The sequence below is a fragment of the Triplophysa rosa genome, linkage group LG2, assembly GCF_024868665.1.
Source record: "Triplophysa rosa linkage group LG2, Trosa_1v2, whole genome shotgun sequence".
In the NCBI taxonomy this organism is placed as follows: Eukaryota; Metazoa; Chordata; class Actinopteri; order Cypriniformes; family Nemacheilidae; genus Triplophysa; species Triplophysa rosa.
Window position 1 is genome coordinate 31935541 of NC_079891.1, and position 228675 is coordinate 32164215.

A 228675-nucleotide genomic window follows, 5' to 3' on the forward strand; every position below is an offset into this window, starting at 1 on the left:
TGTCATGTCATGAATATGAAGGAGATTTTATGCATGTTTATGACAACTGTCATTAAGTGTCATTCGCTCATTTATGTATTTTTTAATGCAAAGATGACATTGTTTGAGATGTCTTTGTTATGACAACTTGACATAAAGCAATACATCATAATCTGTCAGTGTCTTTGTCAGGACAACTTGACATTACCAAGACAACATAACCTGTCATAAACATGACATAGCAGAATAATATCCCAGGGATTGCACGTACTCTGATACAAATGTATAGTATAATGTAAAGCACTCGCTTTGGATAAAAGCGTCTGCCAAATGCATAAATGTAAATGTGAATGTAATGGCCTCATGACAGCCAATGTCAAAACCAACCACATGACAGTGTTATGTAATGTTAATCCATAAAGCTACGCAGTTTCTTAAATTTGATTATTATTCTGCTATGTCATGTTTATGACAGGTTATGTTGTCTTGGTAATATCAAGTTGTCCTGACAAAGACACTGACAGATTATGATGTATTGCTTTATGTCAAGTTGTCATAACAAAGACATCTCAAACAATGTCATCTTTGCATTAAAAAATACATAAATGAGCGAATGACACTTAATGACAGTTGTCATAAACATGCATAAAATCTCCTTCATATTCATGACATTTGTCATGTCATGATTATGAAGGTGTCTTGTCAGTCTTATGAACACCCCGATAAAATAAAGTGTTACCCAAATGTGTAGTTGACAAATAAACTGTAAATGTGTCCTATAGTGTAACAGCAAAAATTTTGAAAAAATACTAACAATGAAGATAAATCTCTAATGCTATTTTATATTATAAATATTAATAATATAAAATAATGTCACGGTTCTAGGGTAAGGTGAGACAAGGAGAGAGGACCCAGACGCAGACAGCGGGTAAGGGGTTAAACAGGGCTTTTTAATAAATAATAAAACACACAAAACAAAAACCCACGAGGGGAAAACAAGGGTATAATAAGAACAAAGGCGAACTACACTAAACAAGACTAAAACTAACATTAACAACATATTACACAGGACTACGCTACACTTAACAGGACAAGAACTCACCCACACGAAACACTACAGAGTACAATGATCCGACACAAGACAGCGAACACAGGGGCATTAAATAAGGGGACTAATCAAAGGGGAACAGGTGTGGGGCATGAACTAATAAACAACCAATAACGAGAGATACAAAAGGGCGGGAACACAGACAAGGACCGGAGAGAGTATCGAAGGCCGAAAGGGTCAAAATGACTCTCTCCACACATAACAAGGGATCCTGCTGTGATTCTGCCACAAGATCAAGAAAGACATGACAAGATGAGGCAGAATCACGACAAAATAATATATTATTAACTGTTTGTTTGCTACATTTTTGATATGTCACACTATAGGACACATGTACGGTAGCCTATATATGTCAACTACGCCAACGCCAAATGTTTCAAAATACAGGCTGCTATTGCTTTGGCCTCACTGAAATTTAGTGTTTTAGTAATGCGTGTTCTAAAGGGTTAAAGCAGAAGAGGAGCCTATTATTTATTTATCTCCCAAACATCAATATCGGTAGCACAATATTCCTCTTGGCTACACGATTTCAAAATAAAGCTATCACCACTTTGGAAATCAATCACATCGACTTCCCTAAATCCGTAACGGTGATGTTCATCTCCAACAAAACAATTTTCAAATTTGTCTTAAATAATTGCTTTTCTTGAATATATGCATATTTTGCAAACTTGCAGATGTAGTTACTGACTCAGCATATCCTTAGCCTGAAATATTTACCATAGCAGTGACATGCCTCTGATCTTAGTAACATGAACAGTCAATATTATTTTGTTATTAAAAAAAAGATTTTGAGCTAAAGTAATCATAACATATAAGCTCTAAATACAGCTTTCTTGTAGTACATGATTAGAAACTGACTCTCATCCCAGCTTTAAGTCTTGACTATGAGTCTTATTAAACTTTTATATAATGATTTATTCATAATAAGGTTTAATGTGCGGCTTGTTTATTTTGGGAAGGCAGTTTGGTTCTGGTCTCTCTCTCTCTCTCTGCTATAAATAGGCTTCTGCATTGCAGATGTCCCATTACCCAAAGCCTGTAGAGATGTAATAATTCCCAGCTAGGAGCTCTGTGATCTTTCACACTCTCCTGTACACAGATACAAACATGAATTGACTGCTTAACCACAATGACACAGCAGAACAGTGAATTATAACACACAAACATGCTGCATGGCCAGAACAAACCGACAAATAACAATGAGGGCCATGTGCATCCTTAACACAGTTCTCTATGGGCTCTTGAAACAAATACATGTCCAGTGACTATTAACAGATCTCATGTATTAAATATATTTTGGGGTTTATGACAGTACAAGAGCTTACGTCAGTAAAAAGATTAAAACGGACAAAATCAAATTAGGACTAAATGAGAGCTTGGGTTTCCACTAGTTCTACATTACAATAGCTACATCCTGAATAAATGAACAATCGATGTTATGTGCCTAGTTGCCAAATAAACCGTAAATGTGTCCCATGCAGGTGTCACAGCAAAGATTAAAAAAAAATCTCTTATGCAATTTTATGTTATAAATATTAATATTAATCATATAAAATGGTATATTCAACAGTCAGTCTGTTTTCTCTGTACACACATACTGTATGTCGTGTATGTACGTGATTAAACAAATGGGAACAAATAGTGCACTTTATGACAAACTACTACTAACCAATTTAACTCATACAAGTGCATATCCTAATAGGCTACGTTATTATTCATAACATAAAACAACACAAAAACCTCTAAAATCAGAGGGAAACGAGACAAAATTTGATTGGTTGGTGGACTCATAAGTGTCCTATTTTGTGAAAGGGGGCCCTAGTATTACTCCTCAAAAGTAGCCTACAATGCACTCTTGTACATACTTCAACATCTGTCAAAAATATAAGAAACGATAATTTTATACTGTTAGAATATGTGGCGTTAGGGTGGTCTGTTCTGACACCTAGTGTACACTGTTTGAAATCACCTATGCGGTATTTTCCCACTTTTTATTCACGAAAGATGAAGTGCGTTTTGCTACGGTACCAAATCCGCAGTGAATGTCTACTCACATTTCAGCTATCAACTCTTACCTTACCTTAAACTTGTGAATAGATGTCACTTTTCTTACCACACCATAAGCTGTTCTGGTTTTCCATAAAATACTATAATTAAACTTGATAATTTACAGTTTATTCTGACTAGATGAACACAGTTTAAAACCGTGCGCGCACCTGTGACCGCAAATCAATGCGCTAAGCCGCTACGTTGCTCGGCCTGCCCTTCAGTTAAAGTGGGACTATATTACTCTGCGGAAGAAACGTTTAAGTATATTAAAATGTATTATTTATAAATATTGATGCGTGTGACCACAACACTAGCTGCTGCCTAACAATCTTATATATGATGGTAACATCATGTTTTACAGCATGGTTGGAAATTATCACAACTTAAATCTTGACAGAAAATATTAAGTGGTGCAAATAATATTTAGCTGCCTAAAATTAGATCCACATTTACATAAACCTAAATGGGGAAACACCATACACAATTTATTTCAGAAGTCAGAAATGTAGCACACCTACATTTGAAGACATGCTTTTTAGTTGCAGAAGGAATACGTAAACAACAGAAACAAACCAATTTTTGTTTTGTATAAAATGTTTTATTACCATTTCAGTATAAAACAGATCCATAACTCTGGCCAATTTAACAAACAATTCCACAGTCACAGCAGGAAATATCAGACACTTCCTGTTTGTCTCTCTCTAAAATACCTGACATTTGGGATGGGGAGGATTTAGTTGCCAATTTAGTTTTGGCGATATAACATTAACACAAAACTAACAAATCACTTGTGGTTAGCTAGGATAACATTAATATTAACTTAAAAAAAGAATGGATAAATGGATGAACACAAGCCGATCTGGTCACACATTCCAAATTCAAGTCCTTGAGTCCATGTCACCATATCAACTCCAATGGGAACTACACAGTCTTCTGCTGGCCCTTTTTACCGATCAGAGACTTGTGGATATGAGGAATCACACCTGCAAGAAGACAACAAACTTATGCTTAGCACCTTTAACCATCCACATATTCAAGTACACAGGCAAAAGCGACAAAAAAAAACCCTCCAACATACCACCACCAGCAATGGTTGCCTTGATGAGAGAGTCCAACTCCTCGTCTCCACGAATGGCCAGCTGTAAATGGCGCGGAGTGATACGCTTCACCTTCAGATCTTTTGAGGCATTTCCTGCCAACTCCAAAACCTAAAAAAAAAAACAATAAAATGAGAATAACTTTAAAGCTTCTGACCAATCAACACTAACTTGTTCACATTAAATTCACAACAAATGCCACAGGTGAGCAGAACGTAAAAGCATACTTCAGCTGTGAGATATTCAAGGATGGCTGCGCTGTACACGGCTGCCGTCGCACCCACACGACCATGACTTGTAGTGCGGGTCTTCAAGTGCCTGTGGATACGGCCCACTGGGAACTAAAAGACAAAATGAGATATTTTTGACATTACGTATTATGTATGCATTAGACCCACGTCAAACAGAGTTAGACAAAGTTTTTACTACATCTACAATTCAGAAGACGCTCAAGAAAATGATCAGAAGCAAATGCAGAAAACCAGTTGTATGAGTCTGATGCCAAAACACAGACTGTAATAAATGTGACCCAACAAACTATTTTCAACCCATGTAGTATATTTAACAAACGCACATTTGAACATGGGTCATTTCAAAACAAGCACCTGCAGAAGAATGACATAAAACATAAAAAAGCATACCTGAAGTCCAGCCCTTTGGGAGCGAGACACAGCTTTTGCCTTGGCCTTGCCACTGTCCTTACCTGCCTTACCTCCTGCCTGTAAAAGAATCCACACAGATTTAGGATTATACACATGTAACCACCAGACACCATTACAGTGCGTTTCTTTAAAGAAAGAGTTAACTATTTGGCACAATAAATAGCAGCAAAAATTTACAGTATTAAAACATTTTAAACCCACCAGAATAATGTGATACAAAAATGGGTTGAAAAATAAATATTAAAAACTATGAATTATAATATTAACTTATTGTTAGCAAAAATGTACTTGTCAATTTCCAGCAACAGCACATCAATGCATTATTCATATGCAACCTAACTAAGTTACTACCAGTATAACGTTACGTAAGCTCTATAACAGTAACACAAAAAAGGTAAATGGGGTTAAAACCCCACTTTGTGTGTAACTTACATCGTTTCCCGCCGAGGGGGCATGATGGGAACACTATTTAGGAATTGGGTCTAGCCCTGCCTTTTCATGAATTAACTTTTTACTACTAATTTGAAGCAAAGCCACCTGACGTAAAATAAATGCAAATGGTCTGGAAGTAGATCCCTCCAAAAAAAAAACCGATCACATGATCACTGGCTCAATATTGAGAGCAATATCTCAACATTCTTGTTTCAATAAATGCATTTGCACATAGTCAACAGTGGAACATAAAAATCGCAACAGTTGGAAGCAGTGCGAACAATTAGAAAATGAATGAAGTTTATCTAAACTGGTCGGCGTGAGCTCTACACTGCCGCTGATAGGTAACGTTACGGTTTGACTAGCTTAGCTAACCTGCTCACGAATATTTTTCAAACATTGGTAGCGAAAATCAACGAAAGTGTTTGGACATATGGGGTAGTCAGATCAACATCCCATATTATCGACTAAAAGAAAACCTCGTGCACCGCGACTCGTTAAATAGCAACTAAATAAACACGCGCGATTTAACGGCGCTAAATCCAGCCAACGTTAGCAGCGAGCTACCAATGAAATAAAAGACTGAAAATAAGCCACGAACCAAATGGAGCGGAACGTTGACTTACAGAATAATGTTAAACAGAACATTTTAAGAAACTAACTTACCATTTTAGCAACTTGTTGTATTTGAATAAGATTTGGGGAGGTCCGGCTAAAATCTATTTCGCCTCTTGAGTCGGAGGAACAATAAACCCCCTCTAGCAGAGAACGATGGAGGCATACAGAGCGACGGCATTAACCAATCAGAATGGCCGTTATTGGTTCGAAATTTACACTGGCCAATAATATATACGTTTGTAGTTTCTTCTACCATCCCCCATCGATGAATGATGTTTGTACGTATAACACGTAGGCGGGACTTTACGTTTTCAGAAATGTAAATAACTTACTTTACTTTGTAACTGGAAAGACATTAAAAAATAATTATAATAATAAAACATTTTAATGCAAATGGTAAGGTTTGGGTTTGGTTTTTACTGATAAATGAAAGATAAAGCCAAAATGATATAATTATTCATATAGAATTTTAGAAAGATTATGTTTAATGTTCATGTGTCTAATGTATAAGAAAAGAATAGTTCACAATAATTATTGTGTCACATAATGCAAAAGCATGCAAAAGCACAGAAACAGAATAGAGACAGAGACAGAAATGCATGCAAACAGAATCATAGCCTGGAAAATAAATAAAGAAGATACAATTAAACAGTGCACACTAAACCTGTTTTACCTGTTTAAAAAGAGTTAGTATTTTAATATCGTAAAGAACATAACGTAGTGAAACACCACAGTGACTGACGTATGATTCTGTATGTATGTACTGAACGTAAGTGTCAAGTATCCGCAATACAGTACACCAATCGCCAGGCCCAATGATGGTACTGTCAAAACAGAAAGGCGGGGCTTATTTTTGACAGACAGTACAAGTGAGCCAACGAGAATAGGGATTCTGTGTTTACTGGCGCAACAGACAACTGGTGGTCCAATTGGAGAACGCGACAGTGTAACGACTTCGCGAGCGACTAATCACAAAACGTCGCCAAGGCCATGACGTCAACACAACATTGGCCAATCACAGTGTAAAAACCCGTTTGCGATTAGGACGGGGGCGGGACCTGCCGAAACACGGGTGGGAAAAAATAACGCAGCTCTGGGTGATGGTGAAGATGGCGGATGGGGATAGTGGGAGTGAGCGCGGTGGAAGCAGCGGTGGTGGTGGTGGTGGAGGAGGGGTTGGAGGTAGCGGTTTTCAGCCTTTCCAGAGGGATCAGGAAACCCAGGAGCTGGCGTCCAAGCGGCTGGACATCCAAAATAAACGCTTCTACTTGGACGTGAAGCAAAACTCGAAGGGCAGGTTCATCAAGATCGCCGAGGTTGGCGCTGGGGGCTCCAAAAGTCGCTTGACACTTTCCATGTCAGTGGCGGCGGAGTTTCGGGACTACCTGGGGGATTTCATTGAGCACTACGCCCAGCTTGGACCCAGCACCCCGGAGCAGATCGCGCAGTCCTCGAGCGGAGAGGACGGCGGGCCTAGACGGGCCCTGAAGAGCGAGTTCTTAGTGCGCGAAAACCGCAAATACTACCTCGATCTGAAGGAAAACCAGCGGGGGAGGTTCCTTAGGATCCGCCAGACCGTCAACCGCGGGCCCGGTGGGTTTGGCGCCGCGGGAGGCGTGCCCGGGGGGGGCATGCAATCCGGGCAAACCATTGCCCTTCCTGCTCAGGGTCTCATCGAGTTCCGCGACGCCTTGGCCAAGCTGATCGATGACTACGGCGGAGATGACGAGGAGCTGGTCGGGGGCGGCTTCGCCGGGGGTTACGGTGAGCTTCCCGAGGGCACGTCGATCACGGTGGACTCCAAGCGGTTCTTCTTCGACGTCGGTTCTAACAAGTACGGGGTGTTTCTGCGGGTGAGCGAGGTGAAGCCCAGTTACAGAAACTCTATCACGATTCCCTTCAAAGCGTGGAGCAAGTTCGGGGGAGCTTTCTGCCGCTACGCCGAGGAGATGAAGGAGATCCAGGATCGTCACAGAGATAAAGTGTACGAGAGGAGAGGGGAAGAGGAATCGGAGGGGGACGACATCGACGACGACTGACCCGGACGGGTGTTCCTTTGCCCGGGTGACCCCGCAGAACGAGAGAGAGAGGAAAGAATTTACATGCATGAAACGAAACTTTAATGCTCAAACTAAGGCGAATAAAGATGTTTGACTGAGAAACACTGTCATGTATATGTAAGAGAATATCCCGTTTAAAGCAGTATAGATGATGTTTGGTTAGATACATGGATATTGGATGCTAGATGCTCTTGTCATTTTTAAAGTTCCCCTCTTGCAAAAAAGAAACCCCTTCTTACCCATTTAACTCAGAGGCTGTTCACAAATAAGTCAACATTGAGGACATTTAGTGTTAGTGTATCACAATATGATGATCTAGATGTTTTGGTGTTTATGATGGAGAGCCTACCAGCATCATCTGAATGATGTAGTGAATCTCATAGTTAGTTCATTCAGGAAGTGTTCTCTGAAAATATGTATGTGTGTATGTATATAAATATATAACTCGGTTAAAAATGCGTAGAATTTGGAGGATTTAGGAGTTAAACTTGTGGACACAGAATACAGTTCAAACAACAATGTAAACACATTCAAAATGGTGCAATAATACAGTGCTCCACCACCTAAGTATTGAGGTTCATGTGGGGTGTAAATTAATTTTCCTCCTGTTTTTTGTCAGGATAGAGCAAGTCAAATCTCTGATCGGACATAGGGTGAATGTATGTCATAAGTTGCGGAATGTGCACATCGAAATTGACATGTAGATGGGTCAAGCACAAATGAAGCCGAAGCCACTTATACGCTCATATATTGGTAAATTTATTATTAATACTGGGTTCAATTTAAAGGGAATGATGCGTCCACATTCGACTGGTAGCTTTATATCAGTGCATCTGGTAAATTGAGCATGTGGAGTGCTTTGACGGCTTAACTGGAAAGAAAATAAAATGTAGAACAACACCCAGCTGGGTTTAAATAGATTTATTTTTAAAAACAATAAACAGAATATATATATATATATATATATATATATATATACAGAAATATATTTATATAGATATAGAGTCAATTATAAATGCTTCCTGAACAGGCTATTTAAACAAATAAAACTCGGATGCAATTATATAGGGGAATATTTCTTACTGATTTTCCATTCATTTCCTATAGTCCTGTGCTTAGAAGAGAATAGGAAAATGACAAAATAACGAAGTATATCAAATGAGCTTGACAATGACAACAGTTTTTGTACCTTTTTTCAACAGCCCAAATGACACGATAAGACGTTTTTATTAACAGTCTATTCCTCCTTATGTTGTTAAATTATTTTTTGGGTTTGACATTTCTGACCTATAAGAATCTTGCTACAATCTGCCTATACACTCCTAGATTTCTCAATATGTGTGTGCCTGTTTGCAACTCCCTATGTTTGGTTCTTATTGCTGTGATAGGGTATTATTAATGTTTTGACAAAGATTGATATCAGTTTCCTGATGTTTATTTTCATTTATTCTTTGATCCTAAAGAATTAGCCATACACACCACCTGGGAGCCATAGTGACTTTTTACTAATTTTAATATCCATATGAGTTTCGACCTCATTCTTGTCTGTACTGTGTTATGTGAATAAGGCAGCTGTTCAGTCAAGTGTGTTCTGCTGTAATTCGCCACAAACTTCCTTTGAACAATAAATAGAATTTCTTTGCTGAGAATATAAAGCTCTTTGTCCTGATTTAAGAAATATGTTTCACAAGCGATGCAAACTGTGTCTGCTAAAATGATTACATTTATTCTTTACCTTTACAAAATGTCAATCTTTCACAAGATTTCATAATCCTCAACTTATAGCATCTTTGCACTACATTATAGAGGCTACTACAGTTCTTGTTCTGCCTTACTTTTGCATCACGATTTCCAGTGACGAATTCATTGATGAGAATGTGCCCTAGATAGCCAGAATGAGATGACTGATGACTGGGTTTAAAATTGCAGCTACAACACCAAACCTTCCAGCTGTGCGCACCAGAACCTTGCAAACTCGGGTTGTTCCACTTCACATACTCCGTGTGGCCTCGAGGCCATTGCAAACAATTTCTTTAGTGATTTTCGCTGAGGATGGTTCAGTTCAAGCAAACACTAAAATTGCCTCTTATTAGAGGTGCTTGCTGTAGGGCAGACATTACTGCTACTATTGCTCCCGGATTTCAACAAAAGTAACCCACACCGCTTGGATGCTACAGACCTCAAATTGTATAGCTTGTTTAAGAAATTCACTTTTCTAACCAATTTAAGAAAAAAGATAACATAAATTTAGGGATTAGATGTTAACCCTCAGAACACCTTAGCAACCCCATTATGCCCTGGCAACGACCCACATGAGGTTTTGCATGGGCAAGCAGTAGTAGAATACATTTCAACATCACAATAATAAGGACATACTTGTATCATGCAAGCTAGCAAAATGAGAATACACAAAGAATAGAGATGCCAAGAAGAAAAGAAGAAGGCTGAATAAAGAAACACTGTGTTCACCAAACTGTCGAAAAGTTAGGGCAGGTGGATTTTGGTGCCCTTGGGACCAAAAAGGTTGTGCAAAAGAACCTTTACTTACTTTGGAAATCACGCAGTGTGTTTTAATAGTGGTTTGCAATTTCTTGGATTAAAAAATAAATTCAAACCTTTTGCACGACTTAACGGCAAGTGGAGATATTTAACAAACATGCACACAAATCATGCACAATATGGGGAATATAATGTGTAAAAATGCATATAATGCCGCACAATGACATACATAAGAATGTTATCAAATGCTGCACATGGTCAGTCATCTATAATGATTGATTGATGAATATATATTGGAAATATTGCAGCCCTGGGCTGGGTTTCCCAAAACCTTCGCATCACTTCGTTCTTAAGAATATATCGCTACCACTCTTAGGGGTGGTTTCCCGGACAGGGCTTAAGCCTAGTCCCAGACTAATTTAAATATTAGAGGTGTATTAATCAAAAACAACTTCCACTGACATATCTTAAAATATATCCGTTTGACTGTTTTGTCTCAAGATGAACACTGTAATGTTTTTTTGTAAAGTATGTAAAAAAATGTCTTAAATATCCTAATTTAACCAAGGCCTAGTCCTGTATTTAAGATAATCCATGTCTGGGAAATCGGCCCTTAAGGTATAATTTAAGAATGACGTAGCGTTAAGAAGGTTTCGGGAAACCCAAAATGTTTTTTTTATGTGTAAATTGTTTATATTTCATTTCCTGAGAAACATATATGTATTTTATAGCTTCTGAAAGACATAGCTAAATTAAAAAATAAATATATAAACAAAACAATAACAATTTATACAAAAAAAACATTTTGAGAGGTTTAGACCCACCTGACTTTAAATGAACCGTGTTGCCTCAGGAGCATCACTGAATGTTTCTATCAATTGTAATATTTGTGTATGAGTCTCTTGATTGTCTTCAATGTAAACAGATGAATCTTAACATCATCACTGCTGGACATGAGTCAAATATACAGAAATCTTGAAAAGGCAAAGATTCTGGAGGACCTGGATAATATTTCTGGAGATCAGTGGACAGTTAACTGAAACCCTTAAACAACAAGGACGAAACATAAAAACTGTCATTGACTGTTCAGGTAACATCATGCAGTATTAATAATCAAGGGGATGTGAACTTTTGACCTGGGCTATTCTGTTATGATACTTGGTGTGAACTTTATGTTAACATTTCTTTCGTAAAATAAGTTGTTCAGGGCAGGATCATACAAATAAACCTTCATTTTCAAAATTCCTCTTATTTTTCCCAAATTCTGCAAGGGGGATGTAACCTTTTGACTTCAACTGTAGTTTTTGGCCAACAAATGAATAACTCCTTAATCCTATTTCCCATAATACCCTAATCAGTGACCAGTCTGACATGATTTCACATTCGGTCCATGTATGACAGTCCACACACGACCTCATATGTGGGAAGCCTCACCCATTCACTTACTGTAAGAGAAAAGGCAGTTCAAGGTTACATTATACTAGACGCCTACCAAAGCTTCTCTTAGGGATTATTTCACATTCTCTGACATCCTGCTGAGATCAAATACAAGCAGCTGCCAGCTAGATTGTCATTCATTCAAAAACTCAAGTTCACGCTGAACATTCGCTCAAGACCTCACGCTCTCTCTCAAAGAATTGTCTGACAGATCAGATACTGAAATTTGTATTAACTTTTTAAAACTTTTTAAAACTTTAGTTTAACAAAATACAACACTGGAGGGCATCAGAGGGCTGTGACTCATAAACGGATTTGTTCTTACTGCAGGGTTTCCGGTGCTATATTTAGATTTTGTGTTGCCATGTATGTTCTGCTATACAGAATGAAATTAAAAATGCACCTCCGAAGATGTTATGCCACAGTGACAGCTAATAAATTTGCACTAACTTGGATATACAAACAAAATAAATAAAAATAATTTAGTCAGAGATAAATGTTTATTTGGACCTTTTTAGTAAGGTGCAGTCTTTAACAGAAATATTCATTTTTCAATATCTGTAAAACAATTTTTCTATATCAGCCTGAACAATTAAAAGCTCTTACTACACACTGTCCATCACATTGCAGACTTGTACATTGAACATAGCATCTGGAAACTGTACATTGTAAGAAACAATACGATAAACCTGTAAATAACACATCTGCACATTCATTTAAACAATTATATGTCGTTTTTGTCTATATTTTTTCACTTTTTGTATATAGTGCATTATTGTTATTATTGAATTCTCATTTTTTCTATCTTAATGTATATTTCATCTCTTTCATCTTTGTTTGCACCATGTGTACACTTTTTCAGCACTAAGCTCCTGTCGCCAAGTCAAATTCCTTGTGTATGTAAACCTACTTGGTAGGGACGCACCGATACCAGTATCAGTATCGGGCCCGATACTAAGCTCATGTACTCGTACTCGTAAAAAGACCGATACCTCATGTGACATAACTGACAGACATTTTGTTGTGAAATTTGCTTTGAAAGTTTGTGAAAAGCACATGAAATTGTTTATTTTTCATAATGTGTTTAAGGTGGAGTTGTTTGTAATTAAGTTATTCTATTTTATTGGTCTCACTGTGTTGTGAAAAGGTACAGGCATCGGTATCGGCGGGTAGAAAAACATATCGGTACTCGTACTCCGTCTTTAAAAAAATAGTATTGGGATTCTGATTCTGATTTAACCTGACAAATGAATTCAACCAAAAACAACTGACCTGACGGTAGTGGGAAAATCATATGGGCAATTCCAGCGTTATGGATGTGACATAAAAATGCTCAGAGAATGCATTTGTTACCAATATACTTAACCATTTGTTTATATTTTATTAAACCCTTGTTGTTTACGGGGAAAATATCAGTCTATGCACAAGTTTTCTATTTTAAAAAGGGAAATAAAAACGCGTTATGGAGACGACAAACTTTGTAGGATTTCTGTGAATTAAAATGCACAAACCTAAAGCAATTAAACCCAACAAATGGAGAAGGGATGCCTCTTCATAGAACAACAAACATGCAAATTATAAACTTTCGTGACGATACAGCACTGGCCCGATCTGGTAAGTGACAGTTCTATCTACTGCCCCGACAGTCTCTCACGCTGGCCCCGTGCGAATTCATCAGTTGTCCTCAATGGGTATAGATGAAGCTCAAATAGTGAGACACGCGAGGCCATCGTGTTTGAAGAGCTTTTGTTAGACGTGATGCAGGGCAGACATTTTGTTAGACGTGATGCAGGGCAGACATTTTGCTGAAGCCAGATTGTGCCCATGTCTTTAAATGTGAGATTGATGAAACGTGTATTGACCGATTTTCAGGATGGTCAGACCACCTTGTCTCTCTTTCTGTCTCTCTCTGTCCGTGTGTCAGGAGGATGGGTCAGTGGGCTTCTACTGTGGCACGGTTCCTCGTTCACTGATGAGAATCATGATGGCTTGGACTGAAGCTGATGATTCAGATGGGCCTCAAATCGTGAGACGGACAACAGCACGACACAACATAAATACGTCCTTTCTCTGGGGCTGTCCTATGGCGTCGATTTGATCTCACGTGAGCTTCAGGAACTCTTCAACAGAAATGCAGACACTACAGATCCATGGGCATTAGAACATCTGGGCATTAGAACATCTGGGCATTAGAACATCTGGGCATCACAGGCCATCTCCATCACAGCCAGCACATCACAGGCTTGTCTGTGTAAAAACAGGATAGAGGAGACCTGACACCACTGGACCACAGTAAGAACTGAAACAACCTGCCAACAAAGAGTAGAAAACTGAGAGCTTAAATAGTCGTGCTGATGAGTCACAGCTGACTCCGGTTGAGCAATCAGCACGAGAAGACAGCTGTTAAGCATGGAGGTATTTGTCAGTTTAAAATGTTGAGATGCAAATTCTCCACTAGTAATGTTAAGCATTTTATTCCAATGTTAATTTGTGTACAGTTTTGATGTTGAACATTGCCATTAGATTTAAGTATGCACACACAAAAATAAATTTTACAAACTTATGTTTGCCTGTATTTACAGTATGCCCGGTGTGTTGTCATGGAGGCTCCTTTTGATTTCACAATTGTAAGTATAAATTCAATGCTCATAGATATGGTTAAAATATGTGCAGTTCGGTTTTTGATTTGGTTCAGGAAGGGGCCTCCTTTGTGGTCCTTCCTGAGATTTCTTCCCTTTTTACCTTTAGTTTTGGGGGAGATTTATTTTCTTTTTTACTTTCTTGCTATGAGGTTTGAAGTTGGGATGTCATCCTGTTTTGCTTGATATAAATTTGTGGGCCTGTTAAAGTAATAGTTCACCCAAAAATGAAAATTCTGTCATTATTTACTCACCCTTTTGTCATTTTAAACCTGTGTGACTTTCTTTCACAGAACACAAAAGAAGATATTTTGAAGAATGTTGGTTACTGGCACGCATTCTTTTGCATTGGTTTTGTGTCCTTACAATAGAAGTGAATGGGTGCCAGCGCTGCTTGGTTACTAACTTTTTTCAAAATATCTTCTTTAGTGTTCTGCGGAAGGAAGTCATACAGGTTTGAAATGACAAGAGGGTGAGTAAGTGATGACAGAATTTTTGTTTTTGGTTGAACTATCCCTTGAAGCCTTTTCAGAGTCAGAATTAAGAAGAGGAAATATGAGGTCACCACGATAAGAATTATGGCTAAAGTTAGGACCAAAATTTGGTCTAAAAAGTAAGTGTCATTTTTGTGCTTTACATGCACTTAGCTGTTATGTAAAATGGATCTTACTCCCTTGATGTAAAGGAACGTGTCCTCTCAAACCCACTCGATGTGAAGCCATGTGGAGACAAGTCTTCTTCAGAGGGACTTGGCATTTTGCAGGCATGTATCTACATTTAATTATGCACCTCTATGAGCTGTAGGTTAAACTCACTCACAGGTTCACAGTTAGTTATATGTGCACTTCGTGAACACATGCCAGCTTGTCACTTCTTACATACTGTATCTTAATCCAAGAAACAATAACAACTGCATATGTGCTATTTGCAGGACACAAATGTAAAGGCTACTAAACATGCAAATGAAGAGTTCACCTCTGACACAGTTTGCTGGTCCAAGATGATGATGATGATTGAGACCTGATATTGAGCTTACTGATTTTGTAGTGACTTGTGTATTATGTTCACAGCTGCCTGAGGAAAATTTTGCAGAAATGTTTGGTTTTTTATTCCGATGCCAAATTACAGTTATTTGCTTGCGGTCATTAATAGGAAAATAACTTTAAATGGTTGAAAGTTATACAACATCTTGGAGAAGCTGATTGTGCTGGATCAAGTTTGCATTTGTTATTTGGTAATTAAAGAAAAAAATATTTTAAAATTTAGCTTGCATGCATGTATAAACTTGGATCTTTACTTAATCAGGTGCAGCAGCCAACCCTCGTAAAAGACCTACACACAGCATGGGACTGGGTGCAGAGTCACAGAGACCTGTTTCGTGGTGAGGTGACAAAGCCTGCCTTTTTTGGCATGAAGAGTGATGACCAACAAAATGCATGCAGGAAGGTCCTCGGAGGTCAATTCTCAGCAGAGAAGGATGACTTTGTTTATGTTTCACTTTCAAAAAGACATGGAAACACTTTTGTCTTACTGTGTTGATGAACATGGCCATGTTCAACAATTAATAATTTCACACTACAAATTAAGTAGTATATGACTGAGGTAGTGAATGAGCGAAGCAGTAGATGACTGAGGTAGTGAACGAGTGGAAAAATGGAAGTATAATAAATAAACTGAATTTCTTAAGTTTTTCTCGCATATGTAGAACTATTAAATAGAACATATCTAATAATAAATTAGACACACATATCTGTATTTCTCAAATGGTATATAAAAAAATATTCAGTTCAATTTCATTTTTTCAAAAAAATTAGGGACATGAATTTAATAAGCTTAATTTGTGCAACATACTAACATTGGCATGTTTTACAAAACATATATCGAGAATTGCTATTTAAAAACTACTTCCGGTAAAGATCAAGTAGTGACATTGCGAGAGAGGGTTGTTTAGTTGCGCTACACAGAATTAATCGATCAAATGATGCCTCACCAAATCGATACGTTAAACTATACTGTACATAATGCATTCAAGCTTTTTCAGTATTTATCATATAAGGAGTTGTTTGTTAAGGATGTCTCACTTCCGTTTCGCGTCAGTGTGTCCAGTGTCTGCATACTCTTTTGCTCTGCAATCAAAAATACTAAACTATTAGGGCATAGAATAAGTAGGCGAATTGGGATGCAGCAAATGTGTTTCGCAACTCTGTTGAAACGTTGTCATGACACATTCTGTTCCCGTGTGAATTTATTGTGTCGGCTGAGGTTCCAATTTAGTAGGTAGTTGTAATGCCTGATCACAAAGTTGTTATCTTGATATCTCGAGCTAAATACGCTGGGTAAAATAATAGCATTAAAATGACATGTTAAAATTTAAGTTTACGAAAAACATATGAGCATATAAGCTTGATGCAACATGCATGCTAGTATTTCTGGGTCAACATCTGCTTAACAAACAAAAAACATCACTTTTGATATTTTTAAATTACCATGGTTTTATTATAGTAAATAACTAAAACAGTAAAAACGAGATTTGTTTGATTTCACTACCCATAGCTTCATTTATGTACTTTTATATGTACTTTTATATGTCCGCAAGCGGCCATCTTGTCGATAACGTCTCGCGTTGTTCCGTGTGATTTGGACAATTACAAGTTACGCCCCCTTCCAAGTTACGCCCCTACCCAGTTACGCCCCTCTCTTGCAATCCGCAGACAGACACTATTGTCTTTAAGAGCCTTTATAAGCACAAGCCTAGAAGAAGTAATAAATTACTTTCACTTGTCCGTGACTGTACATACAATCCTATCGTAATTTCAGATCATGCCGTAGTAACAGTGGATCTTTCACCTTTGGGCTGATCTTTACATTAAAGATACATTTGCCTCATTTGATCAGCTAAATGTTTTGTATAATATTCCGGGGAACCACTTTTTTAGGTACTTACAAATACGTGACTTTGTCCGTAAAATTTTTGCCAACATCCTCAATGTTCCATCGCCTTCTGTAATTGATACAATCCTAGGCCTTGATGTCTGTGCTAAAGGCTTAATTTCTAAGCTAATCAGTATTTTTGCCAATTTACAAACCTTTCCTGTTGACACCTTGCGCATCAGTTGGTCTTCAGACTCCACACTAAACACGTGGGTCTGTCATGATCCTGCCACAAGACTAAGAAAAACTTGACCAAAAGAGGCAGAATCATGACACACTGATCCAGAATGCAACAGGTGTCATTTGGTCCTGGCTATACTAACTCATTTAATTACTTTAAAAATAGTAATTTGACCCGTGCTTTATTTTTGAAAACAGCTAGTAAATTAGATTACTAATTTTTTAATTACTAAAAACTTATTTTTATTTTATTTTATTGTACAATGGATAGCCTCTATATCACGTTGATAAATCTGTTATTGTTTTCTTGTTTTTAATCATTTTCTACACATATCAAACCTTATATAATGGTTATAACGGTAACTGATCAGTGATGGCAAGTCCTTGTTGACAAATTGATGTCAAAAGAATAAACTGCAGTTAAGTGTGTTTATACTGTTGGAGATACTGGAATGAGAATGTAATTGTGATTATTATGTCATTTTAATGCAACTGAAAACTATTAAATGTTAATGTCATTTTAAGTTGGGCTTAAATTTATTGATTTAACAAATATAATTTTTTTGACATTACTAATCTTTTAATTTTCCTAATTTAATGGAAATATGTTGTTATGCTGGGGAAATAAAATGGGATGGGGTGTGAGCGCGGGGGTTGGGGTCCATGAGGATGGTTTGAGATATGATGGGGTCGAGTACTCAAAAAAGGTTGAGAACCACTTTGCTAAATGACTAAATGTAAATGTACTTTATTTTAATTTTCATGCGCCCATGAGGAATATGTACCATTATGGATGTGACACTTCTGAAAATGCCACTTACCTGACTATGAAAAATGATGAACTAAAAATAAAACGAATGCTTTGAAAATGTGAAGAGAGACCTCACATGGGTATTTGTTTGAACCATCACATGTGCTGTTAGTAACGTTAAAACTTTGGTAAAAAATATATTTTTTTATTGTAGCTTGACATTTTCACGGAATTGCCCATGTTGTAAAAGTCTATAAGACTAAAGACTGTATAGTTATGTATTGACTAAACCCGTTTTGCAGTGAGGCAAAATTGTGTAAAGTGCTAAAAAAAGAATTGAATATATACAGTACACACTTTGGTAGTTTTTTATATAGCTTTATAAGTAGCCTATGTTAAAATACATGAATATGCACCAATTTTTTCTAAAAGAACAATCAGATAGGCTATATACATTATATATGTGCAAACATTATTGACATGATCTACCGACTATTTTTTACACCTAAAACATTTCCAAACCAAGAAAAATTGGTAAAAACATCATGCAACATAAATTCTCTCCCTCTCCTCAGCAGCAGAGATGACATCCAAGTTCAGACATGCTCCTCTTATAAATACATTCATTGACACAGATGTCAAGAGACTTTCTCATCCAACAATTGAGAAACATTCACATTACTGTACCTGCACATAATGTCATATTGTAGTTTGATAAAGTGTAGTGTGTACTAATCATAGTTTTTGTGAAGTAATAAATCAAGCAACACCCTGATCAAACAATCTGTGGGCAGCTCCATAAAAAGTGAATCAAAGCACTGCAGCAAACTCATACCGGTGTTACGTCCCGTGAATATTTTGATTATATGACAATAATAAGTAAACCCTTGAAACCCTTGAAGTTAATCTTTTGTTAATATACTGATGTTTGTTCAGGGCATGTACACTTTCTTTTGAGGGCGGTTAAATAGTTACTTTTACTGCATACAGTAGGTAGATATGGGTAATGTATTTTGTAATTCACTTGAATAAGAAAACCTCAAACTGAAATTGTGTTTAGATTTTTATAAAACCCAGGTAGCTCCAAAAATGATGGCCTTTTGTTGTACCGTTCAAGCTGTGAATGTCCTTCTGTTGTCTCTTTACTGCAATATACCTGTCGAATCCTCTTGTTCCCCCTGAAATATAGATAGATTCCTATTAGTGCAGTCTTTGCATTTGTTTATTGTAATTTCTGCACAATTTTTAGCACAGCAGATGACATGTAGTAAATTGTTATATCAAATAAATTAATTATTTATATTATAAAATTATTATGAGATCATCATATTTTCATTAGATTATCATTACGATATTTTAATTATTATAAGTCATTATTAGATGTATTAAACTATATTATAAAATTATATGGTTAGATTATATACAGTATATATAATCATTTATATTTGTGGTAGATTTTACATAAACAGCACAGATTTATACCTTCTGGGGTTTCTGTCGTCGCTGATCTTAATGTTCTCCACAACCATCTGACTAGTTGACCCGTCTTTGCTTCCGACCCACATGTACTGTCTGTGTCTGGTTTTCAGATACATTGGTCTGCTGTCCTGAATCATTTCTGGGCGGCTTTCTTCTAGATAGAAAATCCGAAAGGTAAACATTCAGATTCAAAGAAATCAGTCCAAAAAGACTGATTCATCAAACTTAGTGAATTGCCAAGACAGACTTTTTTCATTTGTTTTTAAGTGTTCATTGTAGATTGCATCTATCAAATTATCTTAAATCCTCAAATGATGTGAACTGTAATGGCAACTTTTTGTTGTTAGCCATGTAAAAAATGTAATTTAAAGAACTGATACTAAAGTGTTTCAATGTTGCAGCTGAACAAGAGACTACCATGAATTATTAGATTATCTATATTTATAGTATGTATTGAATATCAGCATCTATAAAATGATTATAATCATCTGGGTGGGGGCATACAATCATATGAAGCATTTCGCAAACAGCACAGAATTGTACCTTCGCTGGGGTTTCCATTGTGGCTGATCTTAAAATTCTGCACAACCATCTGGCAAATTGACTCGTCATTGCTTTGAATGGACATGTACTTTCTGTATCTGGTATTCCGATAAACTGGTATCTCGTCCTGTATCATTTTTATGTCATTTTTCTCTACACACAAAATACATAAATTTTGTAAAATTATATGAAGTGCCAAGACAGACTGTATTATTTTCGTTTGTTTTTACATGTTCATTGTAGATGAGGTGTTGATTTATTACATCTATCAAATCAATGAGTACATTACAGTGCCAACATCTGTATGTTGTTAGGAATACAAAACGATTGCAGTTAAACAAGAGAGACATCATTTATAGATTATCTATATTTATAGTGAATATCTGTATCTATAATGATTAGGATAATCTGGGTGAGCATAGAATCATATGAAGCGTTTGGTAAGCGGTACAGATTTATACCTTCACTGAGGTTTCCATTGTGGGTGATGTTCAAATTCTCCACAACCATCCGTTGAGTTGAGTCATCATTGTATCTGGTACTCTGATACATTGGTATGTTGTTCAGTCTCGTTATGGGACTTCTAGCCATGTCTTTTAGATAAAAAATCCAAAAAGAAAGATTTAAACAGATCGGTCTTAAACTGCTAACAGACTGTTTTGTTTTTGTTTTTACGTGTTCATCTATACTTTTTGTTGTTAAACATGTCCAATAATGTGACTTAAAGACATCTCATGTATTTATAGTATATGCCTATTGGTTTAATATTCTATTTGCAAACCACACTGTAAAATTACCTTTGAAGGAAATTCTAAAATGTGACCGCGGCTGTGAACAGATGATTACTTTGCCTTTATTGCATTCACACAGGGACATGTCGGATTTAGCTGCTGATTGCAAAGTCCTCCATTGTCCTGTTTTCTCACCCCATCGAAACCAAAACTTCATGTCAGATGTTAACGTTTCCTAAAAAAACATGTAAACATGACAGATCAAATCGATTGCACACGGTAAAAAAACAGTTGAATCAAAGCAGACTATAAGATGATTTTTTTGGACCAACTACATCAGCTTGGCCAGCAAACTTTACATATTAGGACCATGTGCTTAGTTTTAGCAAGATTAACAGATATTAAAAAGCATACCGAACTTTTACAGCAATTCAAATCTCAATATTTATAGTCCATTCAGATATTATTGTTGTATAATTTGAAAGCCATGACACAATTTGCCCCAAATACACATTTTAATGATACATGAACATATTACCTCAAATCCAATCTTATCGCCAGTAACAACAGGGAAATATTTCTTATTGTTCAGCTCAAAGCAGAAAGCCATGCATTTGACTTTATCGACGTCCATATTCTCAATCACAGTTACAGTGACTAAAAGGAAAATAATTGGTGTTATTGTTGATAATAAGCATTTCATTGGGAAACACTAATAACGTTCAATAATAACATTACACACACTCTAGAAAGTGTATTATTTATATATTTTTTTCAGAAGAATGAGTACTCAAAGAGCTGAAATAGTTTTTTTGTGTTGAGGTTTTTACTATAGTAAAATGTAGTATTCTATTGTTTATCATAGTAATTACTACACATTGTTAATGTAGGCTATAATTTTACTGTTAATAGTATTCTGCAGTATAAACTATAACAATTTGATAAATGCTGCAGTACATTTACTATGTTAAAGTTTCAGACACTATAGTATCTAGGAATTAACCTACATTGTACTATAGTTAATACCAAAGTTCACTAGGCTACAGTAATTTTTTATCATGTGGGTGGAAAATGAAATTATTTAAATTGCAACGGCTAAAAATATATTTAAATGACATAAAACGTATATAGGCCTAGACGTTCTTGTTTTCTACAAATCTGGATGCACATATAAAGCATGAAAAGTGTTGGTCTATACCTTTACGGGAGTTTGTACTGTGGTTGACCTGAACGCTCCTCGCGACCATCTGAGGAGTCGACCCTGACCCTCTGCTCTCAACGAACACGTACTTTTCATTCTTGGTCATCAGATACGCGGGTTTCATTTCTAGAGGTCTTCCTTCTAGATACAACATCCAAGATAACGGACAAGATAGATTCAGAGATGTCGGTCCTTGAACTCCGTGAAGTTCAGGCACAGTACTATTGCCGAGTCAGGTCAGCAAAACCAAACGCACACGTACACGCAAACGCAACAGACTGTAGCGTAAGGCAACACTGCATGCACCGACCGGAAAGTTTGAGTGTTATTAACAAAAACGTTTTAACACGGCCTCAGTTCCGCAATGCACTGTAAGAAAGAAATCGAATTGTTATTGCAAAGAGTCATAAGCATGCACGTATCTCAGCTGGGTTTCAGTGCGTCTTCTGCACGCTGTTTGAAGGTCCAGTGCTGCAGCACTGCTTTTAAAATCCAGCATACGACACATGACGCTCCTTACTGGAATCAGAGCCTACCTCTTTCCCGGGAAAAAAAAAAAAAGAGGAACACTATCACATTGCGTCAGGTTGAGCAATAAACGCAACCTCGTACGATAGTGACCTGTATTCATTTGTAGCATAGCAAAGCAACTAATTCACTATAGTATGTCATGATTCTGCCTCTTTTGGTCCTGTTTTTCGTCGTCTTGTGGCAGGATCATGATAGACCCACGTGTTTAGTGTGAGAGAGACATGGCATTGTTTGTTTTGGCATGCGCCCTCTCGTTTCCTCATTATTGATTGCTAATGATTTCATTCCCCTCACCTGTTCCCCTCTTGATCTGGTTCCCTATTTTATGTCCTTGTGTTTTCTGTCCTGTGCCAGTTCGTTGTGCTTTATGCCATTGTTAAAGACATCGCGTCTATTTTGTACTCTGTGGAGTTTCAAGGTCAAGTGTTGTTATAGTCTAGTCTAGTCAGTGTTCCGTCAGATCTGTGTATTTGTATCCTCTGTTATCATTGTTTTACCCCCTCGTGGGTTTTTGCTTTGTGTTTATTTATTAAAGTCATTGTTTTCCACCACCTCAGTCTGCGCCTGGGTTCTCCGTCCATTATCATGACATAGTAATTATATCAGTGCTCAAGGTCATATAGTTACCAAAACTAAAACTATTAAACATTTTTGTTATTTGAAATAAAAATATTGGCCTAAATGTTATTTGAAGAAGTTTATTGTAAGTTAGCAATACACTGAAATACCTCCTGAAGCTCCATAGTTAGATTATGACGCTAGCAACGTCAAGGTCATGTGTTCGATCCCAGGGATTTTTGTTTTGTTTTATTTATATAGCGCTTTTCACAGTGTTTCATTGTTTCAAAGCAGCTTTACAGGCAGAAAGACAAAAATAAACAAAAGTTAGTATTAGTATTAAAATAACAAGGATCCATCTTTTGCACGTACTCAAATACAAATTAAATTGAATTATACTATACATATGTCGCTTTGGATAAAAGCATCTGCCAAATGCATAAAGGTATACGTTAAAGCTGAGGCACAAAAATTAACAACTTAAAAGAAATAAAAACTCTTATAAAAACTTAAATAGCAGTAGAAAAAATAAAAACTTATAAAAGCACATAACAAAAAAGTCAGCTGAAAATATAAAACATAAAAGCTAATTAAAAATGCATAATATAAAATTGTAATATTACATTTATAATTTATTAACAGTAGTAAATACTGTAGCATTGATATGTATTGTTCAACATAGCAGAGGGAGACTTGGTTTGGCATCAACCACACCTAGGGCTGGGCGATCTTCCCAAAAAAGCATATGACGATCATCTCGATCCACGATCTGAATTGAAAACAGGGCTGTACATTAACTTTTTTGCACAAAGCACTGGTGCTACAGAGGTTTAAAGTTTTGTAGCACAGGCCAAACAGTTGTACAGGTAGCACAAGTACAAAACGTCTGTTATCATCTTTAAAAAACACAAATGCAGATCATCACATAAATAGACTGGTTAACAACAAAGGACATTGATGTTATATACAACTGGATCCATTAGGGCCATATCATTTTTAGTTTACCCATTTTTTTATTGTTCTGTGTTGTCCATTTTCTACTATACTATAGTAATATATTTGTCCACATAAAAACACCGTAGTATACTATAGTATTGACTAGGCCTACAGTAAACTGCAGTAAAATTCCTAGATAATATAGTGTTTTTGAACCTTACTATAGTTAATATTAAAGTTTACTACTGTTTACCAATTTACAACAAGGATACCATAATTTGCTTTATAAAACGGTCAGTTCTGGTCCTTGATTCTGATTGGTTGAGCAGAGTTCTAAGCCGTTATAAAATATACGACCTATACAACCTGATGGAACCCAGTCGACCTCTTCATGCAGGTCGGAGATATTTGTCACATATTTGTCAACTACTCACTTTTTTATGGTGAAAACATGCGAGGGACCCGCGGTGTATGCAGATAGAAATAGCTCATTCTAAGGTAAGAAAATCATAACGCTTCATTATGCAAGGTCTTTATATACCTCTCAATACACAGTTATTGCATTTCTCTCCATAGACCCTCCATAAAAATGACACACTGGCCCTTTAAATGACTGAAATGTGCATATTACAGACATGTTCTGAAGTGGTGAAATCGATTATCTTGACAAGCTCTGACATCTCACCACAATAACTTTGCTTTCAAAATATTTGACATCTGAGAACCGGAATGCTGTAAGTAGGTAAGTATGTATTGACTCACCTATTATCACGTATGGAACTGGTTCAGACAAGATTTACACTCTTGATCTGATCATGAATCAATTTACCCAGTAAATTGTTTCGTGATAGTTGGTATGCTGGCCATTATCCTTTCAAAAATGTAAAAAGGTTGAGACATGAGTTATTTATTTAAACCTTATCAAAACTTTTGACATCTCTGCTGATTGCTTTTGCAAACTTTGTAGGAAGATGTCAGATTCCTAAAGCAAACGCTCTGATCTTTCTGATAAATTGTTTGGTTTGGTTCACAAAACAGGACTGAATATTTAGCCCATTTTGTTTTCTTGCGTGTTCTGTAAAATAAATATAACTACTTTGATTATATGAGCAGTACTGACTTTAACTTTCTTTTTGCTGCTTAAATTAAAACTTTGGCAGTATGATACTTTAATAAGTGATTTTTTTTATATATACAGCAATATAAAACCAACACACAAAATACAGAATTAAAATCATTTCTGTTTTATCCAGCTGTCGATCATATCAATGAAGATGAGCCAGATAAAGAGCATCTTCTAAATAGTAAACAGAGAAACGTGAACAGCCAAAGCTAAAGCTCTGGGTAAAATTTACTAAGAGATACTTACTGTAAAGGGTTCACCCAAAACTGAAAATTCTGTCATCATTTACTTATCCTCAGATTATTCCAAACCTGCATAAATGTCTTTGTTCTGCTAAACACAAAGGACGATATTTGAAAAGATGTCAGTAACCAAACAGATCACGCCCCCCATTGACTCCCATAGTATTTTTTCCACTACTATGGCAGTCAATGGGGGGTGAGATCTGTTTGGTTACTGAAATTCTTCCCACTATCTTTCTCTTTGTTCATCAGAGCAAATTAATTTATACAGGTTTGGAATAATCTGATGGCGAGTTAACGATGACAGAATTTTCATTTTTGGGATAACTGTCCCTTTAAATATAGCTATAAACTTAGCTAACAGGCATGTCACACACACACAACCAAGCACAGACACCGGAAATATTTTACAACAAACAGTAAAAGCTCATTTAGAGAGAAAATGAATTGACTCCAATAAAATAATAAACATTATTATGTTTCAATCTCTGGATAAATGAGTTGAACTTCCACCTGGTTTCTCAATGCCTCATTCTCTCGGTACACATACACGGGGGAGTACTGAGGTTGTGAGTCACCTTTGACCTCTCCCTTGCTCTCACTCGCAAGGTCAGAGAGAGAGGTCACACAAGGGTCATGTTCCAGCAGGGCTGTGGGGTAGCGCGGAGCGGTCTTCTCAATTCGCACGGAACGGCGCACGGGGGTAAAGAAACGAATTTCGTGACCGTCTACTTGTCCCGGTTCAGCCACTTGTCCACTCCTCTTGCCCCTTAACAAATGCAGAAATAAAACAAAACAAGACAGATATGATTATATCTGGGCTGACCACACACAAAGCATTCTTTTTTGGAAATAAATCAAGCAACTCGTGTTATCCCATGTTGTCTGCATAAGAATTCCTTTTTTTCTGTTGCCGATGCTGTAATGTCATTCCAAGTCTCTCTAAAAACTCTTTATCAGACTTGCAAACTTGGAAACGATTCGAAAGCAAACTCCTCCGTATGATTTTCGAATCACTTTTGCGGTACTTTGATGGCATCCACCTGTCGGTTCTTGCTCTGTCCCATGAATGCAGATGGTTTTCGAGAACTAATTGAAACTGTCAAAATATTTCAATGATTTTTTTATCTGGGCCAGCAATTTACTGGCCTTGCAAATTTAAATTTACAAATTTACTGGCCTTGTTTTTTACATTTAACAAATAAGGATATGATACAATAAAACTATTAGCTGAACTCACAGAAATTTCAAATATTGTCCAAGACAACTAATCGGTAAGTATTAAAATAAAAACATCATAATATACATGTATATCAATAATACAATTGGGCTCAAAATTATTTAACCCCTAGGTAAATATGATCAAGGAAGGCTGTGAAAATAAAACTGCATCGCTAATTCTTTGGGCCTTATCTAGAAAAATGTTAAAATCTAACCTTTCATTGGAGTATAAGAATTTTAAATGGGGGGGATGTCATTATGAATTAAACGTTTTTTTCTCTAACACATTGCTAATAGTTAGCGATTTAATTTCACAGCCTTCCTTGATCATACGTACCTAGGGGGTTGATTGTATGTAATATATATAAATATTTGCCATCATGAATCATTGAAAGTGTCAATACCCAAAATCAATTCAAAAGAGCAACAAGGTGCATGCGATCGAGATTACAAAAGTCAAGTTTTTGTTTGTGTTGTGTGCGAGTGCTGTACCCTGGGGTGGCAGTAATTTTATATTTGACAACAGATGAGTCTCCCCTCATTCCGCATATAAGGGCACCAACAGGTTTTGGGGTGCACAAGACGTCACCGGGGACTTCATGTTCATCATCCGTCTCGACCTCTACTGCTTCAGACCGTTTTGGAATAGGAGACGAACCTAAATAAAGAAAAATACATTTTGTTTTTTTAAATGATTTTAATTTCTTGCTTTTAACAAATCCAGAATTAATCTTACATCTATTGTAAAATGGCTTAACAGATCATTTAATTATAGCCAAAAATGACTGTTTACTCCATAACAGTATGAAAAACAATAGAAATACACTGAAGCCACCAACTAAAACTAAAACTGAGCCTTGAGTTTATTTAGAAAACAGTAACATAATTGCTGGTATATAACATCACCTTTGACCTTGTGACAACACTGTAATGATGCTTTAACAATGAACGTACATGTTTATAACAGAAATGAAGACTTCACCTTGAGCTTGGTTCCTTTTAAGAATCTCAAACACCACAGACCGCAGCTCATCCACTGGCTGTTGAGAGAAACTGAACATTCAAACATCGGCTTTGACGTATGCATCAGCCTGTGCAATCTCCGGTTACAGTAAATGTTTGGAAGTTACCTGGAATAAATATTAGATAATGCCTAATGACCGTCCAATGATCTCTAAAACAAGAAATATCAAAAACGCTTCGGGAAAGCGATGACGGCTCGGTCATTTAACTCCTTAATTGTCCGTGTTACAGTGTTCTTAAACCAAAAATCACCTTTGGAATTGAGGGAATTGGTAACCCTTTACAACAAAGTGAATAGAGATATATATAAATACAGGTTGATGTTTCTTGATTTTGTTAATAAAACAAATCACAGTCAAAAATGCATGTGAGCGACTGACCTCTCTCACTACACGAACAGCCTCCTGAAACATGGGCAGGACCTCCAGGTTTCCTTCTCTTTCCAAGAGTTTGGCCTGGCAGATCCAGAATTTAGCAAACTTGTGGGCCATCGGCACCCGTGACAGCACATCTCTGACCTGCTCCGCTGGGAAACCCTGTGCCACATACAAACGGCATATCTGTAATTCCAAAAATGCTTCTGAGGACCCAAAATGTCAATAACCTAAAGCAGTGTTTCTCAACCGGGGGTACGCAGACCCCTAGAACCCTTAAAAATGTTTGGAGTTATTATCTTGCATTCAGGGTTTGAAATTAACACCCACCAGAAGCAGATAAAAATCTACCGAGTCGGTTATATCAGTCAAAATAATTGCCAAATTGACTGGTTACTTGTGTTCATAAATTATGTTCACTCACTTTGCAGGGAAGGTTCATGTAAAGCAAATCATATTGAACTAGATGAGGTAAAAGTTTGTGAACAAACTTTATGTTGGCTTGAGAAAGACAGGGTTTATTAAGTTTCTTATTAGAACTTATTAGGTTTTGGATAGATGATGGATAGATGGATGGATGGATAAATAGGTGGGTGGATGGATGGATAATGGATGGTGAAAGTGACCTATTAGTCAGATATGGTGACCCATACCCGAAATGTGACATTTGTGCATTTAGTGCAGTAGTGAACACACGCGCAGCAAGTGGTGAACACAGGTACACCCGGAGCAGTGGGCAGCTATCACTACAGCGCCCGGGGAGCAAGGAGGGGTAAGGTGCCTTTGCTCAAGGGCACCTCAGTCGTTACCCGCCGGCCCTGGGAATCGAACCGGCAACCTTCTGGTCACGAGTCCGACTCTCTAACCATTAGACCACAACTGCGCTTGATTAGCGCGATGTGTTATTATTGTTATTATTATTATAGCATTGTTGCCTTTTGCAAATGACAAAGACGTCAATTTTAAAACAAACTTTTTTATTTATATTTTTTATTGGTAAATGCAGGACAACAGAGAGGAATGAGGCACAAGATCGCAAGGTAGGCTATAGCCCAACGCTAAATATAAGATAAATATAAAATGTCATATGAAAACAAATAAAAGCAAATTGTTCAGGATTGTTCGGTGCAAATTTACAGCGCCTAAATTAAAAATATAATGGAATGCTGCTAAGTAAAAATTTGCAAGTATTTTTGCAAAATAGCCTAACTGCAATACAAAAGGCACGGTATAATACTTTTTCAGTAATATGATGTCCAAAAATGTGAGTTTAAAAATACATTTATCTTTTTTAAAAACAAAGTTTGAGAAAAGTTTTTTAGCATTTAGATTTTGTAACCATTTCAGAATAAGCTCACGCAGATCGAGGGAAAAGCTCTTTAATAGGGCCTAAAGCATATTGCACACAATGCTTTACCATTAATAAACACTTAGGTCGGTATATGATCATCGTGTTTATATTGTTTACAATGTTTTTGTTGAGAAAAACAAGCATATAAATGTTCGGGTGAAAGTTTGGAGTTAGTCTGTAAACAGTGTCTGCACAGAAACACATGGCTTCTCCGCAGTGTAGCACGAGCACAGCAGGTGCACACAGCCGTGTAAGTCCTTGTTGACAAATTGATGTCAAAAGAATAAACTGCAGTTAAGTGTGTTTATACTGTAATGAGAATGTTTTGGCGCCATATTGTGATTATTGTGTAATTTTAATGCAACTGAAAACCATTAAAGGGTCATGTGTTTGGTCGATAAGTTGGGCTTACATTTATTTACTTAACAAATACAAATTTTTTGACTTCACTAATCTTTTAATTTTCCTAATTTAATGACAATATGTTGTTGTGGAAAGAAAATGGGATGGGGTGTGAGTTGGGGGTCCATGAGGATGGTTTGAGATATGATGGGTCCAGTGCTCAAAAAAGGTTGAGAACCACTGACCTAAAGCAATACCGCAAGGAGTGGACCAAAAATCCTCCACAGTGGTGTAACTTAAGTAAGTGTTTAGCATCTTGTAGGCAGGGCCGGATTATCCAATGGGCATTATGGGCATTATAGAAGCGCATAGCGACAAATCTAGCAACTTCTTGGATAGACCTTACAGTATCTCACAGAAGTCAAATCTCAAATTTGAGTAAATATTTTATTATCTTTTCATGTGACAACACTGAAGAAATGACACTTTGCTACAGTGTAAAGTGGTGAGTGTACAGATTGTATAACAGTGTACATGTGCTGTCCCCTCAAAATAACTCAACAGCCATTAATGTCTAAACAGCTGGCAACAAAAGTGAGTACACCCCTAAGTGAAAATGTCCAAATTGGGCCCAAATGATCAGGTCTGCCTTACTTTACCAATAATTAGCCTTCATTATTAGATAATCCACAGTGCTTTTATATACATTGCAAAATGTATACATACACACAAATATTATGATGCTGTAATACAGGTATATAGGCTAAAGAAGTATAGGCTACTTATAATACTTGTTAATGGCATTTAACACATTACTCGCGAGTTGCTTGTTACACAAATAAAGTTTAACAAACTGACAAATTACTCTTATAGTATAATCATTCACAAAGACTGCCCGTTTATTCTTAGAAAAAAATGAAGATGTTAATAAGAAAATATCTGAGAATTGCACTTAAGAATATTCTTAAGAACTTCCTATAATTTATCTTTAAAAAGTTCTTATAATTTCTCTTGAGAACAGTTTTGTGAATCCGACGTGTTTGTGTGAATTATGGAAGAATCTGATAGAACTGAATTGGTAGAGGTGCGGTAGTGTGTGCTGCTTGCATATGCCAGTCAGTTACAGTATGCAGGGAAATTTCTTAATATTGTTGCGCAGGAAAGCATTGTTGCAATCATGTGGTGTAAATCCTGTATGATGGAGGATGTGTACAGGTGTTGATATTGTCCTTCAGGTTGTGATCATAGTTTGTAACTTGTCAATGTAATTAGGGTAAATAGGGTATTTCCTACACAGTACCCTATAATTCAAAGCTTTATTGTGCGCATGATGTGTGTGTATGGGGGGTCCACAAGACACTTGTGCCCAGGGGCCTCTGAATTCTTAATCCGGGCCTGTTTGTAGGTAAAAATGAGGGTATTACCACTTACTGATTCCGATGGGACAATCACTGTATCATACGGCACAAGGTGCAACAGAACATAAAAAGATCAATCTCATGAAGTCATGAATCACATTGTGCTTTTGTTCATGTAGGGTCACTTTTGTGCATTCATAATAATACAGGAAATCAGACGAGAAGATTATCACACCACTACAGCTCAACTGAAGCACTATGTAAACAGAAACAGGAAATTATAGATCATTTGGAATGAACATGGTTTTGAGACAGTTGGCTCTGGGCGTGCAGTAATTTGTATCAATAATGGCTGTTACTCAGATCAAATACAGATGAGCAATACTGAATAATACAGCTTGACGCCCTCATCATAAAGGTAAATCTGATGTGAAGACATTTGGAATTAATCTGGTGATCTAGTGTGTTACGTGATCTTTAATACACCTAATTAAAAGTATGTACAGTATTCAATGTCAACACATAAAGCCTTAAATTTATTAAGAACAGCTCATGTTATTTTATTTAAAGATTGTTTGGTAACACTTTATTTTACGGTGCCCTTGTTACACGTTACATGTATTTACTATAAATTATGCATAATTACATGTAACTAACCCTGAACCAAACTCTAACCAACCCTATAGTAAGTACATGTAGTTAATTTTTATTACTCAGTACTTAAATGTATAATTACACTGTAACACGGGCACTGTAAAATAAAGTGTAACCGATTATTTTATTTAAATGGTAACAAATCATAAAATTAACATAAAATCAGTTGTGAATGCTCAACCCCAATGGGTGTGGCTGGAAATGTTATCATCGTAATACTGTAAAATTATAATATATTATACGTAATCTGTGCTTCCACGCCCACTTGACGCTCATCAAAAGCACACAGATGCGCAGACAACCTCTGAAGCTTAGTATCGTTTCCTTAAAATGAACTAAGTTGAGGTTATCAGCTAACCTACCCTTAAACTTACCCAGGTATGTCACATAGCCAGCTTTCTGGAATACCCCCAGGACTAAATGAATTTTTTTCTCTTTTGGTCCGGAACAAAAGAACCAAAAGAACCGAACTACAAATATGAAGAACCTAAGAGAAAACTCTCAAACATAAAATTTACAAAAATGTATATGGCATCGAACCAATGGATGAACCTTTTATGGTCTTGCGCCTTTTACATAAATATGTTATTATATGTTGTTGAATTAAGATACATTCAACAAGCATAAAAATGTTTCTGGAAAGAAATCACCTACCCTGCCTTTAACACCGTGACTTCATTTTTTGACTAAATCAGTTCCATTTAACAGATTATACTTTGTAAATCATTTTGAGGTATCAGTGACAACGTTTATAAATCACACGGAAATTTCACTTTATATCAGGAATGCATGTCGACCCACGTAGCTGTCGCCTTTGCCTTACCTCCACGCAAAGCGCTCCAAAACAAACATGAGCTAAGAAACTAACCCTGTCTGAAACCACCATTTTATTTCCCGGTGTGCTGCAAACAAAGAAAATGAAATATTACCTGCTGTAATAATTGAATACAGTCATCCAGCGATCGGTCCACAGCAAAGACAATATCATGGGCCTCGTCTTCCTGCTCTATAGCAGTCCAGTAGGGCTGAGGCAGAGCAGAGAAGGTCTTCCTCCTCACCAGACGGACAGGCATCGGGGGGCGTTTGTATGTAATGCCTCTTGACTCCCGCCACTCCTGCAGTTTACGCCTGTAACAAACATCAATGTCAGTTTGTGGCAAAAATGCATTTCATGATTAATGAAGAAAAGGACATGTTAGGTCTGGAAACAGACCAATTTTGTCCTTCATAAAAATGCTATCAAAACAACACGAAACACATTCACGCTCTCAACTCACAGTCTCTCCTCCTGAGCTGTGGTCATCATCTTCCTTCCTTCTAGCGGGGCGGTTCGAAGACCTTGAGTACTGGGACAGAAACTGGCTTTGGGAGTCTGCAACTGCATCGCGGGCTTCGTTTGGCTGGATTTCTTGATGGACAGCTGAGACTCGGTGGACGTGGTAGTTTGGGGCAGAACTGAACTCTTGGTGGTTCGACCAAACAGTTGTTTAGACGCAGTGACGTTACCCAGTTTAACAGCGCTATGTGTTTTATTTTTAATGACAGTAGGAGCATCACTATTTGTAGGCTTAGATACAGTTGAAGAAACTCTTGTTGTTTTATTAAGAAAAGCGTTCTGTGATTTCCTTGTTGTGGGATCTACTTTCGTGGTAACAGATGAAAGATCCTTTTTTTGATTTTTGTTTGGATTTGACTGTGATGTCCTGCTTATCACATTGCTGTTGTGCGTCCCAAGCTTTGGTCCAACACTCAGAGCTCTGGATTGTTGTGTTGAGTTTGTCAGCCCTGTGTGAGCTTTATAAACTTTGCTGGTTTGAACTTTTATCCTGTCTGAAGTGTTGTTGGCTAGTCTTCGACTCTTCAGCTGTTTCTCGGCAACTGAGGTTGTTTTGCTGGGAACAGAAACTGTGTTGACTGAAGGTATTTTTTTATCCAAAGGTCTCTTTGAAAGAAGCTCTTTCTTGGGCTGTGATGGGCCAAGACTTGATTTTGTAGACTTTTGAGTGTTGTTTGCAGCATGGGAAAATGGTTGCCGTACTTTGCTTTGAACATTTTGAAGGTTTTGTTGATGCTGTGACAATGCAGTTTTCTCAGTCTTGTATGGTCCCCTTGGATTTTGAGTAGAAGCCGGTCGATTGCTGTGTCCCTTCACAACCTGAAGACTTGCTTGGTAAACTGTGGATTTAAGTGAAGTATTACGGGAAATAGTGGAACAATGTTGTTTTTCTCTGGCTGGTGAATCAGTGCCAGGTTTTGTTTTTGAGGAGGGATTGGCAGCCTTGTTGCGTATTTCTGCCAAAGATTTAACTCTCTTAACTTCTTTTACATTTGTGCCATTAATGTCACAATTCTCTTTATCATCTCCTGCCTGAAAAACAAACAGTCATTAATACAATAGTTAGCTTCCATCTCAAGAAAGTGGTGCAAAACCTTGCCAAACAAACTTACCGTTTTAGCTTTTGGATAAGTCTCTGTATTTTTCTTGGCCACAGGTTTGTCCTTGAGATAAGGTCTGTGTGGGAAAAACGAATTAAGATGATTCAGAACATAAACACAAAATAATGAGAGACTCAACACAATACAGAGGTTACAAATGCTGAGGAGGCATTACTTTTTTTTTTTTAAATAGCAAAGTATTTTATATACAAACATATCAAAGTATTTCAAGCTATACGAACACAAGTAATGTTTAAGGACACTAACTTTGTATTAGGAGCTTTCAGTCGTCCTTTGGCTGCCAGGTATTCTGCCAATTTGAGTTTACGTTGCTCTGTAAATAGAAGAGAAAATTAATTCAATACAATGGCATTCTGCACTCAATTATTTATTATATCAACTGCAAAACAGAATAATTGACCGTTTTTCTGGCCTACAGTTGTTTGTCTGCACTACATACTGTCACTTAAAGGTGCCATGAATTAAAACCACAATTTTAACCCGAGATTTTGTTGTATAAGAGAGAACATCCTGTAAGTGTCAGAACTGAAACGCCCTTGTTACTGAAATTGCAACTGTTATTGACACCAGGCCCAGCGAACGCCAGGTGCTGGAATGCACCTATGATAGATAGGTTGAACACCGCCTCCACATAAAAATATCAATGACTACTTCTCTAGCCCCGCCCACTGGTTCGCGAATGACTTTAGCCACACATAGTACACACTCCCGCATTTGTGATAATCGACAAACTGGTAACCATAGCGACATATTTTTCGCCTAAAGATTAGTTTTGTCCATCAGTTTAAACTAAACTGCTGTGTTGTGTTTATGCTCGGAAGGCTCCATCACACAGCGCTCTTTTGCTGTTATTGCTATTAATAAACGCTTTTATGCTTGTCGTTTGGTCTTAGATCCAAAAGCCTCGGCACTTAGGTCTTAATAAATGGTCTGTTGCAGATTTTAAGAATTTTTGGTCTTATAAAATATATAAACAATTTGCATTTTAAGGTTTGTTTTTGTCTTGTCTTTATTTGCTTATTTTTTTCTGTGAAGATCTGGCAACACTGTCACTTTAGCGAAGGGCTCTTGAGTCACTATTGCGTTGTTAGAGATCGCTTGATATGTCCTGATAATGTGATAATGCTGATAAATAAGTGAGAGCTTACTGAAATGGTGAACTGCTATTTTACTTGGTTTTAGTCTATTTTGCGAGTGAAACTTGTTTTCCGGCTGCATTGAGTCCATAAAACTAGATTCGGACTAGTGGATGCCGAATCATGTTATTTACACATGCCATCTGTCTGTTCTGCGTGTCTGAGTGAATGAACTGCACAGTTTAACGTGCTACACGCGTGATGCTCATACATTTGTCTGCACTTTATGAGGACATGAACACATGAACTTCATCTCCAGAGTTGTTCTGAGAGTTTATTTCAGAACATTTTACTGAGTGAAGCTAACGCACTAAAAAATAAGCGTCTTCCAACGACCTGCCAAAATAACTAACTCGGTAACTCTGTATTTTTATGTGGACAAATATATTACTATTTAATATTAAAAAAAGAAATTAAAACTAATTTAGATAAACTAAATGCATCATGCATAAGCTTTAGTTAGTTGTTTACCTTTGAAATTATTCTTTCTATTTTTATTAATGTTTCATATTTATACATTTGTATTAGGCCTATATTGCATTTTGAATGTAATATGGCAATGGAATGTAGCTACTAAAAGGGTTTAGTTTTCACAGATATGAATGTATGCAATTTCAGCAATAAATATGTTAATTTTTCGAAAAAGGAAACAAATTAGTTGTTCATTTTAAGAGACCTGTCTTATTTTCTCTTGTATATTTATTGCTCTTTAATAAAGAAAACGTACTATCCGAATATCCGATTAATCGATGGAAAATCAGTAGAATACTCGATTACTAAAATAATCGATATCTGCAGCCCTAATTTGAATTCTCAATATAACTGTTCCGGATTGTCTGTTGTCATCATTAAAAAAAAAAATATGCAAGTGCAGTTCATCATGAATAGACAGGTAACTGACAAAATACATTAATGTTAAATACAGATTAATAAATTAGGGCCATATCATTTTTAGATTACCTAAATTTGTTTGAATATTTCTCAGTTGTGTATTTTTCCTTTTTAACTATACAATAGTGGTATGTTTGTCCACATAAATTACATAAATTAGTAAACTGCAGTAAAATTCTTAGATACTATAGTGTTTTTGAACTTTACTATAGTATACAGTGTTTATCAATTCACTACAAGGGCACTACAATTTTCAAAAGCAAATACTATAGTACACCACAGTATTTTTTGCCCGAGTGTTCAATTTAACGGGACTTTTATTTTGACGGGTCTTCAGGAAGACGCTTGAGTTTGTGTGTTTGCCGATAGCTTCACTCAAACAGTAAAAGGCTCCTAAAATAAACTCTCAGAGCAACTCTGACTGGAGATGATGTTCATTTGTTCATATCCTCATACAGAGCAGACGCAGATAATTCCTCGACCATCACTCGTGTTGTATGTTAAACTGTGCACATAATTCACTCAGACACGCAGAACAGCCAAATGACATTTAAATAACAGGATTAGTGTGTCCGCATGTAGTTACATGGACGCCATTGATTATTGTCACACAACAAGCACCACCACGACAAACGCACTACACACGAACACGCAGCTCTGTCTAATGCACATATTCTTATTATTCTACATATATGTCGCACTGTTGTTGTTGTTTTTTTTCAAGTTACTTGTCCAGTCGGGCAAGTAAAATTATCTCTCACTTGCCCATACAAAACATTCACTTGTCCCGGACAAGCGTTAATGTCGAGCCCTGCATCCCGTTGTAAAATACAGTATAATGTGACAGATAAGAGAGTAGAAGAAGAACAGATAAGTGCTAACACTAACACGACTTGATGACGTCACAAATATGCTAATTAGTTTGTTACGTCACCAGTGCCACAAGTCTTGTCAAAATCCTATGGGAAACACTGGTCTTTATGCACTTGAATTTTAAGTGTTTTCAATGTAATTTTCAATTCATGGTTCCAAAATATACACAAAGACTTGTGAGGAATCCATAATTATCCTGATTTCTAATGGATTTTTTTTGTAATTTGGCAGGTGGACAAAAATGCAGCAGCAACAGAGAGGAGCGGCCCCTCACTGTTGTATGAGTCTGCAGCTCCGATTAACCAACATCAAATGCTTGAAAATGTTTGTAATCTTATGTTTTTTGTTTCTAATATGTACTAAATATATTAAATGATGATTATACTGTAAAAGAAATCTGCAGGAAATTACCCGTACCTTTTAAAGTATAATGTTACAACAATGTTACCACTAAATGGGTTTAGAATGTTTTCTTCAGAATGCTTTCCCATCATTCAAGAGAACGTTCTGGGAACTAAAATAAAAGTACCCGCTGAAAACAGGGGCCGGTTGCATACAACGGTTCTAAACTAGTCTTACAAGTTAGTCGTCTAAATTCTTCTGTTAAGACTAGTGTTTACTTTCTAAGTCAGTCGCATAAAATCTTAGATGGGTCTAATTTAAGACAAAAAAATTAAGACTTATGGCCCCCTGGCTAACTTTTCGTTATGATCTATGTTGTCCTGGAAACCAATAAAGTGTCAACTGCTCTAGATTAAAAAATGGCCTGACTTTGTATTGTGCTATACAGAAGCAAATATTTTAATAAATGGATCATAAGAAGAGGAAGAGCTTTCAAAGACCAATAAAATATGAAGGTGGCGCACGCGCACCTAACTTGTATACAATGCAGTCGTCGTGACAGCAGTTCGTTGGCGTCTAAATATTTAACGTTTCATTATTTCCTGATAAAAGTTAATCAAACACCACTTTGTTTGCTTCACGCATGTTTTATCAGCAATGCAATTAAATAAATACCACAATAAGAGTAAATATTTATAACAGTGTATACCATAGATATGCAAATTATTATCTGGAGTCCACAACATGACATGACTAGCTTGCTGTATAATGCTAAGAGTGTTTTACCTGTTTTGGATAGTTTCAATAAGCGTTCATCCGTCACGGTTTCCATCGCGTAACATTCACGTAACAAAGTTTGTTTTTATATCCGAACATATATATATATATATATTTGAAAACAATACACGCAAGCCTATTACAAACGCTTGCTAAGGCGTCTCTCACAACTGTCTCTTGAATTTTGTGGGGACACGCCCCTGTGGGTGCTCGTTGGTTTGTTCAAAATTTAGGCAGCACCGATTGGCCCGTCAGTTCATGCTGCACTGCGCACACAGGTCGGGGTATGACATCAAACTACCGCGAGAACGTCCCGGAAGCCGTGCTCTCGCGATACCAACCTGTTTCATACCGACTGCCGGTTTGAGTTTTGTTTTGGTAATAACAGAAGAATCAATTTAGTGTTTTGGCAATTTAGAGACGTTTTGTCAATATCTGCTAGTGTAAGCTGATGTATCAACAAACCTTTCAAAGTTATACTAAAAATGAGACACAGCAAACTGGGTCAACAAAACCTAGAACGTTAGCTTTACACCATACAAAGCTGTAACATCATTTACAATGGAAACATATGCATTTAATGGCACTTATAATTATAGCACAAATCAATAACCCTTTTCACAGAATAAACTGAGTGTGTCTTTCATGTTTACACCACTTCAGCATTTCCACCTTATTAAAATTACACACTCATCTAGGGTTAACCTTATTCTAATCAAATACTCAGGCGTGGCAGTTTCATGTTTACAGTCAGTTAAAATGATCTGATTATTAATTCCCTTTAGTTCTTTTGCACACCCACAAGCTTTAAGCGGTATTGTAATACGCCAGGGCACTGATGATAAACACAAGAATTTATACATATTACACTGATTTAATAAATAATTTAATAGCCAAACTCAGATACTCTAAAAGAAGACCTCTCCCAAACCACAAAATAACTTGGGAAAATACAGTATATAAAAAGAATCAAGAGGTTGTCACACATACAAATTGCTTCAGTTTCCATAAAAAAGTAAATTCACAATGTTATGACTAATTAAATGACAGAAACCGATTCAAGCTTGACAGAACAGGGAGTGTCTTCATAAATACCTCACACAGTGCAGTTCTTCTGCCTCTTTATATCATATTCAAGAGATGCTACAGATTAAGAGGCTTTTTAGGTATTCATTTGGCTAGTCATGTGTCATCATCTCAGACACTTTACACTTTGATTGTTCTTTTAAAACATATTTGGTTTTAAAGCAAATGATGAACAGTGAAAAAAAGGCAAAGAAACCAAACAATTATGATGCCTGATGTCCTGAAACGGCCATTCCCCTCTCAGTTAGGTCTAAATGAGTCCATGGCCCAAAAAATAACCATCCAACTAGCCTGCTTACAAAACACAGACATTTTAACAATTCACAAAACAAAGAAAAAAAACATTTATAAAATAAAAGAGTGAAATTTGATGCTAAATAAATACAGCAAAAGTTATATTCTTTTGGTTGGTTCACCTCTGGTCCATCGGGAGAAACAGTTTACGAGCTCTATCACGCAAAAAAAATGACAAAGAAACAAATTTGCACTACAACAGCTAATGCTCGTTTTCTTTGGAGTTAAAAATGCATTAATTTTAAAAGGACTTGACGTAATTCTACACATACACTGACACCGAATCACATGACCTGTCTCCTCAGACAACCTGAAGTTTCTGACATTAAAAGTACATGTGGATGTCATTTGTTCCTGTATGCGGTTTATGTATAGTTTACCACTTAAACAACAGCATGCTTCACTTTTTGATCACTTGAACACGAAATCATATCATATAACGAACAGGAAATCATCGCACATGCAGTTTGTATGTGAAGTTCAGCGTCACTATATCCCTGAGTTAATGCTTGCTTGAGCGCCGACGGCCCAAATCTTATATAGGCTACAAACACACACTCGCTCTCTAAATCTCATTCTCATCCTCTCTTTCACTCAAACACACATACACTCGCGCACAAATGACACCAAGATAATTTGGTACGAAGATGAGTGACTATGAACTAACACGAAATAAAAAAGGCATCTGCAGTTTCCCTCTTTTACGATGACCTTCCGCAAATCTCTGTGAGCAATCTCGATAGAAAAATGACAAAATAAACATTTCTGTATATATATAAATGTCTCTATTTGGACAGTCTATAAAATGCCCGAGTCAGTCTGTTGAAAACACGGCTCTTTCTCTCTCTCTCCGGTCAGATACACTTTGGCTTTCATCCTGCGTAGTTTATATCACGTTACGCCTTCCTGGTTCGAATGCTTTTCATAGACATACTGCGTCGTCAAGTTACTGGCATCTGCTATGGCTAACGCTAAAACGGTTATGGTTATTCTAAACGTACTTGAATCACTGTCCAGGAAAAAGTGCTTAATGTCCTGTTGTTGGTAATCTCCGTATGTCCAAAGTTGTGGATGGTGCATGCCAGTGAGAAGCGATGATCATACGTGTGTCAGATGGTGCTGTCGTTAAGCGTGTTGTGGTTGGCCTGACGGGCGGGCAGACTGTTCTGCTCGTTGAGGAGCGATGTCGTCTCATCGGGGGTGTCTGTAAGCGTGACCATGTTTTCTAAAGAGCGATTGGGGACGGAAGATGTGCTGTTATTTGCACGCGTGTGTCCACTGTCTGGAGATTGCGGCGAGCTGTCCAGTCGCGACGCCACCAGGCCGTTCTGATACTGAGAACGTGTGATCTGAGAAAACAGACCAGTGAGATATTTTGGTCAATAATTCAAAGGACAAAATTCAAGTAGCTTGAATATCAAAGATTATGTCATGGTAACACTCATATGAGAAGCTGCAAGTAACGCTAAGGCTAACTAAAATTTATTTTGAACGCACCATGAAAGTGTTTTTACTTTTCATGAAAAGTAAAGCTTTAAGTAACTTTTGCATTTCTTTCCAACTTTTCAGCTGACTGAGACGGTCTTTTAGAGTGGGATTGCTATGCTTGGCATTTCATTAAAAGTGACGTTTACTGCTGTGGGCGAATAGTCCTGACACGGTTTGCATGCAATTAATGACGAACGATGTGTGTTGTAAGAAAAAGCCCTGAAGCTCATTCCAGCCATACCTTTACAAATTGTAGGTCTGTGAGAGCTCGAACGTTGAAGTCTGGTGTGTACTGCGGCAAGGCGGCGCTGCTGAGCTGCGTGTTGCTGCCGCTTACGGAGTGAGTTTCAGGCCGGTCCGTGTAGCTCAGCGACGCAGAGCGATTCAGACCGCTGATATGAGAGGGCGAGCGAAACTCTGAAATACACAAACACACAGAGTGTTGAAAAGTACATCACACAAACAACGTTTTAGAGGGAACAAATGGAACACAATATATGACTGTATTCAGTATGTATATAGTGGCATTTCAGGGGGTTAAAAATGAGCATTTATTGAGCAAGGACATAAATACACAGTGTTTAAAACTGCCTTACCTGGCAACAAACTTACCTGAATTCGCAAAAGTAAGCTTATAATAATGCTTTATAACTTGAGCTGTCAGGTACGATTTCACTAGAAATGTCATTTGATATGGAAAGATAAGTAGGCTAGCTATGCAAGGTAACCTGCACTTCTCAAGTTTATTTTTGTTGACTAAAATTGAAACTATGAAAATATTTCTGTTTATTGAAATCAAAACAATTGGCCAAATTTTTTTTGGAAAAACTTCAACTAAACGAAAAAATGGAAAAGTTGCCTCAGAAATTATAATAAAAATAATATCAAATTATAAAATAATAATAATACTATTATATAAAAATAATATAAATATCTAATATTATATTAATAAACTAAAACTAAAATAAAAATAAATTGATCTGAAAATATATGAAAATATAATACAATGACAAAAGCATATAACAAAATTGCCAATTTTTTTTACACAAAAAAATAAAAGCTAATTTTAAATATGAATAAAACTTCAATAAAACTAAAAACAAAACTATAACTCTGGCAATTCTGTTTCAAACTGAGATGGTGTTGGGGAAGCATTACAGATTTTAAGTTAAATTATTTTTAAGTCATGAACCAAACCAAGCAGCTCGAAACATAACACGATTCAACGAAAAATGATTCTTTCTCTTAATCTCCTTTGGTCCTTTTAATGCACTTCTCAGAAAGCACTGCTTTTATAGTTTCACAATAACATCCCATATTAACCAGTAGTAGCTAACCTGTAGAATTTGTTCATTGTTGTCCTTTCCTGTTTTTCTTTTCATTTATAATTCTAAATCTAACAAACTGACATACTAATAATGTCATGAACCATTTTTGGCTGAATGGTTCAACCATCCGAAAAACCTTTCTGCTTTACGAAACTTTCTTTATAGTGTAAAATGTTACAAAAAGGAAAGAATTTGTTCTTATAAGAACCTTTGATAAGTCTTGTAATTCTTTGGGGACCCAAAAATGGCTGTTCTATATGGCATCCCTTTGAATAACCTTTTGTAGCATCTTTGTGTATATTCTATATTTGCAAAGACATTCAATCTTCAAAATAACAAATAGAATCCTGCAGTTTGTCCCTCATAAAGTGACATCCTCTCTTCCCTCCAACTTTGCATCTCTAGATGCTGACCCTGCCACCGACACCTTATGCTCAACACTAGCATCCTGTCTAGATAACCTTTGACCTCTGTCCTCCAGACCAGCTCGCGCCGCTCCCTCCTGCCCTTGGCTATCTGTCTCACCATCCAACTTGGCAATACCACAATCACTCCTTCCGAAACAGCCAGGAACCCGGAGTCATATTTGATGACCAGCTGTCCTTCAATGATCACATTGCAAAGACAACGCGGTCATGCCTTATTCTACATTAGAAAGGTCAGACCCTATCTCACTGAGCATGCGGCACAACTCCTTGTCCAGGCCCTTGTAATCTCAAGGTTGGACTACTGCGATGCTTTCCTTGCTGGTCTTTCTGCAAAGGCTATTAAACCACTCCAGCTGGTTCAGAACGCAGCAGCACGCCTCGTCTTCCAACAGCCCAAAAGGGCTCATATGTCACCCCTTTTCATCTCTCTCCACTGGCTACCGGATGAAGCCCGTTTCAGATTCAAGTCACTAATGATTGCCTACAGGACTATCGCTGGATCTGCACCGGCATACTTTCACACCCTCCTACACCCCATTAAGAACCCTGCGTTCAGCAAACAAGCTGCGTCTTGTATTTCCTTCTCATAAGGGCAGTAAATCCCTTTCCCACTCATTCTCCTTCACAACTCCTTCCTGGTGGAACATTCTTCCTAACTCAGTCCGGTCAACCACATCTCTCACAACATTCAAAAAACTACTTAAAACCCATCTCTTCTGTGAATACTTGACAGGCAAAAAACCCTAGCCCTCTCTCTTTCTCTCAACAGGTATTGTTCTGGCTTTTGTGGCTGTAAGTCGCTTTGGATAAAAGCATCTGCTAAATGACTAAATGTAAATGTCATAAATTCTAGAATGCAGTTTTGTATAGGGCCAGAAAAAAACGTAACGCATATGATGCCTCCCACAGTCTTATAAATGGAAATCTGTTGAAACTCTATATGGATGCAGTAGTAATAAGAATCATACACTTTTTGCCATGTTTGTGCCAACATTCATCCTGAGAGAGAAGAGAAGGTCATCAGTTTGGGGTTTCACAAAAGGCATTCAAAGGAATCAAGGGCTACGCTTCCATTCCGACACGACAACACAAATTCTAAATCATTATTTTAAGCTGAGCGTTGTGAATTGGGGTCTGGAGACAGTTATGACTGTTCAAGTACTTATTCAATGATGGTTTTTGTTTTATTTCTCACCAAACAAAATGTAGCTTTTAACTATGCAAATGCATCTTGCGGGTCCCTGATTGTTTGTGATATCTCAAGTTCTTATTCTTCAAAAGTTATGCCAGTTCACACAACACAGATGTGAAAGTGCTTGCCTCATTAGTTGTTCACATTCCAAACTGATTTCCCGTCTACATACACCGTTGTGTTTTTCAAACAAACCTAAACAAGCTGATATCATCCGCCATCGAATCAGCGACCATCTCATGCACATACACACATCATCACATTTATTCATTCGTCACACATCACAAAATTCATATCCGAGTACAACAATTCAAAGAGAAATATTGACGGGATAGTTCACCCGAAATAAAAATTCTGTCATAATTTATGCACACTCTTGTCATTTTATATGTAAGACTTTCTTCTGCAAAACACAAAAGAAGATATTTTGATGAATGTGGTTACCCAAAAACTGTTGGTCCCCATTGACTTCTATTGTATGGACACAAAACCAATGCAAGTCAATGGGGACCAATGGTTTTCTGTAACAAACATTCTTCAAAATACCTTCTTTTGCGTTCCTTCAGAAGAAAGAAACCCATACATGTTTGATATTACACGAGGGTGAGTAAATTTTCATTTCGGGGTGAACTATCCCTTTAAAGTTATTCGAAAAGCAATCTAGACATATAATGATTTATGTGATTTATTTTTGTATACTTGCTATGTAAACAACACTATGCACTTGTTGCACTTGTGTATCTGGTGGAAGGACGATAAAGTTGATTTTACATTTAAGAACTACGTGAAGGTTAGTAGTGAAGATGTATTGCAATGTCTTACTGGTTAGGGGTGTATATACCAGTAAGCATGGTACATTACAGGAGGTGTATTTCTAAAATGGTGATAGTAAAAATAAGATGAAGGTAGAACGCTCATGTAAACACTTATATCGCCCCCTACTGGTACAATCTTTGTACAGCGACCTAAAATTGCTTTCAAGGAATATCTAAACTACACAAAGCTATGTTTTGCAGGAATAGTTTTGAGGCGAGTTTTTCCTCATTTCTTTATTTTGGAACTGACCAAAAAGTTTGGCCAACATAATTCGAAAAAAATCTTCTGCGTTACCTGTTCCTTTAAAATGCACAGGTATGAAGTGTTTAGAGAAAAATCCCATTTGTTAGAAATGCCCAACCTCTGAGTTAGATATCATGTTAGAAAAGGGTTACTTCACAATAAACGAGAATTATTTCATCATTTATTCACCCTCATGTCATTCCAAACCTGTATGCCTTTATTTCCTCTGGTGAACACAAAAGAAGATATTTTGAAGAATGTTGGTAACCAAACAACATTGAACCCCATTGACCTCAATTGTACTTACACAAAACCACTGAGACATTTCTCAAAAAAAATATCTTCTTTTGTGTTCCACAGAATAAAGAGTCATACACAGGTTTTGAACCACACAAAGGTTAGTAAATGATGACAAAACTAAAGGGATAGTTCACCCAAAAATGAAAATTCTGTTATAATTTACTCGCCCTCAGGTTGTTCCAAACCTGTATAAATGTATTTGTTCGGCTAAACAAAAAGGAAGATATTTGTAAGAGTAAGTAGTAACCAAACAGATCTAATCCCCCATTGACTCCCATAGCATTTATTTTCCCTACTATGGTGGTAAATGGGGGAGGAGATCTGTTTGGTTACTGACATTCTTCCAAATATCTTCCTTTGTGTTTAGCAGAACAAATACATTTATACCTCTTTAATATTCTGGAGTGAAGGTTCCCTTTAAATATCACTTTCAGGGTTATGTCTTTAAAAACTACTTCTGTTAATCAGACCAACCCCAGAGTCAGTGGTTAAAGACCCCCGACATGCCGGCGGTTACCTGGGAAACGGGAGAAGAAAGAACATCTCTTAAGAGACAGACGATGAGGACGAGACACACTGACTGAGAGTGAGAGAGAGAGAAGCAGGGAGAGATGGAAAGTGTGAGGATTGAGGTTTGGAGGAGAAAGGAGGCGGGATACAGAGGTAAAAGACACACGTTGGGCATTTATGAGATTCACAGAAAGACAAACACAATACCAACATGAAGCTGCTTAATAACGCAAAAAATAAACTTCTGTCATTCTGTTTATTCACCCTTTTCATTCCAGCTATGAGCCACAGGTTAAATAGCTCACCCTAAAATAAAACGTTTCAACATTTATTCACCCTCATGTCATTGCAAGCCTGTTTGACTTTCTCTCTTCTGCAGAACACACAATATTATTTTTTTAAGAACATTGGTAACCAAACAACATTGGCCCAACTGACTTCCATTGTATTCAAAAGCCACAGAAACATTTCTCAAAATATATTTATGTGTGTTCCATAGAAGAAAGAGTCATATACAGGTTTTAATGACATGAGAATTTTTATTTTTGGGTGAACTATCCCTTTAAATACTGCAAGGAAGAATTAGCTTCTAAAACATGGCCATTAGATGGCGATAATTCACAGCTTTATAATTTATTACACAGCTCAACAAGAAAAGATGGGTGGCCTGTGAAAGTCCCAGCATCCCACATGAGATCATTTATAATTATGAGTGATTAGTGGCAAAGCCGACCATTGCTTTATTGTCACACGTTCCCATCTTTTTCTTAATCCTCCTCATAAAGTTGTGTATACAATAATTAAAAGAGTTACAAACAGGACCACCGACTGCTTTCCCACACACACACAAATCCTAAATGTAGGAGATAATCTTTAAATAGATATCAAAGTTGCCAGCATTTTTAAGCAGAATCGAAATGTAGGTATCTCGGCTTCCTTTTACACATGCTGGTAGTGAAATATTAAAAGTATGCACTTGTCTATAAAATCCCATTTTAAAGCAACTGTTAGAAGCAGTCAGGAGTTTAGGGATGAAACGTGTCTTTGCGTGTGATATACAGTGCTGTGAAAAAGTATTTGCCCCCTTCCGGATTTTTTGTTTTTTGCATATTTGTCATGCTTAAATAATTCAGATCTTTAATATTCAGATCAAATTTTAATATTACTCAAAGAAAACCAGAGTAAATACAAAATGCAGTTTTTAAATGATGGTTTTATTTATTAAGGGAAAAAACAATCCAAACATTTATGACCCTATGTGACAAAGTAATTTCCCCCTTTGGTAAATCATGAATTAACTGTGATGAATTGAATAACTGAGTTAAATTTCACTAGCCACACTCAAGCCTAGTTACTCCCAGACCTGGTGAATCAAGAAATCACTTAAGTAGAACCTGTCTGACAAACTGAAGTAGTCTAAAAGATCTCAAATAGCAACACATCATGCCGCGATCTAAAGAAATTCAAGAACAGATGAGAAACAAAGTAATTGAAATGTATCAGTCTAGAAAGGGTTACAAATCCATTTCTAAGGCTTTGGGACAGTGGTATGGAACAGTGGAACAGTGCATGGAACAGTGGTAAACCGTCCCAGGAGTGGCCGTCCTACCAAAATTACTCCAAGAGCACAACGACGACTCGTCCAGGGGGTCATAAAAGATCCCAGAACAACATCTAAAGAACTGCAGGCCTCTCTTGCTTCAGTTAAGGTCAGTGTTCATGATTCTACAATAAGAAAGAGACGGTGCAAAAATGGCATCCATGGGAGAGTTCCAGGGCAAAAACCACTGCTGACCAAAAAGAACACAAAGGCTCGTCTCACATTTGCTAAAAACCATCTCGATGATCCCCAAAACTTTTGGGCAAATATTCGGTTTCATAAAAAGACCATCATACCAACAGTCAAACATGGTGGAGGTAGTGTGATGGTCTGGGGCTGCTTTGCAGCTTCAGGACCTGGACGACTGGCCATAATTGATGGAACCATGAATTCTGCGCTCTACGAGAAAATCCTAAAAGAGAATGTCCGGCCATCGGTTTGTGACCTCAAGCTTAAACGCACTTGGGTTATGCAGCAGGACAATGATCCGGAGTCCGGACTTAAATCCAATTGAAATGCTGTGGCATGACCTTAAAAAGGCTGTTCATGCTCGAAGACCCTCCAATGTGGCTGAATTAAAACAATTCTGCAAAGAAGAGTGGGCCAAATTCCTCCACAGCGATGTGAGACTCATTGCGAGCTATCGCAAACGCTTGATTGCAGTTGTTGCCGCCAAGGGTGGCACTAGTTATTAGGTTTAGGGGGCAATTACTTTTTCACATAGGGTCAGAAATGTTTGGATTGTTTTTTCCCTTAATAAATAAAACCATCATTTAAAAACTGCATTTTGTATTTACTCTGGTTTTCTTTGTGTAATATTAAAATTTGTTTGATGATCTGGATCATTTAAGCATGACAAATACGCTAAAAACAAAAAATCAGGAAGGGGCAAATACTTGTTCACAGCACTGTATGTTGTAGTTTTTCGCTTGCCTCACCTAGTGTTGGAGCGGTCAGAGCCATGACACCGTAGTTAGAGAAAGGTCCGGTTTCAAACTTCATATTTTCATTTCCGGCCTCCACTTCCACACGGCCCTATGGACAACAAAAACAATGATTATTGGGTTCAACTAGTTGCCATAGCTAGCATGTTGATCAGATATGGAAGTGAACTGGAAGCATACACTGAATTAGTTTTAAAGGGGTCGCACAGCAAAAATGATAACCATGTCACATCACACACCTTCATGTTCTTCCAAAATGATACTGACTCAGTCGTTACTCGCTGGCCCTGAGAATCAAACCGGCAACCTTCTGGTCACGAGTCCGACTCTCTAACCATTAGGCCACAACTGCCCCGTATTAATTACAATTAATATTAGGGCTGTCAAACGATTAACCGTGATTAATCGCATCCAGAATAAAAGTTTGTGTTTACATAATATATATCTGTGTACTGTGCATAATAATTTTGTATTTATTAACACATACACATACATGCATATATTTAAGAAAAATCTAAAAATTTATAAACATTTATTTATAATTTAAATTATTGGTCAATATAAATAAATATATTTAAATTAGGGCTGTCAAAAGATCAATCGCGATTAATCGCATCCAGAATAAAAGTTTGTGTTTACATAATATATATCTGTGTACTGTGCATAATAATTTTGTATTTATTAACACATACACATCCATACATATATTTAAGAAAAATCTAAATATTAATAAACATTTATATATAATTTCAATTATTGGTAAATATAAATAAATACATGTAAATATTTCCTAAATATGTATACAGGTATGTGTATGTGTTTGTATTTATAAATACAAAATGAACATGCACAGTACATAGACATATGTTCTGTAAACACAAACTTTTATTCTGGATGCGATTAATCGCGATTAATCTTTTGACAGCCCTAATTTAAATATTTCCTAAATATGTATTCATGTGTATGTGTTTGTATTTATAAATACAAAATTATTATGCACAGTACATAGATAAATATGTAAACACAAACCTTTGTTCTGGATGCAATTAATCGCGATTAATCATTTGACAGCTCTAATTAATATACAATAAAATAATATAAATTCATATAAAATATTAATGAAATATACAATAAATTGTTGTTATAACCAAACACAGACCACAAGTTAACTTCGGACCAGTTGCATGCTTCCGATAAGATCGTCTATAGTATAGTTTTTGTCCTCCTTCACACAGAAAATGTAAAAAACACACACCAAACGAGTCTTAGATAAAATAGTTTTGGAAAGAATAACACTGTCGGAAAGCGTCGCCACCACAGAGCCTGTTCCGAAACACAAAAGGTGGCCAGACGAAAAATTGACCACAGACGGCAAAACAACTAGATGTTAAATAGACTAAGGCCACGGGTGAATTAAAGCGATAAGAGTGTGTGAGCGCCGGCCGAGAGGAATGTGAGAACCAGAGAACAGTAAATCCTCTCTTGGACAACAATGACGCTCCCACACATGAGGTCTAACACCACAGAGTGCCTGATGGAACACAATGAAGGGCACAAAACATGGTTATCTCAGTGTTGATACACACGCACACACACGGTTCTTCTCGTCTGATTCCTGTTTTTCTGGAAAGAGGAGATCGATTACGTTCCGCACATATACAAACAGACCTCTAGGAGTCCCCCAGGACATTCAATACTAGAAACGTAAAATGTCACCGACTACTCAACGATTCTTTTTTGATTTACAAGATTAAAGCATCTCCCTCTCACCTGCAATGGCGAACTTACCCGCTATGTAAATAATGGAGGTGTTCAAATAAGATAATGTTTATTTGTGTGCGTGTGCCTACACATCTCTGGTTAGGTTACATCACTCAATAACCGTTTCTCAGATTCAGTACTGTCAATCATTCGCTAAAGTTACGTGGGAGGCCGAACGCGCACATTAAAATGACTACGTGTGTGATTAAAAGTCTTTGTTTGAGATACTAACAACAGTACTTACAGTATGCTGCGCAATAAGGACAAACAATCATCTTTTAAGTATTTGTGTGCGGATAATGCGACCGCAGCCTCCCTCGCTCCAATTCTATCCCACATACAGTTGAGTTGAATGTAAGGATGAGCGCCTACATTTTCACAATCTTCCAAACAAAAACATAAATGCCTCAATTTGTGTCTTGAGGTTTGTCTCATCTTAAAATGCGTTTTCTTTTTCTGACTAAACTAAAAAATATAAGACCCCAACAAATACAAAAACACCATTGTCTTATCATTTCAGTCTGTCATACATTAACATTTTTGTGTAACCAGATTATTTCTGGTCCTGAATTTCACTCAAAAACTGCAATCTGTAACTTTTCTTCGTTAAAAATAAACACAAATCAATAATTGTGCAAGAATATAAAAAATCTGTGTTCTCCTTACCATGCCTTGGGTTACGATAAATTTACAATAATGATTTATAAGTTGAGCTGTCAGGAATGATTTCATGGGTAATGTCAGTTTGACGTCTTTTGACTTCAAACCACGTGAAGAAAATAACAAGACACTTTCAAGCTATTTTTCGTTTCAAACAGATGGTGGCTGAGATGCAAAAGTTACGGATCGCAGCGTTAAAGGGATACTTCACCCAAAAAGGAAATTCTGTCATGAATTACTCACTCTCAAGTTGTTCCAAACCTGTATACATTTTGTTTGGTCGAACATAAAGACGGATATTTGGAAGAATTTTAGCAACCGAGATTTCTGGAGCACCACTGACTACCATAGTAGGAAAAACTATCGTCTAAAAGAAGAAATTTTGAAGAATTTAGGACAGTTTTGGGGCACCTTATTTTTTCTACTATGGTGGTCAATGATGTCCCAGAAATCTCAGTTCCTAACATTTTTCTAAATATCTTTCTTTGTGTTCAATAGAACAAAGAAGGTATAGAACAACTTGAGGTTGAGTAATTCATGACAGAATTTTAAATTTGGAGTAAACTATCTCTTTTAAAAATGTAAAATTAATCATAACATGAATTCAAAATAGAGATGGATCGATAAATTTCTCCACCTATACCGGTTATTCTGATACTGTCTGATTCCGATACCGATATCTCCAGTTCTGAAGATTAAATCGATATTTCTGAACTTTCAGAATATTAATAATTCATTTAATGACTATTAATATTGAACATCAAAACTGGTGATTGACAGGATATATCAGCTGTGATCATCGGCTGTTTTCAAACTATCGCCCGATACTGATTATTGGCTGATAGGAATGTAACAATATGATCAATTTCATGGTCTGCAATGGCAAAATTGTCTCAATATTATCGTGGTCACATGACTGTATGAAATGATAGGTCTTCCGGGCCTTTAACGTAGAGAATGTTAAAGAATATAATAGATATTACCTCTGTCAAGGTCCAGCTGGTGCAGTTTTTTATTTTATAATTGGGAATTTTAAGTCATTTGACCTATCTCATACTATACCTCAAAGGAGCAGTTATGATTAGAGGATATCATAGAGAAAAGAGGGCAGGATATGACATGGTTAATTTGTACATCATTGCAATGTTCAACAGTTGCTTATTAAACACTTATGGCACTTTTTTCCAAGTATTCATTTGTCTTTTTTAAATATCGCAATAAATATTGTACCGCAGGCATTACACCGTGGTATTACAGCACAGTGAGATTTTGATATCGTTACATCCCTATTGGCTGATAAATCAGTGCATAACTCGTTAAAAGTATATCTGAATTTACGTGGAGTGCAGTAGAAGTGTTGTGGATCTTTAACAGAGAGCCTGACACCTCTGAGAAACAGCATTAATCTTTAAAGAAGGTCACTCGGCCTGCGCACAGCTTGACGCCCGGCTGAAGGTCGTCTTCAGCTGATGTCGGTAAGGAAAGGTCTCCGTGCCGGGAAGTCTACTCGCAGCCGCACTAAATGTATTCAATAATAATTATAATAATACAGGACATCCTGCTTTCACAAACATCAACAAAGCTACTTTAAATAATAAATAACGAGAAACAGATGCCAAACATATTTAATAGCATCAAACTGCTGCACCTTATAAGCTATTTATGAATTTCCTTCCAACAGTGAATAATCTACCCAGCGCTACACCGAATTGAGATTTGAGTTGAACTGCAGCAGTTGTTGAATCACTTTTGACAATCCATAACAGTTCAGAGAATCATTACATTTTCAGTAAGAGACATGGAAGGTGAGCATTGTGTTAGCAGTGCAAAGGTTAGGGATTTGATTAACAGAAAAAACAAGAATGTATACTTTGAATGCCAAATGAATAAATGTAAATGTCTTTATGAGGATTACTGGTGCCATGTGTGGGGTCTATGATTCACTTGAACGGCCATGTGATGTTTAACCAGTATGAGCTGAATGGACTAATGATTCTTTAGAGGACAATAACAACATTATAAACCACAAAGACACAGAATGAGACAATGAATAAGGGAATATGTGATCGAGGATGCTTGCGATTTGCCACATACTGTGTGGAAAATAAGAACTAAAAGTACTTATCAGGCTTTTAACCTATGAAAAGCATGGCTTTACAACAAATAAAACCAAAAAAACATCACTATAGTTAAACCATGGTAACCGCAAATTAACCAAGAAATTACTACAGTAACTGTTTAACCGCATGATATTTGTAGTAAAACCATGGTCGCCAAAAACACAGTTACTATAATTTACTTAAATAAAACCATGGTTAATTTTCATAAGGGTTTGCATGAATCGCTCCTAAACAACCCAAGCAGCATCATTTATATTATTATTTAACAAACATCACATTTTAAAGTACAGTACAGTAACATTTCTTCATTTAATTGTTCCAATAACAAGCTCACTGAGGTGAAAAGTACATGCAGACTTCTATTTTCAATAATTTGAACTTCTATTTTATTGCGGTTGTGTCACAGTTATGAGGAATTTTGGTGTCTTAAAGGTGCAGTTTGTAACAATTTTGCAGTAAAATATCCAAAAACCACAAGGCTAGTGTTATATATTTTGCTCAGCTGAGTACTTACAATATCTCAAATGTTTCCAACTACTTGTAAATCGTGAGAAAATCGGCATTCTAAACAGTGACACGGGGGCTGTGCAGTCGCCTGTCAATGGCGTCATATCCGTGTTACCCTTTGTTACCGCCTTCACTGACGTAGAAACCGCATGACAACAGTGTTGTGGACAAATGCGGAAGTATTTCTAGCGTCTAGCAAGCCACTAACTTGTTTGGAGCAGTCACTTATTTATGGACCACAACTATTCGCAACATTTATAAAACTTTACCTCATCCTCTAACATGATTTCTCGTACCCGTCTGATTGATGGCCATCAGCGGTGGAGTTGATGACAACAGATCCCATCATTCCACGCTCCTTCACAGCTTCATCAAGCTACGGCATTGTTGTTGTTTTGATCGTGCGCCCTCTAGCGGCGGTTTTTACAAACTGTAGCTTTAATGGTCTATTTCTTAAAATATAGACACTTTCAAAGCAACAAGATAAACAAAGGTTACTGCGCATGCACGCGTTCGTGGACTGCCCTTAACTTCCGGTACACATTCGCAAATAATAGGGTGCCTGTAGATTATTTCTGATAACCAGAAACTGAGGGTAGTGCAGAGCAGCGGATATTAAGTCACAAGGGACGGGCCATTATTTTAAATAGGAATTTCTCTGGATTTGCACATTCTTGGGAACATTTGGGATAATGCAAGTACACAACTGCATGAAATATATCACACTGTGCAAGTGATTTTTGGATACAAACAAAATTCTTCCATATTGTGGCTTTAACTTACCGTCAGCTAAACCCTGAACTCTGGGTTGGTTAACCCAAACCGTGCTTACTCGTGAATGTCGGTTCCAGAACACGTTTTAAGAGTAAGTTTAATCAACCTCACAAAAGATACCCAGAGTTAACGCGCGCTCACAGAAACAACATGAAGACACTGCCAATGGATCACAGATTTCACGAGTCACCATGGAAACGGCCCGGAAGCTCAAAGTTTTTGACTGTAAAACAACGTTATAAATCAGAGAGTTTTTTCACCGAAGACTTAAATCTGCATCAGTTTATAAAGTGCGGGATTAAAAACCATAAAAATTATATAATTAAATTTGTATGTGTATAAGACTATAAATTAATTATTTAATTAAATATAAAAATAGTGTCAAGATATGTACCATTTTTATACTGAAATATTTAAAATATATACTCATCATAGCTATCTATCTTAGTTACATAAAGTGTAGATTTGTTGAGAGGTTTGCAACTGTTATTTTAACGTGTCTACCATGGTATTTTACCAAAATTGTGTTGTGTATATGTATTTGATCGCATTGCTAATTTTGTAGGCAGTATTAAACCTCGTTTTTGTTCCTTCTCTGTATGCTCCTGTAAATCTACCTTTATTTGGTTTTCTGAAAACTGACTTTGTATTGTATCAGCTTTATTTGCAACAGTTGCTCTTTTAATTGTAGAAACGGCTACAGTTGTCAATTGGAAAAACCTGTGTAATGCTTTTCAGTACACTACACACGCTTTTCAGGCTTTTCACGCTTTTCAGTACACTATGTATGATAATTCATTTGCAGTAGAGGATGAAGGTCTGCTGTGACAGAGGTAGAGGTTTAAAATGTTAGGCCCAGTCACATGTCCAATATGTCCAATATGTCATGTAGCCAAATATACAGTATATCCCTTTCAAATACACACACATTTTCTTTCGTTGTTTGTATGTTTCTTTTGACTTAGTTTGCTAAATGGCCATGCATTTCCAAATGTTAAATGAGGTGTAAAAGGCCTATCTTCAAAAACTAATAACAAATTGTAATTTGGAGAAAGGCCTTTCAATATCATTAAATCTGTAAACACTATGCCATAGGTGATAACCTATATTTAAACTTATCCTGGGAATCAGCCCTGCCAGACTGGGAATCAAACGTACAACCTTTGGGCTATAAATCTCTCAAACCATTACACCACAACTGCCCTGAGATGCATCAAATATTACCTGGTTAGTGGGGAAGAGTATTCAGATCCAAATGCTTAATAAATTGTTCTGAAGTTACAAGAATTGTAAGGTGTGCATACTATTTATTTATGCATCTAATTATATTTGGAGATTTAATAATAAACCTAATTAAAAGTATGTACAGTATTCAATGTAAACACATAAAGCCTTAAATTTACTAAGAATAGCTCACATTATTTTATTTAAAGATTATTTTATTTAAAAATTATTTTATTTGAAATGGTTAAATAGCATAAAATTAGCATAAAATCAGTTGTGAATGCTCAATCGCAATGGGTGTGACTGGAAATGTAATCATCTTAATACTGTAAAATTATCATATATTATACGTAATCTGTGCTTCCGCGGCCACTTGACGCTCATCAAAAGCGCACACATGCGCAGACAACCTCTTTCCTTAAAATGAACAAACCCTGGAACCTAACCTGCTCCGGAGCAGGTTATCTTCAGAGAGTGAGTTGCTATGGTTACTTAACAAGAAAGTTACCTCTGTTTTTGGAACCAAAAGTTGAGGTTATCAGATAACCTAGCCTTAAACTTACCCTGGTATGTCACATAACCAGCTTGTTCGACAGTATAAAACGGTATATACAACGAACTTTGCTGTTAATTTTTGGATGCCTTTCTCACTAGACATGCAAGTCACAACATGTCAGCTGAAATGAGGTCAGGAAAAAGTCCAATTCGTGAGACTTTTGTCCTGTTGCATGTTTCAGTTTTGTTTAGCTTCAAACTGTGCAACTTCCTGTCGCACACGCAACCTTAACTGGTTCCTCATTGGTTCAACTTTGGTTCATTTATCCAAAAGTTTCGTTTTTGACTAATTTGTTTATAAAACGAGCAGGATCAACCATAAAGTAATGCTGTAAGCCAAAGCCTGTGGTCTTAAATCAGCTTGTTTGTCTAATTGGCTTTTGGAGCCTTTCAGTTCCTGACCCGAGAGAAAACAGGAGGGTTCGAAGAGCATCAGATGATGGTGTTACCTGCAGTATGAGAATGAAGTAGTCTATGGGTTTGCCTCGCTGGTAAAGGTAGTGGTGTGCCGATCTCTTATCGTTCTCGTTGAATTTGATATCCTGGATCACATCGGGGTGCTTAAGAATTCGCAAAAGAACCTTTTCGGAGATCTGAGACGGACTGAACAAATTAACCTCTGAAGAGACACAGAAAGACAAAAAAGACACGCGATTAAATTTTATTAAGGATGCACCGATACCATTTTTTAAAGGCCGGGTACGGGTACCGATATTTTTTTCTGGTAATCACCGATCCCGATGCCTGTACCTGTATTTTTTGTGAGGTGGCAATTTTCCAAGCACAACACAGTGAGACTAATAAAAATAGAATAGCTTTGTAATTACAAACAATTCCACCTCAAACACATTATGAAAAAATAAATAATTGTATGCGCTTGTCTCAAACTTTTAATGCACAAATTTCAGTCAGGTGTATTTGTTTTTGAGAACTTGACGCTTACTGGTAAATTTTATCCAAAGTAATTTCATTACAGCAAGTTGCTATAGGTGCAGTTTGTCAGCATAACACGTATCTTATCAAATAAACCAAATTTAAAAATGCAATATTTCACTTTATTTATTTGCAGAATAAAAGTGTCTGTTTTAAATATTTTAAAAAATATTTAAGTGCGTCTCTGTAACAAATCAAACAAATTGTTTTTAATTATTAATGTTGCATTGAATATAACAAATTGATATTAACAATTCACAATTTGAACCAAATTAAGGTGTACTGACAGTGAGCGGAGGGCTGCGATTGGTTATTTACCTGTTGCGAGAAAACGATGAGCAGCCAATAGCAGCTGAGGGGAGATCTTGACTTTAGATTCGCTCTCTTGTTTGAAAGCAGAAAAATCACGTTTGTTCTTATTGTGCGCCACTTTCTTTCTGTGGCGGTTATCAGCTGCAAAGAAACAAAATGTTAATGTAAAATAAAAATATTACGCTTTTACTGCTGTATTTACTATACATTATGTGACACATATTATATACTGCATAAACTAGTAGTCAAAACATGGTATTAAAAGGTCAACAAAATCTGCCCCCCACCAAGAACTGCACTGGTAGCATTTTAAATGCTGAGAGGATGTCTTTTTGATTTCGTAAGAAGAGTGAAACCATAAGGCACGTAAAATGGTTTCAGACGAGGCACAGCAAGAGGAAGCGTGTCAGTAAAAAGCATCTCATTGAAGTTTTCATTGAAGTTTCAACAGTTGCGATGCTTTCTCTATAACAGCACACATATCCACAAACCACATTAAAAAACTGTTTTCCAAACACTGTCCACTTACTATAAAGGTCAGACTCATCCAAGATTTCTGATTTGATGATTTCTTCAATGACATCTTCCAGGGTGACCAATCCCAGCACCTCATAGAACGGATCTCCCTCTCCTTCATTATTCACTTTCTGAACGATTGCCAAGTGTGATTTACCTGCAAAAGGAGACAATGATTAATACCATAGTATCATATTCACAAAAAACATTGTCATATCCAAAAAAAAAAAACAGGACTGTGGTGCCCGCTATAGCCTGGAGGTTAACACGGTTTACATATAATAATAAAAAATAATCATTTAAATAAATAAATGCTCTCTGAATCGTTTTTGATGCAAGGGTCAGCTAAATGAATAAATGTAAATATAATGTAACTGTTAACAGAACCTATTGTGGCACTGGAGCAAAGAGCCAGGGCATTTACACTTTAAAATATAAAACCCATTCAATACAGTAGTAAAGCGTAGACATAACGTAATAAATATTGATAAGAAGCCAAAGCCGTGAAGGGCAAAACAAAGTCTGCTATGCAAAATTTCAACATGATTGTATTGTAAGTAGTAGGGAAAATAGCTTAATAAATTTCTTTGTTCTTCAAAAGAAGATATTTTGGAGAGGAAAGCAAACAGTTCTAGGGCACTACCATTGTAATTTTTCCTACTATGGTTGTCAATGGTGGCCGAGAACTTCAATTCTTTCAAATATTCTTTCCCTGTGTTCATCAGAACAAAGAAATCTATACAGCTTTGGAACAACTGGAGGGTGAGTAAATGATGACAGAATTTTTATTTGGGTGAACCGTCCCTTTAACTTATTATATTAACATTTAATATCGTTTCCAATATAACGTTTCAATGCCAATACATATGTGCATACAGCATAGTGTAAAAAGATGAATATGAATGCACTGCAGGGCTCCAGACTGCGACTCAATGGTCGCATTTTGCTACCAGTTTTTGAGCTAGCGCGAGCGTTTTTTACAAGTACTCGCACATGTGCGACCTGCCAATTTGGATTTTTTGTTATATCCGTTCACAACAAGAATGAACGACAGGCGAATGCTCTTGTTAAGTTTATGTGAAGTTATCTTTACATTGTGTTGTGAAAGTGTCCTTAATACACAATAAAATCATCATAATAACGTATTAAGACGAGCCCTTTCGTTTTGCTTTAACACTATAAACAATAAAATATATACTTTTCCATACAAAATGACATTTTTGTTGACTCAAAATAATTCAGAGTACTAATTTGGTCTGGTGTATTCAGAGTTTAAATAGTCTCTTCTTTACTTAGCACTTAAAGCTTCTCTGTAAGGAACCAAACCACTGTCACCTGCAGTTAAATGCATAGACAGGTAGTATTTTAAAACTATTTTAACACATTTACACATATTTACATTTCTGTACAAATCTAAACGGCAAACGCATTTAAAACTGTTCCACAGAATCTTGCAGATTTTTTCAAAATTTTAGCACAGAATTATCAAAAAGACAGCAGATTCCGTATGTCCCTGGTATTGAGTAATGTCACATCCCTCTGAAATGAAAATAAAACTGCACATTTTAATCTCTGTGAGTTGAGTCTATTTATTATAAATGCATTTGTCAATAATACAGCTATTTTTGGGAAAAATGTCACTAATTGCATTGCAGGCTGATTTAAGGTGTGCCCCTAAATTTTCACTTGCGCTCCTAAAAATTTCAGTCAGGGGCTACAGTGTTCCTTGTAAAAAAAGTTAGTCTGGAGCCCTGCACTGTAAGAAAACATGGTACAGTGATGATATCAGAACCTATCATTCATAATCTGCGGTATTTGCATGTACCACATGTATACAAAAAATGCATTTACAAATAGCACAGTATTATGATGGTGCTGCATGTACAAGAAACTTTCTTATTATTGTACCATGATGTCCAAAACAAGGTAACATGGTACTTTATATCGGCTGTGGTATTTTCATCATACTCCAAGGTACACAAAATAATGCCCAAGTATTAAGATGGTTTTGTTAATGGACAGGAAGTGAAGAGTTAAACTTCTCTGGTTATCTCACTGTTTGTAATGTGAAAGAAATTTGCCCATGACAGGATGTAGCTAATAAAGACTGTACTTAGCAAAGCAGAACATTCCAGAATCTCCCGAGTGTCTTTGGCTCAGAGACATGTAGAATAAGCGAGTGTGTTTACATGCACAAAATCAAAATTTCATTTTCTTATAGCTGATTTTTATATACAAGCAAGAAAAATCTTTCCCTGAAGCATAATCAGAGTAAGACATGTGCATGACTCTAAAACACAGAAGAGACAGCAGATGTCCCAGCGGGCCGCCGTTATGCTGCAGGAGGATGAAATGAGCCAAAATCACAGTGACAATAAGAGAAACAATTCACACACATCTAATTCTGCGTCTCACAGATATCACTTCATACATCTCTCTCACACACACACACACACACACACACCAAAAGCATGCAGACAAGTACTTTAATTTAAGCCTCATCATGAATTCCTAAATCAAAACAAAAACATTTTACTTGTAAATGTTAACTCCATTTGTAAATCATGCAGAGTCATCAACCCCTACGGCTAAAACTCTCTCTCTCTCTCTCTCTCTCTCTCTCTCTCTCTCTCTCTCTCTGTCAATGCACCCTGATTCCTTAACAGCTAGTTCAACACTACATACTTAATTTTATATAAAATTAAGAGACCACTCTTGTGATTTGTGTTTCTGTAACAAGAAAGATGCAATGTTTGCAGATCTTGAATACTGTTCATGTATTAACAACACAATACTAATGTTTTCACATGCATTTTAGGATCAGTTCAAAAATGAATTTATGATGGAATAAGCCTGATTATTTCGCAACTTTTATGCGTATTTAGTCGTTAACATTGCTGTTGGGTGATTTCGAAAGCGGCCCTAACACACACGGTTTCTGCCAATCTCATATTAATCTTGAGTACCTATATAGTATTGCATACTTCGTATCTTCGAAGAGTTTTTAGTTTGATCACATTTATAAAAGATAGATACAGCTGTACGATTATTTCCGAAAGCATACGGCGCGTGCGGGGGGGGGGGATTAGGCAAGCTGAACCAAAGCACGTGCGCCAACAGAACACAGACATCAGTTTCACTCACCGCATGCGGTTCATGTCCGGCAACTTTTAGCGCTGGGACGGCATCATCTATCAGTTTAAAACGATCTCCAAATCCAGCGTTATAGCCACCGTTTATATAACATTCATCACCCAAATGCAGTGAACAAACAAACACCTGAACTTCGCGAACGTATGCTCTCTCTCTCTCTCTCTCTCTCTCTCTCCTGCACACAAGTGAAAGTGACGTCTGCGCATGCTCCTTCTCCTGCTCTCCTTGCTGCCGCGTGGGCGTGCTTTTCCAGGAGAATTGTCCAATAAGGGACTAAGAAAAATTGTTACAAAACAGTTTAATATGTTCAAAAAAACCTTTCTGAAACCTGTACGATCGCTGGGGGAGTGTATCGAGCACAGAAATACTACGTAATACGCCAAACTCGTTTTTTGACAAGTTGACCATGTTAAGCACGAGAAGACAGCACGTTTAACATTGTAAAGAAGTCAGAATGCATGAAACACCGTTGCACCAAAACCCTTCAAATGCAAAACTGGAGTGGTCTCCCGAGGCTTTATATGAGCAAAATTTAGCTGACTGCTAAATAAGCATTCACATCACAGACTTGGATCTAAAACGATATAGTTAAAGTTGGGTAAGTTATCTTAAAAAAAGATACAGTTCAAAAATTCCTTTTAAAAATAAAAAGGAAAGCAGTACGCAATCTCAAATGTTTGACAACAAAGTTTGAAGTTTCGTTTGCCTTAAAATGCTATTAACTTGTAACTTGAAGTTACAACGAAAAGTTAATCAACTCATGGCCATATGGAATGAATACAAAATCAGATTCACATAACAGTCACAACAAAATCATGTTATGTGGGCACGCACATGTCTGCCCAAACACAGGGTGGAAACGTGCTGATGTAAACCTGCTGGGTCACTTTTTTATTTCGTCCGTCACACCTCGAATAATTGATGCATTACAGGTGTGGCCAGGCCTGACTGATATGTTCAAGTCACGATATACGATGCGTTCAAAACCAAAGCATTTCTGTCTCAAATGATCATTCATCTTTGATGAACAGATTAAATATCCTGACAACGCACGTGTCATCAGAACGGTACTGGCAAAAACAATCTCAAATCTTTAACTATGAGAAGTCAACAAGTGCTTGCAACATAAGACTTGTAAAAAAACATTTCAACAAGGACCATGCCCTACAGAAATGTCTAATTAAGGAAATTGTTTGAGGAGGAAAATGACATAGTTCATTTCACATCAAGGCGTTACATCACCATGAGTCACTGTGCTAAACTGAGCCGTGGTCCCTTGAGTAATAAGAAACAACTCCAGATATTCCTCACAGTTGCATCAGTGCTGCGCGACGTATATCAACGGTCTGTCTGTCTGTAGCCGGCAGAAAAATACACTGCAGATGCTTAAAGGGGTCATATGGCGCGAATATGTGTCTTTGGTGTGTTATAAGTTGCCCATGCATGCATTTAGGGCTGGGCGATATATCGTACGATTCTTATGCTCCCAGTTTCTCAATGACTTACGGTTAAATGCCGGCACATCCGAAAGCCAGAGGGCGCTCTTGCGCAGAAACTCCGAATATGGGAAACAGAAGAACACTTAGTTTCAGGAAATGCCTGTGGTCATATTCTATCGCTGTTCTTCAAACCTTTTCAGGTATTTTCATGATAATAAAGTTGATTTATAGTAATGATGATAGACGAGTGTTGCTTTTTCAAATACACGTTATAAACGACTCAATCTCGTAGTGATTTTAGATCGAGCAGACGAGCAGTACTTCCTACTGATCAAACAGCCGTACATGGAAGAGCTGTGCATAAAACATCGAATCGATTTAGACATGTATAATTAGCATGAATCGCGATATATCGCCCAGCCCTACATGTATTAGACACATAATTTAAGTGTCGGAACAAAAGATTTATTCTATCTAAAAGCGAACGCTCACCCAGACCTGCCTGAAACGCCTCGTGTAACCACACCCCCACAAATCTACGTCAGTTGGTGGTATGATTTGACTAAGAGCGCCAAAATGTATACGCAAGTAAGGTGGGTGTACCTGTCAGTACAATTGCTTTGGAACCTGATATTCCAAATATGGTAAGAGGAGTTACATTTCCGTCACACGCTTGCAGTATTCGACCAATCACTACGCACTGGTTAACAGGCCAATCATAGCACACCTCGCTTTTCAGAGCCATGAGCTTTGTAAAAAGTCTGCACGTTTCAGAGAGGCGGGGCAAAGAGGAGATACAAACATGCACGGTATGTGGAAAATACAACGTTTTTTAACCTTAAATCGTGTATACACATTGCATTACATCTAAAACAAACCATAATATTCGTTTTAGCCGTGCCATATGACCACTTTAAAGTATACGTGTTATAGAAGGTTTCAGGGGAAGCACGTGCCTGGCCCAAAGTTAACTTCTGGTCTGTGTTTGGTTTTAATATAACAATTTATTTTATATTTAATTAACATTAATAATAATTTATATGAATATTTTATGGTATATTCATTGTTTTAAATTACAATAAATCTACTCAATAGTTATTGATTCTTTACAGAGGTCTACCGGAAGTTAAGTTTGGCCCACGTAAAGTTATTTTTATTTTGAATCTTTTTTTCTATTCTACAAAAGAAAGAGTTAAAATCGGGTGTTAAATTGGTTTTCGATAATTTAAAACTAAATGTTAGCATGTAAAGTTAGAACCAGCGATTTATATTTTTGTGGAAAAAGTCAATGTTCGACATGAATATGACTTGGTGGCCCAGGCTTCAGAGAATAGAGATTCAGACATAATCCCCAAAATGCCTATAAATCCATAAACATGTTAAGAAATAAAAAATAACATGATCCCTTTAGTTTCCTTAAATATCTTGGGTGCAACCTGAATTTTTTTTTTTTTTTTTTTTTTGAAGAATAATACAAATAGACTTCTAGTCAGCTGGTCTTAAATCTTACTCATTATAGTGTTCATATTTCACAATAAAGAAAATCATCAACACAAATATGTGAGGTATGTGAATTAGGTAATAACCAAAACCCATTGGTTCTGGAATCGTCCAGCCCACGTTTCTCACACCCGTTCTCCCCAAAACCCGTCCAGGAAATATATTCCAGCAAACCCAAACAAACAAGCACGATAGCACGTTTGATTATCCAAAAAAATTGAAATGCAGTTCACCCCCTGATTTTCATTCCTGTTAACAGAGCCAGCCCGATCCACTTCGCACAAGACCATCAAAATAAAGCAAATGTCTCTTTCGCTCTGTGTGATTGTGCTTTTAATGGTGGGATCAGAGATTCTCAGGGGCTGACTAGGAGGAAAGGCTTGAGGATATGTGCAATAAAGATGAATACAATCCATTCAGTACACACATTGAAACAGTGACTCAGCCGAACTGTGTTGCATTGCAACAGGAGTCACGTGCACTTGCTAAATTTACCTAAAGAAACAAATCTGAATACGTCTCGCCCCATTGTGTGGGGTGGTTACGGCCCTTCTTTACGCCCTCACTCCTCGCACACCATACAACACACAGCTCAACCCATTTTGTTACCACAGCGCCATGTGATAGATCCACACCCAAAATCTGGAGAGCAACGTAACCACTGAACAGCCCACAGTGTTAATGTGCTTTAAATATTGGGAATTAGTTTGCATATAAAGGTCTAAAATTACAAATGGCAAATTGTTTCTAATTTAAATTGTCAGAATAACAACAACTTTGGATTGAAATCCATATGGATCCATATGAGCAGTTATCAGCTTAATAATAAATATTGAAATAGATCCATGTTCTATTTGCATATTTCTTATTACATGCGTGTATTGTTATGTTTTTATACATACCTTTTAAATATACATCTGTTCGTTTGTTCTGTTTAATGATCATACATTTAAATTCATCAGCCGTCAAAAATAAAATAAAAATCAGTCCTTTATTTACCTTATGTTGTTCACAACCTGTATATGACTCTTTCTTGAGAAATGAGATATTTTGAGAAATGTCTTGGTTGTTTTGTGTCCCTAAATGGAAGTAAACAGGGGTCAATGGTGTTTGGTTACCAAAGTTTTTCAAAATATCTTCTCTTGTGTTCCGCAGAGGAAAGAAAGTCATACAGGTTTGGAATGACATGAGGGTGAATAAATGAGGAACGAATTGGGTGAACTATCCCTTTAAATTGAATGAACTCTTGTAGAGTTCAAAAAACAATGTTGTTGTACCTGTGCAATGACAATAAAGTACTTTAACTGAGTCATAAGATAAATATGCGTTTAAGATCTGATTATTTCTATCGCGGAGCACTATTTAGCAAAGGGCAAGAGAACGTGAACTCTGACTATGTTTACAAATCAAACACATTCTGTAGAATACTGAATCCCACAATGCAATGCTCCCGACTTGACTTTTCCTTCCCAGAGGATCAGACATGACATCAGCTGTGATATATTTTTACAATTCTTCCTTAACTTATCTGACCGGACTGCCAATGATTAAAATTACTACTTGGATTAAACATGAACAATAACTTACATATTCATTCATTTATTTGCTTACCTACAAACTTATTTCTAAGAAGATACCTTGGCACGATATGTGTCGTTTTGTCAGGAGAAAATTCCAAAAAAATTCTCCATGCTCTCCATTGTCTAGTAGAAATGACTGAGATGTTACAGGAGTCTCATCTACGAGTGTTCTTTCTCGTGCGTATTAAATTAAAATGCAAACCTGCTGTACTGTATTGCTTGTTCCACAGTGTGAACTGCAATTCATCCCGAGTGAAAATCTGTTGACAGTAAACAATCCATGATGGTTTAGGTTTACCCTGTCATGACTTATATAATGAACTCTAACAGACAATTAATCACACACAAATGTCATCTCAGTATTTTACAGCCTCAATTTCTATAAAAACCGTCGTATATTTCTGCTCACACCTCCTTTTTAGAGGACCTTTGGTAAAACCAAGCAATTAACCAACCAAGTCCTCGATGACAACCAAACTGAAGGCAGTCATCACAGTTATGGATAACAGCACGGGGATTAAGGCCTTACTGGAAAAATATTCCATTAACCTTCTGCCTAACGGGAACAAAACCTCCCCAAACAGTATGGGAGAAGGCGAGAGAAATGAGACTGCCAATACCTGACCTTGAAAGTCTGTGGAGGAGAGAAAGGCCCGGAGGGAGAGGGGGTGTGTGAGAGATTTTGTGAGCTTGCGATAGGAACAGGACCAAATAGACTTTGTCTACGAATCCGAAGTGGATGCGTCTCCTCCCTATTGGTTTTGAAATGTTCACAGTTTTCCTTCACATTAGTGCAAAAAACAAATGACGGCGAGAAGACCACCAGAGGTCAAATACTGCAAAAACTCATCTTTTTTTTTTTTTTGAGTTTACTGTAACATTTGAGTGCGTGCGAGTTAGTGCCAAGAAAAAGAAAAGCCACATACCTTTTTTAAACTCCTCCAACATGGAATCCAACTTAGTGTCGTGAAAAACAAAGTGCACCGGATGGTTGTAGAACTTAGTGATGGTTTTCAAGGTGGTGCAGTCATCTGGGTCCACGAACGCCAGGTCCTTCACAAAAAGGATGTCCACTATATTGGTGCGTTCCTCTTCATACACAGGGATGCGCGTGTACCCGCTCTCCATGATTTCCGACATGGTGTTGAAGTCCAGGACGGTGTCGCTGTTGATCATAAAGCAGTTACCGAGCGGTGTCATGATGCCCTGCACCGTTTTAGTCCTCAACTCCAGAGCTCCCTGGATCATGTTGAGCTCCTCTTTCACGAGGTCGTTGTACGGCTCGGTCACCTTCAGCATCCCCACCAGCTTCTCCCGATTGTACACGGTGCCTATCTCCTGCCCCAGCACGCAATCTAGAAGCTTACTGATGGGATAGGACAACGGAAGAGTCAACAACATGAAGAACTTGGTGACCATGATGGTGTTGGCGCCTACCGCCAAGCCATGGCGAGAACAGAGAGCCTGAGGAACGATCTCACCGAAGATGACGATGCCGATGGTCGACGCCACCACGGCACCCAAACCGGAGCCGATGAGGTCGTCGAGCAGGATGGTCAGCGTGGTGTTGACCAAGACGTTGCCGAGGAGAAGCGAACACAACAGGTAGTTGCCTTTCCTCCGAATGGGCTCGATCTTACGCGCGTACTTCTTTTCTTTATCCGTGCCACAGCTCTGCACGATTCGCAGCTCCATGGGGTCCAACGCCATGAGACCCAGGTTGAGACCACTGAACATACCTGACAGCACCAACAGGCAGCATATCAAGATCACCTGGAGCCAAATGGGAAGCAGAGACTTCTTTTCCTCCACCACACGTAACTTCCCATCGTCCTCTCCCAGCAGGTACCACTTTCCATCTCGGTTGTGTCTGATGCACAAGCCATAATCCCTATGGGTCTCACTTTTCCGAAGTGGTTTGATTTTGACACCCAGCACTCCAGATGTGCCCTGGCTGTTGACCGTCATAACGGGGCTGATGGACATGTCTTTTGTAAAATCAGCACAAGTCCTGTTCGAATCAGAGCTGCTGCTGTCTTCCCCCTGATCCGTGAACTTAATCTGCGACCAGGTGTCATTGTTGATCTGCAGTCCGTAGAACCTGAGCAGGATGTTGCTCTCCTCGGTTACCTGTATGATCCCGTCATCGGCGATCGTGGCGGGCTTGTCGCTGCTCTCCAGCCGCATGCCGAGGATCCGGCTGTCGCTCCGCCAGGACTGCGCTTCGTTCGTACATACTTTACACCAAAATAACACTATTAACGTCAGCGTGGACCCCTTACCGCTCCATTCCGCCGCCATGTTTGTTTCGCTCTCTGCGGAATGAGAGTTGACGTCACCTACTCATTTCACACGAGCCCGCCTCCTCATTAACATAACACTCTGGCGCTCCAATCAGCTCGTGGAACGTCACCTAATGAGGAGCCCTCTTGTTGCTTAAGGAAGAACGGTGTTTTTGTGCTGTTATTGAGTAACTGTCAGTGTTTTTTTTTATTTATTTATGACACAAATATTTAACAATATAGCAACATAGTAACAAATATTCATACGGAAGGGGGAGCTTGATGCAAGTCTGCATCAGAATGCGACAGAAATGACAGTTCTCATCAAATTTAAAGGAAAATCTTATTTAACAAAATGCTCCATTTATTTTTTGAAAGAAAAGTTTTGGTTTACAGAAAAATGTACATTTAGGAAATAAATGTACCAATGGAGTTCGTTTACTGTCGCATGTGCTCGTTAGAATAACTTTTATAAATGTAATATCTTTGTCTTCGGTCATTGCATACACATTTTCGACATAAAATATACTTTTTAATGTGTTAAAAAATGTGCCAATCTCATGAATACATTGCCGGGTTATTTTTTACCCCAACATAAAATAATACAGGGAATTTTTATACGTTTTTATACAGGGAACATTTATAAACACACATAGAAAACAGATACTACCATAATGTGTAATTAAATTGTATTAAACAAAAATCTCAATTGTATTTTTCTTAATATGCATAATAAAATGTCTATTTTTGTCTATATGGGTGTAATGTGTAATATTTCTTGTCAGGTTTTTTCTAGATGTGATGTCAGTGTTATAGTTAATGTGGTCATTTAAAAAATAAATATTTATCGAAGTATTTGTGAGTTTCATGCGGAATGTTGAGTTTTACGACATTAATTCTCTTTACAATGGCGCCCTCTAAAGGACAGAGGTGCAACTACTAACAGTTCATTATAAATGCTATGATAGAATAGATGTATGTTATTGTGATATCTGACCAAAGGGTGTCGCTATCAGACTGGCAGAGAAAAAATAGTATTATAATAAACTTCTAATTTAGATTTAACACGAATTTAAAACGTTCCTTCCTTTAGACCAAAAGGACCAAACCTTAATCTTTGCACGGCTTGTGCACGAGAATGAGCTATATTACACTTTCCTAAAAGCATAAGTATACACCAGAAGGTATGTGAAAAGAAAACGGCAACATCTGACCATGCTTCAGCCACTTTAATACATTTTCTAATAGTAAATTAATAAAAACTAATACAATATTACTCATAAATTACATTAATGTTACAAAATCAAAGATAGAAAAACACACATGCACGCCGACAAAACGGATAACATCGGTGAAATCAAAAACGGGCCACATAGACAGTACCTGAGGTAAAACTCTTGAATACACAACATTTCACAAAATGATTTACAATTGTGGAAAGCAACAATGAGCTTTCAAGAAACAAAGATATAAATTAAAACATGATCCGAGTATTCTTTTGTAAACAGAAAAGTGTTTTATCAACGTAACAAGCTAAAGTTAATCATGATTTAATCTCAGACCAAGGTTTGAGACATGTGTAGGCTTATTTGAGTGTCTCATTTCAGGAATTCATTTGTGAAATAAAACCAAAACATTCGTTTAAGCAATCAAAAACTATTCGTGACAGGCAAGCTTGAATAAAACTGTATACACTAAAAGATTTTGAGTGTAATGTTTGAGTCATAATACAGTCGCTCCAGTAAGTGGAGTTAAATAATAAACACTTCATTAATGTAAGACAGTAAGTAGAAATTAAAATGTAAAGTATAAAAAAATCACACAGGCATTTAGTTGGACAATACAGCCTGTCATTGCACGATAATCAGTGAAGTATATAGTGAAGTATGCAGTATATACTGTAAAAGCGTTTAATAGCTTGTTACGCAGCAGAGTAACAGTCATTGAAGTAGTTTGACAATCTCAGTTATCTGCTGCTGCTTGTTGATGTTGTCGTTGCATTTCTAAGACTCTGATTGGTTGACATTAGTAGGTAAGAGGACCTCCACTGAGAAGCTGACCGTTTTGGACTGGAAAATACTGTAAGTGTTGTCAAACCGCAGAACATCTGAGAAAAGAGATCGATATTAGTCAATTCATTTTCATACAGTTTAGAAAGTTTATTGTTTGTCTTCATGAAACAGCTCCTGCACTTACACACTCCTGGTTCTGGACAGGTGAGTGATCCATCCTCGGGTACCAGGTGTGCATTGTAGCGCTGATTTGGCACAGTCTCCTTCATCTGTCCGGCCTTCACCCACTCTCCCATTTTCTTCTTCAAATAGACACCAAAACCTATATCAGCACCATCACAGGCAAACTGCCACCTGAAGACCATAAAACAAAAACAATGAATAATATTATAGAAATCAAGTAATACTGGCTGATGCTCTTTCATATCTAATGCGATCTGCTCACCTCAGCGCACAGTTTGGCGCAAGTATCTCATATTCCGTTTGGTGAGACGAGCCACGGCCGATCGTCACGCTGTGATCGTAGTCTGTTTTAATGGCATCTCGAACGTAGTAAGACCTCGGTATCTCAGCTGCAAATGTAATCTGAAAAGAACACACGCACACATAAAACCAAACTTTACTTTGGGTGAATTAGGTGAATTGGTATTAGTTTGATTATGAAATGGACAAAGGGGAATGAAACTTACAGAAACATCATGCGTGCAAAACGAAAATAGCCTGACATATGATTAGCACAGTATTTATTGGGATTAAAGACATGCAAACATAAAGAAAAGAATAGAGACGGTAAAGTAGTCGGATCACAGGAGCTTTTAATTAGGAAGAAACCGCTTTTCAGATGCAACAGCTAGTTACCAGGCCTCTTATTTCACGAGCCAGACGATCAAAGAATACAATACAACACTTAACATAAACATCAGGGCCCGGTTGCATAAAGCACCTTAAGTTTTTCCCTTAAGTATGACACTTAAGGGGTGATTTTCCTTTAGCAAATACAATAGGAGAATAACTTAAGTAAAACTTAAGGTATACTTAAGGACACACTTAAGGGAAAATTACACTTAAGGTGCTTTATACAACCGGCCCCAGACACTTAAAAACAAGTTAAGGTCACAATTGTCTGGAGTCACAACGAGAAATATTACTTAGTAACTGATGTCTAAACAAAACAACTCATAAAACCCCAAATACCATGCACCATTTGTTTGACAAACTTTTTCACATTAGACTAAAGACAAAAAAAATGTCCTATGGTGTGACAGCAAAAATGTAGAAAAAAACGAAGATTGAAGATCAATCTCTCTTATGCTATTTTATATTATAAATATAAATATTCATAATACAAAATATTATTAACAGTTCGTTTTCAAAACATTTGCTATGTTACACCATATGATACATGGTACGGTATATTTGTCAACTTCCCACATACAGTCCTCTTGGTACAGTATTATGTATCTGTGCATGGTTTTATTACCCACAATCCCTTGCACAGAAAAAGATTTGAGACAACATCTTTTTACCTTCTTTTACAACTTCAGAAACAGGTTTTTGTGATTAGAGCAAGATGCCACTACCCCAGATTTTAAATGCAATTACTTAAAATAATAACACATTTTTAGAGTGACAGTTCACCCAAAAATGAAACTTCTGTCATCATTTACTCTTGTCATTTCAAACCTTTATGACGTACTTTCTTCCGCTGAACAAAAAAGAAGATATTTTGAAGAAAGCAACCGAATAGCACTGGACCCGGTTTACTTCTATTGTATGAATACAAAACCAATGCAAGTGAATGGGGTCCAGTTAACAACCTTTTTCAAAATATCTTCTTATGTGTTCTTGCGGAAGAAAGAAAGTCATACAGGTTTGAAATGACAAAAGGGTGAGTAAATGATGACATCATTTTTATTTTTGGGTGAACTATCACTTTAACAAGAATTTTACGACTTCATAAGGTGTCCCATTGCTGGTGTACAGTCTATTAACACACTCAGAAGTATGTACTTGTGGTGTGTAGACGAGACGTATGTGAATTAGGATTTGCAATGCTTCTGTTACCCACTCAATAAGAAATCATTTTGTTTCTATCCGTTTAATAATTTATGAATTTCGTGCATTGTTGTCATTACCTTATCTGTTGTAATCTATCTTATCTAGCTGCATTTTAACCTTTAGCAAGTTCTCGTATGAAAGAAGTGCTCTGGTTTTCATTAAGGTAGATTACTGGTTTCATAGGCAAGGAAACTGCCGTCCACGTCACACCAGAAAGAAAACAAACACGGTTAACACACGTTCCCACACTACAATGTGGAAGATACATTACAACAGCCAAAAGAATCCCATGTTTTTCAAACCATTAATAACTAAGTCAAAATAAACAACTAACACAAAATGCATTCATCTGACAGAAACACTTGTGCAACAAGTACGACAGTCTAACAACACAACTAAATATTAATCCACTTCAGTATTCAGAGCGTGGCGTCGTCTGCAGTGTTTTTAAGACCTCCAGTCCTGAAGGGGGCAGCGTTACCTGTGTATCTACACACAGAGACAACATGTCTCAGTTCAGAACCCGCCTTTTAGTTATGATTCTGCATGTTATAAATGCAGGTATACAAGTATATAAATATATAAGGTGACATGATATACCTCAATACTTAAAAATGATCTGTGTTGTAGATCTGGGTCAATTTTTCAAAATATTATGTCTTGTGTGATCTTACTGGTTGAGCGTCAACTTGCGTCAACATGCTTTAAATTTTATGTTATGTTCATTTTATTATTCTGTTCTTTCTGTTCAATTAAACCTTAAATGTTGTCAATTCTAAAACTGTATTAAAAGTTATATAAAAGTTGTATGTTATTGCAAAAGGTTAATGTTTTAAAAATCTGTTTCAGTTTGAATTTTGTGCATCACTACACCCCTGCTGTATATACGTAAATCCTATGTATCTATGCCTGAGCACACACACACACAGGAGTATTTTTGTAAACCTAAAAATTAGGGCTGTCAAACGATTAATGGCGATTAATCGCATCCAGAATAAAAGTTTGTGTTTACGTAATATATGTCTGTGTACTGTGCATATTATTTTTGTATTCATAAATGCAAACACACACACATGAATACATATTTAGGAAATATTTACATGTATTTATTTATATTTACCAGTAATTTAAATTATATATAAATGTTTATTAATTTTGAGATTTTTCTTAAATACAGGTGCTGGTCATATAATTAGAATATCATCAAAAAGTTGATTTATTTCACTAATTCCATTCAAAAAGTGAAACTTGTATATTATATTCATTCATTACACACAGACTGATATATTTCAAATGTTTATTTCTTTTAATTTTGATGATTATGACTTGACAACTAATGAAAACCCCAAATTCAGTATCTCAGAAAATTAGAATATTGTGAAAAGGTTCAATATTGAAGACACCTGGTGCCACACTCTAATCATCTAATTAACTCAAAACACCTGCAAAGGCCTTTAAATGGTCTCTCAGTCTAGTTCTGTAGGCTACACAATCATGAGGAAGACTGCTGACTCGACAGTTGTCCAAAAGACGACCATTGACACCTTGCACAAGGAGGGCAAGACACAAAAAGTCATTGCAAAAGAGGCTGGCTGTTCACAGAGCTCTGTGTCCAAGCACATTAATAGAGAGGAGAAGGGAAGGAAAAGATGTGGTAGAAAAAAAGTGTATACAAGCAATAGGGATAACCGCACCCTGGAGAGGATTGTGAAACAAAACCCATTCAAAAATGTGGGGGAGATTCACAAAGAGTGGACTGCAGCTGGAGTCTGTGCTTCAAGAACCACTACGCACAGTCGTATGCAAGACATGGGTTTCAGCTGTCGCACTCCTTGTGTCAAGCCACTCTTTAACAACAGACAGCGTCAGAAGCGTCTCGCCTGGGCTAAAGACAAAAAGGACTGGACTGCTGCCGAGTGGTCCAAAGTTATGTTCTCTGATGAAAGTAAATGTTGCATTTCCTTTGGAAATCAGGGTCCCAGAGTCTGGAGGAAGAGAGGCGAGGCACAGAATCCACGTTGCTTGAGGTCCAGTGTAAAGTTTCCACAGTCAGTGATGGTTTGGGGTGCCATGTCATCTGCTGGTGTTGGTCCACTGTGTTTTCTGAGGTCCAAGGTCAACGCAGCCGTATACCAGGAAGTTTTAGAGCACTTCATGCTTCCTGCTGCTGACCAACTTCATGGAGATGCAGATTTCATTTTCCAACAGGACTTGGCACCTGCACACAGTGCCAAAGCTACCAGTACCTGGTTTAAGGACCATGGTATCCCTGTTCTTAATTGGCCAGCAAACTCGCCTGACCTTAACCCCATAGAAAATCTATGGGGTATTGTGAAGAGGAAGATGCGATATGCCAGACCCAACAATGCAGAAGAGCTGAAGGCCACTGTCAGAGCAACCTGGGCTCTCATAACACCTGAGCAGTGCCACAGACTGATGGACTCCATGCCACGCCGCATTGCTGCAGTAATTCAGGCAAAAGGAGCCCCAACTAAGTATTGAGTGCTGTACATGCTCATACTTTTCATGTTCATACTTTTCAGTTGGCCAAGATTTCTAAAAATCCTTTCTTTGTATTGGTCTTAAGTAATATTTTAATTTTCTGAGATACTGAATTTGGGATTTTCATTAGTTGTCAGTTATAATCATCAAATTAAAAGAAATAAACATTTGAAATATATCAGTCTGTGTGTAATGAATGAATATAATATACAAGTTTCACTTTTTGAATGGAATTAGTGAAATAAATCAACTTTTTGATGATATTCTAATTATATGACCAGCACCTGTATATGCATGTATGTGTATGTGTTAATAAATACAAAATTATTATGCACAGTACACAGATATATATTATGTAAAGACAAACTCTTATTCTGGATGCGATTAATCGTTTGCCAGCCCTACTAAAAATGTATTTTAGCCGTTTCACACAATGCTTATAAACTGCTCATTTCCCCATCGTAACGGGCCTTTGCTCTTCACACTCAGGATTTACTACAGACAGAATCATAACCACAGTGCTAAAACAGATTAGTCATGTCATGAATCCAAAACTCCAACCTTGCCAACTTGTCAGTCTATAACTAATGAAGCAATGCTACGGGCTCTGGTCCAGCATCAAGTGCATCATAATCACGTTTATGATGCCGTTCAAGACAATTCAATGATTAAGATATACATAACTTCATTATATAGATAAACAAAACCGTTTCACGGGTTCACCGCGTTTATTTGTTTCTTCATGTCTTCATGGCAAGCTGAAGTTTTGCTTTGGGACATGAACGCTATTGAACTACATACTTGTGATTCTACTTAGCAGCACATTTGCAGGAATGTATTTACAGTATTGAGGTTCTTAGGGTCAACCTAGTTGAACTCAAATAAAAAACAGGACTAAATATTATTTACAAAATTAAACTACGAAAAAATATGATCTGACAAGCGCCAACAAATATGTTCATTCGAAAGTAGATCAATGTAAATTAGCCTTTACAAATGTTGGTTTATCAAAAAACGTAAATATGAACTAAAAATAAATGAACTAAAAAAATTAATCAACTAAACAAAAATATAGCAATGTAAAAATGTCGAAAGCACGTAACAAAACTGGAAAATAAGCTAAAATTAACATGAAAACTAAAATTACAAAACTATAGGTACCTTATACAGGCATCTTACTGTATATAGCACCATAAAAAATAATAAAATGACAAAAGTATAACAAAATTGCAAAAATACTATTATTGCTACTACAATTACTACAGTTACAAAAACCTAACAATAAAAGCTCATTTAAAAACTAAAAAAAATAAAAAAAAATTATAATAATAGAAAAGTACAAAAACAAATGAAATAACCAAAACGATGCTGTTTGTAAATCTGTTTTAAAATAAATTTGGGCAAAAGATGTGCAAATAAGTTCTTTTTTGGTTATATATAGTTATTATAAAATTAAAAAAATATATTCTTGTTCAAGCTTTAAAGCATACTAACTTAAATAATGTTAAAATTGTCATGTAATCAATGTAAATTAGCCTTTACAAATGTTGGTTTATCAAAAAACGTAAGTTTAAGCAGATCTACTATAAATATGAACTAAAAATAAATGAACTAAAAAAATTAATCAACTAAACATAAATATAGCAATGTAAAAATGTCGAAAGCACGTAACAAAACTAAGCTAAAATTAAGCTAAAAAGCTGGAAAATAAGCTAAAATTAACATGAAAACTAAAATTATAAAAATAGAAGCTAATTTGAAACATTTTTTTTTTAAATAAACTAGAAATGAAGAGTTTGTTTCTAAAATGAGATAACTCCGTTTTTAAAACTTTTCAAAAACCATGTTTTTTATTATGTTATCATGTTTTTATAGTGTTAGTTAGCTTTTTTTTGTTATTATGGCTTAAATCAAAACAAACCAACTGCACTTTGACATTAACTGGAATGCACAATAAAAAAACATGATTTTGATCAATTAAAGTTCTCATTTTAGGAATAAACTCTTCAAATATTAACAGTTCAAATTATAAAGCCTCTTTCTGCTGTATACTACTACTGAGTGAGCAGGAAGCAAAGTATGCAAAGTATTGACTGCTGCCAAAGTGAATTTTACCAGTCATAAACATTTTAACCAGCAATAAAAGTGTACTTTGCATAATTTTTGACTATTATTAATGAGAAGGTCCGGCAGTTGTGCACATACTGTACGTCACACTTCCAGCATCACGAAATGGAAACTGTTATTCGACACTTGTGACTCGCAACTTCCTGAATGTGACATTCCATTAAAAAAGGGAACTGAAAATGATCAAAACTAAGAAAAGCGGGACTATGTCACTACTAAACGTCAACTCGTCAGCAAGCTAATGTCACTAAGCCATGTGTGACCTCTGACTCTCACTTACCCTGGTTCGACATCTGGGGTCACCATCAGGGTCGGTCAGTTTGCCTCCATAGTATGCTGGAAGCTCCTCAGGGGCGATGTACTTCTGTAGCACCTCCTGCCAGTTTGCTGAGAAGTCAAAAATAAATAGAATTGTGGTTAACATTCAGATGTCAGAGGCGATTACCACATCTGTGACAATGTTACGGAATTTCAACCCTAAAATTAAAAATACCCAAACACAAGATACTAACAAGCTTAGAAGGCAAGGGCTGTAGAGTTTAAACTAGTGATAAACCTATATGGTGTCCACACTGAATAATCTGCTCTTTTAAAATGACAATCTTAGCCATTTCAAGGAAGCCTTAGTTCCTCAAATCAGCTGATTTTCCATTCTTGTCAATAGATAATTAATAGACAATGTTATTATACGTTTACTAAAATTAGAACTTTGAAAATGTTTCATGATTTCATGATTGAAATCAAATAAATATTGGCCTAAAAATTATTGGAAAAATTTAAACGATGCCTGAGAAATAAACTAAAATATATATTTTAATAGTAAAATATACTAAATATTTTAATAAAATAAAAAATAAAACTATAGGTACCTTATATAGGCATCTTACTGTATATAGCACCATAAAAAATAATAAAATGACAAAAGTATAACAAAATTGCAAAAATACTATTATTGCTACTACAATTACTACAGTTACAAAAACCTAACAATAAAAAGCTCATTTAAAAACTAAAAAAATAAAACGAAATTATAATAATAGAAAAGTACAAAAACAAATGAAATAACCAAAACGATGCTGTTTGTAAATCTGTTTTAAAATAAATTTGGGCAAAAGATGTGCAAATAAGTTCTTTTTTGGGTATATATAGTTATTATAAAATTTAAAAAATATATTCTTGTTCAAGCTTTAAAGCATACTAACTTAAATAATGTTAAAATTGTCATGAATTCCTCAAAAAAAATTATACAAAATTCCACACACTCAACCTAAATACCTTTACATGCAACTGACTGCCATAAACACAAATGAAGTACATTGTTATGATGTTAAAAGTGAAACGCTTATGTCAGCTTACATCCCAGGACGATGACCTTACGACGAGTGTCCTCACTCAAAAAATGCTTCACCAGATTATAAGCCACAGGAAACAGTTTGGGTGCTGCAAAAAAATATTGCTGAGATATTGATATCACACGTGATAAACCACAGTATCATGCACGACAAAGTGCTTGCAAAATAACTTTAACTGTGCACTTAGTGCCATCATTCTGTCCGTTTGACGTGACATGCTGTATATGCCATACTGATAACATCTGTAAATGCTGACCTTTGATAACAAATAACCTCTTGAGTCCCTCTGGATAGTGATCCTCAAACATAGTGAGAATCTATGAAAAAAAGTGTGAATACATTAAAGCGAGGTTTTAAACAGTTTTCATTTTAACAAAAGAATTATATAATATATAAACGTGACACACCTCTCCATAAGTCTCTACAGCAGGTTTATATAAGTGCCTCATTCCCAAACCTTCAAGGTCATAGACCATAGTTATAGACTCAACATGCTTGCCCAACTACAGGGAAACAAAGAAAAAACGTGATAAAATAAAAGGAAATTTAAAGGAACAGTTTACCGTAAAGATTTTGCCATTCTTAACTCAAACTCATGTCAGTCCAAACCTGTATGCTGTTATTTTTTGGTTAAGAAAATCTCTGAAATGTTTTTCAGGAAGTATTCAGTAACTCATAGTGTCCATAGCTACAAAATGGAAGTAATCCTTCATGTCTTCCTTTCGCATTTCGTGGAAGAAATGACCACATAACAGCATGAGGATGAGTATACAATGACAAAATTGAGATTTTCGGAACTCTTCCACTTTTGTCCCGTTCCAAACACACACCCGTTCGCTCTGTAAGTCACACTCCTGCTGTAGCATCTCGCAGTCTCTGATTTTAGACTTGATGAAGTCCTGCTTGGTCGCCGAATGCATCAGACCCTTAGGGTCCATAGGCCCGATGATATCATACCATACCGGGTTCCCATCACGATCGTAGCCGCACATGCCACCTGAGAGATACTTCTCTATTACCTGAGCAAGAAAAAAAACAATAGGCGAGATAATTACACCAATCAGAGTCAACAATACGAATAAACTCTTAAAGGGGCCAGGTCGTGAAAAAAGAGTCAATGTAAAACCAAAGCTTTTATAGAATTATGCGTGTCATACCTCCGGCACTTGCCACTCTGTAGTGATGGTGTCAACCTTCGTGTGCTTCCGAAACTCCACATGCTGCACAAACAACAAATGGTTAAAACGGTTGCATAAAATCTACTTGTGCGATTCAGACGTCAGCGTAGCAAAGCATGACCGTACGCACACGCTCATTAGTTTTGTTATCAGTTCTGCATGAATATAATTATCCACCATTCGTCTGCATTAGATACTGCTGTCTGTGCTTTGACCTGAAGTTCAAGGAACACTAGTGACAGGGTTCAGAGATACTACTTGACAAAAGAGGGACCACAAGAGCTACATTAACAACACAACGGTAACAGAAAGTCAATGGCATTCGATCCCACATCCAACAGCATTACCGTAGAAATCTCACGCATAATCTGGTATTTACTGTACATCTGATATTAAACGTATCAGTTCAACCGAAAAGAAAAATTCTGTTGACAATCACATGTCGTATAAAACCTGTATACGACTCTTTCTTCTGTGGAACACAAAAAGAAGATATTTTGAGAAATGTCTCGGTGGTTTCGTGTTCATACAATGGAAGTCAATGGGGGTCAATGTCGTTTGGTTAGCAACATTCTTCAAAATATCTTCTTTCGTGTTCTGCAGAAGAAAGAAAGTCACACAGGTTTGTATTGACATGAGGGTGAGTAAATGATGAAAGAACTGTCCCTTTAATACTTGTACTTCACTTAAAAAGAAAAATATAAGAAGCTTGTGCTTATCTGACTCTTAACACCTGGTGTGAACTGGGATTTACAATCGTCAGATAACATCATTTAACATCACGTGTGACCCTGGACAACAAAACCAGTCTTATGGGGCGATTTTTCGAAATTGAGATATTGAAATAATCTGAAAGCTGAATAAATAATCTTTCCATTGATGTATGGTTTGTTAGGATATGATGATATTTGGCCCGAGATACAACTAGGCCTATTTGAAAATCTGGAATCTGAGGGTGCAACACAATCAAAATATTGAGAAAATCGCCTTAGCATAGTATTTTACTCACAAAAATAAAGTTTTGATATATTTACAGTAGGAAATTTACAACATATCTTCATGGAACATGATCTTTACTTAATATCCTAATGACTTTTGGCATAAAAGAAAAATCGATCATTTTGACCCATACAATGTATTTTTGGCTATTACTAAAAATGTTCCCGTGCTACTTAAGACTGGTTTTGTGGGCCAGGGTCACATATTATGTAATGTTATCAAACATTTTTTAAAGCTTTTTGACACCAAAAATTCATACTCAACTTAATACATTACAAACAATTTGACACAGTCTATTTAATCGTGAAAGGTAATGAATTTTACACAGGGTTACTAGCGATTGTGTAATTGTTTGTGTATAAGCTGTTTAGCTTACGAAACTGCCAAAAGCAAGTGCTTGTTTATGTGTCCGTTTCCTTCTTCATTCCATTCTATTAACACAAAGTAGATATGTTAGCATGTAAAACATGAACGAAAGATTAAATGTCATACCTTGCGCAGCATAGCCTCGGCTTTCTGTAGATTGAAATTCCTGGCTGGAAAATAACAAATTAAAGAGACAAATTACAAAGAAGCGAAAGTGGCGCAAAACAGGACGAGGACAGCAAACGTTGCAGAATTGGCCCTTTAACTGCTCTAATTCAGGAAAAGATGCTTCTTTAAACCACCACATAGACATTTTGGATTAACAGCCAAAATCTGATAATAAACACATTCACAGTAATGAACTGTCGTGCACATGACATTCATAACGCTGCAGACAAAGAGCTTTATATGATTAAACTCGAAAAACAGATTTGCAAATAATAGGAACCAACGGCCTAATATTTGTCCTTGTGGTAACATTTCAGTTGAAAAGAAGGAACGTTTGCTGAACATGCTAGTTAAGCCAGAGATTATTTTTTAACGTTTTTATGGCAAAGGGATACAGTCAGCAACATCTGTTTATAACAATATCACTTTTCCAGTTAAAGTCAGCTTTACACAATTTAACGACAGAATAATTCGCCAATGGCACAGTCAAAGTTATGACAATAATATCTTTGCACCCCTTTGAGTTCTTTACTTTTCAACACTGAAACTATTTACAAAGGAAGGGGTGACCTTCAAGATTTGTATGACCTTCAAGATTTTGCTATATAGCTAGACTACAGACCATATAGCAACCTAAAAAAACTGAATAACGCTTTAAACCGTTTCATCAAACCCTATCCTTCACGTTCTCAGCCCTGAGACAGTAAGATATAGTGGATTACTCTCATTGTCATATAAGTCATGCTTGTCTGTACCTGATTGGCCTAGAAACACGACTAACCCAGAATTAGACCGAGGTTGAGTCATAAGTATTTAATACTCGTAAAGAAGATTATATGACACAGCTGACAAAAGCTGTCAGTGTTCTGTTGAACGGATATGTCAATCATCATCACCGAACAAAGAATTTATAGGCTGGTCTTTAGAACACATTGTTGTGCATTAGGTGATGCTTGTGCCATGACTCTAGGGTGCGGTTGGTGGTTGCCAGGGTGTTGTTATGTGATGCTATCGTGTTTTGGGTGGTTGCTAGGGCTTTGCTGAGTAGTTGGAGGGTGGTTGGTCAAAAGAGTCCACTCCTGGTCTGATATTCAGCTCCCTAAAAAGGGCTCGAGTGCTTTAATACTTTTGTCAACGGTCAGACAAAAGAAATAAACTCAAGTAACATCACTATTATAGTAAATTTATTGCACAATTAAAGGCGTCATAATTAGGGATGCACGATATGTCATGGCCATATCGGAATCGGCCAATAAATGCATTTTTTTTGTGTTATCGGTCCGATAAGAAATTTATGTCGATATATTAAAACCGATAAATAAGTATTATTTCCTTTGGTTAAACCACTTCTGGTACGCACTGCTCTCTCCATTTTTATTGGTGCATTATGCGTGGTGTCACGCGTAAGCACGCAAACACGCAGCAGGCTACGCAGAACGCCGCGCGCTTCAAAGTAGAAAAGAAGACACAATGTCGGCTGTGTGGGAATTTTTCACAGTGAAGAGAGACCATATTAAAACTGCAATTTGCAAGACCTGCCATTGCGAGGTAAAGCGCGGAGGCAGCACAACAAAAAATTTTAACACAACAAACTTAATAAGCCACCTGAAGTTTCGCCATCCCGAAATTTATAAAGCTTTATATAACAAAATCGCAACACATATCCACACTCTTTTGAGCAAAAATGTAACTGACATTACTTTTACTACTGATTTATGGAGTTCTGACGTAAGTCCCCTGAGTATGTTGAGCCTCACTGCTCAATGGATTGACGAAAACTTTGAATTAAGAAGAGCAATGCTGCATGCTCAAGAATGCTCAGGCTCTCACACCAGCGCAAACGTAGCGCACGCACTTGAGACCATGTTAGTTCGTTGGAACATAACAAAGGAAACAGTGCACGTAGTATTGCGAGATAATGCCCGAAATATGGCAAAAGTTCTTGAAGATTCTGGTTTAAACGGTCTTGGCTGTATGGCTCACACTCTCCAGTTAACCGTTAACGAAGGGCTTTTGAGTCAGCACAGTATCTCCGATTGCATTGCAATAGGGAGAAAGATGGTAGGACATTTTAAACATTCTAAACTCGCCGTTTCCCGACTCGGAGAAATACAGACCGAGCTAGGATTACCAAAAAAGATGCTGCAACAAGACACACCGACATGATGGAACAGTACTTATTACATGATGTCGAGTTTGTTGTCACAAAAGCGGACACTCGCTGCTTACGGAGCCGAATACGAGCTCCCCGCATCATTCAGCGCACACCAGTGGGGCCACGTTGAAAATGCAATAACACTACTTGCGCTGTTCGAAGAACTGACGAATAAAATAAGTTCATACACGGCAACTACTGCAGCCGTGACTCCCCCTGTCGAGGCTCTGAAGCGTTTACTGAGTAAAGCCCATTGCACATTGAGTACGAAATTTGCGTACGAAATTTCCCCACGTTAAAAAATAAATACGACCTCACGTTGTGTCAATCACATTTACACACTGCCTCCGATATTTTCGTCCGTCATAAAAAAATTCGGACCGGGTTCGATTTTCTGCTTTTTCGCATCCGTAGCAAAGCATTTTGAGTGGCCTTTTATAACAATTCAGAGACACCGTACAAACGAGAGCCACATACGAAAAAACGCATAAAAAATTTCGGACCGTATGTGCAAAGACCTTAAGAGTCTTAGTACAGATAGCGGGGTAAAGACAGCAAAAACTACTCTGCTGGAGAGTCTGAGGCAGCGTTTTAACAACATGTACACCGAGCCTTTGTACTTCTTAGCAACGATCTTAGACCCAAGGTATAAAGATCGCTTTTTTGATCAAGACACTAGACAACGAGTGACGGAGATGCTGCTGGGACAACTGAATAATATGACATCGCCAGAAAATAATGCAGAGACAGCGGAGCCCCCTCCAAAAAAGAAATGCACGGAGAGCGACGACAGCACTACATCCCTGCTTGACATGTACGATGAAATTCTTGAAGAAAACAAGACCAAGCAACATCAGACATATGAAACCTCTCCGGTTGGACAACAGGTAAATCAAATTTGTTCTCCAAGTAAAACATTACTTGTAAAGCATATTTACACAGACATAACACGTTTTAGTTTGACACCTGTTAATGCTTTTGTAGCTTTACAGTACATGTATTTTTGTGTTTTGATCAAGATTGAATACACTTGCAATCCTCTTTGTAGGTGAGTGCATATCTAAGTGAGCAGCCCATTTCCAGGAATGAGAGCCCACTGAAGTTTTGGAAAAGCAATAGGTCCCGTTTTCCAGCTCTGGCCCAAGCTGCACGCAAATACCTGTCCGCTCCGTCTACAAGTGTCGAGAGTGAACGTCTTTTCTCAGCAGCATCAAATGTGATTGATGAAAAGAGAAACAGACTTATGTGCGAGAAAGCTGAAATGCTTCTCTTCGTTGAAAAAAAACGTTTCCCTCTTACATGCTCACGTGGAGTCACCAAATAGACATAGTGCCAATTCATCAGCATACCTGTTCTAAAACCCACACAAAGTATGCTGGCGTATTGTTTTAGTCCACATGAATTTGGATTCTTTGTTTACTTGTTTGCATTATATAAGACATTTCTTTGTCAGTTAAAAACTGTTGAACTTACTTGGTTTGAAAAATTCATACCATGCCATTTCTTTTGTTGGCATACCTGTTCTTAAACGCACAAAGTTGCGTTTGGTGGAGTATTGTTTCAATGCACATGAATTTGGATTCTTTATGCAAATGTTAACTTGTTTGCATTATATAAGAATAATTTATTTGTCAGTTAAAGTTGAATATAGAATTGTAACAGCCATACCATGCCATTTCTTTTGTTGGCCTACCTGTTCTTAAAGAAACAGTTATGCTGAAGTATTGTTTCAGCGCGCATGAAATGTGATTCTTTATGTATTATTTAATAATAATTTATTTGTCAGTTAAATGTCGTAGGATTTTGTTATTTGCAGTTTATGCTTGAAAATAAACGTAGCCTGTCCACTGTATTGGTTTGCTTTTTGTTTCAGGCTCAGATAAATGTATATAAATATTTATCGGTCAATATATCGGTCATCGGTTTCTAAATGTAAAGAATTATCGGTTATCGGCCAAAAATTTCATACCGGTGCATCCCTAGTCATAATACATCATATCATGATAGAGATTTGTTCAAATATTAAATACAGTAAAGTTTCACAACTAAATGAAACCGTTGAGGAACGGAAGAGTTAAGAATCATCGTCCTGAGATTTAGTCAAGCACACGGGCTTTCAGACAGTCATGTTCTCACATAATATCTTTGAGGACCTCAGTGACATGTTTCATAAGCAAGTGTTTAATCTTATCAGCCTCTTGTAAGACACCCTGCCCTCTTTTAACAGCATTTATGAGTGCAAGAAGATAACACGGCTCTACAGAACAACTTATAAACCGTCTTAATGTACAACATTTACACACGTCCATCATGCATTGGTGAATCTAGACGGTGTCACTGTTTATATGTATATGCTCAAAAAATACATTAGTGAGCTCACATAAAAAAAAAACTTTCCCAAGACTGACTGTTTTCAGCAACACAAAACAGTCTTTGTTAAATGCCAAAGTACATTCTCAAAGGCTTCAGTGTGTTCAGATCTGATTCTGGAGGATCAACTTTTGCAAGTTCAAGTTTGCAGACACACCAGTTAGTTGCAGCCTTTTTCCATGTGTGCTACTGGTACCGAAATTATGCATAACATGAAATGTTGCATAAACAAGCCAACTCGGATCTAAACAAAACACTACATCACAGGTCAATTCTGCATGTATTGTGTTGCAGCACAACACACAGCGTTGGGACTTAATATAATTCTTCATTCTGTCAGCACATTCTTAATGCTCATTAGAATTGTGCATGTGTGTACATCTACACATGTTTCATACATCGTATGGTTGTATAAGTATAATCATCGCATGAGGTTCTATTCAACAGAGTAGACATTACCTCTGCGTGAGATTTATATGAATTATTATTCATAATGATTCATAAATCTTACCCTTACGAATATTAAGCAGAGTTTTACTAAATAACCAGTTTAACCATGATATTTGGAGTGAAACTATGGTAATAGACGGTGCACTTTTACTATAACATGGTTCATTTTGCTGAGGAGAACCTCTCACCTCGGAGCCATCGGAGCAGAAAGTGGTCAGTCTGAGATGGGCACTTAGGCAGAATGTCCTGAACCTTCTCCCGAAACTGACAAAAGTTTGAGAAAAAAGTGCTGAATCATTATGAAACGCATTTGAGTGTTACACATAATTCATGAACGTGCATTAATTCATCTGTTAAAAACTCAACGGTAAGAAATTGTTTAAGAATGAAAGTATATAAGTTACAAGCATGTACTATGAGTAACTTTGTAACGCTCGTTACACTACCGTCTGCTGTGATGTCGTTCACACAATTTAAGAATGACAAAGTTATAAACCATATACACACGTTGTGCTTTATCTGGATGGAAATAGTGTTTTCTTTTTTTAAGCAAAGCTGCTTTTCATGTGCGGCATGTGGCCTCTGATGAGGCGAAATGTTTCATCCACGTCATTATAGCACCACGTTACTCTACAATGCCTGCGTCATTTAATCCATAATCTGTTGTTTCCTGGAATAAACTCTATATAACTCACCTGTGCCAAAGTCTCTGCCTGCTTCACACTCAGATCTCCAACTCTTCCGCTCATGTTGCTCGAGTACAGTAGAAATAACACTCTAACATTCAGCCGGAGACCGACACTGTAAATGATGTGACGTGGCTCCTCCCAACTGTAGCGCCGCTGCTCTGTCGCTGTGGGGCGCTGCTGGACCACTTTTTATTAGAAGACGTCATTTCAAATATGATTGCTCGATACGGGCTTTCACAGGTGTTGTCATGGCCTTGGCAGTTGATATAGTGTTGTTCTGCAGAGACAGATTAGTAAATACAACAAAGCCACAGAAACTCAAAACAAGCGGGATGATTTTTGAGGGTCCGAGGAGAGACTCGAGGAGAGAAAATATAGCGACCTTCGTAATGAAAAACGACGCTCGATACGCAGCGGTAACACGCAACGTCAAGTCACGTCACGTCACGCCACGTCAGTGACGTCACTGCTTCTGCCATCTGCTAGAAGAAAAACGCATAAGAACAAATTAAGAGTTTATTTGCAAAAAACTCCGTTTTTAACTATTCTAAAAAATCATGTTTTATTAAGTTATTATGTTTTTATTGTGTTGGCTGTATTTTTCTTCTTTCAAAACAACCCAACTGCAGTTTGATTGATAGCCTATTAGAATGCACGTAAAAAAACGTTGTCGAGTCGTCTGTTTTTGCAAATGAACTTTTCAAATACAGAACAACACATTTAATAAGAAAACAGCAGGAAGGTTTATGTGAACTAAAAGTAATTATTGACATAAAACATTTAACATTTTTGTGCCTTTTATAGAAAACCTATAATGCTCTGTAGAATTGACAGGGGTATTATACATAGGTATTGCTTAGATGTATAAAAAGAGAGCCAAAAATAAATGAATTAATAATGTATCTGAGTTTTCTTTAATTGTTATTAAAAAAACCGTAGGACAACCACGAATACGAGCTTGATATTATTTTGTCACATTTCACTTGGGGACCAATTTGGCCACAGTGTAGGTCTTATGCAAAACAAACATTATGTATGTAACATATGTTAATTAGCTAATAAATATAACGTATATGACTAAATGATGCTGTAAGCGACCCTTTGTAGTCAACCATTAAACAATTTTAAATAGGCTAACTCGAGCATAAGAGTTCTGTATAATTTGCACGTCTTCAATAAAGCAATAAGCCCCAAGAAGCAGTGGGTTACGGTGCATTTTATAACAGCTAAGGGTGTTGTGTTTGCTTTTCTCTGGTTCTTTTTACGTCTTTGTACCTTGATGTCCACCAACGAGTCAAATGCCTCAATGTCCAGAAGACCATGTAACTTCACTTACAAGAGCACGAGCAAAGCAACATCAAGTCAGACGTTTCATTGTCAAGAGCCATTTTGGGACCATGTAACTTCCTTTAAGGAGCTCAAGTCGCTATGTGCCATATCCGAATGTGCGACGCAAACAAAGTGCCTTTGATGCCTCACTGAGAAACTCAAGGTACGGCCTGACCTGAAGATACCAGACCTATTGAAAACAGCCTCCGCCTCTGCGCTGGATATTGTGAAGCAGCATGTGGAAAGGTCCCTAAAAAGTTTCACCAAATTTACATCCCCCTCCCTCCAACTGCATTCAGTCATTCAATTAAAAAAAAAATAATGTGCATAAAGCATGTCAGATTTTCCTATCTACTACTTTCCGAATCAAGATGTGAAAGCATAATACAAAAAAGCACAAACACCAGTTACTGTGTATTGTCAAGAGTAATGGCCTGGTATAAATAAATTGCAGTCATACTCATAGTACTAATAGTGCTAATAATATTTTTATACAAGATACTTTATCCTACAGATATTTTATACTTATATATAAAGTTTAAGTATATGCATTTTATACAGAATTATTTCAGATTTGAGTCACTTGAATTGTCCTGTTGCAAGATGACAAGCAGGGCCACCCATCTTTTAAACGAAAGAGTATCTTACCAGCATATTTGACATGAATATTCAGAAAAACAAAAGATGTCTTTAAAACTTGACAGACCGACTTACAGAAACAGATCTTAAACAGCCGCCTGGTAGCATTAACCAAACCACACATTGTTTCTAAACAACACACATTTTTGATTCAATTACAAATTACAGGTTTTTCCCCAAATGGGATTGTGGACAACAGAATCCCAAGAAAAAAACATACACTCTCTAGGGCTGTATTTCATATCCAAGTGGATCTAGCCCTTTTATCCAGCAGGAGCAGTGAGGATTCCCTCATCTTCTGGAGAAACTTCTGCAGCTCCTCTTAAGAGAAAACCCGAAGGACAAAAAGGAAGTTCGCATGCAGAACTGGACATCAGTGATCATGAGCCTTAAAGCGACACATCAGCCATGAATCAAAATTTCCCCACGTTTGATTCACCCTCAAGGCATCCTAAGGGAATATGACTTTCTTCTTGAAGAATAATGCAGTCGGAGATATAATACCACGCATCCTTTTACTTCCAAGCGGTAGAAATTTGATTCATGGCTGAAGTATCACTTTAACCACAAAACCTTGATTATGTAAAAACTAAAACATCTTCCACACACTCCTATGAGGATTCCCCTCCGCCTCCTGAACAAAGAAACACAATGTGTATAGTGATATTAAAAGCAATAAATCAAGTTCTGTCGGATAACAGTATGAATCTAACTGGTGTATTCAGATGAGCGTGTGTTGACCTTCACTGATGTTGGGGTCATGGTACAGTTTCTAGAGTTGCAGCACGCCAGGCCTGACCACAGTGCTTACACAACCTCTGAGTCTACAAACACACACGATGAGAGAGAAATACAGTTCTTCTTTCAAACTTTACGGCTCCCAAAATGTTTTCTTCTATGAATATATGAACATAAAATATATCAAACTAAAGAACAGAGCCTCTGCACATTTGACTCTAGAATAATAATAGATGGCCCTTCTACAGAGAAACATATAGGATAGGTGGATGGATGAAGGTGTACCTGGCTCTGTCGCACCATGCTGTCCTTCAGGAAGAACTGCTCCATTTTTGCCTTCTCACTTTCACTAGGGGCCTTCTCAGAAAACTATACCCTCCCTCATTCACTATTCACTACATTAGTTCACTAATATAGTACACTTAAAATTATGAAATTAGAACAAAAATTCAAAATAGCGCACTATATTAGGGTATAGGGGGCTGTTTCGGACACAGCCGTTATTGTCAATGGATCAGAGATTTCACGAGTCACCGTGGAAACTGCTGGGAAGCTTAACGTTTTTGACTATGAACATTATAACGTTATAAATCAGCTATTTTTCACAGAAAACATAAATCTGCATCGGTGTATAAAGTGTGAGAAAAGCATAAATATCATATTTATTTTAAGGCTATAAATGAGATATTTAATTAAATATTAAAATAGTTTAGATACATGTACTATTTTTACTGAAATATTTACTCATCATGGCTATCTTTTCTTGATACATAAAGTTTAGATATGTTGATATGTTTTTAAGTTGTAACGTGTTTACCAGTGTATTTGATCAAAATTGAATTGTGTATATGTATTTGATCACATTTCTAATTGTGTAGGTTGTATTGAACCCCTTTTTATTCCTTATCTCTACGTTCCTTCAAAAAATCGACCTTTATTTGGATTTGTGTAGACTAGTATTTGAAGCTGATGTAGTCATTTTAATGCAGACTCTTTTAATTGTAGAAACTGCTACAAGTTGTCATAATTTTGGGAAAAACTTGTGTAACGCTTTTCAGTACACTAATCTAAGCATACAATTTATGCATCCAATGATATTTGGAGCGGTTTTAATAATAAACCTATTTAAAAGTATGTACAGTAGACACAAAACCTTAAATTTATTCAGAACAGCTCACATTATTTTATTTAAAGATTATTTTATTTTAAAAGATTACAATCATAAAATTAGCATAATATGCTGTTTTAAAATGTAATCATAATATCACATGCGCAGAAACCCCCTGAACCTTAGCAACGTTTTCTTAAAATGAACTAACCCTGGAACATAACCTTCTCCGGAGCAGGTTATCTTCAGAGAGTGAGTTGCTATGGTTACTTAAGTACAGTGTTGGGTGTAACTAGTTACTAAGTAATTAGTTACTGTAATTTAATTACTTTTCCCTTGAAAAAGTAAAGTAAGTGATTACTCTTATTTTTTATGTAATTTAATTAGTTACTTCTGATGTAATTAAACTAAATACTTTGTGTAATATGTGTGTGCAATAGTGGAATTGACATCAAAATTGAAAGTCTAACTTTAAAATCCTTGCTTTAATGTATAATTCTCACATTTGTAATACTTTGGTCAGTTAATAAGAGTACTTTATGTAGTTTAATATTATTTGATTGAATGAATTAAATAAGGCCTTTCATGTCTATACTTAAAACACTTAAGTAATCAAGGTTGATGTAGGATATAGAAAATAATTAGTAATAAGTAACTAAATACTTTTTAAGAGTAACGTACCCAACACTGCTTACATACCCAGAAAGTTAAATCCATTTTTGAAACCGAAAGTTGAGGTTATCAGTTAACTTACCCCGGGTGTGTCACAAAGCCTGCTCTCTGGAATACCATCCCAGTTTTCAAATGGACTTCAGTGAGTCAACGGAATGACCATTGAGAAAGCACTGCAGGCTTATGTTATTTTTCATTGTAAATTCTACCAATGAAAGTTTCATAGTGTACTGCCAAATGTAGCATATTAGAGATCGGGTAACATGCAATTTCATGCATTCTGACTTCTTTTAACTGTTAAGCGTGCTGGCTTCTCATGCTTGACATGGTCAACTTGTATGACATAGTATTTCTGTGCTTGATAAACTCCCCCAGCACTCCAACTTGTTTCAAAGTCTGGATCCGTTTTGTAACATTCTCCCTGAAAAGCACGCCCACGGCAAGGCGAAAGAAATAGACCGCCCACGCGACAACCGACGAGCGATAGGAAGACCTGCTTATCAAGATTGGCTGCGCTGTGGGCCTGCAGCTGCAGCTCGTTGCTCTTGTGATAGTGAGAGAAGTTGAGGTGTGTTTGTTTGTATACGGCATTTCAGTAATGGATGTTATATAAACGGTGGATATAACGCTGGATTTGGAGATTGTCTGAAACTGATAGATGGCGCGGTCCCAGTGCTAAAAGACATGAACTCCACGTGGTAAGTGAAACTAAGTCATATGTCTGTGTTTTGTCGGCAATTGGCGCATACGTGCATAATGTAAAAAACACAAAGGGATTAATGCGATGATGTATTGTGTGCTCGTGCTGTGGTTCCATCCCCCCTGCCCGCCTCCAGCAGCTCGTCTTTTCCGGAAATAATCGTACAGCTGTATCTCTCTTTTATAAATTTGATCAAACTAAATACTCTTCGAAGATACGAAGTATGCAATACTACTGTATAGGTACTCAAGATTAATATGAGATTGGCAGAAATTGCGTGTTACCCGATCTTTAATGTTTTTTTTCAGATATGCTTGAGGGTCCCTGGGTTGACTGTGTAAATACCAGATGACTTACCACTTGATACATTGATGTCACAAAGACCCCTAGTGTGGCAAAGACCATCCCCAGGAGATTAAACTTCACATCATAAGAGTTCAGTATAACTCCAGAGTGATTGGTACCTGTTTATAAGAAAAACAACCACATAAAAAAAGTGTAAAACTACAGCAACTGTCACAAAGTGACTCATAATCTTGCAAATACAAATCTGCATTCAACCAAGACTTTCTTTTATCACCACGTGAATTTAGTGTGAGCATACTTCACGATGTGCACATGCCATGTGAATATTATAAAAGCAAGTCATGACGTAATATTCACCAAAAATAAACTTTATAATAATAATGTTAACAAACATTTAGTACATATATAAAATCGTTAGTTAAAAAGTTTCGCAGATTCGTACATTTCAATTACCTTTGGTTTAATAAGCATTATGGTCTGATACAAAATGAATCTGCACTTACTAGTGTTAGTTTAATCTTTGTGGAGAACGTCTTAATTTGTAGTGCATCGTCTGGATTGCTATATCAGATTTTCACTACATGATTATCTTCGCAATATCTACTGGTTTGTTATAAACAACGCTATCAATAGTTACTTAAGTTTTGTTTGAGTTATTTTTTGCCAATAAATCAAATGAGAGTACGGTTGCTGAAATGAGAGTTTGCTGCTCTTTAGGCAAAACTTTTTAAAAGGTGCTGAATTATTTACGATATTATTATGTATATGTGTAGAATTAACACAACGTCAATAATCGTGATTTATATTATTACGGTTATTGTCAAAATGGGTATATTGTGACAACCCTATGGTTCTTTAATTATTATTATTACTTTTAATGATAATATTGTTATTTGTAGGTGTAGTAGTAGTGTGGACATATAGCATACATTTACCTATCGTGTTTTGAAAACAATTATTGATTACGAAAATATTATTTAAATAATAAAATATGTTTTATTATTTACAGTCCAATAAAAAAGTACAAAATGTTCGCAAAACATAATAAATATTTCATCACATTGAAATGAAAATATATTATTTACAGCTATTTACAATACAACATCAAAGCCCTGTTGATTGAGTTTATCACAATACATTCATAAGTATTGTGATAAACTCCACTAGCTGACCAATTCTTCTCATCCGTCCCAATGAGTCTTGGGTTGAACAGACATTTCTCACACACACATTGTGCATCAGTCTTATTGATTGTATGTCTCTCAGAGTGAGGCATTGCTCCATGCCTGTCTGATTTGTCTCCATGGCGTTCCTAAAACAGACGCAGCTATGAAGAAGAAGACTAGAATGAGTCCTTTAGCCAGAGCCTGGGAATATGGCTCACCTGTGAAGAGGGCGAGAGGTCAAATTCAGATTTGATTTCAATATACCAGATGTGATCTTGTTTAACGCTGATTCCAACACTTTTCTGACATGGAACACAGTACACAAAAGTGATACAAGCATCTTAAACGTTTCTAAGATGTGGCCTGAAGTATATACTGATTTTTCTCTCTCACAATTTAGGAATTAAAAGTAATTCAAGTCCTCACCAGTGTAGTATCTTGTAAGAGGGAAAGCCAACTCATTCCAGCACACATCATTCCTGTCGCAATCAAATTCTGTGAAGTTAATACTGAACCTGCAGCAAAAAATAATAATTAAAGTTAAACTTCACACATGCCAAAACGGACTATACGACTCACTTAATATAATAAAGTACAACTATTAATACAGTTATTTGGAAAATAATTACAATAATAATTTTTAAACTTTATAGATCAAGTACCACCTTTGATAAAATTATATACAAAATACATACAGTATACAAAATATACAAAATTATAAATGCAACGCTTTTGTTTTCCCCCCATTTTTCATGAGCTGAACTCAAAGATCTAAGACTTTTTCTATGGACACAAAAGGCCTATATCTCTCTAAAATTGTTCACAAAGGGCCCGTCCACACCGGGACGACAATCGCGCGCCATTGTTTCTTTGTGCATTCATTTGCAGAAAATGAAAACTGGAGAAACAGGTGAAAATAACAGAAAAGATGCTCTGTATTTTTTCAGACCTCAAATACAGCAAAGAAAACAAGTTCATATTAAAAAAAAAAAGTTTTTTATGTGATCACCTGGAATTTTATCACAGTTTTCTCGTGTCTTGTCATGCTGTAGGCCTTTTACATTGCTGTTGGATGACTTTTTGTCACTCCAGATGTTTGATTTTGTTGAAATTCAACAGACACAATACTCTCTTATTTTCTTCTGTATATATATATATATATATATATATATAAAACATATTAATGTTTTTCAGTTTTCAGTGTCACACACCACCAGGGAGCGCTATGGTATCACATTTGAGAACCACTAATTAATGAGATACATTTTACATAATGGGAAATTTTGAACACATTACAATAGTTACAGCTGGCATGGAATGATTACAGCGAATTATGCAATTACAAACTAGGTTAGTCTCTGTGTGTGGTGCATGTTTAGTACCAACCTGGATCTAGGGGGCTGGGAACTAAGAGGATATTCGGTAAAAGTCACAGACGAGGTGACGGCAAAATTCTGCATCACCTCTGGGTCCAAACAGGGGTTCGGACCGCCCACGTCACACTCAATCCTCCATGTTGTTTCTCTAAAACTGCAGAACAAATAACATCACATACCTGAATCTCAGAGAAGCATCTTCTGCAATGCATTCAGATACATCACAACCAATGACAAAAAGACAAGCTTGAGTGCTGGGAGACGGCCCTGTACCTAATCTCTACTGCCAGAATGATTTTTTGAGGGACACCCTGCACGCTCCCCCTGATGACGGTCCTGATGTTGACATGAAGGTGAGTTGGAACACCGGCGCACACACCCCTGCTGCCCTCTGCTGGCTGACTGGAGTTCTGCTGGGAAACTGAGTGGTGTATGTCAGGTGTCATTCGGTATGCAGGTAGTTGACATGTATAACTTGTATAATACAACATAATATAATATATAATTTGTAACATAATTGTCATTTGTAATGTTTTGTGCTGTAGTTTAAGGTTAATAGCTTACATACAATAAAACAAGGTGATCATAACTGAAATCTGAAATTTAGAGAGCCGTTCCAAACCAGTTTACAATCTTACAGATAATGGTATAACACTATGACTATGAACACTTCATGATTTATGCAATGAAATGTCAATGTGATTCACTTCATACTACTTACTAGTAATGTTTAGCCAGTCTGTTATGTTATTAAAGTCTGGCTTTCCCGTTCTGGAGACCAGAGTAGAAGTCACTAATCCACCCAACACAGCCCGAACTGTTTCTCTGTGAAATGACATTATATCACATGAAACTGTATTGTAATATCATGAGCCGTTCACATTAGGACATTGAGATAAAAGGTTTAAAACACTGTAGCGCTTTATAAACATTCACAGCATGAGCTACAGCTGGTCAGGCGTTTAGGAGCGTCTCTCACCTGAGCTGACTGCACTGCGTCAAGTTCGGCAAACTCGCAGGAATCAGACAGCCTGATGTGGAGTTGATTCCAAACAGAACTGGTCTCAGGTCAGCAGAAGAGCACAGGCCTTCTCCACCTTATCAGCACAAGATTAATTCGGCAACAATCTATGTTTGAAAGTAATGATTTTCATAGTCCAGAGATGTGCTGAATACCTGGCTGCCAGAGATTGATCTGCGCTCTCTGTATAACACCTGTATCAGAGTCCAGAATGCCACCGATCACAGATCTCTTAACCTGATAACCTGCACGAAACAGATCGGATTAAGTTAACGTCAAATATGGTGTTGCTCTGAATCAGAAAGAAGCATCAAACGTTCCTACCTGGATTGCCAGAGTATGGCTGAGATGTTTCATTTCCATTCACGAACACAGCCGAGTGTCTGCTTGTGAAAGATACTTAATAATGGTAGAAAGAAAATAAAAACGTCAGTTTTGCAGTTGTATTGTGCAGTGAAGAAGTGGTCGTCAACAGAAAGACAACAGCTGTGACTTACCAGCGGGACCAGTAGAGATGTTTGCGGTGGTCCGTAACACAGTGATCCCAGTAAGGCCATTCTCTCTCCAGTAAAAAGTGTAACGCAAGGAAAGAACAAGACTACACGACTGCTGCGAGCCTATACATCAAGAAGTTCTATAAGAACACGGTTACACCAGCAACATTGTCCAATTTTACAAATTGTCTTGCTGTAACACTACATACTATATAAGAATGTCTTTTATTCAAATGAATATTTACCCTATTATTACATAATATTAGTGCTGCTATAGTATTTTGTTATTATGCAGGTCCGTGCTCTTCTCATCAATTATTATGCTATAGGAGGCCATTTCGTACGACATAAACAACACTGGTCTAAAGGTGCTTCCTGTTTACTTGTTTATTTCATTTTACATCTATACTTAGGTGTAAAGATGTTCATTTAACAATTCTAAATCTTCTGCAGGTTGTATTTGTCGTTACGTTTACGCAAAGTTGCAAAACTGAAACAGGAAGTGCTTCTTGACCAGCTTTATCAGTTTACTATCTTACGAAATGGTCTATATTAATACTTCAATAAAAGTATGCAAATAATATATTTTTTAAAGAATGAATGAATTGTTCATGCAACTGACCAGATATTGGCTCAGAAGAATCAGACAGAAATAAGCTAAGGTCACTGGCCACCTCATCCGCAACGTTTACTGTTACAACACCTGATGAAACAAATATAAGGTCACACACATGCACATCTGCATGCCCCCCTCCCAAAAAAAACATAGTAAAAATACACATGCAACAAAAGACATAACGGATATTTATACATCATTTCTCACCCTCACGTGATTCCAAACATGAGGGTTAATAAATGATAACATGACAGGCTTTTTATTATTGGTAGAACTATCCCTTTAACATGTTTGACTACTCTTACAATGCATTTAAAAAATATAAATATAAAAAATAAAATAAAATATATAACTTCTATATGAGATAATGTATATATATTATACCTATATATAGCCACAGAAAAAATAAGAGACCATTTTAAATCAGTTTTTCTGAATTTAAAATGTAATATTTAGAGGTATGTGTTTGGGTAAAATTATCGTTTTTGTTTCATTCTGTGAACTACTAACAATATTTCTCCCAAATTTCTAATAAAGATATTGTTTCTATTTGCATTTATTTGCAGAAAATGAGGTCAAAATGACAGAAAAGATTTTCTGTATTTTTTCAGACCTCAAATACTGCAAAGAAAACAACTTCATATTCACTTTTTTAGCAATACAACAGTAATATTTGTGCATGTATTCAGGAAAAGTTTATTATTTTGTACGTAATAACCTATATTTTTATATTCTTGTCATGCTGTCAGTCTTTCACATTGCTGTTGAATGACTTTATGTCACTCCTGAGGTTTGCTTTTGTTGAAATTCAACAGACACTGGACTGGAATGGCCACAATGCATCTAGGGAAATGTTTATTTGAAATGAAAATTTGCAATGGTCTCTTAATATTTTCCGCGGCTGTATATCTATTACATCATGTATATATATCTACCTCCCCGTCCATCTTTAACCTTGACCCTCAGGTTGTCTGACTGTGATGGACAGAATTGCAGCCTCCTCACACATTGACACTCAAAGTTCTCTAAAAATGCCACTGGAGCATTTTCCACACACTGACCCAGTCCCGAGTTCTGCATCAGGATTAATAAAAAAATGTCTGTGATCAATATTTGCACCTTGTGTTACGAGGTTAAAGGAGAAGTTCACTTTAGAATTCAAGTTTTATGATTATTCACTCACCCTCATGTCATCCAAGACGTCCATGTCTTTATTGCTTCTGTACTGTAGAAACTAATCACGTTGGAAAGGTCACGCGTAAGTGGATGTACCGACCTATTGTTTACGAGCGGTGAGAAGGAACGTTCCGACGTGATTGCGTATTACGGAAAGTCGTGAACGCGCAACACGGTTGGATGCAAGCCGTGTATTAGTGGTTAAAAAGTACACATTTTTTTCCTAGAAAATGACTAATCGTTTCGCTAGAAGACACCCTAATTCATTGGCTGTTGTCTCGTTTAGCCATCAAATTTAATAAATATGATGAATAATAAAGTGAAAAAATGATAAACTTATACCTATAAACAGGGCTTGATACTGTGGCTAGTGGTTTTAAAAAAATGACTAACTGCTCCTGCTCTACCCGCTCCGAGCTGGTCTCGATCTAGCGTCGGAATGGGAGACGATCGTGCTAACGAGGAGGCTAAAGGGCTCTGCATACTACATTCGAAATCGAAAAACGACCGTCTATGACCTGATTTCGAATTAAATCTGGTCCAAACGACAATTAGTGATGGGTCGTTCTTGAACGATTCGTTCATTTTGAACGAATCTTTAATGTGACTCGGGAAGAACGAGTCGTCTTAGGGAGTGATTCGTTCGCTGGGCTATGCCGAGCCCTTAAAGGGGTCATATGGCGGAAGTACGTGTTTTTGGTGTGTTATAAGTTGCCCATGCATGTATTAGACACGTAAAATTGAACAAATGAAAGTGTGGGAACAAAAGATGCATTCTATCTAAAAGCGAATGCTCAACCAGACCTGCCTGAAACGCCTCGTGTAGCCACACCCCGTAACTTCGTAACATGATTTGACTAAGACCGCCCAAATCTACACGTAGTTAAGGTGGGCGTAATTGTAAATCTCATTGTATCGTCTGTCAGTACAATTGCTTTGGAACCTGATGTTCCGAATATGGTAAGAGGAGTTACATTTCCGTGAAATGCTTGCAGTATTTGACCAATCACTACGCACTGGTGAACTGGCCAATCATAGCACACCTCGCTTTTCAGAGCGATGAACTTTGTAAACAATCAGCACGTTTCAGAGAGGCGGGGCAAAGAGGAGATACAAACATGCATGGTATGTGGAAAATACAACGTTTTTTAAACTTTAAATGGTGTAGACACATTGCGTTACATCTAAAACAAACAATAATATTCGTTTCAGCCATGCAATATGACTCCTTTAAGCATCTGTCGCTAGAACAACCCTTAAAGTCGGGGTGTCTGGTTTACTCGCACAGCTCTCTCTCGCTGGTCGCTGTTACACTAGCCACCCGGCATTTTCATTGTTAACCATTTTGTTTTTGGGAAATTATTTTATGACTAAAGTTGACAACGGCATACTGTGAGATCATGCGACGAAAAACATGCCCAAAATAAAAAACGAAAATGTTCCCGTATGTCGTTGAAAAATAAATGCCTGTACCATATGATATGTGATGGGAAAATGTAGAAGGGTCAGTTTGGCGAAAGGTGGATTCGAACTTGTTGATAGCGTCAAAACTAATATAACTTGAATAATCATAAAACTTGAATTCTCCTTTAATTTCACACATCAATCCACACAATCATAAAAATCTGAAGCATACGTCAGAGCTGCTACTTCACTAACCTGTGGGATAGTAAAGTACCCATCAGCTTCGGTGAAGATTGGATCCCCCTGGCGGTAGTTAACAGGAGGTACAGGAGCTGTCACCTGATGAGTTTGGAATGACGGGCGAGGCTTTGGAGAGCTGCAAAGACCAATTTTGAAAATCATAATCGTACAAGGGAACCAAGAGCTGTAAAAAGTCCCTTGTGTACTTACACTGTTCCTCCATTGTAAAAAAGTCCCAGAAAAGGGTTGTTGTCAGAGGGCGAGACGACACAGAGGAAGGGGAACCAGTCGGGGTCATTTTCAGAGGACTGAGCTGAGCACTGATAGTCGGGAACAGGACTTAAACTTCCTCCAAAGGGTCCAGGAAGGCACTGATTCAAAAACAGTCCCAGCATCTCTTGGGTGCAGTTCTAAAAAGAGGAATTTCAGAAATAAACGTTTTCTTGAGGTCATCGTATTCTTACACAGTAAACAACTGCAGAACCACAGTCATTAATCTATCAATGATCTTGTATATCATCGGTCTAAATGTTCCATCGGCTTTTAGCATTACCGGGTCACAGCAACAGCGTATGTCACACACGTCTGGAGAAACATCACATGGGCACCGACCAAGAGGCTGGAACACTTGGTTAGGAATGACCGTCCGATTTTCTGTTTTATAAACAGGCAAATAAACATACTGATATATTACTGGAAGTATTTCCATCATCAAAAATCACCAGGTGTTAATACGCCACCCAGTATTATTACAAAGAAAGACACGGACCGGACAGGGGTTTGCTGGGGACGATCAGGGCATAAATCTGTGTCTGTATGATGAGGGATGTTTTGAGGGTGTCATCTGCACACACAGACACACGGAGCGTCTCCTGCACACACAGAGACTCCGGGCAGCAGTCTTGAGATGTTTCGTTACCACACAGCTCCAAACTGCGGTTCAGATTCACTCGCACCAGAAGAGCACTCTACAGGAGACGATATATTACAGGTAGTTTTTACCAATGTAAGTGTCTTTCTATTATGTTGGTGTATGTGAGCTGTCAGATGTGTGGGATGCAAGGTTTGAAAAAACTTGTGGTTAAATCAAAGCAACACTGTTTGTAGCATTCAGTATGAGAAAGAAAACCTCAAGAATTATACGTTGGAGAAACTAAGCAACCGCTATACAAATGCACGGCACAGGAAACGAGAGCTGCCCTTTTTGGGCATAACTGTGCTTAAGGCGTTATCTGTTTAAGATCATAATTAACGCGATTATTAAAGCGACTCCTACTGCAGTTGCGTGGTGTGTCAAACTTGAATAGCAGGGATATTCCCATAATTTCAACTGAAGAAGCTATTAAGAGGACCTTCATCCCATTTACTGTAATATTACTGTATTTCACAACAATAATCTCAACGGTAACGTACATTATTACCGTACAAGTATTTCACGTTTCCAGAAAATATGAACCATTCTATACTTAAGACCAAAGTAAATATCACAGCAAAGTATAAATATTAAAAAATAATAATAATAATAATGGAAAAGTGTTACCATCAATCAAATGCAATGTTATTGCGTCCCATCTGTATTACAGTCAAATCGGCCCTTCAGGCAACATACTTCACCTGCGGCACATTTCTCAAATGTTTCTTGACTATGAAATCACATGACTGCAGGGCAATTCCATGAAAATGTCAACCTTACCATGAAAAAAGAAAGTTTTTACCAACGGTTTTTACTGCACAGATATTAACATTTGGTGGTTGAAATACCCATGTGAGATCTCTCTTCAAATTTGTGAAGCATTTGTTTTATTTTTAGTGCATGATTTTTCATAGTCAGGTAAGTGCCATTTTCAGGATTGTCACATCCATAACGCTACATATTCCTCATAAATGGACACATGAAAATTAAAATAAAATAACTATTATATGTTCTATAAAGAGGCATCCCTTCTCCATTCATTGGGTATTATTGCTTCAGGATTGTGCATTTTATTTCACAGAACTCCTACAAAGTTTGTCGTCTCCCAAAAAACGTGTCCTTTTTTTGTCACATCCATAACGCATGTTTATTTCCCTTTTTTAAAATAGAAAATTTGTTCATAGACTGGCATTTTTTTATGTTTAGACTCTATCAACAAGGGTTTAGTAAAATATAAACAGATGGTTCAATATATTTGTAACAAATTCATTCTCTGAGCATTTTTATGTCACGTCCATAACGCAAAATGTCACGTCCATAAGGTTGGAATTGCCCTGCACATTTATTTTACACAATCTAGACCAGTGGTTCTCAAACTTTTTTGTCGTAAGGCCCCATTTGTGTAGAATGCATCGCTTTGTGTTGCCCCCCCAATAAAGACTTAGAATCTTAAATTTAGAATTTATTGAAACCATAAACATATTCAGTAATACATTGCTAGAACATCAATTCTTTTGGTTGGTGGTCTTATTTCCCCTGATGTTTGGTGGCCTAAAATTTATGATCAATTTCTAAATGTCATAAAATGCCACAAACTCTGTAGCCCCCCCTGGATCCATCTTGGGGCCCCCAGTTTGAGAACCACTGATCTAGACAATGATTTATCAGTCAATAAAGGGATACTTCACCCAACAATGAAAATTCTGTCATCATTTACTCACCTTCGAGTTGTTCCAAATGTGTATAAATTGCTTTGTTCTGATGAACACAGAGAAAGATATTTGGAAGAATGCTTATAACCAAACAGATCTCAACACCCATTGACTACCATAGTAGGAAAAAATACAATGGTAGTCAAAAGTGCCCCAGAACTGTCCTACATTTTTCAAAATGTCTTCTTTTGTGTTCAACAGAACAAAAAAAATATAAAGTAATTTTTCCTACTATGGTAGTCAATTGTTGAGATCTGTTTGGTTACAAGCATTCTTCCAAATATCTTTCTCTGTGTTCATCAGAACAAAGAAATTTGGAACAACTCGAAGGTGAGTAAATGATGACAGAATTTTCATTTTTGGGTAAAGTATCCCTTTAAGTAAGATATGTATATCATATCACCTGGATTGATAACATTTGGACTAAATTAATTTTGAATTTCTCTTCAGTTTTTAGAAGATGCTGACCCACAATAATTTGAACGTGGCTGGAAAATTTGAACCTTTCCTGAATATTTTCCTGAATCAATAATAGGTTAGGTTATGGTTAACCCTAACCCATTGATTCTACATTAATTTCTAAATCAATTGCTACACATATGTATGTAAATAAGAAAGGAAAGAAGAAAGTTTCCTAGAAATAACCCAGAAACAAAAAAAGTTCCAGTTCTGTTCTTGAGAATTGCACCTCTGTATAGTGTACGCATTTTCCTGATAATGCAATAGGGTAATGGAATCATTATAGTCATGCACAAAAATATGAGATGAGTAGGTGTCCACACCCTAATCACAGACCTAATAACAGGCTATGTGGCGGTTTCCCGGACAGGGCTTAAGACTAGTCTCAGAACTAACAACTTACACTGACATAAAATACATGGGTGTGATCGTTTTCTCTCAAGATTCACATAGTAATGTTTTTTGTAAAGTATTTTTTAAAAACTTAAATATCCTCACCTTCCCAATGAACTCAGTTGAGAGATTCCACTGTGTTTGAGAAACTGGAATACAGGATGGTGGTGGCAGGCTACCTGAAACATTTTACATTTCCACAGGAATGTAATATGTGACAAATAGTTTGTGACCACAAAAAACATTCTGTAAGACCATTACTGCTTGAATACATACGGATACATTTTACACTTCCTTCCTACATGTTTGTACTATAGCTGGATGTACTGGTTGTTCATATTCATATGCATACTTGTACATGTGTATTTCTTTATTGTCCTTCTTTTATTGTTGACTGTGTTGTAAATATTGTGTCGTGTTTCAGATTTCTTTCATATCTACATTACTTTCTGTTTTTATTTTTACTTTGTATTTTTGTTCCTAAGCTATATTTTTTGTGAACTTTAGGGTGAGAGTCATATTTCACGTGTTGCACTGATATGGTTGTGTATGTGATTAAAAGAACTTGACACTGAAACATGGCACAATCATTCATTTTCAGAATATCAATTATCATTAGCATTCCATCATACAGTAAACAGTAACACGCATGCATATATATTTTTATGAGATATAAAGGACAAGGTTTGAATCTGTTGTTTTGCTCACCTGTTGCACTTAAAGGTGAAACGGCACTGAGAGTTAAAGAAACACCAGAGATGTTTCCAACCAGAAACGCTGATATTTTCGGACCAGATGCCAGAATAAACTTAGGCTGAAATACTGAAACAATTATTCATTAAGATCTTCCATATCGGTTTCAGACAGACCTGATTGATAGGCTACATCAAAATGGCACACGGATGTTTATAAGTTACTAATTAATTCGTGTTGAAGTTAGGTTAATAATACATATTAATTGTCAATAAATAAGCTGAAATGTACAGTGAAGCTAGCGCTTGGCTGTTTTCTCCATGGCAACAAGATGTTTGCTAGCGGTTCTGCAGCAGGCTAACGGTGTATTCTGGTGCACGCAGACAGTATTCATTTATTTATTCTCACTTACCGACAGTACAGACAGTTCCTTCTTTTAGAAGTACAATAATTATAAAAATGAAATAAAATACAATGCATGAGAATGACAGTCTTGCCATGTCGGTTTAGTATGATGGATACTCTTCTCCTGCTAACGCCACACTGAAGATGAGCTCAATAGCGCCGCTTAAGGGTGTGGAGGACGAACTTCTGCATGTGAGTTTACACATTATAAAAGTCCCCATTAAATATTGACACACAACCAAGTTTAGTATAGGGTAATTGTTATATTATTAAAACTATTATGTTAAAAAATAATAAATATAGTTTATAACTATCGATTTGTGTATGTGAGATATAGCCTATATGGCTTGGGAACATTTCTTCTGTGTTCTTTTATTGGAAGTTTTCTTTTATACTTTGTATACTTTATGTACATAAGACCTACTGGAATACTTTAATATACTTTAATACTGATTAACAATAAAGAAAAGTGACACATTTGTCTTTGAATAAAAACCTTTTTATTGAAAAAAATGCTAACAACATGATTTCAATAAAAGTAAAAATAAAACTTGTTTCTGTAAATATCACACAACTGAAAATACAGTGTAGCTTTTTTTTTTTTTAATTTACATTCAGACATTTAGAACACCCTTTTTACCAAAATGTCTACAGATGATGAACATTTTAAGAAATTTGCCAAACAATTGTCATGCCAAGCTGCAAAAGTAAGTCAGTTAGTAAAGAAGTTACATAAACATTGAAAATGCTTAACGATAAAGATATAAAAATAAAGTTTAGAACGCAAAACTATGATAAAGAGGCCATTGCCAGCTGCCACATTTGTATGCATGTGTGCAAATATGTGTTTCCTCAAACAGTTTTAGTCTTCAGGCCTTCACAGCGTTTCCCCTATAACAAAAAAACACAGCATTAGTAGGAGCATCTGTTTCACTCCCTCATTCATCATGCTTCTGTCAAAACGGAACAACAAGTTCTCATTGTTGGTGGTCGGTTTTAAAGTCTCAGTCAGTTTGCAGTAGGAGGATGTTTTGGCTTGTGGTTTCACAGCTGAAGAGCTTGTGGTTTTGAATGAGTAAGATTATGACTAAAGCATGTCCAAAAACCTTGATCTACTAAATATAAACATGACTCAGTGACCTGCTGTGCAATGTCTATATATGTCTTTATGATGAAATGTTATGTAAGATAGATGGATTCATGGAAAATCCTTGAATTTATAGATGAAAATAAAATGTCAGAGGTAAAAACATACCTGAAATTTGATTCCTTTGCATTTCTTTAGCCTGTTGTCGATGAATCTGGTGAGCTCTTCAACCCATTTAGCTTCGCTGGCAGCGGGGGCACAAAGTTTCTTATCTCTTCTGGTTGTAAAACTGTAAAACCAACAACCCATGTATATTATTTCACTAGAAAAGATATAGCTCTTTATGTTTACTGTCTATTAAAGAAATACTTCTGCACCGTTTGGAAAGAGATCACAAGTAACTAATTCCCAATCAGAGGAGAGATTAAATGGCTTAAATAAACATGCAGCATTTTCCTTTGAAGCGATGTACTTACACAACAGCATCACGGGTGCAGCCGATACCTCTGATCTGATTCCTGTAACTGAGGACGATTTGTTTCGGGATGACTTGAGAGCCAACCTTCAGGCAACAGTCCAAAGCCGAATCTGCTTGAGCATCTATGAGAAAAAGAGAGACGAAAGAGGAATACATAGAAGTGTGAATTCACTCTCGTCCCTCCAGAGACCATTTATTGTCCAAAAATGTTTTTTGCAGCCAAGCGTTACAAATGTGCAATGCACAGCTGGGATCAAGTTAGTGATATCAACATTTAAGAATGATAACACGCCTAAAAAACACCAAGTGGCAAATTTATTCGGAAGTCAAATGTAAGTGTTTATGAACATTATTTGCATCATGTGTGTGCAGGACCCACACCGCAAAAACTTCAAGCCTCTAAACTTAAACTCTTTTCTTTAGTTTTTTATTGTCTTGAATTTTAATATTTAAGTTAAAACTTGCCTTGAAAATGAAATGCGCTTCATTGAATTATAAAGTTAAAACTCATTAAATATGTTCAAGTGAATAATAAACATTTAAAAAAATGTAACAATTTAAATGTGTTAAATATTGTATAATCTTGAGAAAATATAAGAGCATCATGTTTATTGTTTATAATGATATACAACAGATGGAATCATTGCCACAGGTCCTTAGAATATCATTTTTTTAAAGAAAATTGAAATATTATAAAATATAATAAAGTATAAAAAGCTCATCCTCTTACACAAAAATGTGTAAACCAGTGAATTTCAAATCAAAACGAATGTTTACTTGAATACTAATAAGCATTTGATAAATAAAGAATTGATGAATAAATTATTCTTGTTTGTTTATCCAACCTATTGAATTACCAAATTGACTCTTAAAACTTTTAAAGTTAAAATTGACCTAGTTGTTTGAGTTGTGCAATATATCTATTCCCATTTTTGAAACGTGATCATATTTAAATAAATGAACAAATGGACCCCATCCAGCTCGCAGTGGATGAAGGCGACAGACATCACAGGCTTACCTGCCGGAGTGTTGTAGATTATAAGAGCCAGCGCACAGAGTATCACACTCAGTGCAGGTAGATGTGCTGAAGTCATGGCAACAGGTGCAGGAGACGTTGAAACTCGACTTGAGTCTGTACTGTTGGAAGCTTTCCTGGTTCTCTCCTCTCAGCCTTTCCATCACTGCCCTGCTTTATAGGACATAATGGTTTCACTTTTACTGTTCTGAGGCAGCCCCTCCCCTCAGCTGTGAAATGCCAAAGCAACAAAGGTTGAATGCAGAGGTTGTGAACTGGATCTCGTATGAATGAATGGGCCATATTTACGGTACAATGCAAAACATTCTTTGACTATTCACTCCACGACCTCCCTCCCGTTTCTCTTTGTAGCTCACATAGAAACTCTGGCATACTTTCTCGCATAAGGGTCAGACTGGCAAAAGTGGATGTTTCGGTTTGACTGAAGAAGACCATTGAGGCATTTCAGATAAACCTGTCAAACAGAACTGTTTACTTCATTTACCGATACACAGCGCTGGGGATTTTTAAATGTTACTAAATATGGAAGAGTTACTGTATATCTTTTCCCAGAATTAATGGTTTGTGCTGGTATCTGTAGACCCCCATCAAAACCAGTCAGCAGATTGTGCAGACCAGGCAGGGAGAACTGATTTTGTTCATGAGTTTTATTTAAGTTTTATTTACAAAGGTTTTTGTTATTATTGCACGGCCTCTCATGTGTGTGTGCGTGCGTGCATGTGTGTTTGGTCTTATGAAAACATTTATTCACATTTACATTTAAACATTACCAACTACATTTATTCAGCATTTTAAAAATTGTGAGTGTCTATTGTGTTTTATCAGATAAAAGTTTGTACCAAAAAAAAAAACACGTAGAATAGAGATTCACTCAAATTGTTTTATTTAAAAAAATGAATCAGCAAAGTTTAAAACAAACCATTTGACATACATTCCCAAAAGCTTAATTTCCTGAACATAGCTTACAAGTAAGGCTCAAAATCGCTAAAGTAAGACAGTACAGTACAAAACACATACGTTTTCAGTAAATGACATATTACAGTCAACATATCAGGTTTGAAATTCCAGTCTTTTATTCATTTGTACAATGTTTCAATGCCATGAGCTTGATGAATTTATAAGTATGCATGTTTAGGATCACATATGAATGATTAAGTCATCGTTGCAGATACAGGAGCATCATTGTCACTTCCTGTTTGGTCCTCAGTTTGTCAAGTGGGTCATCGTGGTCACTTCCCGTCTGTAAGCAGGAAAAAGAAACCGGATTAACTTTGGTTTACAGGGGTCAGACAATGTTTCAGGGAAGAAAAACTACACACGACTTCTGATCAATTTCTATTTAGCTTTTCAAGTGAAGTCTGTGAAAGAGCGGAACTAAGAAAGTGAGTTAACATGAAAAGGAACATGCACCGAAGGGGATTTTTGGGGATGTTTTGTTTTTACCTAGTCCTACTGATGTGATTTTCTCTTTTTGTCCAGGAGTGAGATAATCTTGCTGATCCAGCTGTGTTTCTCCTCTGGAGGTGCACAGAGTTTCTTGTGCTTCTTTGTGATGAATCTGTGGGAAACATGGAAACATTTGATCTATGAAACATGCATTGCCATTAACGCAACAAATACTGACCGGTTATCTTAAACCGAAAACATACACAGTCGCTGGGATTGGGCAACCGCTGTCTGTGGTCTGATGAACGTATGATGCAACGATTTGCACGGGGATGCGTGTGTCCTTGGTGGTCAGACAGCAGTCCACAGCTGCATCTGAAAATGCTGAGAATTGAAGATTGGCATTAGCAAAGCTTGGCACTGAAAATCCCCCCTCTATATTTTTTGAGACCCTGCAAGAACAAAACTTGGCCTGAGTGTCACTTTTTTGAAATTTCCTGGAACTGCAAGAGCTCTCTTCCAGGGTTATTACAGCTAAATGTATGAGAACGGATGCCAAGTACTACTGTGTCAATGATCTCACAGCCATAAAACTAAAACCTCAGCCAGCTATCCAGTCAAAAATGAAGTTTCGGTTTATAATGAATGCATGAGCCAATGCACATTAAAATTTGCATGTAAAACACTCCAGGTGTTTAAATGATTTTCTTACCTTCTGTGTCGCCCCAGAGGACTGCGGTAAGGACCATGAGAGTTAATGCTGGAGTATGCATTCTGGTCTTTGAGTTTGGCGGCAGTATGAGCATCAGAGGTGCACAGGTGTGATTAAGCAGGTGTCACTGTGCAGGTATTTATACACAAAATATTAACTTTCACTTTCACATGAGCACCTTTTAGCTCCACCTCATCCTGTAAATGCATAAGTTTCGTTTCAGTTTACCGTTCCCACATTCCTTTTCCCATCATTTTTTAAACCCTATTTTCATTCTCTGCCAAAAGGCATGGCCTGACCACAAATAAAGCAGCTTATAAAAACACATACTAGATTACTTTAATATCATTGTCGTTTTTGATAATCCTACATTTCTCCACTTCATGTAATTGTACTGCACCCATAGCGATTTCTTTCATGTTTGTCAAATGGTTGAATAAATTGTTTAATCTAAACAATCTTCCACAGCTTCATGGATCAATGTGCAATCATTTGTTTTTTACACTACTGTACAGGGAGAACCACATGAGAGACAAGGATGATAAGGCTTTAAAGTTGATTCTCATTTTTTGAACTTCGTCAGGTAACTGCATAACCCTGAAAAGCGTGAAAACACAAATTGTTTCTTTCACGGAAAAAAACAGTTATAGGTAGAGTGTGAGACAAATCAGCCTCCTTGCCATCATGCATCTATTCCCAAACATGGTTCCATAAATAACCTTTAAAGGACCAGCTCATAAAGTTAACGAGGATCTATTGACAGAAATGCATTTTAATATACATAACAATCTCTTGAGAGGTGTATGAAGACCTTACATAATGAAGCGTTATGTTTTTATTACCATAGAATGAGCTATTTCTCTTCATACGCCGCGGGTCCCCTTGCATGGAATTCGCCATGTTGTTTCTACAGTAGCCCTTAATGGACAAACTGCTCTACAGGGCATATTTTGTAAATACTTTATCTCCTTCGGCAAAGAAATGAAAATAGTTCTGTGTCAGCCACCGTAGTGCTTCGAAAGGGAGAGGTGGAATGAGCCGTTGGATGCAATTCACAACCTCACCACTAGGTGCCGCTAAATTGTACCGACTGATCCTTTAACATCCAAAGAACCTTTCCTTGTCACAAAAGGTTCTTTGTAGTGGAAAAGGGTTCTTTGCGTTATAAAAAAATGAATGCTTTTTATAAGAACGTTTGTGTAAATGGTTTGGGTAACCAAAAATGGTTCTTTTTTAGCACCTTTTTCAAAAGTGAGAATTAAAAGACCTAAAATTAGTGTGATGATAAAAAAGTTTTATTCTTATACTTCATAAAACTAAAGAATGACCTACGATCACTAAACTAGACCACAACCATAAAAGCACTTCCTATTTAATAAAGAGCCTTTATAGCTTTGTTTTTTTTTATAGAAATATGAAGAAATTACAGGAAATCATGTGGAGTGAGAAAGAAAAGAACAGGAGCCGGAACTCGGGTCGTCCAAAAGTGCTATTGCGCAACATGATGATGTGCAGCCCACTTGGCTAACACCGCCGACTGTCTATGTTCACACATTTTACAGACCCTTGTATTTAACTTACTGCCCATTCAAGATATACATGCGTGCATTACAAGTAGCCTATGTGCATTACCTGGTAACCCATGACCTATACTGTAGTTCTCATTTGCAAGTCACTTCGGATAAAGATGTCTGCTGAGTAAATATAAAGACACTAAAAATTGCATAAATTGACAGTCTGAAACAGCTCCTCTGTTGCAATTTTCTAAAACGATTTTCATCACAAACCTATTAACTGCCAATCGATTTGAGTGAAACATGAACATGGATTGCATAACTTCTTAGCATTTGTTTTGTGCCCCTTTTGCTTTGTTGACAGCATGTATTCAAGCTGGCATGAGCTCCACATGTTTGTGCACAACCTGATCATTTGAGAATATTCCAAAAGCATCTGCTTCAATGGAAAAATAACCGTCATATATGTTCACCCCTGGTAACATTCGGCTCATGTGTCTTTACTGGAGACAGAAATATAAAACACATAATTCAGGTCTTCCAAAACCTTCCCGTTTAAAAAGATCGGGTCATGTAAAGTGATCATAACATGCCATTATCTCAATAATGATTTGTTGAATACCTGTTGATAAATGGCTTTGGCACGGGTACAAGGGTGTGTTTTCCGTGAAGCACTTCTAACAGAATTTAACATTAGAGCATCACCATTGTTAAGTGGCTGAGGGGAAATGTCCCCGATAGAATTAAAAACCAACCTGAACTGAACTTTGAAAGACGTTTTTATTTGCGAATGCAGCATGCAAGTCTTTATTCAAACACAGCCCTCCACCCATTAACAGTTTCATTTTCAAATGCACGGTTTACCATAGGCCTTCCCAAACCTGGTTAGGTCTTTGTGTGCACATCATTTATAAATAACTGAATTCGTTTGACGTTCTTTGCCACACCTGCACCGCACTTGTGACTTCCAGAGCAAGACATTTCCACAGCAATCTGTCGAGAGTGTTCCATATACACGAATTAAAAAAGCTTGGTTACCTTTGTTAAAAATGCACTGGTGGAAACGCATGCTTACGGTAAACATTTCTTACATGCAGAATATATTTACCTGGAAAATCCCGCTGTACCTTTCTGCCTTTTTGACTATATTTAAGGGCTTTCATAAATGCAGACGTGTATAGACTAAAGTGATAGGTCACCCAAAAATGAAAATCCGGTCATCATTTGCTCACACTTTTGTCATTTCAAACCTTTATGACTTTCTTTCTTCCGCAGAACACAAAAGATGTTTTGAAGAAAGCTGCCGAACAGCACTGGACCCCATTCACTTCTATTGTATGGAAACAAAACCAACGCAAGTGAATGGCGGCCAGTTAACAACATTCTTCAAAATAGCTTATTTTTCTTGTTCTGCGGAAGAAAGAAAGTCATGCAGGTTTGAAATGACAAGAGGATGACATGATGACAGAATTTGTATTTTTGGGTGAACTATCACTTAAGTGTAGAAAATGTCGACTCACAATCTCCTAAAAAACATAAGTGAGGCATTTTGCAGACGCTTAATATAAAAAAAAACGTGTTATTTTTGGCAAATAACATTCTTGACAAAAGGGTGTTGTATGGATAAAAAATGAATATTATATATACTATATTAATAGACTGCAGTCCTTAGAGAGAAAGTTTTGTTCATTGTTTGAGGGGTGTCGTTATAAAAAATGTCAGGATATACTGGTTTAGCATTTTTTGGTTTACTGATCAAATTTGTTGAACCTTGCCAAAAACAACACAGTTGTGTCTTTTATTCATCACACATATTCAATAACTTGTCAAAATGAAATAAAAACTTAGAGGTGTTAAGATACTGTACCAGATGCTTTAAAGGTGCTGTGTGTAGCCTAATATTTTGGATGATCAACTGACAGAAATGCAATATAATATACATACTATGTCTTCAGAGGTGTATAAAGACCTTACATAATGAAGTGTTATGTTGAATAAGCTACTTCTATCTACATAGACCGCGGTCCCCTTACATGAAATCGGGAGCCGCAGAGATGACGTGTTTTTGTAGGCCAACCCGGAAGTTAGCGCTGCAGAGGTTCCCTCGACCGAAAGCCTATGCATTTTTACATTTACATTTAGTCATTTAGCAGACGCTTTTATCCAAAGCGACTTATAGATGGGGTAAACAATGGAAGCAATTGGAACAACAAAAAGCATAAGTGCAATCCAAAAAATACTGGTCTCATATAGCCTACCACAGTATACAGAGCTAAGTAGGAAGTTTTTTTTTTTTTTGAAAGAGTAGAAAAGAAATAGAAGTCAGAACCGATCGGTCAGGTGTTGACGGAAGAGATGCGTTTTCAGACGGTTTTTAAAGATGGCTGCAGAATCTGCAGATCTTGTAGCAGCGGGCAGATCATTCCACATAAGTGGAACCGATCCCGAGAAGGTACTGTACGTGAGAGAGATTTTTTACTTTTTTGGGATGGCACCACAAGACGTCGTTCGTTTGCAGAGTGCAGGGATCTGGTGGGTATACGTCTGCATTAGTGAGTGAAGATAAGGGGGTGCCGAACCAGTGGTGGTCTTGTAGGCCAGGAGCAGAGTCTTGAATTTGATGCGAGCCACTATAGGGAGCCAATGTTCTTCCCATGTACTCTTTACTCTTCGAAAATTGCAAAAAATAAGCTCTGTGATTAACAAAGGTTTATGATGTTTACACGTTTTGTCTATCAAGATAATCTTTACAAATGAACACAACATTTGTTACTTTTGAAGCTGAAATACATTCGGCAGAAGTAAAAAGCTAATACGATGCTATAAACAGACTAAACTTAAGGTCGCTCGACAACTCTTTCAAACTTTATTAAAAACGTGTTCCCTGGTAAGTAATTACTCCGTGAATGAATCCGCATCTACTGTACATGTTAAGAGATTTGTGCCCATGTTGCATTATTTGTGAGCTTTCTATGCGCGTCCCCGCCAAAGGAAGTAGTCGCTTGTTAGCAACCGTCATAATAAGGCTTTCAAAAATCACAAGCGGGTTATAATTGGTGTGTTTTATGTCATAGAATAAAACGTGAAAATATTTAGAGGTTTTGTTTACCGCAGACCACTTATTTCGGGCGATTTACAGATTTACCAAAAACCCATTCAAAAAACCTGTAGACTTTGGAGCGATGGAACCGGAAGTCCTAAAATGCTAACTCGCTATCTCTGCGGCCATACTCTCCCTATTTGCCATGTTGTTTCTACAGTAGCCCTAAACGGACAAACTGACAGAGCACGTTTCGTAAATACGTTATCTCCTATGGCCAGGGCCGTATTAAGACCTCCATGGGCCCCGGGGCTATGAATTACCACAGGCCCCCCCATAGAACGTGGAACGCATCTCTGCGCTTAAAAATGTGTATTCAGCGCTCAGGAATGTCTTTTAAAGGCACAAAGCAGAACGCGAGGGTCTCGATTAGGGCTGTCACGATTATGAAATTTGACTGACGATTAATTTTCTAATAAATCATTGCGATTATGACGATTAATTGTCTGTTTTAGGGCTTTCAAATTTAATTCTCATTCATTTTTCATTCAGCTTTGAAACGACCATATTGTTCTGAATACAAGACTATGTTTTTTTTTTTGGAAATACATCGGAAAAAATTGGGTCATCACATATTTAAGGTTTAGGTTTTTACCTGTCAATAATACAACCGCCAAATACTTGTAAATTAAGTAAATTGATCAGTTGTGAATTGAAGCCACCATTAAAATACTATCAGTCATAGAAAAGCTTCTAGTCTGTTTTTTTCTCACTTGCAAGACTATAATACAATTTTACTTGTATGTTAATGAAATTTTGGTAGACTGGTTTTCACACTGAGATTTGCTTAAATAATATTAAATTGTACTGCAGGTAATTTGTATGGTATATGCTTTAGTTTTTTTTTTTTAAATGATTGTGTTGTGGTGGTACATTTTACAAGTATTACCATGCTTTAGTTACAATATATACACTAAAATATGCAATATGCAGATGCACTACAGCTCCCCCTAGTGTCTTCTATAGAGATGTGCAATAATTGCGCGATGATCTGAAACCATCGCGATGAGGTCAAACAATCGCGATGAGACGATTATTTAATAATCGTGACAGCCCTAGTCTCGATTTATAACAAAACAGTTGCTGTACAAACTACATGGCAAAGAAATAATAATTAACGACTTACACAAAGAGATCAACATGAGTCATGACAAAAACCTTACTTCAAGCATTCAAAATAACGGCTGTCAATTCTATAATATTCCAATAAAAAAATCAGTTTATCTTAAAAACTTTTTTCCTGCTTTTGATATAGGAAAAGTGCTTGATAATGTCGCTGAAATCCAGGGATCGGAGGATGTCACATTCCAGGGACATCACCGCTAGATTGTTCAGTCGTTCTTGCAACATTGTTGAACGAAGACTGTTTTTGACTAAAGACAGTTTGGAAAAAGAACGTTCCCCGCTGGCGTTAGTAACAGGCAATGTCAGGAAAATACGGAAAGCTATGTCCACATTAGTAAACATTTACGCATTTGGCAGACGCTTTTATCCAAAGCGACTTACATTACCTTATACAGTACATTTGTTTCTAACTATGTGCAATCCCCTGGGATCCACCCCACGACCTTGGTGTTGTTAATGCCGTGCTCTTACTGAGCTACAGGAAACACCGACTGCAATTGTTTTCTCCTTAGTAGCTGAAGCAATGCTACAACACTTTTGTTTGTCTCATTTTTAGTAAATTCTCTGAAATGGGCGATTTCGAAAAAAATCGACGCATTAGCCATTTCATTAAGACAATTTGGCTTGTATATAGCGAATATATATAAAATAGAGTTTGTTTAAATACAAAATTAGTATGTATTAAGCCAAACTAACCTAAAATTGGCGGGCAGGATCACCCTTCATGGGCCCGGTCAACTCCGTCTTCGTCAGCTTTAAACAGTGAAATATCCTGATACCTTTGGAATCTTATTAAGTAACTCCTTGTCTTCGCTGCTGCTTGTCTCTTAAGTTTTTCCTTTTTTGAGCCCCTCTCTCACATTTTTTGGCAAAACCCGACATTTTAGCAGCTCTTCGACTTCCCAGCATAATCATTCCCACGGTTAAGATCATGAAATGTAAATTTGACACAATCATTGGAAATCTGATCAATCTGATTTTACCAATCAAATGGCGTTAATTTTTGAATGACCTGCACGTAAACCTATGGGATGATTGGCGCGCTAAGGATGTCCGCATCCACCAATCACCTCCACTCTTTTCGCAGTTTGGGTTGCTCCTGGAACCAGCCACTTTTTTCACACGATCTACTGCACCGCTGGCTGCGCCGCGCGTCACAACTCATAATTTGTAATTTAAAAATATATATTTGTGTAAAGGCCGGGCCCCCTTGCAGTGACGGGCCCTGGGCTTAAGCCCCGGTAAGCCCTTGCGTTAATGCGGCCCTGCCTATGGCAAAGAAGCGAAAATGCGACAACATCTTTGTCCTGTGTCAGCCTCCGTAGTGTTTCGAAAGGGAGGGGTGAGCTGTTGGTTGCAATTTGCAACCTCACCACTAGATTCACATTGCTACTTAAAATGCTTCAAGAAATAGACAAACCAAACTTTTGTGTGCATCAAAAGACTGTACTGTGTAATGCATGCTGCATTGCATCTAAATTCTTCAATTCAAAGACAAAACTCGATTAAATTTTAAACTCTTGTTCCTGGTTAGAGCATTGCATTAGCAGCGCAAAATATGGTGGGTTCAATTCCCAGGGACACAATGACAGATGTCTTTGCCATAAGTATGTTCTTACATAAATGCACAACCCTGCAGTCCTTTATTTCTGTTATTCTAGAAGACCCGTTGAACCATTTCCAAATATTCAAGAGTGAAATGTTTTGATTGCTTATCAGCGATCATGTAATCAGATACACAAAACCTCAGCAAACTGATTACCATCTTAAAATAGGCAAAAGGTGTGTGAGCTATCTGACAGCATTAAAGATCACCAACCTATGCCACACTACACCTATATACATACATCTGTGCATTCCTGTTCTAATGCAGATGTAGTTTTTTAAGATCTCTTAAAAATCCAAGAATGCAAACTATCCCATTGTGCAATTTTGTAACTTAGATGTCATGTTTGGAGCCTCATCCCACGACTGATTACACTGATAACTGTTAAATATGAAGGCACTCCTTCACCAGCAGGAAAGTCCCTCTATGGTTTCTCAGTAGAGAACCCGACAGGAAGTTTAGTTTGGATGCTGTTCTGTGTTGGAGTCGGAGCAAACCTTTCTCGTAACTGACATGCAAAAAAATAGAGCTGACCACCAACAAACCACTGAGGTACACGAGACATATCCTATAATCATTTTGCTGTAAACGTTTGGCAAGAGATTCTTTCAGAAAGTGCTTTGGAACAGAGAAAGTACAGGGCTATTTAAAGACATTTTCTCTTCAAGAAAAAAAAAATCAGCAAGGAGTCAATGCAACATGAAAAAGGGTGATTCTCAGAATTTATATTTAAGAATATATATCTGCATGTGCAGAAGATCATTATGCAAAATATGAGCTTTTTCTGTCTACCTACAGTACATACACCACGGGTCCCCTTGCATGGAATTCGCCATGTTGTTTCTACAGTAGCCCTAAACAGACAAACTGCTATATAGAGCGCAATTCCTAAATAAGTTACCTCCTTCGGCAAAGAGGCGAAAACGTGACGACATCTTTGTCCTGTGTCGCTACCGTAGTGCTTCGAATGGGAGGGGTAAATGGTGGACTGAGCCACTGGTTGCAATTTGCAAACTCACCACTAGATGTCGCTATATTTTACTAACTGGTCCTTTAATGTTAAGTATGAAATAAAATAAAATATTTTTTAATTTGAAGAAGTTATATAATGGTTCCTCTGCCTCTTTTTTGTATATACTATGTGTTTGCTAGGGGTGTCACAACCAATCGATACTGTTGTGTTGACACTACAGTACACATGATGTTACAAACTCACTCCACCTGGTCATTTGAAAATCTGATATCGAGACAACCTTAATGCCCGTTTTACGTTCCAGTGAAGTGCAATTAATCCATGTGCTAGAACTAGAGCTACATTCTTGCACAATCCATAATTAAAGACTCTTCACGGAAATAAGACTTATTAAGATATTAGAGAGCATTATTAAATCTGCTGTTAAATTTGAGGCTTGTGGAGTCATGCAAAAAAACATAAAAGGTCTCTGACCTACTTTACTTTATTGATGCTCCAAAGCCCATATTTAGGATTTAAAACTGTACAACTTATAATTAACCTACATACAAATTCAACACTATACAATAAGCGTGTCATGAAGACACATGAGTGGACGAGAAACCTGTGTTGTCATCAGTTTTTCATCAGTTGTACCTAATTATGAAATGAACTTTAACCATTAAAATGTATGTTAAATAACATAACTAACGTTTTCTTATCATAAACGTAACAAAAGCAGAAACAAGAAAGTTAGCAGTTCCCATCCTAACCAACGGCCCAGCTTTACCTGAAAATGCTAGAGGGGGAAGCAAGTCTGATCAAGTTGTTTCTGTCATGAGGCTTACAGGAACCATGAAAGCGTGCGTGCCAGACCCTTTATCAGTTTTTGTCTGACTATGTAGAATGGGCTTCTGTGACAATAAATACATTTTCAAGCAGTTGGGCAAAGCCACATAACCACAAATGCATAAACAAAAATACAAATTCAAAAGGGCTGCATGACATGAATAATAACAGTTTTTGTCTTTTTAACAAATTATGAAAATGATAAAGGAAGGCAGATTTATGTAGAAAGCACATTTCATACACAATTTATACAAATTACAAAAAAATGAAGGTTTGGATTCTCCCTTGAACATCTGTATAATAATATTAGCCTACAGGCTCCATTAGCTGCTTTTACATTTATGCAAATCACAAACATTGTTTAAAATAATTTATTAAAAGTTATATAGGGGATCGACACACTACATAAATTCAACGTGCAGAATGCATACAGAAGAAAGGTTTAGTTTTGCTAAAGATTTTTGAGCAAGGGGACAGCAAAATATAAAATAAAAGCGCACCAACACTGTGCACAAAAAAATACAACAAATGCATTATTTATTTATGTCTTCTTTTTTTATAATGTAATGTTTATGTAACTATAAACTTGTTTATTTATATGACTATTTTATTAAAATTTATATGTATATGTATTACATTTAGATTTTTAATTTTTTCATCTCATGACTATTAAAACATACTTATCAATTCCATTATAAAGCTAGGCTATATTTATTTGTTTACTTATTAGGACATTGTCTGAGTATCTAAAATTAAAAATATATAAATCATTTATTTTCATTATTACACCGTAATCACAAGCCCATTCCAGTTTTTAATAATAACTCGACAGTGACATCTTATGGCCATTCACTAGAAACTCTTTTTAACTATAAATGTTCACTTCCTAGTCAAGAACGTTTATTAAATTATTGACATTCCTACATCCAACTTTACTATAACAACGGGTGTAATCATTAGTTAGCTTTTATATATGTTGGTGAAATATATATTAATATAATATATAATATATATTTTAGCAAAAAATAAACGGTAAATTTTTTTTACTTAATGGCTAAATTCCAAAAGCACAGTAAGTTAATGAATGGCATTTTTGTTTCGTTTAGTAATGGAAAGTACCCACGCTTGCTGATCTGAGATCATTCCGTGCAGTCCATATTTTACCTGTGACGCGCTTCAAATCGATCCGCACAAACTGATCCCAGATCATCCGACGCACAAAACCAGCGCACGGGCTCGTGATTCCATCGCTGGAGCCGCCGCTGTGCATTCTGGGATTAGTTGAAAGATTCAAGATGGCGGCGAGCAGGAGACTACACAAGGTAGACGTTCAAACCTTGTACTTTTTACACCTCCGATTGAAAATCATCACACGCGACGACACGACAGTGGGTTAAACGCGAGCTTAACTAGCCAAAAACGCGTTTTGATCGTTCGTCAGGTCTTGATCGGCGTTGAAATGAGCGCTTCTCGCGCCCGATGACTCGGCTCGCTTTGCGTTTCCAAACATGAAGGAGGAAAAGCGCCGGCGGAGGCCGCGAGACGGTATAAATAGGTTTGGGTCGAGATCGGCGAGACAACGTGCTGTTAGACTAGACTTTGGTGCCTTATGATTAAGTTTAATTCATTGACAGTGCGTAATTGACATAAATTCAGCATATGAGAATGTATGAAGATAAGACAGAAGTGTTTGCTGCGATGGTTTTCTCCAGACCGGGCTCAGTTGTGTTCAAACCGAACCGTCTTTGTTTAAATGATGATCCTTTGAATTAAATCAGGTGTAATAGGGACCTTATGGGTCTCTCAAAGAGATCGATGTAGTTTTGAAGTTAATTCAATGGCCCCAGAGAGGACACAGATAGGTCAAACTATATCTGACTAACGTTAATAAAAACTCAGATATTCATCCCCCTCGGGCATTAAAAGCTTAAAGTGTTCAACTGTCAACTAATATCAATTGTTTAATAAATGTCAGGTGACTAGCTGATTTTACGCCCTAAAGTTAAAACGAAACTGACTTTCTCTTTATAAACTTCCGTCTTGTATATAAATCACTTAATTCACTCGCTACATACATGTGAATTACAGACATTGAGCAACATAGATGTGTGTAAACCTCATTTTTGACTCAAAATTGTCGTGTGTTTGAAGTTTTAGGGTGTTTATATATTACAGGTTCAATTGTATTTGGTTGGGTATGGCAGTGTCACACAATGATGTTGAATTCACTTCCTTATTAGATAACAGTGGCTGTAAATGTCAGGCAGCTAACAGTGGTTGAGGAACAACAGAAGTAATTGTAAATAAAAACGTATTATTTTCTATGGTCTATTTTGTAACATTACGATTTTCTTGATTACTGCCTAGGTTTCATAGTGATTATTATATATATACACGCTTCATATAAAGACATCTTTTGTTAGAAAACAATAGAGCTTGCTTAGAAATGGTGTTTGCACGGTCCTAATATTTTTTATTATTAAAGAATAGGCTTCTTATGTTTACATAATGCAGAAATTTGGCAGACACTTTTAAAGCAACTTTCATACATTCAAGTCATACATTTTATCAGTTTGTTCTTCCTAGGAATTGAAGCCATGATGTTTGTGGTGCTGATGCAGTGCTTAACCTGTTGAGCTGTATAGATTTAAAAAAGATTGTTATAAAACAACATTGTTTGGATACTGATGACGTTACTTTACATGGTTAAGGTGTGGTTTTGGGACTGTTGTTTATTTGAAGGTTTTACACTTGCTTCTTGATCCCAGCCTAGATCTGTACCAAGTCTCGCTCGGTCTGTGTCATATTGCAAGCTAACTCCTAAATCGCTCTTCTTAATGATCTAGAAACGAAATTTTGATTTGCATTTATAAATACAGCCTTGCTGGTCATTGTACAATGAAGAGAATATTTCCATATAAGCAGTCGTAACTGTGTTTCTTATTTTCTCATTATTTTCAGGAGCTTGAAGAAATCCGCAAATCTGGGATGAAAAACTTCCGTAACATCCAAGTTGACGAATCAAACATATTGACATGGCAGGGCCTCATTGTTCCAGTAAGTGTTTGCTAATAACATCGGTTTATTGTTGTAATACAATACAGACAACAGACCGACCTGTGCGCACAATACCATGTGATGTTTTGCCTTCCAGGACAACCCTCCATACGACAAGGGGGCGTTTCGGATCGAGATCATCTTCCCTGCAGAATACCCTTTCAAACCACCCAAGATCACGTTTAAAACAAAGATCTATCACCCCAACATTGACGAGAAAGGACAGGTGTGTCTGCCTGTCATTAGCGCAGAGAACTGGAAGCCAGCCACCAAAACTGACCAAGGTGAGGTTCACTGCATTTGTTGCAGTGTTAAACGGTTATAGTTTTTATTTATCCCTCTAGTTTTTATTTGCGTTGTATCTGTAAATCTGAACGCTGTATAGAGCTTCCTAGATCATAGGGATGATATAAAGCAGAATTTTTAGGTCGGTGAAGTCTGGGTCCCGGCGATGACTCATTTTTAATGAAGTGGGGCAATGGTTTAAATGTAAAAAAAACAGGTTGGTGTAAAAGCCACAACAGTGGTCCAGTGGTTGGAACACAATTTAGTAATTAGTAAAAATTTAGTCTCTGTATCTAGCCGTATCTGTCGAATATTTTGATGGCTTGAAAATAGTTAAAATAGTTTTCGTATAGTATAGATTCTAGTATAGATCTTAACCTTATTATATAGTTTACTGAAATAAACATGTTTGGGTTTTTTTCCTCGGATATTGCACTTACCTGCTGAATTTGCTGGATTTGTTTTTAGAAAAAATTGATTTTCATCCATATTGTACTAGTAATATTGTGTACATACCGTAGGGCTGAGCAGTTAATCGAAAATTAATCGTAATCGTCAATTTTGGCCTTCAAAAATGACAAAAACAAAATAATCAAGATAAAACGATTATTGTGCTGCATTCCATTTTGCAAGGTTCCTCTTTCCTTGTGGTATAAATCCACAGCGCACCCTTTCCTTTATAGCAGTTCAGCTGTGCTTTTGCTTTACATTTATTTTTTCAGTTTAATTCAATTTAAAATTGTAGTTTTTTTCTATGTTGTTTCCAAAGTAATCATGTTAAATGATCATGATCTCAATATTGGCCCAAATAATCGTGATCATGATTTATGTCATAATCGAGCAGCCCTAACATACTGGGCTGCAAGAATCATTTGCAAGAATTATCTTAAAACCTATGGGAGTCTTTTCATGAAATGGCGAAATCAAGTGGCGATTCTATTGAAAAACAAAGTAAGGAATTTCGAACCAAAAGTTTTTTTTTTTTAAACATCATGTTTTGTATACCTGTAGTTACTCCGCCAGGAGACCCGTGTGCACCTGAGAACAACCGACTTCATACATCCACTAATAATCACCTTCATTTATCTTCATCTTATGGGGGGTTCATTTTAAATGACAACATACATTAACATTGCTTTTCTCCTGCTTTACAGTAATTCAATCGCTCATTGCCTTGGTGAACGATCCACAGCCAGAACACCCTCTGAGGGCCGACCTAGCAGAAGAATACTCAAAAGACCGTAAAAAATTCTTTAAGAACGCAGAAGAGTTTACAAAGAAACACGGCGAAAAGCGGCCAGTGGACTAACAATACCTGACAAGTGTGTAGCCCCACCTCCAAAACCCAAACCCCGCCTCCTCTCCCTTCGCTCTACTACCTTCTACTCAACCACCCAACCTCTACTCCCTCTCCCTCTTTCTTTCCTTCTCCTCCTCTCCTTTATACGTGTCACTCTAGTTGAGCTGGAGAAGTACAGCACAGCTGCGGCCTCCGTCTTTGAGCGGGACATCGTGAGGACATCTGACCTGGCATCCCGGTTTCTGGTGTTAGCTTGAGGCCCTTACTAACTTTCTACTATGTTTTTGTTTTTCTTTCCAAAGTTTAAAGTCATGTAAATCGGTTAGAGGATAACTTAAAACAAAGAAGTTGAAATTGTATTCGGTAACGAATGCTGTTTGACCCTTTTTGTAAAAAGCAAATGAATCATTGCATTATTACACGAAACTTTCGATTACTTTTGGATGTGACCATTCATTCAAAAAGCTGAATTGTAATTTATCATGTATATTATAATTTTGTTCCCTCTCTGATACTCTTAAATGTCCAAACAAGGAGAAGGAATGGAGGATTACAGCGCCAGCAGCTAATATTTCACGTAACCTTTTTATTTTCACTGCACTTGTTGGGTTGCACGGCTTGTCTGAGAAACAGGCTGCGTTCAGCCCTTTACCAAACCTGGAATCGGCGAAACCACTGTAAAGTCAAAAACAACAACGGCGGCTTAGAGGCCAATACTGCTTTGAAATACTTTTTCACAAATGAAAACAGGAAAAATGTTGGAAAACAGTTTTCCATGATGATCACTTATTTTAAACATCTCTCTTTTAACATGTTTCATAGGAAAATCTTGTATATTGTGGATTATTTTGGTTTAAACATGGAAATGGCCCCTAGATTTACAGAAATGTAAGCTACTGAGAAATATTATTCCACCTTTCCTCCCGAAACAGAATAAACACAGTAGTTGACCGTGGGTTTTCAAGAATATTCTCTACGCTTTGCTTAAACTGTGTCAAATTCATACTACCATTTTGGGGAACTAGACACAAGTTAATGTTGTTTTGGCGTCCCCTAGTTCAAGATATTTAAGTCGTTTTGAATACGACAACCTTTAGGCCCGGTTTCACAGACACGGCTTAGTTTAAGCCAGGACTAAGCCTTGTTTGAATTAAGATATTTATGTCGCTTTTATAAAAATGCCTTCGAAGAATACATTACTTGTAAGCATCTTGAGACAAAACAATGGCACTGATATATTTTAAGATATTTCTGGGCAAGTTATATTCAGTTAAGACATGTCGCACATTCATTTTAGTCTGGGACTAGCATTAAGCCTTGTCTGTGAAACCGGGCCATAGTCTTCACAGTGTGTATTCCTTTATTTTCGCAGTTTTAGAAATTATGACTTTACAAATGCTCTACATTTTATGTACCAAAATAAATAAGACGACCAAATCCAGGGAATACTGTATATACTATATACTTTAAAAACGCTGATCTTTTGATTGACCTGAGATTTGCTAATAAAACCAAACTAACCAATCAAAACATCCCATTCCAACTCCCACTTAAAATAGCGAGATTAGGCTTTGTGTCTAGTTTCTTAATGCTTATATTAAACAAAGACTACAAGAATACCAAAATGTTTCTAAAACTTAGTTGTTAGTAGGCTAGAATTCAAAGGGATAGTTCACCCAAAAATGAAAATTATTTTTTCACCCTTGTCATTCCAAACCTGTATGACTTTCTTCTGCAGAACACAAAACATATTTGTAACAACATTGGCAAACGTTTGTCAGAATGTCTTGTGTGTTTGTGTTCTACACAAGAACGAGTCATACACGTTTTGAACGGCATTCCGCTTTGATCTAGCTAGCTGAAACAAATGTTTAGGATGGAAAAGAAATACATAAATATATATACTGTGCATTGGTTTGCCTACATGTTTTTATTTGACTAAACACTGCGTAAATCTACACACAAATCAAACACACCGACTAAAAGAGACTATGCTTTTAATTCAGTTTCAAAATTAAATCTCATAAATACATTTGCTTCAAACGTTGTACTTAAATGAAAATAAATTGCTATTTTAAATATATAAAGTAAGTGCTACATGTTCAGTTAAAATCTTCATAATACATTTATTACAGTCATAAATATGAGGCTTTATTCCTTATCAAATCTAGTTAAAAATGCAAGTCCACAGATGGTAGCCACAATTAAAATTGATCCTGGAGCAGCTTCTGGATAACCGGAGTGTTGTTAAAGGTCTTTAAAGGCACAGAGGTGGATCCCCTGTTGCCTGTAATAACCGAGTACCTGAGGGTCCTGTAAAGTATTCAGCTCATGTAGTCGGTCTGAGGACTGTGAGAAATCATCCGGTCCTTCTCCGCATCCGCCCTGCTGCGGATGACTCGGATATCCCGGATGCACCATGAGCTCAGCGGTAATTGGCTGATGGGAGTTAACCGCTGTGTCACTGGTCTGTGTCAGTATTAATGGAGAAATTACACCATCATCCAGCGATGATGCATGTGCGTCTAGCGTGAAGCCTAAAGCTCGTTTGAGGTTAGACGTGGTCATGTTTTTACCCATGGTGCTTAGACCCAGATATATGTCAGGCCACCTGAGGAGAGACGTAAGATCATATAACTATTTTTTTTTATTTAAGGTAAAAATGACTATTGTGTAAACACCAGGACGGGATTATACCAAAATTGCCCAATATTTGACAATTAAAAATTGGTGCCAAATTTGTTTTACATCAATTCTTATAAAAAAAAGTGGTGCACTGTGTTGTATGCACCTGTGTTATATAAAAACAAATAAGAAATGGTGTTGTTTTCAATATGGTTGATACTGTGCTTGGATGGACACTACCATTCGAAAATTTGGAGTCACCTACTCATTCTTTGTTAATATTGTTTATCCACATTTTAAAATATTAGTAAAGTCAACAAATCTACGAATAACACCAAGTATATTTTAGTAACTATGGGAATAATATTGTGACTACAATATCTAAAACATGTAATCTAAAATAAATGAAAACTGTTGCATTTTATCATCATCGGTGTAGTTACCCTTTGACTAGAATTCGATTAAATGTTATTTTGGCATTTTATCAGCCAGCATCTTGAGGTCTCACCCTGAGATGCTTTTTAAACCGTACTGAAGGAGTTTCCATCTGTTCTGGGCTTGATCTTTATTATTTAGTCCAAGTCATGCCATTTCAAAAATATTTTTATAAATAAAATGGTTTGTAATAAAGGAATTCACATGTTGGCAATTTCTTCCTTACATTTCAAATGGGCTTACATACCTAATGCCATGTTGATGAAAGACTTCGACAGACTCGAGAGCATCTTTTTCAACCTGTGTGTAGAAGCATCGAAGATGGGACGGGAGGAACGTACAGAATTTAAGACTGGGCTCCACTGGGACCCGTGTGTAGGTGATCCCAAAATCAGAGAGAACTCGGGCAAACACTTCTCGTACCTCTGGAGACATTTATACATATATACAAGAATATACAAGATCTTTATCTACAATTTGTACTTTTAGTTTTGGTATACTTTATATATCATATTAAGTAAAGACGTTTACGTACAGAAAACCAGCTAAAATGCTTTGTTGTTTATATGAAGTCTTACACATATTAAATAAACTCGGACAAATATAAAGCAAAGACACTATCAGTATTTGGTGACAAGACTGTTAAAATGCACTTTGTCCTCACCTGGCAGTACGTGAACATGCTGGTGGCCATCCATATGATCGGGCATGTGTCCAATCAGTTCACAGAACCGATTTACCTGGGCCCTGAGCTCCGCCTCCACCTTTAACACACACATCTTATTTTTTTAGAATCTTTGTAATGTTTTTATATTTGGCCCAGTAGTAAACTAATACAGACAGTGTGTTGCATGTTTATTTAGTAAAATATAACACATGTCAGTATTTGTTTTCTCTCTTAACCCACACAACAAACCCGGGCATTTAAAAAAACCTCACTGTGCTATCAGAAACTAACAAACTCAAATATATTTGTTTATCAGTGTCTGTTCTAGTGACACTGGATGTTAAATAAGATTTTGCTTCTAGAACAAGCACTGCCATATGGATGCCAACCTTAATAGACTTTCACGTGACTTCAAGTTTGGCATACATGAGTGTGTCGTGTCCCGATTTACCTCCGACATATTGAGCTGACCACTCTGCAGAACTTCCCGGAAGCCCTTCTTTCCATGAAAGAAACCATCTTTCTTGAGGAGTGTCGAGCCCGTCAGTTTCTGAGAAACAGGAAGACCTTCCGAGAGATTTGCATGGAGTCCAATAGGAATATCATATCTGTTCACATAAAAATATAAGCAGATCTGAAGCCATCAATTGAATTCATTTTTCATCAGAGTATTAAACTGCCCTGATGTAGGCCTACTTCAGTACCTTTTGGCCAGATCTGCTGCATGCTTTGCCGAGACTGCATTCACCAACAGGGAGACATTGGAGATCCCACCAGCTTTAAAACAATCCACAATCCCCTGATTCCTCCTCTCACAATAGCCAAAATCATCTCCTGTCACCACCAGCTTCACTTTGGCTTGAGGCATCTTCTCCTCTCCTTGATGCTGAAGAACACGCACACAACAGTTGCAAGAATAAAAGTCTCGGCTGGAGAAGTCATATGATGAATGATGAAACTATTCAGACAGGAAACCGGGTTCTCTTCCATCAACACGTCACAATGAATGTGTCAGATTCATAACCAATGTCAGACCGTCTACCACCGGTGTTCGCCGACCTATCGCAATCTTACACACATCTACATCAGACCATTATATCACGTTGGTTATAATGTAAGTTATCTCTGTTAACCCTTAATCTAATAACCCGTAATTCTAAGAAACGAATCAGTGTCAGTATCAACGGGACTAAATCATCTATTTTGGAATGAAGAAATGCTTGACAAGAATAATAGGGTCATTCGCTTACCCATTTTAATAAGGTGTGTTTGCCATTATCGTCTTTCGCAATGTATCGTGAACGGATCAGACCCGACCGAATGAATAAAATGCAATTTCCTTTTCCGGGGTTGTAGCGCCCTCTATATAACATTAGAAGTACGCCAACATGTGATGCATGTAGAATCAGGACAAAATAAAATGCTTTTATAAAGTAGGATTAATGCATTTAATAAAAATACTATTATAATAAATTTTGTAATGTACAGAAAAGTAAAAGATGAGGCCTAGTATATTTGTTGTCCGCAGCAGAAAGAATAGAGAGAGTATGAAACAAGAGGTTCAATGTACATGCATTTGGCAGACCTTCCAATCCAAACCGAGTTTACATTCAAGCATTGTTTTATATTTGATTGACTATTTTACATTTAATATAGAGATTTTATTTAGAGAATTTTAGAATGTCAGCATCGTATGCATGAATTTGACAAGTTCTGCAATAAATGTAAAAGTATTAAAATGTTATTTCAACATTTTAACAATAAATGTATTTCTTCTTTGCCAGATTATTTCTTCTTTTATTATCTGCTAAATCTACATCCACCAGGAAGCCATTATAGACAGGAATGAAAAATAAAATAAGTTCTGGCGAGAAATTATAACGATGTGTAGTGATAAAGTGTTTATTTGTCAACGTTGATTTATAAGCCATTGTTTACTTTCAATTATGACGAAAACAAGTTATCTGTGTTACACTTACCAGAACCCGCTGTTCTTGTGAACGTTGTAAACGTGTAAACAGATCCTAGGCATCAGGTGTGAAGGTGCTTACGTGTCTGTTTTGAACATTTTCCCAAGACACGTAACCTCTTTTAGAAATATGGTAAAAGTCAGAGAGAGAGAGGGGGAGAGAGAGAGAGAGAGAGATAGAGAGAGAGGGGTTTTATAGCATAGAATTGAACTTGCTTTATGGTTACACGTGTTTAAAAACTAATCGTATTTCCTTGTCAGAACACAAGGGGGACACGTTGCATGTTGTCATTAAAGCCGTTTCTTTTTGCGCTCGGTCTAGTTGCTTTTACGCAAAAGTGGATTCTGTGGAAACGCTCAGGGAGTCGGAAAGCGACGCCCGTACAGCTTTACTACATAACTGTCTCATTCTCTCGGCTCTACTGTATGAAACACAACTGAATGACTAAGAATAGCTTTATAGCTTTACAAGATTCAAGTAGACCGAGTAGCTACTCAGACTACAGTGGTTCTCAAACTGGGGCCGTGGCCTCCTGGGGAGCCCCAAGATGGTTCCAGGGGGGGCCACAGATTTTGTGGCATTTTAGAAATATAGATATTTATCATACATTTTGTGCAATCAAACACCAGAAAAACAGCACCACCAACCAAAAGAATTGATGTTTTAGCATTGTTTTACTGAATATTTTCTTGGTTTAATTAAAATTTTAAGTTTAAGATTATAAGTCTTTATTTGGGGGACCGCAAAGCAATGCACTCTACACAAAGGGGGCCTTACAACAAAAAGTTTGAGAACCACTGGACTACATAATGTAAGTTTTATTATAATAATTGCATTATTCCAATAGCTCAGGTTCGGGTTAGGCTACTTTATTTGTTTTGGTTTGCAGTGGACCGGTTCATACATTTTGACGCACTTTTACCAAACAACACAAGTAGTGGACAACTACTTCATTTCAAATTCTTATAATCACTAAAACCACTTGAACTAAATATAAAATAAAATGGAATAAATAGTCTAAAAATCTCCAAGCAATGACATACAAAATATGTAATTTGCACGTATTTGATCAAGTATGCAGAAATGTATATCGTTAAATCATTAATATGTGTTTATTATTATTTTTCAGTTCAAAACATATAATTATTATAAATAAAACAATAAATTATTTGGTATTATATCAGTGCATACCTTACTAAAAGATCAGGTATAAGTTACCCACATAAAAATAAGCCTAGGCTACTGTAGGCATATTAAACTGTGATACTGTAGCATAAAAATAACACTACAGAATTTTTCAAATGGTTGTACCAGCAGGGTGGGATAAACATTTTGTCAAATTTACTCAACGTAGTTTTTGGTTTAAACACCTGTCTATACAGAAACTGGCACAACTCCACCCTGAGTGACAACTATCCCCGATCTATTAATCCATGTGTAACTTTAGGCGGTCATCTTTTTTTTAGTTCAATCATCTGTTCAAGTCTCGATGTGACATCACCACGCTCTCGACCAATCACCGAGTTCCGTGTATGCGCCCCGATCGCTTCCTTGTTTTCGGACTTGTCATGTCGCGATTGGTTAGAAAGCGTGTCAGCGTTTGAATGAGACTCCCTGTATCGCTCTTTCTGTTATGTAGATAGATGCAAGCCGTGATAATGGGACAATTAAGAGTTATTTCTGTCCTTCTGGATTTTATTTTGTTATTTGTCATGTGCGCTGGTCGTGATGTGGACTCGAGCTATGTCACGTGTGGGTCTCTTGTTAAACTGATGAACACCCGGCACAGCGTCAGACTTCATTCGCATGATGTCAAATATGGCTCAGGTATTCAATATAATCTAGTTTAAAATGATGCTAATTTACTATTTCGTCAGCTTGTTTAATTTCATTTGGCTCCTCTTATTGTGATCAGTGTAGTAGCAGCTGGTGCATGCATTAGCCAGGATGCTAATAACTAATGTTACCAATATGGCCAATCATCAGTTATTAGTGAAGTATATCTTTCTGACCCTAGCGGTTTTATGTTTGTTGGTTAGTTAGTTAGTTATTATGGTTAAGAATTGGTTACTATTTGAGAGGTAAATGTAACTATGACGACAGGTGCACCTGCAATTGACATCACAGTTATACCATGCCTTTTTGATGTACCATTGAAACTTTAGGTTCAGTACTTAGGTTTAGTGTATTTGTGTGTTAAGTTAATGGAAACAAATATACATTTTTAATCCAACTCTATAGGTAGTGGCCAGCAATCGGTAACTGGTGTGGATTCAGCTGATGATGCCAACAGCTACTGGCGTATCCGAGAAATCCCCAATGGCCTTTGCCAGCGTGGAGAGCCCATTCGATGTGATCAGGCAATACGAATCACACATTTGAAGACTGGCCGCAACTTACACTCGCATCACTTCAGCTCACCACTGTCTAACAACCAGGTATTTTTTTACATAAACATTTAAGCATGGAAATAGATTTCCAATGGCCCCAGATAGTATTTGGTTATTAAAATCACTCTTTAATGTTATTGCATAGTGTTCACTGTAAAAAAAAGCCCACACAACAAAAAGATTTTTGTTTTCCCCTAGCTTTTTTGTTTACACAACTTTTGATCAAGTAGTTTATCTCGACTAAATTTTCTTATAAATTACAACAAAGTAAAATCAGTTGAACCAACTTGAAATAACTGGACAAAAAGCAAATTTGTGAGTTCACTCAACAGTGGATTTAAGTCCACCCAACCCTAAATATTAAGTTTTCTTATATTATTTTTGATTATAAACATGCTCTAACATACGTCTAAGACAGACCAAAACATTGGACTGCTCAAGCAGTTTGTGTTGAATCCTTTTTCAGAGGCAGGAACACGGGATCATGCACTCAACACCAGAAACGCAAACATCAATCATGGTGACCGTCATGAAACATCATTCATAAAAACAATTCTAAATACAACAACGGCATGAATAAAGTTAGCAAACACTAAAACAGGAATCATTTTTAAAAGTTTGATTCAAAACTGAACTAAATATTCCACAATGCATGCTGGGAACTTTTCTGTTTGTTGAGTTTACATAATTTTGCAAGTTTTGGACGAAAACTGTAGTATCTAAGTGCAGTCAACAAAATAATGTTTGTTAGCAACACGCTGTGGACGAATTTTGCTCAGTAGACACAAAAGAGTATATTGGCTCCTTCCACAAAAAATGATTTGTTCAAGTAACGTAATTCCCTTTGTTAGATGAACATATTCAAGTTGGATTATTTACAGTGTTGCAATCTCTTTCAAACATAATGCTGATTCTTATGCCCATAGAATTTGTGCTTGTTTTATAGCCTCCATGTTTCCATATTCATTCTTCTAAATGTGCTTATTTCCTCTTCTGTCATCTATGCTTCATATGATGATTCTTTCTTACCAAATCAGTCTGATGAATCGATTACAATTGAATTAACAGTGTAACTTTAGCAACAAAACATTAAAAATAGATCTGTTTCATGTCTGCAGGAGGTCAGTGCGTTCGGGGAAAATGGAGAAGGAGATGGTTTAGATGTATGGGCAGTACAGTGCAGCGGAACATACTGGGAGCGAGACGATGATGTGCGATTTAAACACGTTGGCACAGAGGTTTTCCTCAGCATCACCGGAGAACAGTACGGTCATCCAATCAGAGGCCAGCGTGAGGTCCATGGAATGTCATCGCCCAATCACCATAACTACTGGAAGGTAATGGAGGGCGTTTTTATTCAGCCCAGCAGTGATCCAGTGCACCATGATGAGCTCTGATGACGTCTCTACATCATCGTAGTCGGAGCCGATGGAGACAGACGGCACTCTGCTCTGAACAACTGAGAACTTGACTCACCCGCTGTGAAATCTCCACTATTATTTAGTCCCTGGGTTTCTTCAAAAATGTACATTTGCCGGTCAGACCGCTCTTAGTGCTGCTGATTTGTTACTGTAACATCTGTTTTTCAGTCAGTAGTCAACTGTAAAAGAACATTAAAGATGTTGTTTTATTGGTTGGTCACTTTCTTTTGATTGGAATGTTTTGCTTTGTATATAAGAAAATTAAATTGATAATTGAAATTACATTACAAACTTATATAAGATACAAAACGGTCTTTTTTATATTCTTTATATTTAGGTCTGCTGAAGCATTCTAAACAAGTTTAAAACGTATCAAATTCTAACAATTTTCTGAATTTAATGTGGGGAATTTAGTTCTTTTAAGTGAGGTTTGTTTGTAGTTTTTCCATATGACAATTTATTTTCCACTCATGTTGTCTAAATGACCTAATATGGACATTATTTGGTGAAAGTTTAAATAAATGTTTTTGAAAACATAAATAATTGTATTTTAATAGAACTAACTTGTTTTAAAATTGAAGCCAGACAATATTACGAATATAAATGAGGAGACTCCATGCCAGTCTTGAAAAAGTAATAGGTGAAAAATATTTCTGAATCCTGTCCATCTGTTGTACATTCAACTCTTATATAACAATACAGCAAACACGCTGAACTGTACAAAAGATTGCTTTAAAAAATATAAAATAACTCTATAACACTCTGTCAATGTTATAGAAAGAGGGCGATATTTCTGTATAACACTTTATATAGTTTCGAAATGAAAGGAGATACACGGTATCCAAATGGGGGCAGCACTTATAATTCAGCTAAGAATAAGACTAATATTAAGACAAATATATCGATTAGACAAAAATTGTATATCACCATGATAATCTTTAAGATAATGAAGAATGTATAAAACGTGCACCGGGCGATGATTTAGACCATTATTTATTTCCTAATAATCAATTTTCACATCTCAATGATCGTCACCATGGTAACCATAGTTTAGCTCAAAATACCATCATGGTGAATTTTTTTATTACAATTTGATATTGTAATAGAACTGTTAATTTGTTAGTTTTTACCGTTATAAAATAAATGATATAATAACATTAGAACCAACTAATATTCATAGAAATTGTAGATATTTTTACAGTTTAAATAATATGCGGTATTTTGTCGTCAATATGCTTATCACAGAAAATATTTGGCAGGAAAACATGGAAAAAAAAGGCCTACATTTTATTTACAATAAAGCGCTGTACGTTTTTGCAACAACAAATACGAAAATGGTAACAAATAAAATAATTTCAGGCTATATCTTCATCAGACACAACGATATAGTCTGCTTATTAAATATGGTATTTTTTAATAATTAGCCTGACAAAAATCCACATTATAAGCTAAAATGCTTAGAAGACTAAATCGTTTCAATCAGGCTAAATATTAATTCATGTAGGCTATCAAATAGAATCATACTGGAAAGGAATTTACATGAAAAATCATCTTGCATCATTTCAGAAGTGGTAATGTTTTAAAATCTTATAGCATTTTCAAAGATTTTGTTTACATTTTAACTTCAACATTTATGACCTTTATCATGACAGATAGCAAAAACGTGTTTTATTATTTATTTATAGTAGGCCTAACGTTTACAAATTATAGAAAAACTAAAACGTTTCCAAATGAACTTCATATGGCAAATTGCATGTTGAAGTGTACTGTGCGTGACATGTGCTCATGTGTATTTTGTCTTTCCAGAAGATGGCGACATAACACAGGGTTTGGGCAGATCATCTATTCAATCCATCTGCAACCATTATAAAATCAGAAAAATTGCTTTAATATGGTCCATTAAAAAATGTCCACATTGCAAATATATGTTGTATTTTATTGGCTCAACTAATCATCATGTTTAACATATTTGTTTAAGTTACATAAGAGATGAGTATGAACCTGCAAAGATTAATCCAATTTCATAGTTCATTCCACCTTTTTTCCAGCTGTTTGTTGATCTACAGTGTATTAAATGAAAACTTTAATCCGGTTGACCATGCTATCGATGCTTCCATCACATATGAAACAAAATTGACTGGTTTGGTTTGACTTGACGCAGTGCCATACTGCACCATACAAACCACTCAAGGGAACCCAGTCACATGATTTAAATAGCTCAATAGTATCATTTGATTTCTCTTGCCTTGACTATTCATAATAACTTGAATAGCTGGATTGAATATCCACATGCATTAGCCGTGAAAACCTGAGCTTTTCACAGCATCCAATGACGATTCAAGAATAAAACCAAAAGACCATTTCAGTTATAACATACAGGTGAACAATTTCCAAGGTTGTGACTGACCAGGAAATCGAGGCATCTGAGGTCGCATTACTGTGGCCTGGACATGCAATTTACCTTTTGAAAGTCACCTTGAATATAAAAAACAAAACAAAAATCTCCAATTTTAAGAACGAAGAGAAAACCAAGATATCATGGTATGTTAATAAATTATAATAATGATTGTTTCATTCATTTATACAAAACAAAAATGATAATGGGACAAACAGAATAAACCTGTTAAGAATTAATAAATGCAACAAGACATGTTGAAATAAACAACAACAACCATGGATTTTATGTAAAAAGCAGTTAATATTACATAAGAGCATTGCTAAAATGGTATTATAATTATAGCGCAATATCGTTGATAATCTAAGACTTTGGGATTACAATAATGCCAATAATTTAAAAAAGCAATAAAAGATGGATATGTTTAGTTGAGCAGACAAAGACTTCTAAATAACATCGAAAAACATGTATTTTCTGATAAACGTTACACACGAATCCTGTAAACAACCAACAAATCAATAAACAGGCAGAGACGTACGATTTACTCACATGGAATGCATTATGTGCTTTTATTCGGGACTGAAAATGTGCAATGCAAATCACACAAGAAACAGCAGCCATAAAAGGTACAGACAGAAAATATTGCTTTGTGGCTCGGCTTGGTTGTATACATGCAGGAGTAGTGCATCATCTGCGGTAAATAAAGAATAGGTGTGTGTTTGGTGGTCTGGTCCGGTGGACTGATGCCCTTTCATTATTGCACTGCTTGCTGCAGCTCCCACAGTAGTGCAACAGGGAAAGAGTATCAGGCAACAGACAGAACACACAGACAGAGAGTCTTGTCAAGAGACAGAGGCTGGTGAGAAATACGGTGGCTCTCCATCAGTTTTTTCCAATTGGTTTCAATGGCTAAATAAACAAATGCTCAGTCTTCCAAATGATTAAATGCCATGTATTCTGTTTGAATCTCTCAGACAACTGCCTTTGTCATTTAGTGGCCAACACAACAACATTATGGTTTACCATCCATTTTATTTTGGCCATTTTCAGACCCTCTCCACAGTTTCTGTGTGCCGCTGCACAGAGAGACCCGTTCGAGGTTAACTTATAGATCATGAGAGGATGCTGCTGCAAGGATAACAGAAAACACAAAGATCTATTGCCTACTTTCATCTACACAATATATTAATTTAGTCGTAATGTATATTTTAGGTTGAAAATATGACAAACACATCACATGCACATTGTGTATATTAGAGGATAATGGGTTATTATGTTTAGCTAACAAATGACTGCATTTCAGGAATAAAAGAATACACGTATGAATTCTGAACTTATAAGAGGCTTGAAAACGGTTAAGCTAATTTAGATTTATTTACAGACTGATATAGCCAATTGATAAGCAAATTATATTTTTGTTGGATATTATAAGGGACCCATTTTGAAGTCTGGAATATGACTATTGGACTATGACTAAGTCTATTGGAATACATGTCGAGTAATTTATTTATCCAGTGACCTGTGATGTTTTGGGGACAGCAGGATCTCCTTAATAAAAGTTAATAGAAGACCCACTTATAAAAATCCTATTAAAATAGCTTTTTGTCACATCAATGCACAGCTAGCAGCAGTTCAAACTATTTATTTTTACTATTAAACAGGTTTTAATAATTCTTTCAGTGTCATTTACGTTACCTCAATTCTACAGCCAAAACGTTCATTAAACAATTAAGAGCTTTAAGCCTTATAAAATTTTAATTTTTATAAAAACAACAAAGGACGGTGAAATCCACGAATTCATGAAATTGCAGATTACCCTTAAAGTCAAGACCCTATAAGCAATATTGCACTACTCCATGAACAGTGAGAAAAGCAGAGGCAATATTGATAGGGTCTCGCCTGCAAGATGCATTTAACATGATAATCACACAGCACAACAGGGAAAAGTTTTTAGCAAAACACAACATCTATCCTTTTAGAAACATTTCTAAGGAAAACAAATGTGAGTGGAAATGGTGGCTGAACCTTTTCATGACATCTGACCTTTCGCAGTATGCAAACAAACAGGGCTTTGACTAAATAGATGCATCAACATTCGTTTCATTCAAATTATTTTTTTCCTTAAAATGTATAAATGTTTTTAGCAGAGGAAATGGTAAGTGCTTTTTATTTAGTTAAATATTACAGTGCATAATTTAATCTTTATGTGCATAAAGATCTACTTGTAAGATTGATAAGAATTATAAATCACATCTATAGATCAACATACACGTGATGAGACCTCACAAATACCATATTTGATTTGTTAAAATACACATTTTCAGAACATAAATACGCTGCTTAAAACCCTCAATCATCAACAAACCAATTGTAATAATAATAATAATATTATAATAATATGCAAATCTAGTGTTATCAATAAACGCATAAATCCTTTCAATGCTCTGTTGACTCTGAAGCTTTCGAATATCAGCAACACTATAGTTATTGTACTCTCTTTGGTTATCTGCATCCAAAAGCAGTCTTGGTGCACTGCAATTCCAAGCATACCAACTTCTGCCTTGGAGTTAACGACATGCTCCAACAGGATGTGTTTTTTTTCCTTTGGGAATTTCGCATTGAACTCACATGCATGATCTTACTTGTCCCTTGAAATGTTGCAGCACAACATGGCGAGAAACAACGCCCTTTTGGGGTTACTTAATTAATATGCATCCAACGAACATATCCGCAACGACGCATTTGATATTGAGCATCTACCTGTACCATACCGACCTGTAGTGGTTATGTAGCGAACATTGCGTTGGCTACTTTGTAACTTAAATGGCGCAAACACACACGCATACCATCTCGTAACCAACAAACTACGTATTGCATTATCTACGGGTTCTCTAAAATGTTACGATACTAAATCTGTCGAACACTTACCACCAGACGGTGCCATTACATGAAGCTTCAAAGCCCATTAGTTCAGGACTGGAGAAGGATACCGAGAACACATGAGCTGTAGGCCTTAGTATACTATATAGTGCCCAATGAATGCGGTGCGCATGCGCGCTGCGGTATGTAGCGCAACATTCCTCATACACCCAGTTCAGATTGGTGAGTTTAAAGCATACGTGCACCTGGAGGCAAACGTATTTACACGTAGGTTTCCTATGTACGTACATATATCTCCACATAGACTGTGTGTTTTCGTGCGTATTTACGCACGCGTACAGAGAACAGCTCACGAACCATTGGGGTTGGAGATTTCCATTCATTTGGCCAGATGTCAATTCTTTTGATGGGGTAACCTGAAAAGCTTAACTTGCATAACCTTGTAGATACTGACCAACAGTAAAATATCACTATGGGCGATCTCCCCTCCTTTTCCTCCCCTCTTGGAAAGGGACCTGCCCCCTACATTCCTTACAAATAGTCCCATCCCCCATCGATCTGGCCTAAACAAGAGAACCATCCCTTCCTACAGCCATCTGGAACAGTTTCTTTATTATAAATAAATTATTTTAAAAAATCTATTTGTATATCTGTACATTTATGTTTACACACCTACTAGTTCTGTTGCAAGCACATTATGGGAAGAAAAGCAATGGCGGTCACAAATATTGTGCATTGGACAGCTTAATTCACACAGTATAGATCAACGTAAATAAGTCGTAAGACATATATAAAAGAAGCCACTTTATGCACTGGTATACCTCATTTCAACAAATAAATATTTAATTTAGCAATCTGTATTAAAATTCGTTCTGACACGTAGAACGAAAATGTAAAGTTACGGAAAAGGCATAATTAACAAACTAGAACTATTAAATAGGCTAAATTAAATAAGCAAATACCTTAACATTAAATCGAAATAATTGTGGAAAGAATGAGCAATGCATTTATTTAGCCTTTCCTTACGTGATTACAGTTTAAATAGACTTCAGCGTTTCGCAAAATAAATAAATAAACGTTTCATTTTTAGCTCGTTAATGTTGCCTTATGGGTGCATAATAAAAAGCATGCAAGTTGTTATAGGCCTATTCAACAGTGTTTGACAACACATAGAATGACATTATTATGGCGGTGTTTGCTGTTTTTACATTTAAGAACTGACAAAATGTAAAGTGCGTTTAGGTTATTCATTATGCTTTAAATATATAACAGTTACGCAGATTCCCGTTTAAGTGCTTGCCTCACACCATGTAATAGTCCACTGCTTTTCCAGCCTCAAACAGAAGTTAGCGAAATATGCAAAAGGTTGAGACACTCACTTCAAAGCATTGTTTGAGAGTTACTTAATCTAACACGTGGTTTTCAATGCAAACGAAGACGAGCTCAGTCGTACAAAATGTTCTTAAAAGGAGGCGTGGCCTGGGACCATTTTCAAAGAAGTGAAAAACGCAGGAGTCACATACATACCATAGGTCAAATACTGTAGGCTAGTTCACACGCCTGCTGCATGCGTTTTAACAATCCTGTCGGACTATAATGAATCGGTAACAGTGCGGACATTTGGGTTATTTAGATGGTAGGGTCAGTGTATAGTGCTGCCAGACTATAGTCTCCCAGTTGCAATAGCTGCAAGGGCGAAATACGCCTGAACGCTATAGGCTATACCGAGTCCTATAGTCGCCCAGTTCCGTTTAAAAGGTCCAGTGGGCGAGAATGCGAAAGCCAAATGCAATGACAATACTATTGCACTGCTTGAGTAGATGGTTCAGTAGTGCAACATCGTCAAAGCAACAGACCTTAGCAGCCCAAACGCATGGACCACCTTAGAACAGGCCTTGAATCAGACAGTGCCTGAATCATTCGTCAGAGTTTCAGTCAGTATCTAGCACATTTATTAAACCAATGATCTATAAAATGATACAAATAAAGATATTAAATAAATCTTTTCTGCTCAGCCCAATTTTTTTCAACACGTAAACATGCTTTACGAAACTCGTGAACCACTGTCGGTTTTATTTTTGATATAGGCCTACCTAAGCATAACTGCTACGATGAATCGTGATTTGAGCAACCAAGCCATTTCGACCTCAAACGAAGAGAAATATTGTGACACTCTTTTTCCGCCTTGATCCAGAAATAACACGGCGCAATCAAACGAATAACTTAACAAAATCATTCAAATCAATTCATTGCACCTGCTAAATCAATTACGATATTAGCTACGTTCACATAAGCTATTAGTGAGTCAATAAGCTGAGGGTGGGAGAACTCGAAAGTTTAGGGGAGGGGTGGAGGTTACTTTTTCTTTCCTCTTTTTTTTTTGTTGTCAGCCAATGCCCTTTTAATATTGCACTGCTCCTCTGACTGTACAGTAGTACAACAGAAAAAGGGCCCTGGTCAACAACAGCAAAGAAACAGAAAACGAGACACGTTATTGCTCTAATGCTAGTAATTTAGTCTTATTTTAGACTATCAAATCGCCATGTGCCTCGTGCCACACAGGGCGAATTTACGAAATGAATAGTTACGTAAATGCATGTCTTCTGTATAAAAATACATTACTAAAGTAAAGAGCACAAGAACTTAAAAGAAAAACAAAAGAACCTAAAAGATTGACAAAGAATTGAAACCGACGTGTATGGTAGCAGTTTTCAAATCTTTGAAAAAACAACAACAAATATCCTTTTAAATAAAAATAAACAAAATAAAACAACAAGACGTGGCACTCTATAAATAAGCATTTGCATTAGACAGCTAGACTAATGGTTTTATATACATATATATTGTCAAGCACTCTGTTGTACGAAACGAAGGAAGAGGAAAAATAGGGCAAAGAGCACATTCCGCGATACAGTGCGAGAAACCTTCGTTTAATACGTATTATTCTCGTCCGCTTTGCCAAAGTGGCAATTTGAAACTCCCCTTCTTTGGGTGGTTTCAAATGTGAGGGGCGGGGGCTCTATGAGGTTATTTTTAATATATAGATTAAAAGCGAATTCATTTTTTTGTGCATTAATTAAACCTATACGTTCAAATTACACTTCAATGGCGAGCCAAACACACGCAGGCACAACCTCGAGCAAACCTCTGTTAATACAATTCTATACGATCAAATGCAATCCAGTAAATTATTTATTAAAATGAAATCATTTACGGAATAGAATTTCGTTGAAATGTTTTTTTTTCTTGTAACGTCAGTGCCTGTAAAACGCACGTGAAGCGTCGACTTCGATGCATCCAGCAAACCCCTCTTTTCATTTTGACCATAAACGCAGCATTTGTGGGAAAATAACAGCGTTGCAATAAAATAAACGACAATTTATTTTTCGTCGTGTTCACGCAGACTTACAACTTGAGTCCTCTGTGTTTTTAAAACCCGACCAACTGGCACCTCGTGTTTCACTCTAAAGCGAGGACATTCGCAAAATCTCTTATATCAGCCATGTATTTTTACATGTATCGATCCAGTTGAACTGTGTACGAATTAAAGCACGTGGAAATTACACACCGTATCCTTCGAGAGCCCTTTTGCAAGTTAAACACTGGCTTCGGTGCGAATATGAAGTTGGATGCTCTGCATGCTTTACAGTAGATCAAAATCAGGAGCTTTGAACAGATAATCCCCATTGACAATAGATAAGAGAATTAAAAAGGAATTGTTTCCTTTGACTGACATGACTTCTCCTGAGCAGGCAGCCATGCACACACAGCAAATGCAATACCCTCTTGATATCCTCACCAGTGCGCTCTTTACATTTCCAACTACAGCCATGTTCGGGGGCTTCTATGGCACCCCATTCGTCGTTCTCCCCACCCAAGACGACTCAACGTTGTCGTTTTTGCCCCTGAGCTCCCGCCATTTCCATCAAATCACCCGGATGCTACTCACGAACAGTAAGAGGACCCCCTAAATTTCATGAATGGTACCTGGCCAAGGGAGGGACAATCCATTAAAACCAGAAGAGACCGACAAAAAGAGAAAAAGTTGGACTCAGCGGTTGCAAGGCAAGAGTCGCGGATTTCTTCCCGGATCTTCGTCTTTATCTCGCTTAACATTGTGCCATCTTGTCACGCGCGCGCATTCTTCCTTCTCGTGGTGTGGGAAAATAAAATTGTAATTTATCCATGGCAAGCCTTATGGCCCTCTCTGCTCAAGACTCCATCTTTGACTAGTTGACATTCAGCTCTTACTGAAGCAAATTCCTCATTTGCATGCGTCATTGCTATTGGTCCGTTTCTGCGCTAGTCTTTGCCGCTTGAAGCCTCATTGGCTGAAGTCGGAGGTATTTAACTGTCTTGATAGATGTGTCATTGGCTGCTTGGACTGAAACGTCACCGTATAGGTTTAGTTTAACAATGAACGCTCAAATTCTGCTCTCCATTCACAAATTTCTTCGTGTGTCAGGTAGAAAGAATTACAGTTTTTAAGCAACCAGCAGGTCATATTTCGGCAAATAATGACATAAAATGTTTTTTAAACTCACTGTAAAAAGTTACGTTATCGAAATGTTGATTGTGAACTTTTTATTTTTTTATTACACGCCTATTCAAATTCACAGAATGGGTACATTTTGTTGACACAGATATGATAAACACGTAACAATTATGTCACTTCAGTAGTCTCAATTGGAAAAAAAATGTAATAAACGCATAATTAGGCTTCGGAAAACTGCAAAACCACCACTATACGTTTCCCAGTCGATTTATCCCTGCTTCTCTGTCAGATAAAATGTCTCAAATATCTTGAATAAATGTTAATAAAATGCACGCGCTTGTAGCCTCTTTAAATAAAAACAGCCTGGCAAATATAGTGATTTGACGAAAAAAAGGATCAAGATGCTGATTTTTACAGACGACAGCTTAGAGAAGCAACTGTGGAATGCACACAGAAAGCTATAGGTCTCCGGGATAGATATGGTAGCCCGAGGAAAGAGAGGGTGAGATGGGAACTCTCAGTGGAGGCCCTTTGGTTGACGCTTAGAGGAGGGCAGCAGCCTGTAAAATCCCACATTCCTGACCAATGGAGCTTAAATAATGGCATTGTCCGGCGGAATAGAACCGCCTCTCTCTGTCTTACTCTCCCCGTTTACTACGGAGCCGGATTGTGTAGCTAATCGGCAGAGAGCGTTTGATCCAAAGCAGAGCGTAAATTCAGTATGCAGTGGACGTATCTAAAGGACACCCTCCTCTTTCTCTCTTCCTTTCTAAAAAACACACAAATGTATGCCCACACACACACACACACACAACGAAAGGGCCTATATCGCAGCCACTGATATCCTGTCAGTGCACTGTGTGCGCGCGCATATCTCGGGCGGAAGTTGGTAGGCCTTGAGAAGGTTGATGAAAAACAGCTTTATGCATGCACCTTTAGAGCTACATAAATGATTAGCTGTCCCACAAACATCACCCAACGTATATTGTTGAGCGAAATGGTAAGCACAAATTCGCATGCACTTCGCAATTGTCAATGAGCCATCTTCGCGCTCTCATGCAATTGTTAATATATAGCTCGTGCTCTTGTTTTTGCTACAGATGCACGGTTGTCCTTTGAGTCGATTGCACTTTGTGTCCGTCTCAGAATTGGCAGAACTTTAGAAACACACACGTACACAACAACAATGAGCACAAAAGTTTACGAGATTAACTTTTATATTTTTAAGTTAATCGTTTTTAAACGCATGAATTAAGTCCTATACAATTAAACGAATGATCAGGAAAATGTAAAGAGAAACGAATTCAATATATAGTAATATGTCAAATTAATTACGATCAGCAGTCAGTTTAATCTAAATATAGGCTAATTGGTGACACAGTAAAGATAATTTAAACAAAACCCTTTGGAAGGTTTTAGATTTTTGAATGAAATGCATCACAACAATTTGTGTACTTGATAAAATTGATCCTTTGAAATAATATGATTGATCCTGCAAAATGTATACTAAATTAGAAATGTATGTATAAGGGAATATTAAACTAAAAGTAGGAATATTTAAACAATCAACTAAACTTTTCTCTTTACACCTTTTCAACAAGTGTTGCATGTCTTCATGCAGATAAAAAATAGTTTCCCAGTAATTCTCACCTCTGTAGTGACCATGTGACGCTCCCCAAACCGTGTTAGCCACGCCCAGCGTTGAGAAAAAAAACTCAAATAAGTTTGAAAAGGGTAATTAATTTGCACATATGCTCCTGTTCATTCACACGGGTTTGTGATTGGTGTCTTAAAGTCTAATTGTCTGTACATCCCAACACTCTCTTCCAGAACATTTCTTGTATAGACAGTCTAAGAAAATGTATTTTAAATATGCACATAATTACTGCACATATCTCAATAAGCCCCAAACCCAGAACATATTCTCTTCATAATTTGTGTGGAATTTTCACAGCAAATCTTTTCTGACGTGTGTTTTTTTTCACCTATAAACAGTAATGCATCTTCTACACTTGTGGACACTGCTTTACACAACCAAACACAATTGAGTCCTGTTGAACTTTAGCTTCAATAAATACAAAAATATAAGTCTTCTGATAAAAAGAAACAAACAGGGTAAAAACAATGAAAAGCATGTTTACGATTTGTCATATTCATTACTATTTTTGTGTGAACAACAGTCACAAGATCACGGATCACAAAAAAAACACATTGAAGAGATGTGAAGTCTCTTATATTGATTAGTTGGCCATCTGTTTTTACTATAAATATCAAAAATAAACTACCATTTATACCTAAATAAATTAAGATCAAAGAATGCTTTCAAAACAAAATGGTTTATTAATAACTATTTTGCATTATAAATTGCATAAATGTGCTTTATGCAATTGCATATAATAATTGCATATAACATATTATTGCATATAATAATACACATTGCATAATGTGTTCTCAGACTATTAAGTTAATTAATATCTTTTAACACGCCTAATCACTAATTTATGTAACATTAGAACATTTGATTTTCCTGTTGAATGCAATGCCACTGGGATATTTATTTGACATGGTTATATGCAAAAAATACACATCTTATCGGTGGTTCTCAATTACAGTCCAACCTGGAACATGCAGCACTACATATTTGTCTCTTTTCTTTAACACACCTGATTTAAATAATCAACTCATTACCAGAGACTTGCATTAACACACAAAATGTGCAGTGGGGTACCCAGGACCGGAACTGAGAACCTAAATGACAAAACATTATTTATTAGCTGCTACTCGTAGTTTCCATCACTGTTTTAAGCAGTTAAGATACTCATTACGTAGGATTGTATTGCTTGTTTGTTTATTTATTTTTTTCTTAAAAAAGGCTTTGACAAACAGCTCATTCAAAGTAAGTACATTTATTTAAGCTTACTCAAAACCAATTTTTTTTGTTAGTGAGCTGCATTTGCTTTAGTTTTTTTTTCTTCAAGAATCTGATTGGTGAAACATTTTTGTTGGTAAAGCTGCGAAGATTCATACATTCATTTCTTTCTTGAGGTTCATGTTCTGAGGTCTTAAACATGTTTCCCTTCCTCTTTGATTCATACATTTCCTCCTGTTTGGTAATGTAGCATGTGACTCCCCCAGTCTTCCGTCCGCTCTCTCTCCCCCTCTGCTGTCTTTACTGGAAGAGGGCTATTGACTGGGGACCAATTCCTACTGATGGGTATTGATGACTGCGAGGTGAAAGTAACTGTGGCTTAGCGGCGTGGGGTTGTGAGAAGGCTGCGTGTTCGTCTCCTAACCTCATCTGTTTTTCTGAAGGCCCCCTCCTACTCTTCCTTTATTTTCACCCCCTCTCACTGACTCTTCAGGCCGTCCACGGCTCCTTGCCATACCCCAACCCCCAGTTCCAGCCCCCGACCCAGCCCCCCAGTTCCAGCCCCCGACCCAGCCCCCCAGCTCCTGCTACAATCTCTCCTAATTGCATGCATGACATTCCAGCTGGGTGGGTGGCAAGGAGCCTTCTGCGCACTTTAATGTGTTATAGCAGGAAATAGAGAGCCTTTTAGAGATGATTGACATGCAAACACAGATACATTAATGCAAAAGCGTGTCATACACTTTCACCATATCTTAAACCTTTTCTGTGTAAACATGTGCATCCGCACCTTTCTTTAAATATTCCTGAATTGTTCTGGTCAGAGTATTTATGGCGCTACAAAGATAAACAGGCAACGGTTCTGAGGGGGTGTCACAATTCCTCTTTATCATCACAAAAGCTTTATGTTGCACTAAAGTATGTTTTGTGGCTACGTGAAAAGAAAACAAGTAGAGGTTGTTATTCTATGGCTATCAAAAAACAAGGATGAGTTTGTTCGTAAGGACTCCCAGATACATGGTGAAATTTTACACATTTTATATTTACATTTACATTAAGTCATTTAGCAGACGCTTTTATCCAAAGCGACTTACAGATGAGGGAAACAATGGAAGCAATTGGAACAACATAAGGACAACAAAAAGCATAAGTGCAATAAAAGAAAATTGGTCTCATATAGCCTATCACAGTATACAGTGCTAAGGGTTTTGTTTTTTGAAAGAGTAGAAAAGAGATAGAAGTCAGTTTTGTTTATATAAATGTTTATAAATATTGTTTTCTAGTTGTGACAGACTCTCTCAAAAATATTTGTAAATGCAATAAATGTTGTTTTCTTGGAGGATAGTCTCTGTAAAACAATGTAAACTATCCTGTACTTTTTAAAATGAAAAATCATGCTTGTTTTTAAGAATTTAAAAATGATAATATCATAAAAAAATAAGACTCTTATGCCTGGTAACACTGCTGGGTAGGTGTTGCAAAATGTTAGTGATATAATTTGCTATTCGACTTATCACATTTTTTAAAGCATTCTACCCCAAACAAGTCAGAGATTTAAGGCACATTTTATTAGATTATTATTTTTATTATTTATCCCATCTGCCTTGGGGTTTGTGCTGTCAAAAACTGAACAAACACCCGGAATCAAAACGTTATGGCCGTTCAGTCACGTCCCCTCTCCACAACCTCTCAGGAACATATATACTTAACACACATGGACACACGCACACACACACACACACAGATGTGAGCTCTCACAGGACGCTCAATCTCTCCTTTCACCAAGGTGCAGGAAATGCTTCCTTGAATGGAAATGTAAATAATAAAGAAATTCACCATTATTGCCAGATGTGGACTGGGACATCTCCTTCCTCCCTTCAAATCCGTCAATAACCCTCTTATGGTGGTGTGCTCTCTCTTTCTCTCTCTTCTCAAAAAGGAAACTGTTGGACTCCCAGATGACCTCTGACCCTTAGAGGTCAGCATCCACAGAATTCCCAGATGTCAGAGTTCAGAGCCACTGCTCGGGGTCTCAGGTTTCGTGCATATCCATGTGGCGCCAGGCCGCGGCTCTGCTCCGTATATACCACCCAGATCCCACTACATACCTGCTATTCAGTCTACAGGCTAAATATCAGAGAAGCTGCCCATTGGAGCGAAGAGCCAAAGACAAAAGGTTGTGACATCACAGAAGGGACTATGAACTGCTATGGCATCAATTGATTTCATGGGTTCTTGTATATGTTTTTATATGATTATTTATATTGTATTCTTGCATTTGAGTGCATTTCATTTTATAGGTTAGGCAAATGTAAGGCAAACAAGCAAAATGTCATTTTAAAGCTAGTTTAGAAATAAACAACAATTGCCATAGTTTACAAATGGTACGTTTATTGCATTACGCTTTGATGTTACCCAAAACTCAAATTTCTCTGCCTCTATGGATAAACGATTGCTTGTTTATGTTTTATGGCATGTGAAAATGGCTGATGTATTCAAACTAATGTGAAGAAAGTTAAACACTGTCTATGCCACAAAAATAAAATAATTTGAGAAGATTCATGATAGATTAGTTATTTCACATCAACTGATTGCAACATCTGACATTTCCAATCACTTTTAGGCTAATGGTCTACACATAACCACAATACTTTGCCATTTTACTTTTATTCATTTGGTAATTCAAGCTGTCTTTATTGTGAAGCAACAATAATATTTCATGGTTTATAAAGAATGTGTAAACTTTAAAGGCAAACATTTGTTATATTTGTTACAAGTTGTAAACTTAAAACATCACTAATAAACGTATATTCGTTTCCACGTGTAAAAATTCTTCAAATTCGATTATTTTTCTAAACGTTTATTAGACGTGTTAACTTTCATTAAGAGTTTTATTAACAACCTTTATGAAGTTTCTTTTCTATCACTTTTAACAACTAGCCTACACGTATTTGTGAATGAACCCATATTGAGACATAAAACTGACGGTTCATTCATGTAAAACTATTGGAGCTCATCTTTAAAAGCGATTAAAGGTCACAGAGATGTCTACATTCCTCAGTGTGTGTTGGTGTGTATGTATGTGTGTTGAGAAGGGGCGTGTCTAGTGCTGGTTTGTTGTCACATCTCTGAAAACTCAACCGCGGTCTCGTTGCTCAACATCTTATCGAAATGAAAACGATTTTTTTTCGTTCATTTGTAACAATTTGTTGTTTAATATACTAATTTCATTTGTTGATATTCAATCTAAATCGAAGAGAAACGGAAAATGTGTGTTATTGATGAATGAAGTTTTTAAATAAATAGAAAATGTTATGTTTTATCTGGTTTACAATAACAGATACGTTTTAAGTCGCTTAGCAGACGAATATTTGAAGTGTTTTGTGCACTTGTCAGTCCATCCGTTTGTTTTAAGGATTTTATGTCTTTAAATTAGTTTAATAAATCAATAACAAATTAATATAATTATTTTTGTATGAAACAAGAGTTGCCTTAATCGAATCGCATATTATACGTGTTTTGTGAATGAAAATTAAACGAATGAAATGGAAAATATCGAACGAAGTGGGCTATCACAGTTGAGCTTGTTTTGTTTCTTTGTTAGGGAGAAGTTTTATTATGTTAATGTATTTGTGTGCAAATACGTTTTATTCACATTCAAAGTGTTTTAAAAGTAGTTTTCTTTGATTTAACTTCACATTTCTATTCAGAAAGTAAAGACTGATAGATCTGCAACTTTTTAAATAATAATAATTTACAACTTTTTGAGTAACTGCTGCTTTATTTTGCAAGGAAAATTGTTAGATTACCCAGCCAATACAAATTATAAATGACTTAGATTAACAAGAAAGTCACTTAGATTAATAAACTTGAAGTTCTTGATAATCATCAGTAATAAAAGTTAGATTAACTGCTATTTTTTTTTCATTTGCTTAAACTATTACAAAAGGTTACTGAAGATTACCTCATGAAAACTAATTATTCATTTAAATGTGTTCAGTTTCTTGAAGTTTAATATTTTATGTTCACCTAGAATCATAAGTCTTTATTCCACAAGAGACCCTTTTCAGAACATTTTGTTCTTTAAAAAACATATATTTTTATTTCTAAAGAATTACTGTGCAAATCAAGAATTGTGTATGTATGTAAATGTTGATAAGGAAAGAAACAATGAAACATTGCAGAACTTTTATTTTTAAGAATGTAATTTAGGTCACTGATGCATCTTGCCATGAAATGCATGCTTTAGGTAGCTTGTCATATTTTCTTTGTTTGTTAATTTTCTTTTATCAGAATTTAAGTTTATATAATGCACATTTCTATACATCAGTTTCTGATTCAATTCCTCATCTATAAATAAATGTGAGGATGATGAGAAAAGCAGCAACCGGTGATGAATCATTGCTCTGATTGAAGTATCTCATGATGGATGAACACTGGTCAGTGTGTGTCCCTGGTCTGTTAAACTGAGCAAACTAGTATTTGTTACCTGATCATGTTTGTGGTGGGTCTAAAATAAGTCAACAAGAATGATGTTTTCATGTAAATGCTATAAAAATAGTGGCCATCACACTGTTTTTGTGTATGGTTGTGGGTTCAGCTCATGGCGGAGGTCTCCTGTTTTTCTGCATGCGTGTAATGAAGTTTCTGAACATGTTGTTTTCTCCAGTTTCCCGGCCCCTCGGTGGTCCTCCATGGTGTGTGTGTGTGATACCTCAGTCTAGTTTGTGTGTTAGCACTCAGGTTTGACTTCAGACGCATTCCAGCTCTTTGAGGTCTCTCTGTACATACCTATTGCAGGAGAGGTCAGAGGGCAACAGCCCCTAGCTAAAAGCATGGCCTTGATGTGAGGACTCTGTTCAAACAATCCTGGCATTGCAGGTTCTCAACTACAGAGTGATAGGGTGGAGGAGGGAAGCATTTGGCGGTGGGATGGGGGTGCGCTTCAACATTTAAAAAATATGATGGTATGAAGTACAAAATATTTTTTATTCATTATTTTGAAAAAGAAAAACAAACCTTAGTTTAGATCTCTAAAACACACACAAACAATACGCAAGTAAATTATGTTTTTAAAATGTATCTCTCAAACCTCCACTGACATTTCTCTGATGTCTTTATTCATTTCCTTTATGCACATTTTGCTGAATACGAATGTTAGGGAATATGAAACATAAGGTGTATCTACAAAAACTCTTTAATACTTCAATAAATACAGATGAAAATCCTTTAAATAGAACAAGTTTAAGTTTAAAGTTATTAAGATGTATCTACAGCTACATAACTTGGGTTTTAACCTGCTTTCATTGTTTATATTTGGAATTAATTGTTGTTAAAGTAAATGCAAAAGATTTATTTTACAAGCTACTGCGCTTAGTCATTAAACAGGTTTTATTTCGTTGTTTACAATTTATTTCTTCATTTTAATTTACATATCAAACATGTATATTGAAATGTATGCTTTTATTTTAACACTTTGTTGTTAGCAGAATGTAATTCTCAAAAGAGAAAGATCACATTTCAACCATGTACAGTGTTTGTATCACCTTCCTTATACTGTATGTCTGAAAAAAAACAATTTATTGCAAATATAAACATTTTATTTTAATGATATAATCAACACACAGCTTTTTATTGTTTGTTCTTATTATTTAATAGGTTTAATTGGAAGACAAACTTCATTTCACATGCATATAAATGCACCAAAACTCTCATTGTTTGTTTTATTCTTCTTCTTCATCAAATATTTACATATTCTCAGCATGCTCTTTAAATTGATAAATATGAGCACCACTATGCAAAAACAACTGCAGACATACAGCCCTTAAAAAAACCACACAACTCTTTCTCATCAGAATGGTTTGCTCCACCTTCCTCTCCATCACACCTTGTAGTGCTCTTCAGATTACTCACAGCAGAGTGCCAGAATGCTTCATACTCCCTGCATATCTCACGAATGTGTGAAGATGAGAGTGGGGGGGCCTGATAAAGGAAATGACAGGAAATGGAGAGAAGGAAGAGGTTTGATGGGTGATGATAATGATACTTATGAAGTACACATATCAATCTGATATCTGCAATCATACTCGTGACTACAGTAAGACCAACAACAGTAACTAACTAAACAGACAAACATAAATTTACTCATTTGCTTTTCCTCTTTTTGGTCTGACCAAACATCATTAACATAACACAAGTCCTGATTTTCCCTCCAGCATTACACACACTCCAAAACAAGAGATTTATAAGAAAGGATTCTAGTGGGTATAATATTATCACATCAAACAAATTGTTATTCTATATTTACAGCATTTATAAAACCCACCTTATTGTTTTAAAATACAGGATTGCTTTAAAGTTGTTTGCATTTTATTGAGTTAAAACACACTGATGTGTGCTTGACCAACAAACAGACTTGGGCATAGAACGATGTTTAAAAGTTCATGATTTAATTTTACTCATCTCTTATAATAAAGTAAATTGTTGAGACCCAGAGGAACATTATTATTATAGTTTGCTTTTTGATAGTTCAGGAGCTGTAATGTTCATAGATGTTGTAATGTTTTGTTCAGTCATGTTTCATTTAAGTATAAGTAATATGTTTCTTCTGTAATTTAATTGGCCATTAAAAATAAACAAATGAACAAATACAGTTGAAAAATGCAGCAAGAGTACAGCCCTGTAAAATGTAAATGGCATCATTTGGGCTTGGACAATTTTGATAAGAAATGCTAATGTTGAAATCTTTGACTTTTGACTGCAGACTTGTTATCTTGGCAAATCTGAGCACAGTTGGACACATTGTTGAGACACATCTGAATGAGACACGTGAGAGAAACATATTAAAGAGATCTTTTTTCTTTCCTATAAGTGTGATGTGGAAGAAAGCACTCAAAATTGAAAGAGGGATTGGATGTCATGTCCTCTTTACAGCACCAGTAAGATCTGTTCCTTCCCTGCCATGCTTGTTCTCCATCATACGCTGCTTTCTGAAGAAACATCACCAACGCTTATCAGTTCCAGACTTGAACCTTCATAGTGTCAAACAGCTTCAGCTCGCTGGTTACAAGTGAGTCACTCGTCTTTACTGGAAGCGGTTCTAATGGGTAATCGGTTCATTTCCCCCATCCTGCCAGTCGATTCCCCGCTCTCTCTTTCATCCCAGATTCACTGTGTTCTACTGATATTTATATCATACATTTGTCCGTAAAATGATTTCCTCTTTAAATCTAAAGAGAGAGAGAAGGATTCAGTGACAGAAGAAAAGAGAGAGATTCAACAAGGCAAATAAGCATGTTTGTTCATCCATGTCTGTAATTTCATCCCTCCTTCGCCCTGTAATTATTCACTTTCAAATTCTTTTTGTCTGCCGCTCTCCTTCAAGGTGGCGCATGTTCTTATGATCTTAAACACTGCTTTTGCTTTCAGTTCACTTCTTTTTCTTCTTGTACAGGGTGGCATTTATTTATGTCTATGTCTGTGCGGAATAAGAGAAAAATGTCAGAAAGAGAAGAGGTGGAGAGAGAGTGCTGATGAAACCTGGTCAATCAACTATGACTCATCTTACCCAATCAGTTTCACACACACACACACATGAACGCATTATGCATATTTATGTTCTAGAGCTTCTTTCAACATATATGTTTTGTTCTTGAACAACAAACTGACATCAAACAGGACCAAGGTCATAATTTCGTCAGATTATCTGAACAAGGCCATCTTTTGTGTGCGCGTGCGAACATCTGTGTGCTGTGACAGTCCCAGATGAGTCAATACAGGGGGAGGCAGGCATTGTGGGTTGGATGGGTTTAGTTTAATTGATCACTCTGCTGAAGGAGACAAACTCAACTCCAAGCTTCCTCTGCCATCTGTGGGGTCACAGACACACACACACACACAACCTGCTGGTTTTCCCTTTTTTTCTTAATTCTCTCCCTTTTCTGTTATTTTAAAGACATTTATTAAAAAAAAGCAGTTGGACAGTTGATTAAACAAATTGGCCGAACATATTGAACTATATCCAATACGAGATGTATTTGTAATTGGCAGGGATTTGTGAACAGTTGCAATCCGGCATTTGAAGTCAGATGCTGCGGCAATCTGTTCATGCCGTTTAGACGAGAATCTTTTGATGTGACGTCGCCATCTAGCGGTGGCTTGTGATTGGTCGCCTCATCACTGCTTATTTAGTGGTCTTCATTCTTTTTCAGACCAAGGGGAGCTATGGATGGATAGAGAAGGAGCAGAGACCCCCTGTTACATATTTAACGCATAGCCTATATGCATATATTGCCATACGAATGGGTTCGCATACTTTTGCTTTTATTAGGCAACGTAAATATTCAAAAAATAATTATTGGAAAGCCATATAGCCTACTTTTAAAATACAATGTGACATTTTAATTTGAATAATAAACAATTGATTTTAAATGAATTGATTTTAAATGAATACTGATTATTATGTATGCACTCCATTTTAATTTCAATAAATTAAAAAATACGAATATTAATTAGGATAAAGGGTAAAAGACTATGGTTGCAGGACCAACAAAAGATAGTCTTACCTGGCACGTCTTATCTGGTCAAATTAGGGACACAAACAAGAAATTTTTGAACATTTAAATGCGTATTTTTAATGCGAATACACTGTGTAGGCTGTATTGACTGTTAAAATTATTTCAGATCCGAATGGAAAAATATGATAAATTATTTATTTAATAAATAAATAATGTATTGTATTGTTTACACCGTAAGTTAGTCTGCCAAATGCATAAAATGTAGCCTAAATTTAGGACAGTCGCTGTTGGTCGAAGTGTCGAAAGGTAAGATTGTACTCAAATTTTCACGTATGAAGTGTCACATGAAGCATTACGTTAAATTAACATTTTACTGCTCTTAAAAACACAAAATTGTTGATGTTTTCCGTTAAGTGTATGGCACTTTTCCCTTTGTAAATTGGGATTATTGCGATGCAAACGCATTTGGAAGATTTTGAAATGTATATGATGTACATATTTACTGCTGAAAATCTTTTAATTACAATAAAAGTAACATGTTTGTACCTGTCCTGCAGTGACTCGCTGAATAAAACGTTTTGGTGTACGTCAAAACACGGTAGTCTATGGTAAAACTTCATGGACTTTTATTTTGACAGCAGTTGAACACACCAACCGGAACTTAACGTGTTTGACTGTTTCGTGGCTCCATAGACCGGTGTGTTATTATCTCGTTTGAGGGTTTAATAAATGAAATAAATTATTTTGCTGTTTAATTAATAGAAAATGTCTAATTCTACGTATTTAAATATATCGGCAGGTTTGATTGACGTGTATCAGTAGTGAATCCTTGCAGCAGATATGAGGACTGTGTTCATGGTGGCTGAGAAGCCCTCTCTTGCTCAGTCTATTGCCAAAATCCTCTCTAAAGGTAACTGTTAAGTTCTTAACATATTGCTTTTAGCTGTTAAATAGTCTTTCTGCAATGACACGTATTCGGATTTTAATTGAGTAACTTTGATTTTCTATGCTGACCAATGAGAAAGTTCATTGGCTGTCTTTTAGTTTCACTGGCAAAAGTTCGATGGTTATTTGGTGTCACTCTAAAGTTATGTAACTTGGATTTATATCACAGTATGACGATATTACCATATGATGCCCTTTTTACTTCACCACTGTACCTTTTTGTTGTTCATATCTTACTTGTTGTTGTGTTCTTCTTTCACTTTAGTGTATATGTTGTATTCATTCACACCTTTCTTGACTATTTTGATGTTGCAAAAGTCTTGAAACTTCTGTATAATAGACTGCAGGTGTTCAGAGGTTGCTCGGATGTCTGTAAACATTTGTTTACTGTAAAACAGTAAGAGGAAAATATGGCAACATTTTGTTACAAAACCTGTTTATTATTTCACATTGACAAGCAACAATATTCTGGTCGTATGTGTTGATGTTATGTTTTTATGAATAAATAAGCATAGACGTCTTTGTGGCAGGCATGAACCTTCATTAACACAAACATTACTTATAATTCTAATAATAAATGATTCATCTAATGGATAAATTCTTAGTCTTGGCTCTAGTTCTGTCGGTACGTGGCACATATACAGGCGATGTTGACATCCTCAAATTCCAGTGCATAAGTTGGGCATCTTGGGTTTTTTCGGAGAAATGGCATTTTGATTGCAATTGGGATGCTCTCCAGACTTGAAGAGTCTTCGATGCCTTTACAGGAGTCACTGTTCAGACAGTTGGCTTCATAGAAGATCTGTGGCACTCGATCCAAGTCAATATTCTCTCTGATGCAGAAAATAAACATTTATATATATATATATATATATTTAAAATTTTATATTCCAGTTGTATTGCAAACTTTACTGCAAAAAGTCAATAAAATTGAAAAAGAATGTATGTCCATGAACTCTTAGTTCAACTCACACATAGCTCCATGCGGCCACGCTGCGCTCATTGATTCTGCTGGGCAGGTTGATGAGGTGTGTGTGATATTCTCTCAGCGTGGATGAGCAGTAGGTGTGTTCCACACACTGCGCTGGGATTGTACTGCATTGACTGGGGTCCCACACCAGCAGAAAAATACTTAGGAGCCCGAGAATCTAAAGAAGAGAGAGGATTAAATAACCACAATAATTATTGGTCTGTTGTGTTTCTGCTTTTCTGTTTGGCGGTGTGTGTACGACAGGTACGGACTATATCGTGCCGTTTTCTGCGTTTCTTTGTTGTTGACACCTTTTAAGAAAGGGAACTATGGTAATCTTAATTTTGAACCATTTCTTTGTAATAGACAGATGTATTACCTGTTCTGTTAGGCCAATTTCAGAAAGTCTTTATTGAAAATGATGGTCCTTCTAGCATCAAATCCCAAATCTACAAACAGCCTTTTTGACTGGCGTTTTTTTAAACTATCTGTTTAATTCTTGAGAGTAAATATTGTGTAAAATTACTTTTTGTCTAAATCTCAATTGTCATAATTTAATTGCATTATATATGTTCATCATATCAGCTATCAGCCACCCTGCTGTTTGCATCAGTATCGACCATGAAAAAACATATTGGGACTAGTGTTCTATAAATATGTTTTTTTTTCTAACAATAAATGCCAATTTGTGCAGTACAGAATTTGTATATGTATTGTGGAGTTATTGCCATTTTTATTCTGGTTTTATAAATTTATATACAGAAGGCTCAATTGAACTTTAAATGTTGCCATCTCAATAAGTTGTATGTGCAACAAAAATATAATTGAAAATTATTCAAGTTTTGGAAAGAAATCAGTTTTTTGAATTGTAGGGTTTTTTTGTTCAAAATATTATGATATCTTTATATTGCCAACCCAGTATCATGTATTGTATGTGTGTCGTTACACAACTAATACGATGCCAATTTCTTATTTATACAAATATACATATGAACATGTGAATTTGTAGAACTGCAGGTTTTGAGTGTGAGTACACAATATTTATGCAAAGCTTACTTAAAATATTTCAAACTGACAATAACATTTGCAAATTAAATTTGTCTGCTATTAAGTTTTTAACTGAGTCTTGTAGAGTGCATCTGTCTGAGGATGATGTTTGGGACTCACCTGTAGCTCTTGCATGCTGTATGATGAAGCTGTAGAGGTGACTGGTGGATGCTGGAGGTTTGGCTTGTCTGGTGGTAAAGATGCTGGTCCAAATGTGTCTGTCGGCTTATATTTATGTACCATCATCTCAATGGAGACCTTTCAAAGGCCTGTGCTCAAGGAGAGAGAGGAGGAGCAGACCCTTACACTGTCATTAGCGTGTGGCCTTTTTTTTGGGTTCATTCACTTACATCCTCATCTAGATGTAAGAGTTCAGCCTTGGAAACGGCATACCATTAGCCCACGGCAACTAGGAACGTCATTCATGCTGATTTAGAGCAGGTATAGCATTAATGGAGAGAATGTGGAGAAAAGAATGAATGGAAAGGAGGATTGTATAATAATGCATAATTGGTGTTCTTAATAGTGTTTTTTAAAGGTGGGATAACATGCAGTTTCTGTCAATCTCATATTAATCTTGACTACCTATACAGTAGTATTGCATACGTCGTATCTTCAAAGAGTATTTAGTTTGATCAAATTTATAAAAGAGAGATACAGTTGTACGATTATTTCCGGAAAAAGACGAGCTGCTTGAGGCGGGCAGGGGGACTAGAGCACGAGCACACAACATCATCGCATGAATCCCTTTGTGTTGTATACATTATGCACGTATGCGCAGATTGCCAAAAAAACCCCACAGACATATGACTTAGTTTGACCTACCGTGTGCGGTTCATGTCCGGCATGTTTTAGCACTGGGACCGCGCCATCTCCAAATCTAGCGTTATAACCAACGTTTATTTAACATCCATCACTGAAATGCCGCACGCACGCACGCACACACGCACACACGCACGCACACACACACACACACACACACACACACACACCTCAACCTCTCTCACTATTGCAAGAGTAACAAGCTGCAGCTGCAGGCCAACAGCGCAGCCAATCTTGATAACGGGTCTTCCTATCGCTTGCCGGTTGGTGCGTGGGCTGGCTATTTCTTTCGCTTTGCCATGGGCATGCTTTTCTGGGAGAATTGCCCAATAAAAGGAATAGGATCCCTGTTACGAAACAGGGATCCAGACTTATAAAAAACTTTCCGAAACAAGTTGAAATGCTGGGGGAGTGTATCAAGCACAGAAATACTACGCCATACGTCCAACTCGTTTTTTATCAAGTTGACCATGATAAGCATAAGAAGCCAGCACGTTTAACAGTGTAAAGAAGTCAGAATGCATGACATAGCATGTTATCCCGCCTTTAAGTTATATTTGTAGAGCATTGCATTAGCATTGCGAAGGGCATGAACTCTGCACAGAGGTCATGAACTCGATGCGAAGGTCGATGCAATTTTGCCTTGAATTCAATAAAGGAGCCATACAAAAGGAGGAATTATCATTGAAACATTAAACGGTTAAAGAAAGTGTGGATTTTTCTTTGGCTGACAGGTAGCTGTTTAACCCGGAAGGGACTGAACGGAGCATGCTCAGTCCACGAGTACACTGGAAACTTCGAGGGCCAAAACATGAGGTTCAAGATGACATCAGTGTGCGGACACGTCATGAGTCTGGACTTCATCGGCAAGTGTCTCGTCTTCCTCCAAGCACTGAATGTCATTTTGCGTGTGAATGTTTTGAATGGCCAATGAAATGTTGCTTTTCCAATCCAGTCAGATTGTTTTCCTCAATGTTTAACAGGAAAATATAACAACTGGGATAAAGTCGATCCAGCCGAGCTGTTCAGTAAAGCACCGACTGAGAAGAAGGAAGCAAACCCCAAACTAAATATGGTCAAATTCCTTCAGGTGACTGTTTACCTGTCATTTCACACCTGTTGGTTGTCACCATTTTGTCTGTTATAAAAAAGTATTAGTAGTGGACTTTTGACCACATTAAACTCTTTAAGCACTTATCATATATGCGTTTTTACATTTTAACTTAATATCAAGTTGTTGTTGTTGGCAGGTTGAAGCTAAAGGTTGTGATTATGTTGTCCTGTGGTTGGACTGCGATAAAGAAGGAGAAAACATTTGTTTTGAGGTACGCCTGATGTCATTCTATTATGATCACAAATTATGAAAATGAAACAAAACATTGGGGGTCAGTATGGTCCATCTTTTTAAAAAGTGGCGTTTTTTGTGTGCGTTTTGTATAATACAGGTGTTGGATGCCATTCAGCCGTTTATGAATAAATCTTACGGTCATGAGTGTACCGTGTACCGGGCCAAGTTCAGCTCCATCACAGACACTGATATCTGCAACGCAATGAACCGACTCGGAGAGCCCAACAAGAACGAAGCTTTGTCTGTAGACGCACGTCAAGAACTGGACCTCAGAATCGGCTGCGCTTTCACACGGTATGAAAGTGATCATTTGTGTCCTGCAGGAAGTATGAATGTTTTAAATAGATCATATTATTGTCATTTTTGATTCATATATTTGCCCAATAGGTCAATGGATTGATCACTTAAAAAATCGAACCGTTGTCTTTAGTTTCCAGACCAAGTACTTCCAGGGAAAATATGGGAATTTGGACTCCTCTTTGATTTCCTTCGGCCCCTGTCAGACCCCCACACTGGGTTTCTGTGTGGATCGTCATGATAAGATCCAGTCCTTCAAACCCGAGTCATACTGGGTTGTTCAGGCAAAGGTCAGTACACTTGTACCAGCAATTAAATGACAAATCTAATTTGGCTAAATTTGTTTCTCAATCCAGTTAGATTATTTTGATGTTTGTTATGCGTTTCTCACTTTTTGCATAAAAGTGTCTGCTAAATATAAACGTGACACTGATTCGTTCAAAAATGATATTGCTCTTTTTCTGTATTTCTCTATATTTTGTGTTCAAACAGGTTTTTAAGGGGAAGGACAGCCCGCTCACATTGGACTGGGACCGTGTGCGAGTATTTGACCGTGATGTTGGTCAGATGTTTGTCAACATCGCAAAAACAGCAAAGGAGGCTAAGGTGTGCCTTCATCCAAACTTCAAACTCATTTTAGATGATTATTCGTGTACGTTTTTACAGCACTTTTACAGCAACAACAGTGTAAACCTCATATCAGAATGTGTCTTTTAAAAACCTCGTATCTCCATATTTTGTGATTTCTATTTTTTGCCATAGATAATTATTATTAGTCACCCTTTATGTGTGTCATGCAGTTTTGCAAATATCTAAGCAGGAAAAAGTGCTGGTCAACTTTGACCTCACAGTTTTTTCGCTGAAAAACAGCGAGGTTGGACATACAAGGTTTTGGAAGGATGGCGACGATATGTTTTGTCGTGTGTCTGTTTTGCAGGTTGATTCTGTGACGAAGAAGGAGAAAGCCAAGCAGAGACCTCTTGCATTAAACACAGTGGAGATGTTAAGAGTCGGCAGCTCTGCTTTAGGTAAGCGCTATCCCTTCTGAAATTGTGAACGTTGCATCCAAGAGTCACAGATTCTTGGGATGAATGAATTGAGAATTAAATGAAAGTACAACTTCCAAGCTTCCAAACAAATATTGCTTATGGGTAACATCAGTCATAAGAACCCAGAAAAACAGCAGATTTGACTTAAAATGTCAAGTTTGTTGACATTTTTTGGTAAATGATGACAATAGGAAGGATAAAACGTTTTGCACATCCTTCAGTTCAACTACAATAATAAAATCACGCAATTGAATGTATAAGATATAGTCCATATACTGTCTCTGGTTAATCTCATCACCAAAGATATGAGCATCTTCCTGCTCCATCCGTGTAATGCGTAAAGTTGCACAAAAAGTAATTTGACGTGGTATTAATAAACCCGTGTTCATCAGGAATGGGTCCCCAGCACACTATGCAGATAGCAGAACGTCTCTACACGCAGGGTTACATCAGCTACCCTCGTACAGAGACTACACATTACCCTGAGAACTTTGACCTCAAGAGCACCCTCAGACAACAGGCCAACAGCTCCTTCTGGGGCGAAACGGTGAGCGTGACCCTCGTTCCCAACCCTGACAAGATCATGGGAACTTAAAGCGGCAACGAGTAACTTTTTGACCTTAAAATAATGTCTCTAAAATTATTTTAGTGGTAGGACAACTTTTAACTGGACGAATTTTACTGCCATTACTACCTAAGCAGCCTCCTATCGGCTGAAATTGCACTTGTAACTTTGGTGTTCGGGCCGGTACAAGCCCCGCCTATCCCCTGCTTTACGGCATACGTCACGTTTTAGTCGTAGCCTGGGAGAAGTTAGCCAACAGCAGAGCTAACAGTATGACGAAACTATCCAAAACATCACCATGGCAGAGCCAGCCAAAAAAACAAAGAGGGTTTTGTCAGAGGAAGCAAAGAAAAGAAAGCGAGAGAGTGATCGGACACGAGGCCGGTCACGAATCAATATCAGACGGGCTTACACTCGGGTGGCGCGAGCAGCAAGAGGCAACGGGTTGCAAAACGGATGCAGACCTAGCGGTCCGGCTCCTGGATTTGTAAGTGTATTTGTACATTTTTTGTTACTGTCCTGTACTTTTGACCGTATTTGTTATTAGTCTGTGTCATTGGCGCAACACCGGTTCACACTTTATAAGCGTAAGGTAGCTGAGAGATAATATATGGTTGCCGGTGTCGATAGCTAGAATGTTGTCGTGTCTCGTCATGAATGTGTGTAGTGCTTGTAAATAAAGACTAAACAACCACACTAAACGTGTTGTGGTAAAAAGTAGCAGATTCTTTAGTTCAGACCAGTAAACCACGTAAATGTTGAACAGTTCAGTCGTTGATTAGGCTAATGTTGTCATTATATACAGTATATACACATGCTATGCGCTGTTTTCATAGCGTATCTGGGTCCGCCGGGTCCGTCGGCTTAGTAAACAAACTCACGTGTATTGAGCTGCCAGCGGGAAATCTTTGCGACAGTTTTTACGACACTGCATACAGACAATTCCGCTTATCAACCATGTGGGGCAACAGTGAGCAAAAGTTACTCGTTGCCGCTTTAAGATCAGTTATTTGTCAGGCAAGTGAAAATCTCATATCTCAAGTAAAATAATATCATGTCTTGGAATGTTTATGTGTAGGTTAAAGCTCTGATCTCAGAGGGCATTAACAGGCCGAGGAAAGGGGCGGATGCTGGAGATCACCCACCGATCACACCTATGAGAGCGGCGTCTGAGAGCGAGCTGGGTACGCTCGTCACCGTATTCATTTACATTTACGTATTTGGCAGACGCTTTTATCCAAAGCGACTCACATTGCATTCTACTATACATTGTATCTGAGTATGTGCCATCTCCTGGGATCTAACCCATGACCTTGGCGTTGCCAGCGCCGTGCTCTAACCACTGAGCCACAGGAAAGCTATTCGTCGACTTAAAGGGATAGTTCACCTTCGAAATGAAAATTCTGTCATCGTTTACACGCGCTCTTGTCATTTCTAACCTGTTTGACTTTCGCGGAACACAAAAGAAGATCTTTTGAAAAGAGTTGGTCCCTTGCATTGGTTTTGTGTCCATACAATAGAAGTCAATGGGTTTTTGCTTACCGACATTTTTCTAAATATCTTCGTTTGTGTTTCGCAGAAGAAAGAAAATCACACAAGAGGATGAGTAAACGATGACAGAATTTTCATTTCGAAGGTGAACTATCCCTCGAAAAATGTAGAAGATTTGAGGAGACGACAGTGTGGTTTCTTTTTGTAGGGAGTGACGGTTGGCGTCTGTACGATTACATCACACGTCACTTCATAGCGACGGTCAGCCACGACTGTAAATTTCTCCAGACCACGATATCTTTCAGTATCGCCACAGAGACGTTCACATGCACCGGAAAGACGCTCATTTCTGCTGGTACGTACCATCTTAAGACGAATGACGCACGCCAGGGTCGAAGCTTTGACTATGTGGGGGAGATTTTAAGAAATGCTGTCCGTCTCAGGGTACACTGAGGTGATGCCCTGGCAGGGTATTCCACTGGAAGAGGCTTTACCCGTGTGTGAGAGAGGAGACACTTTTACAGTGGACGAGATCAAACTGCTGGAGAAACAAACCAATCCACCAGATTACCTCACTGAGGCCGAGCTCATCACACTGATGGAGAAACACGGCATCGGTGAGCGATGAGTTGAGATTCTTTAGATGTCACATCTATGAAGGATCATTTATCCAAGACCGTTTCATGCAATTCACATGTATTGCTATTATTCTGGCTGTGTTTTAGGTACGGATGCCAGCATCCCTGTCCACATTAACAACATCTGCCAGAGGAACTACGTGACTGTTGAAACTGGCCGTAAACTCAAACCCACCAACCTGGGAATTGTTCTGGTTCACGGTTACTATAAAATTGGTAAGAAGGTAGTTCAGCCTCAGTAAATAATGCAGTTATGTCGTACCAAGGTTGCAGGATGGAGTCCCACAAGATACGATTCTCCGTGAATATTGCATCGAAAGTCACCTTGGATCCAATTGAGATTTGCCTTTGTGCGTTTGTGTGTTAGATGCAGATTTGGTCTTGCCCACTATCCGGAGCGCTGTGGAGAAGCAGCTGACTCTGATCGCTTTAGGAAAAGCAAACTTTGATCAGGTCTTGCAGCACACTCTGGATATATTCAAGAGGAAGTTTCACTACTTTGTGGACTCGATTTCTGGTAATGCCAAACACGAAGAATCCATGTAAAAATATGGTTTCATGACCATATTTAGGAAATCACTTCCTGACACGTATGCTTAGCCTAAGCTAGGACTATGCCTTAGTTAATTTAGGCTATTTAAGTCGCTTTTTAAAAAAAATGTCTTTGAAAAAAACATGACTGATGTGCATCTTGAGACAAAACATTGGCACTGATATATTTGGAGATATGTCAGGGCAAGTTATTTTCGGTTAAGACAGCTCAAAAGTCACTTTAGTCCGGGACTAGCCTTAAGCCTTGTCTGTGAAACTGGGGCATGGTGTGTCTTTTAGTTTTATTTTAACACGGCACAACATAGACAAGTTTCTAGGAAGAAGACTTTTTTTTGTCCGCAATGAATATGGAACTGCTTTTTGAGTCGCAGTCGTAATCAGAACGCATTTGTTGTTTAACATTCAGTTACATGGAGCAAAGTTTTGAACCAATAAGATTTCGCTGTGGGCGTGGCTACCCACAGCAACAATATAACAACAAAACTTCTATTTTCATGGAGAGGATTTTATTTTTCTCTCTTGCTTTGTTTTACTGTTCTTAGGACACATTATACATCTCCAGCACCTTTTTTGCAGCTTATTTGTTTATGCATTTATATTCACTTATAACATTGTTTTTTAACAGGTATGGATGAATTAATGGAGGTGTCGTTCTCTCCGATCGCTGCCACGGGGAAGCCACTGTCTCGATGTGGCAAGTGCCATCGCTTCATGAAATACATACAGGTCTGTGAGGACTCAAATCAAAATTTAAACGTATAACAACAATACATTTCTATAGTGTAATGATTTTTTTACATAAGTTCAAAGTTTAGTTCTGTACAACAGTCAATTCAAATGATCGCATTTGATCCCTGAACTTGAGTTTACTGTTGTTTTTCAGATTGACTTGAACCTGTGAACTTTCTATTTGGGGCTGTCAAACGATGAATCGTGATTGATAGCAATCCAGAATTTACATGTATAAACACAAAAACATGCACATACCTTTATTATATTTAGGAAATATTTAGATGTGCTTATTTATGTTTACCAATAATTGAAATTATATATAAATGTTTATTCAGTTTGTTTATTCATTATTCAAAATGTTATTTTTCTGAAATATATGCATGCGTATGTTTTTATAAACACAAAATGAATATGCCCAGCACACCGACATATATTATGTAAACACAAACTTTTACTCTGGATGGGATTTATCGTTCGACAGCCCTTTTTCTATTTCAATCCTTTTATGGGAACTTACGACCGGCTCAACAAGTTCACACAAAAATGAGAATTCTGTCATCATTAACTCCCTCGAGTTGTTCCAAATCTGTATTAATGTCTTTGTTCTGATGAACGCAGAGAAAGATATTTGGAAGAATGCTTGTAACCAAACAGATCTCGCCCCCCATTGACTCCCATAGTAGGAAAAAAATACAATGGTAGTCAAAAGTGCCCCAGAACTGTTTGCTTTCCTACATTCTTCAAGATGTCTTCTTGAGTTCAACAGAACAAAAATAATGATAAAGTAATTTTTTTGGAACATCTCGAAGGTGAGTAAATGATGACAGACTTTTCATTTTTGGGTAAACTGTCATATTGCACAATGTTTTGTAAATCCAAAATGTCTCTTTTAAAACTAATGTGTGATTGAGATCATAAAACGTTGATAATGCACAGTGACTAACGCACATGAACTTGACTTGGACGGCTTTGGTTGAGTCATCTGCGTATACACACATTTTCAGATCCTAATTACCATACACATGGCCACTTCACTTTAAAGCATTCTCTCGCTCTCGCTCTCGCTCTCTCTCTCTCTCGCTCGCTCTCTCTCTCTCTCTCGCTCTCTCTCTCTCTCTCGGCCTTCAGCGTTGAAGCTTTTAAATAAATGCACTTTGTGAATCTGAATCCTGAATAATCACTGTATATTAGATATTAGTCATACAGTAAGTGTCTCTTATCATTGCTCTTCCTTCATATTAAACGGTTGGCTGTTGATTTAATTTTTTTATGTTCTCATATTTTGAAAGTAATGTTCCAAATGACTAATGTAAAGCTCAAAATCATGACGCAACAGCTGACATTTTAGTGCTCTTCTACAAGTCACAAATACAAACTTCTTAGCCGCTCTTTCAGGCTAAACCCAGTCGCCTGCACTGCTCGCACTGCGATGAGACCTACAGTTTACCACAGAACGGAGCAATAAAACTGTACAAGGAGCTGAGGTGTCCTCTAGATGAGTTTGAGCTGGTGCTCTGGACGTCAGGATCTCGAGGCAAAAGCTACCCTGTGTGTCCATACTGCTTCAGCAATCCTCCCTTTAGAGACATGAAGAAAGGTGAGACAGATTACAAGTCAAGCTCATTTATGCATTATTCTGCTCTTACAGGGATAGTTCCCCCGAAAAGAAACCTCAAAACCTGTATATGACTCTTGGACTCAGTGGACCACAAAAGAAGATATTTTGAGAAATGTCTCAGCGGTTTTGAGTCCATACAATGGAAGTCAATGGGGTCCAGTGTTGTTTGGAAGTCACACAGGTTTGGAATGACAAGAGATACGAGTCCCTTATGTCAATCTCTCTCGTTCTCTGTCTGTCTTTAGGAATGGGCTGTAATGAATGCACCCACCCGTCCTGTCAACACTCCCTCAACTCTCTCGGCATTGGTCAGTGCGTCGAATGCGAGACGGGCGTCCTCGTCTTCGATCCCACCCCTGGGCCGAAGTGGCGCATGTCTTGCAACAAATGCAACGTGGTGGTGCATTTCTTCGAGAACGCACATAAAGTACAGGTGTCCCAGGACAGCTGCGAGTCCTGCGAAGCCTCCCTGGTCTCTGTGGACTTTAAGACGCGCTCGCCGTTTCCTGACGGTGATACTCAGCACACCGGCTGCGTGTTTTGCGACCCTGCGTTCCAGGATCTTGTGGAGTTGAAACACGCGACCATGCGGCATCCTATGCACCGGGCAGGAGGGGCACGGAGAGGGAGGGGGAAGGGACGAGGGAGGAGACCGGTGGGGAGAGGGAATCCTAAAAAACCCAAGGATAAAATGGCAGCGTTGGCTGCGTATTTTGTATAGAAGTGTCTGTTGTGTAGTAAAACTCAAAGCCATGTTAACAAAACAAATGAGCAATAACAGCAATAAAGTTTTAGTTTAAAACTGTCATCTGTGTTTCTGTGTCTTTGAATGATTATATGCGATACATTTACATGCAATACAAGACATTTCAGACAGCCGTTTCGTAGGATTGTCCATGTGTGTAGTATGTTTGATGGCTAGCAGAAAGATACTAACACACAGCTGCAGAAAAATCATTTCAAATAAACATTTCCCTAGATGTATTGTGGTCATTCCAGTCCCGTGTCTGTTGAATTTCAACAGAATCAAACCTCAGAAGTGACAAAGTCATCCAACAACAATGTGAAAGACTGACAGCATGACAAGACGTGAAAACTGAAAAAATATCACTTGTACAAATATTACTGTTGTATTGCTTAAAAGTGAATACGAACTTGTTTTCTTTGCAATATTTGAGGTCTGAAAAATACAGAGCATCTTTTTTTTGCAATACATGCCAATAGAAACAAAATTTTTATTTGAAATTTGGGAGAAATATTGTTAGTAGTTCACAGAATGTAGAAAAGGATCATTTTACCTAAATACATAGTAACTTCAGAAAAACTGAAAATAAATGTGAAATGGTCTCTTAATTTTGGATCTGTATGTCCTTGCCACCACCATTTTCTTTTGCAAATCCGGCATCACTTCAAGGTACTGGTTAAAGCTCTAGAATCATTTTTGCAACTGAAATGTAGGTCTTAACACACAGGCATACTGTATAATAATAAAGGAAAAAGCTTGTGATGTGAGCTAAGAATATTGTTTTCATCCTACAAACATGTATTGAAGCTTTAGTAATGATTTTGTACAGATGTTGTGTAGTTGGAGAGCTTGGAGGAGAAATGGAGGCGTAAAAGCGCAGGAGATGATCATCACGAACAATGGTGGACCAGTGGAATAATTACATTGTAGTCAATGGACTAGTTTTATTTACTGTGTGGCTTTATGTTCTTAATGCATATTAAAATGAAACCCATATTCCATGTGAATATTTTGACTGATTTTAGCGTTTTTGTTCTTTTATGTTAGCTTTTATTTTAATACAACCTGCAGGGTCATGGAAAGCAGATATTCTGTGAACTTTGTAATATGCATTTTGCATTGATACAAAAACACATTTCAACATGAATCATGGTAATATCCCTTATGTGCTTTCAAACAGCAACCAGATCATCATTTTGATGAAACTGCATTTGGACTCAACAGAGATATTTTGAAGAATGCTTGTAACCAAACAGTTTTTTGCCACCATTGGACTAGCATGTAGGAAAAATGACAGTTTAAACAACAGTTTGCTTTACTACATTCTTCAAAATATCGAAACAAATAAATTTATAAAGCAATTTTTCAAACTTTCTCTATGTTCATCAGAACAAAGACATTTATACAGATTGGGAACAACTCGAGGGTGAGGAAATGAAGATGGAATTTTCATTTTTGGTCGAAACGTTCCTTGAAGCGTTTCAACTCCAAACGCTGTTCTCCATAAAACCAAAATATTTTTCACTACATTTTTTATTATTTCGATAGTTGGGTCTTAGCTTTACTTGTGGATTTGAAATCTTTCTCCACCTGCCAGACAGCAGCAGAAATGATTCGTTCAGTCCTGTTGTAGTTCCTGACAGATCGTTGTAAATCTGTCTGTTTAATTCATACAGCACAGGTGAATCATTTCTAGTGAATCATTTCACAGCCCAGCGGGATCCCCACTTTGAGAACTTGCACTAGTGATAACTACCTTGAACCTCATTGTGTAGGATGTAAATAAACCTTGCAAACATTCTGCTTTGCACTCCGTGACGGACGACTCAAAAACCAGTAATAAAGGGGAAGATTTTATCCAGCAGACTTCAAGCCAAACTGTATCATCTCCTTTACTGTACGCATCCGGTACAACATATATACAATGATCACAGATATACAGCAGGATCCAGACACACCTGGCCTGTTAGAGAACCCCAAATCAGCATTTCTTCTCAAGACTTTGATTTTTCATAACAAAAAATATTGCTATAGGCCGCTAAAAATAACGCCAAACCCTCCCTTTCCTTAAAGTGTATTTGAATGAATCTGAAATTGGTCTGATGTCCTGAGGGAATGATGCAAAGCTGCGACATTACAGAAACATGAAATTAAAAATTGTGTTTGCTTGTTAACATCCAACAACAGGATAGCAGTTGTAAGAAAATAAACAGAAACATAGTATACATTCCATTCTGCCAGCAATAATCTTTAAAAGCACATTCACGTTAGTAGATGCTTTGGAATGACTTTAGTTTCGGTAAACGCAAACGTTTGTTCCGTTGTATACATTACATTCGCCATCTCAGTCCTTTGAATTAGTCACCGTGTACTTGTCTACCTGTCAAAACAATAAATAAAGACATTTCTGATTGGTCCTTGAGATAAAAATAAAAGCAAAGCGACACATTATGAATTCCCGAATTGTGTGATGTCACTTGATACGTTGAGTGTTACTTCAAATGAGGCGTCCGCTGGAAATCATCTTTGGACTGTAGAAAATGAGCCCTCGAGCCAGACAAACACACAAACACACCTCACGGCGAGGAGAATTAACACTTATGAGAAACATGATAAGACAAAGAAAGTGATGAAAAACAGAAACTTCATATACTGGAGTGCAGAAGTCCAAACGTCTGACTTCCCAGAACACTGTGTCCACCCTCAAACACGCACACACACAGAGCTAATTGATTATTTACATCATAATTGACAAACCACACAGATTCAAAAACACGTGAAAGAAAAGTGATGCATAGCATGACGTAAAACCAATCGGCAACCATCATTCGTTTCTTGTTTTCGGTTTCCGAACTCTTCTGAAGTGCACTGCCGTCTCAAATGTGTGTGTGCGTTTGTGGTTTTATTGATCTACAAATGCCACAGGTGATAGCACGGTGCTCCTTTAAAAAAAAGGAAGAGAAATCCAACGCTGCGGGTTTCAGTCCTCCGTTAAAGCACGTCATTGTGTAACAGTTTGTCAAGATATTCGTCCATTCCACAAACAGAGGTCTGTTTTCCTCCCTTGATTAGTTGAACTTTCTCTCTCACGTGTCTGCGGTCGGTGGCAGCGTGTCTGTATATGTAGAGAGAGAGCGAGAGAGCGCTGTGCCTCAGCCTGCCTGTAGGGGGCACACAGCATCCGACAGACCCTCACTGACCACGCTCAGAAAAGCGCTTTGGATCCTTGGTTCTCAAACTCTGACCACGCGTCGTTGAGCTCCATAAAGATCATTTTAGCGTACTGCTCGTACGGCTTACCTGTAGCCTAGAAAAGGTGAGAAAAGCAGCTGTTTGTTATCAAAAAGTCAAGGCAAGTCATAAATGTTGTCATAGAGGCCGGTGTAAAGCATTTTTTGTGTTGTTTTTATCACATACCTTGTCCGGATGAACAATAAGCACAGCTTTCCTGTAGACCTTCTTCACCTGGTCAGGTGTGACCAGATCAGCCATGTTGACTGGTTTCCAGCGCGTCTCTCCCTCCCACAAAACCGTGTGCAGCGTGGAGAGCAACGCTCTTATGTTCCGCTCCTTTCCTTCAATCCAATCTAAGATCTAACACAAAAACATCCATCATCATCAGGGTCGCAGGACATTCTCCAGTGCTTCTTGAGAAATTCGACACGATCTTAAAATCTAGTGAGCTTCGAGACTGGGGTGCTGTCGTACCTGAAGTTTGAGAGGGTCCATGTCTCTGGACATCTCTTGTTTTCTCATCTCGGCGATGGTCCTGGGTCCCCTCCTATCAGGTTTGGAGCCGAAACCTTGTGTAGACAGAAGATCCTCAAAGTCATCCTCTTTCACCTTGGGCTTTGGACCTAAATGAGACGAAGAACAAGGTACATTTAGATTTGCACACACGCCTGTCGTTCATGTCTGTAGCATAATATTGGAGATTCTGGGATTTAAAACGAAATACTTCTCTCATAACAGTAATATTAATGTTTGCCTTTGCAAATGAGTAAAAACACTAAATAGAGGGTATGCACGTGATGTCACTTTACCACGTGAAACACGCCAAAACACGCTCCCTTGAGTGGCAAAACACTAAGCAAAATGGCTGCTTGCAATATCAGGAAACGCAATTCCGCGCAACACATCAGTGTCCAAGGACACCTGGTTCCTTTGCAAGTCGTAAGGATCACAGTTTTAATTTCAGCAAATAATTGCGTGTTTTAGCACTCAAGGGGGCGTGTCCTGGCACTCGAGGGGGCGTGTCCCGGCATGTTCACGTGGGAAAGTGACGTCGATGCATACCCTCGATAGAACATAACACTATGCACACTAGAGATTCACACTAGATTCTTACCAAATCCCAGCCCTCTGATTCCCCTGTCTTCTCGTCCACCAATCACACTGAAGCTGGGGTTGTAGTTGGGTTTGGCTGGTTGGCTGGCAGGTCTGGCGGGTTGGGCTTGTGGTTTGGAAGCCGAGTTCGGAGGCATCCACGGTTTGCTGGGGCCGGAGGAGGGCCGAGGGTTCTGTTGCCACTGTTGACTCGTGTTCTTAGAGCCGCCAGCAGAGGGCGCCGTTTTAAAACCCGAGCCAGATAATCCAGCACTGGATGAGCCTAAACACAAACCCAGCTTGTTGACTGACAAGGTCGAGTGGATATATTTTAGATGACTGACATGACGGAATGCTGGGTAAGGAGTCGACGGAGTCAAAAACTCACCGGGCCGTGTTGAACCCAGGCTGGCGAGGTCAGCGAAAGGGTCAAAGCTTTGAGATTTGGCCTTGGAGAAAGACGACACTCCGGAGGCTAAACAAAAAAGCAAACAGTTAGGGGATGGAAAAAGTGTCGAAATTTCGTCGAATTTTTTTTCGAAAGACGCCACTTGATAATTTGTCATCAAATGCAATGTGACGTGATTAGATGTAGGGGTCTGATGAGTAAATGATCTGTTGGACTTGATTGATGAAGTTAGAAAGAAAGACTTGATGTAACAAATGAAAGATCTGTGATTGGTTAATTAATTACCACTGGTGGCAGGCTTGCTGGCAGTATTGGTCATGTTACTGGTGGTACTGGTTCCTCCTGTTGTCCAGTTGTCCCAGCCACCCAACAGATCAGGCTGACTCGCTGATGACGTCATCTTGGGTGTCTCATCCCCCAACTGATCTGTCATTTCAAAAATCTCACATTTAGTTGGAAACATTGGACGCAATGAATGACACGGATGTTTTACGCATATTGTTAACAATATGAATTCTGACAGCATTTTTTACCATGTCATCAACGAACAACAAACTTTGCTTTGTGGTTGAATAAATACTGTCCTATTCTGTTCAGACACAAAAGCAGAACTCACTAAGGTTAAAGAGGCTGGAGTTGGATCCGGGGGGCGGAGCTGTGAGCCCACCGCTGCCGCTCTCTGACGCCAGGAGATCACCAAACAGATCAGACCCTGAAGATCCTGATCCCACACCAAATGGGTCAAAGAAGTCTGAGAAAAAAACAAAATGATTGTAAGACAAAAATACAAAACATAAAAATACATAATAATTGTTTAAATAAATCCTATTTTAAGAGGCATTCAACTCTTTTTATTTCATATACATTGTATTGCTTTCAAAAGAATTACTTGTGCATAGGTTTACGACATCATTTTCAATATTCACGTTAGATTTTTCGTCAATTCATTTTACCAATACAGTTTTTTACAACAGCAATAGTCCTGCAGATGTAACCTGGGGTTGCTCAAACAGGCACAATGGAGATCTGGGGTTGAAACCGCTCTTACCTTTTGTTGCTGCCGGTGCTGGTTGACTGTGTGTGTTGGTGAAGAACAAATCTTCCGCTGAACTTTGGCCTATCAGATCTTCAGTGTCCGCAGAAGGTGTAGTGTCGGGTTGTTGGGTGAACAGGTCGTTCAGGAGATTGCTGTTACTGGCTGAACTTTTCATTCCCGTCTCAGCAGGGTGAGCTGCACTGGCCGGAGGGCAGGGGTCAGAGTTCAGGCCGAGCAGATCCTCTGTGTCCGGCTGAGGGTCAGGTGGTGTGCTGGTGAAGTCCGCCTCGAAAAGCGGTTCGCTGGTGTCACGTGATAGAGTCCCGTCAGGAGGGGCAGAGTAAGACACCGACTCCTCCTCTGAGCCTCCGCCGCTCAAATCATCCTGGTCATCCAATTGGCTGTCAGAGCAGCCGTACTGCCTACCGCCATCTGAAAAGACACATCAAAAACAGAACACTTAAACGGTGTGCATAAAAGTTGTGTTGGCTTGACCAGTGCACACTAATGCCATCAGTTATATGTGGGGTGATTGAGAAAATGTGCCACCTAAAAATATATTTAGCTATAAAGTTTTGTTTACCTTCCCAGTCCAGTGTTTGGAAGAAGTTGTTGGCGTTGGTGTCGATGCTTTGAGGGGACGGTGAGTCTGGTTCTGTTTGTGGATCCTCAGGTGAGGACTCTGGTTTTGAGGGTTCTGAGGCGTAACAGGCTGTAGAACCGGGCTGCCGGGGAAGCTCTGGTTTACCTGAACAGACAGAAAAATATTGAACTTAAAATTTTATTTATTTTCTTTTATATTTGATCTTATTTGATCATATTTTTAAATCTTACTTTATCTTGTATTTTATTGTATTTTTATCTTTTAGATTTCTTTTTATTTTTTACGTTTTTCATTTTATAGAATATTTTATTTATTTTATCGTTTTTTTATCTTATATTTTATTTTACATTTGTAATTTTATTTTATTGTATTTTTTATCATAATTCTTTGTCTTATATTTTTATATTTTATTTAACTTTATTTTATATCTTATATTTTAACGGATTTTGAAATATCTTTTTTATCTTAACAGATTTTTATCATATTTTTATCTTCTTTTATAATATATTTTTATCTTTTAGAATTTTTTTTATTTTGTCATTTACATTTTTATTGTATCGTATTTTATATCTTACGTTATCTTATACTTTATTGTATTTTTTTCTTTCAAATTTTTGATTTTATGTCATGTTTAATTTTTGATTTTACATTTTTTATTTCATTTTATTTTTAACAATTATTTCTATCTTACTTTATCTTATATTTTATCGTATTACAATTTTCATTTTATTATATTTTAATCATTATTTTACCATATTTTATGTTATTGACCAAACATTCAAGAGTGCCACAGATAAAGCCCCTCAACACATTTCCTTACAGTCAATGTTGAAAGTCATAAAAAGAAGTAATGAAAATAAAAACATCGTTAAATAAAATATGTTCCTTGTAAACCAAGAACTCACCAAACTTTGTCAGGATCTCCTGCTGTTCATCTCGGCTGGAGAAAAGGATTTTTGGATTGAGGCCTTTCGTGGCAAAGTTTTCCCAGGGCGGGGTCTTGTTGCTAGGGAGATCCTGAGGCTCCACCTCTACATTTACATGTACCTGGAAGAGGTCGGGATATTTCTCCTGGATGTCACACGCGTCAAGATCGTACCTGCACACACAATTTCAACAAACACTTTGAATAAAGACCATCATATGACTAATAATTATATTATCCTGCGAGCCTGTGATACTGACTTTGCAAATTTGACGGTGGAGGCGTTTCTGGGCACAAACCCTGAATGAAACTGAATCTGAAACATCTTCATAGAGGCCATCTGCAAAACATGATTCACAATAACTAGAGTGATTTAACAAAACCTGCAAAAGCAAATTACAATATAAAACATACAGTACCTACAGTATAACACAAGTTTACAATCAGGATTTAGAACGTTTGCTCTTACTTTGGCCTGCAAGCGTCCTCCTAGCGTAGCGCGGGCGTGATAAATGACTATAAGAACATCTCCCTGCACGGTTACGTTTAGAGGAATCTCCGCTTGGCCGTCTTCCATCCTAAAATCACTGCAGAGATACAGTACAAAAGGCAAAATCAGCATAAATTACATTTACATTCATTCATTCGGCAGACGCTTTTATCCAAAGCCATTTATCCACATTTATACATGTAACAGCTTCTTCATAGGGTGGAAAAACGTACTTCATTCTGTCATACTCTTGTGATGTGGTGGTGACGCGCTCATCGCCGACATAGACCTCGCAGAATGGCCGGCATCCGTTGCGCTGTTTATTAAAGAGCGGTACGGGTGTCATGGCGACAGAGCGGATGGTGATTGGCGTGGTGTGGGGGATTATGGGCTCTTCTGCCATCATATCACACATGTATTCAATATACCTGCGAGCCCAGAGAAAAAAATCGAATAACTGATTTATCAAAGATTATTTATTTGTATTGCAATTTATTATTACAGCCCTAGTTTGTACTTTACTAAGATGTCCATCAAACAGATGTTTTAAAGTAAAGTAAAAGCTCAATGATTCGAGATGTATTTCTGTCTGTACTTCTCAGAATATACTTAAAATTATACTCGAGCACACTTGACTTTAAGTACTCTTGACAGAAAAGTCAAAGTATATTTGGCCTACATTTGTGATCGACTCGCTGAAAAGAACAATGAACTAAGTATGCTTGACATAGTTGTGATTACCCTTTTAATAAATTAGCCTATCATTACTTTTTTACTCACATAGTTTTACATACTACCTTATACACAAACATATATGTTCAGCTTTATATAGTGACTAAACTTGATCTACTTTTTACACGGTGATAATAGCAATTTACTTCAAATCTACTTGAAGTATATTTAAGTATACTTCAAGCACAAACAAATAATACCTGAACAGGAACATATACTTAAAGTGCAAACATAATACACGCATAGTAAACTAAGTATTATGTAAAGTTTACTTAAAGAAAACTTACTAAATAAATAAAAACTACTACACTAGCGATTTACTGAAAGAATACTTCAAAGTGTACTTTTATAAACAAAAAAAATGTGCTGCAGAACATGTTCGCTTACCTAGTTTAACCATATTAGTTCACTTGAAGTGTAGTGGCAATATAAAAAAGCAGTTGTAAACTAGTTGTGTACTTCAAGTTTACTACTGTCACACTTAAAAGTATACTTTACTGTGTTCACACCAAACGCTCTTTATTACTCGCAGGAAAAGTTCGTTATTTTCGCGTGAGTGACGCGAAAACTCTTCGCACAAATTCATAGCTCGAGTTGAAAATTTTCAACTTGCGCGAAAGAACGCCTCAAACGCGCCGCCCGATTCGCATCATTCGCACAGCCTGCCACGAGTTCGCGTCTATGCGCGTCTTTGCATTGATTTTGTATGTAATTTACTCGTGCCAAACGCTTAATTCACGTTTGGTGAGAACACAGCATAACTTTTATAAACTAGAAAGTAGGCCAATTTAGTCACAAGTAGTACTAAAATAGAACACTTGCAACTATATTACTAGTACACTGGTATTAGTATGCAAAAATATATTGTATAGTATTGGAAATAGATATAAAGGATCATTAAAATATACTTGAACTTTATTTTAGTACATCCTAGCAACTCCCTAGCAACCAGAAGGCTTTAGCAATGCCCTGGAAACCACCCTGAACATCATGTTCTCCTGCACATGTAAAAATCTATTTTCTTCTCTGTACTTCTTGTTAACAACCCAAATCTACAGATCTTCACTTCTGCTGAATGTTCTCTTTCAGACGGGTCACTTCCTCTCCCGCTGGCTGTCAGAGTCGTATTATCAGCTCCAGAAACCACTCAAGTCACACTTGGTTAGAACCAGAAGATTCACAGGAGCCTGTTGAGTTCGGCAGAAGCTCACGATGAGCCGAACGACCGGTGAGGTTACAGCTGTGGTAGGAAGTGACATCGGCAGCTTCCTCCAGAACACCTGCGGCTCATGCTAATGCAGCTGGCCTGCTGTTTTTATTCACTGCGTGTCTATTTCTGCTCTAGTTGGTTCAAGTGCGTGTCAATGTCAAGGAGCTGATGCTTCTTTGTTTAAGACTAAAAGTGAACGAGGAACACTGACAGGAAGTTGTTACCGTTTGTGTGAAGGTGAGATACCCGGTGGGCATCGCTTCATGCTGAACATGTAAACTGCAGCCTCAGGCGTGGAGAACAAGCGACAGAAGCAAAGGAACGAACAAACCACGACAGCCGAGGCGGCCCGCCCATCCTATGTCCGAAACACACACAGGAAAGTTATGAAGATGATTGGCAATGTAAACATTGATATCAAAAGATTAACACTGTTATTTTGAGTCAGTATGTATGAACTTTCAACTAAAAATGGTTTTTATCTTACTAACCCTCTGTTTATGTGCTTACCAAGCAATGCACGATGCAGATGTTCCTCTGGTCCTGTTTGAGCCACTGGTGCATGTTCTTACATATACTGTATAAGTTCTTAAGAGTAGGAGCGCGTCTGGGCTGCCAACCACAATCAGATACCTAAACATACATACACAAAAATATAAAATCATGAAATAATGAATTTATGAAACGCGCTCTGTAGAGCAGTTTGTCCGTTTAGGGCTACTGTAGAAACAACATGGCGAATTCCATGCAAGGGGACCCGCGGTGTATGTAAATAGAAATATCTCATTCTAAGGTAATAAAAACATAACGCTTCATTATGTAAGGTCTTTATACACCTCTGAAGACATAGTTATTATATTGCATTTCTGTCAATCTTCAAAAAAAATCACACATTGGACCTTTAAATGTAGAATGATTGATAAAACTTAAACCTCCTGGTTATTATTGACATGTCAGGCCTCGAGTCGTAATCTTTATGAACAGTCATTACATTACTTTGACATTTTGAACAGAATGCACATCTATCACTAGCAGCTTCCTTTCCCTATGTTTCTAATCAAACATATTCAAATCCATACTGATGTCAATACATTTCCATTTCTCCATTTGGCAGTTATCTGGATGTGATGAAGCACAAAACATCCTCTCTTACCCTGTTGTGAAAGCGAGCGGGTCTATAGGAGCGTTTGGATAGGTTATAAACGGCGTAATGACCCGCGTGACGGGAGTCCAGGAACAAACGCACGTCCTCGATGTTATTCTTGATGGCAGATTCCACACCTTCGGCTGGGAAAGACATGACTGCCAACACAACCAGGAAAACACATTCAGGTCAAATGACAAAATTCTGAATGTATTTGAAATCTGTGTCCCACACGCGTGTTAAGAACTCCTACCTGCTACTCTGGAGGTGATGTAGGACAGGTCGAGATCTCCTTTAGCATAACTGAAACAGGATGAGGATTATTATTAAAACAATGAACCATTTACAGACATTTCGATTAACACACAGCAATCACACAGATGGATTTAGTAGGTAAGCTATTTAGCGATAACATCTAAATCGAATTTTACTCTATGAGGGAGGGTGAATTTGTGGCTATGGACACACAGCATGAAAAAGCCATGGGGTGGGAGCTCACACAACCTCTCTGAAACACACACGTGTGTAATGCAAACACACACAGACACACACGGGTTCTGTCCTGTAGTTACCTGGAGCTGGAGGGGGTTGGTGAATTGGGACCAAAAGATGTGATTCGGGAAGAGAATGAACAAATAACACAATGAACAAAAACAGAAAATGGGCCAACTGAATAAACTGGACAGATATGTGGGGATGTGAGGGGAATAATTATCAAACATGATTATAAAACACAAACAGATTATGGCAGGGCATGTGGAGGGAAATGTCAGATCTTGTACGGCAGCGTGTCTCAAACAGAACCCTAAATGAGTTTACAATGACATTACCAGTCCAGTCACTACAATTATTCATCTTCTCATCAACTACTACAGTCAAAACTGATAGATTTACTTTGATAACAAATGTCAATGGCCATATAGTGCTTGATGCATGAGCAAACATTACATTCTAAAGGAAGAACACATGCTTGTATCTTTCATCAACATGTTTTGTTGCACCTGAAAATATGTCGCACTCCATAAGTATGATGGGTTGCCAGATATGGCTGCAAAATATTGCACATTTGCATATCAAAATACAGTAGTTTGCAATAACTGAATGATGATCATGAAAAAATACAATGGTAGTCAAAAGTGCCGCAGAACTGTTTGCTGTCCTACATTCTTCAAAATTTCTTCTTTTGTGTTCAACAGAACAATAATTTTTCCTACTATGGGAGTCAATGGGGGGCAAGACCTGTTTGGTTACAAGCATTCTTCCAAATATCTTTCTCTGTGTTCATCAGAACAAAGAAATTGATACAGATTTGGAACAACTCGAAGGTGAGTAAATGATGACAGAATTTGTATTTTTGGGTGAAGTATCCCTTTAAAATAAGTTTAAGGTCATCAGATAGCAGAGAGACTGACACACGAGTGCATGCGTGTGCATCAACTAGTAAGATGATCTTAATTTGCATAATTTTGCACAGTTTTTTACATTAAATTTTACTTAAAAAAGTAAGAAAATGTACACACAAAAAATCCTACTAGTTGTTTTTCAGTGTGGAAGATGATCAACAATCGTAACGTAAACATGTATGCTGGTTATACAGCTGCCCCAAATTTTGGAGTAGTCTCTTTATTTTAAGTTTGTAAATATATTTTAATAGAGTTGAATAAAATAAATGGAGTTTAGTTAATGAAGTATTACTGTATAACAGACAGTATGACAGCAAATTGTTATATATTATTATTATTATAATATTATTATGATGACCCACATCATGTTGAATAAACAGCTTTTTTGCCACTGGTTACGACACAAGTGCCCAGTTTTATGATTTCAAACATATTTAGATCACATGCTCTGATTTCACACGCAGCGGTGGGCGACAGCAATCAGGTTTTTGTTTTGTCAGCTGGATCAAGTGATATCTGATAAACCAGCAGTATATTAACATTATACCACTGTAACCTCTCAAACAATCAGTCAATGAACCAAACATGACATAACGAAACCGAGACAAGCCAGAACGCATTTCAGCGAGCGGCTGCTCGAATTAATATGGAAAACTTTGAATCGACATTCTTCTGCATTTCTCTCACCTGGCCACAGACTGGATCACTTTAGATGACGTGTCTTTGATGTTGGTGAGGAATCTTTCTGTTCCTCCTTTCAGAATATCCAGAAATCCTCCGCCCATTCCTTGATCTCCATCATACACACCTAAACACACACAAGACAATGTTTATTATAAGTGCTTCCACAAGACCATACTTTTGATTCATACATTACATTTACATGAGACTTGTTTGTCAAAGACTCCCATTGAGATTGTAATTCAGACGAATAAAACTGAACGGTAGCAGGCTTGGGGTGTTTTCAGTAAGCAAAGTCAGCAGATGGTGGACAGGGGAACAATCCTCTTACCACACAGAGAGAGAAAGCCATCGGCACGGGGTAAATATGGGGGTGGGGTGTGTTGTTTGTGTATGGTATTATAGTATCATGACAGCAGGTCGATGGTTACATTACTAAAAAAATCACACTGGCATGTCTGTATGTGTATTCATTTGGTTTTCTAGAAACATTTTCATAACGCACTTGATTTATACCGGTGTATGTGTCCACTGCTGTCGACACTGTAATACTATTGGTGCCCGATTTCCAATACCAAAAAATATTCATTTTGAAGCACCAAAAAACACAAACAGCCACAGAAAAAATGAAGCTCCACTCCAAAATTATTTTGTTCTGTGTTTTTGGGGATACATCACCCAAAAATGAATATTCTGTCATCATTTACTCATCCTTAAGTTGTCCCAAATCTGTATAAATATCTTTGTTCTAATGAACACAGAGAAAGATATTTGGAAGAATGCTTGTACGCAAACAGTTCTTGGCCACCATTGACTCCCATAGTAGGAAAAAATACAACAGTAGTCAAAAGTGTCAAAAAGTTTGCTGTCCTACATTCTTCAAAATATCTTCTTTTGTGTTCAACAGAACAAATAAAATGATAAAGTAAATTTTCCTACTACGGGAGTCAATGGGGGACAAGATCTGTTTGGTTACAAGCATTCTTCCAAATATCTTTCTCTGCGTTCATCAGAACAAAGAAATGTATACAGATTTGGGACAACTCGAAGGTGAGTAAATGCTGACAGAATTCTCATTTTTGGGTGAAGTATCCCTTTCAATAAAACATTTCTCCCAAATTCCAAAAGGAAATATTGTTTTTTATTTGCACAAACTGGTCAAAATAACACTAAAGATGCAATGTTTGCAGATCTTGAACACTGCAAAGAAAACAAAGTCATATGCATGTCTAAACAATGTTTTTACATGTATTTTAAGATCTATTAAAAAAAGAATATATGGTGGAATAAGCCTGATCTTTTTCATAACTTTCATGCCTTCACCCACAATACTGTCGAGTGACTTTGTCATTTCAATTTGATTGAAATTCAACAGACTCTGGAATGGAATGACCATGGCAAAACATTTTTTCCAAGGCTCATATCCATCCTAACAGTAAACCAACGTCTTCGTGTAAGTAGAATATTCATATATCAAACGTTTTAAAACATAAACATTGGTTTCGGAGTACAAAAGAGAGAGTGCATTCATAAATCGAGTTCATGCCGTCTCTCACATGATGTAATCGCATCGTGTTCAACCGAAACAAGAAAATCACATACATCTAGGATGGCATGAGAGTGAATAAATGAGAGAATTTACATTTTCGGGTGAACTACTCCTTTAATAAAGAAATAAAGCACCTCTTAGTGTCCGAATCTCGACTTACACCACGCAGCCTTGAAAGCCTTTTTTATGCGACTATAAACATTTAATCCTAATTTTATCCGACAAACAAAGCTCAGTAAAATGCGGTTTAACGCAGAGCTGCACTCACCAGCATTGTGTATGTTGTTGATCTGCGAGGGAATCTGCGCGCTGTTGTTCCCGAATCCTCCGTTCTGCTCCAGGAGCTGTAAGGATTCATATCCATCATACGCAGACCTCAGACAGTAGTATGGATTTAACAGACTCATGGGGACCACCGTCCTTCCCAAAACAACATTAGAAGCAAGACCAAAGCAGAAGAGAGCTGTCTACACATGGATGTGAGCGCCGTGTGTATCCACTACAGTAAATGATAGAGAAACATCAAGGCTGCTGGGTAATCGCTTTAATCCAGAGAGAAACGCCGTCTTAACCCGGATCACATGAAGGCTTGAGTTATCCTCTCCAGCATGTGCGCACAGACGCCTGGCGCACGGAAAAACTACAGCCACGTACGAAAACCCTCAACGAACCGCTATCACTTCTGTTTAGACCGTCTTAAGGTGATCATCCAAATCTCTTCAGAGAGACTAGTCTTGCGTGTTTATCGGTCATTTCTGTCCTCATGTAGTGAGATCATTAGGTCAGAGAGAGAGAAAGAGAGAGAGATGAGACGTTGCTTTGTCTGTGGGAGGTCGTGACGGGAGGGAGGAGGAAAATGAAGGAAAGAACGTGAAGGAAGAGTGCGGCGTGTCTCTAAATGGCCCTTCAGAGAGTCGGGATCAGTATGTGAGACTCCGCTTGTCTCCGTGGAAGTGTGTGTATGTGTGTGAGCGTGGAAGAATGAGGGGTTTGTTTCAATGAAGACTCTTTTAACTAAAACCAGTCGGCCAATCAAACGGAAGCGTTACTTTGAGAGTACTAAAGCAGAATAATAGCGATCGATCGTTATGATTTCAAAATGGTATTTGGACTTTAAGAAAGAAACTAAGCATTAGAAGAACAAGTTTCAGTCAGACAGGCTGTACCTCGGTAATGGGCGATTTGGGGTTGACGTTCCTCGCCGCAGCGATCTCCTGCAATTGGTTAACAAGCTCGTTGATCGACAGCCGCTCCTCCGGGTTGATTTTTAACATCGATCCTGAAAACAAACGCACGCGGCATCATAAACGGCTTTCACTGAGAAACACAAGAGCTCCAAGCAGGAGGAATTCTGGGTAATGTTGGGGATTATGTAAAGGTTTGTCAGGACGCTTACGGACGAGTTGTTGAAAGACTGTGTACTTGGTGTCGTTTTGAGGAATGTTGTATTTGCCGTTGACGATCTGGAGCTTGGCTCCTTCTTCAAACGGATGCTGTTTAAAACAGAGCAGATACAGGATACAGCCCAGAGCCTGACAAACACAAAGAGAATATCAGTCACATGGCAGGCTTGAGAAGTTAAATGAGTTTTAACAAAATGCTGATGAACTAGTCACCCATATGTCTTGTTTCTCATTTATCGGGTAGTTGGAATACAGATCGATCATCTCTGGTGTCCTATATGCTGGAGTTGTGTTTCTAGTAATCTGAAAGAGAGAGAGAGAGAGAGTATTACTATAAGAGCGAGAGAGAGAAAATTATTTTCAATTCAATTTGGTTTATATAGCACTTTTTACTATTTTGCATTGTTGCATCTTTACATATGTTTAGGCAATAGTTATTGTAGTAGCGATATTAAATTTATGAAAAAAAGACATTATTATTATTAGAATACATGGTACTATTGCAATTTTTCACAATACGATGAACATTGATGAAACTGGACTGGAAAATCTATTTCTACATTTAAAGGTATAAAAATAAACTATGATAGCAATGTGTTAAAACCAAAAGGGCAGTTTTGCTTGCCAACGGTTTACTAAACCTCAACGGATTATTATGCAAATGTTAAATAAAACAATACTACTGCAAACAAATCAATACAGGAAAAGCATATTAAGTTTATTACAAAATGAGCTGGAGAGCTTTAATACGCTAAAAAATTTTTTTTTCAACAACTGGTTACAAAGACACACACCCTGTGAATAAGCACAAACAAATGTTTATTCATTAATCAATGGAGGTTTTGGACATTGCATGGATTTCACTTTATTACCAATGACCGATTGACCTTGACCAATGACCTTTAATCCAAGATGGCGCCGACCAAACTTTGCAGTTTTTCGTCTGTTTTATTTGTTATTTTAGTGTTTTATTTTGTGCTGGACGCTGTTAGTCTTATTGTATATGACAGACGCACACTCCTAGAACCTGGCTCATTTGTCGGTAACCGCAAACCAGACTTTTGAGTTCAGAAACGCCGGCACATCGTTTACAAACATGGCACCAGAGCCCTTTGTCTGGAACCCGCGGCCGCGACCACGAAAGCGCAGCCGGAAAAGGGGGAAGAGAGCCGGCGTCCTCGTCAGACTTAGACGCCGTGCACACCGACCTCCGCTACCAACTGTTCTGCAGCCCAGTGGTCTTACGAGGACCAGAAACAAAACAAACTAATTTCATCAGCAGAACAATTAAATCAGTTAATGCTTCTGCGGGAAACAGATGAAGGTTTTAATACAATCATTGCAAAATATTCATCCCTGGCCGTATCACACTGTGATCATTTCCACATAATCAATGAATCATATCCAAAATTATGGCAAAATGAACGACCAAGCGGCAATGACGTCACAGCAATGTAAACCGGGTATTGAGTTGCATATTAATTTGTTTCATAGGAAGCAGATAATTACATTGGAAGGCACGGCGGATAATTCTCGAGTTTCTTACCTCATCCTCCACCATAGATCTCTTGTGGGCAGACCAGCTGTAGTCCGGGTAATGTGCCAAAGTTGTTGAGCTACCGAAGTCACATAACTTTATGGTTCCCTGATGACTGATCAGCAAATTCTCAATCTATAATGTAGAAGAATCAGACTCATTTAGACATTCGATCACGTGATCTGGTATTTTTGTTGCAGACATAACATTGCATGCACTTGACCTTACAAAATAATACTTGATGTATAAATATATAAAATTCTGTTTGTGTGTAACTGAAAAAACAAAGCCATACAGATTTAAAGCCATCTCGTATGGCATGACGGTGAATAAAGTATGAGAGAACTTTCATATTTCATTTAACTATTTTTTTAAAAGCCAGCAGGGGAGGGGCCTCACCTTTAGGTCCCGGTGTATGATTGGTGGAGACTGTTTGTGCATGTGCTGCACAGCGCGACACGACTGGTAGAAAACCTTCAAAACCGTGTCACATGACATGGGTCCTTTCTGCTCTACCCTCTTCACAAAATCAACCAGCTGGCCTGCAGGAAACAGAGGGCGGAGGTCACCGTTACAGAGGAAACTGACCACAGTCGCACAATGTCAGAGAGAGAGAGCAAAATGTGTTAAGTCAGTGGAGAGTTTCCGTTTGGTTTCATTAAACGTTCTTTGACCTAGGTCAAGAGTTTGGATGCACATCTGAGAGCAACCAGTAAAAGACGCTTACCCAAATCAGGAAACAAAGTAGTCTTTTTTTGCTTTCCAAAAGACGTGTATACCATTATTTAAAGGAACCCCAAAAAATGATTTGTTCCGATGAACCCAGAGAAAGATATCTTGTAATCAAACAGTTCTTGGCCACCATTGACAACCATAGTAGGAAAAAATACAACAGTAGTCAAAAGTGCCCCAGAACTGTTTGCTTTCCTACATTCTTCAAAATATCTGATTTTGTGTTCAACAGAACAAAGAAACTCATAAAGCAATTTTTCCTACTATGGTAGTCAGTGGTGACCAAGAACTGTTTGGTTACAAGCATTTTTCCAATTATTTTCTCCATGTTCATCAGAACAAAGAAATGTATACAGATTTGGAACAACAGGATGGTGAGTAAACGATGACAGAATTTTCATTTTTGGGTGAAGTCCCCCTTTAACCCTGTAACGGTGCGTTTGTGTGATTTTTACCTCTACAGAGTTCAGTCAGAATTAGAAACTCGGCCTGGCCCGTGTCAGACTCTTCTTTGCTGATAGACGCAGCAGAACAGAACTGCACAATGTTGGGATGCCCAGACAGCTTTTTCTACACACATGGACAGAAAAGTCATGCTTACAAAGAGTTTTGCATTAGTATCATGTGTAATACTGCACTCACAGCCTCTGACGTTGAATTTATGAATTAAAAAATTACCATAAAGCAGACTTCCTGAATAATAGCCTTGCTCTTTTCCTCCTCATGGGAGAGAAGTCTCTGTAAAACAAACATTCACGAATCAGCTGTTGATGTGACATTTCAGCGTAAATGAATTTATTAGCACATATACTAACGTACAATTTATAACCGCATTCAGCGGATGTGATTTCTATTATCATCGTACCTTCAGAGCATATTCCTTACTGCTGCCCAAATCCTGAGCTTCATACACGAACGCAAAGCCACCTGTGGAGAAAGCAAGAGATTATTTTACAATCACAGCACATGCTCATTGCATCAGACATATCAACTGCAAAAAAAAAACAATACATGACCTGGATCTGAATCTGGATCAACAAACAGGATGTGATGCGCAGATATTTCTTTCGGGACAAATATTCTGGTCTATTAAAGCAAAAACCTCTTTTGGAGCAGCACACAATTGTTGGGCGAGGAGTCATTATCTGACACTTTTTGCAAACCTCTATAAACAGTCTGAATGAGTCAAGCTTCTAGATTTCATGAGTAACACACACGCAGAAAGAATGTGCTGCCGACAGCAGTGATTATTAAACAAACAGACTGCGGCCAATATGTGATACCGCATTAATGAACCATTGGTTTCAGTGAGATTCAGATTGTGTTATGATCTGTCACTCTGACAGGGCAACAGTTTAACACATCATTTGTATCACCAAGAGCCAGAAAGAAAATGTTGTTACTTCTAACTCTAAAGGCTGCTTCACACTCTCTTGGCAAACCCGTTTGTGGTGGTTTTTTACACACTAAAAATGTTTAACACATGTTTTTCAGGTCACAGAGTAGGGCTGTTCAACAATTAATCGCGTTTAAAAGTTTGTGTTTACACGTTTGTGTACTGTGAATATTAATTTCGTATTTATAAACACACACACACATATGTATATATTTAATAAAATATAACATAATAAATTCATAAATGTTTATATAGAATTTAAATTGCATATAAATATATAGATGGAAAATTTCCTAAATATATAATGTATGTGTTTATAAATACAAAATAAATATGCACAGTACACAGAAATATACTATGTAAACACAAACTTTTTTCTGGATGTGATTGATCGCAAATTAACGCAGAGTAGATTAAATAAAATTAAAATAATCTGAACTAATAGTAACCAATTAGTGAATTCACGTTATAGTTTTAACCTGCTGTTAAAATTGAGCTAAAACCATATTCACGCTCATATAAAATGCATGTTATGTGCAAAACGCAGGTGTGCAATGTGCATGTGATGAGAGGAACAAAAATGACAATGTCAGGTATTTATGGACACTTTAAAAAACAGTCCTCAAGTGGCTGTAACCATGGCGACGGGTAAATGAATACTAGTCGGTATGCACCATTTAAAAGGACCTTTAGAGTTTCACATTACAGTGTGCTGCCATTCACACGCACCACAAATTTACAACGTCCTACTTTTGTAAGAGAAAGAACGAGAGAGGTCTGGTAAACACAAGTCAAACTATAATATTTGTTTATGATATCAGTTCTTCTTTTCAAATGACAGCCTTTTCTAAACGCAGCAATGCAACAATAAGCCTTCACTGCAGTCCAAACAAAATGTCTTTATAATTCTGACTCATGATACAATGCACATGTAAACCTGTATCATGTAAACAATACTTAGACACAGTCACAGACAGAAAAAGTTGGACTTACAATGAAAACAGTCGGGTGTGTATCTGGGGTTCAAAAAGCATGCATTTTGTAACCAGCCCAGGACTCAACGCCCTAATGTAAACCATTCCTGTTTACCCAGAATGCAATTCCTTTCTCATTCAGGCCCACAGATATTAGAAAAATGCAGAGTTAAGGCTGTCTGGGGTTATATGATGCATTACTCTAATTAAACACAAAAAAATGGTTTAAAGAATATGTGAAGAGTTCATTGCTGACAAACATTATGATACTTTTTGAACACATATCATTACACTCTTTGATGTTATACTGTGGTATGAGAATACAGAAATCATTCAGTAAATTCGGTAACATGGTATTTATAACCAAGTAACTTTTTATGGCATTGCCACCGTTATTGTACCACAGAAACAAACTACATTTCCCAAAAGAAAACCACGTAAAAATAAAGACATGTATAATATTTAAACATTTAAAATAAAGGGCTGTTGAATGACACATTTTAACAATAATATATATATATATATATATACAGACAGACAGACAGACAGACATCCACTTCTATAACACAGATGTGAAATGAATTTCTAGACAGGTGTATCAGACTCAATAGACTTGCTAAGAACTTAGCGAGCTAACGTTAGTTTCACTGATAACATGTAACGTTACAAACATGTTATCAAAACACAATTTCACACAAGTCACTGTTTATCTGTGATTAATAATTCACAGCGGCTATATTACAATCAAACTGCGTGCTGTTTCTTAATTAAAGACACGTAAATAAAACACAGGTTAGCGCGGCTAGCCTGATGCTAAGTTACATTGACTGAATCTTTACCTTCCGCGATGACTCGTTTGATCCGGAGCTTCAGCTCTCCGAGCTCGACCACCTGCCCGACAAAGTCGTTCTGGTCCCGGCTGGCGGCGGCACCGGATCCACCGGGCCCGGCCAGGAAATCGAGAGCTGACTGAAACAGGGACATTTTGTCCCTTCTTTCTATCGCGCTACTGATCGGAACCGGATGCCTCACAAGATTAACTAAACTGGTATATAACTTGACAATAATGCGTTAGTTTATAATAAACTCTGTATTCGAGTGTGAAAACATCGCAAGTGTTGATTCCGATCGACCTGTTCTCCCCGGTACTTCCGCAAGGTGCTGACGTGGGACGGGGACGTCACTTCGCGCCGCGCAGACCGGTCGACGTATGACGTTAAAGTTATTTAGTCGTTGATGTCCATGGTTGATCTTATGTAAGGAAAAGCTTTAACTAATTCATAATTGATCATTAATGATTCTTTCCCTCAATAAAAGGAAAGAGTACTGTATTGTTATTCAATTAAAATTATATTCATAAATGTAAATACAGCAAAAAGTTCAATTTAAAAAAGGGGGCTGAAATGACATGATTAGGGTTGTTAGAATTGCATGCAAGACATTACCTTCAATTCTTTCTTTAAATTATACATTTGTGTCCCCCAAATAATTGTTCATAATTATATGTATATACAGTATAGGCTACCCTTTTTTATATGCAGGTTATTTTAGGTAACAGTGATCTGCAAAAGTAGATTGTGATTGACACAATTTAAAAATGAGTTAATTACTGTATTTTGGCACACATTAGTAATTGCACATTAACCATGAATATTTGCAATAGACAACATGGAATAACAATGAACAGCACTTTTGCTTACTCTTGGTTAATTTTAATCTCTGCATATACTGTAATGCATTTTTTTACTTTTGTGTTAGATAAGCAACATCCAAATGAATGAATGCTATATTTAAAAAAGTACATCTACCTAGATTATAATATTACAAATGTCATGTACATTTTACATTTCATATAATTTACAAATCATCATAAAGAGAAAAACTCAGTGGTTTGAAATATTAGCTTTATTTTTCCTAAAAAGATCAAATATACAATTGATATAATTTAATATGCATATTTTTCTACATGGAAGGTAACATGCGTTTAATCAGAAAGCCGTGGTTATTCTAGCTGAGGGTAAAGCTCAGGGGTTTACAGTGCTCTCATAAAAACCATAGTAATAACAGTATAGAGAGAGAGAAGACGTACATTCATTGGCTGAACTTTTAGGGACTTCAGATGGGGTAAATCTGTGACGGTAAAACACTGAAGTTGTACAGGCCGGTGGTGCAGTTATGGGCCTGCAGAACACAAAGCACTTATTACCACACAATCCAGCTTGTGTTGCGTCTGATAGTGTCAGATATGTGACACTGAATCTCTTCATATTACAAATAATGTTAGAAACCACGTATTTGCATAAAAACAAGTGTTTTATAATAACATGACCTTCTGGGTCATTTGCAAAGCAGCATATTCATTTAAACAATACTTTGCTGAATTTAGCACATCACTTATTAGTGGACGTGCATGTCAATGACACAAGTTTAATAATAGTCTAACTCCATCTGTTCAATACTGTCCAAAAACAAGTCCACCCGGAACACACAGTCCACAATACAATCCGAGGTAGTGATACACAGGTACAGTTCACGCTTTCTTTCATATCGTGTTAAACTAAATATATTTATAGAGTGTAAAAGTCGGTTGATTGTTCTTTGCCACAGCGGTGAGAAATGGTTCTTTGTGGTACGGAGGCAACAAAAACACGAAGAAACAACGTCTGATAAAGATCAGACAGGAAGGTAAATACACAACGTAACAGAGACAGACTTCTGGAGTGAAGCGAATGACAAGGAGAAGGGAAAAAATGTTCTTTTTTAGACAATGAAATGACAGTCTGGGAATATGGGTCAAATACGCATTGGGAGAATCTCACAAAATCCGTCAAGAAAAAATAATTTAAAAATAAGGAATTGTATATTGGATCATTTTTAGAACATCAAGTCCTAGTTAGGTCAGACTTTTTTAAAGCAGTACCAGTAATGATCACCATAACGCATAATGATAAAACACTATTATTATTAATAATAAATAATCTCATTTTTCTTACTGTAATGCCTTGCACTGGCTATACATTTATTATAACCTAATGAAAAAAATCATATAGTTCAATTATAATTCATAACAGTAGTGAGAATTTGTTGGAAATACGTTTCCAACTGTGTTGAAAAAGTTACAATCTTTGTGGTCCTAAAATCAATTCCAATGTTCAATTCATGAGATTCACCCAACTATGTATGAGCGAGATATGAAGTCATTTGGGTATCTGTGGTTAATACAGATCTGACTACAGTGTTAGTGTTAAGCCACAAAAAAGACATTCACGACTACTGAAAGAAACACAAAGAGCTTTGAAAACGACGTTTCAGTAATGCGTTCACTGAAAAATGGCAGATAGCTTAAAATCACTATTTAGGGTGTCAGATTTGGTAGCTGTTAATGTAAAAGTAGTATTTCCACAGCTAATTGCCACGAAACACAAGAAAGGCTTAATGTGTTAAAACGCAAGACTTAGGAAAATATAGCTCGTTATAAAATGTGACATGAATTCAGGCCTAACTTTAGTTATTGCTTGATCGGATCATTTTTATCTTGGTCAGCTGACATAAACCTAGCGTGGGACCTCTAATCTAAGGCGAAATGGTTTAACTGTACTACAGTATAGGCCTTGGCTATGTGATGGTAATATGGTCTATACATATATAACATAGAAACCTGTGTATTACTACAACTGAACATAAAATCAGCTATCTAAAAATGTACGTGCATGTACGGCCTCATCGAAACACAAGCAGAACTTAAATTGTGTAAATTGTTTGCACAAACTTTAGGTTCAATACAACAATTTGCTCAAGAATTGTTTTACAAATTTACACGTAAATGAGTTCTCTTTGTGTTGTATAGATGAGGTCCAGTGTGTACATGTGTTAAACAACGTTTCGTTGTTTAAGGGTGCTTTCACACTGCGTTCTTCTGACGTCATTGTTTGGATTCCTTCCGAATTCCGACTCGAGGTTTGCTGGTTCTGCTTGAAAACACGGTCTCGCGGTCTGCATACAGGCTACATACATATAACAAATGTAAATGGGATTCGTTGCACGTCAAAAACACAAGTGTCGTTTATAAACAAACCTATTTTATGTCTTTTAAATGTCTTCATGTTTTACTTCATGAAATTCAAACCAAGTGTGAAAACATCCTTTCTAGAGACTCTCGTCGAGGTTGTTGTTGGTGGCGTGTGTTCCCAAGCCTGCAAACGACTTACTGACCAGCCATCGTGAAACTTTCCTCAAACGCTCTCTCAAACACATCTTCTGCATCCCAGCGGGATGCTTCTCCTTTCGTTACTCTAAAATAAACACATTTTCCAACGCTAGTGAAACATCTGTATAGTACACAGGGAACACAGCTGTCAGGCGTCTTAGAAGGGCAGGTTTAGGTGTCGTGCGTCTCGGCCCGGAGTCTCGCACCAATCCTCGCGCGGCTTGGCTGCCGTACGCTCTGCATCCGGGTGGAGATCTAGAGCGGTTTTCCGCCTCTGTTGTCTTCTCTGATTCTCTCTCAGAAGAACATGTACTGGTTGTCGATCGCTCTCTTGCGGCCCCTGTCGGGAGGCTCTAGTTCATAGTCAGAGTCTCGGCTGGGCAGTAGGGGCGGTAAGGGATTGGGGTGGCGGAGCAGGTTTCTGCGACCTACGGACTCGCTCCGGCGCAGGGGTACGGGACGATCGGGGAGTGATGGAGGAGTGTGATGCGGGACCTGGGCTAATGCTGACAGGGCCATGGAGGGGCTGGAGCATGGAAACGAATCCAGGCTACAGAGAGCGAGACTCGGCTCGGAGCTCCAGCGAGAGAAGGGCACTAAGACAGGAGAGCCAAGAGCCGAATTCTGACCTAGGGAGACAGAACAAACAAAATACTTTTTTAACACAATAGAATGGCATCAAACAACCTATCGCACCAGCGAAACTTATCTTTACTATGTGTTCTTAAATTGTTGAATATAAATAAAAATCATCATGATAAAATACTGTACTTTACATCGCGCATTACATCATCGTCAACAACTCTTGAGTAAAATAAATGTTACTGTTATTTGCCCATGCCCTGTTATATACGCCCATCATTTTTTTATAACTTCAGTATGAAGTTCCTGATTTCGATTTTCAAATGCATTTGTAGTTTTGTACATTGTAGTTTTGACCTCGAAGTCAATACCACCTTGTATCCTACAGGGGGCACTGTCTTCATAATAACCATCTGCATTCAAGGACTGTGTTTGTGTGAACACAGTACAACATGAATGTGTGTATACGTGTGTTTATACACACTGTGTGATAAAAGAGCACAAGGCCATGTGCATGTGACCGTATTTACAGTTTGTAAGGATGGGAACTTCAGGAAACTTTGAAAAGATGATATGTGTTTGTTTGTCATGTGCATGTGTGTGTATGAAGGTGTGCATGTTCCTTGAGAACTAGTAAACTCATCTAAATCACAAAACACAACAGGTAAATGGATCTAGTGTTTGTTATTGTGTGAACATTTTAAATTGCGCAAACATTTTCTAGTTTGATTTAATAACTGCTATGCAACAATTTAAACTGTTAATGTTTTAATTGATAAATCATTTTATTGATCATACAAACTAGCTGAAGATTTTTTATACATTTTTAATATTTAATTGGTAACTTAGAAATCTGCAACACATGGTTTGCACTAAACTATAAAAATGACAGTCCGACCCTCGCTGATGGAAGGGAATGAAACCAAACTACTGAATCAGTCTGCTAAAGACTCATCTCATAAGTGACACAATGACCTGTGAAGAAATCGAAATAATTCTATTACCATAGGGATACAAATATGTTTTAATAAAATAATGCCAAGTACAGTTTCATAGGCAGTAAATTTATAACCGATTCACTGTTTCGGTAATTTAAGGACAGGGATTATTTTAAACCAGGACAAGGCCTTAGTTGAATTAGGATATTTAAGTCGTTTTTAAAAACATTCTTAACAAAAAAACATAACTTATGTGCATCTTGAGACAAAGCAATCGCACTTATATATTAAGATATGTCAGTGTAAGTTGACTAACATTTAAAGGAGCAATGTGGAGATTTTAGCGTCATCAAATTGCAACCAACAGCTCACTCCACCCCTCCCTTTCGAAGAACTACGATGGCTACATAGAACTAAGATGTCGTCGCGTTTTCACTTCTTTGCCGAAGGAGATAACGTATTTACGAAACACGTTCTGTGGAGCAGTTTGTCCGTTTAGGGCTACTGTAGAAACAACATGGCGAATTCCATGTAAGGGGACCCGCGGTGTATGTAGATAGAAATAGCTCATTCTAAGTTAAGAAAAACATAACGCTTCATTGTGTAATGTCTTTATACAGCTCTGAAAACATAGTTATGTATATTATAATGCATTTCTACCCCCCAAAAAACGACACACTGTACCTTTAAGCTAATCTGGGACTCGGCTTAAGCCCTATCCCGGAAACTGCCTGTAAATGGTTTTAAAATATGATGTTTTTGGTTGTCTCACCTGTGTGGGTCGGGTTTACTCGCACGTAATTGGCCAGCATGACATCACACGCGGCTCCGCATTCTAACGGGATGGGACAGTTGCGAAAATGACTGAGCATGTCCATGACTGACGGGAAACGCAGGTGCTGCACACGACACTGACCCCACTCGGTCAGAGACAGACGCAAATGCTGCAGAAAAATCATATCATAGCAGGGTAAGAGAAAAAAAATACAGACATACCCAATTTCTTTCATACATTTACGGACTGTGAAAGTACATTTACACAACAGTAAAGATCAAAACTAGATTCTGTAGAACCGTGAGGGGTTCATGTCTGTAAAACAGCAGTCGAACAACAGCATCCGTTTTATCCTGATATAAACATCCTATTATGATCAATTACATATTGCCAAATCCAAACCGAAAATGTTGCCACGAGTCATAATGAGGACGATGAAGGTCATTACCTTCGCTCTGCCCTGGTAGTTAAATGTAAGCACGTAATCTCCTCTCCGCGTCTCGCTCTGTCTGACCAGGAAGTTCCCGTGACCACTGACCCCGGCATGCTGCACAAGGTAGGCGGCCCGCACACGTGATATGGGCCCGTGGAACCATGGGTAAGAGGACAAGAAGTGATCCGTTTTATTGTAGGCGTGCTCTGCTAGGCCAAAAACCGGAGAGCCTGCGAAGAACATTAAAAATGTTTATAGGAACATCTGAAACGTTTATCACATTGTCGAAAGCTCTAGCATCACCTAGTCTGTTAATAGAAATAAACAGCATTTGCAATGAGTAATGTGTCATATTTATGAGTAAAACATTTGAAATTAGACTTGAAATGCTAAAAGACTTGAAAACATCATCCAGGAAGGAAAACCAATTTAATGGAAGAACGTACTATAACAGTGAAAGATTCAAACTATTTATGTAAGCAGTAATCTTTATATTTACATTGTCATTCAATTAATTCAAATGTTGACTTCATGGTGACATTTTAAAGTAAACTTTTCTCAGAAACTCAGCGGTCTGTGTCAGAATGGGAGTGTAGTGTCTGCATATATAAGCAAAAACATATATATGGCGGTGGCGATGTGAACGTGTGCTAACGTGCGTGTTTTTAATGCTATTCTTCAGGGACAAACTGTTTCCAGAGCGGGCTAAATCTGACAAAACCTCCTAAGGGACATTTAAGGACATCCTCAACAGGAAAATGATTCATACATACAGTTATGAGTTTTTGTAGTATGTCGTATTTTTTAAAACTAAACTGAATGTTTAGGAGAAGCCTATATATTTAAAAATTCAACTTATATATATATATATATATATATATATACAACAATAGAAGTCATGTTTTGTTATATGCTCCTGTAGGTCAGTGAATTCAGCATTGTGTTGGCAGCGCAAAGGTTGTGGGTTTGAATCCCAGGGAACACACCCAAACTGATCAAATGTACATATTGAATGCAATGCAAGTCAGTTTGGATAAATACGCCCGCCAAATGTAGAAACTCAAATATATACTATGTGTGTGAGACTCACTCTGGCTGCTGGGCTCTGCGCTCCCTCTGCGAGCTACATTAAGCGAGTCACCGACAGGAAATGGATCTCCATCCACGCTATCTGACCTGGAATCACACACCCACGTAAACATTCTTTAAATGCACAATGAAGAATTACTATAGACATTTGTAAAGCTTTCATTAATAACTGATAACATCAGTTTGTTTAGACCTGCATACAAAGCATTTGGACATGCAAGACGCTTAAAGGAACAGTTCAACCAAAAAAAAAATTCTTACATTAATACTCACTTCATGTCATTTCAAACCTGTATGACTTTCTTTCTTCTGCAGAACACAAAAGAAGACATTTTAAAGAATGTTTGCAACCAGACATCACTGGCCCCCATTGACTTCCACTGTATGGACACAGAACCACTAAGACATTTCTCAAAATATCTTCTTTTGTGTTCCACAGAAGAAAGACTCATACAGGTCAGACCGACATGAGGAGAATTAATCATGAGGGTTTTTTTGTTACATTTTTGGGTGAACTCTACTTTTAATATTGTATGAGCCTTACGTTAGACAACAAGTTAGTGCTGAGAAAAAGAGACTTACACATCAATTCACATCATACAAGAGCAACCAACAATACTTGTGATGCGGCAAGGCCAAGATTCAAGAGTAAACTAGTGCAGTACAGAAGCTAGAGCAGAAGTAAAAAAGCAAAAAAGGTTTTAGACAAATACAATTTCCTTACACGAAGTGACACAGCTGTGGTCGTAATGGCTATGATTGTTTTAGATGTTAATTGTGCACCCCTTTAGCATACTACAGGAATAGTTGAGAGAGACATGTCAGTAAGCGTTTCTAAACATAAGTAACAAATACAGTAAAAAAGGCTGAGAGAGAGAGATAGAGAGAGAGATGGGGGGTTTTGGGGAAGCTGCGGGAGGCAGCAGTACAAAAGCTTTTGGTTCGAGTCAGGAAATGTGTGTTGTAATTCGTGGAAAAGAAAAAACACTGTACAACGCTCTTATTTCAACACTGCGGCACGCGGGGTGAAGCCAAATCAGACATAACATTGCGAGAGGTCTATGAAACATAGACTGCATGAAGAATGAAGAAAGAGAAGTGATGGCATGGAGAGAAAGAGGCCAATGAGATGTGCTGAGTCGAGTTCTTGAGATTCTTAGTAATCAGAATAACAGGAAGACCTCTCTCTCTCTCTTCCTAACTCACATTTATACATTCACACGGGCTTCAGTTCTCAGTACCCTCATACCAATAAAAGGAAATGAAACACATACACACACACACACATCACTTTCGACAAACATACCATATGCAGAACATACAGAATGTACGTAAGGACATGTCTTTTCACATGTGCGCCAGCGCAGAAACGGTTTTAAAGGACTGCATTGAGATTTAGTCGATCACAATAGGTCAAACTGAACGGATTTCAGTTTTATTAAAAGCGAGTTATTTTCTCTCTGTGTGTAAGAGGAAATGAGTGGGTTTTCTCAGTAGAGGAATGTCAGGAACTTTTGCAGATGTTTGGAGTTTAGTACAGATGATCTCACCTGCTGCAGATACACTCTCTGAGCTCTGTGGTCCAAGAGCTCACCTGCTGCTCGTTCTCTGTCTCGAATATAAAACTACCTGGATGACCAGTGACCTGATGGGAGAGAGAGAGAGAGAGAGAGAGAGAGAGAGAGAGAAATGCGTGGGTTGAGGGTCATCGGGCGAAGGGAAAAATGAGAAAATAAAGATTCGGGCATAAGTCAGTTATATTTTGGAGCGCTCAAGGGACAATTAATAGAGAAATGTTTATTCTTAGCCAAATACAGTATTTCATGAATAGATGGAGGCTGATTATTTGATTTATTTCTGGATTTGTTGTTTCACCTTGAATTTTGTGTGCAGCTAACAAACAAATAAAAACTGCCCTCGCACACTTTGGTCATTACAGGTGATAAAATAAATAATAGAAAAAAATTCTATGTACTGAATCAGTGTTATATATAAAAGCATGTTTCGCAAACTATGACAGTGTGGCAATTTTTTCCAGAACAAATATCGAGTATTCTGCAACTTTGCATGTCTTTCTTTACTAATATATCACACCCGTCAGTTTAACATCAATATTTGTACATGCAGAAGGAAGTGTATATTTTTAGGTGCTGTCACCAAAGATGAAGTCACCATTTTACCTCTTAAATTAAGTTTTAAATAGTCTGTGTAATCTAGAGAAAAGTGCATGGAAAATAATCAATAATTATAAAGTTTTATACAAATGTTTGGCACGAAAAGTAGCAATGGTGTAACACGCTCGCTGAATCTTTTCACATATCACGACAAGTTCAGCAGAAAGTAAAAGATAAAAATCAAAGGCGTAACTCTCTATTTCAGTTTCAGGCTCGAGAAAGATCAGAATTGATGTGTGCTTGAGATATTTGGATTCACAGACAAACGGGCAAGAATTATGGCTATGTGTGTTTATATGCATATTTACAGTATGAAACAGCTACAATCAGAAACATATCTTTACGATAGTATTTAATAATAAGTAATTAATATATAAAAATATAATACACACAACCATTTGGGTGCTTTATTTAGCAAATTTCATTACAAATGCTCAGTAGAACTTTTGTAATAAAAAATGAATAATTAATAAGTTTCTTAATTTTTTTGGGTGAAATATGTCTCCCCATCAGTTTAACTCACAGATCATCTGAAAAACAGTCTAACATTTGATTTTTATTATTGGAGATGTTGAATCAATTTTTTAACCAATTTAAAATGCCTGCACCTAATAAAATGCAATTCATACATTTACCAAAAAAAAAAATCAAAAGACAGTTATGAATCACTACTGTCAGATGTACAAGAAACAACGTTAAATTGTGGTTATTCTATTAGTTTCCACTGGTATGAATGAAAAATGACACAACAAACTAATTCTAAACAGCTTTTCGGCCATTTTGAAGCTCCACATTAATATTACTTTATAAAAATACTAAAACTTTAGTAACTTGTATTTTGGAAGAAATTATTATGTTTTTGTGTGTTTTTGAGCATCTGTTTACCTTTAAGACAAATGTGTTCATGTTGTCAGGCATTTCTAGTCGATTACAGCGTCGTATCTCCTTGATATCTGAACAGGATACGGCTAGCTTTGCAGTTTTGTAGTCCTGAAACACATAAAGTGACAATTTTTATGAAATCACAATTTTAGTTTCTTTCTTTTCAGCTAAACTTTCCAGTAATGTTTACATATCACATTATATAAAACTGAATGATACACTTTCAGTTTGTGGGCTGGTATTGAATGAAAACTGGACATTTTGTATTTTTCCATATTTACTAGTAAACTACATAGCATACTATTTTATTCTAGAGTATAAACCAAATGAATAAACTGTAGTTAATAAAAACGACTAGTCGATTAGTCTCGCACATCCCTAGTATATAGTATGGTACAGTAGCAGCTGCATTCATAATACATCAAAGATCACACAAAGCATTACAATCTTATATGAGAGCAAACATGTTCACCACAAACTCATAAATCCCCCCCCTAAAAAATGAATAAAAGAATCAAGTTTTCCCACTACATTGTTCAGCCGGAAGTCTACCAAGTCAATAAAATATAAAAGTGCATTACAGTCTGACCTATAATTTAAGACAAATGATGACATTTGACTTTGATCTGAGCAGAGAGGGAAAGATGATTGTCCTTCAAACAGATCTTTCACCCCATTGACTCCCATAGTAGGAAAAATTAGTTTATCATTTTTTTTGTTCTGTTGAGCATAAAAGAAGACGTTTTGAAGAATGTAGGACAGAAAAAAGTTCTGGGGCACTTTTGACTACCATTGTATTTTTTCCTACGATGGGAGTCAATGGGGGGCAAAATCTGTCTGGTTAAAAGCATTCTTCCAATATCTTTCTCTGTGTTCATCAGAACAAAGAAATGTATACAGATTTGGAACAACTCGAAGGTGAGTAAATGATGACAGAATTAAACATTTTTGGGTGAAGTATCCCTTTAAATCTAATCTGACACATCAAGGGGCGGTTTCCCGGACAGGGTTTAAACCTAGTCCCAGACTAATTAAAATGTTAGTGCCATCTTGATCGAAAACAACTTGGCACATCTTAAAATATATCAGTGCGATAAAGATGCACACAGTAATGTTTGATTGTAAAGTATGTTTTTTAAAACGCCTTAAATATCCTAATTTAGCTAAAACCTAGTCCTGGATTAGGCTAATCCCTGTCCAGGAAACCGCCCCCAGAGAATTAAGCAGAACAGTTTCTGTCATTCACAACTCGGCGTGCAAAGAAATGTCTCATTTTCGGTGAGTCTCACACACACACACATGTCCGTGGGGACAGTCCATAGGCGTAATGTTTTTATACTGTACAAACTGTATATTCTATCCTCTATCCCTAACCCAACCCCTAAACCTAAAGATCGTAGAGAAATTTTTTGCATTTTTAGATTTTTAAAAAATATTGTTCTGTACAATTTATAATCTTTTTTGCCCATGAGGACCTCAATTTTGGTCCCCACGGTGACACGAGTCCCCATGTGTTGATGTGCATTCAGGTTTAGGTCCCCACCGGGATATACAAACATGAACACACACACACCTCCCTACCAAAGTCTGTGGAGCAACAGACCTCCCTGCCAAAGTCTGTAACTGTACGTAGCCTACTATTGACCTTCTCGGGCAGATTTCCGTGAAACAAAATAAGCTCCAAGACTATTACACTGCCAGCTGTAAGATATTTAATACTACAGCGGGCTTAGTTTGTGTTGGAGTACAGGCCACCAAGAATTGAGAACTCAATTTGAACAGCAAATCCAAATATATACATGCATACAGCTACAGACAAAATGAAGAGACCATTCCAAATTTTCATTTAATCAGCATTTCTACATGTACTGTGGTCATTCCAGTCCAGTGTCTGTTGAATTTCAACAAAATCAAACCTCAGGAGTGACAAAGTCATTAAACAGCAATGTAAAAGACACATGAAAATTGTGATAAAAACAAGGTTATCACATAAAAAAATAATTGTTGAACTTTTTTAAATACTGTACATGTAAAAAAATTACTGTTGTATTGCTTACAAGGAAATATGAACTTGTTTTCTTTGCAGTATTCTCTGCATTGCAGAGCAGCTTTTATGTTATTTTGAACTGTTTCTCCAGTTTTCTTTTTCTGCAAATAAATGCAAATAAAAACTATTTTTGTTTGAAATTTGGGAGAAATATCGGTAGTAGTTCACAGAATGAAACTTAAATGATATTTTCCAGTAACACATATTGATAAATAGTAAATTCAGAAAAATTGAATTTTTTAAAAATGGTTTCCCGGCTGTATATATAAAAATATACTACTACTACTAACTAATAAAAATAATTTATATTTTTAATATATTTTGTTTTTAATTATTATTTTAATAATTTATATTTCTTACAAAGACATTAATATGAAAATATGAAATATCTGATAACACTTTACAAAAAGGTTGCGCTGCATTAGCTAACCTGCACTGACAATCATTTTCCGCATGTAACAGATACAAATTTTTAATAAACGTCTTAGTAAATGCTGAAATTAACATTAAGATTAATAAACGAATTGATTATTCTTAGTTTATGTTCTGTTAACAAATCCAACCTTAAATCACTGTCTGGATGATATCTTTCGGTGCGTCACAAATTTAACAACTTTACATTCAGTGAAAGCTAAACCGCTGACTCTTACAGATCATGATCACAGACAACAGAACTCAGACATTTCTCCTGTACGCACTAAAGCTCAATTTCTCTTGCCGTGTATGGCCTGTTTTTTGTTTGCTAAGCTGTGTACAATGTTGTTTATCTTTTTTCTGACATGACTCCAGCTGCATTTCCTGCCTGGAAGTCCAGTCAACCCCATAAAAACAGCAGTCAGTATAGTATTCCCATAGCACAATTGATAGAACAGCGAGGATATTGCTGGTTTCATTCTCAGGGAACACACATACTGATAAAATAATATCTTTGGATGAAAGCACCTGCAAAATGCATAAATGCACATGTCGATATGCGTGAGTCCTCCAGCCCAAGAACACAGTGGACACATTTCACTGGAGTAAGCAAACAAAAGAAATCAATTAAAAATACATTTCATTTATCACTTAACACACACGTGTTTGTACACGTGTGTGATTAAATACACCTCGAGAGACAGCGTGTCGTTCGGCTGAATAACTCGCTTCCTAATTGTTACTTTTGATTTTAGTCACATATGTTTCAGAATGAGTCAGATTATGAAATTGGCAATAACAACGAGGAAAGAAATCTAGAAACGATACAACACTATCAGTAGCAAAAAAGTCACTTGAAAGAGCGACATCTGAGATTTTGAAAAATCAGATTTATAAAGAGAGTTATCATTTGAAAGAAAATGCAACATCTATTTACTAAAGTGCCTATATATGATGAAGTTTCTGTGAATAAATAAATACCTTCACATTAAATAAATATCTACAAGCATACAAAAATGAACACACACACACATGCGCATATAGTTAGGTAGGTAAGTATAGATATAGGTAGGTAGGTAGGTGTATATATACAGTAGGTATGGTGTGTGTGCGTTTTTTACAGCTTTTTTCCCCAGTACATTTTAATGCTATTTGTTTTTCTGGTTAAAAGTTTGTTGATTTTCCTGATTAAGATTTTAATGTTAATTCTTATAAGAATAAACGCATCTCCAAGTTCTACATGTCAAGTGATCCACCTGTCGGTCCTCAACAACCTCAGATTTTATTAAATTGTGGTCAGTGTGAATGCACCTTTACTTCGGCACGTAAAAAAGTACTCAACGTGTAACGATGTGACTTTAAAACACACGTGCGCCAGGCCGGGCTAAACGCTGACCCTACCTGGCTCTGAACATTTTCATATCTTTCTAGTTTTCACAGGCTTTATTTTTACAATCCCTGGTTTATTTATCTCCCAGCACTGCTGCGAGCTGCTAAAATAGAGTGTCAATCACTCTGACCTTTACTGCCGCTCCACCACAGCTTAACACAGTACTGAGAAAATACACATGAAAGTTAGAGTTAGAGAGAGAGAGAGAGAGAGAGAGAGTGTGTAAGAAAAGTGGAAAAAAATGTAAGAAAAAAGCAAGTTTCCTGTGTCACTCAAAAGCTCCCCATGATGGACAAATATCATTTTCTTAAAAAAACATTTTCATGCAATCTAGAGCACCTTACCATGTGTCACATATTTAATGCACTACAGCATTACAAAACAAAACACTAATGTGTTGGACAAAACAGATAATTCTCTTCAATCCATTTCTAAATGGCTTCAGCAGTTTCTCTGCAGCTTTACATTCAAATCTTCAGAGGCTTCATAGCATTACAGATCGTTCAAATAGTAATAAACACAAGCAATATGGTTTGCTTGAAAGTGCAGAGAATCACAATGGCACATCACAATACACATACGCAGCTACTCATATTCAACTTCATATTCACACAGGTCGAGCGAGCATCCTGTTTACGGACTAGAGAAGACGAACCACAGCACCTACACACATACACACAAAGTGAGAGAGATGGAGGGGAACAGGCGGTGCTTTCCATTGGTAGCTCAGTGAGGTCAGGTATACCAGCTTGGCGGATGCAGGTTTAGCAAATGAGCTGCGACAAAGCCCATACGAACTCTTCGTAATGACACTGACTCTGTGTATACAATGCTGGCGATACCAATAGTACGAGAAAATATATTTCTCAATATTTATAACATTTTGGTCAAAAGCAAATATATATCATTTCTGCTTTTATGGAACAGTAATCCAAGATTAAATATTTCAAAAATAAAATAAAGAATAAGTAATACAATTTTTAACTCCAAACTAGATTCAATTGTCGAGTTAACATTGGCCAATTTTTGGAAATTCTAAGAGTGCTTTCACACCCGACTCATTTAGTACGGTTGAATCGCACTAGAATTCATTTTCTTCTTGGTGCGCATAGGCCCTTTTCACAATGACGTCTCTTAACTTCCACCTTTTCGCAAAGCAGTGTATCATAACATCCGTCTTGCAAAAAACAAGAAGAACTTCCGTTTTGCCGTCACGCTGGAATTTAACAACAGTGAAAAAATTTGACAGAACACGTATTCAAGTACTTATCCTAGCACCTTCGCTAACACAAAAAGAAAACAAAACACTTACCTTCATAATCAAACAGGTACTGTTCAACGAAGAATTTGTATCCTTTCTCTAGCTTTGATCTTGTCGTTAGCGAAAATTTGTCTGCAAGACGCTTGTGACAAGCAGAGCGGGACGAGGGCCGTGAGGGAACTTCGCGTTGCACCGGTCTCGCATCTCTCTCGTCCCGCTCTGCTTGTCACAACGTTGTACATAATCTAGTCGTATTTTTGGCAGATGTGCAAGGGACTTGGTAAACTCCATTCTGAGGCGCTAGCGGAAGTACCTTCTTGAGTTTTACTGGCGGTTGGCAAACCAGCTTATAGGTGCATTACCGCCACATTATGAACTGGAGTGCTAGCGGAAGTAACGATACACTGCTTCGCGGCAGAACGGAAGATGCATGATGTCATGTGAAAAGGACGTATTTGGGCAGGTGTGAATGCAGCAATCGGACTCGAGTGCACACCAAAAGCGGACTAAATAAGCTTAAACCCTGGAGCAGTTCGTTTGTGGCGAGAACGTGATCTGACCTCGAACAGACCCAAATGCAAAAAGTACTGCACTTTTTTGGACTAAAGTCAGCTGCGCTGTGCATTATGAAATGAGGACAAGTGTTTGGTGACAATTTGCACTAGCTTGGCAGCTTCAAACTTGGAGTTGTGAGGAGGTGCGGAGCCTCATAGAAATTTGGTCTGATGACCACATTACATCCCAATTTTCGAAAACTCACAAGAACACAACGATATTTTCACTGTTTAGCAAACAACTCAGGGAAAGGGGGTTTAATAGATCTGTGGAACAGTGCCGGGTTAAGGTAAAGAAACTCCGCCAGCAGTACATCCAAGTGCGGGATGTACAAGTTCCCCTGGTACGATGACCTCGATAATATACTTGGGACAAAACCGGACGTTGATCCGGTGGATGTTGTTGAGATCGCCATCACCGCTAACAATGATGCGACTGATGCTAGCACAGTTGACCGGGCTAACGTTACCACATCTGACACACGATATTGACGGTGAGTTTATTTAGTTTAAAAAAGCAGTTTATACGTTCCAACCAACGAGTGATGTGGATGTTGTCACGTGACTGCATTTTGGTTCGTTTCAACTGGTTCGGGAACCAACACCGCTGAAAAATGCTATAATGTATAATTTTTTGCCATTGGTCCGGACCAAATGAACCGAACTAAAGCTGAGAAAGCGCCCTAAGACAACTAATCGAAATCATAAATAATGATTACAAAAATGTGTTTGCTAAAACAGCAGAACAAGCACTGATAGAACAGCTTGTTGGACATAGCAAAAGGCAAGGCGTGGCCATAGGAACCAACAGATATTCAAATGCTAACAATTTGTTCTGTTCGGCCTTCTTTCATCCCGTGAAAGTCAAAGCAAAGTGAATGCGAACTGAAACGCATGACCACAAAGGAAACGATACTTGAGATATTCTCAGGTGACAAATTTCTTCTGGCTTATAAATCACTTGTTTCCTTTATAATCAACAAAGCTTTCTCCATGCAAATGTGACGCAGCTCCCATAAAGGCACCAGATACAGTTAGGTCCATAAATATTTGGACAGAAGCACATTTTTATGTTATTTTAACTGTGTATCAGATTATATTCAAGTTACAGTTTCATAATGGCTATTGTTTTAAAGTGCACACTTTACATCCAGATTAGCTGAAGGCTTTAGGAATTACAGCTCTTTAACAGAGGTGGACGAAGTACACAACTTCCTTACTTGAGTGAAAGTACAGATACTACTGGTCAAATATTACTCCACTACAAGTAAAAGTTGTAAAGACAGATTCTTACTTAAGTAAAATTACAGAAGTACGTGCTTTTAAAAGTACTCAAGTATTAAAAGTAAATTTCCTTTATGTCAGCTGTGCATTGTTTTATTGTCGTATACCTTATGCCTCTGAAGCAGCCTACTGAATACACAGAGTAGCTCACAGTATCAGTTGTATTAAAGGAGTAGTTCACTTCAAAATTTGCCCCCATTGACTTTCCATAGTAGTTTTTATTCCTACTATGGAAAGTCAATGGGGGCAAATTTTGCAGTGAGCAACTCCTTTAAGAGCTTTATATGTTTAGCACACATATGTTTAGTTTAGATATAATCCTGTATGATCATTTAGCCTAATTATCCTCATTAGCCCCCTAGGCCTATATGTATTTATGAGCAGTGTTCTTTTATTTTGTATATTCCCTTTACCAGTTTTAGCAGCAATTTACCAGTAAGTAGTAAGGTTCTTGTAAATAGTAAAGTGTAGAAGCCATGTGTTTGTTGGACTTATTACCATAATTTAACTACAAACATAAACTATAGCTAGTATAATAATGAATATAATGAAACTATGGTATGTTTAGTTGCTGTGGTTTTACTAAAGATTATTAATTGGAGTATGGTTCCTATATTTAGAAAATGGTAAATTTGTGGATACTGTGGTTTTAATGCAAATACCATCCCTGCTGAAAAAAAACAATGAATTTTTTAATTAGAATGAGATTTTTAAATTAAATTCCTCTTTGTAGTGTGTTTTGGGTTTTATTCCAATAGGATTTACCATCCCACCAATAGAATCCATCACATACAAGTAGACAACAAGTATCCATAGTACAATTCCCATTATAACCATTAAATCCATTACATGTTATGTTGTATTTTGGGCAGGGTTCTATTGTTTTTATTTCAACAGGAATACTTCAACTATAGTTACTTCAGTAAAAACATCATTCATTTTCCAAATCGCTTTAAATGATACAGCAGCAGATCAGAAGTTAACACGCACGCGTAGCTCAAGGTGTATGTGATGCTTATTTACCGTTTAGCCGTTATGCCGATCATTTTCATGACAATGTTTCTACGATCTTTGACTGATCGTAACCCACAGATGATTACACCACACTTTAACATGTGCCTTTTTCGTCTTTTATTGTTCTATTTGTCTTTTTAGAGCGCTATCAACGGTGTAGCAGTGCCTACGTTTACACTAGTTTAGCGGGGAAGATCCCAGAGTTGCCAGATTTGCGTAAAAAATCTGCCAAATAGGCCATTCAAAGCTTGCCGGACAACCGCGAGCTTAGAAAAACTGAAATACTTGGCAACAGTAAAAGGTCCTGGCAGATCGCAAGCCAGATAAATTGAGCACACAGGAAACCCCGCTGCATAGAAACCATTTTCTACTTTTGGACCTTTTTATAAATGTAGTGGAGTAAAAAGTATGATATTTGTCTTTCAAATGTAGTGAAGTTAAAGTACAAGTACTCAGAAAAAAATAATACTCAAGTAAAGTACAGATACTCAAAAAGTGTACTTAAGTACAGTACTCAGGTAAATTTACTTCGTTACTGTCCACCTCTGCTCTTTAATATGAAGCTCCCCCCTTTTTCAAGGGACCAAAAGTAATTGGACAGTTGAATCAAACGCGGTTTTATTCACAGGTATGGGCTTTTCCTTAAATAATTTCTTCAAAAATGAAGCATGTTAAAGGTCTGGAGTTGATTCTACGTGTGGTGTTTGCATTTGGAAGCTGTTGCTGTGAACCCACACCATGGGGTTCAGTGAGATCTCCATGCAAGTGAAACAGACCATAGTTAGATTTCAAAAACACAACAAATCCATCAGAAAGACGCCAGGAACATTCAAGACCGTGTGAATGTGTTTTTCTTTATCATGGAGAGGATAATGTCATCATCACCACTTTTATCTACTTTTCTCAGAATGTACAAAATTGTTGATTTGGCCGCTCTTAATGAATTATTAATATTTCGTTTCATTTCGTGAAGTAAAAGTTAATTTAGAAAATAGTTTGGAGTATTTTTTTGTGGCTCAGGTGCAGAACGCATTGCTAACTGCTAAGTCTGATTGCTAACTGCACTGGAGCGCGGATTTGAATGAATGATGGGAATGATACTGTTGAAACGGCTGCAACCATCAAATAATTTTGTTTTGTTTTTAATGGCAAATTATTCATATTTCGTTTCATTTAGTTATTAAGTTAATTTAGAAAAATGTTTGGAGTATTTTTTGATTTGTGGCTCAGGTGCAGAACGCATAGTTTGATTGCCAACTGCGCTGGAGCAGGAATTTGAATTAATGATGTGAATGACACCGTTTAAACTGTTAAAATAGTTTAGAATAAACTATAGTATTGTATAAATAAATAGTTAAAAAGCATTAATATTGTTCAGTTTTGTTTTGAATGGTAAATTATATTTCGTTTCGTTTCTTTATTAGGTTTAGATTAGTTTAGAAAAATGTTTCGAGTATTTATGTTTGTTGCTCAGGCACAGAACGCAGTTTGATTGCCAACCGCGCCAATTTTAATGATTTGAATGTATGATGGGCACGATCTGCTTAAATTATTCCTTTAGCTTGTTATTTTTATGAATACTATATTAAATATATAGCCTATTATGTTATATATTATATAACATTTTCCATTACACGTGTTAAGCACAGCATGTGGCAACCTTGGAGCACATTACAATTAACAACGAGGTCTACTCTAAAACAGCTGTGAGTCCACACAAAAACAGACACAACACACACGCAGCCAGCAAACACCTTTGATACACAAATGAAAGAGCTGTGTGGCATGTTTTCCACATGAACACACACTTGAAAACCACACTGTGGAACCTAACACCATGTGTTTACATCAGGGCAACAAAACTGAAAACAAAAGCTGTCAGAGTCAACCGTCAGCGGTACTACGAGTCACTTTAGCCCTTTCAGAACCTGTATGATCAATGCCTGAATGCATGGAATGCAAACATAAAACACTGTAAATAGTCTCAGATATAAGCGAAATGACACCTAGTTAAAGGGACAGTACACCCCAAAATACATTTTTGACTATTTATGTCCTCTGCTTATCTGTTATTCTGAGTAATAATACTTCTTTCTCTTGTCAAACACACATAAAGAGGTTCTGAAGATTACTCATGTGGCTCTGTAATATACACTGAAAGCGGGTGGGGACTGGAGCTGTAAAAGTTCAAAAAGAACATAAAAGCACCATGAAAGTAGGCTTACAACAGACGTATTCAAAATGACAAATGATTTGGAAATGTGCCATAAGCATCCTCTTTTCTTTATCCTCTAATCATAACTGTTGCTTAGAGGTATGAGTTATAGTATGAGATGGGTGAAATGACCTAAAAATCCCTTTATAAAATAAAATAATATTTTAATAATATATAATATTTTATATAATATTATTATTTTAAAATAATAATAATGCACCAGATGGACCTTGTAAAGATAACATCTATTATTTTTATTATCTATTATTAACATTCTCTATGTTAGGCCCGGAAGACCTATCGTTTAATCATGTGACCACGAGACGATTTTGCTATTGCGATAACACGATATAAATAATATTGTTACAACCCTATTCATACAATAATTTATGCAATCAATGGTCGCCATTTTCACTTTTATTGTGTGAAAGACAGTTTGGACATTCTATTCTAAATAGTGCCCTTTGTGTTGCAGAGGTAAAAGAAAGTGGTTCATTTTTAGGCTGGTACTGTTCCTAAAGGAAGGTTTACGTGGATATTGCGTGAGTTTTGCTCCAATAGTGCAGTCAAATAATATTTCAGAAGCCACAAAAGTTTAATTTTGGCTCATAAATTTTGACCGGGAAATAAAAAATGCTGGCATGGAGAGGAGCTTAACAACATTAGGCTTGCACACTTCACTTCATGCACACTCCCCAACAATTTTGTGTTGAAAAAAACCCAAACAACCCTGTGAAATGGCTTGTCGTGCATATTTTATTTCATAAAATGAAAACACAACGCCACAGGACCGTGCAGCGTAATAACACTCAACACACTACAACTGTACACAACGTCAATATTTTGATCAAACGCCCACCACCAACATGGCATTGTTTGTCCTCTGACTATAGCTCCCAAAACACACACACAAAATGAAGAGCTGCCATATGCAAAGCACACAATGAATCTTTATCTCGACTGGGTTTACGTGGGAGGCTTTACACTATAAAGTGTCATCTTACATTGAAACTAGATGGATGTGTGCTCACTAATGACTGAACGGCTTCAATGAATCAAAAAAGCAGATGGTCACAGACAAAACAAACTAGAAACATTCAGATATTAAACTCCATAACAATCGTCTCACATATCCGCTGTAAAAATAATGCTTTTAAATAAATGGGGAATGCATGACAAAAAGTTGACCTCGTGCAATCGATATTGGATGTTAAGGGTTTATTCCTTAATCTTTTTAAATCTACATCTACTTCACCTGCTGATTTTAGCATTCACATTTTCTGTATAGGAAAATGAAACAAAAATATCAAAAAAGCATTTCCAAATGATGAAAAGAGAAAAGATGTACAAGTCTTACAACAATGCATGCAATTACTTACTTACTTAAAATAATACAAATGCAAAACCAATCTCTTTCATGTGAAGCCGTGCATGATCTGCAGGTGTGTGCGTTCGTGCAGATCTCTATAAATGAATGTGTATGCACCTGGTTATTATGATATAATTCTTGGTTTTAAATTGTCAAGTGTTGTGCTTTCGGGGAAACGGGCATGTGGCCTACTTATTGAAGTGTAGATTCTCATATCGATAACCAGGAGTACGAGGTCAGAGCTTTCTGCTCATGCTCACATTAGGAAACGAAACTTTGACTCAGACTGCCTCGGTTTCAGTCCATTTCTTTAAAAGGCAAGTGGAAAACAATGAGGCCAAGTCAACACAGCAAAGCAGTCACATTCCAGAGCTCAAAATCTCAAACGGATTTTTTGGCTATAATGTAAAAAACGTTTAAATCGTGAAATCAGAGATTGTTACGTGATAATGTTTTTCTGTGAAAGTCAGTTTGATCATGTAGAAATGTCTTTATAAAACATGTTAAATAGCGCAATTCATAGTGATGAAATTGGCTAATTATAATACTGAAAAGATTTCCACCAATCAGAGAAGCCTGTGTTTCCATGGAAACATATAAACTGCAGCAAAAGATCTAAACCACTCTCAGGAAAAATAGTGTAACCGAGTTTCTCTATGTTAAAATATACAATGACAAAAAAACACGTTGCGATTAATCAATTAGTAAATCAATCTTTTTCATTTTTCAAAAACATAAACTTGGATTTGGTTGAAATCTGTGCAGACTGTGGTTGTGTTTCTACACTTCAAATTGTGTTGCTAATCTGATTGAGATGTTAGTGGCTTGTTAAAGGCTAGAAATGTATGTAGTTGTGTGAGCATGTGCATGTGTACAGGGTCAATGTGAAGCACTAATACGCTCCAGATGGGAGGATGCGGTTTTCTAGAATTAGAAATATTTTCCATAGCCATGGTTGCAATTGTTGCACAGCAAATAAGACACGTTCAGACAGAATGATGCCCTGATTCGTAAATAACTTAATGTGTCGTGGGTCGCCACGTCATATCAAATGGAAAACAGGTATAGTTTACATTTACATTTATGCATTTGGCAGACGCTTTTATCCAAAGCGAATTACATTGCATTGTTCTATACATTTGTTTCTTAATATGTGCAATCCCCTGGGATCGATCCAATGACATTGGCGTTGCTAGCGCCATGCTCTAACCACTGAGCTACAGGAAAGCGTATAGTTCACCCAAAAATGAAGATGATAATTTACTCACCTTGATTTACTCACTATGACTTCCTTTTATGAATCCCCATCCACGTTTTTCAAGATTTGTGCCCATGTTGCATTATTTGTGAGATTTATATGCACAATGATGTCTAACGTCGCCGCCAAAGGAAGTAGTCGTTTTTAAGACACGATAAAGCTTCACAAAAAAATGACTAGCGGGTTATAACTGGTGTGTTTTATGTCATAGATTAAAACGTGAAAATATTAATCACCCACAGACTTTGGGGCGATAGAACGGGAAATGCTAAAATGCTAATTCGCTTCCGGGGTTTGCATACAAGAATACGTCATCACTGCGGGACTCTATTGTGACCAATAAAACAAGAACAAAATATAGATAAACAACCAAAGACAAAACTGTATATTGATTAACCCCACACAGGCTGATTTGGCTTACCAAATACATAATCAAACATCATACAACAGCAATATGAACATAATGCACATGTTGACCAATCAGAATGATTTAACATGCTCCAGAGAGCCGTGTATGACACCTATTTTACATACAATAATTCTGCACGCTGCAGAGATTATGCAAAAAGCGTGTCCTCATCAGATCTTCAAGCAGAAACTCACACACTGTAATCTCTTCCAGCTAAAACGAAATGCAATTCTGGTTATGACAGATTCGAACTGAAGATTTGGAAATTATGATTTAGGTGTCGACATTTGCATACATGCCAGACATTTTTTAATACTTTTTTTAAAAGCATGTTGATTACTTTGAATCTTATTCAGCATTTGCAATGCACAGACAAAGTATGGAGGCCTAGCTGTCTCTTTAAATTCCTTTTAAACATGATAATAATATAACCCTTCCGTGAAATCTGACTGCAGATAATCTTTCTAATTTATCTGCAGTGTACACGCTGCTTTTAAAGTTAGGACTTCCCTGAAACAAAGTTTCTCACGCAAAGAAATTATCAGCCAGCCTGCAGCTTCCTCTCTGTGCATAGCTGCCCTTGGTGTTGCTATTGTAGTTAACACACCAAATATAGAGCTTGCCATTACAGAATCAAGACTTATTATATATGCATCTCTATGCATGCACACATAAAATACATGCAAATTAAATCATTTATGATGTACGTTCAGAAAAACGACTGACTGATAAAATGTCCCAAATTAACGGTTTCACATGCGTATGTTTCTAACTTTTATTAAAGTGTATACACTTGAAGTGTAGTGTTTGCACTTTCTTGCCCCATGTTGCCTTTACCTTATATAGGCATTTTGAGCAAGTCCTCATATCTCTGCCAAGATTCCTTAGCGGCCAATCACAGCCTTGATACATCTGTGCCGTGACCCTCCATGCAAGTCAACGCCATTCGCCGGCGGAATGAACTAGCAAACCGGCAATTATCCGACATCATTCAGAGTAACCAAGTGAAATGGTGCGAGACAGTGAGAGAGATGAAGACAGAACAGTAATTGTGTCCATATAACTATCATTAACTGTGTTTAAAACGAGCTGTTTTCTATGTCAGCGCATTAACTGAGTGTTAGTTTAAACATGGCAGTTAACAAATAAAACGAATCGGCCGTTCGTTTCGAATAGTTTAGCCAAACATGAAAATGTTGTCATGTACACGTCTTTATGGTGTTTTAAACTGACTATGAGTTTCACTTTTCCAAGAAAAAATCTGAAAGTCTTGCCCACTGTCTTTCCTCATTAGTGTGCAATGAGTCAAGTCTTTTGATTTCAAGATTATGGATTTCATTTTTGTAAAAAATGTTTTTTACACTGTCCAAATTTGTGTACATATCTTACTGCAATCCAATCATATTTAGCAAGTGTAATTAAGGGGGGGAATCAAGTTTGTATCTGGTTTGTTTACAGAAGAAATCGGATTTGTACAAATCGGTTTCAAACTACACTATATGTGGTTTAAAATCTGATTCAAATCCCATGGTTTAATGTCCAATGTGTCCTTTTTGGAGGATCTATTGACAGAAGTGCAATATAATAAACATAACTATGTGTTCAGAGGTGTATAAAGACCTTAGGTGTTTATGACCTTACAATGAGCTATTTCGATCTACAGTACATCCACTACATCCCCTTACATAGAATCCACCATGTTGTTTCTACAGTAGCCCTAAACGGACAAACTGCTCTACAGAGCGCATTTCGTGAATACGTTATCTCCTTCGGCAAAGAAGCGAAAACGTGACAACATCTTGGTTCTGTGTCAGCCACCATAGTGCTTCAAAAGGGAGGGGCGGAGTGAGCCATTGGCTGCAATTCGCAACCTCACCACTAGATGCCTCTAAATTACATACACTGAACATTTAACCTTACCGATCAGTTTTTGCTGTCGTATGTTGTTGCAAAAAAATGGTTATATATAGAGACCTCTCCATGTTCCAGTGAATAAAGCCGCACATGCCACCAGCCTACGTTTCAGTCACTGAAAAGAGCGCTACAGGACAAACAAATCAAATCTGAACAGTTGTGATAAACTATCAATCTTTTAAATCAGATTCCAATCAAATACACAAAGGACACTAAGCCTGGCTCCACGAGTTCTGAAAGATTTAACTTCAACCTCAGAGAGAAACAATTAAAAACAAAATACAGGCATATGGCAATAACCGCTCTTGATTAAGGAGTTTGAGACTCTCAAAAGGAGTGAGAGCCCCCCAAAAATCCCCTTACCTTAGGTGGGTCATAGAGCTCTAGCTGGTACCTCTCACTAGCCGTATGCTCATTGGTCCTCCTGACCAGCAGGCGGCAGCGTAGCCACTGCGGGGGCGTGTCGGACATAGAGTCATCCACCTCCAGGTACCGCAGAAGCCCCTCCTTACAAACACTTCCTGTTTCCTGTCTGCGTCTCACAGTACGAAACAGACTCCACCGCTCTCGCAACATGCTCCATTGCGAGAACCGATGGGCGGGTCCCTGCGCAGTCTGAGGTGAAGGCTGGCCGTTGTTTTCAACTGTCACTGAGGGTCCGCCACCCTGGACCGATTCGTCCCTTGGGCAAACGCTCGAGGGTTCGCCAAGTTGTGGGTACTTCTTAAAGAGCCGGTAGACTCTATCTTTGAGTCGACTGACAGAAATATGAGTTACATCATTACGAACAGGGGGCGTGTTCCGCCGCTCTGGTGGTTCGTCCTCCTGGCTGAGATGTCTGGATCTGCGTGTAGTGTCTGCAGGAGAACAACGCAGCAAATGCTCCTGTTCCCTAGCGACGCCCCCCGCATCAGGTTTGGGCGCCAACACAGCGACTAGAGGAGCGGCTCCTGGGCGCACCGTCTCCCGGTAATCCAGCACACCTGAAAAGGAAGTGATGCGTAGACGGCCAGTCATGGGCGGTAGGGGGGGCGGGAGTGGTTGCTGCGGGGCAGGTTCGGCATCTTTGGCCACTTCGCAGCTGAAATGGTGCTGAAACAGGGCGCTAAACTGCTTGGAGAAACTTTCCGGGGGGACCACATCCTGAACCGGCTGCTCTCGGATGAAACGCCGGTAGTGTTGGGCTAGTTCTCGGGCCGTGGTGCTGGCATGCAACTCACAAAACTCCCTCCAACCACAAGGAGGTGCTATGGACGGCGCAGTGCTCGTGGTCTGCTGGACAGCGTTACCATTCATTGCAGTAACCAGCACAGCAGAAAGTCACTGTGAAGAGATGAACATTTACATTATTGTCACAGAATTATTACTTATTTAGACTTTGACTTCTATTCATATGCAACAGCTTTAAGAATAAATTTTATGTTCTGAGGATCTAAACATTGCTAAATTTGACTTTTTGGCTTAATACAAATAATACAAATCTTTAGGGGTGTTAAGCTACACTCAGCTTACAATGCAATACATGGTTAACAATAGCAAGGTATCATATATATATTTTTAATCTAACTGAAATACAAACAACAGATTTATTTCAAAAACTTTAACAATTTTAATAATGTTTTTCGTTTAACTGAATCAAGATCGAAATGAACCTTCTCTATGTAAATTTGTAAATATTGACTAGATGTCACTGGAAAACAATTTCACTATGAATATTACTATAAAATTAAAAAGAAATTAAGAAAGTTAAACCACTCCTTAAGAGTGAAAGTTTTAAGTAATAAAAGACCAATTTAAAATGACAAAAATTAAAACATTATATATATTGATGCTGGTCACTTGTTGGCAGCTCAACCAATAGGATTAAACAGACGTCATATCATAAAAAATGTCCTACAATACATATTGTCTTTTTTATCGTGATATTTTGTGCCAGGATGTATCTACACTTATCTTTCATTAAAAACTGAAACCTTGTATGGAATATCCATCCATTGGTCTAAAACATATTTCAGAATACATTTTTTATATTTCTCGTGACACCACAGAAAGTTCAGTTGATTTGCTTACGGATAATAACTGGGTTGGCAAACACTTGGTCTTATTATTTCTCTTCAAACATTGTACCGAAATGCTCGACCAACCAGCTTTCTAAGACTGCTAACCGTTTGGGTTTAGCTCATACCCACATTGCATTTCTGCTGCGCTCAGCTTTGAACGAACGTGTTTAATACGCAACATGTCTTACGCATTCACTCATTCAGCTCTCCAGTACAGGAAGAGCATGACTAATATATAACTTGTCACTTCACCTCGTACCCAACGTGCCACAGATCAGAGGAAGAAATATCTGAGAGGCCATCTTCGATGTGAAAAGTGAAGCAAAGAGGTTTTCATAGATTGTGGAAGTTGAAAGTGTCAATTTAATGTATCTGGTGCCAGTCAAAGACGGCCGCGGTTCTCGATGCGGAATGCGCACCTCTCACGCTCAGATGACTACATGCAGCCGGGATGCAACAGCAAAAAAAATCAGCACCAGATGTGTTGCGAGAACTTGCGACACAAATGGAACCAATATCCCCATGTTCGTCTTCCCACATCCTCATTTGCTAGCATGTGGGCCACTTGTGAACGTTTAACTCGCCATGAGAGGTGAACGCATTGATCTTTAAGAGGGCCTTTCTTGAAGTTCTGTTAGAAGCTTAAAAAAACGTAGGTTTGGACATGAAGCAACATATCAGTAAAACCACAACACTCACAAGAGCAAGAGAAAAAAAAGAGGAGGGGGCATTCTTTAGACGCCACCGTGTGCTCTTTGCTGTCTTACTGAGTGACAGGAAACAGTAACCTACATGAGGAGAGGAACACCCATCACACGCTTATGTACATGTAGATGTTTTCTTTGGTGTGTGCTGAAAATATGTTTAGGATGCTAAGTGATCAAAAGGGGATGGTGGTCCGTTTGCTTTCCTTACGCAAGCATCTATTATAAGGATTTTGTTTAGGTGGCCTGGATGGGCCAGTGGATAGTTCACCAAAAAATATAAATTCTTTCATCATTTGGTCATCCTCATGTCATTTAAAACCTATATGACTTTCTTTGTTCTGAATTCTGAAGAATGTCGGTAAACTTTTGTGTTACACAGAAGAACAAGTCACAAGCAGGTTTGAAGGTGAATAATGACAAATCCTTTTACTAGATTAACCTGCGAGAACCAGCTGGTCAACAAGCCTTACCAACTCATTTCCATCTCAATCTGAACCAGTGTTGAAATTCATACTGCTCTTAACCATTTTAAGTCAATCAATGCATATAATAATGCACGTTTAAGACGTGTTTACAACCCGACCCGTCCCGTGGAGTGCATGCCCTCGTGCTGTTGTTCAGCGCACATGCCGCGTGATGCTGTCCCGCCCCCCGAGTTGGCCCCCGGGTGTACGGTCTATCAGTGATCATCCAGCCCACTAATGACTCAGCAACCCCTGTGCACATTAACATCACTTCCGCACACGTACGTTAAATTCCCGTTCTTTTGTCTCGTCCCTTTTTTCCAGTATCTCCATCATTCTCCTTCCTTTCAGCGTTTCTCCATCTTTACACCTCCCTGTACCACACACAGCCACTTCCTTTAATTCTTTTTATACTTTTTACCCATTTCCTGTTCCAGGAGTATAATCACTTCCCTCTCCTTCCTTCACTCGGTTTTTCACTTGTATTAATGTGTGTAAGCAACTTACAGTAACTAGGTTTTAAAAAAGGTGTAAACCATCCCTTTCAATAACATCAATGCAGTTAGATCCCTTTGTCATACTTTGGGAAGCTTGAAAATAGTAACCACTTTATATTATTTTATTACATGGCCCGTTGGAATGCTTGATTCTGATTGGCCAGTCGGGACATTTGCAGGTTCGTTATTCCCAAATAACAACCTCTCAAAACTAATAACACACGGTAACCCGGATGCAGCAAATCATTTTGACAGGTTTTTTTTGACAGTTTAAATATAAATATGTCTTTTAATAACAAATTTGACATTATATTTACAAATGATTAAACCAAATTGCCTGTTCGTGACGTTTGAACGTTGTTTCTTACCTTAAAACCTTTCTAGTTTTTACAGATACAACTTAATTGTTTTGCTTATAGTCAATAAGTCTCATGTACAGCTGCTTTGTAACAATGAAAATTGTAAAAAGCGCTATATAATTAAAGTTGAGTTGAGTCAAATATTAATCTAATCAAATATTTATAATTCACATTTCATGGGGTAGCCGTGAAAAAAGCCCTATACAATTTAAAGTATCCCAGAAGAATCACATATGAAATGTTTTTGACATCGCAATTATTTCTCTCAGACGTAAATGAAGTTAAATGGAGAACAAACGGAAACTTTTGCTTAAGTCTCCCATGTCTCAGATATTTCTCCTTAGAAGAAGAGCCTGAAATCTCACACGTCTCCATTAAAGTTTCAGAAGAGATCTCAACAATGTCTCAAACTGAGCTCAGATTTGTCCAGTCTGCGATCAAATACTATTGAAGATCTAATATTAATATTATCCAGATTATTTGATCTCTACAATCAATCTACATTCATTGTACATTTGTACTCATCATGCATTTTAACATGGTCTCATCTGTTTCTAGTCTCATTTATCTGTGAAAGAGCAATAAAATGTTCCTCTGGGATCATTCATCTGCCTGGTAAAAACGTATACGCAAGTGTTTAAAGGTTCAAATTGCTCATCTTAGCCTTGAGCAACAGTAATAGACACTGCTTATATTCTAACATAATAAAAGATTATTCAAATCCCTGATATTAAACATCAATCTGATACAAATCAGTGAATACAGTGATTCGTAATGTGAAATGTCTCGCAAACTAAAACAATCTCTAACTATCTGCTCTAAACACACACATTTTGTTTTCAGATTTTATGGGGATTTTGCATAGACATAATGACTTTTCTGTACAAACGGTATATTCCACCCCTTAATCCCTATGCTAATATTTTAAAAAACTTTCAAAAACAAATGTCTGCATAATAAAATTGGAATGATTTAGGATCATTTGGGCAGAAAGTAAGGTATACCAGGACCACATACATACAAACATACACAGCTTTCAAGCATCTCTCAGGTCAAACATGTCTTCAGTTTGTTTCTTGCTGCAATTTCCGTGCTTTGTATTCACACACGACTTCGAGTCCATTACATTTGCACCCTCTCATTCCCGGGGTCTTGGGAAGCCTGACACATAGAGTGGGTTTCCTGTACTGAAGGGTCGTGATAATAAAAGCAGTGCCTAGACGATACCGAGTCTGACACACTGATTTTATGCACAGAATTCTGCTGAATCACACACAAAATCTCGTGCCTGCTTCCTCCTCATGACTCAAGAGCGTGCAAACGGACTGAAAACTTAGCACGAGAACGTCTTTAGAACGAGAAACAAAAATAAAGAGTTCGAGAAGCAGACAGGCAGTGGGCTTATTCACGCAGACAGGAAGCCCTGCCCTGCCCTGCCCTGACTTACTGACCACTGCTTACATACACAGTTCACACGCAGATATGAACTTTGACTTTAGAGTTTTAGGTGTGACGGGTCTAGTTTGCTTCAAGAACAATGCCGTGATGCCTTGCCCAAACTTGAAGCTGCAATATGTACATTTGTGGTGAAAGATGCACTGATACCCGATTAATCAGAGTGATATCTACAATACAAATTCTGAAAATTAAATGAATATTTAACTTTCTGAATGTTTTTAATTCATATAATGACTATTAATATTGAACATCAAACTGGTGATGTTTCTTAACATTTTCTATATAAAGACTAAAGAGCACAAATTCATTGCATTTTCCTGTCCTCTTTTGATTGACAGGACATAGCGGCCCTGATCATGGGCTGTTTTTGAACTATCAGCCGATAGCCGTTAGTGTGAAAAATTGCTTTTATCGACCAATACTGTTTTTTGGCCGATATACCGGTGCATCTGAAAAAAATCTGTCATTAAACAAGTATATAAAAACCAATGTTCAAAACTGTCTTCTTAACCTTATAAGCTTTAAGCTTATAATAATGATTCATAAGTTGAGTACAATTTTGCAGAAAACTTCAGTTTGATGTCATGTGACTTAAACAAACATAAATGAATGTACACAAAGCAATCTTGTTTCAAAGAGAAATGGCAATATAGAGGCAAAAGTTACAGATTGCAATTTGATGTGTTACATTAACAGAATCTGATTAAGTTCACACAGGAAGTTCAAACAAATGTGGTGTGATTTGATTTAAAGCCTACACTTTTTGGGAAAGACATCAAAATACGATCGGCCAACTTATAACCACCTCCGTCTTAACATTTTGAATCACACCAATCAACTTGGGAAATCAATTGTTTTGAAACAGGCATAGCAGAAGGCCCACGGGATTGTTTTTCCCTCGACTCCATCGCATATGTGCGCATTCGCGTCACATTTCCTGTGACCTTGCTGGCAATACATTGTTTATGCCTAGCATTTCATCAGCATGCATTCTCACACACACAAGAAACAAAGACAACAAACACTGTCAACAGTATAAGACATTCCAAAGTTTGCTTTCAAATTGAAGTACAGTACAGCACCTATAAAAGTGCTGCAATGATGTCTGTGCATCTGCTCGACAAACGTTCTGTGTCTCCGAACACACAATAGCAACATTCTTGACTAGCGAAAGTGGGACACAATGCTACCTTGTAATTTTTCCTGTTCTGTTGGCACAAGCCCATTCAATACCCCTTCTTTCTCTTCCTGATACTAGCGCACACAAAGACATGACAGGAGCCCTGCGGCAGTGGCAGAAAACACAGTCTAGGTATAAACCCAAGCTTTTATGAGGCTGCGAGGCCTGAGGTTGTTCATCAAAAGGAAGTGCATGAACAAACATGCACACACGCACGCACACACACACACGCACGCACGCACGCACGCACGCACGCACGCACACACACACACACACACACACACACACACACACACACACACACACACACACAGAGAATGCTACTTTAAGGCGACCTTATCAGTCACCCGCATCGAAACACTGTTCCCTCACACAGGAGTGGGAGGTTAGGGGCCAGTGAGAGCAAAAACAGGGGGACTCTTTCAACCCGAGACCAACGGTATGATGCAGCGGAATCCCCTGTTCTCAGAACAGGTCTTACACGAGCTCTCGTGATTGCAAGAGTTGGTGTTGCTTCTCAACACGCTGTCATGTTTTCATGTCATAGCAAAAATATTTGATGAGGTGCTGCGAGATGCGCGTCATCTTTGTATCTGTATCACACACACACACACACACACACACACACACACACACACACACACACACACACACACACACACACACACACACACACACACACACACACACACACACACAAACCATCATCATAATGTACTTATGAACGTTACAAATATTACAGCCAAGGTCCAAAAATAACACTCGACAAATGCGAGTCAAACATTTTTAGAAAGAACAACACAATGTTTATTAGAATGTTTCTTTGCTTCTTTATCCGTTGCTTGAAATGCTCATGACAGGTGAGAAATCTTTTGTCTATGCACCCAGCTTTGGGAAGATAAAGTTAACGTTGGACCTTGACTATAAAAAGCACAAAATAAATAATAAAACTGATGTTAAACAATGAATACCTTTCTTTACTAAATACTTTTAAAGCATTTCTTTAATAAGGACCTTAACGTTTTGAGACTACCTGACTAAAATATACACAGGCTGACAGCTAATAATAATAAAAACTAAACGCTCACTGAACGCTTACGTCACAATATGTTTATAGAACCACATTAAATATATTCTTGATTCATGAAGCACACAGCAAGAGTAACTGGAATTCTACGGCAGACACTATCTAAATAAATTTACAGGTTAATAAATTGAATCGCAGTCTCTAACAGATGCCATGGACATCACGCACATCACAGGAGCGTTTCCGGTCTCTGGGTCCAGATGTCAGGATACTGACAAAGGCACATCTGGCCCGAGCTCATTTGCATGCAAACCGGTTTACGCGATGTCTGTGTCAATATAAAATAATTTTAGAATTTATTATTTGAAATTTTAGAATTTATGATCGCCTAATAATAATAATAATAATAATGACATTAATAATAAAAAAATACGCAACAAAACATTTTACGTAATCATCTCTATTGGATACCATTCAAAAGCGTGTTCTCAGAGTGCGTGGATGCACATGCACGCGGGATTCATATTTTTGTTTTATTTTTTAATCACTACGAAACTTTTGCCATTTCACTAATTGCCTATTCGATATGACGCAACTTCTGAGACTGGTGTTCACGTATCCTTCGGACCGAGCCAGCCAGGCACGCGCTGAACTGTAACGGCGAGATCCCTTTAAACTCTATTCTGTCTGTCGCGCGCGAGCGTCAAGTTCATTGGTAACTCTCTAATATCATTTCGGAGGGAAGAGAGCGGCACGTAACTTATTCATAAACGATATGAGAACTTTCCCGAGTGTCATATTCGGGAGACCCCCTCCCTCATACGACTCGAACAACCACGCTCTCCGTTATCTGCACAGAACAAGAATCTTCTGGCCAAGTGAATTAGGATTAACGTTATGTTTCACTTGCGGCTATTTTTCTGCCGAAAAGCATTAACCATCTTTAAATACTACAAGAGAAAGTTGTGATAAATGAATAGCGTGACTTGCCTGCTAGCCCAGATGTCCGTTAATTTCTCTGTCATGTTGGATGCGTGCAACAACAGACCTGCGTAAACTTTCAGGAAGGAGCCCCGAGCGCGAAAAAAAGAGAAAACAAACTTTCCATGGACACGGCGACAACAAGCGACAAAAATCCTTGATGTGGCGAGACGCACTGAGCTTCCGGAAAAATAAAAGTCCTCCTCATGCCCATAGACATGCTCACGCCGTTATTATTGTAGTTTTGGTACATTTGGCTTTAAAAATGCGAAGCAAAACTCGGACAATACTACATATTATACGATGTTATAATGCTATACATAGCGTTATACTTTTATTAGTGATGGGGTACATTTTCTGCATTTTAATATTTAATATAGTAAAAATGTATCGAGTAATCGAACAGAAAATAAAGAATACTACATTAACTACATCAGTTAATAATATTTTGTTGATCTTGTCGTTTTTTACTACAGCAATAAGTGGTTTACATTTTCTACTGCATAAATCTACAGTTTAAACCCCAAAACAACTTGTATATTTTACAAATGAGCAAAGAAGTCTGGTCAGCCAACGTGTTGCGTGAACTTTTATTTTAAAATCGTCCCAAGTTCAGTACTTCTCTTGAGTTTGACGAAGACTGGCTTCACGTTGCAGTTTCCCCCACTTAAGTTTGAGTAAAAAACTTTTTTTAAAACAAACAAAAAAGTAGATAGATACAAGGGTGTTTGTTTAAACAACTCGACTTATTGGAAACATGACACTTTCTTTGATTAAGCCCCACGGAAAATCATTGACAAGAAAAGAACAGTGTGTACATTCTGTACAATGTCTAACGTTAGTAATGTGGAGACACCTTGTGGCCGAATCAAATTTTGATAGATTTTTCATGCACTGGTTTGAAAAAATTACAATTCCATTTTAAATCCTGCAAATAATTTAATTCCCAAATGTTATTCCAGTGCTTGGTTTTGCCAAATATTCAGAGTTTGTTGTTGTCAAAAACACAAGTCAGTCAGTAACAGTATTTGGACACAGAGAACACTTTATTGCAGTTGACATTTGATTGTATATAGTATAGTTATTACAAAAACACTTAGGTAAAAACCATAATCACAATTGCTGCTTTATTGCCATATATTTTTTATTGTTGAATGAAACGCAGTGGTTTTTTATATAAAATCTGAAGGCACTGTGATTGTGGAGCCACTTATTGTCAAGGCAAGACTGCAGGATTGCACACAACGATCAAAATGCGTCAATTTGTACCTTTAAAAAAAGAGCCATAAATACATCATGAAGCTGCCTATATCTTTTATATTGTATTAAATGTTGATCACACATGGATGGCTAAACTTGGTCAGTATTATATAGGAAAGGTAAAGCACTGACATGCTTATTGGCACAATAATATACATGTAAATAAGCACAAACAACTTTAAGACTGTAAAACTTATTACTTTAAGGTACTTTTTTTTGGGCCATTTAGGAATTGGCAGGTTTGATTGAAAATGCTTTTTATGATAACTGTATTACTCTTGCAATGCATCTTTTGCAATTCAACGATTAGTGCCGTTACTCAAAATTGCATTTCTACTCTATATTACTGAAAAATAATTATGGTTGCCATAGACCAGCTTTGGCACCTTCCTGTTTAACATTCATAGTGTTTTTGATAATGAAAACATTGATATCGTACCGCTGCTATACAGTAGAAAAGACTGCAATGTTATCATGGAAATTTATAAAACATGAGAAAGAACTGACAAATACAATGAATGCTTCATGAGCTTACATCTCAAGATAAAGCTAAGAGCCATGTTTAACATTCATTTACCAGCCTGGTGTCATAGCAGACTCTGATGACTGATATTCTTCAGCAGTACAGAAAAGAAATAAAATATTAAGAGTGCTCTTTTTCATATTTTGCACCGTAAAGAAGTTATATGGCTTCAAAAGACCTGGAAATATAGTGTAATTATATGGAATGATATATTTTTATTATATGGAATAAGAGCACTTCGGGTGTTCTGTAAAATAATACATTTGAGTTGCAAGGAAGTATTTCTTAAAAAATGTTTTGGTCTTAATTAAAATGGAAAAAAAAACACGCTGCCAACCTGTAACAGGAAACGAGTCCCTAACATTCTGATGCATCTTATATGTCAGGTTCTATATCTGGCCTGTTACTGTACGTCTGCTTTCTCCCGCTAAACTAAGATTGCACCAAAAACTGTAAACACACCGTTATCTGTGGAAATTATGGGTTGACTCTCTTGCAATCGCTTAAGGCAGAGCGTGGCTGATTCATTGGCTCTGAAGCCACTCTATTCTAAGTTCAGCCACCTCTTTACCGTACCAGTCATGCAGTTTAGAGAAGCACTCTGTGCCAGGTGAAACAGGGCTCCCAAGCGACCCGCCAACGGTCTTTCTCCGTGGAGGTATTGGAGGTGGTCTGACTCCATCCCCCTTCCCGCTGCAGTCCCCCTCCCAGGCCCAACCCTCGCTGATACCATTAACCACACTCGTAGGCTTATTCCAAGACACCCCGTTCTCCCTACTGGAACTCGCCAAAGGAGACAGCTCTTCCTCTAACGGATCACGAAGCTGCGAAAGACCTGTGACTGAGGCGACTCGGAAGCCTGGCGCGGCTGCTTGCACTTGTGGCTGATGTTTCTTCTGCTTATTCTTTATCTGTAAAGATCTCGCTTCTTCTTGTACCTCTTCCAGCTGCCTCTCCAACTCCTTCACTACCAGGCGCATGTAGTCGAAACTAGCCCGTGACAGAGCCTTGACCCACGACTCCATCGCGGCCTGGCTCTCTGCGGCCATCTTGTACACCTTTGCCTTGATGCAGTCGAACTTAATGGCGAAGGCGAACTCTTCCGATTCAGACTCGCAGAGCTCCACTGTACAGCCCTCCAGGACGATGACCCCGATTGGCTCTCGACTTTCCTTCTCCTCGAAGTAGAAGAGCATGTTCCCCTTCAGAATGAACCAGCGTCGGTGGTACGCCGTGTTCCGTTCCCCTTTCTTAAAGAGGAAGCCCGTCTTGTCAGGAGGAGAGTTGCATGTGGCATAATGTGCCACACTTCTCTCGTTGAGCTTCATGACGGCGAGGAGGAGACCTGTTTTTTAAACACAAGCTAGAGTTTACAATACAGTAGAAAAATGTGCTTTTAATCAATAATTTGCTTTTCACCTTTTGCTCATCGTTTTAATCACATCAATACAAGATGAAACATAATACAAAAGTAACAAATAATTAAAATCGGTTCTGACATCTAAATCGGTTTCCGACATCTAAAACAACATTAGTGGTAGAAGTAGAAAAATATGAATAAATAAATGTCATACTTGATTTCTAGTGGCCACAGAAAATGACGCGGCCATATTAGTGATATAGGTACCCACCTGGCTTAAAAAGTATACTTCTATCTGTTGATTGTGAAAAAGCCAAACAAATCAAATATGTATGACAGCACTCACCGTTCTTTCAAAGCTGGTCTGTGAACCCTTCATTCAAGGTCTGTTTCAAATCATGAATCAAAACACCATGACATGTAGAACACATCCATTCTGGCACTAAAACACAGACACGCACAGAGCAGAAGTCAATGATGGAGGGCTCATATACACCGGAACGTCTCGCTTTACTCATTTGACCTTGTTTGAACATTCTCATGCTTTAAAAAAAGTGTGACTAAACTTTACATGAATCAGATGTAATGTTGAAGCATGTGACAGAGTCTTTAGGCTTCCTATAAACAGCTCCATAAAGCAAAATCTCAGCTACCATACCATATGGGTTCTAAATAACTGTTTACAAGGTATACACATAATTATTTTGTCAGTAATGCTAATGTACATTTTATGGTATTATCACACAGGTTTATTGTGTATTTGAGAGTTTTCTGGTTTGTTTTGGCCATGTTAGCCGGAATGCCATGTTTTATGGTACCTGTCATCTGCTTAGCTAAATAAAATGTCTCATAAACTCAGAACAAGTATATAACTTCTTAGTATATACCTTCTTGATCCTCTCATAAAGCAAGGACATGTACTGTATTTTTGACACGCGACACATCCATTTCCAAAAGAGGTTAAATGTTTGTCATCGATTCACTCATCTTTCCATTCAGAATTTCCAAAGTCTGCAGGAACCTGGGAATGTCCATTTTTTTTTTACACTTTTTTGTCATGGATATGCCCATTGCATCCACTGTTTGCCATATATTGAGGCACATATAATTATATCATTGTGATATGAATATAACAGTCCGATTACAATCTATAGACCATCAACACCTGACTGATCAGTTCTGACCTCTATCTCCTTTCTACTCTTTCAAAAAAAAAAAAATTCCTTAGCTCTATATACTGTGATAGGCTATATGAGACCAATTTTCTTTTTTGCACTTCTGCTTTTTGTTGTCCTTATGTTGTTACAATTGCTTCCATTGTTTCCCTCATCTGTAAGTCACTTTGGATAAAAGCGTCTGCTAAATGACTACATGTAAATGTATAGACAATTGTTACAGTTAGAGTTAGTAGAGCTTCTGTACATCTTAAAGAAAATGTGCATTAATACCATGCATTGTAATTCCATGCTTTTATACTTTTATGTATTTATATAATTTCTCTATTTATACAGTTTCTCCTTATGTCTCCAGTAGGGCTGTCACGATTATTAAATAATCGTCTCATCGCGATTGTTTGACCTCATCGCCATGGTTTCAGATCATCGCAATTATCGCATATCTCTATAGAAGACACTAGGGGGAGCTGTAGCGCATCTGCATATTGCATATTTTATTATATATATTGTAACTAAAGCATGGTAATACTTGTAAAATGTACCACCACAACACAATCACTTAAAAAAAAACTAAAGCATATATCATAAAAACAACCTGCAGTACAATTTAATATTATTTCAGTGTGAAAACCAGTCTACCAAAATCTCATTAACATAGAAGTAAACTTTTTTTCTAGTCTTGCAAGTGAGAAAAAACAGACTAGAAGCTTTTCTATGACTGATAGCATTTTAATGGTGGCTTCAATTCACTCCTGATCAATTTACTTCATTTACAAGTATTTGGCGGTTGTATTATTGACAGGTAAAAGCCTAAACCTTCAGTATGATGACCCAATTTTTTCCGATGTATTTCCAAGAAAAAGAACATAGTCTTTATATTCAGAACAATATGGTCGTTTCAAAGCTGAATAAAAAATGTATGAGAATTAAAAGTCAAAGCTCTTAAACAGACAATTAATCGTCATAATCGCAATGATTTATTAGACAATTAATCGTCAGCCAAATTTCATAATCGTGACAGCCCTAGTCTCCAGTCTACTAAAGGTATTTTTCATAAACACGCAATGCTGGTTTGCAATGATAAAAATTGTATTGGACAAGAATGTATTAGGACACCTATACCACACGTACAATGTCTTGAGTATTTTTGCCACAACAAAATATAACACGCAACAAGTCATTTGCCCAAGTTTTTAGAAACACTTTTTTAACCCACTGCTTCCAAGGATATTTTAGTGGATGCAAGAGGTCATTTCCCCTCAGGAAAATGACTACATATAAACAGTTAACACACACTGTTTGTGTCACACATGTCATGTGTCACACACGTCATGTGTCACACACGTCATGTGTCACATTTACAACAGACATGTTTTACTAAGTTTGACAACCATAAAATAAGAATGCTATATTTCATTATAATAAATGACACTTGATTTAATATTTTGCCATGTCAATCATGCGTAAAGTGGCCTTTAATGTTCAAATACTTTTAAGTATATTCTTTCAGCATGTTAGTGTAGCCTGCTGTGTGAGTGGTATATTAATATTTAATCAGTATCAATGGTGTATTAAACAGTTTAATACCACTAGCCTATGGGTTGACGCTGTATTGTATTAACACTGTTTTCCAGAAAACATCCCAGTACTAACAACATACACAACTGTAGCATACAAACGTGGCTTAACAACAAACTAGACTTTAAATGGACAGTTTATCATTATCAAACTACTTACTCAAAAGTAATATACTCAAAAAAGCGCGAAAGACACTCACAAAATACAGGAATAAAGCAGATATAACTTACAATGCAGCCTTTGTGATCCTCGCTTCAGTTTACTGGACAACAAAATGTCAACTTCCGTTGCGTTACCAGGGCAAAACTCTAAAAGGGTTATTTAAAAGACAGCGAAAGTCATAAAGAGAGAGGTTAAGAAGATCTAAAGCGCCATTTAAAGTAAAAGTCGATGTTTATGTGACTAAACGCCTGCAGGCAGTTCTCCTCGGCACTCGCTTCCTTTCCCGCCTGGTCACGTGACGCTGCTAGAATCTCTCTGTCAGAGGATCGCGAGTTAAACTGTGTCGTACAATCAGAAACTGTTTTAAAGCTCATAATAAATTATTTTCACATCTATAAATGTTAATACAAATATAATCATACAAATTCTTAAATGTTCCCATTACAAACACAATTATTTACTGATCAGCTTTACAAAATTACTTTCGTTATTTCCATTCTAACTGATAAACTGTTTTATTAAATATAATGCATGTGATGGTTTCTGTTGTGTTTCATCAGTTCTGTTGTGTTGTACCAGGTATTAGATACCAATAGCCTATAAGATCCTTGGTGAAAAAATAGAAACCATCAGTACTTTCACAATTGTGAACAATTAGCTTTTTCCATTGAAACCATTACAAAATACCTTTGTTTTGGGCATTATTCCAGTAAGATTAACACCCCACCAAAAGAATCCATCACCAGTAGACACCATTAAAATTTCCATTAACCATATTTGTGTGCTGTTTATTTACATGGCAACCCAAAGCACCCAAATGCAAAACTAAAACAAAACAAACAAACATTTTTCTGCTAAAAATCTAGGTAGGCTATACCATGGTAGTGCTTAAATATATCATGTGAGTGGTGGTAATGTAACAGTGCATAAAATGGATGCTAAGGTCAAAATAAAAATACGTACAGTATATGTATAAGAAAATGTATAGAATTAAAATATGATAAAATATCAAAATAGTCATTCTGTATTCATTTTG

At 37.3% G+C, this 228675-nt stretch overlaps 17 protein-coding genes across 23 annotated transcripts; 4 read left to right on the forward strand and 13 right to left on the reverse strand.

Annotated features, from left to right (window-relative positions):
• Nucleotides 1-3721: 3721 nt before the first annotated feature.
• LOC130568622 (histone H2A.V) lies at nt 3722-6128 on the reverse strand. The gene is made up of 5 exons (XM_057357596.1): nt 5997-6128; nt 4878-4955; nt 4464-4577; nt 4218-4347; nt 3722-4122 (listed from the first exon to the last, which is right to left on the reverse strand). Exons 1-5 carry the CDS (start codon nt 5997-5999, stop codon nt 4061-4063), a joined length of 387 nt encoding a protein of 128 aa, XP_057213579.1. The 5' UTR covers nt 6000-6128; the 3' UTR covers nt 3722-4060.
• An 880-nt stretch (nt 6129-7008) lies between these two features.
• On the forward strand, nt 7009-8984 carry purba (purine-rich element binding protein Ba). Its single transcript, XM_057327443.1, has one exon. It carries the CDS (start codon nt 7049-7051, stop codon nt 7985-7987), a length of 939 nt encoding a protein of 312 aa, XP_057183426.1. The 5' UTR covers nt 7009-7048; the 3' UTR covers nt 7988-8984.
• Nucleotides 8985-18771: 9787 nt separating this feature from the next.
• Nucleotides 18772-22950, reverse strand: LOC130570472 (uncharacterized). 3 transcript variants are annotated; one of them, XM_057360804.1, is made up of 7 exons: nt 22397-22950; nt 21737-21855; nt 21265-21433; nt 20929-21060; nt 20468-20620; nt 19928-20075; nt 18772-19623 (listed from the first exon to the last, which is right to left on the reverse strand). In XM_057360804.1, exons 1-7 carry the CDS (start codon nt 22551-22553, stop codon nt 19485-19487), a joined length of 1017 nt encoding a protein of 338 aa, XP_057216787.1. In that variant the 5' UTR covers nt 22554-22950; the 3' UTR covers nt 18772-19484. The 3 variants fall into 3 exon arrangements, with proteins under 3 accessions (XP_057216787.1, XP_057216780.1, XP_057216794.1); XM_057360797.1 differs by having other exon boundaries at nt 19928-20078; nt 22397-22947; XM_057360811.1 differs by lacking the exon at nt 21737-21855 and having other exon boundaries at nt 19928-20078.
• Nucleotides 22951-23626: 676 nt separating this feature from the next.
• On the reverse strand, nt 23627-38753 carry ckap2l (cytoskeleton associated protein 2-like). 3 transcript variants are annotated; one of them, XR_008962558.1, is made up of 10 exons: nt 38598-38753; nt 34816-34882; nt 34561-34624; nt 33390-34480; nt 33042-33240; nt 28414-28569; nt 27993-28050; nt 27503-27668; nt 25187-26558; nt 23627-24257 (listed from the first exon to the last, which is right to left on the reverse strand). XR_008962558.1 is itself a non-coding variant. In XM_057328727.1 (9 exons), the coding sequence occupies exons 1-9, from the start codon at nt 38641-38643 to the stop codon at nt 26264-26266; spliced, it is 2142 nt and encodes a 713-aa protein (XP_057184710.1). In that variant the 5' UTR covers nt 38644-38753; the 3' UTR covers nt 23627-26263. The 3 variants fall into 3 exon arrangements, 1 of the variants encoding a protein (XP_057184710.1); XR_008962557.1 differs by having other exon boundaries at nt 24859-26558; XM_057328727.1 differs by having other exon boundaries at nt 23627-26558.
• A 364-nt stretch (nt 38754-39117) lies between these two features.
• Nucleotides 39118-68562, reverse strand: LOC130571534 (metal transporter CNNM4). Of its 2 annotated transcripts, XM_057362580.1 has the most exons (8): nt 66778-68562; nt 58193-58336; nt 57670-57804; nt 56868-57037; nt 48812-48908; nt 46281-46343; nt 41698-41873; nt 39118-41317 (listed from the first exon to the last, which is right to left on the reverse strand). In XM_057362580.1, exons 1-8 carry the CDS (start codon nt 68150-68152, stop codon nt 41078-41080), a joined length of 2400 nt encoding a protein of 799 aa, XP_057218563.1. In that variant the 5' UTR covers nt 68153-68562; the 3' UTR covers nt 39118-41077. The 2 variants fall into 2 exon arrangements, with proteins under 2 accessions (XP_057218563.1, XP_057218574.1); XM_057362591.1 differs by lacking the exon at nt 46281-46343 and having other exon boundaries at nt 39119-41317; nt 66778-68323.
• A 781-nt stretch (nt 68563-69343) lies between these two features.
• Nucleotides 69344-86940, reverse strand: sec14l8 (SEC14-like lipid binding 8). The gene is made up of 12 exons (XM_057357648.1): nt 86566-86940; nt 86059-86134; nt 80854-80897; nt 79342-79404; nt 79015-79203; nt 78592-78687; nt 78441-78501; nt 78189-78272; nt 77113-77219; nt 70591-70730; nt 70330-70499; nt 69344-70240 (listed from the first exon to the last, which is right to left on the reverse strand). The coding sequence occupies exons 1-12, from the start codon at nt 86617-86619 to the stop codon at nt 70137-70139; spliced, it is 1188 nt and encodes a 395-aa protein (XP_057213631.1). The 5' UTR covers nt 86620-86940; the 3' UTR covers nt 69344-70136.
• A 1344-nt stretch (nt 86941-88284) lies between these two features.
• tctn2 (tectonic family member 2) lies at nt 88285-104241 on the reverse strand. Of its 2 annotated transcripts, XR_008964717.1 has the most exons (20): nt 104127-104241; nt 103730-103843; nt 103127-103200; nt 100314-100512; nt 100098-100198; nt 99755-99954; nt 99560-99680; nt 97660-97798; nt 96731-96811; nt 96112-96231; nt 95939-96013; nt 95770-95859; nt 95573-95690; nt 95315-95418; nt 94867-95014; nt 94604-94747; nt 93644-93732; nt 93338-93435; nt 89269-92209; nt 88285-89161 (listed from the first exon to the last, which is right to left on the reverse strand). XR_008964717.1 is itself a non-coding variant. In XM_057357631.1 (19 exons), the coding sequence occupies exons 1-19, from the start codon at nt 104212-104214 to the stop codon at nt 92183-92185; spliced, it is 2130 nt and encodes a 709-aa protein (XP_057213614.1). In that variant the 5' UTR covers nt 104215-104241; the 3' UTR covers nt 88285-92182. The 2 variants fall into 2 exon arrangements, 1 of the variants encoding a protein (XP_057213614.1); XM_057357631.1 differs by having other exon boundaries at nt 88285-92209.
• A 368-nt stretch (nt 104242-104609) lies between these two features.
• ccl19a.1 (chemokine (C-C motif) ligand 19a, tandem duplicate 1) lies at nt 104610-106874 on the reverse strand. The gene is made up of 4 exons (XM_057320986.1): nt 106703-106874; nt 105683-105806; nt 105375-105495; nt 104610-105010 (listed from the first exon to the last, which is right to left on the reverse strand). The coding sequence occupies exons 1-4, from the start codon at nt 106776-106778 to the stop codon at nt 104972-104974; spliced, it is 360 nt and encodes a 119-aa protein (XP_057176969.1). The 5' UTR covers nt 106779-106874; the 3' UTR covers nt 104610-104971.
• Nucleotides 106875-107580: 706 nt separating this feature from the next.
• On the reverse strand, nt 107581-108951 carry ccl19a.2 (chemokine (C-C motif) ligand 19a, tandem duplicate 2). Its single transcript, XM_057320998.1, has 4 exons — nt 108819-108951; nt 108370-108490; nt 108164-108278; nt 107581-107960 (listed from the first exon to the last, which is right to left on the reverse strand). Exons 1-3 carry the CDS (start codon nt 108910-108912, stop codon nt 108170-108172), a joined length of 324 nt encoding a protein of 107 aa, XP_057176981.1. The 5' UTR covers nt 108913-108951; the 3' UTR covers nt 107581-107960; nt 108164-108169.
• A 10235-nt stretch (nt 108952-119186) lies between these two features.
• ube2l3b (ubiquitin-conjugating enzyme E2L 3b) lies at nt 119187-123557 on the forward strand. Its single transcript, XM_057325283.1, has 4 exons — nt 119187-119286; nt 120926-121021; nt 121119-121305; nt 122461-123557. The coding sequence occupies exons 1-4, from the start codon at nt 119260-119262 to the stop codon at nt 122613-122615; spliced, it is 465 nt and encodes a 154-aa protein (XP_057181266.1). The 5' UTR covers nt 119187-119259; the 3' UTR covers nt 122616-123557.
• Nucleotides 123558-123673: 116 nt separating this feature from the next.
• Nucleotides 123674-127721, reverse strand: ydjc (YdjC chitooligosaccharide deacetylase homolog). Its single transcript, XM_057325269.1, has 6 exons — nt 127584-127721; nt 127038-127219; nt 126785-126941; nt 126331-126430; nt 125914-126091; nt 123674-125217 (listed from the first exon to the last, which is right to left on the reverse strand). Exons 1-6 carry the CDS (start codon nt 127704-127706, stop codon nt 124854-124856), a joined length of 1104 nt encoding a protein of 367 aa, XP_057181252.1. The 5' UTR covers nt 127707-127721; the 3' UTR covers nt 123674-124853.
• Nucleotides 127722-129842: 2121 nt separating this feature from the next.
• sdf2l1 (stromal cell-derived factor 2-like 1) lies at nt 129843-132642 on the forward strand. Its single transcript, XM_057328500.1, has 3 exons — nt 129843-130130; nt 130545-130741; nt 131812-132642. The coding sequence occupies exons 1-3, from the start codon at nt 129947-129949 to the stop codon at nt 132088-132090; spliced, it is 660 nt and encodes a 219-aa protein (XP_057184483.1). The 5' UTR covers nt 129843-129946; the 3' UTR covers nt 132091-132642.
• A 21267-nt stretch (nt 132643-153909) lies between these two features.
• Nucleotides 153910-166356, forward strand: top3b (DNA topoisomerase III beta). Its single transcript, XM_057354563.1, has 18 exons — nt 153910-153966; nt 154069-154179; nt 157788-157919; nt 158037-158143; nt 158304-158378; nt 158499-158695; nt 158832-158988; nt 159191-159304; nt 159636-159726; nt 160140-160294; nt 161391-161496; nt 162012-162158; nt 162247-162420; nt 162529-162657; nt 162809-162958; nt 163619-163719; nt 165121-165322; nt 165589-166356. The coding sequence occupies exons 2-18, from the start codon at nt 154110-154112 to the stop codon at nt 166062-166064; spliced, it is 2583 nt and encodes an 860-aa protein (XP_057210546.1). The 5' UTR covers nt 153910-153966; nt 154069-154109; the 3' UTR covers nt 166065-166356.
• LOC130566793 (interleukin-25-like) lies at nt 154653-156513 on the reverse strand. The gene is made up of 3 exons (XM_057354577.1): nt 156352-156513; nt 155187-155362; nt 154653-155047 (listed from the first exon to the last, which is right to left on the reverse strand). The coding sequence occupies exons 1-3, from the start codon at nt 156475-156477 to the stop codon at nt 154828-154830; spliced, it is 522 nt and encodes a 173-aa protein (XP_057210560.1). The 5' UTR covers nt 156478-156513; the 3' UTR covers nt 154653-154827.
• Nucleotides 166357-167955: 1599 nt separating the features above from the next.
• gak (cyclin G associated kinase) lies at nt 167956-187806 on the reverse strand. Its single transcript, XM_057354552.1, has 28 exons — nt 187479-187806; nt 185135-185196; nt 184948-185007; nt 184725-184839; nt 183937-184079; nt 183547-183672; nt 182214-182303; nt 181994-182129; nt 181764-181876; nt 180866-180941; nt 179055-179175; nt 177218-177267; nt 176974-177122; nt 176331-176453; nt 176045-176178; nt 174112-174306; nt 173858-173975; nt 173649-173728; nt 173369-173562; nt 172443-172607; nt 171872-172291; nt 171440-171574; nt 171109-171249; nt 170803-170889; nt 170437-170697; nt 169797-169945; nt 169506-169682; nt 167956-169395 (listed from the first exon to the last, which is right to left on the reverse strand). Exons 1-28 carry the CDS (start codon nt 187621-187623, stop codon nt 169294-169296), a joined length of 3867 nt encoding a protein of 1288 aa, XP_057210535.1. The 5' UTR covers nt 187624-187806; the 3' UTR covers nt 167956-169293.
• A 726-nt stretch (nt 187807-188532) lies between these two features.
• On the reverse strand, nt 188533-221711 carry sh2b3 (SH2B adaptor protein 3). The gene is made up of 8 exons (XM_057324702.1): nt 221591-221711; nt 213212-214171; nt 197723-197827; nt 196214-196308; nt 194665-194750; nt 193590-193804; nt 193139-193310; nt 188533-191475 (listed from the first exon to the last, which is right to left on the reverse strand). The coding sequence occupies exons 2-8, from the start codon at nt 214142-214144 to the stop codon at nt 191144-191146; spliced, it is 1938 nt and encodes a 645-aa protein (XP_057180685.1). The 5' UTR covers nt 214145-214171; nt 221591-221711; the 3' UTR covers nt 188533-191143.
• Nucleotides 221712-222608: 897 nt separating this feature from the next.
• Nucleotides 222609-227930, reverse strand: pheta1 (PH domain containing endocytic trafficking adaptor 1). Its single transcript, XM_057359332.1, has 3 exons — nt 227708-227930; nt 225071-225166; nt 222609-224709 (listed from the first exon to the last, which is right to left on the reverse strand). Exon 3 carries the CDS (start codon nt 224690-224692, stop codon nt 223889-223891), a length of 804 nt encoding a protein of 267 aa, XP_057215315.1. The 5' UTR covers nt 224693-224709; nt 225071-225166; nt 227708-227930; the 3' UTR covers nt 222609-223888.
• Between the last annotated feature and the right edge of the window lie 745 nt (nt 227931-228675).

What these genes read in the sequence shown, in the direction of transcription:
- LOC130568622 (XM_057357596.1), bottom strand. An exon ending in CCCAAAGGGCTGGACTTCAG is followed by an intron (nt 4,578 to 4,877) that starts GTATGCTTTTTT and finishes TTTGTCTTTTAG; the next exon opens with TTCCCAGTGGGCCGTATCCA. An exon ending in GGCAACCATTGCTGGTGGTG is followed by an intron (nt 4,123 to 4,217) that starts GTATGTTGGAGG and finishes GTCTTCTTGCAG; the next exon opens with GTGTGATTCCTCATATCCAC.
- purba (XM_057327443.1), top strand. Translation starts at nt 7,049, where the DNA reads ATGGTGAAGATGGCGGATGGGGATAGTGGGAGTGAGCGCGGTGGAAGC.
- LOC130570472 (XM_057360797.1), bottom strand. Translation starts at nt 22,553, where the DNA reads ATGTTGTATCTAGAAGGAAGACCTCTAGAAATGAAACCCGCGTATCTG. An exon ending in GCGATAAGATTGGATTTGAG is followed by an intron (nt 21,434 to 21,736) that starts GTAATATGTTCA and finishes ATGTTTTTTTAG; the next exon opens with GAAACGTTAACATCTGACAT. An exon ending in TTTTAGAATTTCCTTCAAAG is followed by an intron (nt 21,061 to 21,264) that starts GTAATTTTACAG and finishes TTTATCTAAAAG; the next exon opens with ACATGGCTAGAAGTCCCATA.
- ckap2l (XM_057328727.1), bottom strand. Translation starts at nt 38,643, where the DNA reads ATGGAAACCGTGACGGATGAACGCTTATTGAAACTATCCAAAACAG. An exon ending in CTGAAAGCTCCTAATACAAA is followed by an intron (nt 34,625 to 34,815) that starts GTTAGTGTCCTT and finishes TTTCCCACACAG; the next exon opens with ACCTTATCTCAAGGACAAAC. An exon ending in ACAGCTCAGGAGGAGAGACT is followed by an intron (nt 33,241 to 33,389) that starts GTGAGTTGAGAG and finishes TGTTTGTTACAG; the next exon opens with GCGTAAACTGCAGGAGTGGC.
- LOC130571534 (XM_057362580.1), bottom strand. Translation starts at nt 68,152, where the DNA reads ATGGCGGCGGAATGGAGCGGTAAGGGGTCCACGCTGACGTTAATAGTG. An exon ending in TTTCTTCTCCCGTTTCCCAG is followed by an intron (nt 41,874 to 46,280) that starts GTAACCGCCGGC and finishes TGTGTATTTCAG; the next exon opens with AGTTTCGCTCGCCCTCTCAT. An exon ending in CAGACCTACAATTTGTAAAG is followed by an intron (nt 41,318 to 41,697) that starts GTATGGCTGGAA and finishes CTGTTTTCTCAG; the next exon opens with ATCACACGTTCTCAGTATCA.
- sec14l8 (XM_057357648.1), bottom strand. Translation starts at nt 86,619, where the DNA reads ATGAGCGGAAGAGTTGGAGATCTGAGTGTGAAGCAGGCAGAGACTTTG. An exon ending in GTGACTTACAGAGCGAACGG is followed by an intron (nt 78,688 to 79,014) that starts GTGTGTGTTTGG and finishes GTTTCCCTGTAG; the next exon opens with TTGGGCAAGCATGTTGAGTC. An exon ending in GCGCCAAACTGTGCGCTGAG is followed by an intron (nt 70,500 to 70,590) that starts GTGAGCAGATCG and finishes TATGGTCTTCAG; the next exon opens with GTGGCAGTTTGCCTGTGATG.
- tctn2 (XM_057357631.1), bottom strand. Translation starts at nt 104,214, where the DNA reads ATGGCAAGACTGTCATTCTCATGCATTGTATTTTATTTCATTTTTATA. An exon ending in TTCACCTTTAAGTGCAACAG is followed by an intron (nt 103,201 to 103,729) that starts GTGAGCAAAACA and finishes AAAATGTTTCAG; the next exon opens with GTAGCCTGCCACCACCATCC. An exon ending in CAACTGAGTTCATTGGGAAG is followed by an intron (nt 100,513 to 103,126) that starts GTGAGGATATTT and finishes CGTCTCCTGTAG; the next exon opens with AGTGCTCTTCTGGTGCGAGT.
- ccl19a.1 (XM_057320986.1), bottom strand. Translation starts at nt 106,778, where the DNA reads ATGACTTCAGCACATCTACCTGCACTGAGTGTGATACTCTGTGCGCTG. An exon ending in AATCTACAACACTCCGGCAG is followed by an intron (nt 105,807 to 106,702) that starts GTAAGCCTGTGA and finishes TTTTTCTCATAG; the next exon opens with ATGCTCAAGCAGATTCGGCT. An exon ending in TGCACCCGTGATGCTGTTGT is followed by an intron (nt 105,496 to 105,682) that starts GTAAGTACATCG and finishes TTGGTTTTACAG; the next exon opens with TTTTACAACCAGAAGAGATA.
- ccl19a.2 (XM_057320998.1), bottom strand. Translation starts at nt 108,912, where the DNA reads ATGCTCATACTGCCGCCAAACTCAAAGACCAGAATGCATACTCCAGCA. An exon ending in CCTCTGGGGCGACACAGAAG is followed by an intron (nt 108,491 to 108,818) that starts GTAAGAAAATCA and finishes TTCAATTCTCAG; the next exon opens with CATTTTCAGATGCAGCTGTG. An exon ending in TGCCCAATCCCAGCGACTGT is followed by an intron (nt 108,279 to 108,369) that starts GTATGTTTTCGG and finishes TGTTTCCCACAG; the next exon opens with ATTCATCACAAAGAAGCACA.
- ube2l3b (XM_057325283.1), top strand. Translation starts at nt 119,260, where the DNA reads ATGGCGGCGAGCAGGAGACTACACAAG. An exon ending in CGAGCAGGAGACTACACAAG is followed by an intron (nt 119,287 to 120,925) that starts GTAGACGTTCAA and finishes CATTATTTTCAG; the next exon opens with GAGCTTGAAGAAATCCGCAA. An exon ending in GGCAGGGCCTCATTGTTCCA is followed by an intron (nt 121,022 to 121,118) that starts GTAAGTGTTTGC and finishes TTTGCCTTCCAG; the next exon opens with GACAACCCTCCATACGACAA.
- ydjc (XM_057325269.1), bottom strand. Translation starts at nt 127,706, where the DNA reads ATGTTATATAGAGGGCGCTACAACCCCGGAAAAGGAAATTGCATTTTA. An exon ending in AACACACCTTATTAAAATGG is followed by an intron (nt 127,220 to 127,583) that starts GTAAGCGAATGA and finishes CGTGTTCTTCAG; the next exon opens with CATCAAGGAGAGGAGAAGAT. An exon ending in GTCAGCTCAATATGTCGGAG is followed by an intron (nt 126,431 to 126,784) that starts GTAAATCGGGAC and finishes TGTGTGTTAAAG; the next exon opens with GTGGAGGCGGAGCTCAGGGC.
- sdf2l1 (XM_057328500.1), top strand. Translation starts at nt 129,947, where the DNA reads ATGCAAGCCGTGATAATGGGACAATTAAGAGTTATTTCTGTCCTTCTG. An exon ending in TGATGTCAAATATGGCTCAG is followed by an intron (nt 130,131 to 130,544) that starts GTATTCAATATA and finishes CCAACTCTATAG; the next exon opens with GTAGTGGCCAGCAATCGGTA. An exon ending in CACCACTGTCTAACAACCAG is followed by an intron (nt 130,742 to 131,811) that starts GTATTTTTTTAC and finishes TCATGTCTGCAG; the next exon opens with GAGGTCAGTGCGTTCGGGGA.
- top3b (XM_057354563.1), top strand. Translation starts at nt 154,110, where the DNA reads ATGAGGACTGTGTTCATGGTGGCTGAGAAGCCCTCTCTTGCTCAGTCT. An exon ending in ATATGGTCAAATTCCTTCAG is followed by an intron (nt 158,144 to 158,303) that starts GTGACTGTTTAC and finishes TGTTGTTGGCAG; the next exon opens with GTTGAAGCTAAAGGTTGTGA. An exon ending in ACTGGGTTGTTCAGGCAAAG is followed by an intron (nt 158,989 to 159,190) that starts GTCAGTACACTT and finishes GTGTTCAAACAG; the next exon opens with GTTTTTAAGGGGAAGGACAG.
- LOC130566793 (XM_057354577.1), bottom strand. Translation starts at nt 156,477, where the DNA reads ATGATGGTACATAAATATAAGCCGACAGACACATTTGGACCAGCATCT. An exon ending in ACAGCATGCAAGAGCTACAG is followed by an intron (nt 155,363 to 156,351) that starts GTGAGTCCCAAA and finishes TCTCTTCTTTAG; the next exon opens with ATTCTCGGGCTCCTAAGTAT. An exon ending in GTGGCCGCATGGAGCTATGT is followed by an intron (nt 155,048 to 155,186) that starts GTGAGTTGAACT and finishes TTTCTGCATCAG; the next exon opens with AGAGAATATTGACTTGGATC.
- gak (XM_057354552.1), bottom strand. Translation starts at nt 187,623, where the DNA reads ATGTCCCTGTTTCAGTCAGCTCTCGATTTCCTGGCCGGGCCCGGTGGA. An exon ending in TCTGCATCGTGCATTGCTTG is followed by an intron (nt 176,179 to 176,330) that starts GTAAGCACATAA and finishes TTTCGGACATAG; the next exon opens with GATGGGCGGGCCGCCTCGGC. An exon ending in AGCACCGGCAGCAACAAAAG is followed by an intron (nt 171,575 to 171,871) that starts GTAAGAGCGGTT and finishes TTTTTTTCTCAG; the next exon opens with ACTTCTTTGACCCATTTGGT.
- sh2b3 (XM_057324702.1), bottom strand. Translation starts at nt 214,144, where the DNA reads ATGAATGGTAACGCTGTCCAGCAGACCACGAGCACTGCGCCGTCCATA. An exon ending in TGAACACATTTGTCTTAAAG is followed by an intron (nt 196,309 to 197,722) that starts GTAAACAGATGC and finishes CTCTCCCATCAG; the next exon opens with GTCACTGGTCATCCAGGTAG. An exon ending in AGAGAGTGTATCTGCAGCAG is followed by an intron (nt 194,751 to 196,213) that starts GTGAGATCATCT and finishes GTGTGATTCCAG; the next exon opens with GTCAGATAGCGTGGATGGAG.
- pheta1 (XM_057359332.1), bottom strand. Translation starts at nt 224,692, where the DNA reads ATGAAGCTCAACGAGAGAAGTGTGGCACATTATGCCACATGCAACTCT.